The following is a 217,382-nucleotide window of genomic DNA, read 5'->3' on the forward strand; positions in this document are numbered from 1 at the left end:
CATGGTCAGCGTCTATGTAGGCACCAGGGGCTCTGGTTCCTGGATTTCCATATCCTCCTTGACCAGCTTTTGGGCGGCATGGGGTCCGGGGGCCTGGCCACGGGGATGGTTGGGGGTCTGTCAGGAATGGGAGGCATCCAGAATGAGAAGGAGACCATGCAAAGCCTGAATGACTGCCTGGCCTCTTACCTGTACAGAGCAAAGAGCCTGGAGACCAAGAACCAGAAGCTGGACAGTAAAATCCAGGAGCACCTGGAGAAGAAGGGACCCCAGGTCAGAGACTGGAGCCATTACTTCGAGACCATTGAGGACCTGAGGGCTCAGATCTTTGCAAATACTGTGGACAATGCCTGCATCGTTCTGCAGATCGACAATGTCTGTCTTGCTGCTGAAGATTTTAGGGTCAAGTATGAGACAGAGCTGGCCATGGCCCATGACATCCATAGACTCCGCAAGGTCATTGATGACACCAGTGTCACTCGGCCACAGCTGGAGACGGATCGAGGCTCTCAAGGAGGAGATGCTATTCATGAAGAAGAACCACGCAGAGGAAGTAAAAGGCCTACAAGCCCAGATTGCCAGCTCTGGGTTGACCATGGAGGTAGATGCCCCCAAATCTCAGGACCTCGCCAAGATCATGGCAGACATTTGGGACCAATATGATGAGCTGGCTTGGAAGAACCAAGAGGAACTGGAAAATACTGGTCTCAGAAGAATGAGGAGAGCACCAAAGTGGTCACCACGCAGTCTGCCAAGGTTGGAGCTGCTGAGATGACGCTCACAGAGCTGAGATGTGCAGTCCATTCCTTGGATATTGACCTGGACTCCATGAGAAATCTGAAAGTCAGCTTGGAGGACAGCCTGAGGGAGGTGGAGGCCCGCCACACCCTGCAGATGGAGAAACTCAACGGGATCCTGCTGCACCTGGAGTCAGAGCTGGCACAGACCCTGGCAGAGGGATAGCGCCAGGCCCAGGAGTACGAGGCCCTGCTGAACATCAAGGTCAAGCTGGAGGCTGAGATTGCCACCTGCCACCGCCTGCTGGAAGATGGCGAGGAGTTCAATCTTGGTGATGCCCTGGACAGCAACAACTCCATGGTGGATGGCAAAGTGTTGTCTGAGATGAAGGACACCAAAGTTATCTGAGGCACTAATCCAGCAGAAGGCAGAGTACCCTTTGGGGAGCAGGAGGAAAATAAAAAGTTCGGAGGTAAAAAAAAAAAAGAAAAAAAGAAATAAATTTCTATTTTTTGTAGTCCATCCAGGTTATAGTAATTTGTTACAGCAGCCGGAATGGAATAAGACAAGACATAAAAGTTATCATCATACACGAAAAATGGATACATTTTCTCCAGCAAAATTAAAATCTTTTGCTCTTGAAAGATGCTACTCTAAATGAAAAGATAAGCCAAGATTGGGAGAATATATTTTCAAAACCTACATCTAATGAAATACAGGCAAGCACCGCACAGTAACATTTCAGTTGACAGTGGACCATATATTCAAAGGTGTTTTCATATGATTATAACACCATTTTTTACTGTACCTTCTGTATGTTTAGATATGTTTAGATACACAAATACCATTGTGTTACAATTGCCTGCAGTATTCAGTCCAGTAACATGCTGCACATGCTCCTGGGTTTGTAGCCTAGGAGTAATAGGTTACATGGTATAGCCTAGATATGCAGTAGGCTATAGCATCTAGGTTTATGCAATTATGCTCTCCCATGTTCACATGACAAAATCAACTAACAGCACATTTCTCAGAATGTATCCACATTGTTAAATGATGCATGACTGTACTTGCATCTGAAAAATATAAACACTATTACAATTCAGTATTAAGAAGACGAATGATCCAATAAAAATGGGCAGAAAAGCTCAATAGATCTACGTCATCAAGAAGGCATACAGGCCGGGCGCGTTGGCTCAAGCCTGTAATCCCAGCACTTTGGGAGGCCGAGATGGGCGGATCACGAGGTCAGGAGATCGAGACCATCCTGGCTAACACGGTGAAACCCCGTCTCTACTAAAAATACAAAAAAAAACTAGCTGGGCGAGGTGGCGGGCGCCTGTAGTCCCAGCTACTCGGGAGGCTGAGGCAGGAGAATGGCGTAAACCTAGGAGGCGGAGCTTGCAGTGAGCTGAGATCTGGCCACTGCACTCCAGTCCGGGCGACAGAGTGAGACTCCGCCTCAAAAAAAAAAAAAAAAAAAAAAAGAAGGCATACAAATGTAAAATAAATAGAAAGAGGTGTAACATCATTGATCATTATAAAAATGCAAATTAAAGCTACAATGAGAAAACACTACATTTCTATTAGAATGGCTAAAACTAAAAAGATTAGAAATACCTTGTTGGTTAGGATGTGGGGCAATTCAGTGGTTTTCAGCTGTGAGTCATTTTGCCCTAAAGGACATTTGACAATTCCTGGAGACATTGTTGGGCATCGCAGTCAGCAGGGAGCTACTGGCATCTAATGCATAGAGGTCCGGGATGCAGCTATACATTCTACAAAGCAAAGCACAGCTTCCAGAACAAAGAATTATCTGGCCCAAAGTTTCAATAGTGCCAAGGTTAAGAAACCTTGAAACTGGGAACTCTTATACCTTGTGGGAGGGAAAATGAAATAGTATAACCATGTGGGAAAAGAGGTTAGCAGTTTCTTATAAATGTACGTGTACCTTATGACACAGCAATTCCATCCCTAGGTATTTGTCATATGGCAGTCTCCAGCATAGGCTCCAGTGATCCCATCTCCTGGTATTTATGTCCTTATGTAATCTCTTTCTCTTGAGTGTAGACTAAATATAGTGAATTGCTTCTAATGAATAGAATATAGTAAAAGTAATGGGGTGTTACATCTGAAATTAGACTACAAAGAGACTTTGACTTCTGTTTTTGCTGCTTTCTGTCACTCTGAGAGAAGCCAGCTGGCGTATTGTGAGTTACCTTGTGTGAGTTCTACATGGCAAGGAACTGAGATTGGCCTCCAGCCAATACCCAAGGCAGAACTGAGACTTTCAGTTCAATGCCCACAAGGAACTGAATCCTGTCAGTTCCTTGTATGAGTTTATTGCGTAAGAGAGCTTGGAGGCAGGTCCTTACCTGGTGAAGCCGTTTCTGTTTTTTTGTTTTGTTCTGTTTTTCTTGAGACAGAGTCTCACTCTGTCTTCCAGGCGGAGTACAGTGGCATGATTTCGGCTCACTGCAACCTCCCACCTCCCAGGCTCAAATGATCCTCCCACCTCAGCCTCCCCAGTAGTTGGGACTACAGGCACATGCCAACTATGCCTGACTGATTTTTTAATTTGTTGTAGAAGTGAGGTCTCACATTGCTGCCCAGGCTGGTCTCAAACTCCTGGACTCAAGCTATCCTCCTGCCTCTGCCTCCCAAAGTGCTGGGACTACAGGCGTGAGCCAAACCTGGTTGAGCCTTTCAATGAAACTACAGCTCTACCAACAGCTTGACTGCAACCTCTTGAGAGACCTTGAACCAGAGTCACCCAGTTATGGTGGTGAGCATTTTACAGTAGAATTGACGCTAAACAATGGGAATAACTTTGAAAGAATAGTGTTTAATGGGCCGGGCGCCATGGCTCATGCCTGTAATCCCAGCACTTTAGGAGGCCAAGGCGGGTACATCACCTGAGGTCAGGAGTTCGAGACCAGCCTGGCCAACATGGTGAAACCCCATCTCTACTAAAAATATAAAAACTAGCTGGGTGTGGTGGTGGGCGCCTGCAATCCCAGATACTTGGGAGGCTGAGGCAGGGGAATTGCTTGAACCCAGGAGACAGAAGTTGCAGTGAGCCGACACGGTGCCACTGCTCAGTGACAGAGTGAGAGTCTCTCTCTCAAAAAAAAAAGAATAGTATTTAATTTTTATAGGTATTGATAATGTAGATGTAATACAAAAATCAAAAATGGGGAGAAGGCAGAAACTATCTGAGAAGAGAAAAATTGCTTTTAAAAAATGAAATAAAAAGTATGTTAAATTAGGTGTTTGGGGCAAGGGGAGACAGAAAAGAGGAGGTTACTAGCTAATTTTAATATTGTTGATAGTAGGAAGATAAAGAACAATATCAAAATAAGAGTAGTCTGAATAGTGTCATATGAAGTTATTAGAACAAAATACAAATCTTCCTAAATACTAAAATAAAATAAAATAAAAAACAACAGAAAAAGGAGAGCAAATAAAACAGACTTCATAGGAAAGACTTCATATGATTTATAAAGACAAAACTGAGATGAAGCATATCAATTGTATTACTACATGCAAATAGACTTAACTCATTTATAAGAGAAAAAGAATTTTCAGATTGGATAAGTAGTCAAAATTCAATTCTATGCTGGATAGAAATGACTCATCTAGGCTCACGCCTGTAATTCCAGAACTTTGGTAGGCCAAAGTGGGCGGATCACCTGAGGTCAGGAGTTCAAGACCAGCCTGGCCAACATGGTGAAACCCCATCTCTACTAAAAATACACACACACACACACACACAAAATTGCTGGGCATGGTGGTGCGCACCTATAATCCCCAGCTACTTGGGAGGCTGAGGCAGTAGAATCATTTGAATCCAGGAGGCAGAAGCTGCAGTGAGCCCAGATGGCACCATTATACTCCAGTCTGGGGGACAAGAGTGAAACTCTCATCTAAAATAAAAGATAAAATAGTACAAATGAGAGGGTGGTTATATATAAACTAGGCGTATGCAAGTAAAAACAAAGTGGAGGCACAATTTTGTTATTAGACAAGCAAAAATTCAAAAAGAGACAGAAAGACACTTTATGATGCTAAATGACATGATCTAAACAAGACAACCATCATTCATATTTGTGTGCCTAATAACACAGCAACAACCTTTAAAAAGCAGAAAGTAAAAGGAATAAAAAGAGAAATAAGCAAAAACTCTAATAATTGGAAGTTTAATACCCTTTCTCAGAAAAGAATAGACCTAGTTAGACAAAAAAAAAAAAAAAAAAGTATGGATTTAGAGCAGCTAAACAAAATCATCGACAAAGTAGATCTAGTAAATATATATTGAACACAGAACCCTGATAATAGAGATTAAACTTTCTTCTGAAGTCACATGGAGTATTCACAAAATTGAAATATCATAGGCCACAAAGAAAATCTCAATGAATTCCAAAAATACAAATGATATGTTATATTCTGTGACCACAATTAAATACAATTTTAAAACAATGACATTTTTAATAAAAGTCTCTTCTACCTAAAACTGTAAAAACATATTACTAAGCAATCCTGGCATCGAAAAAAATAGTAAAATAAAACTGCAAAAAAAAAGCTAATTTTATTATTATTATTATTTATTTATTTATTTTTTGAGACGGAGTCTCGCTCTGTTGCCCAAACTGGAGTGCAGTGGCCGGATCTCAGCTCACTGCAAGCTCTGCCTTTCGGGTTCACGCCATTCTCTTGCCTCAGCCTCCCAAGTAGCTGGGACTACAGGCGCCCACCACCTCGCCCGGCTAGTTTTTTGTATTTTTTAGTAGAGACGGGGTTTCACTGGGTTAGCCAGGATGGTCTCCATCTCCTGACCTTGTGATCCGCCCGTCTCGGCCTCCCAAAGTGCTGGGATTACAGGCTTGAGCCACCGCGCTCGGCCTACTATTATTATTTTTGAGACAGGGTCTCATTCTGTCTCCAGGGCTGGGGTGCAGTGGCATGATCTTGGCTCAGGGCAACCTCCACCTCCTGGGCTCAAGCAATCCTCCCACCCCAGCTTCCCGAGTAGCTGCGACTGCAGGCCCATGTTACCTTGCCCGGCTAATTTTTACATCTTTTTTTGGTAGAGACAGGGTTTTGCCATGTTGCCCATGCTGGTCTGGAACTCCTGGGCTCAAGCGACCTGCCCACCTTGGCCTCCCGAAGTACTAGGATTACAGGTGTGAACCACAGTGCCCAGCCACAGCTAATTATTTTTAAAATCAACAAAATAGGCGGGGCGCGGCGGCTCAAGCCTGTAATCCCAGCACTTTGGGAGGCCGAGACGGGCGGATCACAAGGTCAGGAGATCGAGACCATCCTGGCTAACCCAGTGAAACCCCGTCTCTACTAAAAAATACAAAAAACTAGCCGGGCGAGGTGGCAGGGGCCTGTAGTCCCAGCTACTCGGGAGGCTAAGGCAGGAGAATGACATAAACCTGGGAGGCAGAGCTTGCAGTGCACTGAGATCTGGCCACTGCACTCCAGCCTAGGCGATAGAGCGAGACTCCGTCTCAAAAAATAAAAAATAAAAAAAAATAAATAAAATCAACAAAATAGACAAGCCAGTAAGTCACCTAAACCAATAAAGGGAGGAAGGAAGGTTTGGGGGCATAAATACATTCAATAAATAATAATGGAACAATAACTATAAAATCAGAGAAAATTTGGAAAAATTTTTCAATGACTACTTTGTACAACTCTATGCAAATAAATTTGAAAACCTATATGAAACTGTCAAAGTCCAAATAAAAATGCAGAGACAAATCTTTGAAATTAAAATGATATATTTGAAAAGAAAAAATTGCAATACAGGGATACGCGCAGACCGTGTTTCTTCGGTATCAAGTCTGAAGAACAGAGAGGAGGTTGGAGGTTTTATAAAAAGGAAAGATGTTGATCTTTGGGAAAATTAATTGGCACTAGTAAGGTACTGGGGAACTGGCAAGCTCTGACTGGTGAGTGACCACAGTGGGCAAAATTAGTTCTAGAGTTGCAGCAAGTTATTTCCTCACTTGTAGATAAAACCAAACTGGTCACAGGTTACAATTGACAGTTTCAGCGGCTGGAGTTGGAGAGAATTACACTTCGGGAGCAATGTTATGCATCCTGAATGCTTTCCATCCCTCCTCTTCCCCCCACTGTGGGGGGTGGGGACATTCACACCCCCAAGCCTCCCCCAACCTCCAGTCTATTTGAGTTGGGTATGACAAGAATGACTCACTTCATATAATCAGCTTTCACAAGAACATTTGAAATGGACAGTGTTCCAGGAATATATTTCCCCAGTATGAGTAGCAAGTCTAAACAGACCAATTTCTATAGAAGACATGGAGAAGGTTGTAAAAACTCCCACATAAAAACACCATGTCCAGAGAGTTTCACAGGGGATTTCTACCAAACTTTCAAAGATCAGACAAATTCAGTGCTACTTATATCATTTTAGAGTATTTATTTATTTATTTTTTTTTTTGAGACGGAGTCTTGCTCTGTCGCCCGGACTGGAGTGCAGTGGCCGGATCTCAGCTCACTGCAAGCTCCGCCTCCCGGGTTTATGCCATTGTCCTGCCTCAGCCTCTGGAGTAGCTGGGACTACAGGTGCCCGCCACCTCGCCCGGCTAGTTTTTTGTATTTTTAGTAGAGATGGGGTTTCACAGTGTTAGCCAGGATGGTCTCGATCTCCTGACCTCGTGATCCGCCCATCTCGGCCTCCCAAAGTGCTGGGATTACAGGCTTGAGCCACCACGCCTGGCCCATTTTAGAGTATTTAAAAAAAAAAGTAAAATTTCCAAAATTTAAAAAATGAATATGACATTGATACCCAACCTCACAAATATTGTACAAAAAGGAAAATTATAAACGTGGCTTATTTGGGTTTTCCTGGAAGCTAACTTACAAACAAGAATTCAAGTGCAAGTAATTTGGGAGCCCAGAATGACAAAGAGAACCCTGGAAAGGAAGGTGACCAATAAAGTGTTACTATCAAGCAAACTGCTGCTTCAGGCACTTGGAAATTCCACCTGATGGGGAACTCTGGCAAACAATAACAACTGGGTGCCTCAGAGTTATTTTGGGAAGGCCTAGGTATTTTGTCCATTAGCTCCTGTCAGTCATTGGTTGAGGGCTGCTCCTAAGGGGTGCAGATTTCCTAGCGTTTCTTGCTTGCTAATTAACTGGCCAAAGAAAGCAAAGAATTGCAAATGATGTTCATTGTAAGTTGGGAAGATGTGTGTTAGATAGTAAGTGCCACTGCAGTATGGGTGAGGCACTGACAGACTTAACTTTTTTTTTTTTTTTTTTAAGAGACAGGTTCTTGCTCTGTTACTGGTGGAGGGTCTTGGCTACTAGTCATCCAGGTTCTTGGTGTTTTGAACAAAGAATTGGACAAAATGCACCAACAAAGCAAGGAAAGAATGAAGCAACAAAAGCATAGATTTAATGAAACAAAAGTACATTCCCCAGAGCAGGGGCAGGCTCAAGCAAGCAGCTGAAGAACGATGGTTACAGAATTTTCTGGGGTTTAACTACTCTCTAGAGGTTTCCCATTGGTTACTTGGTTATACCCTAGGTAAATAAAGGAGTGGCCTGCGACCAGTCTGATTGGTTGCAGGAGGGGACCAATCAGAGGTACTTTCCATTTTTCCTCTATGATGCAGTGCAAAGGAAGTAGCCTCTGATCCTTTGTTACTTGGGTGTGGAGAGGTGAGGTTTTCTTTTTGACTCAGTTCTTAGAAATCAGCATTAATTGGCCTTAGGTTCCCTGCCTCCAGACCCTATTCTCCTGCCTCAGCTCTGTCACCCAGACTGGACTGCAATGGCAGTATCATAGCTCACTGCAGCCTCGAACTCAGCTCTAGTGAGCCCAGCCTCCCAAGTAGCTGGGACTACAGGCACACACCAACAAGCAGGGCTAATTTTAAAAAAGTATTTTTTGGTAGAGACAGGGTCTTGCTATGTTGCCCAGGCTGGCTTCAAGCTCCTGGGTCAAGTGATTCTTTTGCCTTTGCCTCCCAAAATGTTGGGAGTACAGGCATGAGCCACCATGCCTGGCTCAAATCAATCTTAATTGTAAATATTGATGCAACAAACTAAATATTAACAAACAGAATCCAAAAGCACATTAAAAATAGATGTAATATAAGTGATTGACAATGAGTGGTTCTTATTACAGGAGGGCAAGAATGGATATTGATATAATTATTAACATAGCAGAATATTCATTAATATAATTCATGAATTTAAGAGTTAAGAAGAGGCCGGGCGCGGTGGCTCAAGCCTGTAATCCCAGCACTTTGGGAGGCCGAGACGGGCGGATCACGAGGTCAGGAGATCGAGACCATCCTGGCGAACACTGTGAAACCCCGTCTCTACTAAAAAATACAAAAAACTAGCCGGGCGAGGTGGCGGGCGTCTGTAGTCCCAGCTACTCGGGAGGCTGAGGCAGGAGAATGGCGTGAACCCGGGAGGCAGAGCTTGCAGTGAGCTGAGATCTGGCCACTGCACTCCAGCCCCGGCGACAGAGCAAGACTCCGTCTCAAAAAAAAAAAAAAAAAAAAGAGTTAAGAAGAAAAATCATATTATTATCTCTATAGATACCCAAAAGATATTTCACGCGATTTAACATTCAGTAAGATGAAAACTGATACTTACTGTGCATCACAAAATGCATATACCAGCCGGACAAGGTGGCTCACACCTGTAATCCCAGCACTTTGGGAGGCTGAGGTGGGTGGTTCATCTGAGGCCAGGAGTTTGAGACCAGTCTGGCCATCAGGGTGAAACCCCGTCTCTACCAAAAATACAAAAATTAGCCGAGTGTGGTGGCATGTGCCTGTAATCCCAGCTACTCAAGAGGCTGAGGCACGAGAATCACTTGAACTTGGAAGGAGAGGCAGAGGTTGCAGTGAGCCAAGCTCGAGTCATTACACCCCAGCCTGGGTGACAGAACAAGACTCTGCCTAAAAAAAAATATATATATATATACACACACACACACACACAAAATATATATATTTAAATGACACTATATATATATTTTGTGTATATATATACACATATATATTTTGTGTACATAAATATACATACACACATATTTATATATTTTTATATGAGTATGTGTATCACTGCCCCCAAATCAGCATTTAACTCAATGGGGAAGTGCTAGAAGCTTTCCTGCTAACGTCTATAGAGGAAAGACAAGGATGTTCACAATCTTTGCCACTACTTAAATATTGAAGTGGCAGTGTTAGCCAAAACAATTAGATAAGGGGAAACAATTAAAGACATAAGAATTGGAATAGAAGAAGTCAAACTATTTGTATATACACGTTACGATCCTATATCTAGGGGAAAAAAGCAACAGAAAAACTGCTACAAATAACTAGAGACTCTTGTAAAGTAGTAGGAAAGAAAATAAATGTACAGAAAGTAATAGTTTTCATACATACAAATTCTATGCAGTTTGAAAATATAGACGGGAGGCTGAGGCAGGAGAATAGCGGGAACCCGGGAGGCGGAGCTTGCAGTGAGCTGAGATCCGGCCACTGCACTCCAGCCTGGGTGGCAGAGCGAGACTCCGTCTCAAAAAAAAAAAAAAAAAAAAAAAAAAAAAAAAAAAAAAAAAAAGAAATATAGGAAGACTATGTAGAAGATAACACTCAGGTAGGAGGCAGGACTCAATTCCAGAGGTGGGGCTGGGGCACCGGACCAGATTGAAGACTGACTAAAACACAGCCAGGGCAGAAGCAGCTTTCCAATCAGATGTGTCCACCAGTGTGCCATGTCAACTTATTGCCATGGCAACACCTGGGAGTTATTGCCCTTTTCCATGGCAATGACCCAAAAGTTACTACGCCTTCCCTAGAAATTTCTGCAAAAACCACCCTTAATCTGCTTGTAATTAGAAGTGGATATAAATATGACTGCAAAACTTCACTGAACTCCTGCTCTCTGCCTACGGGGTAGCCCTGCTCTGCAGGAGCAGTCACAGAGCTGTAACACTGCTTCTTCAGTAAAGCTGTTTTCTTCTACCTCTGGCTTGCCCTTGAATTCTTTTCTGGGCAAAATGAAGAACACTTGCAGGCTAAACTCCACTTTGGGGCTCCCCTGCTCTGCATCAAAACTAGACCCCTGTCTCTCACCAGATACAAAAATCAAAGTGGATTAAAGACCTAACGTCTCAAACTATGAAACTATTACAAGAAAACACTGTGGAAACTCTCAAGGACATCAGTCTTGGCAAAAAATTCTTGAGCAATAGCTCACAAGCACAGGCAATCAAAGCAAAAATGGACAAATGGGATCTCATCAAGTTAAAATCTGCACAGCAATGGAAACAGTCAATAAAGTGAAGAGAGAACTCACAGAATGGGAGAAAATATTTGCAAACTGCCCATCTAACAAGGGATTAACAACCGGAATATATAAGGAGCTCAAACAACTCTGTCGGAAAAAAAATCTAATAATCTGATTATAAAATGGGCAAAATATCTGAATAGACATTTCTCAAAAGAAGACATACAAATGGCAGTCAGTCATATGAAAAACTGCGTGCTCAACATCAGTGATTATCAGAGAAATGCAAATCAAGACTACGATGAGATATCATCTTGCCCCAGTTAAAATGGCTTTTATCCGAAGGACAGGCAATAAATGCTGGTGAGGATGTGGAGAAAAGGGAACCCTCGTACACTGTTAGTGGGAATGTAAATTAGTACAAGCACTATGGGGAATGGTTTGGAAGTTCCTCAAAAGACTAAAAATACAGCTACCATATGATCCAACAATCCTACTGCTGAGTATATAATCCCAAATAAAGGAAATTGATATGTCGAAGAGATATCTGCACTTTCATGTTTGTTGCAGCACTGTTCACAATGGCCAAGATTTGGAAGCAACGTAAGTGTCCACCAAGAGATGAATGCATAAAGAAAATGTGGTACTTATACACAGTGGAGCACTATTCAGCCATAAAAAGAATGACATCCTGTCATTTGCAACAACGTGAATGGAACTGGAGGTCATTATGCTAAGTGAAATAAGCCAAGCAGAAAGACAAACACTGCATGTTCTCATTTATTTGTGGGATCTAAAAATCAAAACAATTGAACTCATGGAAACAGAGAATGGAAGGATGGTTGCCAGAGGCTGGGAAGGGTAGTAGGAGGGTGTGGGGGAGGTAGGCATGGTTAATAAGTACAAAAGAAATAGAATGAATAAGACGTAGTATTTGATAGCACAACAGGGTGACTTTAGTCAATAATAATTCAACTGTATATTTAAAAATAACTAAAAGAGTATAATTGGATTGTTTGTAACACAAAGGGTAAATGTTTGAGGATATGGTTACCCTTTTTCCATAATGTGGTTATTATACACTGCATAACTGTATTGAAGTACGTCATGTACCCCATAAATATACACACCTACAGTGTACCCACAAAAAATTAATTTTCTTTTAAAAAAAGAAAACATGTTGGAAGAGAAAATCTATTTATAATAAGAATAAGATAAAGTGAAATACGTACGTATGAGCTTAACAAGAAACATGCAAAACACACATGAAGAAAACCACAAAACATTCCTGAAAGATAAAAAGTAGATTTAAGGAAGTAGAAAGATATACCATGGTCTTAGATGGAAGACTAAACATAAAAAATATGTCAATATCCCAAAGTAGTTTGTGAACATTTCACAATGCTAATAAAAATCTCATCAGGTATTTTTTCCCTTTGAGTGAGAAAATGGATTACAAAGTTTGTATAAAAAGATAGACAATAGCCATAAGACAGGCTCTGAACAAGAAGAGCAATGCAGGGGGAAGGAAGCTGCTTCTGTTATAGGAAAATGATATGAAAAAAAGATAAACTGTTATAAATTTTAAGATATTTGAAAGGGGCCGGGCACGGTGGCTCAAGCCTGTAATCCCAAGCACTTTGGGAGGCCGAGACGGGCGGATCACGAGGTCAGGAAATGGAGACCACCCTGGCTGACACGGTGAAACCCCGTCTCTACTAAAAAATACAAAAAATCAGCCAGGCGAGGTGGCAGTCGCCTGTAGTCCCAGCTACTCGGGAGGCTGAGGCAGGAGAATGGCGTGAACCCGGGAGGCGGAGCTTGCAGTGAGCTGAGATCCGGCCACAGCACTCCAGCCCGGGCGGCAGAGTGAGACTCCGTCTCAAAAAAAAAAAAAAAAAAAAGATATTTGAAAGGAATATAAATATAAGAAATTTGTTGATTTGCATATATGTTATAGTCATTATTATGGACAAGCTCTAATCACATGAAATTGAAGCTGGACCTTATTGTCGATTGGCTGTTACAATGAATTGAATCATCTTAATTTTTAGTAGTATTATTTGTATGGTTATTTAAAAACTGCTATATGGGTATTCTTGAATAACGCAAATAAGTAATTATATTAATATTTGGATCTCAGATTTTGTTTTGTTTTGTTTTGTTTTTAATTGAGACAGTCTTGTTCTGTAGCCCACGCTGGAGTGCAGTGGCGCGATCTCGGCTCACTGCAAGCTCCACCCCCCAGGTTCACACCATTCTCCTGCCTCAGCCTCCCACGTAGCTGGGACTACAGGTGCCCACCACCACGCCTGGCTAATCTTTTCTATTTTTAGTAGAGACGGGGTTTCACCATGTTAGCCAGGATAGTCTTGATCTCCTGACCTCGTGATCCACTCGCCTCAGCCTCCCAAAGTGCTGGGATTACAGGCATGAGCCACTGCACGCAGCTGTTTTGGGTTTTGTTTGCTTTTTGAGATGGGCCCAAGCTGAAGTGCAGCGTCACAATCTTGGCTTACTGCAACCTTCACCTCCCAACTCAAGCAATCCTCCCACCTCAGCCTCCCAAGTAGCTGGGATTACAGGCATGTGCCACCACTCCTAATATTTTTTGTATTTTTGGTAGAGACAGGATTTCACCATATGGCCCAGGCTGGTCTCGGACTCCAGAGCTCAAGTAATCCATTCGTCTCTGAAGGGGTGGCCTGCCCCTCCACACCTGTGGGCGTTTCTCGTTAGGTGGAATGAGAGACTTGAGAAAAGAAATTAGACACAGAGACAAAGTCTAGAGAAAGAAAAAGTGGGCCCAGGGGACCAGCGCTCAGCATACAGAGGACCCACGCCGGAACCGGTCTCTGAGTTCCCTTAGTATTTATTGATAATTATCTTTACCATCTTAAAGATAAGGGGAGTGGCAGGACAATAGGATCATTGTAGGGAGAAAATTAGCAGTAAGACATATGGATAAAGATCTCTGTGACATGAATAAGTTCAAAGGAAAATGCTGTGCCTTGATATGCATATGCAAATATCTCCATAAACCTTTTAGCAGCATTGTTTCAGAAAGTCCCACCTTTTGCCATAAGGCTGTTTTCTCCTATCTCAGTAAACAGAGCATACAATCGGGTCTCACACCGAGATGTTCCATTGCCCAGGGACGGGCAGGAGACAGATGCTTTTCTCTATCTTAACTGCCAACATCCGCGAAAAGGCCTTCTTTCCTTTTGCACTAGTTCTCCTCAGCACATACCCTTCACGGGTGTCAGGCTGGGGGATGATCAGGTCTTTCCCTTCCCACGAGGCCATATTTCAGACTATCACATGGGGAGAAACCTTGGACAATACCTAGCTTTCCTAGGCAGAGGTCCCTGCAACCTTTGGCCGTGTACGTGTATCTGGGTACTTGAGATTAAGAGAATGGTGATGACCTTTAACCAGCAAGCTGCCTTCAGGCACTTGTTTAACAAAGCACATCCTGCACAGCCCAAAATCCATTAAGCTTTGAGTCACCACAGCAAATGTCTCTTGCAAGGACAAGGTTGGGGGTATGGTCACAGATTAACAGCATCTCAAATATAGAACAAAATGGAGTCTCTTATATCTACTTCTTTCTATATAGACACAGTAACAGGCTGATCTCTCTTTCTTTTCCCCACAGTCTAGGCCTCCCAAAGTGCTGGGATTACAGACATGAGCCACCGCGCCCAGCCACATCTCAGATATTTTGTGCAAGAAAAAAAAAAATAAGTAACTGCCCCATTCCTGTAATCTTGAATTTGAATTGGCAATATGTGTATACATTCCTGAGTTTCTTTTTTCTTTTTGAAAAAAAATTGAAACTTTTTTCAGGAAATTGAGAGAAATGAGGTAAAATAAGAATGGTATTTAAAAGTTAAAATGTCAAAGTAACCAACTTGAGTCATAGGCCCACCCTTGAACTAGCTGAGACAAGGGAAGTGGAATTATCTGAATCAGGTCCCACCCCGGCAGCTGGCCAGGGAGGGGACTAATCCCACCCAGAAGGCAGAGCTGTAGCTTTAGGGGAGGATGCAAAGAAATCAGCCAATCGGCAATAAGGTCCAGCTTCAGTTTCATATGATTAGAGCTTGCCCATAATAATGACTATAACATATAGGCAAATCAGTCGACCCATAGGTCGACTACAGACAATAATATTTGCAATTTGTAATTCTGGGCTGATAATTTTGAGGTTTTTCGAAAAAGTCATTTTTCATCTTTCAGCTTCAGTTTTTATCTTCAGGAGACTAACCAAACTGAGTATTTAGGCCGGTAAGTTTTCAAAGGGCTATTACCTGGCCCTTAGGAACAATTATCTATTTAATTTAATTACCTAATCTTGCCAATTAAAACTGTTTTATCTCTAGAGACATGTATATTAATGCTGAAAATTATGGTGTAATTATAGTGCAAATCATTTATTTTGGTTAGCTCTTAACCTATTTTGATCGTATGGATAAAATAAAACATTTGTGTCAAAGGACTGCTTTGATTTCTAGCAACATAATATTTTCACTGGTGGAGAAGCAGGATTTTATTTCTAGTAGACTACTATTCTGAAGAGTAGCCATCTTAAACTGGACTTAGCTTGATTCTCTGCCTCATGTGCTGGAATTTTTAAATTAGTTTTTTCAGTGTTGAATTTTGAACATAGCATAGGGCATCATTTCTTCCTCAAAATTTCACCCATGGCATGGCATAAAAAAGACTGGTGTTCAATTCTGCTAAATATCAGTGAATCAGAAATGACAATGTAGTAACAAAGGGTGAAAATGTGCACAGGGAGGTGGGTGGGCAGTGTTTTTTTGAGAGCCTTGCTCTGTTGCCCAGGCTGCTGGAGTGCAATGGTGTGATTATGGCTCACTGCAGCCTTGAACTCCTGGACTCAAGCAATCCTCCCGCCTCAGCCTCCTGAGTGGCTAGGACAACAGGGGCATGCCACCATGCCTGGCTAATTTTTTAAATTCTTTTTTTTTGTAGAGATGAGTTCTCACTATTTTGCCCAGACTGGTCATGAACTCCTGGCCTCTACAGATCCTCCTGCCTCAGCTTCCCAAAGTGCTGGGATTATAGGCATGAGCAACGGTGCCTGGCCAGGCAGAATGTCTTACTCTGTTCAAGCTGCTGTAACAAAATATCTTGGACTGGGTAATTTATAAACAATAGAAATGTATTGCTCGCAGTTATGGAGGTTAGGAAGGCGTCAGCAGTTAACGTCTGGTGAGGGCTCACTCTGCTTCAAAGATGGTGCCTTCTTGCTGAGTCTTCACATGGCAGAAGGGATGAACAAGCTCCCTTGGGCCTCTTATATAAGGACACTAATCCCATTCTTAAGGACAGAGCCCTCATGGCCTAATCACCTCCCAAAGGCCTCATCTCTTAATACTATCACTTTGGGGGTTAGGTCTCAATATATGAATTTGAGGTGGGGGGACACAAAGATTCAGATTTATAGCAGGGGAGAACAATTTCCTATTATATAATTCATTGGTTTATGATCAACAGTATTTGTTCCATTTTAATCAATTTTAGTTATTTTTATTCCCATGTAGTTCTTCTCCAGGATCTTGTTCTAGCAAAACAAAGTATCTCGGGCTAGGTCACTAGCATTTCCTCAAAAGTATTTAGGAGACATAGGAATAATTAGGCCGATAACTATGCATTCTGATGATTTGTTTTATGACAGGTGTACAATCTGATAGAAACTATCAGAAGAGAGACTACATAGAATAAATAATGGGAGAGGACTACAAGGAAACTTTCTTTTTTACATCTGTAAATTGTGTACAATTTGTACTGTTCCTTTTTCCTCATCCTACACTACCTTTTTTTATCTATTTCATGTTAAGAACATTTTGCAAGTTTACATATTCTGATTACAAACCGTTACAGGGCCCCTAGTTGCTCTCTGGGACAGAAAGGTCTCAATTATTTCAAAATGAATACTTTCATATAGTCACAATAGCTGTCTTTCCCTTTGAAGTTGCCCAAACACACCACCTACACACTGCCTATCAGTTCCTGATTTATTTAGCCAAGAATACAGGGAATATGGGAAAAAGAGGTGACTACAGAGAACAGGAACGGAAACGGCAGATCTTTGTAGGGCTTTTACCTCTTCGCATTGGCTTTTACCTTTGTAGGGCTTTTACCTCTCTGCCCTGCCAAAGTAGCTTGCTATGTGCCTGTCGCACTTTTTTTTTTTTTAATTTTTTTTTTTTTTTAGAGATGGGGTCTTCCTCTGTTGCCCAGGCTGGTGCAGTGGCACGATGATAGCTCACAGTAACGTCAAACTCCTGGGCTCAAGCAATTTTCCCGCCTCAACCTTCTCAGTAGCTGGCACTACAGGTACCCTATTTTGTTCCTTTTTATTTTGATATGATTTCAAATTTACAAACAAGTTCCTACTGTAGTATAACTCCTGTATACCTTTTAAATAGATTAAAAATGGTACATTGTGCTCCATTTGTTTTTTGCTGTATCACATCTCGTTCTTCCTATCTCTTTCTTCCTACTCCCAAACTTAAAAAAAATAATAATAATTCAAGGGCAAGTTGTAGACTTTATGCCTATTTATCCCTAAATACTTCAGTGTATAAATTCTAAGTACAACAATATTCTCATATACCTAGAGTACAATGATCAAAAGCAGAACATTTAACATATAGTACTACCATGGAATCTAGTGTGTGTCTTCAAATTGCAATTGTCTCAATAACGTCATGTATAGCTTCATTTTTTTCCGGGTACAGGATCCAACATAAGATCATGCATTGCACTCAGTCTTCTCTCATCAATCTGTGACAGTGCCTAGTCCTTTTTGTCTTTTGTGACTGTGACATTTTTGAAGAGGATAGGCTAGAGAATTTTCAGAATGTCCCTCGGTTTAGGTCTGTCTGCTGTTTCCTCATGATTAGATTCAGATTATACATTTTTGCCAGGCATACCACAGAAGTGATACTGGGTCTTTCTCACTGCATCATATCAGGAGGCCCATGATGTAGATTTGTCTCATTACTGGTGATGTTAACTTTAATCACATGGGTAAGGGTGATTACTACAAATCCCCCTTGAAAATAGTAAGGAATGGCCGGGCGCAGTGGCTCATGCTTGTAATCCCAGCACTTTGGGAGGTGAGGCAGGTGGATCATGAGGTCAGGAGTTCGAGACAGCCTGACCAACGTGGTGAAAACCCCGTCTCTACTAAAAACACACAAAAAATTAGTCGGGTGTGGTGGCGTGCACCTGTAATCCCAGCTACTCAGGAGGGCTGAGGCAGGAGAATCACTTCAACCCGGGAGGCGGAGGTTGCAGTGAGCCGAGATCGCACCGCTGCACTCCAGCCTGGGTGACAGAGCAAGACACCGACACCGTAGCAAAGAAAAAAAAAAAAAAGTAGTAAGGAATTACTACTTTCCTCTTTGTAATTAACAAGTATTTGTGGGGATATATGTCAACATCCTGTCCCTTACCAAACTTTCACTCCTGAATTTTTCCATCTACTAATGATTTTCTAATGCTTTTGTTTTTTTTTGTGTTAGTTAATATTCCACTGTGAGGCAGAGCTTTCTGTTCTCCCATTTACTTATTTATTTATTTATATCAGTTTTGACACACGTAACTTTATTTAATGAGCTTTAGTCCATTACTATTACATTTGATATAACAGTAATTTTATTATACTTGGTACTAAAATTGTCCAAGTAGAACTTGTTCAGTATGCATATATCTCCTTTCTATATATGTCCATATTCTTTCTTTTTGTTTTTCTTTTTTGAGATGAAGTCTTGCTCTGTCACCCAGGCTGGAGTGCAGTGGCACAATCTTGGCTCACTGCAACCTCTGCCTCCCGGGTTCAAGTGATTCTCCTGACTCAGCCTCCTGAGTAGCTGGGATTACAGGCACACCAGCATCTCGTCCAGCTAATTTTTGTATTTTTAGTAGAGCTGGGGTTTCTCCATGTTGGCCAGACTGGTCTTGAATTCCTGACCTCAAGTGATCCGCCCTCCTTGGCCTCCCAAAGTGCTGGGATTATAGGTGTGAGCCACCGCACCTGGCCAATGCCCATCATTCTTTAAGCACTTCCTTAATTTCTGGTGCAATCCATTATTCCAAGCTCCTTTTGTACTTTTCTGTTATACTCCAGCCCTGGAACTAGCCTTTTCGCCAAGGAACACTGGTTCCTTTTCAAGTGGAGAATGATGGTATTTAGAAAGATATATCTGGAAGCAAAATGTGCACCTGCTACCAATATGTCCTAACTTTTAGGTCCTCTCATTGCAGAGGGCAAGGAGACAGATACACACATGTGCACACACACGCACACACATGCATCTCCTCATATATCTATAGTTCTATATCTATTAATGCATATTTTAAAACTTAAACATGGGGAAACCTGCAGTGGAATGCCAGTTTGAATCAGCTCATAGGGCTGATTACTAAAGGTTTGTAATTTTGTGAGCTGGTTTTGAAATCAGCTATGGAACTATTCACAACATAGCAATTAGCAAATGCTACAAATCAAGGTGTGGGGGTGTGTGTGTGCTTTTTTTTTCCCCCAGAGAGCCAGTTTAGCAGCACACCACCGGAAACCTTACTGTCATTCAGCATACTCAGAAACTAGTTTCAGACCTGCTCATACATAGCACTATGAAAAGCAAATCTAGAGATCAATATTTGTTTACAGTTCTTTTTTTTTTACAGATATAATTTACATACAGTGAATTGCACAAATCTTACATCTACAATTTGATGAGTTTTGATAAGTCCATGTGTATGTTTAACCACATGCCTCTAATGATACACAATATTTCCATAACCCAGAAAGTTCCCTCATGTGCCTTTCTAGCCAATTTCCTCCCACCTAAAGGCAATCACCTTTCTTTTTCTTCTCTTTCTCCTTCCCCTCACCCCTCCCCATTCCCTTCTCCTGGTCTCTTTTTTCTCTTCTTTTTTCCCTTTTCTTCTTTTTCTTCTTTTTTTTAAAACCATAGCTGAGTTTTGCCTTCTCTAAAAACTTAATGAAATCACACAGTGTGGTTGGCATAATGATGCCCCCTACAATCCCCAAATAAGTACATGTCCTGATTCCGTAGCCTGTTAGGTTACAGGGCAAGAAGGAATTAAGGTTACAGATGAAACTAAGTTTGCTAATGGCTTTAAAATAAAGATTCCTGGATTATCTGGGTGGGTCCAATATAATCACAAGGGCCCTTAAAAGTGGAAGAGGGAGGCAGAAAAAGAGAGGCAGAGAAAGATGTGAGGATGGAAGCAGGCTCAGAAATGCTATTAGCCTGTTGCAAAAGTAATTGCGGCTTTTGTCTTTGAAAGTAATGGCATAAATCGCAATTACTTTTGCACCAACCTAACACATTGCTGTCTTTGAAGAAGGAGAAAAGGGGCCACAAGCCAAGGAATGTGAGTGGCCTCTAGAAGCTGGAATAAAGTTCTCCCTTAGAACCTCCACAAGGAATGCAGCCCTGCTGACACTTTGATTCTAGTGCAATGAGACATGTATTAGAACTTCTACCCTACCAAGCTGTAAGATAAAAAATCTGTGTTACTTTAAGCTACTAAGTTTGTGGTAATTTAGTACAGAAGCCTAGTATGTTTTTTTTGTTTGTTTGTTTGTTTTTCCTATCAGGGCCTTCTCTCTTTCAGAATAATGTTAGTGAGATTCACAATTTTGTTAAGCATATTCATAATTTGTTTCATTTTATTACTGAGTAGTATTGCATTGGATGAATATACCCAAGTTAGTTTTTTCATTCTCCTGTTGATGAGCTTTTGAGTACTTTCCAGTTATGTACTACTATGATAAAGCTGCTATCGGCAGTTTTATACAAGTCTTTTTGTGGATAGATGAGCCTCCATTTAAGGGAATGGTATCAGATATTGAGTTTCTATAGCCCTTAAACCAAACAGTATAGGGAAGGGCACACTCTCACCCCCGAGAAAAGCAGTCAATGCCTATATGTTCCTGAAAAATATCTTAGCCTTCAACATCCCAGTGTTGTGGAAATCATGTCTCCTGGCAAAAACCTAACAAACTCAGGTTAAGAAAGCCAAGACACTGTAATATATAGTTAAGATTTTAAAATAAATTAATAATTCTGCTAGAACCAGAATAGAAAATCAAAATGCCAGTAGCAGCACCACTAATGGTAAAGGGAGATAAATTTAAATGTATCCATTCATTGATTGCAGGGGGAAAGTGATTGAGTATGCACTTGGGGCTAACAACATCATGCTAGCCTGAGATATAAAGAACCTGTTGATAACCTAGTAGAGAAATGGACAGATAAGCAAACCTTGATGATTTGGTATTTTTAAGAGTTGATCATGTTATTCAATGGCTGTTATGGAAATAAAGAGGACTGATACCCCTAAGTCCACCTGGTGGATGTGGATCCTGGAAGATTTCTGGGAGAAGAGAATGTCCTAGTTAAAGAGAACAGCAAGTCTAAAGTCTGGAGGCAGGAACTCGTGGGCATGGTTGAGGAACAACAGGGACCCAGTGAGCATTCAAGGATGGTGGACTTCTGCCTTCTCAGAGATACATTGTAAGAACAGCAGAAATAGAAATCCCTTGAAGCACTGTTGACAGCTGTTTTGAAACCTCATTTCTTGGCTTCTTAATTTAAAAGAATTTAAATAGGAGACACAGGGCGTAGAGTAATTTATTGCAAAAGAAAAAGAGTAGTTTGAAAGTTACATGCAGAAATAGACAGTACACCCTGAGACAGAGAGAATTCAGGGTGGGTGGCTCGTAAGGGTGGTGCAGCGTTGATTATTGCTGGGGAAACTCCCTTTATGAGAGTCTTACATGGTTATTCATAAGGAGATGGGAAGAAGTGTTACTAGTAAGCAAGTTCTGGGTGGTCTTCTGGGTGCACATGCACAGTAGCTGGTCATACTTGTTCATATGTCGCATGTCTCATTAGCATCTTAAATCTCCACCCAGGGGTGTGTTTACTATTATACTGAGCAAAGCGTCAGTTTGAGGACAGGTAAAATTAAAATATGCATGCTCTTTACAAGGCAAAATCCCTACTGAAGATAGCTTTGCTTGAATGAACTCAATTCCAATGCAAATACTGAGGCTTACTGTGTTGGCCGTAAGTCACCATGGTTGCTGCGTTCCAAGAACATGGTCGTTTCCTTGACTACCTATCCTGCCTCAGCATTCCCATGTACTTGTGGAGAAAAACTCTCAGCAGGGACCAATGAATAAGGTGCTCTGAGAGAGTACAAACGTCACACTGAAATCCTTTCAATTACTAAAAGTCGCCCTTCTCTTTTTTCTGTACAAGCAGTTCCCTCTTCCTGGAATACTCTTTCCTTCCTTTCTTATCCCTAGTCCTAAAATTTCTCTTAGCATGTGTCTTAATTTCTTTTAGGTTGCTGTAACAGATTATCACCGACTGGGTAATTTATAACGAACAGAAATTTATTTGGCTTACAGTTCTGGAGGCTGGAAAGTCTGAGATTGAGAGGCTGTATCTGGCGATGGCCTTCTTGGTGCTTCATAAAATGGCAGAAGGCATCACAAAGTGGGGTGTGTGTGTGTGTGTGTGCGTGCACACATATGTGTGTGAAAGAGTAAACATGCGTGTGTGTAAAAGAAGGCGGAACTCAGTTTTATAACAAACCCACTCTCATGATAATGAGCCGCTCCCAAGATAACAATCTTTTCAGGAGGGCAGAACTCTCATGACCTAATCATCTCTTAATCACCCACTTCTCAACACTGTTGTATCAGGAATTAATTTGCCAACACATGAGCTTTGGGGGACACATTCAAAGCACCGCAGCATGACTATTGATTCTTTAGCTTTTAGTCTAATATTACATCCTCTTAGAAGTCTTCCCTGATGTTTTTCTGCCCCTAACCCCAAACTTGGAATGATGCTTCTGTTTTGTGTAACTATAGCCCCTCAGACTTTCCCGACCATAACTGTTGATATTATATTGTTTATCTAATTGTCTGGCTTCCCTGATAGGCAATGCAGCTGTAAACTCAGGAGTATTATTCTCATTTTACAGACATGGAATCTGAGGCATATTGTAGGGTAAAGCCTCTATTCCGCATCTGTAAAACAGGAATGAAAATAGTACCTGTCTTAGAGAGTTGTCATGAGTACTGAAGGAGTTCATAGAGACAAGGCAGTTAGAACAGTAAACCCTCAGTAGGTGATCTCATACTTGCCTCAAGACTTTATTCTCGCCGGGCGCGGTGGCTCAAGCCTGTAATCCCAGCACTTTGGGAGGCCGAGACGGGCGGATCACGAGGTCAGGAGATCGAGACCATCCTGGCTAATACGGTGAAACCCCGTCTCTACTAAAAATACAAAAACTAGCCGGGCGAGGTGGCGGGCGTCTGTAGTCCCAGCTACTCGGGAGGCTGAGGCAGGAGAATGGCGGAAACCCGGGAGGCGGAGCTTGCAGTGAGCTGAGATCCGGCCACTGCACTCCAGTCCGGGCGACAGAGCGAGACTCCGCCTCAAAAAAAAAAAAAAAAAAACTTTATTCTCACAGTCATTTCCACTGCAGCAAATGGGAATTCCATTCTTCTACCTGCCTGAGCCAAAAACCTTGGAGGCATCTTTAACTCCTCTCTCCCTGCTGAACTCTACATTTAATCCATTAGGAAATCCTGCATTTCAGCTCTACTCTCAAACAAATGTATCAGAGTCCAGTGCTTTTCCTCAGTGCCCACGCTGGGCTGGGCTACCATCCCTCTCATCGGGATTATTACAAAAGCCTCCTCAGGGGTCTTCCTGCTTCTGCCCTGGCTTCCGCACTTGGCTCTCCACAGTGATCCCACTGAAACCTAAGCCAGAGTGGGCCACTTCCACTGAGATCCTTTTAGTGGCCCTCACCTTGCTCAGAGTCAAAGCCAATGGCCTGCAATCGCTGCCCCTAGCCACTTCTCTGACTGCATCTGCAAATCTAATTTTTTCTTTTTTTATTCCTGGAGTCTTGCTCTGTTGCCCAGGCTGGAGAGCAGTGGCACAATCTTGGCTCACTGCAACTTCCGCTTCCCGGGTTCAAGCGATTCTCATGCCTCCCAAGTAGTTGGGACTACAGGCACGCACCACCAGGCTCGGCTAATTTTTGTATTTTTGGTAGAGATGGGTTTTCACCATGTTGGCCAGGCTGGTCTCGAATTCCTGACCTCAAGTGATCCACCCACCTCGGCCTCCCAATGTGTTGGGATTACTGGCATGAGCCACAGCACCTGGCCTGCAAATTTTGCTTCATCTCAACCACCTGATTACTTCACTACAGACACAGGAGACTCCTTGCTGTCTCTTAAACACAACATAAGGCCGGGCGCGGTGGCTCAAGCCTGTAATCCCAGCACTTTGAGAGGCCGAGACGGGCGGATCACAAGGTCAGGAGATCGAGACCATCCTGGCTAATACGGTGAAACCCCGTCTCTACTAAAGAATACAAAAAACTAGCCGGGCAACGAGGCCGGCGCCTGTAGTCCCAGCTACTTGGGGAGGCGGAGGCAGGAGAATGGCGTGAACCTGGGAGGCGGAGCTTGCAGTGAGCTGAGATCCGGCCACCGCACTCCAGCCCGGGCCACAGAGCCAGACTCCGTCTCAAAAAAAAAAAAAAAAAAAATTTTAAAAGCCGGGCGCGGTGGCTCAAGCCTGTAATCCCAGCACTTTGGGAGGCCGAGACGGGCGGATCACGAGGTCAGGAGATCGAGACCATCCTGGCTAACACGGTGAAACCCCGCCTCTACTAAAAATACAAAAACTAGCCGGGCGAGGTGGCGGCGCCTGTAGTCCCAGCTACTCGGGAGGCTGAGGCAGGAGAATGGCGTAAACCTGGGAGATGGAGCTTGCAGTGAGCTGAGATCCGGCCACTGCACTCCAGTCCAGGCGACAGAGCGAGACTCCGCCTCAAAAAAAAAAAAAAAAAAAAAAAAACACAACATACACACTCCTGTCTTAGGATCTTTGTGCTTGCTGTACTTTATACCAGATATCATTACTGCTCCCTCACTCCTTTTTGTTCAAGCCATCAAGGTCTCCCTGGATTACTTTATATAAAACAGTCCCCGCTCCTCTCCACCCCTTCCCCACCCCTGCCCCCAAACTCTCAGTTATAACTCTTTATTTCTTTTCAGAGTAGTTATCACCATATACCTAGATATATATTTGCTTATTTATTAGTTGTTTATTGTCTTTCCCCATTTGAACATGAACGCTGTGAGGCAGGCATTCCTTTATGTTGTTCAATACTGTATTCCCAGAGCATAGGACAGAGCATGGCATTTAGCTAAGTGCTCAAAAAATATTTATAAATGAATGAATGATGATTTATATTTGGCACAAAAGAGGCCCACAATAGCTACTTGTTGAATGGATGAACAAATGAATATTGTAGACATTTCCAGGAAGGGCACTGATAATGGGGGTAGGGGCAGAAACTAGCACATGTATCTGGAACATTGGCTGCATGGGCTGCATGTCCCCTGAATGATGGTTTTTCTCTAGTTAATTTATGGGCATTTTATATGGTTTGTGGGACCACTTTTCAGTAGGCCACATGGTGGTTCTTGAACCTCAGTCATCACCAGAAATACCCACAGAGATTCTTATTTAATGGGTCTGAGGTAGGACTGGGAAATTTGAGTAACTTTGAGCAAGGATTTAACCCTCGGTTTCCTCATATGTAAAATGGGATTATATCATTTTATAGAGTGTCAGGATTAAAGAAAATCATCTATGCAAAGTGTCTCATACATAGTAAATATCAGATTCCCTTTGCTTCTGCTCAGGTTTTTGTTTTTGAGATGGAGTCTCACTCTGTCACCCAGGCTGGAGTGCAGTGGCGTGATCTTGGCTCACTGCAACCTACACCTCCCAGGTTCAAGCGATTCTCATACCTCAGCCTCCTGAGTAGCCGGACTAAAGGCTCATGCCACCACACCTGGCTAATTTTTGTGTTTTTAGTAGAAATAGGGTTTCACCATGTTGGCCAGGCTGATCTCGAACTCCTGACCTCGAGTGATCCACCTGCCTCGGCTTCCCAAAAGTGCTGAATTACAGGCGTGAGCCACCACACCCGGTCTGCTCAGGTTTTCTCTGAAGTTTAGAGGTTAAATTCTTATGAACAGTTCATTTTACATGCTCTCCTAAAATTTAGTTTTGATTCATCTCAATCCAGATCTCTACTTTGAGTTGCAGATTTATTTTTCAAACAAAGTCAGTATCTTCACTTGAATGTCTCATAGAGGTATCAAACTCAACATATCTAAAGCCACTCAAAATTGTCCCCTTCTGATCTCTTCCTCCACATTTCCCAAGTCAGGAAATGGCATAAGCTCAAGTTAGAAACTTGGGAGTCATTTTTTGACACTTTTTTTGCCTCTACCTTCCATGCATGCGATCAAATCCTTACAGTTCTATACCTGACCTATTTCTTCAAGCCACCATCATCTCCTAATCTCCATTGCCTGCAAACTGGTTGTCATACATCCTCTGTTGCACCTTTCTTATTCATTCTCCACTTTGCAGCCGGAATAATCTGTTTTTTTTTTTTTTTTTTTTAAGAGACGAGGTCTCACACTCCGCTGCCCACGCTGGAATGCAGAGGCGTGATCATAGCTCACTGCAGCCTCGAACTCCTGGGCTCAGTCAGGTGCGTGCCACCAAGCCTGGCTAATTTTATTTTATTTTTGTAGAGATGGGGGTCTGGGGATCTGGGGGTCTTGCAATGTTGCCCAGGCTGGTCTCAAACTCCTGGCCTCAAGTGATCCTCTCACCTCAGCCTCCCAACGTGCTGGGATTACAGGCATGAGTCACTGTGTCCGGGATCATCTTTTACAAATGCAATTTCTCATGTCCAGATGGACCTTTTCAACTCTTCAGTGGCTTCTTTTGTCTTTGGGATTAAGCCCAAAGTCCTTAACCTGACCCTCAAGGGCCCACCCACCTCTCCTTCCCAGGTAGCTCTCTCAGTCTATGCACAGTGGCCTTTTCCCAAAGCCTTCACAGAGCCCCTTCCTACCAAAGGGCCTTCAAACCTGCAGTTTCCACAGCTAAATGCACTGCCCACCCCACCCCCTTCTCTCTGTTGCCTGCCCTAACTCCTCCTTATTCTTCAAGGCTGAGATTTAATGTCACTTCCTCAAGGAGATCTTTCTTACCCCCTAGCACAGACAGGCTCCTTTGTTATACACTCTCATAACTCTCAGGCTTTTTTCCAGCAATCACAACAGCATTACTACACAGCCTCAATTCCAAGCCACTTGCTTCACATTTGAAGTTGCCAGCTGTCAGACGGGAGATGAAGTAGAAATGGGATTGTTGTTGTCTGCACCCATTAGGACCCTGTTTTTCACAAGGGGGCATTTCCTCGTCCGATTCCAACTTGAGTTATTTTCAGGGCTGAAATTTGATTTAAATTTGAATTCCAACTTGAAGCTTAACGTATCTCCAAAGTACTACTTTGCGGTACCGAATGGAGAATGTAAGTAGAAGGTTGCCTGCTACATGCCATGTAATGCTCTGAAGGACAGTAGAAACCACCAGCTCGCTCAGAAAAAAATGGTGGAAGAATTTTCAAGACCAAGAGACGCTGGCTTCTGTATATGCTTTGTGTAGAAGTCTTAAAAGACTACACACTCAGGGGAGGAACACTTACCGGGTGGAACTTCTGCCAAACTTTCAAGAGCAGCTACTTTCTAATGATCTGTAATTCAAAAAACAACCAGAACAAAAACCAGTTGGAAATGCAGTCAAAACATTGCTTTTCCATATTCCTTGCAATTATACTTCCATTTTTAGGTGGTGAGGAACACCAGGATGAGCCATCATAGAAAGCATGACTGCAGATGGCCAAGAGTGATACGGATGCACCCTTCACCCTGAAGGTGAAGGTTAAAGCTCAAAGTCTGATTGCAAAGGATAAGGGGAAAAAAAAAAACCTGGATAAATGTATGCCGGTGTCCTTCAGCACCAGAAAAAGCTGCTACTAAATCACTGGTGTGGGTTGGAATTGGTAGAAGCTTTGATTTGAGGAAAAGAGTATCATTAGCTGTGTCATTTTGAGTTGTTTTAGAGACAAGGTCTCACTCTGTGGCCCAGACTGGAGTGCACTGATGCGATCACAGCCCCCTGCAGCCTTGAACTCCTGAGCTCAAGCGATCCTCCTACCTCAGTCTCCTAGCTACTTCGGTTCTCTCTGTGTTTGCCCTGGCTGGTCTCAAATTCCTGGCCTCAAGCGATCCTCTCGCCTGGTCCTCCCAAAGTGTTGAAGTTACAGGCATGAGCCACCAATCCTAGCAATAGCTGTGTAATTTTTAAAATAACAGGCTGCGAACCAACACTTTGCTTTTGTTCACTGTAGTATCCCTGGGGTGTGTCTCATTCCCTGAATCATACACGGTAGATGCTCAATAAATAGTTTTGTAAATAAATGAGCTCTTGGATTTACCTGCAGACTTTGGATCAGTTTGATCTAGGTTTAAAAGCAAGTGTGGGGAAACTTGAAAAGCCTGGCACCCCAGCCAACTCCTCAGCGCCCCGTGTGCTTGGCGCCTACACCTGCCTGGCACGGGGAGGGTGCTAGGGGCTGCCCTAAACCTCACCCCTTCGGCGGTGGTCCCTGCCCTTCTCGGCTCCTGCACCGCCCACACTACGCGCTGCTGGGCCGAAAGACACGTGCTTCGGTTTTAACCCCCGTCTGCAAGAAATGTGACCTCAGCCAAAAACAGGCCGCTGGTCTGAGAAGAGAAATCATGAGTCATGGATTCGGGGGTTCGGACCTTGGAGCAGGCGGTGAAGTGGGCGTGCGTGGGCTGGTGGGGAAGAGGGCTGCCGAAGGACGCCACAGCCCTTCTCTCCTGGGCAGGATCCCCAGAAAACTGCCCCCTCGCCGTCGTCCAGCGCCCCCGTTCCCGACAGCTGTCTGCCAGGGCGCGGCCGGGGTCCGGGCGGGGCGGCGCTGTCGCTCCGGATCGCCGCCCCGCGGGCCACATCACCAAGGTCCGGGCTTTCCCGGCGGCGGCGCGGCTGCGCTTGCGCGGGGCTGCCGCGCGGGGGCGGGGCGGCAGGGAGTCAGGGGGCCGCGGGCGCCCGCGGCCGGGCTGTCAGCTCCGAGCCGCGGCCGAGCGAGGAGGCGCGGGAGCAGGAAGGAGCCGTGGGCTGGGAGCCGCTGTCCTCCCCGCCACCACCGGTGCCGGAGACTAGGTGAATGCCCCTTCCATCCCCCGCCCCGGGTGTCTCGGTCCGGTCTGAGGAGACGGGGACCCTTCTCCTCACACCGGCCGCTGCCGCCGCCGCGCTCCGGCACAGGTGACCGTGGAGGGGAAGTCTCGGCTTCGGCCGCTGCGCCGCGTTCGGGCGCATCCCAGGTGCGGGAGGGAGGTGGGGCCGAGAGGCCTGGGCTCAGGACCCGGCGGCGGGGGCGCGGGGAGCGGTGGGAGCGGTTCCGCCCGAGTCGCCGTGCCCCCTGCGGACGCCTCCCGGGGCCGCCGGGTAGCGCCCGAGTCCAGGCCCCCCCGCCTGCCTCACATCGGGCGGTGGGAAGCTGCTCCGCGGCCGCCGCGGATGAGCGGTTTCGGGCGCCCAAGGCAGGGGCAGGCGGCGGGTGGTTAACTGAGTGATGGCTGAAGGTGAGCTGGGATGGAGATGCTGCGAGGCCGGCTCAGGCACACCCCAGATGCCTGTTCAGGGCTCCGCGAGAGCCCCGTCACCCTGTTCTTTCATTCTTCTCTTTATATATATGGAGCATATCTCAATTTTAAAAGCCCAAATGCTCATTTATAGAGATGACACATATCTATGTGTTACCTATATACATTGATATGTATATTACGTATATATGTCATCTTTTTTTGTAGTGGACAATTTTTAAATTGAGATATACATCACATGCCATAAAACTCATTCTTCTAAAGTGTGGCTTTTAATATATTCACAAAGTTTTCCAAATATGACCACTATCCAGATCATCCCAAAAGAAACCCTGTCTCTCTTAGTAATCACTCCTCATTTCCCCTTGACCCCGCCCCACTAGCCACCACTAATCTACTTGCTGTTTCTGTGGGTTTGCCTATTGTGGAAACCTCATATAAATGGAAGCGTACAATATGTGGCTTTTTGGTCTGGCGTCTTTCACATACCGTAATGTTTTCAAGTTTCACTCATGTTGTAGTATGTATCAGTACTTTACTTTTTATAGCGTATTAATATTGTTGTATCAGTGTACCACATTTGTTTATTCATCAGTTGATGAACATTTGGGTTGTTTCCAGTTTTTGGCCATTGTGTGTAATGCTGCTATGCACGTTTGTGTACAGGTTTTTGTGGACATGTGTTTTCAGTGCTCTTGGGTATATACCTAGGAGGGCAATTGCTCTGTGTTTAACTTTTTGAGGAACTGCCAAGCAAAGCATCCGTACCATTTTACATTCCCACCAAGCAGTGTATGAGGGTTCCAGTTTCTTCACATCTTCCCCAAGGCTTGTTACTTTTTACTGGTTATTTTTTTTTTTTTTTTTTTTTTTTTTTTTTGAGGCGAAGTCTCGCTCTGTCGCCCGGACTGGAGTGCAGTGGCCAGATCTCAGCTCACTGCAAGCTCTGCCTCCCAGGTTCATGCCATTCTCCTGCCTCAGCCTCCCGAGTCGCTGGAACTACAGGCGCCCGCCACCTCGCCCGGCTAGTTTTTTTTGCATTTTTAGTAGAGACGGGGTTTCACCGTGTTAGCCAGGATGGTCTCGATCTCCTGACCTCGTGATCTGCCCGTCTCGGCCTCCCAAAGTGCTGGGATTACAGGCTTGAGCCACCGCGCCCGGCCTACTGGTTATTTTTTATTATAGCCATCTTAGTGAGTGTGGAATGGTATCTCTTTGTGGTTTTGATTTGCATTTCTCTAGTGAATGGAGATGCTGAGCATCTTTTCATGTGCTTATTGGCCATATATTTTCTTTGGCGAAAATGTCTGTTCATATCTTTTACCCATATTTTATTTGGGTTGCTTGGCTTTTTCTTTTTATTTACTTGTTTACTTATTTATTTATTTATTTTGGAGACTGACTCTCAGTATGTCACCCAGGCTGGAGTGCAGTGGTGCAATCTTGGCTCACTGCAACCTCCACCTCCGGGGTTCAAGCGATTCTCCTGCCTCAGCCTCCCGAGTAGCTGGGACTACAGGCACGCACCACCTTGCCTGGCTAATTTTTGTATTTTTAGTAGAGACATGGTTTCACCATGTTGGCCAGGTTGGTCTCCAACTCCTGAAATCAAGTAATCTGTCCACCTCGGCTTCCTAAAGTGCCAGGATTACAGGCATAAGCCACCGCGGCCAGTCTGGGTTGCTTGGCTTTTTATTGAGTTTTATTGTTCCTTTATGGAAAAAAATTCTATTAATAAGTTTGGATACTGTCACTGACTTGAAAAAAATCCAGCCAATCTGACACCGAAAAACTTAATGCTTACTATTGAGTAAAGGTTAAGTAAGTGCCACTTCAGTCTGTAAGAATACCCTATCTGTTCATTCTTGGACATCTTACTGCCCCTTTACATTTACTGTCCTGAGGTTTTGAGCAAGGCTACGGAAGGCATATTCCTGACTGGAGTCAAGAGAGACCGCCCTTAATTGGTACTTTCATCTATTCTATGCTCAATTTGAAAATCCCCGTTATCACTTTAATTACCAGTAATTTATATTGGTGGCCAGCTGAACAAACTAACAGTAAATGGCAAGAACACATTACTCAAATTTTTATATGTTTAACTTCTCAGTAAAGTGGAGAATCTTGTTTTCTTAAGTTTGTGCAGTGTAGTTTTTATTACAATTTTGTTCTCGTGTGGGTGGTAAATAAATATTTTTGATGGCACAAAAGTTAAGAGCCACTTACAGCTAAATGAATGCTGCTGTGCTTATTTCATGGTCAATTTCTGAGTGCACACAAATTCACCATCAGGTCTTTCATAGCAAAAAACACCTAAAAAGACCTGATGTTACCTCCCAGGAATTCAAACTCAATTTTCCACTGATGTAATATTGTTGTTAAAGAAAAAAGTTACCCGATGATACTTATTAAAGCATGGTAAAGAAGTCTATTCAGGACCACTGTGATAGGTGAAGGGACCATGGAAGGAGATTTTGCAGTGTGGGAGGAAGACTAGGCTCAATTCTGAATACGGCACGGGCAAATGGGAATTTATAGCCAAGGAGCAGTGTTATGGTCAGTGGACAGAAAAGTACTGAGAGGAAACATCGGGGGTAATGGATGTTCAGACCAAACCAACCTAACAGGATTCTTGCTGAAGACAGGCCAGAGTGATCAGACACCACCTGGGGGACAGTGGCAGCTGAGGAACCTAATCAGATTGTGAGGTTAATCAGGTAGCAAGGGCAGTCAGAAAGCGAGGGTCGGCTGGGTGCGGTGGTTCACGCTTCTAATCCCAGCACTTTGGGAGGCCGAGGCGGGCTGATCACCTGAGGTTGGGAGTGCTAGACCAGACTGGCCAACACGGTGAAACCCTGTCTCTACTAAAAATACAAAAATTAGTCTGGTGTGGTAGCGGGCACCTGTCATCTCTGCTACTCGGAAGGCTGAGGTAGGAGAATTGCTTGAACCCAGGGGGCGGTGGAGGTTGTAGTGAGCTGAGATCACGTCACTGCGCTCCAGCCTGGGTGACAGAGCAAAACTTTGTCTCAACTCGAAAAAAAAAAAAAAAAAAAAACAAGGGCCGAGAGTCAGGGGCTCTTGCTAAACTGACTTAGCAAGGTTCTTTGATAAAACCGCATTTTACAAGGAAGTGCACAGATGGGCCTAGGAGAAAGTTCAGGGGCCTGAGTAAAATTTCATCAAGAAAAGAATCTTTGTCATTGTTTAAAAGTATACTTCCCAATTTCCAAAACTTTATGGAAATACAAGTAAAGGTTTTCCAATGGAAATAATAGGTAAGCAACTGATAAAAAGCATGTGAAGCACAGCCTTACTCTGCTCATCAACCTATACATGACAAAATGATGGATATATGAATTAACCCTTTTATGCCCCTGCCTTTATTTAGAAGAATGAGGCTGGTAATTTCAGGTTTATAACCCAAAATGTGTTTTCACTTTGTTTTAACTAATGAAATTATTATCAAACATATTGAAAATATAAACTATCCAACCTAATATTGATTGTTAGCAACTTACTCAATGGATGTACAAATATCCTGCAGCTACAGATGTTTTCCCAGATTGTCCTTCTCTGCCTCCTGGAGTTTTTAGTGGCTCTTATTGGGAAGGACTGAAAGTAGAGGGCAGTGACAATTGGGAAACGATATGAAGATATCCCTGAGAAGTGATGGTCACAGCTGACCTGTCTCCTTTATGGTGGATGAGGGTAGAGACCTCTTTTCTTCTCTCTGAACGTATTGTAGTTAGATTTATTTAGCTTAAAAATAACAAATATAGAACTATGTAGATGGAAATGACTAGAACTGTCAGTTCTATTTTAATGTGAATGGATTTAATCAGATTGCTTTCTTGGTTAGCTACACTAAGGAAGTGGGAGTTTTGACTTGAGGAGGGATAGGAGATGTAAGTATTATGGGATCGTGGAACATTTTGGAAGTTTGGGCAAAATTTGCCCTATTTCTGAAAGTGAGGGTGTTAAAAATGGAAAGCTTCAGATAGCATGAGGGATCTGAAACATGAGAAAAGAAAAGCAAGACTGAAACAATTTGGAAGGAAAGGTTGTATGATATAAAGACAGATTCGACTTATTTAGACATTTTTGCCCAAGAAAAATGTCTGAATAGGAAAAGTGGGAACCTTTTCCTTCATTTGATCCCTCTTCCCTTTTGCCGCCTTGCTTCTCCATGCTAACTGTTCTAGGACCCGGAAATCAGACTGGGATTACTGTTGTTCATGTTGAAGCTTTCACGTGTGCTAGTTACACCCCTTTTCTCTCCAGATTCTAGTCAAATTGAGATCAGACTCAAGCCAGATGAGGATTTAAATACTATTAAAATAGTAGTGTAATGTTCATTTCTGATAAAGCTAGATTGGGGAACTGAGCTTAGACCCATGCTTACTGTTCTTACTTAATTTACCTACCCAGATGAAACTGTTGCACCAGGAAATGGAAGGGAAAGTCCTGTCCTAAGGAGCTTATCTTGTAGGAGTTACAATGGAAAGGAAAACTTTCTGTCCTTGAGGGCACAGCAAGTCCAAGAGAGCCAGTGAGAGCTTAGGGGTGGAGCCTGTCTGACAAGTTGACCTTTGTACCTATCCTAGCAATTAGATAAGTCACTTTCCTGCGGGAGGAACCAGTGATGGGGGTGGAGAGAAAGAAAAGTGTTCCTTTAATCTTGTTTTCTCCTACTTAGAGGAGTGAAAGTTCTGTTGTCATTGCAGAGAGAAGTAAACAGCCATCCTCTCATAGTTAAGTATGTTATGGGAAATGGTGTTTTGTAGGCTAGCCTAGGAACTAATTCACCATTTATAAAAATGAACTGACTATGTATTTTCCTTGGAAATAGCTAAATCTCTTAGAAACTTTTGAGTGATTATTTTACTGTGTGGTTAAATATATAGATTATTCAAGTATATTTCCTTGTTTTACCAGTACTAGTTAAGTATTTATGGAATGTCTAATACATAACAGGCACTGGGCTAGGCTTTGGGATTCAGTGATGAACAAGAATGGGTCCTTGCTCTAGTTTACTACCTAGAAAAACAATTAGTACAAGTGCCATTACAATAAAGCATAATAAGCATCGGTTAAGTGTAGAGTGCTTTGGAACCACAGAAGAAGGAGAACTTATCTATGAGGGCCAGGGACATGATGTTGAAGAGCTGAGATCTTAAGTTGAATAGGAAGTAGCTAGGTAAAAGGGAAGAGTGAGGTTGAGCAAAAGTGTTTTGAGCAAAAAGAACATGTGGAAAGGCCAAGAGGTGTCCGAATGTGGTACCCTAAAGTGACATATTTTTTCTTTAACTGCAGGCACCTACTAGTAGATTGTGAGAGCAAATTAGTGAGTTATAATCCAGATTTTTTTTTTTTTAAAGAAATACAGTAGAAAATAAGGGTGTGTCACTCAGATACTTACTGGATTGTAGGGGTAAGTAGGGGTGTTTATGCAGGATTTAGTTAACGTTGTTAAAGAATTTGGATTTATCTTAGTGGAAATAACAAACTATTGAAAAGTTCCAATCGGGGGCTGATTAGAAATCTTTAGAAAAAGATCTCTTTGAGTACCTGGTCTTTCTTAACTCGAATGTAAACTTCAAATTCATTGGCCCAGCATTACAGGTATTCCAAAACCTGGTTACAATCTATTCCTTGTAAAAAATCTTCCCACTGTTTTTGTTATTGGAATCTCCCAGTTCATAAAGATTCGTTTGCCTAAGTACCTTTGCACCAAGACCAAAAGGTCTGTGAGAACAGATTTCTCTGGCAACTAGTATAGTGCCTGGCTCACAATAGAGACTAAGCAAATTTTCGTTGATAGAGTCTGACTACCTTTAATATGAGGAACGTTATGCAGTAGTAAACATGACGTTGCTGTTTCTAGTAATGTCTGCTTTGGGACAAAGAAAAGGTTTTCATTCAAATTTTTTTTCTCAGTTGAAATCATCTTAGTAATAGACCTGCATATATTTATTAAAAGATAATTTAACAAAGGACATTCTTTTTTTTTTTTTTTTGAGACGGAGTCTTGCTCTGTCGTCCAGGCTGGAGTGCAGTGGCCAGATCTCAGCTCACTGCAAGCTCCGCCTCCCGGGTTCACGCCATTCTCCTGCCTCAGCCTCCCGAGTAGCTGGGACCACAGGCTGGGACCACAGGCGCCCGCCACCTCGCCCTGCTAATTTTTTTTGTATTTTTAGTAGAGACGGGGTTTCACCGTGTTAGCCAGGATGGTCTCGATCTCCTGACCTCGTGATCTGCCCGTCTCGGCCTCACAAAGTGCTGGGATTACAGGCTTGAGCCACCGCGCCCAGCCGCAACAAAGGACATTCTTATATTGAAACAGTAGTAGATCGGCCGGGCGCGGTGGCTCAAGCCTGTAATCCCAGCACTTTGGGAGGCCGAGACGGGCGGATCACGAGGTCAGGAGATCGAGACCATCCTGGCTAACACGGTGAAACCCCGTCTCTACTAAAAAATACAAAACCTAGCCGGGCGTGGTGGCCGGCGCCTGTAGTCCCAGCTACTCGGGAGGCTGAGGCAGGAAAATGGCGTGAACCCGGGAGGCGGAGCTTGCAGTGAGCTGAGATCCGGCCACTGTACTCCAGCCTGGGTGACAGCGAGACTCCGTCTCAAAAAAAAAAAAAACAGCAGTAGAGATCATAAAAAGAATAATGAACATTCTGGTTTTGATGTTTCTTCTCCCAGGGAGTACAGGGCAGTGACACAGATTGCTCACAGGAGCAGCCAATCCAGAAATCATTTCTGTTTTGTTTAAATTTAGAGGCATTCTCTGAGCACTCACCCAAAGGCAATTTTAGAAAAATGGCTAAGGACAAAAGGAATAAATTATTAGGTTGGTGCAAAAGTAATTGCAGTTTTTGCAATTAAAAGTAATGACAAAAACTGCAGTTACTTTTTCACCAACCTAAATGGATGAAAATATATCAATCATATGAGCTTAATGAACAGTCAACGGTAAATAGATTTTGTTCTTACAAATGAAAATGGAATATATAGCCTAAAGAATTTACCAATAAGAATTTAATGATGTCAGTTTGTTGCCAGAGAATGAATGATTCTAGTGTCACAGTATTATGACTTCACAGAATTAAATTGTGAAACCCAACCATAGCTGGCCGGGCGCGGTGGCTCAAGCCTGTAATCCCAGCATTTTGGGAGGCCGAGATGGGCGGATCTCGAGGTCAGGAGATCGAGACCATCCTGGCTAACCCAGTGAAACCCCGTCTCTACTAAAAAATACAAAAACTAGCTGGGCGTGGTGGCCGGCGCCTGTAGTCCCAGCTACTCGGGAGGCTGAGGCAGGAGAATGGCGGGAACCCGGGAGGCGGAGCTTGCAGTGAGCTGAGATCCGGCCACTGCACTCCAGCCTGGGTGACAGCGAGACTCCGTCTCAAAAAAAAAAAAAAAAAAAAGAAACCCAACCATAAAGGAAGAATTCTTTCAGTGTTTGGTTCTGATCAGTGGTAAAATAAGTTATGAAAAGTTCATGAAAGGTAAGGAAATTTCAGTTCCGATTCAAATTTATCTTACTAAATTTCTGATTTGTGAAAATTTTGCTCATTAATTTTTAAGTTAGGGTTTATGTATCTTACACTGGAATGCCAAAATCAAGTTTTGCTAATATGGGATGGCTTTTAAAAAGCACTCAGAGAATTTTATCTTTTTATATTCCACGGAGTCTTATTTTAAGCAGTACATTGTAGAACTAAATAGAAACTGTTAACTTGTATAAATTTCTCCTAAGGAAATAACTCTAAATATGGGAAAGTATTCGGCACAGAGATACTCATTTTCATTGCAATGTAATTTAGCCAAATAATGTCCTGCTATAGGGAAATTATTTACTAAAATACGGCAATCCATTTGAAAAAGTTTAACCATTAAAAATACTTTTTTAGAGCAATACTTTTTTCCTGTTAATTACTTTTTAAATTAAAAAGTACTCAATTTAAACAGAAGTTCAAATAATATAAAAACATGCAGAATCAAAAAAAGGGAAAATGGTATTTCAATCTTGCTTTATATTACTGCTTACCCCTCCCCTAGCCACTTCAATCTAGGCATACCCAGTTCCTTAGAGGTAAATGCTTTGAGCACTTTGGTATTTGCCTTGCAGATCTTTTTCTAATCCAGTGGTTTTTAAACTGTGAGGAGGAGTTTCAGGGTCTTCTCAAGTTGAGTAATATGGGGACCCAGTGGTTGGAAACCAGGGTGCTTCAATGGGTACTACTTTGCTTTTACAAAACTGTTTTATTTGTTAGGATTTCACATAGGGTTTAATTTAAATACAGGGTTCCTCTGCATTGAAAATAAAAGTTTAGCCAACCACAGTTCCTGTAGTCCCAACTACCTCAGGAGACTGAGGTGGGAGGATGGCTTGAGTTTAGGAGTTTGTGACCCATCCTGAGAAAAGTAGTGAGACTGTGTTAGTCCATTCTCACAGTGCTATAAAGAAATAACCAAGACTGGCTAATTTATGAAGGAAAGAGGTTTAATTGACTCACAGTTCCGCATGGGGAGGCCTCAGGAAACTCATAGTCATGGTGGAAGGCAAAGGGGAAGCAAGGGCCTTCTTTACATGGCAACAGAAGAGAGAAAAGTGTGAGGAGCGAAGGCAGAACAGTCCGTTATAAAACCATCAGATCTCATGAGAACTCACTCACTATCACCAGAACAGCGTGAACAGAATCCACCCCCATGATCCAACTACCTCCGACCAGGTCTTTTCCTAGACACGTGGGGATTACAATTCAATATCAGATTTGGGTGGGGACACAACCAAAGCATATTAGAGACCCTGACTCAAAATTAAAATCAATGAATAAATGGAAGTTTAAAAACAACTGTCCTAATTTAGAAAACAAAGTCCTAAGCCCCCTAGTCAGGCATTCCATGTCTTCCCCAAGTTTCTCATTTTGCTGCTTGGTCATATTGAATCTTCTCTTCATACCTTCCCATTTTCCCGTCATTTTCTGCCTGATTACCATTCACCTCATTGAAAGGCACTTTTCCATCTCTCCCCTCCCCACCTCCCCTCAATTTCTCTAAATCTTACCTGTTCTTAAAGGTTCAGTGCACCAGCCAGGCACGGTGGCTCATGCCTGTAATCCCAGTACTTTGGGAGGCCGAGGTAGACGGATAGCCTGAGGTCGGGAGTTTGAGACCAACCTGCCCAACATGGAGGAACCTCGTCCCTAATAAAAATATAGTATTAGCCAGGCGTGGTTGCGCATGCCTGTGATGCCAGCTACTCAGGAGGCTGAGGCAGGAGAATTTCTTGAACCTGGGAGGCAGAGGTTGTGGTGAGCCGAGGTTGTGCCATTGCATTCCACCCTGGGCAACAAGAGCGAAACTCCGTCTTTTTTTTTTTTTTTTAATTAATTAATTAACTAATTAATTTATTTATTATACTTTAAGTTCTAGGGTACATGTGCATAACGTTTATATCATGTATAACTCCCCAATGCAATCCCTCCCTCCTCCCCCCTCCCCCTGATAGGCCCCAGTGTGTGATGTTCCCCTTCCCGAGTCCAAGTGATCTCATTGTTCAGTTCCCACCTATGAGTGAGAACATGTGGTGTTTGGTTTCTCTTCTTGTGATAGTTTGCTAAGAATGATGGTTTCCAGCTGCATCCATGTCCCTACAAAGGACGCAAACTCATCCTTTTTGATGGCTGCATAGTATTCCATGGTGTATATGTGCCACATTTTCTTAATCCAGTCTGTTACAGATGGACATTTGGGTTGATTCCAAGTCTTTGCTATTGTGAATAGTGCCGCAATAAACATACGTGTGCATGTGTCTTTGTAGTAGAATAATTTATAATCCTTTGGGTATATACCCAGTAGTGGGATGGCTGGGTCATATGGTACATCTAGTTCTAGATCCTTGAGGAATCGCCATACTGTTTTCCATAATGGTTGAACTAGTTTACAATCCCACCAACAGTGTAAAAGTGTTCCTATTTCTCCACATCCTCTCCAACATCTATTGTTTCCTGACTTCTTAATGATTGCCATTCTAACTGGTGTGAGATGGTATCTCATTGTGGTTTTGATTTGCATTTCTCTGATGGCGAGTGATGACGAGCATTTTTTCATGTGTCTGTTGGCTGTATGGATGTCTTCTTTTGAGAAATGTCTGTTCATATCCTTTCCCCACTTTTTGATGGGGTTGTTTGTTTTTTTCTTGTAAATTTGTTTGAGTTCTTTGTAGATTCTGGATATTAGCCCTTTGTCAGATGAGTAGGTTGCAAAAATTTTCTCCCATTCTGTAGGTTGCCTGTTCACTCTGATGGTAGTTTCTTTTGCTGTGCAAAAGCTCTTTAGTTTAATTAGATCCCATTTGTCAATTTTGGCTTTTGCTGCCGTTGCTTTTGGTGTTTTAGACATGAAGTCCTTGCCCATGCCTATGTCCTGAATGGTGCTACCTAGATTTTCTTCTAGGGTTTTTATGGTATTAGGTCTAACATTTAAGTCTCTAATCCATCTTGAATTAATTTTCGTATAAGGGGTAAGGAAAGGATCCAGTTTCAGCTTTCTACTTATGGCTAGCCAATTTTCCCAGCACCATTTATTAAATAGGGAATCCTTTCCCCATTTCTTGTTTTTGTCAGGTTTGTCAAAGATCAGATGGCTGTAGATGTGTGGTATTATTTCTGAGGACTCTGTTCTGTTCCATTGGTCTATTTCTCTGTTGTGGTACCAGTACCATGCTGTTTTGGTTACTGTAGCCTTGTAGTATAGTTTGAAGTCAGGTAGCGTGACGCCTCCAGCTTTGTCCTTTTGACCTAGGATTGTCTTGGCAATGCGGGCTCTTTTTTGGTTCCATATGAACTTTAAAGCAGTTTTTTCCAATTCTGTGAAGAAAGTCATTGGTAGCTTGATGGGGATGGCATTGAATCTATAAATCACCTTGGGCAGTATGGCCATTTTCACGATATTGATTCTTCCTATCCATGAGCATGGTATGTTCTTCCATTTGTTTGTGTCCTCTTTGATTTCACTGAGCAGTGGTTTGTAGTTCTCCTTGAAGAGGTCCTTTACATCCCTTGTAAGCTGGATTCCTAGGTATTTTATTCTCTTTGAAGCAATTGTGAATGGAAGTTGATTCCTGATTTGGCTCTCTGCTTGTCTGTTACTGGTGTATAAGAATGCTTGGGATTTTTGCACATTAATTTTGCATCCTGAGACTTTGCTGAAGTTGCTTATCAGCTTAAGGAGATTTTGGGCTGAGACGATGGGGTTTTCTAAATATACAATCATGTCATCTGCAAACAGGGACAATTTGACTTCTTCTTTTCCTAACTGGATACCCTTGATTTCTTTCTCTTGCCTGATTGCCCTAGCCAGAACTTCCAACACTATGTTGAATAGGAGTGGTGAGAGAGGGCATCCCTGTCTTGTGCCAGTTTTCAAAGGGAATTTTTCCAGTTTTTACCCATTCAGTATGATATTAGCTGTGGGTTTGTCGTAAATAGCTCTTATTATTTTGAGGTACGTTCCATCAATACTGAATTTATTGAGCGTTTTTAGCATGAAGGGCTGTTGAATTTTGTCAAAAGCCTTTTCTGCATCTATTGAGATAATCATGTGGTTCTTGTCTTTGGTTCTGTTTATATGCTGGATTACGTTTATTGATTTGCGAATGTTGAACCAGCCTTGCATCCCAGGGATGAAGCCCACTTGATCATGGTGGATAAGCTTTTTGATGTGCTGCTGAATCCGGTTTGCCAGTATTTTATTGAGAATTTTTGCATCGATGTTCATCAGGGATCTTGGTCTAAAATTCTCTTTTTTTGTTGTGTCTCTGCCAGGCTTTGGTATCAGGATGATGTTGGCCTCATAAAATGAGTTAGGGAGGATTCCCTCTTTTTCTATTGATTGGAATAGTTTCAGAAGGAATGGTACCAGCTCCTCCTTGTACCTCTGGTAGAATTCAGCTGTGAATCCATCTGGTCCTGGACTTTTTTTGGTGGGTAGGCTATTAATTGTTGCCTCAATTTCAGAGCCTGTTATTAGTCTATTCAGGGATTCAACTTCTTCCTAGTTCAGTCTTGGGAGAGTGTAAGTGTCCAGGAAATTATCCATTTCTTCTAGATTTTCTAGTTGATTTGCGTAGAGGCATTTATAGTATTCTCTGATGGTTGTTTGTATTTCTGTGGGGTCGATGGTGATATCCCCTTTATCATTTTTTATTGTGTCTATTTGATTCCTCTCTCTTTTCTTCTTTATTAGTCTTGCTAGCGGTCTGTCAATTTTGTTGATCTTTTCAAAAAACCAACTCCTGGATTCATTGATTTTTTGGAGGGTTTTTTGTGTCTCTATCTCCTTCAGTTCTGCTCTGATCTTAGTTATTTCTTGCCTTCTGCTAGCTTTTGAATGTGTTTGCTCTTGCCTCTCTAGTTCTTTTAATTGTGATGTTAAAGTGTCAATTTTAGATCTTTCCTGCTTTCTCTTGTGGGCATTTAGTGCTATAAATTTCCCTCTACACACTGCTTTAAATGTGTCCCAGAGATTCTGGTATGTTGTATCTTTGTTCTCATTGGTTTCAAAGAACATCTTTATTTCTGCTTTCATTTCGTTATGTACCCAGTAGTCATTCAGGAGCAGGTTGTTCAGTTTCCATGTAGTTGAGCGGTTTTGATTGAGTTTCTTAGTCCTGAGTTCTAGTTTGATTGCACTGTGGTCTGAGAGACAGTTTGTTATAATTTCTGTTCTTGTACATTTGCTGAGGAGTGCTTTACTTCCAATTATGTGGTCAATTTTGGAATAAGTGCGATGTGGTGCTGAGAAGAATGTATATTCTGTTGATTTGGGGTGGAGAGTTCTATAGATGTCTATTAGGTCCGCTTGGTGCAGAGATGAGTTCAATTCCTGGATATCCTTGTTAACTTTCTGTCTCATTGATCTGTCTAATGTTGACAGTGGAGTGTTGAAGTCTCCCATTATTATTGTATGGGAGTCTAAGTCTCTTTGTAGGTCTCTAAGGACTTGCTTTATGAATCTGGGTGCTCCTGTATTGGGTGCATATATATTTAGGAGAGTTAGCTCTTCCTGTTGAATTGATCCCTTTACCATTATGTAATGGCCTTCTTTGTCTCTTTTGATCTTTGATGGTTTAAAGTCTGTTTTATCAGAGACTAGGATTGCAACCCCTGCTTTTTTTTTGTTCTCCATTTGCTTGGTAGATCTTCCTCCATCCCTTTATTTTGAGCCTATGTATGTCTCTGCATGTGAGATGGGTCTCCTGAATACAGCAGACTGATGGGTCTTGACTCTTTATCCAGTTTGCCAGTCTGTGTCTTTTAATTGGAGCATTTAGTCCATTTACATTTAAGGTTAATATTGTTATGTGTGAACTTGATCCTGTCATTATGATATTAACTGGTTATTTTGCTCGTTAGTTGATGCAGTTTCTTCCTAGCCTCGATGGTCTTTACATTTTGGCATGTTTTTGCAATGGCTGGTACCGTTGTTCCTTTCCATGTTTAGGGCTTCCTTCAGGGTCTCTTGTAAGGCAGGCCTGGTGGTGACAAAATCTCTAAGCATTTGCTTATCTGTAAAGGATTTTATTTCTCCTTCACTGATGAAACTTAGTTTGGCTGGATATGAAATTCTGGGTTGAAAATTCTTTTCTTTAAGAACGTTGAATATTGGCCCCCACTCTCTTCTGGCTTGTAGAGTTTCTGCCGAGAGATCTGCTGTTAGTCTGATGGGCTTCCCTTTGTGGGTAACCCGACCTTTCTCTCTGGCTGCCCTTAAGATTTTTTCCTTCATTTCAACTTTGGTGAATCTGGCAATGATGTGTCTTGGAGTTGCTCTTCTGGAGGAGTATCTTTGTGGCGTTCTCTGTATTTCCTGAATTTGAATGTTGGCCTGCCCTACTAGGTTGGGGAAGTTCTCCTGGATGATATCCTGAAGAGTGTTTTCCAACTTGGTTCCATTTTCCCCCTCACTTTCAGGCACCCCAATCAGACGTAGATTTGGTCTTTTTACATAATCCCATACTTCTTGCAGGCTTTGTTCATTTCTTTTTCTTCTTTTTTCTTTTGGTTTCTCTTCTCGCTTCATTTCATTCATTTGATCCTCAATCGCTGATACTCTTTCTTCCAGTTGATCGAGTCGGTTACTGAAGCTTGTGCATTTGTCACGTATTTCTCGTGTCATGGTTTTCATCTCTGTCATTTCGTTTATGACCTTCTCTGCATTAATTAGTCTAGCTGTCAATTCTTCCACTCTTTTTTCAAGATTTTTAGTTTCTTTGCGCTGGGTACGTAATTCCTCCTTTAGCTCTGAGAACTTTGATGGACTGAAGCCTTCTTCTCTCATCTCGTCAAAGTCATTCTCTGACCAGCTTTGATCCGTTGCTGGCGTTGGGCTGCGCTCCTTTGCAGGGGGAGATGCGCTCTTATTTTTTGAATTTCCAGCTTTTCTGCCCTGCTTCTTCCCCATCTTTGTGGTTTTATCTGTCTCTGGTCTTTGATGACGGTGACGTACTGATGGGGTTTTGGTGTAGGTGTCCTTCCTGTTTGATAGTTTTCCGTCTGACAGTCAGAAGGACTGTCTGTTGGTCTGTTGGAGATTGCTTGAGGTCCACTCCAGACCCTGTTTGCCTGGGTATCAGCAGCAGAGGTTGCCGAAGATAGAATATTGCTGAACAGCGAGTGTACCTGTCTGATTCTTCCTTTGGAAGTTTCCTCTCAGGGATGACTCCACCCTGTGAGGTGTGGGGTGTCAGACTGCCCCTAGTGGGGGATGTCTCCCAGCTAGGCTACTCAGGGGTCAGGGACCCACCTGAGCAGGCAGTCTGTCCGTTCTCGGATCTCAGCCTCCGCGTTGGGAGATCCACGGCTCTCCCCAAAGCTGTCAGACAGAGTCGTTCGCCTCTGCACCGCCCCCGCTGCTTTCCCTATTGGACCTCAGCTGTGGGCTGTCCCCAGAGGTGGAGTCTACAGAGACAGGCAGGTTTCCTAGAGCTGCTGTGAGCTCCACCCAGTTCGAGCTTCCCAGCGGCTTTGTTTACCTACTTAAGCCTCAGCAATGGCGGGCGCCCCTCCCCCAGCCTCGCTGCTACCTTTCGGATAGATCACCGCAGACTGCTGTGTTAGCAGTGAGGGAGGCTCCGTGGGCGTGGGACCCTCCCGGCCAGGTGTGGGATATATTCTCCTGGTGTGCCTGTTTCCTTAAAGCGCAGTATTGGGGTGGGAGTTACCCGATTTTCCAGGTGTTCTGTGTCTCAGTTCCCCTGGCTAGGAAAACGGATTTCCTTCCCCCTTGCGCTTCCAGGTGAGGCGATGCCTCGCCCTGCTTCAGCTCACGCTGGTCAGGCTGCAGCAGCTGACCAGCACCGATCGTCCGGCACTCCCTAGAGAGATGACGCCAGTACCTCAGTTGAAAATGCAGAAATCACCGGTCTTCTGTGTCACTCGCGCTGGGAGTTGGAGACTGGAGCTGTTCCTATTCGGCCATCTTGCTCCGCCCCCCGAAACTCCGTCTTAAACAACAAAAAAAAGAGTTTAGCTCACCATCATTTTGTTCATTCCTCCTTTCAGCTTGTAGTTGGTGAACACTTACATTTTGTCCAATACTGTGTAGGTAATATGCAGAACTTTGTAGCAAAAGCTCATAGACTAATAAAGGATGATCTTAATGTAAATAAGTGAAATAATGTGTTATAAAGCAAGAGCATTCCAGGAGCAGGTACTAAAGTTTTAAGTGGTCTCTTATTTCTTCCATACTGTTTTATATTGGTACTTATAAACAAGGCAATTTATGATATTACTTTGCTGGATCTTCAGAAAATATTTGTTCATTTTATTTATTTATTTATTTGAGATGGAATTTCCCTCTTGTTACCCTGGCTGGAGTGCAATGGTGCGATCTCAGCTCACCGCAACCTCTGCCTCCTGGGTTCAAGCGATTCTTCTGCCTCAGCCTCCCAAGTAGCTAGGATTACAGGTATGCGCCACCATGCCCAACTAATTTTGTATTTTAGCAGAGACAGGGTTTCTGCATGTTGGTCAGGCTGGTCTCGAACTTCCAACCTCAGGTGATCTACCTACCTCGACTTCCCAAAGTCCTGGGATTACAGGCGTGAGCCACCGTGCCCAGCCATATTTGTTCATTTATTGAGTAACAGAAGATAGTGCAGAGATAGTTCACCTATGAATCAGAGGTGAAACCTGGGAAGGAGCTATTTCCATTCTTGAGCAATAAACTGTGTTCAAAAATAACTTGAATCCAGTTTACTGGGTTCCAGTGTTGGGCATGAAAGGAGCTGAGAGGGAACACTGATGATATACACTTTGGTTCTATCATCCTCGTGCCCATGGCTGCGTACACTGTTGCCGGAGGATTATAACGCAGAGAAATATCTGCAGTGGCTTCCTTATTATTAACTGGTTAGTCAGTAAGTCATGAACTCAAGTCCTGTGTCTTTATCTTACTAATGTTGTAACTTTGGGCATATTATCTAACCTCTGAGATGCAGTTTTCTAAACTGTAAAGGATGAACATACCTATCTTCTAGGTTTTTCACAAAAGATAAAATGAGGTCAGTATATATAAGAGAAAGCGATTCTTTTTGCTTTAAGTAGTGTTGATGTAGATAGAATGGGTGATCTCCTTTCCTTTAGGTTTAAGTTTTTACATATTTTGTAGGACTTGTTGATTAGAGTTTAGTGCTTTGGAGCAGTGCTTTTTTAGTCTGAGCGTGGTATTTTGATAAGCTATTCATATTCCTGGTAAGTATAAATGATATAGTAAGCAAATTAGGCCAAAGGACTACTTCCTGGAGAAATAAACATTTTTTAAATCATTATCCAATGTATTCTACTGGGACTTAACAAAAGGCTTATAAATGTGACAAAGAAAGCAAAATTTTTAAGGATCCCTACCTCCCAAAAGCTCAGCTGCTACATTTTATCTGCTACATTTGCCTGTCTTTTAGATAAGAAACAATAAAGAATTTCCATAACAACAATTTTAATTATTTCAGAGAAAAGTCAGCAAACTGTGTTGTCACATTTCTAGATTAGTGGAGTTTCAAAATGACTCCAGGCAAACTCATGGTGGATTCTAATTCTTTCATGAGTTCTGGATGAGTAGGCTTAGTTCATTAGCCCAGGATAACCCTTATTGTGCGAGTTAAGATAATCTGGTTTATTTGTAATTTATAAAAATGTTATTTAGATGTCTTTTGTGAATTAAAATATATGTGAGATATGATATTTAAATTAAAAAAAGTATTAGAGCTAGTTCGTAATCCAACTTTCATTGTCTTTTTTTCCTTTTAAAACATTGTGATTCCCTGAAGACTTGTACTTTTTGGTATATATATGTACTGTTTAGTATGTATTTATATTCGTCAGTGCACACATATATATATGTAAAATATGTATGTAATTTAAAAATATACTGGCAGTTTAATTTAATGAAAAATAGAATGTTGTATAAAATATAAATACTAAAATCCAGTTGATTTTTTTAATAGAAAATTAGAACAAAACAGTTTATCTTAAAATTAAAAGCCAGTGGCCAGGCATGGTGGCTCACACCTGGAATCCCAGCACTTTGGGAGACTGAGGCAGGTGGACCTGAGGTCAGGAGTTCCAGCCCAGCCTGGCCAACATGGTAAAACTTCGTCTCTACTAAAAATACAAAAATTAGCCAAGCATGGTGGTGCGCACCTGTGGTCCCAGCTACTCAGGAGGCTGAGGCAGAAGAATTTCTTGAACCCAGGAGGTGGAGGTTGAAGTGAGCCAAGATTGCACCGCTGCACTTCAGCCTCAGCGACAGAGTGAAACTGTGTCTCAAAAAAAAAAAAAAAAAAAGATAAAAATAAATTAAAAGCCGGCAATTCAATACAGTAATGTACAACATTTTTGTGATTGTATGACATAGTATATTTCATTAGTAAGAAGAGAAAGAGGTGGGAAGTTAGATTTTGAGCCTTTTATGAAAATGTGTAATAATAGTGATGAATAATAATATTAGCTAACATTTATTGAAGTCTGTTCTAAGCACTTTATTAAGTCATTTAATCCTCACTATAAACCAGTGAAGGAGATGTATTTACATGAGAAAACTGAGGTATAGAGGCATAGGTGCCACCGTTTGTAAAAGTCAGGATGTAAGCCAGTTTGACTGTGAAGCCCTAGCTCTTAACTGCTCTTATTATCATGATTGTGTTGACACTTCTTGACAGTTAATTTTTGGAAGCAGATTGTCTCTCTTAATTGAAGTGTAAAGATTTGACAAATAAGTCACTTGAAATTCCCCCATAAAAATCACTCAATACAAGTCATATTTCATCAAATGAAAGCATTGCAAACATCTCAGTAAACTGTACAATTTCAAACATAGCATAAAGTACTTGCCATAAAGATTCCACATGAATAATACAACTTTAAATAAGTAGTTAGTAATCTCTTTTTTTTTTTTTTTTTTTTTTGAGACGGAGTCTTGCTCTGCCGCCCAGACTGGAGTGCAGTGGCCGGATCTCAGCTCACTGCAAGCTCCGCCTCCCGGGTTCACGCCGTTCTCCTGTCTCAGCCTCCCGAGTAGCTGGGACTACAGGCGCCCGCCTCGTCGCCCGGCTAGTTTTTTTTTTTGTATTTTGTAGTAGAGACGGGGTTTCACCGTATTAGCCAGGATGGTCTCGATCTCCTGACCTCGTGATCCGCCCGTCTCGGCCTCCCAAAGTGCTGGGATTACAGGCTTGAGCCACCGCGCCCGGCCAGTAATCTCTTTTTAAAAATGTGCCTGGGCCAGGTGTGGTAGCCCATACCTGTAAACCCAACACTTTGGGAGCCCAAGGTGGGAAGACAGCTTGTGGCCAGGAGTTCAAGACCAGCCTGAACAATGTAGTGAGACTGTCTCCACAAAAATTTTTTAAAAATTAGTTCCAGCTACTAGGGAGGCTAAGGTGGGAAGATTGCTTGAGCCCAGGAGTTCAAGGAAAAAGTGAGCCAGGATCACACCACTGCATACCATCCTGTTCCTCCTGGGCAACAGCGTGAGACCATATCTCTACAAAAAAAACAAAGAAAGAAGGAAAGAAGGAAGGAAGGAAGGAAAGAAAGAAGAAAGAAAGAGAGAGAGAGAAAGAAAGAGAAAGAAAGAGAAAGAGAAAGAAAGAAAGAGAAAGAAAGAAAGAAAGAAAAAAAGAAAAAGAAAAAGAAAGTGCCTGATTGAGGCCGGGCATAGTGGCTCACACCTGTAATCCCAGCACTTTGGGAGGCCGAGGCGGGCAGATCACGAGGTCAGGAGATCGAGACCATCCTGGCTAACACAGCGAAACCCCAGCTCTACTAAAGAATACAAAAAATTAGGCGGGCGTAGTGGCGAGCGCCTATAGTCCCAGCTACTCGGGAGGCTGAGGCAGGAGAATGGCGTGAACCCAGGAGGCAGAGGTTGCAGTGAGCCGAGATTGTGCCACTGCACCCCAGCCTGGGCGACAGACCAAGACTCTGTCTCAAAAAAAAAAAAAGAAACAAAAACAGAAAGTGCCTGATTGAAATTTGTAAACTCAGTTATGGGATTTTGATTGTTTATGGATTTTATAACCTGAATTTAAAACTCCTATGCTACTTCTTAGAATAAAAAATCTATTCCTTTCTCAATCCCTGGGAACAATGCTTAATATGCAATCGAAGCATGTTGGAGCACTAGAAAGGGTTGCCAAAAAAGATTTTAAAAAATTTAATGTTTTATCATTTTTTAAAAACAATGAAGTAGAATTCATGGGGAAAAATCATACCTTTTTGTGACTCTTTTTTTTTCTCACTCTGTGCCCAGGCTGGAGTGCAGTGGCACCATATCAGCTCACTGCAAGCTCCGCCTCCTGGGTTCACGCCATTCTCCTGCCTCAGCCTCCCGAGTAGCTGGGACTACAGGCGCCTGCCACTACACCGGCTAATTTTTGTATTTTTAGTAGACACGGGGTTTCACCATGTTAGCCAGGATGGTCTCAATCTCCTGACCTCGTGATCCACCCGCCTCGGCCTCCCAAAGTGCAGGGATTACAGGAGTGAGCTACTGCGCCCTGCACCTTTTTGTAACTCTTATACTTGTTTTGTTTGGCGTTATTTTCATTTTGAATTATATGCGATGGATTGAAGGGAAAATACACCATGGACTTGGTGTATCACCTTGCTTCACCTTGGAGGTTGATGGTTCTTTTGTAGTTATTTATTCACAAGTATGTAACCAATATAAGATATAAGTGAATTATGGCTATGAAAAAATGGAGTACAGCAGAATTCTGAATTGTCTGAAAGTATTTAGGATGTATTAATTGAATGAAGGCTGTCGCCTTTTATTTAAAGATAACTAGGCCGGGCGCGGTGGCTCAAGCCTGTAATCCCAGCACTTTGGGAGGCCGAGACGGGCGAATCACGAGGTCAGGAGATCGAAACCATCCTGGCTAACACGGTGAAACCCCGTCTCTACTAAAAATACAAAAAAATTAGCTGGGCGAGGTGGCGGGCGCCTGTGGTCCCAGCTACTCGGGAGGCTGAGGCAGGAGAATGGCGGGAACCTGGGAGGCGGAGCTTGCAGTGAGCTGAGATCCGGCCACTGCACTCCAGCCTGGGGGCAGAGCAAGACTCTGTCTCAAAAAAAAAAAAAAAAAAAAAAAGATAACTATAGAATATTGATGGAGAGGCCGGGCGCGGTGGCTCAAGCCTGTAATCCCAGCACTTTGGGAGGCCGAGACGGGCGGATCACGAGGTCAGGAGATCGAGACCATCCTGGCTAACACGGTGAAACCCCGTCTCTACTAAAAATACAAAAACTAGCCGGGCGAGATGGCGGGCGCCTGTAGTCCCAGCTACTCGGGAGGCTGAGGCAGGAGAATGGCATAAACCCGGGAGGCGGAGCTTGCAGTGAGCTGAGATCTGGACACTGCACTCCAGTCCCGGCGACAGAGCGAGACTCCGCCTCAAAAAAAAAAAAAAAAAAAAAAAAAAAAAAGAATATTGATGGAGAAAATGTTTTGGATATGTTATGAAATGGAAAAAGCAGGATGGAAAGCAGTATGTCCAATGTGAGCCTATTTTTGTTTTAAACATATATTTGGAAAAAATATAAATTTATGGCCGGGCGCGGTGGCTCAAGCCTGTAATCCCAGCACTTTGGGAGGCCGAGGCGGGCGGATCACAAGGTCAGGAGATCGAGACCATGGTGAAACCCCGTCTCTACCAAAAATACAAAAAATTAGCCGGGCGCGGTGGCGGGCGCCTGTAGTCCCAGCTACTCAGGAGGCTGAGGCAGGAGAATGGCGTGAACCGGGAGGCGGAGCTTGCAGTGAGCCGAGATCGCGCCACTGCACTCCAGCTTGGGCGACAGAGCGAGACTCTGCCTCAAAAAAAAAAAAAAAAAAAAATATATATATATATATATATAAATTTATATATACCAATATGTCATCCATGACTATCTCTGGATGGTGGATTTTCAGGATAAACAATTTTTATTTATCTTTTGTTGTTTCTTTTTCTTTTCCTTTCTTTTTTTTTTCGAGATGGAGTCTTGCTGTGTTGCCCATGCTGGAGTACAATGGTGCGATCTTGGCTCACTGCAAGCTCCACTTCCCACGTTCATGCCATTCTCCTGCCTCAGTCTCCTAAGTAGCTGGGACTACAGATGCCCGCCGCCACACCCGGCTAATTTTTTGTATTTTTGTTAGAGACACAGTTTCACCGTGTTAGCCAGGATGGTCTCAATCTCCTGACCTTGTGATCCCCATGCCTTGGCCTCCCAAAGTGCTGGGAATACAGGTGTGAGCTACCGTTCCCAGCCTTCTTTTCTTTTCATTATTTTTTATTTTTATTTATTATTATTTTTGAGACGGAGTCTTGCTCTGTTTCCCGGGCTGGAGTGCAGTGGTGTGATCTCAGCTCACTGCAGCCTCGCCTCCTGGGTTCAAACGATTCTCCTGCCTCAGCCTGTGGATTAGCTGGGATTACAGGTGTGCGACATCACACCTGGCAAATATTTGTATTTTTAGTAGAGACAGGGTTTCACCGTGTTGGCCAGGCTGGTCTCAAACTCCTGACCTCAGGTGATCTGCCCACTTTGGCCTCCCAGAGTGCGAGGGTTATAGGCATGAGCCACCATACCTGACCTCTTTTTTTCTTTTTCTTTTTACATTGAATACATATTACTTTTATGAAAAAAAATAAAACAATAGGAGAGAACTCTATGCCAGTGGATATTAGAAACACACTTTTAAATAATCCAGGAAAGAAGGGTAGTTGGGAATTTTTATGAGCAAAGATCACTATATGACAGCTAAATTGGCCTTTGGGGTGGTTTTGAGAACAGTTTTAGCCTAAATTTCAAGTTGGGCTTAGAACCCTCCAGAAAAGAGTTCTTTTGAAAATAAACAAACAAACCCACAAACTGCCATTTGAATAAAATAGTGCTCAGCCCTGACCAAAGGGTAGAAGAGAAACTTGATTACAGGAGTAAAGAACTCAGAGTTAGGTCATTGTTTCAACTCGATGCCCAGATAATTGAGTAACATGATACTGTGTACCTGTGATTTACGTAATCTCAATTTAGTCTCTTGTGATGAGTTGGTGCACTTGAACTGATTTACAGAAAGTGCAGTTTGGGGAAGGTGGAAGATTGACCTCATCCCCTGGATAGTGCCATTATGAAGATGTCCCAGAGAGGGAAGGTGATGTTAGGCCACCACCTGAGGAAGACCTCAGTGTGGAGGCTGCCCACTTTATCATCTAATGGGAGGTAATGTGCTTCAGTGCCACCAGTTCATGGTAGAGTGCTACTTCTCTCTGGGGATAGGGGAAAGAGAAGGGCTTAGTGGATGAGTTCTCCAAGTAAGTATTTAAGATGTGATAGCCGTGAAAATTATGAGATATTCTTGGTCTAAGATTGTAGAATAAAAATGATAACCTTACAGATGGAAAGTAATTGTTTTCTTTTACTATTTTTTTTTTTTCCCGCAGTTACAAAATTTATTAGAGTGGAAACAGAGCTCCCATACAAAGGGAGGGGACCCAGAAAGGGTAGCCGTTGCTGGCTCGACTGCCTGGGTTTATATCCCGATCATTGTCCCTCCCACTGTGCTCTTAGGTGATAGATTATTGGCTGTTTCTTTACCTCCCGTTTTTGCCTAATTAGCATTTTAGTGAGCTCTCTTTACTACCTGATTGTTTGGGTGTGAGCTAAGTTGCAAGCCCCGTGTTTAAAGGTGGATGCAGTCACCTTCTCAGCTAGGCTTAGGGATTCTTAGTTGGCCTAGGAAATCCAGCTAGTCCTGTCTCTCAGTTCCCCCTCTCAACTTGGAAAACCCAAGTGCTGTTGGGGAGGTTGGCCGACAACCGCTCTAGCTGCTTCCTGCTGAATTGGGGTGTAATAGGGGTTGTGCTGTTGAGATTTCCTTGGGAAGGGTGCCTTCAATGTCATTAACATTGGGGCATGGGCTAGCAGGCTGGTCCAGGGGTCCTGGGTAGATCTTAGTCATGGACTGCATCCGGGCTCCATTTGAAGAACAATTTGTAGCTTTACAGCTTAGATTCTGGAAGAGACAAACTTAACACGGAGGTTAAAGATACAGGGTCCAAAGAGGAATAACAATATTATAGCTGCTAGAGGTCCTAAGAAGGGGAGAATCCAGGGCATCCATTGGTTGAGGAGGCCCCAGGGTCCAGTGTTTTGAAGCTCCTCTGCTCTACGTTGTATTCAATTTTGAATTTCTTTGACTTTCTCAGTGACAATTCCAGATTGATTAACATAATTTACTTTTCTTAAAAGGATACCTTTGTTTTTCTTCTAAACATTGATACGTTGGCTCCCTTTCTTCCTTTCTCTCCTCTTAAAAAGAAGGTTTTTGCTTTTTTTTCCTTTTAAACTTTAGCCCATTGGCATCTTTTCTGCACCTTAAAATTCTGGAAGCTTTTAACTTTCAGTTTAATTATACAGAGTCAAGTGTGTATTTTAATTTGGTCCCAGAGTGGGTTTTGCATTTTAAAAATTGAACTGTGAGAGTATAAAAATGTGTTAAGGATAAAGTATGGAAGTATACTTCTATATGAATCCTGAATAACAATTTCTACTCATTTGAAATGCTAATGAACTGCAGTTATTTAGTTTCTAAATTTAGCTATTTCAGATTTATAAGTGCCAGGGAACTCACTATTTCTTGTAGGTATTTTTTATAAGCTTACTCTGTGTAACAAGATAGAGTACGTAAGAATAAAACATAAATAATACAACTTACAGAGTACCAGAGAAAATAAAACTAGGAGTATAACATTAGATGAGTAAATCAATTATAAATTTGAGTTTCAGATGTAGCTGTAAGTTTCCTCACTGCTAAAGTAAAAAAAACTGGCTCAATTTTTATTGAAGAAAAGCAAAAATACTATTTTTAAGTAGCAAGGCCTTCTATAGCTGTAATTTCTTTTTTTTATTTTTATTTTTATTTTTGAGACGGAGTCTCACTCTGTCGCCGGGGCTGGAGTGCAGTGGCCGGATCTCAGCTCACTGCAAGCTCCGCCTTCCAGGTTCACGCCATTCTCCTGCCTCAGCCTCCCAAGTAGCTGGGACTACAGGCGCCCGCCACCTCGCCTGGCTAGTTTTTTGTATTTTTTAGTAGAGACGGGGTTTCACAGTGTTAGCCAGGATGGTCTCGATCTCCTGACCTCGTGATCTGCCCGTCTCAGCCTCCCAAAGTGCTGGGATTACAGGCTTGAGCCACCGCGCCCGGCCTATAGCTGCAATTTCTAAATAAACGTTCCTGTGACTATATAGGGGAGGAGGTGCTGAGTGATGAGGAGGTAAAGTCCTCTGAAATCATTTGCAGGAAATTTATGAATTGTGTCCTTTTTTTTTTTTTTTTTTTGAGACAAGATCTCACTCTGTAGCCCTTTTTTTTTTGGATACAAGGTCTCACTCTGTAGCCCAGGCTGGAGTGCAGTGAAACGATCATGGCTTACTACAACTTTGACTTCTCAGGCTCAGGTGATCCTCCCACCTCAAGTCTCCGGAGTAGCTGAGAATACAGGCATGCGCCACCATGCCTGGCTAATTTTTGTATTTTTTTAGAGTTAGGTTTCTGCCATGTTGCTCAGGCTGGTCTCAAACTCCCTGGCTCAAGCGATCCACCTGCCTCGGCCTCCCAAAGTTCTAGGATTACAGGCCACATGTCAATTGTAAGAGAGAGTCGTTAAGTGTTTGGTAGTTTTTAAAAAATAAGATACATGTAAGAAGTGTTTAAGATAGAGTAGGGGAAATAAATATACCTCTCTTTTTTTGTTGTTTAAAAGCACTTTCTCAACTTCAAAATAGAGTTCTCTAATTCACCTTGTTTGCCATCCATCTACTGGTTGACTTGTCTCAGACAGCAGTGCTAATGCTTTTGTTGTTTGTTACTGTATTTTAAAAACTGTTTATTCATCACTCTCAGTATAATCAGGATTCCAAGTTAAATGATTGAATTATTTTTCACTTTTTAACATTTAATTTTACTTTAAGTTCTGGGAGACATGTGCAGAACATGCAGTTTTGTTTCATAGGTTTACGTGTGCCATGGTGATTTGCTGCACCTATCAACCCATCATCTGGGTTTTAAGCCCCACATGTATTAACTATTTGATATTTTTCACTTTTCAGTCACCTGGTTTGATAGGAGCTAGATATAATCTAACTGATAGAATGAACTGTACTCTGTTTATGCAATGCACTTAGGTCTTTGGACACATAGCATATTTATTCTGTCAATATTTTCTCAGTTAAGAGTTGGTTTAACTGGATTGTGTTTGAGTTGATTCATTGGCTTGCTTCTGATGTATCCTTCTTCCAAATAAAAATTCCTTTAAAAATTTGTATTAATTTTTTTTTGGGAGGCTGGAGTTGAGGGTTGTGATTCTGAGAACAAAATCAGTGGCTCTGGGTCTGGTTTTATTTCAAAAATTATTTTAGATGTATTGAGGATTTATTATATAGAGAATTTATTCAGTGTATCTGTTATTTCTTCTGTAGGCTTAAACAAATCCTTTACAAATGTTTAGGCATGTAGAAACTTTAGGATTGATAAATGTTATGACATTATTCTTTTCTATCAGTGGGCAACCCTAGAAATGAGCGATTGTTTTATGGAATCAGCTAGCTTTGGTCAGTAGCTAAATTGTGTCTGTGATGTCTCAAGCTCTCGTGTTTGTGCAGATAATTCAGGACCATCCATTTTACAGCAATTCAGTGTTACTGACATGACAGTTAATTGTCCTTTCACCTCTCTTCCATGTTGCCTAACTTAAGAAAGTTTGACATCACTGTCTGTTTCCTAAATGAAACCTATATGAGTTCTTGAATTCAGTTTCAGTGGAAAGTTTCTAAGTCAAGCAAAAAAGTCAAGATTTTTCTTAGGAGCTAACTTTTCTTATTTTTAAATAGTTTTAATTTTTACTTTTTTTTAGATGGAGTCTTGCTCTGTTGTCCAGGCTGGAGTGCAGTGGCATGATCTTGGCTCACTGCAACCTCTGCTTCCCGGGTTCAAGCAATTCACCTGCCTCAGCCTCACAAGTAGCTGGGACTACAGATGTCTGCCACCACGCCCAGCTAATTTTTTGTATTTTTAGTAGAGATGGGGTTTCACCCTATTGGCCAGGCTAGTCTCGAACTCCTGACCTCAGGTGATCCACCTGCCTTGGCCCTCCAAAGTGCTGAGATTACAGGCATGAACGAACTACCATGCCCGGCCAGGAGCTAACTTCATGTATTTTAGCAAAAACAAAAAAAAAAAGGGAGATACTTTCAGATACTTCCATTCCATTTTAGAGGTGAGCCTTTAAAAAAAATAGCAAACAGAAGCATAGAGAGGAGGTATAAAGAAAAAATGAAAAGAACACTTGCAGAGTGGCAAAAGTAAGAATATATAATAACCATAAAGAGTCAATTTCTGGGTGTGTCTGTATGTGTGTGTGAGTGTGTGTGTGTGTGTGATAGTACCATGGATGTTTATATAAATATACATACCTGCTTAACAAGTTGAGATTTTCAACTAAATGAAATAATTACTGATAATAGATTGCATTAAAACTTTTTCTTTTATTGTTGTGGGAGGAAAACAAAATGTTAAACTCCAATTTAATACCTTCCTTAGTGATTAGGAATGACCTGTGTCTCCTGACTTTCAGCTCTGCTGGATTTCCTAAGCATTGTTATTTAACTTTTGCAATGGAATAGAATGCCTCTTTCAGTGCAGTAGGCAGAGTTTCTCCAAGATTCTGGTTTGGTAAATCCACACACATACAATATACTTCATTGTCTTTACTTTTTAAAAAAAGCAATTTTATGGCTGGTCATGGTGGCTCATGCCTGTAATATCAGTACTTTGGGAGGCATAGGAAGGAGGAAGTGATCACTTGAGGCCAGGAGTTTGAGACCAGCCTGGGCAACATAGCAAGACCCTGTCTCTACAAGATATTTAAAAATTAGCTGGGTGTGGTGTCCTGCACCTGTAGTTCTAGCTACTTGGGAGGCCGAGGTGCAAGGATCACTTGAGCCCAGAGTTTGAGGCTTCAGTGAGCTATGGTTGTACCACTGCACTCCAGCCTGAGTGACAGAGCAAGAACCTTTTTTATTTTTTATTTTATTTATTTTTTTTTTGAGACAGAGTCTTGCTTTATCGCCCAGGCTGGAGTGCAGTGGCCAGATCTCAGCTCACTGCAAGCTCCGCCTTCCGCGTTTACGCCATTCTCCTGCCTCAGCCTCCGAGTAGCTGGGACTACAGGCAGCCGCCACCATGCCCGGCTAGTTTTTTTTTTTTTTTTTTTAGAGACGGAGTCTTGCTCTGCCGCCCAGGCTGGAGTGCAGTGGCCGGATCTCTGCTCACTGCAAGCTCCGCCTCCCGGGTTCACGCCATTCTCCTGCCTCAGCCTCCCGAGTAGCTGGGACTACAGGCGCCCGCCACCTCGCCCGGCTAGTTTTGTTTTTTTGTATTTTTTAGTAGAGACGGGGTTTCACCGTGCTAGCCAGGATGGTCTTGATCTCCTGACCTCGTGATCCGCCCGTCTCGGCCTCCCAAAGGGCTGGGATTACAGGCTTGAGCCACTGCGCCCGGCCAACCTTTTTTATTTTTATAAGTAAAGTTGAATTCATAAGGAGCGTCTGATCTTATTTTCTTTTAAGTCAATGATTCCCTGACATGACTCTATAAACCAGTGGTAAACTATGACAAAGCTCTCGCAGGAAACATGAAATGAACTTTTCCATAAATCTAAATGTGTTTGGTGAAAAGGACTGCCCTTTAGTCTGAGATTTTGTCCTTTCTATATTTTGGTGTTAAAATGTATACTTATTTTTTAGGAAAAGATTGTTTTTTGACTTTGTAAAATTTCGGAGGAAATTTACGTTTTTGAGATTCAAATGTTTGGAAGCCAGTGTTTTAAAACTCCTTGACCATAGACCGGAGCCTTTAAGTGCTCAGTATGTCAGAGAGACTCTTCTAAACTAAAATGGATAGGAATCTATGGGTCAGATTACTTTTTAATACATACACTTTTTAAGTTAGCTTTTGTTAGATTATGCTGTGGTAATAAACAATTCCGGCCGGGCGCGGTGGCTCAAGCCTGTAATCCCAGCACTTTGGGAGGCCGAGACGGGCGGATCACGAGGTCAGGAGATCGAGACCATCCTGGCTAACACTGTGAAACCCCGTCTCTACTAAAAAATACAAAAAACTAGCCAGGCGAGGTGGCTGGCCCCTGTAGTCCCAGCTACTCGGGAGGCTGAGGCAGGAGAATGGCGTAAACCCGGAGGCGGAGCTTGCAGTGAGCTGAGATCCGGCCACTGCACTCCAGTCCGGGCGACAGAGCGAGACTCCGTCTCAAAAAAAAAAAAAAAAAAAAAAAAAATCCAAACTCTCAGTGGCTTTCCGGGACAAAGCTTTATTTCTTTCTCCTGTTATGTGTAGCCTGTGGATTGATGTGGGGTGGCTGTGGTCGCTGTATCTCTCCATGTGTCTTTGTCTTGGGACCCAGTCTGAAGAAGCAGCAACTGCCTAGGACATACCATTCTCATGACACAGGGAGCAAAGAGACATAGCTGAATTGTTTCTGTTTGTAGGTGTTGCTGCTGCTCTTATTCTATTGGCTAAAGGGAGTCCCATGGCCAAACCTGATGCTATTGCAGATGAGGAAGTATAATTTTCCTATAGTCCCTGCAAATAACATGGCAACAGGTAGGGACAAGAATCCTCCTGTAGGAGGGGAGCAGTAATGGGGAGCAATAATAACATCCATCACAGTATCAAGCACATTAAAGCAGTCTTGTATATGCACAATTTGAAAAATAACAAGCACTAGATACCCACCACCAAACTTAAAAAATATAACCAATACCTTTGGAACCTCCTGGGTGCTTTTGTATCACTTTACCAAATGTAAGCACTCTCTTCAAATGTGTGTTTATCATAACCTTATTTTTATATTCCGTTGTATTTATATGCCACAATTTATCCTTTCTCATAGATTAATTCCTTTTTTTTTCTAGTATGAATAATGCTACCAAGAACATTCTTTCATGTGTCTTCCGGTGTACAGTGTGAATTTCCTCAGGGCAGGGATTTAAGGATGGAAATGCTGGATTGTGGGGTACATGCCTCTCAGTTTCGGTAGATAATGCCAAATTGTTTTCCAAAGTGGTTTTGGCAGTTTATACTTGCACAAGTAGGGCTGTATGCATTACCACTGCTTACATCCTTGTTCACGCTTGAAAGCCTGATAATATCAAATGTCTGGTATGTTAGGTATAAATGAGATTCCTTTTTGAATGTATCAGGAGGTGCTTCTCAAAGTAACACAAATCCTTTGGGATACCATTTAAAGTGCAGATTTCTATTCAGGAGGTTGAGTTGGGATGAGAGCTGACTGAGGTCCTGCATTTCTTAGTCTCCCAGTTGATGCCATGCCATTGGACGCGAGACCACACTTTGATACCAAGAATCTAAGGCACTAAATACAGTCAAGCATCACTTCATGAAGGGCTTAACGATGGGAATAAATTCTGAGAAGTGTGTTTGTTGTTAGATGCGTTTCATCGCTGCGTGATCATAGAGTATGCTAACACAAACCTAGATGGTAGAGCCTACCGCACACCAAGGCTATATAGTATGGCCTATTGCTCCTAGGCTACTGTACAGTAACGTGCTGTACAAACCTGTTGTTACACAATGGTATTTGTGTATCTAAAAATAGAAAATATATAGTAAAAACACAATATAAAAAAATAAAAAATGATACACCTGTATAGGGCACTTACCATGAATGGAGTTTTCAGTACTAGAATTTGCTCTGGGTGAGTCAGTAAGTGAGGGGTGAGTGAATGTGAAGGGCCAGGACATTACTGTGCACTACTGTAGACTTTATAAACACACTTAGGCTACATAAAATATACAAAAATATTTTTCTTTGTTAATATTAAACTAGCTTACTGTAACTTTTAATTTTTCATTGTTTCAATTTTAATTTAAATAATTGTTTAGAGGCAGGGTCTTGCTCTGTCATCCACTGGGCTGCAGTGCACAATCGTAGCTCACTGTAATCTTGAACTCCTGGGCTCAAGGAAAACTCCCGCCCTGGCCTCCCAAAGAGTTGGGATTACAAGCATGAGCCGCTGCACCCAGCCTGTAACATTTCTACTTTATAAACCTTAAATATTAAAAATATTGACTCTTTTGTAATAATACTTAGCTTAAAACACACATTGTACAGCTGCACAAAATATTTTCCTTCTTTGTTTCCTTATTCTATATACTTTTTTCAATTTTTGTTTTTTTCTTTTACTTTTTAAAACTTTTAAATTAAAATCTAAGACACACACTGATATAGTTTGGCTCTGTGTCCCCAGCCAAATCTCATCTTGTGGCTCCCATAATTCATATGTGTTGTGGGAGGGACCCAGTGGAAGGCGACTGAATTATGGGGGCAGGTCTTTCCTGCGCCGTTCTCTTGAGAGTGAATAAGTCTCACGAGATCTGATGGTTTTAAAAAATGGGAATTGCGGCCGGGCGCGGTGGCTCAAGCCTGCAATCCCAGCACTTTGGGAGGCCGAGACGGGCGGATCATGAGGTCAGGAGATCGAGACCATCCTGGCTAACACGGTGAAACCCCGTCTCTACTAAAAATACAAAAAAAACTAGCCGGGCGAGGTGGCGGGCGCCTGTAGTCCCAGCTACTCGGGAGGCTGAGGCAGGAGAATGGCGGGAACCCGGGAGGCGGAGCTTGCAGTGAGCTGAGATCCAGCCACTGCACTCCAGCCCGGGCGACAGAACGAGACTCCGTCTCAAAAAAAAAAAAAAAAAAAAAAAGGAATTGCCCTGTACAAGCTCTCTCTTTGCCTGCCACCATCCATGTAAAATGTGACTTCCTCCTCCTTGCCTTCTGCCATGATTGTAAGGCCTCCTAGCCACGTGAGTCCAACTAAACCTCTCTCTTTTATAGATTGCCCAGTCTTGGGTATGTCTTTATCAGTAGCACGAAAATGGACTAATACACACACACCTTAGCATAGGCCTCCATAGTGTCAAGATCATCGCTATCACTGTCTTCCACCTTCACATCTTGCCCCACTGCAAGGTTTTCTGGGCCAGTAGCACACAAAGGAGCAGGTATACATGCTAAAATAGTATAAAAGGTATAGTATAGTAAATACATAAACCAGTAGCGGAATCATTATTTATTATCATTGGCAAATATTATGTACTATATATACATAACTGTCTGCATTATACTTTTATATGACTGGCAGCACAGTAGGTTTGTTTATACCAGCATCACCACAAACATGTGGCTAATGCCTCATGCTATGACATTTTGACAACTGCAATGTCACTAGGCAACAGGAATTTTTTTTTTTTTTTTGAGACAGAATCTCGCTCTGTTGCCTATGCTGGAGTGCAGTGGTACGATCTTGGCTCACTGCAACCTCTGCCTCCTAGGTTCAACCAATTCTCATGGTTCAGCCTCCCAAGTAGCTGGGATTACAGGCATGTGCCTTCATGCCCAGCTAATTTTTGTATTTTTACTAGAGACAGGGTTTCGCCATGTTGGCCAGGCTGGTCTCAAATTCCTGGCAAAAAAGTGATCCGCCTAGCACGGCCTCCTAAAGTGCTAGAATTACAGGCATGAGCTACTGTGCCCAGGCTGGCAATAGGAATTTTTGAGTTCCATTATAATTTTATGGGACCACCATCATATATGTGGTCCATCCTTGACCAAAATGTTGTTATGCAGTACATGACTGTGGTCAGAGTGGCCTTTGTGTTGTCTGCCCGTAGCACCTAAAGAGTCTTTGGAACAAAACCAGTAAATAACATTTATTACATCCAATTGAATCTAAGATATTTGAATCATGCTTGATGTTTTTATTGACAGTACATGAGCAATTTAGATAAGTCTTAAATTTTATTTATTTTTAATAAGTAATAACTATGATATGTAATGTGATATTTTGATCTATGTATACATTATAGAAAATATTCAATCAAGATAACTAACATATACATCACCTCACTGACATCATTTTTTTGTGTGTGTGGTGAGAATATTGAAAATCTGTTTTTTTTTTTTTGGCATTTTGAAACATAGAATACATTATTAACTGTGGTCAACATACAGTGCAATAGATCACCAAAACTTACTCTTCCAGGCCAGGCGCTGCGACTCATGCCTGTAATCCCAGCTCTTTGGGAGGCTGAGGAGGGCGGATCACCTGATGTCAGGAGTTTGAGACCATCCCGGCTAACATGGTGAAACCCCATTTCTACTAAAATTACAAAACATTAGCCGGGCATGGTGGCGTGCCCATGTAATCCCAGCTACTCAGGAAGCTGAGGCAGGAGAATTGCTTGAACCTGGGAGGTGGAGGTTGCAGTGGGCCAAGATTGCACCATTGCACTCCAGCTTGGGCAACAAGAACGAAACTCCGTCTCAAAACAAACAAAAAAACTGTCTCTCCCAGTAACTAAAACTTTATACCCTTTGATCAACAACTTTCCTTTCCCCATTCCTCCTCCTCCCCACCACCCATTGTAACCACCTGTCTACTCTCTGTTTTTAAGATATCAAATTTTTCAGATTCCACATAGGTACAATATTCTTCTTTCTGTGCCTAGCTTGTTTCAATTAGCATAATGTCCTCTGGTTCCACCCATGTTGTCAAGAATTACAGAATTTTCTTACTTTTTAAAGCTGAATAGTATTTCATTGTAGTTTATAAACCACATTGTATTTATCAATTCATCTGTTGATGAACACCTAGATTGCTTCCATATCTTGGATATTGTGAACAATACCGAAATGAACATGGGAGTGCAGATAGAATCCCAAGCCACGATTTTAAGCACTTTACTTTCTGTACCTATTGTAGATGCCCCTTTTTTTTTCTCTAAACATCTCTCTTGTACAAATATTGGCTGTTAAGGAATAAAGTAGTGGATCTTTTCTTCTAAGCATTTGTTGCTTTATAGTTTACAAAGAGAGTCCAGAATTTAAACCTAAGCCATGTAAGTTTCTGAATAGCTTTACTGAAGTAAGAATACTAGGAGTTCTAAAGACACTGGTTCTTCCCAACTATGCTACTATTAGATTAGTATAACTTATTAAAGTAGCTAGAGATAAATATCTCAATGGCACTCTTTAAGCACATTAAAGCCAGTGGAAACTGCCCAATTTTATTATTATTATTTTTTTAATTTACTGTTTTTTTTCCATTCATTGATGGATTGATGGATAACAAATACAGAACAAATGATTTTAATTTTGTGGTATATATGCACAATGCCCATTTTAAATCGACCATAAAACTTAAACACTTCTTTTTTTTTTAGTAGCTTTACAAGTACAAGTAGTTTTGGGCTACATGGATGAATTGTATAGTGGTGAAGTCTGGGATTTTAGCGCACCCATCACCCAAGTAGTGTGCTTTGTACCCAACAGGTAGTTTTTGTCCTTTACCCTCCTCCCACCCTCCACCTTTTTGAGTCTCCAGTGTCCGTTATACCACTCTGTATGCCTTTGCATATCCATAGCTCAGCTCCTACTTAAAATTAAGAACATGCAGTAGTTGGTTTTCCATTCCTGAGTTAATAATGGCCTCTAGCTCCATCCAAGTTGCTGCAAAAGACATTATTTTGTTCTTTTTTTATGGCTGAGCCGTATTTCATGGTATATGTGTGTGTGTGTGTATTTATATTTATATTTATTTTATTTATCCACTAATTCATTGATGGGCACTTAGGTTGGTTCCGTATCTTTGCAGTTGTGAGTTGTGCTGTAATAAACAGATAAACATATGTGTGCAGGTGTCTTTTTGATGTGATGACTTCTTTTCCTTTGGGTAGATACCCAGTAGTGGGATTGCTGAATCGAATGGTGGTAGATCCACTTTTAGTTCTTTAAGAACTCTCCATGCCATTTTCCATAGAGGCTGTACAAATTTACATTCCCACCAGCAGTATGTAAACATTCTCTTTTCACCACATCCATGATGACATCTATTGTTTATTGACACTTTAATAATGGCAGTTTTGGCTGGGGTTAGGTGGCATTTCATTGTGGTTTTAATTTGCATTTCCCTGATGATTAGTGATTTTGAGCACTTTTTAAAATATGTTTGTTGGCCATTTGTATGTCTTCTTTTGAGAAGTGTCTGTTCATGTCATTTACTTACTTTGTGATGGGATCATTTGTTTTTTTCTTGCTGATTTGACTTCCTTGTAGATCCTAGATATTAGTCCTTTGTGGGCTGCATAATTTGCAAATGTTTTCTCCCATTCTGTAGGTTGTGTTTACTCTGGTGATTGTTTCTTTGGCTCTGCAAAAGCTTTTTCATTCAATTATGTCTCATTTATTTATTTATTTTTATTGCATTTGCTTTTAGGAGTCTTGGCCATAAGTTCTTTGCCTACACGAATGTCCAGAAGAGTTTTTTCCTAGGTTTTCTTCTAGAATTTTTATGGCTTTAGGTATTAGATTTAAGTCTTTAATCCATTTGGAGTTAATTTTTGTGTATGGTGAGAGAGAGGGATCCAGTTTCATTCTTCTACATGTGGCTGTCTAATTTTCTCAGCACTGTTTGTTGAACAGAATGTCCTTTTCCCAATTTATGTTTTTATGTGCTTCTTGAATATCAGTTGGTTGTATTTGGCTTTATTTTTGGGTTCTTTATTCTCTTCCTTTGGTCTATATATCTACTTTTATACCAGTATCATGCTGTTTTGGTTACTGTATCTTTTTTTTTTTTTTCTTCTTTTTGAGACAAAGTCTCACTGTGTCACCCAGGCTGGAGAGCAATGAGGCAATTACAGCTCACTACAGCCTTGACCTCCAGGGTTCCAGTGCTTCTCCCACCTCAGCCTCCCATGTAGCTGGAACTACAGGTGCACACCATCATGCCTAGCTAATTTTTATATTTTTTGTAGAGACAAGGTTTTGCCTTGTTGCTCAAGCTGGTCTCCAACTTCTGGGCTCAAGTAGTTCTCCTGACTCGGCCTCCCAAAATGCTGGGATTGCAGGCATGAGCCACTGCACCCTGCCTACTATATCCTTATAGTGTAGTTTGAAGACAGGTAATGTGGTGCCTCCAGATTTGTTCTTTTTGCTTAGGATTACTCACAAAGCTATTTTGATTGTAATTCGTTATTCAGCAAGAAAAGTTTATAACAGGTGATTTATTTAGTTAAAAGAAGAAAGTTTAAGGATCCTTAAGGAGATAATAGACCTTGTCAATAAGCAAGCATTGAAATAACTGATAATTATTCATTAACCAGATAAAAAGAAGGATAAAATTTTAAAAAGCCCACATTTTCCTCAATGCACGATGGTGATATGTGGTCTGTGGCATATACTTGTATCAAAGTCATTCCTGGCACTTTCAAACTGCGTTATATAAAAACAAAAAAAACCCAGCTGTTAGGACAGAAACATGACTCAGAGTAGCTTAAGCAATGAAGGAGATTTATTGGCCTATAGTTGGGAAGAACAGGAGTGGAGTGGGTTTTAACTAAATGGTATAGAGATTCTAATTATGTTGTCAGGACTCTCTCATTACCTCAGCTCTGATTCCCTTTTTCTGTAGATCCTCTTCTCATGTAGATGGCTTTCTTCCAAGTGGTGGTGATGGTGGTGGTGGTAGAGGGAGCTTTGTGAGGAGGAAGACATAGTGACAGAAAGTTTCAGAATTAAGTCATACTAAAGGAAAATGAGAACTTTCTTCCCGCAAAGGCCTTCCCCTCTGAAATAGCCCTGTAAGTCATTTATTGTTTGTTTAATCAACTGTTTCCTCCATAGCCTTTATCACAAATTATCTCCTTTATTTAATTGCTTACGTGATTATTGTTTTTCCTTCCAACTGCAAGGTAAAATCCATCAGAACAGTAACTGTGCCTATTTGTGTCATTACTGTAGCCCCAGCATCTAGTAGGCACTCAGGAAATAGTAAGCAGCAAATATAAATACAATTCCAGGAAGGGACTCAGATCCTCCTTGAACCACTTGACATTATTGTGGTCTGCAGGGTAGGGTACTGTGATTGATATACCTACTAGAATCTCATGGAATAGGGAAATGGATTTGCCGTAGGTAATAGAGATAACATTAGCTAAAGGAATTGGGAAAAATGCTGAGCAAACAACAAAAAATATCTGCCCACCATATGGGTTTTATGTCCTTTAAGCACAGTTTCATATTTTACCCAACTACCTAGTCTGATGTGTAAGGTTGTGCAGATTCTGCACTGCATGAAGGAGCTTGCTGAGGGGACAGAGCGTGGGCTAAAATCCAGCCCAGAGCTCCACTTACAGGGCTTTCTTTTTCCAGGAGGCACTCTGTTTTTAATTTTGTACACATTTGGATGGTCTCTGTCTATGGTATCCTTGGTTGAGTATCCATCTCTCCATCTAAACTTCTGAATAGCTTATACTAAAGTAAGACTACTAGGAGCAAAAGTATGACCTGGATGTGTCTGTGCATCTGGATCCCACGGGCCAGCTCAGTGTTGACTACGTGCTTAGCCATGTTTGCGCATATTCTGAGAGATGACTGATCTTGGGAAATTCTGAGATGACTGGTCTTGGGAAATTCCCCCTTGTTTTCTTTCTCTCCTCTCCATTTTTCTACCTAGTTTTGATAGTCGGTCAGGTTTTCAAAGCACAGATTTTGAGCTTTCTGAACTTTAGAATGGCTGAGTGGTGACACTGTCATCTCTTTTTCTTGTTTACTTACATTTCTCTGCATTTCCATTTTGATCATCCTGAAAATTCTGCATCAGGAGGAAGAAGTTTCCTATCACTGGTCCTCCTGTGGAATAGAACTGTCTTATAGCTCAATCCCTTTGGGGTTTGTTTTGCATTTTATTTGATTAAAGATCTACTGGGGCAGTGAAATACTCACTACTTTTTAAAAAGGTAGAAGGAACAGAGTTGAAGGAGTTGAAGGAACAGATACCCACTCAATCTAACTCATGTAAGGCTTCAGGGGATCTCCTAAGTTCCAGATGTATAGCTCAGCCTTTCATTACCTGGAAGGCTCTCTCCCCTTTTCTCTCTTTCTGGGACTCCAGGGTTTCATCTCTGCTTCACTCTGGCCATTGGTTTGATTAATCTGATTTTCTTTTTTCTTTTTTTTGAGATGGAGTCTTGCTCTGTCTCCCAGGCTGGAGTGTAGTGGCACCATCTTGGCTCACTGCAAACTCTGCTTCCCCCGTTCACGCCATTCTCCTGCCTCAGCCTCCCTAGTAGCTGGGACTACAGGTGCCCGCCACCACGCCCGGCTAATTTTTTTGTATTTTTAGTAGAGACAGGATTTCACCATGTTAACCAGGATAGTCTCGATCTCCTGACCTCGTGATCCGCCCGCCTCGGCCTCCCAAAGTGCTGAGATTACAGGCATGAGCCACTGTGCCCGGCCAAATCTGATTTTCTTTAAACACCAACTTTCTCTGTATACTGGGCAGCCTATAAGTGGCAAAAATGGGAACTAGTGCTTAATCTACTTATCAGAGTCTCAGTTCAAGTCCACAGGAAGTCTGCACCATAATCATCACATGGAGAAGTTAAAAATAAAAAAGATTTATGGGCCTCAAACACAGACATTCTGAGTCAGTAGGTCTGGTGTCCTGGAATCTATATTTTAAGAATGTTCCCCAGAAGTAATTCCCAGATCCCAGACCTCTCCATAATCACAAGAGAGAGGAAAGGAAAGTGAGTGAGTGATAGAATTGATGAGCTAGGCCCTGGCACCCACTTATGTCCTACATAGCCCCTTCTCTTTCTCCCTTTACCACACCTTGCTGTTGATCTTCCTATCCAGAGAGGAGCTGGATATTCTAAGACATTGGAAACAAATACTAAGGAATATAGTAGTTTTCATTAAAAGCAATAGTAGCAGCAACAATTCTCAGTCTAGCTTGGCAGGAACGCAGTCCAGTTAGGTGTTGGGGCCACCCACCCCTTATCAAATCAGTGCCATTTTTTTGGTCTTGGATGCTCTTGGAAGTATAAGACAGGTCTAGGTGTTTCTGAGAAACACCTGATAGCTTGGAAAGCCTTGCCAGCTATGGCAGCAATTGTCAGGCTGTCTCCCTGGTCAGGTAGTGGGTGACCTTGCAGCTTCAGTGCCCATCACTCTTTGATGTGCCACAGTTATGTGTTTGTGTCTCTTAGTTCAAAGTCTTCAAAAAGACTCTAGTCACTGAATGGCCAGCCAGTCAGGGGCCTACCCTGGGATTATGGGCCAGAGCAGACTGAGAACCATTAATGGACAGAGCAGGGCATAAATAAGTACATCATAAGCTTTCTTCTGGCTGGGTTGTAAATGGAGGTTTAAACGAATATTTGTAATTTCTTTTTAGTTTTGTTATTCCTAAATGAAAGAAGGATTATATTCCTAAATAAATTATAATGAGTTTTTTTATCTCAGAAGTACAAATATGACTCCAGCCTCATTTTATATGTGAAATAAATGCCCTATATAGTATTCAGGATACCTACCAAGTGTTTTTATAGTAAACATCATCCTTGTCTCTTCATGTCTTAATAATAAAATGTATATTATATTGTAAATAAAGTAATATGGTTTATTATTTAATGTTTAAAGTATAATGCCATATATCTTACTTTTGTTGTGTACTGACATATGCAAAGGGTAGCAATTTGATTCTGAGTCCTTGCAATAGTAATAAAAGCCATTACTTTATTTTTATTTATTTATTTATTTTTTTTGAGACGGAGTCTCGCTCTGTCGCCCAGGCTGGAGTGCAGTGGCCGGATCTCAGCTCACTGCAAGCTCCGCCTCCCGGGTTTTATGCCATTCTCCTGCCTCAGCCTCCCGAGTAGCTGGGACTACAGGCGCCCGCCACCACGCCCGGCTAAAAAGCCATTACTTTATTTAAAACATTTGTCCACTGTGGGATTTCAGAGGCAGTTGAAGACCTTACGTGGATATTGATCACAGAAAGTATGCAAAGATAAGAAATGCTTTTAACCAAGACTGAGCACAAAAATAGCTCTGTATTATATTTCTGTACACAAAGAAGTTGTATGGCACAAAGCAGTTATGTTTTAAGCCCACAAAGTATAGTATCAGTACCTTAGGGTTGGTTTAAGAATATGTGTGTTTAATACCTTTGTAAGAATTTAAGTATCTATCTTGATGCTGAAACTATCTTGTTTATCTGATTTTTAAAAATTATTTGTTTTTCCAGATCCAGTTCTTCTGTGGAACTTCTGAACATCTTTTATTAGTGGAAATATTTTCTACACAATGAAGTCAACAACTTAATTTAAACCAGTGTTCGTGTGGTTCTGATTCATCTGCTCTGGTTCACGAAGCTTGAGATCTGAGGAGTACAGGGTCTTTTGTGATGACAATATGACTAATAGTAAAGGAAGATCTATTTCCGATAAAACAAGTGGTGGTCCAAGTAATGGAGGAGGTTTTGTAGATTGGACTTTACGTTTAAACACAATTCAGTCTGACAAATTTTTAAATTTACTCTTGAGTATGGTTCCAGTAATTTACCAGAAAAACCAAGAAGACAGGCACAAAAAAGCAAACGGCATTTGGCAAGATGGATTATCAACTGCAGTACAGACTTTTAGTAATAGATCTGAGCAACACATGGAGTATCACAGTTTCTCAGAGCAGTCTTTTCATGCCAATAATGGGCACGCAGCATCAAGCTGCAGCCAAAAGTATGATGACTATGCCAATTATAATTACTGTGATGAAAGGGGGACTTCAGAAACCACTGCCATGTTACAAGATGAAGATATATCTAGTGATGGTGATGAAGATGCTATTGTAGAAGTGACCCCAAAATTACCAAAGGAATCCAGTGGCATCATGGCATTGCAAATACTTGTGCCCTTTTTGTTAGCTGGTTTTGGAACAGTTTCGGCTGGCATGGTACTGGATATAGTACAGGTGGGTTTTCATCTTCCTTTAACTTTACTGTCTTTTTTTGTTATTCCATTTCTGTTTAAAATGCTTTTTGTAGGTTACTAGTCTCAAACATTTACTTTAGATTTAATTTATCCCTGGTAAAATGAACAGATGCTGACTCTGGGAGAGAATCTATTTCTATGTGGGAGTTTTTCTTTTTCCTCTTTAGAAATTCTGAAAGAATAGTTATTCTGACTATAAAGTAAGTCTTCTCTACAGACCCCAAAATAGCTTGGTTAAAAGAAAAACTTCCCAAAATGTTATATTTAAATACTTTCTTACTTTTAAAATAAAAGTTAATATATACTCATTAAATTGAATTCAAACATCAGAAGGTATTAAATAAAACATGAAGTTTCTCCTGTTCCTTATCTCCAAATCAAAACTCTTCTCCTCTCCAGAGATTACCATTGTGAAGTGTTTGTTGTATACACTTGCAGGCTTTTTTCTGTGCTTACATATATGCATAAGAGAGTTTTTTCAAAAATAAAAATAAAATGTTATATATATTTTTCTGCAACTTATTTTCATTGCTTAGTAATACATCTCTCCAAATTGGTACACAAACATTTTCTGCATTTTAAACTGAGTGCATGATATTCCATTCAATGTATATACCAAAATTTACTTACTCCTTCTTCCTTGTTGGTGCTGTAATAACTATCCTTATAAATATAAGGATATATATTCATATACTAACATTTTCATAGGATAGATTTAAAAACAGTATTATTGGGTATTAGGGTATGTATTAATATCTATGTTTAAAATTTTGTAGATACTGTCAAGTTGCATTCTAAAAAATTTGCACCAATTTATACTCCTACTCTCAAAATATGAGTACTTTTATTTTTTCATGTCCATATCAACATTGGGTATTTATTTTATTTCTTTTTTTTTTTGAGACAGGGTCTTACTGTGTGGCCTAGCTCACTACACCCTCAATCTCCTGGGCTCAAGTGACCCTCCCACCTCAGCCTCTTGAGTAGCTGGGACTACAGGCACACTACACCTCACTAATTTAAAATAATTTTTTTAGGGACAAGGTCTTGCTGTGTTGCCCAGGCAGTTCTCAAACTCCTGGACTCAAGCAATCCTCCCACCTTGGCCTTCCAAAGTGCTAGGGATTACAGGTGTGCACCACTGTGCCCAGCCAACATTGAGTCTTCTTGATCTTTTTCGTATTTGCCAAATGGCAGGAAAATGTTATCATGTTTTTTTTTTTTTTTTTTTTTTTTGAGGCGGAGTCTCGCTCTGTCGCCTGGACTGGAGTGCAGTGGCCAGATCTCAGCTCACTGCAAGCTCCGCCTCCCGGGTTTACGCCATTCTCCTGCCTCAGCCTCCTGAGTAGCTGGGACTACAGGCGCCCGCCACCTCGCCCGGCTTGTTTTTGTATTTTTAGTAGAGATGGGGTTTCACCGTGTTAGCCAGGATGGTCTCGATCTCCTGACCTCGTGATCCGCCCATCTCGGCCTCCCAAAGTGCTGGGATTACAGGCTTGAGCCACCGCGCCCGGCCATGTTATCATGTTTTAATTAACATTCTTTATTATTAATGTTTAGCGTATTGTCATATGTTTATTGGCCGGCCATTCTTTTTCTGTGAATTGTTTTTGTATCTTTTATTTTTAACATTTATGTGCTACTTATTGATTTGTAGATATTCTTGTTTTTTTTTTTTTGTTGTTGTTGTTGTTGTTTTTAAGGCGGAGTCTAGCTTTGTCGCCCAAGCTGGAGTGCAGTGGCATGATCTCGGCTCACTGCAACCTCTGCCTCCCAGGTTCAAGTGATTCTCCTGCCTCAGCCTCCTGAGTAGCTGGGACCACAGGCTCACACCACCATGGCTCGCTAATTTTTGTATTTTTAGTAGAGGTGGGGTTTCACTATGTTGGTTAGGCTGGTCTCAAACTCCTGACCTCAAGTGATCCGCCTGCCTCTGCCTCCCAAAGTGCTGGGATTACAGGTGTGACCCACCATGTCTAGCAGATTTGTAGTTACCAAATGCCTTGTGGTTACCAGATACCTATTATATAATTATCTTTCTAAAGTAATAAATTGCCAAAATGTGACATTTTATTCTGTCAGTTTTTGTTTATCAGTCATAGAAAGGGAAAGTATTAGACATATTATCCTGTAATGTGCTCTTATCTTTCATTGTTTTTTCCCTAAAGGAACCTCAGGTTATTTGTAACTCTAAGATGCTATTCAAGAGGTAATATTTTTATCAAAATGGAAAATGTACATAAATAGAAACATTTTTCCGCCATCAGTTGGAGAAAGGATATGAGAGGAACTGTATTGCAGTACATTAAAGTTTTAAATAGATAATAATACCAAAGAGATATCAAACCTCCATTCACTTGAAATATAATTGTTGTAAGTTCTTATAGTAGTATCACAGCTGCAACAATAAATAGACTGGTTTTGGTTGGGATTTTTTCTTGAGATACCAATTATTCTGAAGAAACACTCAGTATTTAACTATAGAATGGTAACATCTGTAGGACTAAGGTGTTAGAGTACAGCTTAGCAGAATATTTACATAGCTCATTATGTATCTGGAGTAATGTTGACTTACTTCCTGATACTGAGAAGACAGCACACATGTAATTGGAAAAAGTTCCTTTTATGATTTTATGAACTTTTACAGTGCTAGCCCTAAGGATTTTATAACAACTGTATAACTATCAACCAGCTCAAGAAATATAATTTTGCCAGTACTGCTTCTTTAGCCCTCCTTGTGCCTTCTTCCAATTGCTGCACTTTGTGTCCCCATCACCAAAGGTAATAACTAATCTGATTTTCTGGTAAGCACCTCCTTGCTTGTCTTTATAAGTGTGTATCCCTAAACAACATAGTTTGGTTTTACTTGACTCTTTATAAACTATATAATGGAAGTATAGAACATGTTTTTGTGTGTATGTGTGGCTTTTTTTCCCTCAACATTATATAAATTTCATGAAACTGTAGTTTATTTCCATTGCTGGATAGTAATCCATTATATGGATATACTATACCACAATGTATCTATTCTGCTACAGATGGACATTGGGAGCAATGGTGCTTCCAGACTCTTTTTCTTTTTTTTTTTTTTGGAGACAGAATTTCATTCTTGTTGCGAAGCTGGAGTGCAATGGTGCAGTCTTGCCTCACCGCAACCTCCACCTCCCAGGTTCAAGCAGTTTTCCTGCCTCAGCCTCCTGAGTAGCTGGGATTATAGGCATGCGCCACCACGCCTGGCTAATTTTGTATTTTTAGTGGAGACGGGGTTTCTCCATGTTGGTCAGGCTGGTCTCGAACTCCCAACCTCAGGTGATCCGACTGTCTCAGCCTCCCAAAGTGCTGGGATTACAGGCGTGAGCCACCACACCTGGCTGCTTCCAGACTCTTGATGCACATATTCATGAAATTCTTTTGGGTATGTATGTAGAGATGGAATTTCCAGGTCTTAGGATATGGAGATACTCAAATTTAGTAGATGTCATATGATTTTCCACATTGGTTGTATGAATTTACAGTCTAATTAGCAGAGTATGAGAGATCTCAATACTCTATATTCTTATTTCTACTTGGAATCAGTAGTCTTTTTATTTTTAGAAATTCTGGCACATGTGGAGTGGTATCTCATTGTGGTTTTAATGGAGATTTCTGTGGTGACTAATGATGTATACTGACCATTTGGATATTACTGTAAAGCTTTTTTTGTCCATTTTTCTATTTGTTTTACTTATAAATTTATGAGAGCTGTTACTTGTTTCTCTTATAGATTTGTAAGAGTTATATTTTGGATATGAGCCTTTTAGTGCTATATATTAACACCTTTTCTCTCCTCTGTGGCAGAAGTTCTTAATTTTGAAATAGTTCTTTTTATATAGTTTGTATTTTATGTCTCTTGTCTAAGAAATCTTTCCATACCCTGTGGTAATTAAGATACTCTATTGCATTACTTTGTTGAAGCTTTGTTGTTTTGCTCTTACATTTAGATCATTCCCTCCCTGGAATGGATTTTTGTGTAGAGTACGAAATGAGGCTTATGTTTGGTTACTGGTTTCTTGAGGTTTTTGTATTTTTTCATGATTCAATAGTCATATGTGTCCAGAATTTATCCTTGTTGCACGTTTTCCAATTTGTTGGTGTATAGTTGTTCATAATAGTCTTTGATGAGTCTTTGTATTTTTTTGGTCTCAGTTGTTATGAATCTTTTTTCATTTCTGATTTTACTTATTTGAGACTTCTCTCTTTTTTTCATAGTGTAGCTGAAAGTTTGTTGATTTTGTTTATCTTTTCAAAAAATAACTTTTCGTTTAACCCATCTGTATTTTTTAGTCTGAATTTCATTATTTCTGCTCTGATCTTTATTATTTCTTTTCTTCTACTAATTTGGGGTTTCGATTGTTCTTGCTTTTCTAGTCCTTGGGGTACGTTGTTAAGTTGTTTATTTGAAGTCTGTTTTTTTTTTTTTTTGAGACGGAGTCTTGTCTGTTGCCCAGGCTGGTGTGCAGGGGCGTGATCTCGGCTTGCTGCAAGCTCCGCCTCCCAGGTTCACACCTTTCTCCTGCCTCAGCCTCCCGAGTAGCTGGGACTACAGGCGCTCGCCACCATACCCCGCTAATTTTTTGTATTTTTATTAGATAGGGGATTTCACCGTGTTAGCCAGGATGGTCTCAGTCTCCTGACGTCGTGATCCACCTGCCTCGGCCTACCAAAGTGCTGGGATTACAGGCATGAGCCACCACGCCTTGCCTCAATTTTTTCACATAGTATTTATTGTTATAAACTTTCCTCCTAATACTGCTATGGCTGTATTCCATAGATTTTGGCATGTTGTATTTTCATTTTCATTTGTTTCAAGAAAATTTTAAATCTTAAATTTCCTTCTTAATTTCTTAATTGACTCATTGGTCACTCAAAAGCATGTGGTTTAATTTCTACGTGTTTGTGTAGTTTCTGAGGTTCATCTTATTGATTCTAGTCTATTGAATTTGTGGAGAATATTTTGTGGCTTAAGATATAATCTATTCTGGTAGAATACTCTGAGTGCTGATGAAAAAATGTATCTTCTGTAGCTGTTGGGTGAAATGTTCTCTAAATGTCAGTTAGGCCTGTTTGGTCTAATGTGTGGTTTAACTCCAGTGTTTCTTTGTTGATTTTCTGTCTGACTGATCTGTTCATTATTGAGAGTTGAGTATTGAAGTCCCCTACTATTATTGTATTGTAGTCTATCTCTCTCTCTTTAGATTTATAAATGTTTGCTTTATATACTTAGAAGCTCTGGTGTTGGGTGGATATATATAATATATATATATTATATATGTAATTGTTATGTCTTTTTGCTGAATTGACCCCTTTATCATTATACAGTAGTCTTTCTTTCTCTTTTACTGTCTTTGATTTGTAGTCTATTCTATCTAGTATAAATATAGCTACTCCTTGCTCTTTTCTTGGTTTCTAGTTGCATGGAATATATTTTTCTACTGCTTCACCTCCAGTCTAGGTGTGTCTTTGTAGATGAAGTGGGTTTCTTGTAGGCAGAAACCTGGGTCTTATTTCTTTACCCATTTAGCCACTCTATGCCTTTTCATTGGAGAACCGAGTAATTTACATTCAGTATTATTATTGATAAGTAAGGACTTACAACTGACATTTTGTTGCTTATTTTCTGCCTGTTTTGTAACTCTTCCTTTCTTACTGTCTTCCTCTGTGATTCCTTTGTGTTTTTTCTCTAGTTGCATATTTTAATTTGCTGCTTTTTATTTTTAGTGAATAAGTTATAGATTTTTACACTGTGGTTACCATAAGGCTTAACAAAAAATCTTATAATGTTATTTTAAGGAGATGACGACTTATCTTTGATCACAAAGAAAATAGTAGAAACAAAGAAAAAAACTAAGAAACTACACTTTAACTCTGCCCCTCCATTTTGACCTTTTGTTATTCTGGTTTTCACATTTTTATATTGCCTATTTCTTAACAGGTTGCTGTAGCTATTATTGTCTTTGATAGATTTGTGATTTAGGCTTCATACTAGAGTTATGAGCAGATTGCACACCCTAATTACAGTATTAGAGTGTTCTTGGTTTTGCTGTGCACTTAATTTTACCAGTGGATTTTATACTTCAAATGTTTTCTTTTTGCACATTAGTGTTTTTTTCTTTCAGGTCAAAGAACTCCCTTTAGTATTTCTTATAAGACAAATCTAGTGGTGCTGAATGCTCCCAGCTTTTGTTTGTCTGGGAAAAACTTTCTCTCCTTCATATTTGAAGGATAGCTTTGCTGGATATAGTATTCTTGGATGGTAGCTTTTTTTTTTTTTTTCCTTTCAGGATTTTGAAAATGTTATTTCACCTCCTTCTGGCCTGTATGGTTTCTGCTGAAAAGTCTGTTGCCAGATGACCTGGAGCTCCTTTATGTGTTATTTCTTCTTTTTCTCTTGCTGCTTTTAGGATTCTCTCTCTGACTTTTGAGATTTTATTATTATATGCCTTGGCGTAGTCTTACTTGGGTCAAATCTGGTGTTCTCTGACCTTACTGTATCTGGATATTTATAGCTTTCTCAAGTTTTGGAAAGTTTTCAGTTTTTATTTCCTTTAAAAAGCTTTCTATCCCTTGCTCTTGCTCAACTCCCTCTTGAATATGAATAATTATTAGATTTGGTCTCTCAAGGTAGTTTTTTATAGCTTGTAGACAATCTTTGTTTCTTTTCTTCCTTCTTGTTTTTTTAAGAGACAGGATTTCTTTCTCCCAGGCTGGAGCCCAGCTTCAAATTCCTGGGCTCAAGTGATCCTCCCACCTCAATTCCTGAGTAGTTGTGACCACAGGCATGTGACACCATACCCAACTAATTTTTTTTTTTTTTGAGATGGAATCTTGCTCTGTTGCCCAGGCTGGAGTGCAGTGGTATGATCTTGGCTCACTGCAAGCGCCGCCTCCCAGATTCACGCTGTTCTCCTGCCTCAGCCTCCCTAGTAGCTGGGACTACAGGTGCCTGCCACCATGCCCAGCTAATTTTTTTTCTTTTTTTTTTTTTTTTGGTAGAGACGGGGTTTCACTATGTTAGCCAGGATGGCCAATATCTTGGTTATGATATTGTACTGTAGTTTTGCAAGATACCATTGGGGAAAAATGGGGTAAGGGTTACATGGGATCTCTCTGTATTAGTTTTTTATAATTGCATGTGAGTCTAAAATTACTTCAAAATAAAAAGTTTAATTAAAAAAAGTAATATGTGTACCTGGTTAAGCATATTTAAGCAGTATGAAAGCATAAGTGATGGAGAAAAAAGTCTCTCCTCTGCAGTATGCACGCTTACCCTGGGCCTTTCCATAGAAATGACAGGTTTTATTTTATTTTTTTTGTATCTCCTTCAACAGATATGAAATGCATGTATTTGCATTAATATATGTATTTTCCAAAAAACAAAAACCAAATAACACTCTGTAATATAGCTCTTCACTTTGATCTTCTTAATTTGTCTTAGAGCTCTTTCAATGTAGGTACACACAGATTTACTAAATTCTTCTCAGACAGATAACGCACTTATATAAAGATGTATCATAATTAATCTGCCAAGTTACCTTATGAAGGGGATTTTATTTTTATTTTTATTTTTTGAAGGGGATTTTAATTGCCTCAAATCTTTGACTGTTACGAACAGTGATGAAGAAGAGTTATTATATGGGTGTGTTTTTGAACTCATATGCAAGTTTGTTTATAGGTCAAATTCCTAGAAGTAGAATTCTGAGTCAAAATTATGGTCATTTTACGTTTCATAGGTATTATCAGATTCCACCAAAGAAGTTAAACCTTTACATTTTCACAAGCAGTGCAAAAGAGTGCCTATTTCCTTATAGTCTTAGCAAAAGTGTATTTTCCAACATTTTGATCTTTACCAACTCATCAATGAAAATTTTTCACCTTTTCATTTGTATTTCTATGATTATGATTGAAGTTGGTCATTTTGTCGTATGTTTAAAAGTGAATTTTTTTCCATATATAAGGATTTGGGGTATGTATTTTTTTTAACTGCATAACCTTATTTTACCAATTAAAAAATGTTCTCTGTCATTTTAAAGTGAGGAGTCTATAGAAGTGTTCTTCAACTTATTATTTTTAATTTTCATTTTTGTTTATTCTTGTGGATTTAAACAGATTTTTAGGTGTTAAGTCTAGTATTTATGTAAGTAATCTGACATTATGTTTGACTTGTAGATGTATACCTCAGTTTCTGCATTTATGCACGTGCAAAGTTAGGTATGACAAGAAGTCATACTTTAGGGCAGGTTCATAGCCCCAGAGCACAAACTGGATCATGGTGAAATTTGTTAGTAAGTGAACATTATTTTTGCCACTAGCTGCCTCAGCATTCCCTCTCTGGACATTTTCTGCATTATGTCCTCTTGACAGGAAAATTAACTGATAATGCATCCTGGTCTTACAGCTAATAAACACTCAATTAATTAATATGTGCAGGCACAGTCATGAGCAGAATCTTCTGAGGTAGTACAAGTATGTCCATATTTTGGATGCAGAAAGTAAAGCATAGTTTTGCGCAAATCACACAGTACGTTGTACAGTCAGAATTTCAGTGAAGGTGATCTCACTCTAGAGCCCTTGCTGTTGACCCCTGTGCATACTACTTCTCGCTCTTCTCATAGTTCCCAGTTGTGTGTCGAGACACCCCAGGGTTACTGTGGGATATTTTAAGTTTTCGAGGGAAACACAATGTCTCCTGGATGCACTACAGACTACTAGCTCAAGGTGGCTTAACATTTCAACATTAGATCACACTCCATTTCTTTGGATGATATGTCTTTGCAAAACTGTGTTTTCAGTAGCACTGTAATAAACAGCAAGAGTTACACAAAAATCAATATAAAACAGGAAATGAGGGCGACAGTTTCCAATTCCAACATTTGAGAAGTTGTGCAGTGCCCAACATGTACGTATATCCCATTATTAAATAATTGTGGTTATAAAAAATGACATAAAATACATTTTTTTCTTTCAGTTTACCTGTATAAGTTCCTCAGATGGTTACTAAAGTGTTAGGAAATAAATATTTATTAAGTTGTTCGGACCTAATTACTTAATACATAGGATTGTTAGGTATTCTTTTTGTCCTAAGGATGCTATGAAAATATTTCTCAGATACTAAGCATGCCATGAACTGAGAAAGTTTGGGAACTTCTGCAAGCACATCAGGTGGTGGCAACTTTTTGTGTGTGTGTGTGACAGTCTCACCCTATCACCCAGACTGGAGTGCAATGGCGCAATCTCAGCTCACTGCAACTTCTGCCTCCCGGGTTCAGGCGATCCTCCTGCCTCAGCCTCCCGAGGAGCTGAGATTACAGGCACGTGCCACCATGCCAGCTGATTTTTGTAGAGATGGGGTTTCACCACATTGGCCAGGCTGGTCTTGAGTTCCTGACCTCAAGTGATCCATCTGCCTTGGCCTTCCAGAGTATCGGGATTACAGGCGTGAGCCACTGCCTGACCTGGTGTTAACTTTTGAATGATGAGGTACATAAATTTGGAAAGGAGAGCTTTATATCTCATACAGGGTTGCAGCCTGCAAGGTGGCCATTCTGACAGGCTGGGAAGCATAGCCTCTAGTCAGAAGCCAGAAACAGACACTTCAAAGGAGGGGAAAAAGGAAATAGGAATTTATGCTGAGTGGGGTGGCCAAATGTACATATTTAATATTCTATGAGAGGAGTCATGAATATTTGTAAAAAGAGAAACGTGTGCATGTACAGTGGAACTTCATACCTCTTCATGAGTTGCATGTAGACTGGCCAGAACCACTCTGTGATTGGTGGTCTCTTATCAGGAAGGAGTGCTGGTCAGTTGTTTTGTTGAAACTACAAAAGAGGGTGGAAGCAGTCAAGATCAACAGTGGAGTCTTTTGAAAAGGTTGATTTTTGTTTAGCCCTTAGGAAGAAAGCGTTATGGCAGTTAACAAGGGAAAGGGTATAATGGGATGTGGTTGTTGATCTCCCGTGCGGTCCTGGCCGATAACTCAGTTTTCAAGGTTACTCTGGGGTCCTTTTGGCTGGGAGAGGGTTCTTTCAGTTGCTTTGGGGGGATTTGGATTTTTATTTTTCACTAGTATGGAGAAAATAATGGAAAATTTTTTGGCACAATATGGGAAATCAATAATTCATAACTCTCACTGTTGTCACACCAATGCTAACGAGTTAAGTATTTCATAATAATTCTCACAGAAGTATTTCATTCGAATTGAATGTGGAAAGAATAACCAAAGGGAGTAACCTATAGGCGTGCATTCTAGCAGGTCTAAATCGTGATGGCTTGTGATGCTTTCATGGTGCAACAACCAACACAGAAGACTTCCGTGACCAAATGTATGGGGGTTTAACCCCACACACTAGCAAGCAGTCAGTTATGCAGCAGACACTGGTTGATGCAGAATTAGTGTTCTCCAATTCAATTCTGACATTATCTATCCGGAGGTAGCATCAGATCCCACAGGTTGAGGGCTCAGTCCAAAAGACTGTCCACCTCTTGAGATACCAGATGCAAGTCCTGGCCTCCAGAGTTTCTGACCAACTGGCTTCAAGCTGGGGTTCCCATGATCTCCTCTTTGGGTTTGATTGGTCTGCTGAAGCAGCTCACAGAACTCAGGCAAACACTTATGTTTACCTGTTTATCATTAAAGATATTACAAAGAATACAGATGAAGAAATATGTAGGGCAAAGTATGGGGGCAGAGGCATGGAGCTTTCATGCCCTCCTGTGTGCTCCATCATCCAGGAACTTCCAAATGTTCAGCTGTGTGGAAGCTCTCCAAACCAAGTCCTTTTGGATTTTGATGAAGCTTCGTTATGTAGGCATGACTGATTAAACCACTGGTCATCAGTGGTCAACTTAACCTTCAGTCCCTCCATCCTCCCCAAAGGTGTTTGTGTGGGTGAGGTTAGTTTGAAAGTCCCAGTCCTCTAATCATGCCTTGGTCTTTCTAGTGACCAGCCCCCATCATGAAGCTACCTGGGGCTGCCAGCTGTCGTCAATCAGCATACACAAAGACATCACTTTGGAGATTCTAACGATTTTAGATATATGCCAGGAAACAGGATTGAAGACCAAATACATGCTTCACGGTATCATAGCAGGTGTCATAAAATGATGACCTAGGTAAAAGGTATTCTGAATTATATCTGGGATCTGATGAAAATCATACCTATCTCTCAGGTTTGTTGTGAAGATTAAGTGAGTGAGTCTAAAGAAAAGTGCCTGGAACATAACAATCAGTGAATGTTAGATATTATTCATATTTATTATTATTATTATCTGTTATTCATCATCATCATTGCTACCAACGTCTTTGAAAGATACATATTTCACTTGCACATCAGAATCATCAGCCCATTGTAAACATGGACAAAATTGTTTGATGGTTAGTTTTTAAGACTAATAATCTAGGGTGGCATTGAACCCCCCCCCCCAGTGCTTTTTTAGGCCCATCCTTAATTGGCTTGAACCCAATTAGAGGGATTTCTCTTGTGAACTCTTTGAACCAGGATTTTACAGAAGACTGATCTGATAAATATTTTCTGAGGTCTCTTTAGGCCCCCCAGTTGTACATCTATTTGGAATAGCCTAGGGAAAGTTTGGAAACAAATTGAAATTTTCCTTCATTTATCTGATAGATAATAAGTTTTACTTTTCTCATCTGTCCTGGTATTCATGACATGTATTTTTATACTTTTTGACATAAAGTTAATATGCCTAGCTCATAAAATCTCTTACTGGGACAATCACCTTTTAATAGCACCTGTAAAATGTCACTTTGTGTTATTAAGATATTTGTATCTTTAATATCTTTATATGTCTCTTTAATATCTGTTAGTTTAATATGTATTATTTTTATTATATGTAAACCAAAAAGCATCCAAGACAGGTCTCAATTTAGAAGTTTATTGTGCCAGGGTTACAGATCATGACCTGTGATACAGTCTCAGGAGGTACGAGAACATGTGCCCAATATGGTCGGGTTGTATCTTGATTTTATACATTTTTAGGGGGACAGAAGTTACAGGCAGACATCAATCAATACATGTAAGTTATACATTGGTTTGGTTCAGGAGTGTGGGACCTGGAATCAATATAAGGGAATATGAGGGTTGTGTAACAAGTAGATGTAGAGTGGGTGGTAGCAACATATCAGCTGACTCCCAACTCTAACTGCATCTATTAAAGTGATTCGGAGTTTCAGAGCTCAGGAGAATGGGGTTAAGCTAGGTGCTCGCTGATTACGTGAACTGTGTAATTCAAAATGTCGTGGGGGCTTCCAGGTCATAGGTGTATTCACAGATTTTCTGATTGGCAATTGGTTTAAAGAACTAAATTATTTGAAGACGTAGAATCAGTAAAAAGGAATATGTGGGTTAAGATAAGGGGTCGTGGAGACCAAGGTTCTTACTATGCAGATGAAGCCTCCAGGTAGCAGGCTTCAGAGAGAATAGATGGTAAATGTTTCTTATCAGACTTAAAAAGTTGCCAGATTCTTAATCTCTCCTGGATTAGGAAAAGACCTGAAAAGGGAAAAGGTTTTGCTACAGAATGTAGATTTTCTCCACAAGAGACAGCTTTGCAGGGCCATTAAAAAATATGTCAAATAAATATATTTTGGGGTGAAATACTTTGGTTTCATTCAAGGTCTGCTGTCATGTGGTGCTATACTAGAGACAGTTTGGAATTTGGTATCTCATTGCTACAAAGAGTCTATTTTGTCAGTCTTAAGATCTCTGTTTTAATGTTAATGTTGGTCAGTTGTGCCTGCATTTTAAAGGGAGGAGGATATAATGAAGCATGTCTGACCCACCCCCTTCCCATCATGGCCTAAGCTAGTTTTTCAGGTTTGCTTTGGAATGCCCTTGGCTGAGAAGGGGGTCTGTTCCATTGGTTGGGGAGATTAGAAGTTTATTTTTCATTTATACATGGTATTTCTCCAAAGGCTAGACAGGACGGATATTATTTTCATTTAACGGATGAAGAAATTGAGATCAGAAAGATACATGAGTCATCCAGGATCATAAAGCCAAGTTATGACAGATCCATGGCTAGAAGCACAAACCTTATTTCCAGTTTAGAGCTGTTTTTATGAACCTCTCTGCCTCACACCTTAAAATGGGGATCAAAACATGGGATTACGTAGAACTCCTGGGGTTGACTCTAGGTCCCATCTTTTGATCTTGGGGAAATAATTTAATCTCTCTGAGTCTTTATTCCTTCATTTGTGAAATTAGATAGTAATAGCACTGTAATTTTCCAGTGGGTTTGTTCTAATTAGTATTGGAAGCAAGATTCAAATCAATTGTCTGGTTCCAGAGTCTGTGCTCTTAACCACTAGCCAGTCTAATGATTGTCATCATAAAGGGATAAAGGAATATAAGGCTTATGTAACAAGTAGATGTAGAGTGGATTGTAGCAACATATCAGCTGACTCCCAGCTCTAACTGCATCTTCTAAAGTGACTTGGAGCTTCAGAGCTCAGGAGAATGGGGTTAAGTTAGGTGCTCACTGATTACATGAACTGTGTAGTTATTCAAAATGTAGATGCCAAGTTAGGAAAAAAACTGAGATTTTTAGAAATGTCTTTGTTCTAAAGTATTTTTTAAAGAGTGCCAGAAAATTTTATTTTATTTTTCTTACAGCACTGGGAGGTGTTCAGAAAAGTTACAGAAGTTTTCATTTTAGTCCCGGCACTTCTTGGTCTCAAAGGAAACTTGGAAATGACATTGGCATCCAGATTATCCACTGCAGTAAGTTTTTTCCTACCTCAAATTATGTGTTACCTATACTGTTTCTCTCTGTTAAGGGAAACTTGTATCAGGAAAATATTTCTTTCTCTGATATGGTTCTGCACTTCAGGGCTGTGCTAAGTAATTATGCCTGATATCATATTCTGAAAGATTGTCTCATCTGATAATTATAGGCCCTCTTTTATCCCAGGAAGTAGTTACTTGCCTCCTTTGGTGCCAGGACATTCTGGTATTTATCATCAATGTTTAAGGCATGGGGTAAATCAGATATTAAGATTCTTTTTGGTTCGGTGGTTGATTGATTGATATTTAAACTTTCTGTAATTGTAGAAGTAATACATGCTTATTATAAAAACTAAAGAAAAGTGAAAAATATAAAAAAGAAAATCTAATTATCCACTTAGATGTAACCTCTACTAATATTTTGATACAGATTCTTCTATACCTGCATATCTATACTTAGATATAGTTAGGTATATCATAATGCAAATACATACTGTGTATTCTAAAAACGAACTAGAATTCTATATATTCTCTTTTATAATGTGATCTCCATTCAAAAATACATCATGATCATCTTTCCATATCAGTAAATGTAGATCCGTGTCATTATTGACTATGTACTTTTCTGTTGTATATCTCTATTACACTTTACTTCATCATCCATTACTGGATGTTTAAGCTCCTTCTAACAGTCTTCTGTTATAAACAAAGTTGTGATGAATATTCATTCTTGTACAAATATTTTTCCGTTCTTATTTTTTTAGGGCCAATTCTAGGATTGTAATTACTATGCAGAAAAAAGAAATCTGTACTTTTAAGTCTTTAGCTACATATTGCAAAATTGTCATTCAAAAAGCATAAACAATTAAAAAAATACTGCCAGTAGCAGAGTTCTGAGTTATTTTTAGAAGCTCAAAAGGACATTGTTATCTTATTATAATGTTATTTTGGGGTTTGCTGTCATGGAACCAAGTTATGGTTAAAACCACGTAGCCAGTAAGGTTCACTTCAAAGAGCTATCTGCCTATGAAATGCTAGCCAAAACTTAACTAACTAAACTTAACTCACCAGATAATGTTACTAATTGAAATTCCTTTAGTATATAAAGTTTTTTTCCTTTAAAGAGGATAGAGCAAGATAGAGTTGATCCATCTACCAATTAGGAAAAAATTTAAGTATCTAAAGGCAACCAAGAAGTGGGAGCTGAAAACGGTGCTGTTGATGGGAGGACTCTCCACCCTCTGTCCCACTTCCCCTCTCCCCCTTTTTCCACCCAGGCAACTGTCAGTTTCCTAAAGTTTCTTGAGTAGAGCAGATGCTTGGAAAAAAATGCATCAAATAATGTTTTATTAATGTTACTAGTTTGCTTCATTGTTTCTTTTTTTTGGAGATGGGTCTTGTTGTTGCCCAGGCTGGAGTACAGTGAGTGGCGTGATCTCAGTTCACTGCAGCCTCTGCCTCCTGGGTTCAAGAATTCTCCTGCCTCAGCCTTCCAAGTAGCTGGAATTACAGGCATGCACCACCATGCCCAGTTAATTTTTGTATTTTTGGTAGAGATGGGGTTTCACCATGTTGGCCAGGCTGGTCTCGAACTCCTGACCTCACGTGATCCGCCTGCCTCGGCCTCCCAAAGTGCTGGCAATACAGGCATGAGCCACTGTGCCTGGCCTGGTTTGCTTAATTAAGGGAAAATGGCTCATGTACCCTATGGAACTTTGTAAGTTCCTTCCTTATATAGTATATGAAAGGTCATATAGCTATATCTGCAGAGGACAATAATGAAATATCTGGTATTAGTGAGCTCTTATTATATGCCAGGTCCTTTGCTAACTGCTTTCCAGGGATATCTTATACCAACCCTATGGAATAAACACTATTATCCTGCTTTACAGAGGAGGAATTGAGGCTTAGAACAGTTGAGTAACTTTCCTGAGGACACAGCTCTGCATATAGTGGAATAAGTCATATTCCAGAATAAGTCACATTCCATTCCTTTTACCTGCACAGAGTAACTCTGTCAGAGTTTATAAAATCAGTAAATAACAGCAGTAACAAAAACCTAATAACTTCCCCATCTACCTTGTAAGAATGATCTGCTAAGGTCTTGGTCTTAGCACCAATACATAATATTTTTGGTACTTAATATTTAAAATGTTTAAATGTTGTTCCAAACATTATTATTTACAGATATAATACCTTTCCATGTAGTTAGTTGGTAAACTATAGATGATGTCTGGGAGTATCAGTCAGCCACTTAGGTAGAGCCAAACTCATAGAGTAGAATTACTTTGATAAATTCACTTTAGTTTATAGTATGTAGTCATTGTAATTATTGAATATTAAAAGGACTGAAAAATAATAGGAGCTCCTTGGGCTAGAGAAGAAAAGTATACAATGAGCCTCGAATATCTTGTGGTGCTGGAAAGTAAAGAAGTGCTAAAAACGAAAAAAAAAAAAAAAAATAGGGACATGACAAAAGGATAACAAGTGACATACTGGCCAGGCCAAATCTTGGAAAATTGGAGCCATACAATAGATAATGACAGTTACAGGTTATATATGACCCATGGAATAAAATAAGAATCCATCAGTCTATACATGAATAACAAGGCAGGCAAGGTCTCTGCTGTGATGGAATTTGCATAAATTTGGATATCAGTAAGGGAAGTGAAGAAAATCAAACAGGATAATGTGATGACGGATGATTCCTGAAGGCTATTTTATACAATGTGGTCGGGAAAGACTTCTCTGAGGAGGTATATGTAAGCTGGAACCTGAATAGTAAAAGTGAGTCAGCCATATGAGAATCTGATAAAAAATCAATCCAGGTTACTATTGTATTTAATAATTGTAACAATGTCAAATATTTATAAGCATTCTAGACAATTGGGCTTTTAACATGCTTTTTAAGCATGTTAAATGCTTCGTTAAAAGCATTTTAAATGTTTTTTAAGCATTTAATAGATGGGCTTAGGGTGGCAATACAAATGGAGACCTATGTAACATATGTCTACATAGCTTAAAATTATACAACAAACTTATACACTTAAACATTTTCTCTTTCTGTCTACCTTGACAAATATATTCTTAGGAAGACCTGGAAGTCCAAGATCAGAGTTAGAATTTTTGGACTTCTTGGGTTCTGTTTTGGAACGTCGTGTTGTAGAGAGAGCCACCGAGCCACCCCCTGGTCTGAGGCCTGCCCCAATTCCCTTCCCACCCTTGGCAATATGTGCTGCACTTTGAAAGACCTCACACATACACCAGGCCCCATGTCTAAGCTCCATCTACACCTCCAACAAACACCCATCCCTTGGCGCTCCTGGGGTTGGTTGGCACCTAGTGGTGGCATGGTCTGCCTTCAGGAACACTAACTTGAGATACCTTGGTCTCAGGTATCTGGAGCATATGGTCTGAGATTTATATATGTTCCTGTATCCCAGTATTTCCTTATATAATGGTGACATTTGGTGTCAGCTGAATGTTGATTTCAACATTTGACCATTTGGCATCCAGCTGCAATGTGTGTCAAGTATATCTCTAGCTTTTATCTTTAAGAAGAAAAAACAAAGAAACGTTTATGTAGTCCTACTGAGATTTTGAGAATTAGTGAAATTATATGCATGTGTTTAATCTTTTCCTACTTGTATTATGTTATAAGAACTGGTGGATTACCCTGCGTAGATAGAACTCAATCCAAGAGGCTTTTTGGCAGGAGATAGAGAATGAAGAGGCCTTGAGAAACAAAAGCGGGAAAATTTGAAGAAGAAAGTTATTTGAATGGGAGTTAAAAGGTGGCTTTAGTTTCATTTGTTGGAAAATGAACTTTGCTCTGATAAATATAGTTAAGCATACAAGAATTTAAGCAACTTGATAACTTTGGCAGGAAAAGTGAAGTTTTGGCTAGCTTACCTCAAAGAAAATATTTCGAAAGCATTGTTCTTGAGCATTATCCAGAATTTGTTTAAATCCAAATAATAGATTTAAAACACCAGTCTGTTTTGAAATAGGCCATGCTATAGGGAATCTGGTTAAAAAACAATATGTTGCAAATGATATTTGCTGTTTAATGTGATCACCTACTACCATTAAACCTGAATGAAGGTGAATTTAATCTTTTTTTAACCTTAGTTAATTTATTGTGGTGTCTATATTTTACATTAGGTATTATTCTCAAATGTCTGGTTATATGTATCTGTCCATATTTAAGAGAAGGAGTCTCCAGAGCTGATTAGAAGCTCAGCACAGGGGAGAAACTTGCCATCTGTGGTCCCTACTCTGCTGCAGGGTGATCTAACAGCCTTTCTTTGGAGAGGTAGGGGTAGAGCTGCCAGATTCCGTAGATTGAGAGCTGTGCTACTGATTAGAAGATAGTTCAGTCAAGGAAATAAGAAAATGTTATAAGGAAGTAAGAAAACGTAAATAAGAAGCGTTGAGGCCATTTGGGATAGGAATGTCCCAGGCAATGCAAAGGGCCAGAGGCAGGACTGTTGTTGGTATGTTACATCAGTAGTTCTCACAATGTGCTCTTCTGGTCAGCAGCATCCGCAACTTGTTAGAAATATAAATTCTCAGCCCCACTCCAAAACTACTAAATCAGAAACTCCAGAGGTGTGGCTCAGCAATCTAAATTTTAACACACTCTCCAGATGATTCTGATACACGTTGAGGTTTGAAAACCACTGTGTTAGATAAAGAGCATGGAGGCCAATAGGGCTGGGACCAAGAGAGCCAAGGGGCACAATTTTAGGGGATGAGCCAGAGGCCAGATTATATATGGATTTGCCTACTTTGTGAGATAAGAAACCAATGGAAGATTTTAAACAGAGGAGTTAATGTGATCTGATAAATATTTTTTAACAGATTAATTTGACTACTGCGTTGAGATATTGGTTTAGGGGGCCAAGGACTGAAGCAGGGAGACTGGTTGGGAGTCTGTTGCAATAATAGGTTAGAGATGATATTCAAGATGGTAACAGTGAATGTAGTGAGAGGTACTTGGAGTCCAGAATTAATTTTCAGAGAGAATCAACAGAATTGATAGATGGATTAACTGAAATTAAACACTAGGAGCCATCACTAAAAATTCTTTCTGGATCTGAGAGGGGTAAAAGCAAACAAATTAGTAGATGGGAAAGTAGCAACTTGTGGTGCCAAGTTATGATAACATGGTGTATTCTTCTAGTTTATGGTGTTTTAATTGCTTAGAGAACTAGATCTCAAGTTTGCTGGGTAGAGAACTACAGTTCTGACAGAATGCTAGAGAAGTGTTGGGTGTATTTCAGTTCTGATACTCTATAGGCTGTTAAGAAACTCTAAGTTAATGACTTCTTGATGGCAAAATCCCCAAAGCCTCATCTTCTCTGAACTCTTCACCGATTATTCTCTAGTTGAAAACTTTATAGCCCTTGGCTTTGAGAGAGACCCCACTGTCTTCTCATTCTCCCAGTTCTTTCACCACTGCTTGTCAGTCTATGTCTTTTGTTTTTCTTTGCTCATCCTCTACATTTGAGGTTTTCTTGAAATTTTAGTACCTTGTTCTACATGTTCTTCCTCAGTAATTTCGTGGAGTCCAGCGCTGCTTGTACATTGCTGTTCTCAGATCCATATCTCCAGACTCTTTCCTGACTTTGAGAGCTGAATTTTCAGTTGCCTGTTGGATACCACTCAATACATTCTAAACGAAACTCGTTAGTTTCTCTTATTTCCAGTTATACTCTTTTTTCTGTATTTCTTATCAGTTTATTAACATTATCAATCATCTTGTCCCTCTTCACTCTCTATCCAGTTACTGTCCAGTCTATGAATTCTGCGTATGAAATTCCTCTTTCTTTTTCCTTATGCCGCACCTGTCACCACCTTAATTTATTTGCCTGTTGTCTATAACTGGGACTACCGAAGCAGGTTTCTAACTGTACTCAGTGGTTCCAGGGAGAAGGGTGAATGAGTATAGTTTTTTTTTTTTTTTAACTTTTTTTTTTTTTTTTTTGAGACGGAGTCTTGCTCTGCCGCCCAGGCTGGAGTGCAGTGGCCGGGTCTCAGCTCACTGCAAGCTCCGCCTCCTGGGTTTACGCCATTCTCCTGCCTCAGCCTCCCAAGCAGCTGGGACTACAGGCGCCCGCCATGTCGCCCGGCTAGTTTTTTTTGTATTTTTTAGTAGAGACGGGGTTTCACCATGTTAGCCAGGATGGTCTCGATCTCCTGACCTCGTGATCCGCCCGTCTCGGCCTCCCAAAGTGCTGGGATTACAGGCTTGAGCCACCGCGCCCGGCCTTTTTTTTTTAACTTAAAGGAGTCACTATTTGAAAGCTGTTTTTTTTTCATTTATGTGCCAAAAAAATGCTTTTGAACATTTTACATTTTTTATGTAGTATTTGTTTTCGCTTGTAAAATTAGGAGAAAAAGAATTATAGCTATAGAAGGCCAATCAATGGTTACTTTAATCTTTTTGCTCCATTCAAGGGTCCTTTCTCATTTTTTTGATTATCTGAAGGAGAATCAGGATAAATGAACTTATAAGATTATAAGGAAGGCCTTTGGTAAGTATAAACATAAAGAACTTAAAACATAAGATATCATAAAATACAGTCTACTCATTCAATCTGTGGAAGGTCAGTTGTTTTTAAAGCTTGTTATTCTATAAATCTAAGGACTAAACATTCACAGATAAAAAGATATTTCAATAAAATAGTCTTCCAGCCTGGGCAATGTGGTGAAATCTCATCTCTACAAAAAATAAAAAAATTAGCTGGGCTTGGTGACACACACCTGCGGTCTTAGCGACTTAGGAGGCTGAGGCAGGAGGATTGCTTGAGCCCGGGAGGAGGAGGTTGCAGTGAACTGAGATGGGGCCGCTGCACTCCAGCCTGGGCAACAGAGTGAGACCCTGGTCTCAAAATAAATAAATAAATAAATAAATAAATAAATAAATAAATAAATAAAAGAGGTTTCTTATTTTTACAAGGGAATTAAAAAAATGATATATCCAAATCAACTTTATCTTGCCATCTTACTTGAGTCAAAACTTGTTTCTAAAGGTATGATGATTAACTTGAATAATTTTTTCCTGGATTTTAATCTTTTCAATAGTATATATGAAATTATAGTAGGTATTACAGATATATAATAGTAGTATATAATTAGAAAATGAACCAAGTACAATGATTCTATAAATTGTTGAGTTTTTCTATTGTTTGAGGTCTAAAATTTTCAGCTTTTGAATGTTAGGTATAAAGGAGTCAAAAATGGTGTTCACTCCCCTAAAGACAGTATTTTTTTTTTTTTTTTTGAGACGCAGTCTCGCTCTGTCACCCAGGCTGGAGTGCAGTGGCACGATCTCAGCTCACTGCAACCTCTGCCTCCCAGGTTCATACCATTCTCCTGCCTCAGCCTCCTGAGTAGCTGGGACTACAGGCGACCACCACCACACCCGGCTAACTTTTTGTATTTTTAGTAGAGATGGGGTTTCACAATGTTAGCCAGGATGGTCTCGAACTCCTGACCTCGTGATCCACCCGCCTCGGCTTCCCAAAGTGCTGGGATTACAGGCGTGAGCCACCACGCCTAGCCCCAGTATTTTTTTTTAAAAAAGTTTGTGAAACTATTTCCCAGGAGTAAATCACCTAGCATGATTTGATTAGTACTTTTCTACTCTAGGCAAAACTGATTTCTATTGCCTCAAACCTCTTCTCAGAGAACACTTGATTATCTAAATTATTTAGTAACACTCTACCTTTCTCATTCATTACTTGCAAAAACATTTTCTGAGCCCTTACTATGTGCCAAGCACTGCTGTGTATGCCAGGAGATCAGTAATAAACAAAACAGAAAATATTTCTGCCTTTGTTGAGCTTACCTTCCAGTGGAGGGATATGAGGGATATGAAGAAGCTGGCAAAATCTCTTCCCCTAATAATTTTAAGTTAGATTTGCAATTCATGTTCTAAAAGTTCTAAAATAAAGGCAAATTAAAACCCAGATAATGATATTAATAACTATGGCACAATTTAGTTATAGTTACAATCTCAGTATTATTTCCTAAATTTGGCATAATTCTGCATGTTCTTGTACAACCTGATTGCTAGATACAAATGGAATTGCATATTCCTGTTGGTTCCTCACTTTAAAGTATCTTTCTTAAGTTATAAATATCAATCCCTAGCCATAGCTTTGTGTAGTAGAACTACTTATGTATAATCAAAAACTGTTACAGTCCACTAGTTTTTTAATCAATTAGGGTTTCCTCCCCACCTTTTTTTTTTTTTTTTTGCAGCTTTATTGATATATAATAAACTGCAATTTTAAAGTCTACAGTTTGCTGAGTTTAGATATATAATATATACCTGTAAAAACTACCATCATAATCAAGAAAAGGAGCATATATATCATCTCTGTACATTCAGACAGATATTTGTGTGTGTTTTTTTCTGTACAATGTTTTATTATAAAATATTTCAAGCATACAAAAATATATAACAGTGTTTCTAATTCTAATTAATGGCAGAATGAAATGGTTGGGTGAAGCCTCCAGAGATTAACAATTATAAAATCTAGAAAACTATTTGAAGGCAATGGAAAGTGATCTGAATCTGGTAGAAAGTAACATTTACCTTTAAAAGACTATACTACAATGAGTAAGAATTGCAAAGTTAGTGATGTTTTTGCCTGAGGGAATTCCCCTATCTTTGGATATCATATGGCAGAAAACTGATAGTCTTATTAGCTCAAAGCAGAGTTCAGAGCTGGCAGAGTGGCTGGGAATTAAGGAAGGAAATTCTAGAATTGCAGAAAAGGGGAGACCCAAAATCTGAGTGTAAGATCTGATGAAATATTTGGCCAAGTACTAAAGTGCGTATGCATAGGACTAACCTCAATGAGTCTGGTAACAACAACAACAACAACAATAAAGTAGGCAGAAATGTGAGACGAGCCTACACTTGAAAAACAAATGCACTGGTTAAGATTTCTGTGTTTGGTGACAGTCTTCTGTGACCTATGCATAGCTATAGTGGCAGAAAGTTGAAGTTTTAGTGGCTTGGATTATCAGACGACAGAGTTGGGAGCTGACAGAGCATATGGAAACTTATAAAAGAATCTCAGAAGCAAGAGAATTGCATGGAAAGTGAGCCCTGAAATCTGAGCATAAATTGTGCCCAAATCTTTGGTGGTGTAGTTTGCTTAAAGTGCACAGGTACAGAAGAGACTTTCAAAGGGCTATACTAAAAGGCATTTGTTGGTAGCTGAAAGAACCAAGCAGAGAGATGAGCTGCTTCACTCTATGGGAGAGACAAAAGCCTGTAGTGTGAGTCTGGGCAAGTTCACTGCCTATTAGAATGAAAGCTCAATTATCATCACAAGAGCATAACAGTATCCAGAGTCACTACAACATATTATCTACACTGTCTGGTTTTTAACCCAAAATCACTAGATGTGGAAAGAAACCGAAAAGTGTGATTGATATTCAAGAAAACTATGATTAATATTCAGTTAATGAAAAATGATTCCAGTTGGGCCCAGATATTAGATTAATAGTCTTTAAAGCCACTAGTATGAATATGTTCAAACTAAAGGAAAATATGTTCAAATAATAGACAAATATGTTTCAATGAGTGATCAGATAGGGAGCCTTGAAAGAGAACTAGTAACTATAAAAAAAGAATTAAATGGAACGTCTGGAGTGAAGAGTGCCATTTTGCTTTCCCACCATCAGGTCAACTAATCTAATATCAGTAGACCTAGCAAAGGCCTTTACGCCAGCAATGAATGAGAGTTCCTGTTACTCTACATCATCACCAGCATTTGGTATTGTCAGTGTTCTGGCTTTTGGCTACTTTAATAGGTGTATAGTGCTATCTTGTCTTAATTTGCATTTCTCTGATGACATATGATATGGAGCATCTTTTCAAATGCTTATTTGCCATTTGTATATCTTCTTTGGTGAGGTGTCTGTTAACATCTTTGACCCATTTTTTAAATTGGATTGTTTATTATTGTTGAGTTTTAAGAGTTCTTTGTGTCATTTGGATAGCAGCCCTTTATTAGATATTTCTTTTGCAAATATCTGTTTTTAAATAAAATGATTATACTGGCACTATATGTTCAGTGGTAAAAATTTGAAAAATTCACTAAAGGACAAAGTGAAAAATAGAAATTATCCATACACCGAACACTTGGAAGTAACAATGGTAACTTTCTGTTTTTTTTTAAAAAATCTATTTTTTTGCACATATAGTTAATACATGTTTTTTAAGATAGTACATCAATGAAGACTTTCAGTACCTTTGTCTCAAGTATTTATTCATTAAACATATTTTTTCTAGTATTAATTGTAGTGGCTATATTTATAAATCTATAATTTCAAGGTCATCCAAGACCCCCTTTATATGTAGTTCCAAAAAATCCTAAGTCTTGCTCATAACTAATATGTCTCAGTGTCAGATCTAAGTAACGTCTGTTTATGCAGAAGAAGGATTTGGGGGTTATAAAAACTAGAGATGACAGTTTCTACCTAAAGGCATTCAGATTCAAAAATTTTGAAACCACTGTGCTGGCCACACATAACACATCTTCAGGCTCTGGCCACCTCAGCTCTACTCTTTCCTAAAAAATTAGTTGATGTCTCTGCAAAAATATTGGTCTATTTTTCTAATACTTTAAGATATACATAATTTAAATAAAACTGGGTTATACAGTAGTCTTCACTAGATCATGCCCTATTATATTTTATCACCATCTAAGCTCTTGGTTTGTCTAGCTGGGCACCATCAGGTCAGCTAATCTAAAAAAGTAGGTCTAGCAAAGGCCTTTACACAGAACACTCATACTTCTCCCTCTCCACTTTAGAAAAAACTTAGATGGCTTATACTGACACTAAACCACTGGACAGTAGGATGGGTCAGCACAACTATTGGTGTAGTTTTTACAAGATGGAGGCAACAAAATCAATTTTCTGTGTCCTGCCATACCTCTATCCACATGCCAATGCAAGCCTATACTATACATATTTTCCCTAACAAGGTAAATTTGGGGCAACATTTCTCTTTAGTTTACTTTTTAAAAAAATCTTACTCTGGAAAATCTTTGCTTTATAAAAAAAGTTATTATTTATAAATATATTCTACATTTTATTTTTTATTTTATGCCATACATTGTTTTAATTTGTTATTTATTGTTTTATCTTAGACTAAGAAGAGTAAAGATTCAGAGACTTCTAGATTAGGAAGAGACTCAGAGAGTGTGATCTTCATTTATAAAACAAATTAATTGATTAATGCCACTCTAGAGATCATGAAAAAAAGCAAACTGATTAATTGAAAAAATGATGCTGGGTGTGGTGGCTCACTCCTGTAATCCCAGCACTTTGGGAGGCCAAGACAGGCAAATCACTTGAGGCTGGGATTTCAAGACCAGCCTGGCCAATGTGGTGAAACCCTGTCTCTACTAAAATACACAGATTAGCTGGGCATGGCGGTGGGCCCCTGTAATCACTGAGTCTGAGGCAGGAGAATCACTTGAACCTGGGAAGTGGAGGTTGCAGTGAGCTGAGATCATGCCACTGCATTCCAGCCTGGGTGACAGGGTAAGACTCTGTCTCAAAAAAAGAAAAGAAAAGTGTCACTTTGGGTTTGGTCAGGAAAACAGAGCCATGGTATGTATTGAATCAATAGGGAATTTAATAGAGAAATTTGGGGTTACATGATTGTAGGAGAAGTTGGAGAAATGAAGATCTGTGGTAGGAAACTCAGAGAAGCTGCCTGAAGCCCTGAAGCAGGAAAGAAAGCCATGCATGCATTACAGCAAGGAAGTCTGGACACCTGTGTGTCTGATCACCTTCCAAAAATAATAGCCTCTGCTTCACTGGTGACTTCCAAGTCTTAGGCAAGTTCTTCTCACTGGTAGACTGTTACCTGAAGCTATAGGGGAAGGGATTTTGGGGAATGTAGTTACAAGCCTTAGAAGGGACTGGTGGTGATAGTGCCAAATTAATGTGGCACAGTTGCAAACCCAATTCATAGCACTCATTCATTCTGTAACTCCTATCTTTCTTGATCTTTTCCTAGACCTGAATATGTGTATGTCTCCATTGGTTATTAAGCAACCCTGGAGTCTTGATGTCTTATACTTTTTCATGGAATCATTTTAGATTGCTTCCTATAGATAAGAGTTATTATATAGATAAGAGTTATTTAAAAATAAGACTAATTTCACTCATTCCTATTTCTTGAACTCTAAACCTGAGGTAGGTTCACTCTGTAAACATTGCTTGTACCTTATTACTCTCTTGAGCAAAGCCCCAGGTTGTTAGAACTACAAACATGAATTTCACCAATGATTTAGATTTCCAGTCTTAGTAAAGAAATATGTAAATAAAGACTGCATTAATAATTATTCTGAAATACTGAGAAATCTCAATATTTGCATTTGCTGGGTGCTTTGAGACTAAAGTCCACAGTGAGATTACAGAATAGAATCTGTTTTCCAGATTGATAGAGGAAATGTTTATATAACTCTTAACCTGCTTGTCTAAAGCCAGTGACCTAAACTGTAGTCTGTACCTGGTTAAAACTACCCATGAATACAACCCTTACTTACCTTCCTCTTTATCCATTTTTCTATAGATCATTTGAAAGTCTTTCATGACCAAGCTCATCATGAGTAATTGAAATGCAACTCAGTGTAGTGTTTTTACTAAATGATCGTTCCTTGCTTTCCAAACAACTACATTAGAAAAACTTGGCAGATTTGGAAATATACTTTTTGAATCCTAAGTGGTTGAGAAATATGAATTAGCTCACAGAGCAATTGAGTATGTAAGTGATAATATTATTTTGGAGAGTGTTCTTCCATTTAGCAGAAAGATGTGTAAAATTTAATAGTTGAGGTACATGATCAAAATTTATTTGTAAATTGAATGACTTTTATTGCTAACAGTTTTAGTCACGACTCAAATATAAATTGTATACATGTGAATGATTTGTTTATATCTTGTTTTTTGGGTCAATAATTCTTCAAGTTACATTAGTTTTATAATTTGGAATTAACTGCTAGTGGATCAAAATTATGTAATTATTTACAATGGACCGCAATACACAAAATTTGGCATACTAAGATGATGCATGATGATGCTAGTTGTAAGTTAACAACAGTAAGTGGGTAATACTAACGGGTCCACTAGTTCTTGTAAGACAGGTAAGTAAAAAAAAAATTTTTTCTCTAAACATGTTAGGCAAACCTAGCGTTAGCTGAAAGGCTGGTAGTGAATTCAGAATTAATTTCAAAGCACAATGTGAGCTCATTGGATTTACTGAATAATTATTTGGGGCTTTAAGATTTCATGTGCTGTTTGAACACAGCAGAGAGCATGTAGATTTTCTTCAGTGATACATGAAAATATCCATTTTAACAGGTAAATATTGGAAAGATGGATTCGCCCATTGAAAAGTGGAACCTAATAATTGGCAACCTGGCTTTAAAGCAGGTAAGTGGTACACATATTTGTTTACAGATCTTGGGTGTACAAATTTTGAGTGTTATCTATAAGATTGTTGTAAATTTTAGTACTGTGAGTCTACCCTTTGTTTTCAGATACACCAAAACAGTAATTTAGTACCTTGAAAAAGGGATGGAGTAAATGGATACCCATGACCTCTGAAAGCTATTCTTTGTTTAGAAACTAGTTTTTACAAATATGAAAAATACATACAAAATATGGAAAAAATATACAAAATATTGTCTATCATAAGTGTGTGATAGAGCCAGAATTTGCATTAATATATCTGTTTAGTAAATATTTAACACTTCATTAAGTGCTATTTTTTTTAACTTTGCTATTTAAAGATAAACTGAGTTCTTTTCTATGTATTATGGTCAGATATTTGTTTGTTTTCCTTAATTTGTTAATGTTACTAGCATTAATATACACAATACAGTAGTTTACCAATTACATATACACTGAACTGTGAAGTGTAGATTGTGTATAATCTACAACTCTTTCTAACCTTAGGTGAATATCTCTTTTTCTTCTTCCTTCACCTTCTCTTACCCCTAAGACTGAAGACTGTGGCTACCCCTAGTAATTCTCTAGCTAGTGTGAGCTTAGGGAATGCACACTAATTTTGATACTAGCTCAGCTAGGACATAATGTTGTGAACCTGCTTGCACGAACAGAATTTCATATAATTCAAGGACAAAGAAACAAAGCACACTTTTTGAATATGTGTATAAGTGCTTGTGAGATCACAGACGTGGAAATAGGAAAATCTGCGATCTGACCTCAGCTTTAACATTAAACAATTTATAACCTTTGTTAATCGATTTGACTTTTCCGGACTTCACTTTTCTCTTTTATTTTTTTTTCTTTGAAATAAATTTTTGTTTTATTTATTTATTTTTTTTGAGGCCTGGTCTTGCTCTGTTGCCCAGGCTGGAGTGCAGTAGCGCAATCATGGCTCACTGCAGCCTTGACCTCCTGGGCTCAAGTGATTCTCCCACCTTAGCCCCCTGAGTAGCTAGGACTACAGGTGCGTGCCACCACGCCTGGTTAATTTTTGTACTTTTTGTAGAGAGGGGGTTTTGCCATGTTGTCCAGACTGGTCTTTTCTTTCAATTTTTAATTTTTGTGGATACATAGTAGGTGTATATATTCATGGGGTACATGAGATGTTTTGATACAGGCTGCAATGAATAACAATCACATCATCTAAAATGGTATATCTGTCCCCCCAGCACTTATCCTTTGTGTTACAACAATCCAATTATACTCTTGTAGTTATATTTTAACGTAAAATTGAATTATTATTGACTGAAGTCACCTTGTTGTGCTATCAAATACTAGGTCTTATTCAATTTTTTTGTACTCATTAACCATCCCTACCTCCCCTACACTCTCCTACTACCCTTCCCAGCCTCTAGCAACCATCCTTCTACTTTCTAGCTCCATGAGTTCAATTGTTTTGATTTTTAGATCCCGCAAATAAGTGAGAACATCCAATGTTTGTTTTCCTGCTCAGCTTATTTCACTTAGCATAATGACCTCCAGTTCCATCTATGTTGTTGCAAATGACAAGATGTCATTCTTTTTTGTGGCTAAATAGTGCTCCATTGTGTATAAGTACACATTTTATTTATCCATTCATCTGTTGATGGACACTTAGGTTGCTTCCAAATCTTGGCCATTGTGAAGAGTGCTGCAACAAACATGGAAGTGCAAGTATCTCTTCAACATACAGACTTCCTTTGTTTGGGATCGTATACTCAGCAGCAGGATTATTGGATCATATGGTAGCTGTATTTTTAGTTTTTTGAGGAACCTCCAAACTGTTCTCCATAGTGCTTGTGCTATTTACATTCCCACCAACAGTGTACGAGGGTTCCCTTTTCTCCACATCCTCACCAGCATTTGTTATTGCCTGTCCTTTGGATAAAAGCCATTTCAACTGGGGTGAGATGATATCTCTTTGTAGTTTTGATTTGCATTTCTGTGACCATCAGTGATGTTGAGCACCTTTTCATATACCTGTTTGCCATTTGTATGTCTTCTTTTGAGAAATATCTATTCAGATCTTTTGCCTGTTTTAAAATCAGATTATTAGATTTTTTTTCCTATATATTTGTTTGAGCTCCTTATATATTCTGGTTATGAATCGTTTGCCAGATGGGTAGTTTGCAAATATTTTCTCCCATTCTGTGGGTTGTCTCTTCACTTTGTTGATTGTTTCCTTTGCTGTGCAGAAGGTTTTAAACTTGATGTGGTCCCATTTGTCCATTTTTGCTTTGGTTGCCTGTGCTGGTGGGATATTACTCAATGTATTTTGCCCAGACCAATGTCCTGGAGAGTGCCCCTGATGTTTTTGTGTAGTAGTTTTATAGTTTGAGGTCTTAGATTCAAGTCTTTAATCCATTTTGATTTGATTTTTGTAGATGGTGAGAGATAGGGGTCTCATTTCTTCTGCATATGGATATCCAATTTTCTTAGCACCACTTATTAAAAAGACTGCCTTTTCCTCAGTGTATGTTCTTGGCACTTTTGGAAAAATGAGTTCACTGTAGATATATGGATTTGTTTCTGGTTTCTCTATGCTCTTCCATTGGTTTGTGTCTGTTTTTATGCCAGTGCTGTCTTTTGGTTACTGTAGCTCTGTAGTATAATTTGAAGTCAGGTAATGTGATTCCTCCAGTTTTGTTCTTTTTACTTAGGATAGTTTTGACTATTTCAGAGTCTTTTGTGATCCCACATAAATGTTAGGATTTTTTTTTTTTTCTATATCTGTAGAGAATGTCTTTGGCATTTTGGTAGGGATTACATTGAATCTGTAGATTGCTTTAGGTAGTATGGACATTTTAACAATATTGGTTCTTCTAATCCATGAACATAGAATATCTTTACACTTTTTGGTGTCCTCTTCAATTTCTTGCATCAATATTATATTTATATATATATATATATATTTTTTTTTTTTTTTTTTTTTCAAGACGAGGTCTTGTCCTGTTGCCCAGGCTGCCAGGCTGGAGTGCAGTGGCACGATCTCAGCTCACTGGAGCCTCTGCCTCCCGGGTTCAAGCAATTCTCCCACCTCAGCTGGGATTATCAGGCACACCACCACGCCCAGCTCATTTTTGCATTTTTAGTAGAGACGGGGTTTCACCATGTTAGCCAGGCTGGTCTCGAACTCCTGACCTCATGTAATCCACCCACCTCAGCTTCCCAAAGTCCTGGGATTACAGGTATGAGCCACTGTGCCCGGCCTGTTTTATAGTTTTTATTGTAGAGATCTTTTATGTCTTTGGTTATTTCTAGCTCTATCTTGTTTTACTTGTAGCTGTTGTAAGTGGGATTAATTTCTTTTTCAGATTATTCACTGTTGGCATATAGAAATGCTACTGATTCTTGTGTGTTGATTTTGTATCCTGCAATTTTACTGAATTTATCAGTTCTGATAGTATTTTGGTGGAGTCTTTAGGTTTTTCCAAATATAAGATTATATCTTCTGTAAATAAGGATAATTTGACTTCTTTCTTTCCAATGTAGATGCCCTTTCTTTCTTTCTCTTGCTTTAGGTAGGACTTACAGTAGTATGTTAAATAACAGTGGTGAAAATCTCCTCTTCTAAATATCATCATTGTATTAGAGATGTCTAAGATCTTTTTCAGCTTGAAATTGTAGGAATCTATGCAGGGGTAATAATCAAAATATTTAACAACCAGTAGAGTACTGTAAATAATATATAAAATTTGAAAATATATTCCATTTATTTTTAAATACCCTAAACTCTTACAAAGTAATATGAGTTGTAGTATAAATTATTTGTCAAATTATTCTAATAATTTTCATCTCAGCTTTTCATTTGTCCTCCCATTCTTAGTCTTCACTTTTCCTTTATCATCCTCTCTCCCTGCAACTGTCAGTCAAGATGGGAGTCAGACATGGCTAGGAATTCACTGATTCTAGTTGCCATAGCCCGAAGCCTGTGTCTGTATGTGCCTTACTCCGCCAAGGATGTATGAAGAACAGGGAACCCCAGCCAGGCCCCTCAGGACACACCTGGTGCCAGCCAGTGAGGCAGCAGTTGGTTGAAGTCCAGTCATAAGTAGACAAAAGCAAGAAGAAAAGAAAATGGAGCGGTGGGGGTAGTGGTTGGGAGAGAGAGTTTTTTCTTCCTGAGGCTTCTTTTGCTAACACTTGTGAAGGAGTATATGATGAGTGTGGGGAGGGGAGTAGGATGGGCTTGCACAAGTCTCCTCTGCCTGGACACTGACCATGGAGGGTAGAAAGAGAGAAGGGTAGAAAGCACAGAGGAGGCCCACACTGCCACTTGTTCAGGGGTGTGCTCTTCTCACTATTAAATGGAGTCCCGGGCAGATCGCCTGTCACAGATTTCTTCACGATTGTACAGAATGGTCTCCTGGACCAAATACATATATAAGTAGTCAAATAAAGCAAAGTCTCCAGTCCTACATGAGGAACTGTTGCCTCACCAGGAGGGACATGTCCTGTACGAACATCTCTTCAGGCCTGTGGCCCCTATCAACCTTCCCATCTACTACTTGAACCCAGACTTTGCTTTCTCTTGGGTACAATTAGTCATTTTTCAGTTAGTCATTCTTTTGCAGGTTTCCAGAATAGGACTTCCTCATCTCAGTTGTGTGCTTTTATTTTCTCAGAAATTGATAGATTTATATATATACACATCATGATGTCTGCAGTAGGCTCTCTAGCTCTGTGTTCCAATGTCAAACCAGACAGGACTTGGAATCATAGTGCTAGAATTTATATTATAAATTAATTTTACTGCTTTAAAGTATAATTATTTACTAATCAGATGAAAATACTGAAATATTTTAACTGCTACACTCATCATGGTGCTTATTAGTTTGAATCTCAGCTCTGAATCTGTGGATGACATCCACAGGAGCTATAGTATTAATATACGTTCATGGGACTGGAGTCCAGGATATCTGGTCTCTGTAGTCCTGGCTCTTCTGTTGATTTACTGTATGACTACTTTAGGAATTTTTTGCTTGCAGTCCTTAATTCCAGCACATGGATAGGCTTCAGAGAGTCCATGAACACCAAGAAATTCTACTCAAAATACTGAGTGCCTCTGTGTTTGCCTAGAGAAAGAGAACTCTATTCTGTAGAGTTTTTTTTTTTTTTTTTGAGACAGAGTCTCGCTCTGTCGCCCAGGCTGGAGTGCAGTGGCCGGATCTCAGCTCACTGCAAGCTCCGCCTCCCGGGTTCACGCCATTCTCCTGCCTCAGCCTCTCGAGTAGCTGGGACTACAGGCGCCCGCCATCTCGCCCGGCTAGTTTTTTGTATTTTTTAGTAGAGACGGGGTTTCACTGGGTTAGCCAGGATGGTCTCGATCTCCTGACCTTGTGATCCGCCTGTCTCGGCCTCCCAAAGTGCTGGGATTACAGGCTTGAGCCACCACGCCTGGCCTTCTATAGAGTTTTTACCAGATTGTCAAAGGAGTCCATGACACAAACTCATCAGTGCAATAGATGATTCCCTTAGGGTTTCTTTTAGTTCTGACATCTTACTAATCTGAAGCTGAGTTAGCGGTCAGTGTTACTTCTTAGTCACAGGTTTTTTTTGTGTTGCTTTATGTCAGCACTGTGGAAAGCATTTTATATATTTATATAATTAATTTAAATCCCAAAGTTTGAGGTTATCATTGTTGTCTTACTGTTTAGGAACTGAAATTTTCATAGCACTAATCACAGTTGTGCTTATTTGTGAGATTATTTTCAAATGTTTGTCTCTCCCACTGATCAAGAGCTCTGTGAGGGCAGAGAATAATATACGTTGACCACTGCTGTAGCCCAACACAAAACATAGCACATTATACGTAGTAGAATCTAAATAAATACTCATTGAATTAATGAATTTAAGTATTTGCTACAAGATTAAGTGCTAGAACCAGGAGTCAAACTTCTATATTTCTATTATAAAATCCAATCTCTTGCCAACACTGCCTCTAGAGTCAGACTTCAGATGTGTGGATTGGGTACTTCTCAGTCTGAAGGTGGCATTTTCTTAGGTGATCTATTAATTATGCCATCAGCATCACTTGGGGTGCTTGTTAAAAACAGATTCCTGGATTCCATTCCATACCTGTTGTCACCAGATCATTAGGGCAGTTTGAGAACCCACCATCTTAGGGAATATTAAAACCAAAATATAGTAACTACTCTAAAAGGTAATGTAGCTCAATTATTATATGCATTACTTTTTTTGACTTTTTGTAGTAATATTTACATAATCAAAATTTTTAAATGTGTTTTTAAAGTGAATAATTCAGTTGGATTTATGAAAAACTTTTCAGGTTCAGGCAACAGTAGTTGGTTTTCTAGCAGCTGTGGCAGCAATTATATTGGGCTGGATTCCAGAAGGAAAATATTACCTTGATCATTCCATACTTTTGTGCTCTAGCAGTGTGGCAACTGCCTTCATTGCATCTCTTCTGCAGGGTGAGTGAATTTATAAATGTCTACTCTATAGCCTTTTACATTTAAACAGTTTATTTCTTAAGATGACTATTTTTATTTAAATGATACTTGTTATGAAAGCAACAGAAAAAAAACTTATCTACAAACTTAAAAAAATGCCTTAATTATTCCAGATATATTTACATTTTATTATTTATAAACCTTAGTGTACAACAGGCTTTTCTGAGGTTGTCTCCTGACCTTAGATACTCTGTTATAGTTCCCCAAAAACATCAGGAAAACTGTCTAAACATTGATTTGTTTCTGTAAGTTAAATTAATTGGGAAACTCCTTTCTGGACATCATGCAGGGGATTTACTGGCTTGTCACTTGAGTAACAAGTGTTCCAGGAATTCTGGGTTTCAAAAGCCGTCCTCTGTTGAAATTTTTTTCAGATTTCAAGAAAAATCTCTTCTGTTTCTGTGGCAATACAAATATAACCTTATACTTAAGACAGTATATTGTTGGCTATAGAATTTTCAAGAGCCAGAAGGTTTTAAAAATTAACTACTTTAGAACTTCTATTTTGGTTATTTTTCTTTATATTTATTAGTATGAACTTTACACTAGAGAATTAGCTTATTGTGGAATCAAAATCATAAAGAGTTTGTTCTTTTTATTTTGTAATTGTCATTTTCTTGCCCTTATATCACCAGCAAAGTTTAAAATGGATTATTGTCACATTAGGTGATCATACAATGCAGCTAACTTTTTTGGCTAGGTTCTGGGAATTTAGGGAATCTTATTAAAATTATGACTTGACTTCCAAAATATTTTCAAGCATTTTGTTTTAGTACTTTAATTGTATCGGGGTAGTTTCTTGTCTTTATAAAGAATTACTACAATTGAATAGAGTTAACATTGACCAAAGCAGAGTAAAATCAAGCTATCGAAAAATTAAATTTTTGCTACAAAAAAAAATTATACCATCAGCATGCTAATTTTTAGGCTCATTTGCTTCTTCTTTCTTTCTGATTTTATTTCATTTAGAAAGTGTCATTTAAAATTGTTCAGTCTAACAAGTATTTGAAAGCTTTTCAAAACTACCAAAAATTCAGAATTTTAAAATGTATTTGTTTAAAGCTTCTTACTTTGAATAATGTGTGTTCTAATTTTATGATAACTTGACCTTTATAAGCACTTTAGTATATGTAAAGTAGAAACTCTTAGCCATATTTGTAGGTGAGAAAACTTAGGTAAGGTGACTTGTCCAATCTGATCAACTTGTTACCAGTCGAATCAGAACTAAAACACAAGTTTCCTGACTCTTAGCTCTTTCCACTGGACTATGATACATACAAAATGTTTGTTTTCAGCTGAAAAGATATAGATGATACTGTGTATAGGAGAACTTCCCATATACATCTTCAAAAAATTCGAAGCAATTACATTTTGCTTGATTATTGCATAATGCATTTTTTTAAAGTTTTCTGCTATAGCTTTTTTTTTTTTCAATGATATTATGGGAAAGGTAAGTCTCTAGTAATTTAAAAAGCCTCCAGAATACTAAAATGTAAGGCACTTGTTTGATGCAAGACAAAAATTCTGCTTATTAAAATTTTGGCTTTAATAGATAGAGTAAAAAACACTGGGCTACAGTCATAAGCTATGTGACTTTAGGCAAGAATTTAAGCCCTACTCTATAGGACCTCAGTTTTATTATCTATAAAGTGAGTATGCTGGAACAAAAACATTTAGAGTCATTTTAACTCTAAAAGTGCAGTGAGATTCTGTTATTTTTTTCTCCACAGCCATATTTAGGCTTTCATATTGATTTGTGGTTAGCATATTTAAAGTTTTCTCTTTACTACATCCTCTTAATGAGTATCTTGGTGTGACAAAATCTACACAATTTAGTGTGAATAAAAATGTTAATAGTTTTATCCCATTTGTATGATTTAAGAAAATTAGAATGTAAAAGTACAAGTACACAGTTAAATTTTCATCTTTTATTCTCTTGTAGGTTTATATACAGAAACTTCAGGTTTAAAGAATATCTTTTACAAAGACTGTTTCTTGTGTTCTGGCCTTCAGTGTTTTAAAATTTAATTATGTGCTGCTGCTTAATACTTCAACGTCTTTAAATAATAAAACGAAACAAGCATTTCTAGCTGCCATATGTGAACAAATCTAGTTTTGTTGGTCTTCTTCCCAGTTGTTGTACATATACATATGACTCACCTTTTTTAAAAATGTTTTCATACTTTTTGAGGGTTAAAATTAAAACCTTTGGATTCATTACACACAAATACATTATATCTAAGATATACATGTCACTAAATTTGAAATTTTAGCTTTAACATAATTTTAGTAGCTTTCTGGCCTCTAAATGCAACACTGAACTTCTTAAATTTTCTAAGATTCCCCACTTGGAGTTTGTTGAAAGGCATTTTGCCAAAGCATTAGAGTAAATGTTTTGTTTGCTTTAGTCAGCTTATCTAAGCGGTCTAACTGGAACTGATAGGCTGTTTGTCTATCCTACACATATTGGTATTTGGAGGATTGATTTTCTTTAAATCATAGCCTAAAAAGCAATGAACATTCTTTCTTCTAGGAATAATAATGGTTGGGGTTATTGTTGGTTCAAAGAAGACTGGTATAAATCCTGATAATGTTGCTACACCCATTGCTGCTAGTTTTGGCGACCTTATAACTCTTGCCATATTGGCTTGGATAAGTCAGGGCTTATACTCCTGTCTTGGTAAGTTGATTTAAAACTAAATATTGTGTGTTGTCTCAAGTCTCTTTAAATAAATATCATTGCAGCAATGCCATGAATCCATGGTAGCCTTCATTTGCATTAGAACTGTTGTTGAGACTGATTAGGATAACTATCATTTGTTTTTTACCTGCTATGTGTTATGGTTCCCACTTTTTTTTTCTCATAGAGTTTAAAACTCTGTAAAATAAGGATTATCATCTCTAATTTTAGATGAGAAAACCAAGGATCACAGAAGTTACGTATATTACCCAAGTTTATACAACTGCTAGTAAAAAAGCTGAACACAGGCTTATCATACTTTGTGATTTCTGTCCTTTTCTCTAAATGTACAGCAGCTAGGAGTCAACTTTCAGTGTTCTTTGCCTAGAATCATCTCAGAATATAAGCTTATAAGTGGTACTTAAAACCTACCAATGGAATGTTTTTTCCCCATTAGAAACCCACACCAATAAGTAGCTTCATGGCTACTAACAAAAAGGAAAAAAAATCACCACAAAAATTAGACTGAATGCTGTATAAAGTTGGAGCCTTATATATAATTCCTGATAAATAGTGATAGAATATTTATGGAATCTAATGAGTTGTTTTAATGCAAATTTGTGTTCTGGGTAAATGGTAAATGAATATGATCTGTGAGCGTTGATTAAATGCTAAAAGTTCGTTGTGGTTTTATTATTTTTAGATGCCAAATTAAAGAAAACAGGAACTTACAGTAATACAAGAAAAAAACATGAGTATATATGCCAAGCCAGAGGCTAACATTTATTCACATATCCTCACATATGTTCATCAGTTCTATACAGATTTATGGTATACCTTAAAATAAATCTAAAGCATATTTCATTTGAAAAAGTAAGAGTCTCAGATATATGTTCTTGAAATAAAGGACTTTAACCAACCAAAGGCAATAGTTTTCTGTGACCTTGGGAAATACCAAGGAAGCTTCATTTAGTATATAAAATTGCCTTAAGTTATTTAGTGGGTGGCATAAAAACAATATTTAATAAGACTTGGTGTGTATGTTCAAAGCATATTTCTCTCATTTAGAAGATAAAGTTGCATCTACTTTAAGTGAGGTATAAGACAAGAAATGATCAATGGTCTAAATGTAAGCTCTTACTCCCAAAGGTCTTGGCTTTTTTATGTTGTTGTGCAATTTGCAAAGAATGATATATGTTCAAGTATATTAAAGACAACACTTATTCCCTTCCTCACACTCAAAAAAAAAAAAGCACAGAAAGTGGGTTATGTTATTAAAGGGATAATCTTAAATCTGCTGTAATTTATATTGTTTGGATGATAAATTGATAATACCTTTTCCTTCTCTAAATTATTATAAAATTTAGAAATAGATGCTGAAGTCAGGGATTGAAATATTAGCTTATGGCTAGTAATAGAAAATATGGCTTAATGTTCTTCTCCTACTCTATTAAACTCACCCACACACTCTCAGCCAGACAGCTGAACAACTTGTAGTCCTCACCCCATAGAAGAAGCTGTTAACTGTATTGGGGAAGAGAGATTGTCACTAATAGGTTGTATCTCAAAAGAGAAAGCTAGTGACAGCCTGAGTTAGGCATGAGTTAGTGCCCCTTTCCCTAGTATTACTAATTAGATAAGTCTCTCCTAATTTGAGGAGGAGGAAAGAGAGGGGAAAATCGGAGTAGAAGAGGATAAAGCATTCTGTCTCAATATCATTAAAAGGACAGAAATTCTATGGGTTTGCCCAGGAACATAGAGGGTGGGGGTAGGGATGGAGGGCTGGTAGTGGTTCTGGGACAGGTTACCCTATATACATAAAAAATACAGGTATATTATTTGCAGATTTGGGTATTTAAATTACCATTAAGTCATTTATAACACATTTTTCAGCTGCTTGCAAATACCAGATATCTCCTCAGTTAAAGACAGTGGTAAGAAAGTAAGAGAGAGAATGCCACTGAAGAATGTTATCATTGTAAACATGACAGTTGTTATAATGTTACAGACTTAAGTACTATGAGATTCCAGAAGATAAACAACTATTGAGGAAAATAAGGCACCTGACCTTTACAATTTAATTTAATTAAGTAATTAATTTTTGAAACAGAGTCTCGCTCTGTCACCCAGGCTGGAGTGCAGTGGTGTGATCTTGGCTCACTGCGACCTCTGCCTCCAGGGTTCAAGTGACAGTTATGCCTCAGCCTCCCGAGTAACTGGGACTACAGGCACACGCCACCATGCTTGGCTGATTTTTTTCATATTTTTAGTAGAGATGGGGTTTCACTGCATTGCCCAAACTGGTCTCAAACTCCTGAGCTCAGGCAATCTGCCCACCTTGGCCTCCCAAAGTGCCAGGATTACAGGCGCGAACTACCCTGCCCCACCTAAAATTTTATTTTTTTAAATTATACAAGGGATAAACTCTCCTTTTAAAAGACTTAATCATAATGTGTTGCCATCTAAAGCTTTCAATATTTTGAATGTTATATAGTGGTGCATTAATAATTTAACTAGATCAAGAAATAAAAAAGTAAAATGGAATGTTACTATCACAGATCATGATTTTGAAAAATAATGTTACTAAATATTGCTTAGGATTTTCTAATCCTTGTCTTCTGAAAGTTGGCTCAAAGTAATTCAAGATAAATGAACTAAAATAGTCTTTTACATTTTTTCTGTATCATTGATTCCCCTAAAGAAATATTTTTTAATGTGTTACAGATAAATCCCATAGTTAATTTAAGAGTTAAAGGTATTTCTAGTGTCTGTGTTCAGATTGCTAAAGTGTCTGCTCTGTGAGCACTAGGGGGCCTCATAAGAACAGCAGTTGGATGCCTTATATTTGTATTCTGAATACCAAGATTAGGAGCAGACACATTTAAATTCCAAGACCCCATTCATCCTGCTGAGAAGCTTCACTTTTGGAAACCAAGTTTATTTCCTGAACTATATTGAAAACACTTAGCAGTTTTTAGAGATAAAAAGAGGATTTTATAATAGCAGTAGGCTTTAGTTATAGAGGCCATGTATTATATAGTGCTCAAAGAAGTGGGCATTAAGAAAAGTCTTATGGGCTCAATTCATCAAGAAGATAAAACAAATTGTTAATATATATGCACATAATATCAGAGCACCAAAATATATCCATGATCAATTATTAACAGATATGAAGGGGGAAATCATAAGACAATAGTAGTAGGGGACTTCAGTACCCCACTTTCAACACTGGAGAGATCATCCAGACAGAAAATCAATTAGGAAACATTGGACTTGAACTATGCTGTAGACCAAATGGACCTAGCAGATATATACAAAACATTCCATCCAACAGCAGCAGAATACACATTCTTTTCAAGTGCACATGGAACATTATCCAGGACAGATCATATATTAGGCCACAAAACAAGTCTTAACAAAGAAGATTTTAAGAAGATTGAAATTTAAGAAGACTGAAATCATATCAAGTATCTTTTATGATCAAGTTGTATGAAACTAGGAATCAATAATAGGAAAAAAACTGGAAAATTCAAAAACATGTGGAAATTAAACATCATGCTCCTGAACAACCAAGAGGTCAAAGAAGAAATCCAAAGGGAAATTAAAAAAATATATCGAGACAAATGAAAATGGAAACACAACATACCAAAACCTAAGGGACACAGCAAAAGCAGTTCTAAGAGGGAAGTTTATAGCGATAAACACTTGCATTTAGAAAGAAGAAAGATCTCCAATAAACAACCTAATGTTACACCTCAAGGAACTAGAAAAAAAAAAGAATAAAGTAAACCCAAAGTTAGCAGAAGGAAGGAGATAATAAAGACCAGAGCAGAAATAAACCAAATAGAGAATAAACCAAAAACTAAAGAATACATTAACAAAACTTAGTTGGCTCTTCTAACAAATAAGAGTGACAAAGCCTTAGCTAGACTAAGAAAAAAAAAGAGGAAACTGAAATTAAAAAATCAGAAATAAAAGTGGAGACCTCAGAAATAAAAAATCACTAGAGACGATTATGAATAATTTTAAGCCAACAAATTAGATAACCTAGAGGAAATGGATAAATTCTTAGAAACATATACCTGCCAAAATTGAATGAGGAAGAAATAGAAAGCCTGAACAGACCAATAAAAAATAGAGTTATTAAAGTAGTAACTAAAAGCCTCCCAACAAAGAAAAGCCCAGGACCACATGGCTTCATGGCTGAATTCTACCAAGCATTCAAATAATTAGTACCAATTCTTATCTTCCAAAAACAGAACTAGAGGAAATACTTCCAAACTCATTTATTTTTATTTTTACTTTTATTTTCAGAGATGGGGGTCTTGTGCTGTTACCCAGGCTGGAGTACAGTGGCATTATAGCTCCCTGCAGCCTTGAACTCCTGGGCTCAAGTAGTCCTCCCACCTCAGTCTCCCAAGTATCAGGAACTACAAGTGCATACAACCATGCCTGGCTAATTTTTAAATATTTTCTTGGAGACAGGGTCTCACTATGTTGTCTAGTTTGGTCTCAAACTCATGGCCTCAAACAATCCTTCTGCCTCAGCCTCCTGAGTTACTGCGATTACAGGTGTGAGCCACTGCACCCAGCCCAGACCCATTTTATAAGGTCAGCATCACCTGATACCAATTTTCCGGACAAAGACACCACAAGAAAACAAAACTAGTGAGGTGTGGTGGCACATACCAGTAGTTCCAGCTACTCTGGAGGCTGAGATGGGAGGATCACTTGAGCCTGGGAGTTGGAGTCCTGCCTTGGCAACATAGTGAGACCCCCATCTCTAAAACAGAAAGACAAAACAGCCTAAACAACAACAACAAAAGAAATGAAAACTGTAGGCCAATATTTCTGATGAACACAGCTTCAAAAATCTTCAATAAATTTTAGCAAACTGAGTTCAACAATACATAAAGAATATTATACATCATGACCAAGTGGGATTCATCCCTGGGATGCAAGTATGGTTTAACATACAGCACACTGTGTAAAATAAAATATCTAGAAATAAATTTTAAAAAGGAGGTGAAATATCTCTACAATAAAAACTATTAAACATTAATGAAATAAATTGAAGAAGACACAAATAAATGGAAAGGTAGTCCATGTTTATGGATTGGAAGAATTAGTATCATCCATACTACCCAAAGCAATATATAGGTTCAATGCAATTCCTACCAAAATTTCGATGGCATTCTTCACAGAAATAGAAAAAAGAATTCTAACATTCATATGGAACCACAAAAGACCCTGAATAGCCAAAGCAATCTTAGGAAAAACAAAGCTGGATGCATCACACTTCCTGATTTCAAATTATGTCACAAAGTTGTAGTAATCAAAGCAGTTTAGTATTGGCATGGGAACAGACAGTGGAACAGGATAGAGAGCCCGAAAGTAAACCCAAGTATATACAGTCAAATACATTTTAACAAAAAAATAAATAAATAAAAAATAAATTTTAACAAGGGCACCAAGAAGACACAATTGGGAAAGAATAGTCTCTTCAATGAATGGTGTTGGGAAAAATGGATATCCATATGCAAAAGAATGAAACTGGACCTTTATCTTACACATACACAGAAATAGTTATCTTACACAACTAAAAACAGATTAAAGACCTAAACATAAGACCTGAAGCCATGTAACTCCTAGTAGAAAACATGGGAGAAAAGCTCCTTGACATTGTCTTTGGCAATGATTTTTTGGATATCACATCAAAAACTCAGGCAACATTTGGCTGGGCATGGTCACTCACGCCTGTAATCTCAGCACTTTGGGAGGGTGAGGCAGGCAGATCACGAGGTCAGGACATTGAGACCATCCTGGCTAACATGGTGAAACCCCGTCTCTACTAAAAATACAAAAAAATTAGCCGGACGGGGTGGTGGGCGCCTGTAGTCCCAGCTACTCGGGAGGCTGAGGCAGGAGAATGGTGTGAACCCAGGAGGCAGAGCTTGTAGTAAGCCAAGATTGCACCACTGCACTCCAGCCTGGGCAACAGAGCAAGACTGTCTTAAAAAACAAAAAACACACACAAAAAACCAACAACAACAACAACAAAAAAACCAAAAAGAACCTCAGGCAACAAAAGCAAAAATAAGTGAGACTACACCAAATTTAAAAGTTACACAGCAAAAGAAACAATCCACAAAGTGAAAAGGAAAAGGCATCCTATGGATTGGGAGAAGATATTTGTGAACCATATATTTGATAAAGAGTTAATATCCAAACTATATAAAGAGCTCACATAACTCAGTAACAAAAACACATAACCCAATTAAAAACTGGGCAAAGGACCTGAGTAGACAATTCCCTCAAGTACACATAAAAATGACGAACAAGTATATGAAAAGGTACTCAATGTCACTAATCATCAGAGAAAAGCAAACCAAAACTGAAATGAGATAATCATTTCACATCTGTTAGAATGGCTATTATCAATAAGACAAAAGATGACAAGTGTTGGCAAGGATGTGGAGAAAGGCAAATCCTTGTACACTGTTGGTAGAAATGTAAATTCATGCAGTTTTATGGAAAACAGTATGGAGGTTTCTCAAAAAATTAAAAATAGAACTGCTACATGACTCAGCAATCTCCCTTTTGGGTATATATCCAAAGGAAATAAAATCAGCCCTTCACAGAGATATTTACACTCCCATGTTCATTGCAGCATTATTTACAGTTGTCCAGATATGGAAACAACCTAAATATTCCTGATGGATAAGTAAATAACAAAATTGTAGTATATATACAATGGAATATTGTTCAGTCTTAAAAAAGGAGAATCTGCCATTTGCAACATGAATGAACCTGGAAGACATTATGTCAAGTGAAATAAGCCAGATGCCAAAGTAAAAATACTGCATGATCTCACTTATATAGAGAATCTTTAAAAATATGTCAGATACATAGGAACCAAGAGTAGAATGGTAGTTACAGGGAATGGGGGTTAGGGTGGAGGTGAGGCAGGAAATGGGGAGATGTAGATCAAAGAGTACAAAGTTGCAGTTATGTAGGATGAATAAATCTAGAGATCCAATGAATGTACGAAATGAGGACTATAGTAATATTGTATTATAACTAGAAGTTTGCCAAGACAGTAGGCTTTAGATGTAATTACCACAAAAAGGTGGAAAGGGGTTAAATATCTGAGATGATGGATGTTAAATCTAGTTCCTTGACTCTAGTAACCACTTAACTATATAACTAACCATATAATTATGTATGTATGTCTATGAAAACATCAAGTTGTACACCTTAAGTGTGTATAAAAAAAAGAAAAAAGTCTTATTCAACTACTTAGAATTCTGGGTATTCTGAAATGACTGAATACCCCCTCATGTCCTGTTAGCTTTCGTACATATACTAAGACTCTCTGCATCCATGCAATTCAATGTGTACTACTTTTCATTCTTTCTTTCTTTTTTTTTTCTTTTTTTGGAGACAGAGTCTCAGCCTCCCAAGTATCTGGGATTACCGGCGCCCACCACCACTCCCGGCTAATTTTTGTATTTTAGTAGAGATGGGGTTTTGCCGTGTTGTCCAGGCTGGTCTTGAACTCCTGACCTCAAGTGGTCCACTCGTGGCGACCTCCCAAAGTGCTGGGATTACAGGTGTGAGCCACCACACCCAGCTAATGTGTGCTACCTTTCTTTTGCTTCTGCTGAAATTTGCTGATTTCTGATAGCTGAAGTAAATACGCAATTCCCCCCCGCCCTTTTTTTTTTTTTTGAGACGGAGTCTGGCTCTGTCGCCCAGGCTGGAGTGCGGTGGCCGGATCTCAGCTCACTGCAAGCTCCGCCTCCCAGGTTCACGCCATTCTCCTGCCTCCGCCTCCCAAGTAGCTGGGACTACAGGCGCCCGCCACCTCGCCTGGCTAGTTTTTTGTATTCTTTAGTAGAGACGGGGTTTCACCGTATTAGCCAGGATGGTCTCGATCTCCTGACCTCCTGATCCGCCCGTCTCGGCCTCCCAAAGTGTTGGGATTACAGGCTTGAACCACCGCGCCCGGCCAATTTTCCCCCTTTTCCTCTCCACTCCTCCAAAAAAGAAGAAAATAAGCCTAAAGCTTTGTTTACCCCAATTGACTTTATTTTTTGTAGTCATCCTGAGTAACTCTTTATTGCTTACTGAACAAAGTTAAAGTTTTTAGCCTGGTATTTAGGCCTTGCGGAATCAGTTGGAAACTTACCTTCTCAAGCTTCTGCCTGCTTCTCCTGTTCTATACCTTTTACTCTAGCCAAATTCAGCTGTTACTGATCTCATATACCATCTGTTTTTTATTTATTTATTTATTTCCTTCTTATTCCCCTCCTCCAATTCATCCCCTTCTTCCCATCAAGGCCAGTCTAAATCCTTCTCATTTTTAAAGGCTACATTTATAGATTTTCCTAGTCTTAAGTCATCTTTTTTCTCCTGTGAATTCCTATAGCACTTAATTGACACTTCTCTTATGACGTGTTTAATGTTTGGCTGGTCATTATAACTTTTTCTATAAATGTTACACCTTCTCTTATGAGGATATAACCTTCTTAAGGACAAAACTGTGTTCTTATCTTATTTCTTTGTAGCACCGTATAGTGCCATGTACAAAACAGATATTTAATAAACAGTACTTCACCAAATGCTTTATTGCTTTTGAAAGCACTTCAGTTAACGTGATTAGAAGTTATTCAGAATGATTTTGGCACAGTAACTGTCCACTAACGTAATAGATTGTAACAAAAAATCTTTTTGATGAGGATATCGTATTGGGGAAACATTGGAAGGATATCTTGCCTTAGCAGAAAGTATCTGGGAATTAGTACCACTATAGAAAAATAAAAATGGCAACACATGGCTAGAAACGATCTATTTAAAATGGAAATAGAAAGTTCAGAGAGTAATCTAAGCTCTGGATTCTGATATACTTTTGTGTGGCTTACAGGGACAATATAAAGGCATTTATACATTCATATAGTAATCTTTAAACATACAGTAATCTTTAAAAGTTTTTAACAGGATTCAGCATTGGGCCAGTAACTGGAATATATGTATGTTCACATGATTGTTGCTCTTTCTTTCTGTTTGCGTAAGTTCCAATAAGATTTTTAAAATTCCTTTTCACATACTATATAATTCTTATGTGTACATGATATTTATTGATTTGAAAAAAATTATGAGATATTCTCTTTGTAGGCGAGATCTGAGAGGCAAAATGTTGATTGATTTTTCATTTTTCAAGATTAACTTTAAACAGATGACTTGGCTGAAGCTGTAAGAGCAGTAGCAATTAGCCTCAGGTTACTGCATTCCTGTGGAGACTAACGAGGATGCCACCTGGTTATTTACAGACCATTCTAGAATATCTCTGCCTTAATGTGGTGGTTTGAGTAGAATCTAAATTTATCTTGAATGTCTCTATGCTTGAGGGATTTTTAGCACTGTACCATCTTAGGTTAGAGTGATTTCTAGAGTTTTGGTTCCCTGAGAACATTTAGATTGATTATTAAACGGCATTTAGAAAAAAAATCACAACTTACAGTGCCCATTGCTTTGTTGTTTACATAGAAACAGCTGATATATAAAAATTGTCAATCATAACAGCTACATATTTCAGAAGAATTTGGGGTGAGAATGATGAAACTATTAATGAAATGATATAATAGCAGTTGGGAAATGCCATCAACAATACAAAACGTGAAAACTGTGAGTCACAAAAGATGCTAGTTACGTTTGCCAGTTAGGTGGCATCAGAACAATTTGAGCCACTTTAGCTGTGTTAATCTTTACTTTTCTGTAGTTTGCCTGTATCACAGAATCAGTATAAATGTATATGGACATTTATTAGGCTTCACATTCCAAAAAGTTTTAAATATGCATGTATTAGTTACCTATTGCTCTTGTAACAAATTACTGAAAACCTTGTGGCTTAAAACAATATAAAAAGTTTTTGGGATTTTTTTGCTTGTTTTGTTTTTACAGTTCTGGAAGCCAGAACAATTACAATTAAGTATAAATTCAAAATGAGTTATGTAGGAATAAAATCCAGGTGTCATCAGTGTTGGATCCTTCTAGAGGTTTCAGGGGAGAATCTGTTCCTTGCCTCTTCCATCTTCTGGTGGCTGCCTGCCAGTGTTCTTGACTGGTAGCTGTATGACTCCAATCTCTGTTTCTGTGGTCACATTGCCTTTTCCTCTTCTGCAGCCAAATCTGCTCCTGCCTCCCTCCTGTAAGGATACCTGCAATTATATTTAGGGGTCACACAAATAATCCAGGATAATCTTCCCATCCCAAAATTCTTGACTTAATCATTTCTTCAAATCCCCTTTTGCCATATAAGGTAGCATTCACAGGTCCTGTGAATTATTACATAGATTTTATTCAGCCTACCCTAATACCCATTATGATATACCCACATTTTAATACAAAATATTATTTTAACCAGGATCTTTTAAATGTGTTTCATTTAGAAGGAAGATGATTTTATGTTTTAATATTAATGCAGAAGTTCATAGTTGGCTTTTAAATTGACTGTTTCCTCTTGATTGTGTCATTGATGGTTTTCTAAAAGTAATTCTTTAATTTTATGACATCTATAAAACACCAGTATATCCAAAAAAGAGAAATGTTTGTATCATCTCTTTTTATGTATTTGTAATTTTCCCTGCCTATCAAAATTGGATTAGAAGTTAGCCAGGAATAAGTTAGGAATGTCCTGTAGAATTATCCATATGATCTAATTTGGTGGGAATGGGCATGTTGGATTTGGCAGATAATTGAAGTAGAATACATTTACAGTAAATCATGTGGAAATTTGGGTTTTATCATGGTTTTCCCACTTTTTTAATGTTTAAAAAACTTTTATTTGAAGATAATTATGTATTTATAGAGTAGTTGCAAAAATCAAAACAGTACAAAAAAAAAAAAAAACACACCTCCATACTCTTTACCTAGATTCACCTAAGGTTAACATTTTTACCCCATTTGCTTTATCTTTTGTTCTCTCTCTTTGTCTATGTATGTATGTATGTATATCCTTTGTCTTTACTGACATTGACATTTTTGAAGAATGCAGTCCTCCTTCCTGTTTTCCCCTCTGTGAGGATTTTTAAAAATTGGATGTAATTCACATGCCATGTAATTCACTTTTTAAAAGTGTACAAATCAGTGGTTTTTGATATATTCATAAGGTTGTACAAGGATCACCATGATCTAATTCTAGAACATTTTCATCACCTGAAACAGAAACGCTGGGCCTGGAGTGGTGGCTCATGCCTATAATCCTAGCACTTTGGGAGGCTGAGATGGGAGGATCACTTGAACCTAGGGATTTGAGGCTGCACTGAGGCAAGATTATGCCACTGCACACCATCCTTGGTGACAAAGTGAGACCCTGTCTATAAATAAAACAGAGTACTTGAGCAGTTATTCCTCACTCCACCCCTCCTCTAACATTCACCAATCTATTTTCTCTTTGGATTTGCCTATTCTGGGCATTGTATGTAAAAGTAATCATTTGATATGTGACCTTTTGTGTCTGGCATCTTTCACTTAGCATAATGTTTTCAAGGTTCATCACGTTGTCACATGCATCAGTTTTGAATCATATGAAGTGCCGAGTAACATCCAATTGTATGGATTAATGAAATGGCCAAGTAATATATTCTATTTATGGATATACCAAGTTTTGTCTATCTATTCACCATTTGATGAATGTTTAGGTTGCTTCTACTTTTTGGCCATTATGCATAGTGCTGCTATGAACATTCAAGTTTTTATGTAATGTACAACTTTTTATGTAAATATGTTTTCCATTCTGTTGGGTGTACATGAAGGAGTAGAATTGCTGGGTCAAGTTAAACTCTGTTTAACTTTTTAAGGAACTGCCTGCTCATTATTTTTAGTTTCTTTCCTAAGGCATTTTTTCTCCTCTTTGAAAATTCAGGGCAGTGATTCTGGGGTGGGGATGGTAGGTGCTTTTTTCAACCTCAGATGTCCTTCCAGAGATTTAATGTTGAGAATAACTTCTTTAAAGTCTAGCAGGGTGCTCCTCTCTTGACCTGAGAATAAAATACTAAGATGATCTGACCTAGCAGAATAGTTCTTTTCATTTGTGTTTAGTGGTTTTCAATGCATTTTGTTTTCTATTTAGTTCTATTAAAGAGATTGTTGGCAATCTTAGTTGTTTTAGTAGATTGAAATGCTTCTTAACTGGGATGTTATTTATCCCTATCTATTGGCTTACAAGGAGAACTGGGAATCCATTCAACAAATAAAAGGTTTTTTTCGTCTTTTAAAAAGTCACGGAGAAAATGACACAATGTAGCATTAGTCATATTCCTTTAAATAGAAGAAAATATAAAAATTAATTTTGTTAGTATGATTATTTTAAAGATGTGATGGCAAATCCATACAAAAGCTTAGGAGTAAAATTTGTTTAGCTTTATTTTAATATCTATAATAATTGCTTATTCCTACATGATATGGAAAAAATAAAAATTTTGGGTTTGTATGTAGTTCAAGCATCTTTAATCATAGGTGAGAAGATCTTTAAATATCTTAAGCAAAAGAAATAGAAAATTCAGTCAAAGATAAGAGTTGGGGTAAGGGTTGCAGCATTCTGTAAGATCAAATTACTAAGTAACATTTGACTTAGATTAAGTAATCTAAGGCTGTAGGCTGTAGGACTGCAAGATAAACTCTGCCTTTAAGTTAAAAAGTACTTACTTTGCATAATAAATTAATTAGAGTATGGAGAAGAAACCAGGAATATCCTAGCTGAAATCCCTGATAGTAATGAAACTTTGATCAGCTAAAATGATATTATCAAAAAAATGCCTTGAGATGATAAGACTTTCAATAAGGGATATGCAACTTTTAACCCTAGGGAGATTTACAATTAAATATGAATTGAGAATCAAACCTAGTTTTTCTCTTTCATTTTGGAGCTTGGATATCTATTATCAGTAGACAGCCAATATTTTATGGAATGCCCGTACTATAAGTTCCCTATGGACAAAAACAATATCCTATTTACCTTTAAAGTTAAGAGCACTAACTTTGGTGTCAGATACATATTTTCTTCCAGCTCTCCCTATTTCCTCACAGAATTCTTAAGTTTCTAAGCCTCGGTTTCTTCATAAAATAGAAATGACAGTATCTATTTTATATGGCTGGGGACGGTGAAATGAGATGATGAATGTAAAGCATTTAGCATAGTACTTGGTGTATAGTAGGAGCCCAATGAATGTTGCCCTTTTACTGTTATTGTTCTTCTTCTTGTTATTGTTTTTATGCTATTTCCATGTAGATCATGTAACTATTTTAATAAATGTTTGTTCAATTAATGTGTTACTTTTCAGTTACATTGTTTAATATTTTTGCCTTATCTACAGTTATAAATTTGTTTGAAGTTTATAGAAAATGTATAGCATATTAATATGTTTGATAGTGTCATACCTTCTAGTAAACTTTGATAATTTAGATCTGCTACACAGAAGAGAGATTTAAATGTTGTCTCTCTCTTTTTTTTTTTTTTAATTTTAGAGACCTATTACTACATTTCTCCATTAGTTGGTGTATTTTTCTTGGCTCTAACTCCTATTTGGATTATAATAGCTGCCAAACATCCGGCCACAAGAACAGTTCTCCACTCAGGCTGGGAACCTGTCATAACAGCTATGGTTATAAGTAGGTTAGTATTAAAATATGTGTGTGTGTGTGTGTGTATGTGTCTCTCTGTCTTTGTGTGTCTTCTATAAGCATATATGTACATGCATATTAAAACAAATGAATTGCCTGTTTTTATTTCTTAGGTTAATTATTTTATATAGCCAATTCATTATTCTCCCAGGTATTATAACAAGGGATCTGAATGACAGGCATTATTAATGAAATCTGTAGACATAAAGAACCTCATTTGGCTACCAGTTTCAAACTTCTCTCCAGCCAAAGCCTTACCAGACTGAGTAAAATTTAGTGGTGTTTGTCTTTGTGTGTGTATGTGTGTGTTAACCTGACAAGGACATTACTTACTCTGAGTATTAAGTTGCTCAGATAAATATCATAAAGCCTTAGAAATGTATATTCCATTGGCTACTTCCATATCTAGGACTCTGATGACCTCAAGGTGTAATTAAGGACGTATGTGAAAGATTTAGCTGCAAGCATCCTCATCACCCCAGAGTTTTTAATAACAAAAATAAATAGGACAACATAAAGGTCTTGCAATATGGTATTGATCAGATAAATTATTATATAGTCACAGAATGGAATATCAGCCATTAAAATAACGTTGTAGCGTTTCTATTGCTATGGAAAGATGTTTATTATACATCTGATGAAAAGAACAACCTAGAAAAGAGTATGAGTTTCCTACTAAACATGGTAGGTTAAGAAACATTTCTTTTCCTTCCTGAAACTACTAAAAGGACAGTAAGAGAATAAAAATGCTATAAAACCATCAAGATAGAAGGGGAGCAAAGAGGGCAGCAGGTGAGCGATTTGACAACGTTAGGAAGATAGGAATCAGATGAAGAGCTGTTAACTGAATGAGCAGAATGAAAAAAGCTGAAACCTAACTATCAGAAGCAAGCCTCAGAAACCCAGAAAGAGGAATTAAAGCCATCAAGTACATCTGAAAGCTTCAATGAAGAAGATTGGTTGAAAGTTTAGGTAAGGAGCAACTAGATCCCCAAAATCTTTCTCCAGCTTTAGCACCCGTGTGACTGTCCCCTCACACCCTAGCAGAAGACAAGAATAACCTCTCAAGAGGCTAAATCGGAGAGGTTCTGGATTCAAAAACACATGTACATGTGAGGATGTGGCTTAAGTACTGTATGAAAAATAGCAAGACTAAGCAAAAGTCTACACAATGAACAATGAGAACCCTATCCCACTTCCTTTTCTTTGTATAATGCTGGGAGACAGCCTTTTACCCCCAGGCAAAAAAATTAGATAATTCCTGTCTGGGGAAACTTTCCAGCACAAAAGATCAGACCTGCAGATACTAACCCTTGTGAGTCCTTTAATGAAAGAGCTGCAAGCCCACCTGATTGTCTTCCGTGAGTCCCACTTGCTGACAAACTCTGCCCATGTACACAGAGAGCTCCAAGTATGCCTTGCAGTGCCCCTTAAACAGGGGCAGCCAGTAAAGGATTGCTCGACATTTCATAAAGGCCTCTAACATAAAAGACAGAAAAAAAAAATGATAAGGAAAGTATCATCAGTACTTTCAGAAAACTCTTATCAGTATCCTCAGATAAATAAGAGAAGTTATTACATAATAGCTATTGCATAATATTCATAATAGAGGAACAGAATGCAAAAGAATATCTGAAAAACATTAAGAGCTCTTGGGAAAAAAAAATACATAAATAGCAGAAACAAACAAATTCTGTAGAAAAGTTCGAAGTTACAGTAGAGGAACCCTCCTGAAAAGCAAACCATGAAGCAAAGAGATAGACAATAGGAGGTGAACGATAAGGAGAGAAAATTATCAAATAAATAATACAAGAAAATTCCCAGAACAGAAAAACACGAGCTTCATGATGCAAAGGGCCCGCTAAGTACCCAGTGCAATAAATTAAAGTAGGAGGAACCCAAATCAAAGCATATCATCATGAATCTCAGATGTTTCCAGAGAAAAAATAAGTTACATATGAAGCACTGGGAACCAGAATTATGTCCCATAGCAACACTAAAATGATTTCTTTGAAATTCTGAGAGAAAATTATTTTGAACATAAAATATAGTCACAGTATCAATCACGTGTAAGAGAAGACTAAAGAAATGTTCAGACAGGCAGAATCTCATGGAATTTACTGCCCCTCTACCCTTTTGTATAAAGCTGAAAGGAGGTGTGGTCTATCAAAATTAGGAAATAAATCAAGAAAGATGATACAGGAAAGAAGAAATCTATTCTGTGGCAGCATGTGGTTCATTTTTCTGTAATGTAGATTGCTTTTTTTCCTGGAGGATTCAGGCAACAGGATCCCACAAAATACTGGGATTTTGTTATAGTACATAGACCAAGATCCAAGGAGGTATTGGAGGGAAGGTACAGGATGACAGCTGTGCATCAGGCCTAGACAGGCAACCATCCGGATTGGCAGGAGGACAGGGGCTTAAGGAGGGAGGTCTCTAAGAAAAAAAAAGAAAAGTAGAATTGATGAGTTTGACTGCATTGAAAGGTACTTCATAAACTTAGTTACACATGTGAAACTGAATTAGTAATAGGTACCTAAAAAGTGAAGAAAAATATGAGGCAAAACAAAAAGTGTAAGTGAAGATATCTAATACACTCTGTGGCTCAGCTATGAATAATGAAATTTCCATTGTTATAATAAAGTCAACCCTAAGTATTTCACCAGAAATTATAACCAGATTAGCAGGATGGGAGGAGGAAGGGATTTGGGAAGGGATCGAAGTGGGGAGGGCAGTGTAAGAGAGGTCAAATACTCATCTGCCATAGTAAGAAGTCATTTGCTAAATGTCTAAAATTTCAAATTATAAGCATGTTATTTAGAAAAATTAAATGCCAGAAGAAACTACTAAAGAAGTTAAAAAGAATTTCTAATAGAGAGAAGGACCTGGAGGTGGGGCTAGGGACTATTGTTTTATTATAAGCTTCATGGTACTTTTACATACCTCTCTTTTTTTTTTTTTTTTTTTTTAAGAGATTGTGTCTCGCCGTGTTTCCGCAGCTGAAGCACAGTGGCTTGATTGTAGTTCACTGCAGCCTCAAACTCCTAGGCTCAAACATCCTAGGCTCAAACAACCCTCCTGCCTCAGTTTCTTGAGCAGCTGGGACTACAGGCATGCACCCACCCAGCTAATATTTTTACTCTTTTGTAGAGACAGGGTCTCGCTGTGTTGACCTGACTGGTATTAAACTGCTGGTCTCAAGCAATCCTCTCACTTCGGCCTCCCAGAGTGCTGGGATTACAGGCATGAGCTACCATGCTGGCTGTACTTTTACTTTTTTAATGACATACATCTGCATGATAAAAATAAAATTTAATAAAAGCAAATAAAACTACTTTTATCATTTAATTTTTATTTAAAAAAACATATATAGTAAAAACGCTGGGTTGTGGAGATGTCGGTCAATGGATTAAAAATTTTGGTTAGAGGAACGTGTTCAAGAGATTTATTGTACAACATGGTGATGATAGTTTATAACGGTGTATTGTATTCATCAAAATTGCCAAGAGATTTTAGGTGTTCTCTCCACCAAAAATAAGTATGTCAAGTAATGCATAAGTTAATTAGCTCAATTTAGTCATTCCACAATATATACATATTTCAAAACATGTTGTATAGGATAAATATATGCAATTTTTATTGTCAATTTAAATAAGTAACAAAATATGTAAGTAAAAAATGTCTACAAGCCTATATAACAGCATACTAACAGTGTAACTCAATGATGTAACTAGGGTTGGTTTTTACTTTATTCATTTTGTCTTTTCTAATTTTTTCTATAGTAACTTTTGTCACTGGGCTTAACAGGAATCTTAAAAAATGTATTTTTAGCAATTGTTGTTATGTTATATCCACAACAGGATCTATATATTCTGTCAGAGAGGTTTATTTTTTGACTCATAACTAGTTTGTTCTTGAAATATGTACTTTGTTCTTTTAATTAGGGCTTAAAATGTTAAAATATTTCTAAAGACTATTTTGGGGCTCTACAGTGTACCTCTTTAATGAGAACACCTACAGTTTAGGCATATTAAGACATAATTCATTTATTTACTAAAGAATTAAAATGATAAAGATTTGATACTTTTTTAATGTTAACTATCAGGTAAGAACATTTGATCTGCTATTTTGACAATCAATCCCATTCTGTGACAGCATGTAGTTCATTTTGTTGTAATGTGGATGGCATTTTTCTGGAAGATTTGGGCACAGGATCCCATGGAATATTAGGACTGGCAATGTTTTATTCTACATAGACCCAGAAACTGATGTTAACCATTTGATAATGGCCTTGGAAACTTAAAAAAGTCTCCAAGTTCCACTGACACATTGAGAGTATACAGCTTGCTACCATATAACGATATGTTAGTTTTCCAGATTTCTGTTCTCAAGATCAGCTCTTTCTGTAGCAATAACTCATTATTTTAATTTGCCAGTAATAAGACACATCCTAACATTACCTAGTTTTAACACAATAAAAATAACTTATTTTATGCCTTATTTATTTCAAATATGAAAACATACTCTTTTTAAAATTATTTTTTAAATTATGAGAGTGATCAATGGCATGGTTTTAAAAAAATTAATAAGCACAGAAGAATATAAAATGACCGTCAGTCCCCTGTCACCCTCACCCTCAGGAATAGACATGGTTAATAATTTCTTGTACGCTGTTCACGACATTTTAATGCATTTAAAGCATATGCTTTTTCTTTTCACAAGTCGCATATCTTAGACATCAGAATTCTGAAATTTGGGGCTAGAGCTTATGCCATGTTTTATTTTCAACATTTTACTGTTGACATTGATTTTTACTTTGAATATTTTTCTTTTTGCTCTATCTTTAAAGTGTGTGAATATTTTATTTTAAAAAGGAGGGGTGTCTATATGTACAGAATAGCTTGAAGTATATTCTCTTTCCTCTTCTCTGAATTGTATAATTTTATCTCTTTCAGCATTGGAGGCCTTATTCTGGACACAACTGTATCTGACCCAAACTTGGTTGGGATTGTTGTTTACACGCCAGTTATTAATGGTAAGAATTAGATACACTGTTTCCTGATAATATCAAATCTTGTATACTCTTAGGTACTATTAGGAGTCTTAGGGCTCAGATTCAAGAGGTCTGTACTCCTATCCAGCCATTCTCCCTCCAACCGTAAGTTGTTGCTCACGGTAAAAATGATGTTCCCAGATCTCAGTAGGTGGAATACATTTCTGAAAAGTCCTCTTTCTTAATCTTATCATGAACTACTAGTTTGAGAGTCAGGGATACCTGACTTAAGATTAATGTGGCAAAATACATTTCAGATTTTGTTTATTATTTACATTGGGATTATCTGCTATCATATATTGTTCTGTTGTTCCTTTTGTCAATTTTTGTGGATAAATTAGAGACAGCTGGGTTTAAACATTGCTTGAGTCCATTCAGTTCATTAAAATCTGGGGTGGGCACAGTGGCTCATGGCTGCAATCCCAGTGCTTTGGGAGGCCTCAATAGGAGGGTCGCTTGAGGTTGGGAGCTTGAGGGCAGGGCAACATAGTGAGACCCCCATCTCTATAAAAAATTCAAAACTTAGCCAGGTGTGGTGGCACACACCTGTATTCCCAGGTGTGTCCTCAGGAGGCTGAGGCAGGAGAATTGCTTGAGCCAGGAGTTAGAGGCTGCAGTTAGCCACTGCATGCTAGCCTGGGAAACAGAGTGAGACCCTGTCTTAAAAAAAAAAAAAAAAATTAAAGAGAAAAATATGCTGGTCCTCAGCTGATCCCTTTAAAAATCTGTCATATATTTTTTTGTTATCTATGAAATGGGAATTATAATACTTAAATTCACAGACATTTATGTATGAATTACATTTAATAAGATCATTTTAATCCAGTCTACCAGCTTCTGAGGTGGCTGTCATTAAAGTGGATTTTTTTTTTTTACTTTAAGTTTTGGGATACACGTGCAGAACGTGCAGGTTTGATACATAGGTATACATGTGCCATGGTGGTTTGCTGCACCTATCAACCCGTCATCTAGTTTTTAAGCCCCGTGTGCATGAGTTGTTTGTCCTAATGCTCTCCCTCCCTTTGCCCCGACCTGACAGGCCCCATTGTGTGATATTCTCCTCCCTGTGTCCATGTGTTCTCATTGTTGAACTCTAAAGTAGATTTTAAGTATAGCCTAGACCAATGCAATTTAAGCAGTAATTCTACTTGGGGAAAAACATGTCCCAGGATATACTACATATTTAGTGTAATTTACTTTGCATATCTATGTAAAAAGAAAATATGTCAGTTGGGCATGGTGGCTCATCCCTGTAATCCCAGCACTTTGCAAGGCCAAGGCAAGTGGATCACTTGAGCTCATGAGTTTGAGACCAGCCTGGGCAACATGACCAAACCCTGTCTGCACAAAAAATATAAAAATAGCCAGGCATGGTGGGACATGCCTGTAGTCCCAGGTACGTGGGAGACTGAAGCAAGAGGATCTCCTGAGCCTGGGAGGGAGGCAGAGGTTGCAGTGAGCCAAGATCACACTACTGCACTCCAGCCTGGGCAACAGAGCAAGACCTTGTCTCAAAAAAAATGTATATATGTAAAATATATATATGACATATAAAGGCAAGTTCTTCAAAATCTAATTTCATATCTAAAATTTCTACTGAATATTTTAATTTTTATATCTCTTTAGAATATCAGTGAACACATTTTCCCTATAGGTCTCTCTCATTGTGACTCCATTCTCCCCTTTGCCCACACATAAAATTGTGGGACCATCTATTTCAACCTGGTCCTTCATCCTCTTTGACTGAAAAATGACCAAGCCATTGTCTACTTGCCCTTTAACATAGTTCACTTGCTCACTCATTTATTTATATAACAAGCATGTCTTACCCTTGTAGCCTAATGTCTCAATATGGCCATCATTCAAGTAATAAAGTAGGCTTCCTGACTCACTCTCTATTTGATGCAAATTAAGTGTCACTAATAGCCTAGTCATTCTTAAACATTGTTTTTATTACACGGGTCCTAAGACCTGTGTAATAAACAGTGGCTCTTTTATCCCTGCCTATCAAATCAAATTTGAATTTTTCTGCCTAACTTTCAAGGCCCTCTGTACATGGTTGGACTCATTGTTTCCCAAAGACACGTACAATTTTTTTCATTATTATTCTAGCTAAGTTTTTATATTGTCCCCACAAAGATTCATCTAATTTTCACTGCCTGGAATAACTACTGCTTTCCTCCCACCTCTTCAGATCCTCTTCTGTGAATATTAATGGATGAGTTCATTAGCATAAACATTACTCATAATGACTGTTAGAGCTATATTAAACAACATTTCAGTAAGAAATTTAACTTAAATTACAATAACCCTTTTATTATAAGACTTTAATGCATATTTCAGTTGTTTTACCTTACATAAGAAACAATTGTAGAGCTTCACTGAAATGCCCTCCTTGGATGTCTGTGCCGTGGCATTGCGTGATATTCATAGTAATGTATTTTTAGCTTCTCAGTAAGTAAACCTGTTAGTTGGCTATCAGCACTTTGGGAGGCCAAGGCAGGTGAATTGCTTGAGCTCATGAGTTTGAAACCAGCCTGGGCAACACGAACAAAGCCTGTTTGCGCAAAAAATATAAAAATTAGCTGGGCATGGTGGTACACCATGAACTTATAAATTCCACTCTTTAAAAAACATTAATAGAAATGGTTTATTCTATGTTCCTGAAAGAAGATGGAACGCTTGAGAATTGAATTTCATTTAAAATGTGTTGGGGAATGTACTATTTAGAGAACCCTTATTTATCTTCATCACTATCATCATCATTGCTGTTTAGTGAGTACCTACCACTAAGTACCGGGTAACTCACAGGTTTCTTTTATACATGTTATGTCATATAATCCTCACAATAAGATCAGTGAGTTGTCTAAGGTCTCTTACCTTATAAGTGGTCAGTCACGATTGAAGCCCAGATTGGGTCTATTCTAAAGCCTATGATTTTTTTCCTCAAAATATGCGTATTTATGTTTTATTAGCTACAAGAATGCATACATTATTTAAAGTAAGGCATATCTGTGTTCATATTGTGACTAGAATATCTTTTAATATTTATTAATGTCTTTCAGAACTAGTGGCATTTTCCAAAATATATTTCTTGGTAACACCAGTTCTGTGAGATGTTAATAAGTATAACTTGAGGCTGGGCGCGGTGGCTCAAGCCTGTAATCCCAGCACTTTGGGAGGCCGAGACAGGCGGATCACGAGGTCAGGAGTTTGAGACCACCCTGGCTAACACGGTGAAACCCCGTCTCTACTAAAAAAATACAAAAAGCTAGCCGGGCGAGGTGGCTGGCGCCTGTAGTCCCAGCTACTCGGGAGGCTGAGGCAGGAGAATGGCGTAAACCCGGGAGGCGGAGCTTGCAGTGAGCTGAGATCCGGCCACTGCACTCCAGCCTGGGCGACAGAGCAAGACTCCGTCTCAAAAAAAAAAAAAAAAAAAAAAAAGAGTATAACTTGAAAAGTGAGTTCTGTGGTCAATCAAATTTGGTAAACATTGTTAAACACACTTATTTACTACAGGATTTCTTAAAGCCTTTATCATGCTAACATATACGTGAGTCTCTCTTTCTGGTACTTCTGTTAGCTAGGTGTTGGGATTTCTACATTTAGCCTTCCTCAGACCCCCTAGACCACACTTTGAGAACCATTGATCTAGGGCTTATATCTTTTTTTTTTATCACAGTCTACTTTAAAACAATAATGAACCACTTTACATATAGGATAAGAAGCTTATGTCACTCTACTTGAATTACCACTCCTCTTTCTTATGTGCTCTTTTTTGAAATACATTTTACTTTGTAGTAAATCCTATAATATATTGTTATTATTTTTTGCTTCAGTTATTTTTAAAGAGACTAAAAATGAAAAAATATATCTTTTATGTTTTCTCATATAAAGTTATATTTCCAGCACTCTTTCCTTTGTGTAGATGCGGGTTTTTATCTGGTGTTATTTTCCTTCTGCCTGAAGAAATTCCTTTAATGTTTGTTGTAGGGCAGGCTTACAGAGAAAATAGAGGCTTTAGGCATGTCTCTCCCAGCATGCTTCTCTCTCCTTTCCCTTCACCTCTATTCTTATCTCTAACAATGTCTATTTTTAACTTCTTTCACCCCTATGTCAGAAGAGCTGATTCTTTTGCCCAGGACCGACTAGTTCACCTGTGCCCTGGATACTATTCCATTACAACTCCAACAGGAGCCTTACTCCATCAATTATTTTAACTTTTCTGGTATCTCCCGTGTCTTCCTCTCTTACATCTTTTCCCTTTAGCTTACAAACATGCACAAGTCTTTTATCCCAAGTCACCTTTCCCATAGTGCTCTGCCTTCTCAAGCTTCTGTTCTCTCTCCTACTCTCTACAGTCAAACTTTCCCAAGTATAGTCTGTATTTTTTCAACTCATTATAGTATTTTTTCTTCCTTCTCACTGTACAAAACTGCTTTTACTAAGCTCTCCAGTGACCTCCTAATTACTTTATCCAATGACTTATTTTCAGTCTTCATTCTATTCAGTTGTTTAATACTATTTACTATACCCTTTTTGCAATCCTACCATTCTCATCCCGTCTCTGAAAATTCTTTTTCATTTTCCTTCACTGGTTCCTTCTTTCTACCTGCCTCTTTATATTCTTCAAGTCCCTGCTCTTGAGCTCCTATTCTTAGTGTTTAACCTTCTTTATGGGCAATATTGTCTGATCTAGAGATTTTTGAAGTGTGGTCCCCAGACCAGCAATATCACCTGGGATCTCATTAGAAATGCAAATTCTTAAGCCTGAATCAGCAGCTCTGAGGTAGAACTCATCAATTGATTTTGATACATGCAAAAGTTTGAGAACAATTTGTCCTTGTCATGTGGCTTCATTTCATGGCTTTATCCCTAGTCTTGACACATCTGTTCCTTTCTAGATCCATACTTTAAATTGGATATTTCTACATGGAACATATGAAACTTCTAACTGAACTTATCCTCTTCCCCTCAAACCTGCCCTTTGGTGTTTCCTGTGTCAGTTAGTGGTGTTAGCTACCCAGTGTCCGAAACAAGACATCCCCAATCGCATACTTCCTCTCCCTTATCCTGTCTATTTTTATCTGCTCTTGAAATAACTTCTGAATTAGAGATGCGTTGGTTAGAAGGAGGATGAAAGCTATGTTATTGTAGCCAAGAAGGAATCAAGAGGGACTGTTTATTCAGTGATCAGGAAGTCATTTGAGAGGTCAGTTTTGTTGAGTAGCAGACTAGATAAATGAAAGTACAGTCTTACAATAGAATGTTATTAACAATAAAAATGTATAAATTACATGTCCCAGAAGAGCAAGGATGAATCTCCGAAACTTATATGATAAATTATTCCATTTCTATAAAGTTCAAGGGTATGTAAAACCAAATTATATAGTATTTAGGAATATAGATGTGTGTGGTAAGAACACAGAGAAAAGCAAGAGAATAAAAAACACAAATATAGTCACTCTGATAGGGAAGGAAGGATATGAGATTAGGGAAGAGTGCAGAGGGCACTTCAAATCTAAAGATAATGCATTCCTTTTCTTAAACGGGGTGGTGGGTACATGGGTGTTTTTTTTGTAGTATAAGTCTTTATAACTTACATATGTTTATAAATGTTATTTTTGCATTTATTAAATAGTATAAAACAATAAACATCTTAGAAGTAGCACTTTTAGACTTCATATTAAATGATTGACAGTGAAAAGAAAAGAATTAGAATAACACTTGGAATTCCAGAAGGAGGCAAAGGAGTAATAGAGAAGGAAAGATCAAGGATGCATGAGAGATGGTGAATAATGAGGGAGCAAGGCCCATGAAGTGATGGACCACACAGTAGCCTTGGAAAGAAAGGATAACCCCTTATTTCAATGTGGTAAGAAAAGGAGTCCTGAAGAAAGACAGGTGGAAATACACAGATATGGGCGAGGGAATAGAGACTAAGATGAACAAGGACCTTACAACTGACAGCCTCAGTTGTCCCAAGAAAGTAGAGAGATTCATTTCTCTAGGACAGTGTTTTCTAATCTTTCTCATGTCATAGCACACATAAAAATTATATTCGGATGGCACCCTAGGGTGAAGAAGGCAGCCATTTGTAACCAGAGGTACCTGATATGCCATGAGCTTAGAGGATAGTATCTTGACACAGCTGTAGCCCATCTGAGGCACACTGGTTGGGAATTGCTGATCTAAGGCAGTGTTTTTCTGTCTTTTATTTTCATCATCACCTTCTGAAGGAGCCATTTGAATCATTTTTATTTTTTTCTAAATGTACCTACCCATGAAATTTTCATATTGCACATCTACTTTTTATCCATTTATGTACTGTATGTGTAAATGGGCTTTATAAATAAAATGAGTGATTTTTTTTCTCCCCCCAAGAACCAGTTTTCACCTCTGTTAAGAATGTATAATCTAAGCTGAGCATGTTGGTTCACTTCTATAACCCCAGCACTTTGGGAGGCCAAGGAGGTGGGATTATGTGAGCTCAGGAGTTTGAGACCAGCCAAGGCAATATAGTGAGACCTCATTTCTACTAAAAAAAAAAAAAAAAAAAGAAAAAGAAAAGAAAAATCAGCCAGGCATGGTGGCACACACCCATAGTCCCCGCTACTTAGGAGGCTGAGGCGGGAGGATCACTTGAATTCAGGAGATCAAGGCTGCAGTGAGCTGTGATTGTACCACTGCATTCCAGCCTAGGCAACAGAGCAGGACCCTCTCTAAATACATACATACATACATAATTTATTTAAGAAAGAATGCATGATCTATGGTAAAGGAAGTAGAAACGTTAGAGAGTTCGTCAGCCGTTTACCACCTTGTCTACAAGTGTGTTGGGAGGGAAATGGTAAAGGTAATGCATTAGGGACTAGGGAGGTGAATACGCCTACCCTTGTTTAAATAAAAAGGTCTTCACTAAAAGGGTGTTCCAATGTATTTCTTCTTAAAAATATTTTAAAAAATGGAAGCTATTTCTCCTCCATCTTTTTGCATTTCTTGAAACTAAAAGAGTAATTTCTGCATGTGAGTTCTGGTAAGTTTTGAGAGGAGAACAGGTGGAAATGCAGAGGTACGTAGAGATGGCGAAAATAGGTAGGCATGTAGGAAGGGGCCAGACTTATTATACTGTTGATTATAAAGATTTATTTCTTAAGAAAATGAACTTTTGCTTTGGGTTCCCTTCGGAATGTGCAAAGGAATTCTTTTTTTTTTTTTTTTTTTTTTTGAGACGGAGTCTCGCTCTGTCACCCAGGCTGGAGGGCAGTGACCGGATCTTGGCTCACTGCAAGCTCCGCCTCCCGGGTTTACGCCATTCTCCTGCCTCAGCCTCCCGAGTAGCTGGGACCACAGGCGCCCGCCACCTCGCCCGGCTAGTTTTTTGTATTTTTTAGTAGAGACGGGGTTTCACCATGTTAGCCAGGATGGTCTCGATCTCCTGACCTCGTGATCCGCCCGTCTCGGCCTCCCAAAGTGCTGGGATTACAGGCTTGAGCCACCGCGCCCGGCCGGAATTCTTGACAGAATTTGAAATATATTCCATGACGTTAGTGCTAAACATTTACTGGAAACATATATTTCTAAATTTAACAAAACATAAATTTGGATTTTAAAACAGTCCCTAGATGAACCTACTGATAATTTCTTCCTACTTTCAAACTTTATTTCATCAGCTGAGCTTATTCAAGCATCAGACACTTAAAATTTGGTCTTGTGGTTACTGAGGAATCTCGCATATTAATTAGTGTATTGACAAGTTGTTTTTACTAATACTTTTAATTTATGTGAGACTATCTTTAGATGCTCTCCATTGGCTTTAATAACACAATTAGTCCCTGAAGACTTTAAATGATTTAAAAGAAATGTTGACAGACTAGCTTTTAGTAGAAACATAGTGTATGTCATTATAGCAAGAAAGTATTTTTTGACATTAAAGAAAACTATTCTAAGGTAATAATTTTGTTATAGTTTAAAAATATAACCAATGATCATGATGAAACCATGAGAGGCTAAAACTTTAATTAGCCCCTTCAATAATTATGTTGTTTACTTAAAAATGTTATTCACCTTATCTGGAAAAATGATATCAGTGTCTTTCTGAAGTCTCTCATTTTCTTTTTAGTTTGGTACAATTATAACATCAGTTATGTCTGTGTTTCCTGGACTACAATGGTGATAAGGTGATAAGCTGTTTATTTATAAGACTTTATTTATATTTATTATCATTATCTTTGTCTGTTACATGGCAACAAATAAATTATAAAAGTAGTTTTATAAAGTTTTACCAACAAATTTGTGGGTTTTAGAAGAGAGCTACAATTAATCATTAGTAGCTTTTTGTTTCAAACTCAGTTCAAGGGAAGTTGCAGTTGTAGAACAGATATACTTTGGCTTAATAGCAGATGCTGTCTGTGTTTGCGTTGAAGCATTCCATATCCAATAAAATACCACATAGAACATCACCCCCAAGAGAATCCCCAGAGTAACTGAAGAGGAATGCAATTTATGCATTCCTATGGAAAATATCCATCATTGAAAAACATATCTGAATGTAATCTTCTGCTTTACATTAAGTATAGTTTTTGATATTAGATTCTTTTCCTTTTGAGTGACTATAAAGAGAAAGATTACAAAGCTGTTTTTGCTCATTTACCCCTTATTGGTTTACCCAGTAACTTTTTGTGAAAATTCTTGCATTATATAGTTAAATATTCTTGCCGCTTTCAATTTCTGAGACATTTTCATTTACCCTCACTTAGAGGTATAAACTATTGGCCTTGTTTATATGCTATTATCAGATGAGTACCAGTACCTGCTAATTATTCAATGTTCTGTCTAGTTGTTTGTTTATTTTTTAACGTCAGTGAGTTTAGCAGTTGATAGTCGTATACCAACTGTAGCAACACTACTGTGAATAAGTTCTGATAAGCCACTACCATTGGACCAGCCTCTATTCTTTTCTTTAGAAAGTGAGTTCAGATTTAGAAAAATACAGACTTTAAAAAGATAGTCACCTCTAACTTCTAGTGGAAAATTCATTGAGTAAACAGAAGGCTGTTTAAATAATTATTTAAAATATGGGTGCTAGCCAAGCTTGGTGGCTCATGCCTGAATCCCAGTGCTTTGGGAGGCCTAGGCAGGAGGATTGCTTGAGCCCAGGAGTTCAAGACTAGCCTGGGCAACATAGTGAGACCCCATCTCTAAAAAAAAAAAAAAAAAAAAAAATTTTTTTTTTTAATTAGCTGGGCGTGGTGATGCATACCTGTAGTCCCAGCTATGTAGGGGGCCAAGGCAGGAGGATTGCTTGAGCTCAGGAGTACGACGTTGCAGTGAGCCATAATGGCGCAACTGCACTTCAGCCTGTGAGACAGAACAAGACCCTGTCCCTAAAAATAAATAAATAAATAAATAAATAAATAAATAAAATGGGCACTAAATGATTTATTCTCTTTCATATATATTTTTTAAAACAAAGTAGTCTGTGAATTGAAAAGCAATACAGTTTCTGGACATCCTCTGACCGATGAATGGTCCAGAAAATGCCAGGACCTACAGTTAAGAAAACACCAAGTCAGAATCACATTATTTACATAAATTTATTATTATTGATAATAATATTTAACATTTTAAAGCCTTTGCCATGTCCAGAAACTGTGCTAAGCATCTTTCATGTATGCATTATTTTATTTAATTCTCTCAGCATCCTTATTAGATGATACTAAGTTATCCTTATTTTCAGATTAGAAAATGGAAGCTCCAAGAAGTTAAATATCAGTGATGTCATAGCAAGTGACTGAGGCGATTTTCAAACCCACATAGTTTGAGCCACAGTCAGAATGTTACAGAGAACACAGCTCTGCATTTATGTGCCTTATTATTCTGTCTGGTCCATGTGACTTTTAAACACATTTTTAAAGAAATTTATTTTCCCTTATAAATTTTTTCAGAACTCCCTGGGATACATATTTTAAAATGTTTATGATGAACTGCATTTTAAATTATCTTAAGCTTTGCTTTAATGAATTTTTAATTTACTAAATGAGATGTGATGAGGAAATCATGAAGCTACATTTAGTTTAAGATCAAGACATTATAATTTCAGCCTTAAAACTATGTTTAAATTGCTTCATTTTTGGTCGTTGGCACAAAAAGTGATCAGCCTCTCAGCTTAGAAGGGGGGAAGCTCATGCTTTTCCTGTTTCTGTACTTACATTTTTTTCTGCAATTAAAAAATATTAAATTCTTATTCCACAATAACAAATTAACACTATTAGAATTCAGTGAATGCCAAAACTTCACTAGGTATCAGGCAATATATAGGTGATATATAGATAATATTGACCTAAATATCTTGGAACAAAATTACTCAATCTTTGTTTCTGAGTATAATGCTTATGGATACCCAAGATTAAACTGCTTAGATTTGGAGGCTGCTAGAGCTCGGTTTTTTCTTAGTAAGAAACTGGATCCTGGCCGGGCGCGGTGGCTCAAGCCTGTAATCCCAGCACTTTGGAGGCCGAGACGGGCGGATCACGAGGTCAGGAGATCGAGACCATCCTGGCGAACACGGTGAAACCCCGTCTCTACTAAAAATACAAAAAAACTAGCCGGGCGAGGCGGCGGGCGCCTGTAGTCCCAGCTACTCGGGAGGCTGAGGCAGGAGAATGGCGTAAACCCGGGAGGCGGAGCTTGCAGTGAGCTGAGATCCGGCCACTGCACTCCAGTCCGGGCGACAGAGCGAGACTCCGCCTCAAAAAAAAAAAAAAAAAAGAAACTGGATCCTAAATATTACATCCTAAATTATTAAGCAAAGAATTAATAATTAGCACGTCAGATAATCCTATTATAAAAACAAAACAAAAACAAGGTAGTTTCATCACACTTTTTTTTTGGAGGGAAATCTATTTTGCTTCCAGGTAACTTGGATCAACAGTGGGTAATAGACCTGGCCGGAGGATTGCTGCCTTCTGATTCTCTCTGATATCTTCAAAGCTTTCGACTTTTAGCACCTGGTTCAGACATCCTGTTGCAATTGTTCTCTAATTCTTCTTGTTCAGAAATCTCCTTCACCAGTGTTTTAGGTGTGATTTAAATGGAGTCCTTCATAAATTTAAGATGTCAAGTTCTCTTGATTTCATACTTCTTTCAGAGCTCATTCGTTCAACTGTTGTACCTATGTAGGCATTTCTTTGAGTATTTGTTTGTTTGTTTTTTTTTTTTTTTGAGACGGAGTCTCGCTCTGTCGCCCAGGCTGGAGCGCAGTGGCCGGATCTCAGCTCACTGCAAGCTCCGCCTCCGGGTTTACGCCATTCTCCTGCCTCAGCCTCCCGAGTAGCTGGGACTACAGGCGCCCGCCACTCGCCCGGCTAGTTTTTGTATTTTTAGTAGAGACGGGGTTTCACCGTGTTAGCCAGGATGTCTCGATCTCCTGACCTCGTGATCCGCCCGTCTCGGCCTCCCAAAGTGCTGGGATTACAGGCTTGAGCCACCGCGCCCGGCCTCTTTGAGTATTTGTCTAAGAGTGGAATTGCTAGATTGTAGGATATGGCTATCAACAACTTTATTTATTTATTTACTTACTTACTTACTTACTTACTTACGTACTTACTTACTTAAGACAGGGCCTTATTCTGTCACCTAGACTGGAGTGCAGTGGCATGACCATGGCTCACTGCAGCCTTAATCTCTTGGGCTCAAGCCATCCTTCTGCCTCAGCCTTCTGAGTAGCTGCAACTACAGGTGTGCACCACCACACCCAGCTAATTTTTTTTATTTTTAGTAGAGACAAAGTTTCACTATATTGCCCAGGCTGGTTTCAAACTCCAAGGCTCAAGTGATCCTCCTGCCTCGGCTTCCCAAAGGGCTGAGATTACAAGTGTGAGCCACTGCACTTGGCCTCAACAACTGTATTACACAATGCCAAAATGTTTTCAAAAGGGATTGTAACAGTTGACATTCTTGCTAGCTTTGTGTAAGAGTTCTCATTGCTCCACGTCATTATAAATAGTTGATGTTTTTAGGCTAAAAGTTTTTACCAATCTGATGAGTGTGAAATGATATTTATTATGCTTTTATTTGCGTTTCTGCAATTACTGATTCTCTCTACATGTAGGAGTTCTTTATATATTCTAGATAGTAGTCCCTTGACAATTATATGTGTTGAAAAAAAATTCTTCCACTCTGTGGCTTGTCTTTCCACTTTCTGTATGGTGTCTTTTGATGAACAGAAGGTTTTAATTACACTGTAGTCAGATTTGTCAACTTTTTCCTTTATGGTGTGTGATTTATCTGTTTTGTTAAAAAATCCTTTTTGATCCATTCTGTATCATCTTGTAAAACTTAATATGTTTTTCTTTTGCATGATGTGTTTAATTAATGTGGAATTTATTTTTGTGCATGATATGAGAGTGGGGATCAAATTGCATAGGTTTTTGGCATATTCCATAATTATCTTAGCACTACTTATTACAAGTCTATAGCACTATTTATTGATTTGCAGTTCCTCCTTTGTCATATCTCAGATTTCATGTGTGTGTGGGTGTGTGGTTATCAAGTTAAAGAAGTCCTACTTGATTCCTCGTTTGCTAAGGGTTGTTAATGATAAATATAAAATTTTATAAATTATTCTGCATTTATTCATCCAATTATATTATTTTTTCCTGCATTCATTTGTTAATGTGCTGAGTTGCTTTAGTTTCTTTCCAACTACTAAATCAGTCTTGCATTCCTAGGATAAATCAAATTTGATTATTATATACATTTTATGTTTTGCTGCGTTTGATTTGCTAATTGTTTAGTATTTTTAAAGTTTATTATATTCCTATATTATTCTTTTAATGCACGCACTGTCTACAGTGATGATGTCTCTTTCATTCTTGATATTGGAATTTGTGTCTTCTATCTCTTTTTTATCTATTCGAAGAACCAGCTTTTTGTTTCATTTATTTTTCTCTGCTATTTTTATTTTCTATTTCATTGATTTCTGTTCTTATTTTATTCCTTCCTTATGCTTTCTTGTGGTTTATTTTTCTTGGTTCTTAAGATGTGAGCCTTAGATCATTGATATGAAAGCTTTCTTCTTTCCTAATATAAGTAATGCTATGGATTGCTAAGTACTGCTTTATGTGCTTCCCACATATCTCAATATTTTATGTTTTCATTTGTAGTAAATTCAAAATACTTTCAAAATTTCCTTGTGTTTTCTTCTTTGAACTGTGGGTTTTTAAGAAATGTACTGTTTACTTTCCAGATATTTGGGGGAATCCTCAGATATCTTACTTTTCTGTTATGGAAAGAGCATACATTGCTTGTTCCAATCATTTCTAATTTATTGAGACTTGTCTTATCGCCTGCAATATGGTCTGTCTTCATTAATGTTCCATGAGTGCATGTGTGAAATGTATGCTGCTGTTTTGGGTAGTATGTTCTATAAATGTAATTTAGATTAAACTGACTGATAGTATTATTAAAGTCTTCTATATCATTGTTGATTTTTAAAATATAGTAAGTCCTCACTTAACATCGTTAATAGGTTCTTAAAACTGTGACTTTAGGTGAAACAATACATAACAAAACCAACTTTTTTCTCATCAATGTTATAATATAATGACATTGAATGATGCTATTCTAGGAGTTGCTGTACGTCATTGTGCTTATAGTCTGTTTTCAAGAATCTATCAATGATGTTAAGCGAGCACTTACTATATGTGTACTCAGTGAATGAGATACAGTGGTAAAATCTGTGTGTAAAAACAGACCTTTCTATTTTTCCTCTCAGATTTACCAGTTTTTGCTTGATGTATTTTGAAGACTTGACTTTTTTTGAGATAGAGCCTTACTCTGTTGCCAGGCTGGAGTGCAGTGGTGCAATCTCAGCTCACTGCAACCTCCAACTCTGGGGTTCAAGCGATTCACCTGCCTCAGCCTCCAGGGTAGCTGGGATTACTGGCACATGCCACCACAGCCAGCTAATTTTTCTGTTTTTTTAGTAGACATAGGGTTTCACCATGTTGGCCAGGATGGTCTTGATCTCCTGACCTCATGATCCGCCCACCTCGGCCCCCCAAAGTGCTGGGATTACAGGCAGGAGCCACTACTACTTGCCATCTTGACCTTCTTAAACTTTATTCAATGTTCGTCTTCATCCTTGGTAATATTCCCTGTTAGAATGCCTTTTTTTTTCCTGATATTGATATAGTCACTCTCACTTTCTTTTTCTTAGTGTTTGCATGATATATCTTTTTCCGTATTTTTACTTTTAATTTATGTCTCTGTCTTTTAATATATTTGTGTACCTTTTCCGCTAGATCCTTTAACGTATTAATTATAATTATTTTAAATTTCTTGTTGGGTGGTTTCAACACCTGATTCATCTCTGGGTCTGGCTCTGATGACTTCTGAATTCCTCCAATGGTTTATATTCTTTATTGTTTTTTCCTGTCTTTTAACTTTTTAATTGAATGCTGGACATTATATATACAAGACCATTGGAGATTGAGATAAATATTATTTTTGCCTAGAAATAGGAGTTCTTTTCTTCTGCTACATCATTAGGATGGAGGATTGAGTCAATCTAGTCAGCACTTGAACTGGGTTTGTTTTTTGTGGTTATTATCATTACCTTCAGCACACCACTAACCTCAGCTTTCAGTCATGCTCTGGCTACCCTGTGCTTAGTGTGAGGCTTGGAGGGCTATATGCCTGCAGCCTAGAAGATTTAACTATCTGTGCTCTTCCTCTTCTCCCAACGTCAGTTGCTGATGTTTCTTAGTGAAAGGCATGGGATGGGGTTTGAGATTCTCTTGCTCTTTCCTCAATCTTAGGCAGTCCTACCCTCAGCAGTTAAGAATTTGAATTGTTCAGTTTTCTTCTTACTCACTTTTATGGCTTAACTTCTTTCTCCCATACTCTGCAAAAGGAGAAACCATTTGAGTATCCTATCTTACCTTGGAGGGGCTTACCACTCTTTGGAATTCATTTCACATCCTGGCATCAACTCTTCAGCTTCAGATTATATGAGAGGGTAATGAGTATTTTTTCTAGTGGCTCTGAACCAATTTCTTTAGTAAACTGACAAGAAAAGTTTCTAGTCTTATCTATTTGAGTAAGTCTAGCTTATCTTCCCTGTCATTAAGGTGATAAACGTGAAGGATCTTGGTACCTAATTTTATATCTTGGTTTTGATAATGATTTTTAAAAATTACCTGCTCTGGTCTGCTTTCATACCATACAGTCAAGTTTGAAAACACAATGAATTAATCTTATCTAACAATCACTTTATGCCTTTGGAATGTTTACTTAAACATTAAATAGATCAACATTTCAGAAGAACTCTTTATTTTGTTTTATTGGCCCATAATGTTACACGAAGAGGGTTGCTTTTGGTTGAATTTATGCAAATTGTTTAAAATATGAGGATTGCTACTTTGTTTTTCCTTGTGTTTCAGGTATTGGTGGTAATTTGGTGGCCATTCAGGCTAGCAGGATTTCTACCTACCTCCATTTACATAGCATTCCAGGAGAATTGCCTGATGAACCCAAAGGTTGTTACTACCCATTTAGAACTTTCTTTGGTCCAGGTATGTGCTTATGGATTTTTGCATATTTTGGATCAAGGCCTATTGTTCTCTAAGATTATAGGCAGGCAACATTTATTGAATATGTGTTTTGTGAGAGTTACTCAACTTTCCTATTTCTGAGAGCTAATCCCAGTGAATGAAAAGGCATGTATATCAATTCTACAGTTGCTGAGGATCTTTGTATAATGTTTCTTTGATGCCTGTTTCTGAGGTATCTTGCTTATTAGTTGTGAAAGAGCAACCTTATTTTGTGAAAGACAAAAGAATCATTGCCAGGTGATTTTGGGAGGCAGATGTACTATCTTATCTATATTATTATTTTGGCCTTTCTAAATGTAGGCATTTGATCTCAAACAAACCAGATGAGAAGGGATAACCTCGGTTTCAAGGACGATGCATTATTTATGTGACTATGAAAAAACAAAGGCACACGATTACCAAAAAACTAAGACCATAATTTTAAACCTCACAATTCTTATTTTTTTTTCCCTGATGAAAATAAGTGTGATTATTGACTTTTGTTTTTTTTTTTTTTTGAGACGGAGTCTCGCTCTGTCGCCCGGCCTGGAGTGCAGTGGCCGGATATCAGCTCACTGCAAGCTCCGCCTCCCGGGTTTACCGCCATTCTCCTGCCTCAGCCTCCCGAGTAGCTGGGACTACAGGCGCCTGCCACCTCACCCGGCTATTTTTTTCTATTTTTTAGTAGAGACGGGGTTTCACCGTGTTCGCCAGGATGGTCTCGATCTCCTGACCTCGTGATCCGCCCGTCTCGGCCTCCCAAAGTGCTGGGATTACAGGCTTGAGCCACCGCGCCCGGCCCGACTTTTGTTTTAAAAAAAAATTTTGTTGTTGTTGAGACAGGGCTTTACTCTGTTGCACAGGCTGGAGAGTAGCCGTACTATCACAGCTCACTGCACCTCAAACTCCTGGCTCAGGTGATCCTCCCACCTCAGCCTTTTGAGTAGCTGGGACTACAGGCACGAGCCACCTTACTTGGCTAATTTTTTATTTTTTTATTTTTTGTAGAGATGAGGTCTCACTATGTTGCCCAGGCTGGTGTTGAACTCCTGGCCTCAAGCAGTCCTCCCACCTTGGCCTCCTAAAGCTCTGAGATTACAGGTGTGAGCCACAGTGCCTGGTGATTATTGACCTATGAATGAAGATCAGAAATGGCTACCCTTTTAATACCAGTGATAGAAGTCTAAAGAAATTAGTAAAACTAAAACATTCTTGTACTTTAAGAACTTTATATTTTCTCTTTTGTTTTCCCTCTGTTTTTATGATAGATATTAAAGTGTGGCCGATGTTCTTCATAGCAAGTTTTTATCAACCACCTTTCATTTAATTAACATATATAGTGGAAATTTCAGAGAATGAAATGAATTGTAACTACTTGAAATTTATTTTTGGCAATCAAATTTCATGTGATAGTATGAAGTATAGTAACTAGAAAGTAATCCTCAAATTTTAATAACTATGACCTATTATTAACCAAAATATAATTTCATTTTAATTACTTTTACATTTTATATTACAGGAGTAAATAATAAGTCTGCTCAAGTTCTGCTGCTATTAGTGATTCCTGGACATTTAATTTTCCTCTACACTATTCATTTGATGAAAAGTGGTCATACTTCTTTAACTATAATCTTCATAGTAGTGTATTTATTTGCTGCTGTGCTACAGGTAAGAGATAAAACTTCTTGAAACCTCTTTTATGCTGAGACTGCTGTAAAAGTACAGCTATGGAAATCTAAAAACACATGACATATTTTACCATCTCAAAAATCAGCTGAACATCTTCATATTGATTTGATCTTTTTAAAACCAATAAACAATTTTTTGTTAGTCATCAATATTTATATTATTAGGCCCATGTAAACATTTTTTATTATAGAGTCAGTTATTTTCACTATGACTTATATTTACTTTTCTTGTATTTTCTTTCCTATGGGGCTAATAATCATACCTCTTTGCATTTGCCTCATTTTCCATAAACCCATCTTTAATTTTTACCTGGGCATGGCTTCTTGCTAAACTTTGGCTTCCTGGGCATGGCTTCTTGCTAAACTTTGTAGATTTGGTACCTTCTTCAGTGAGGTAAGTCCTAATCCCTTAAGAGATGGATTCAAATAGTTCTTTGAAGAGATAACATTTATCATTTGACTTTCAAGAAGTTTAGCATGTAGGAATGAGGGTAGAATGTAGGTATGTAGACATTATTCCACTCAAAAGAAACTACATTGATGAAAATAATGATAATGAAATTAGTTGGCCTTTATAGTGTTTCCTATATGCTCAGAAGCATTATAAGTGCTTTATATGTATTGATTCATTTAATTCTCACAAAATGCTATGAGATTTGTTCTTTTGATATAAATCAGTGATTTTCAAAGTGGGATACACACAGAGCAATGCATCATGTGGAGGAAGAAAAGATTAAAACTTCATTTGTTTAAAGTATCTTTTTTCTTCTATTTTTGTGTTTGCTTAGTAATAAATATATTTTAGCACAATGTTAAATAAGTATACCAAATATTTTATACTGAGAGAGTTGCATAATCTAAAACTTTTTGGAGATTACTGAGTTAAAACACAGAGGTGAGAAAGCACAGGGCTTGTACAAGGTAAAAGAATTCATATCTAGGATCTAACAGACAAGATAAAGTTAAGAAGGTTGATTAGGGCTGGTGTAGAAAAGGCCTTAAATACAAGGGAAATTAGAAACTATTCTTAAAATAACAAAACCCTTACAACTTGACATTTTTAACTTGTCTATTATGCTTCATAGTGCCTTAGATTTTACTGACAGTCACCTATCGAATAATTAATTTATTTATTCACCCAGTAAACTTTCATGCTACTAGATAGAGGGATGGCTTTTAAATCCCGGGAGGAATAAGTTCAGACTCCGTACTCAGGTCTCATAGTCTAGAGGGAAGGCCACTACATGAACAAAGAATTATAATGTACTATAATGTAAGTACTGAGTTTAGCTCTAAATGAAGTGCTTTCAGAGTTTGAAAGAAAAAGCAAGTACCTCTACCTGGGGAGTAATGTTTTTCTACTATTCAGTAGGGACAAAACTTATAGCAAATGGCTACTTTTATTGCTGTATATTATATGGTCATTTATTGTCATATATGTTTGATGCTGTTCTCTGTGTAACTATTGTGAAAAAGATGCATTCTTCAATCCCAGGGGAAATATTCAGAAACTAGTGTTTGATTTGCTGATAAACAAGCCATTGCTGGAGCATATTCCTATTTGCAACTCTACCTCTTAGCCTCATGGATTATTTGACATTTATGTTTATGGTTCTGTGCCAACATACTATCATGCAGCATTTCACTTAAGTCAGTGAAGGATATAAGTAATTTTTCTAGTTTATTAAAAAGTTTGAACATATATCCACTGTGTACCTACATGCCTTTTAAACCTCTGATCTAAATTCTCACCAGTGAAAGTTGAATAACTAGAATTGAGAAAAGAGTAATTATTAGTCTCTCTGTGTCTCAGTTACCCCCTCTGTAAAATGGGAGAGGTTGTACGATATATCTACCAGACAGGCTGCTTTGAGGATTAAATGAGTTACTTATATAAAGCGTGTTTATAGTAGATGCCATGTAAGTGTTAGATGATGCTATTGTTGTTGTTATTAAAGATAGTATTATAGGCTGGGTGCGGTGGCTCACGCCTGTAATCCCAGCACTTTGGGAGGCCAAGGTGGGTGGATCACAAGGTCAGGAGTTTGAGACCAGCCTGGCCAAGATGGTGAAACCCCGTCTCTACTAAAAATAAAAAATTAGCCAGGCGTGGTGTCACACACCTGTAGTCCCAGCTACTCGGGAGGCTGAGGCAGGAGAATCCCTTGAACCCGAGAGGTGGAGGTTGCAGTGAGCCGAGATCACGCCACTGCACTCTAGCCTGGGTGACAGAGCGAGACTCCATCTCAAAAAAAAAAGAAAAAAAGATAGTATTATAAATGGTGTGTCATTGGTTCAGAATGACAACTGGAAACTATACTGTTGATTGAATTTTCTTATGTGTCTTTTATAACTTTAATTTTTATGGGCTTTGCTTTTCATTTTCCCCCCAAGAATCAGATATCCGCCAGAGTAGATCTTTGCATTTGCAGCCTGACATTGTGCATTTTCTAATGGAATAGCTTAGAATAGGTTGTAAATTCTTAGATCAAATCTACATGTTCTGACACTAGTATACACATAAGCACATGCACACACACCTCTTTAAGGTTTGGGTAAAAGATCTTGACCTTCCCCACCTGGCTTCAGTCAGTCCAAAGATGAACAGAATGAAGAAATAACTCTTTAAAGACAAAGAATCTTTGACCACTTAGAACTTACCTTTTAATATTCTTTACTAGATTGTCTTCCTTTTTTGATCTAGGTTAAATTTATATTCAAAACCTTGGTCCAAGCTCTTATGCGAATACTTCAGTTCATGCCACTCTTCTCATCCCTAAACTCTCTAATTTGATTGGACATTCTATAGTGCAGTTTTCCAATGCATGCTGAATTTCTCCCCATCTACATTCCTACCTTCTTGAGGGTTGAGACCATGCCTTTCCCTTTGGTATTCCCCACAGGACATGATATAGTGGCTGTTTTTATAAATTACTGTTGTTTTATAGTCTTCAACAGACTAATACTCTTTGGGGAGCCTCCCTGCTAATTCCCCAGCCCACTAAATGAAGGAAATCTATTTGAAGGAACCTTCATATTGCACTTATTATAATGACATAGTAACAATCATTTGCAGCACTTTTGCATTTACTCAGATATCATCTCTTCCTGGAAGCCTTTCTTGAATATCTGATTTTCTCTGAATTGCCTTATTCTCTATTTCCCAAAGTACCCTGTGAATACCATTATCCTAGCATTTTTCATATTATATTGATGTTATCTATAATATTTATTGCGTCTGTCTCACCCATTCTAGAGATAGGTTCTTTGTTTCACTCATTTTTGTATCTCTAGCACCCAGCCCTGTCCCTAGTGCTCAATTAATGTTTGTTAAAACTGAATGACTATATCTTGCCAGCTTCATCTCCTTCAGTGGAAGGAGGAGAAAATTTTATAACTGTATTTAAGTATGAGAAATAACAGAACTAAAAAAATCTAGATTTTTATTCTCCTTGTCTTCAATTAACACCAGTTTCCTCTCTTTCACTGACATAGATATCCGAAATAAAAGCAATAAAAAATGAAACACAATCCCACAACTTCTAACAGTGATCAGTTAAAATTGTAAGGTTTTACTGAGATGTTTGGAGATGAAATAACTTGATTTCTTGGGAAGTAGAAGTGTAAGGGTAAAACTGATCATGAGTTGATAATAGATGAAGCTCAGTGATGGTTCCTGAGAGTGAGTGGGGTTAATTTATACTATTCTACTTTTGTATATGCTTTAAGTTTTCCTTAATAAGGACTTTTTAAAATAAAACTTTCAAATTTTAGATGTTAGTATAAGATTTTTTTCAGAGTATATCATCTCTCAATTTTGGTCTTGTAGCTGAATGGGTATTTCTTACTTCAAATGAAAAGTAAAAAGTCAACTTAAATTTGAAATTCTCTGGCATTGGAATGGCTGAGTTAGTTTCTTGTTTTGCCCTTGGCACACACTAGCTCCCATTTTTTGAAATTATTTTTTAAATTTAAGAAAAACTACTTATATGTCACAAATTACATTGTTTAGGGGTATTTATTATGTGTCTTGCAATTAGAAGGAAGCTATCAAATGTGGTTTTGTTATGTAATGTTTAGGCCACTGGACCACAGTCAGAAGATGTGATAGGTTATACTCTATTCATGTTCTTGCCCAGTCCCCAAGAGCAATCAGAGTAGCTAGACCGTGTCAAGACCACAGTAATGTGCTAAGAGACATTCCTATTTGACATACCTCCGATCACATGGCTTTTTGAGTTTATTTTTCTTCAACAGTAAGGATGAGTTGGTACCTAGCTAACCATCTTGATCCATTATACCTTTTATACCATCAGTCAGCTTTTATAAGACTACCAGCTGTGCTTAAGGCACTATTGTTTGTTTTAGAATATAATTTTTTTATTTATGCCAACTAGCACATTGAACCCACAGCTTTGATTTCACAGAAGCAGAGTATACTTTACAAATTTTGACATGTTTCTTGGGTTCTTTCTCTCTAAGCAGCGATTTTCCCAGCCTTCACATCTACTTATTTGGATGCTGCATTGACTGCTCAAAGCCTGTTAACTTATGAACTCAAAAGCATAATATAGGATTCCAAGTTAGGATGGGCATTGTTAGCCTTCCTTTTAAGATGTAACAAAGGGAATCTTACTGTCATTTTCAGGGTTTTCTGTTTATATGCCTTATGCCCTACAGTATTCTTCAAAGACTAGTCCTTTGACAACATAATAAACCTGAGGAGGTACAAAGAAAACTCTCAATTAAATAAGCATACTGACAATCTCTTGAGTAAAGAAGGAACAGCAGTACATCTTGGTTTGTTTCACTATTTAAGGCTTCTATTAGTTGTTCCCCTTTGTGTTAGAAATCCTAAATATATATCCTCTGTCTATGAAAAAACAAAAACATAAACATGTCGTCTTGTCGGATGACATATCCTACAAGAGGCAAAAAGATTGCCCCTAGAAAAACTGAAAGAGGAGGCTGGGTGCCGTAGCTCACGCCTGTAGTCCCAGCACTTTGGGAGGCTGAGGCGGGTGGATCATGAGGTCAGGAGTTCAAGGCCAGCCTGAACAACATGGTGAAACCCCATCTCTACTAAAAATACAAAAAATTAGCAGGCATGGTGGTGCATGCCTATAATCCCAGCTACTCAGGAGGCTGAGGCAGGAGAATCTCTTGAACCCAGGAGGCGGAGGTTGCAGTGAGCTGAGATCACGCCACTGCACTCCAGCCTGGGTGACAGAGCGAGACTCCGTCTCAAAAAAAAAAAAAAAAGAAAAACTGAAAAAGTAGAAAAAAAGACTATAATTAGATGGGTGATCACAAATGTAAATAAGTCTATTACTATTCAAATCTCATTCTTATAATCCACTATTTTACTCATTTGATTAAAAACAACAATAACCCCTTTTATTTTACTATTATAGTTTTCTGTTTTATTATGATGATCATGTAAATATGAAGTATATAAATATGTTTTCTGCTGTAAAATATCCCAGTGGGAAAAGAAAAATGAGACTTCTCTAGCCCTTAAATTCAATAGCCCTATTCTATTGAATTCCAACAAGGTATTTGTTAATATAATTAGTAAACAATGAATTAAAACTATTTCTAAATGAAATGTTGAATTCTCTATTTTAGGCAATTATTGTTTCTTACAGAAAATCAGATTATTAAGAACTCTACTAGAATTCTAACAGCACCAAATTCCATGGGAAATTTCTTTTGAAAGTTTAGTTGTAGAAAAACTTTGTTTTTGGCTATATCTGTGTTTTCACATGGGGGAAACAAATGTTTCCTTTAAAGGGTAGAATGACAACAAATTCTCAATACATAAAGTTGAGAATTGTAAATATCAGGATTGTATCAAGCATATAGTACATATAGTGTGCCAACTACTGTGCTAGTCACTGTACAAAAGAAATAAAAAAGATTGTCCCTGCCCTTAAGAATCTTCTCTTAGCTGTAGATTAGATTGAAATGCATGAAACAGCTAGGGAAGAGCCCAAGACTTACTTCCTTATAACTATACAGTCTTTTTCTTCTGTAACTTCAGAATAAATTAAAATTTGTGCCTATGCATAACTTTCATTCTTTGAAAGTGCTTTAATAGATTCTTTTTGGAGGGAGGAGATCAGACAACATAAGTTTTAACCACTGAGAAACTCAATATCAACAAATATAAAACTGGGCCTGGCAAAATAGTAATGTTCATACTTCTTATTAATATAATTTTAAAAACAGAAGTCTCATTAGTTTTTGCTATTACTTTCAGTAGGCAATACTTGTTTTTGAATTTTATACATACATGCAAATTGCACCATCTCATATTTTCCAACAGATTCATATTCTCAAGAAAAAAAATCTTGTTCTCAGCAAAGCCCAACCACAGATAAATGCCCCTCATGACAAAACTTATAATCAGCATATTAACTAATAAACTTCCTAATAAGTATTTCTGTTTTATAAATAATCATCAGCTCCTGGTTGTTGAACATGTGTTTGTAATATGAATATACCTACAATATTAATAGTGCATATTAAGCGCAAACATGTTCCATTGCTCATCCAGTAGAACATGCTTGGAGCAGAAATACAGCCAGTGACCGCTACATACTTACCAGAAGGAGCATTGACAGTATCCTCATTCTGAAGTCATGTTCACATGATTCAATATTATTATCTTAACTACAAAGACATAAAAATAAATTTTTCCACATAAGAAAAATATAAGCCAGACTGTCTGTCACCCATACATCACATACGAAGGGGAAAAGATAAGCTCCCAGTAAGCAGAGCATTGTAGAAAGATCAGAGTCTTCAGAGTCACACTTGAGTCTGAATTTCTGCTTTGCTACTTAACCTCTTGTAACCTTATTTTTCCCCTACATCAGAGGCTAGAAATGAGGGCTGAGAAAATATATATATTGGTAGAGTGCCTGGAACATAGTAAGTTTCCAATAATGGTAGTAGCTGCAGTTTATCATGTTTATTGTCATCGGCCTCATTTTTTTCTTTCCCTCAGTGTTATAGCTGGTTATTCAGTTCCCTGAGCGCCTTCTCGCTTCCTTACCACTCACCTTCCTTTTGGCCCCTGTTCTTTACTGCAGAACTCTTCTTCTTCTCTGATGACTGCCCTAAGCTTCACATACCACTCTTTCATTGCTTATTTCCAGACTGGTATCTCCAGTCTGGACTCCTGTTCTACATCTCCAGTTAAATGTTGAAGAGACATCTCACACTCAACACATCCCAAACTAAATTCCTTATATCCCCCGTAACTTTTCCCATTCCAGGGAGGTGTTGAGCTTGAAGCCACAAGTAGGGACAATAAAAAAGGAAATGGACCAGCCTTAGATACACAAGCAAGGATCCCCTAAATCCCTCAGCCCTTGACCCCAGAAAGTCCCTCTGGGATAAGGAGAGCTTTACTCCCACAGATTCTGTATCTCATGTGTACGGGTGCCCCAAATCCTGACCATCATAGTCTTCATGATTGTCTTCATACTGGTGAGTCCATGCAGTCTAATAGGAAGGCTCCTGGATGAGGAATAAGTATTTCTGGGTTCTAATTTGAGTCTCTTCTTAACTCTCTGACTTTTGCTAAGTCACAACACTCTCTGTGACTTAATTTCCTCTGTGATTTAATTAACGGGGAGCTGTTAATAATTAAGGTGGCAAGCATAAACCATTACTTAGCTGGGCAAACTAGGAAGTATAGTGACTCTAGTTATCACTCAAATCCCTTCCTGCATTCATGATACATGATTTTATGAGTTGCCATTCCTACAGTACAGATGATGTGTTACAAAACCATTGTTGTACATGACTAGTAAAATATATGTTAATATTAAAACAGTCTGGTAATTAAAATAGTCTATTAATATTAAAATCATCTGTTGTTACTACTAGACTAATATTAAGTTAAATTGGCTTTTATGGATTAACCAGAAAACCCAGGCAATACTTAAAACATTGTTTTCCTGAAAACAATTGTATTCCAAGTCTAAATAGCTAATTTTAAATTCATCTGTTAAGTTAGAAGCTATCAATTTTTAAATTTGTTTGACCTAAAACAATCTCCTTCAGGTTTCCAGATGGACTCCCTGGTTCTGTTGTCTCTGTACTTTACCTGTAAAGTGTATATTCACCTATTTCTGCCATCATTTGATTTATTATTTTATAGTGTTCAGTTATATCTTCTCTTGGTCTATAACTTTTTAGAGGAAAATGGTACTGCTTCAGTTATATATAAGCCATTTTATATGCTTCATCTAAATTGTTTCTTCTGAAAGTTTTTGATCTCTAACAGTTCCCCTCTTGCAACTGGAGCCACTTTTCCAATCTACATATGAGTTTCAGAAATAATAATGGCAAATATTTGTATAGTATTTATCATGAGCCATGCACTGTTCTAGGCACTATGTATATGAACTGATTGAGTCCTCACAACAGCCCAGTAAGGAAGGTTCTGTTTTCATTTCCTATTCACAGATGAGGCAGTTGGCATAGAAGTTAAGTGATTTGTCCAGGTCCACACACCAAGATGGAGACTGGCTCGAGTCTACATTCCTAACCACTGTGTTTTATAAGAATAGGTTTGGGGCTGGGCGCGAGGCTCACACCTGTAATCCCAGCATTTTGGGAGGCCAAGGCAGGTGGATCACCTAAGTTCAGGAGTTCGAGACCAGCCTGGCCAACATGGTGAAACCCCACCTCTACTAAAAATACAAAATTAGCTGGGCGTGGTGGTGCATGCCTGTAATCTCAGCTACTATGGAGGCTGAGGCAGGAGAATCACTTAGAACTCAGGAGGCAGAGGTTGCAGTGAGCCGAGATCATGCCACTGTACTCCAGCCTGTGCAACAGAGCAAGACTCTGTCTCCCCCTCCCCCCAAAAAAAAGATGCATTGTTTGGCTCTTATTGAGGATCATAGTTTTTAGGACTTCTAAAGATTTGTAGCTGCCTCTTCTCTCTGGTTTCATTAGATCTTCAACTTCTTCCAGCCAGGCATATTGCCCCAGAAGGATATTCATTCCACAGGATCCACATGGAATCAATGCCTACTGAAGTCAAGTAGGAATCCATTCCAAGCACATAAATAACTCCTGAATTTTCTGAGAGAAGGACAAAGTACTATGGAAGTTCGATAGTGGGAGAGTTTTTTCTATGTGAGGAGGGAAGTTTTATAGTGGATAACATTTTGCTTTGTTAGAATCCATAGAAAATGCCATTTCAGCTAAAAGGAGTAGCATTAGGCAAATGAGAAAAACTCAGGGTATTTAAGGAAAACAGCAAGAAATTTCCTGGAATTAAAAGGAGTGATGAAAAATAAGGTTAGAAATTACAGGTTGTAGCAAGATCATCAAGGAGCTTAAAGAACAGACGATAAAGAGTTTAGTTTATTCTGTAGAATGGTGATTTTCAACTATTTTTCCACTCCCAACAAACTTGAGAGATCTGACACATTCATCTGATGCAGTGTGAGATAATTTATAGGGCTTGGGCTCTGGCTTCCACCATCAACTACCTGCATCAGCTTAGGCAGTCACTGCTCAGGCAGTGACTTCCCACCTGTAGAAAGGGGCTAAGACTAGATCAACCTTGTGGGTTGTTATAAGGTTGAAATAATGCATTTAAGGTGATATTATTTTCATCATTATTGTCTTTTTTTTTATTATCAACATCATCATCATCATCAATAGCTGTGGATTACTGGGACGGTGACTCTCTGAGGGTGGCAGTGGAGCAATCAGAACCTATGAAACCAGCTTTAAGAGGCTCTACCTTGATTCTGATACCTTACTCCATTCCTTGGAGTCACTCTTCCAGATAAGGAAGAATGTAGCCATATGGTAACAACATGACTATAATTGGAATCCCAGGATAACCACCCAGTAGCTGAGCAAGTTAATTAGCTTAGCCTCAGGCAAGTTACTTTATTCCTTGGAGTCTTATTTTCTTTGCATATAAAATAATAAGGCTTCCTTTTTGCACAGCAGTTATAATATTTAAATACTTGACACACAGTAGGCCCTCATTACATGATGTGGTTGTGTCTTTTTTTTTTTTTAATTGTGATGCTAACTCAAACCCTGTTCCCAGATGGCATCTCAAAGGAAAAACCTAAGCAACCAGGAGGTTTAAACAGGTTACTTAATCTTCACATTTCTTCTCACTCCTCAGGATTTAATTCTACCAGATTCTAACTGAAAGTAGGATCTCTTTATTTTTTCTATGTAACTGTTCTGCCTCTGTCTCTTAATTGGTTTCTCTGTCTGTCAGCTTGGGTTGAAGGAGAAGTATAAAGAGAATGATAAAGGAGATGTGAAGGGAAGACCTATAGTTCCTAGAATTTTTTTTCTAGCTGTAAAAACAGCTACTTTAACTTTTGGAGTTGATCAATGTGGTTACCTTAAGATAAGAAGTTGAAGCAAGTGAATTTTTGAGATGATTTTTTGACAGCCTTGTGATTGCATTTGTGTTATGTTGTAGTGTGAGTATGCTATTACAGCTTGGGTTGTAAGGTCTCAAATTGAGACACCTTTCTAAATCCATATTTATGGTTAATCCTTTAGAGAGGTATGCTTGGGCTCCAGGCCAGTGATGCACAGAAGATGAAATGACTGACTGCCTTATTGGAAGCACAGCATGCTTGATTCCTGTGTAGCGAGGCATTGGGAAAGAGAGCTCTTTTCAGTCTTGTCAAGCCTGATGAAGGTGAAGGTAGAACCAGGGAAGCTGAGCCATCTTTTCTGAAGTATTCTGCTTAGGACATTGCTTCCTGTGCTCTGAATCCTGCTGACATTGCAGATATGATTTAGGGGAATTTTCACATCATCTACAAAAAAATCTTATAACCAAGTGAAACCACTTAATTGAAAAGCATAAAAATAATTACTCAGGAAATTTGCCAGAATAAAATCTGGGTTGATTTGTGACCCTAGAATTTTCACCCCCCACCCCCCACCAAAAAAAAACCAAAAAAAGATTCTATAATTGAAAATGTTTAGCTATTTTTAAGAATAGATATTAGCATAATACCACTTTTTAATTTGAAAGCTAAACATCCGTATTAGTTCAGCATAACAAAGGTAATTAAATTATATTTTTGTACTATCTAGGAAAATGTATTAAAGCAAAAAGTTTCCAAAGATTTTTGCATTTATTAAAAGGGAAGCTTAAAGGGTATCAAAGGATGGTGAGACCATCACTCAGTATCTGAAATAAAAAGACAAAGCTGAATTTTTACTTACTGTTGTAACGGAGTTATACTGGGATCAGGCACAAGCAGAGCCAACTATTGATCTTCTGTAGGGTTTTAGAGAAGCATGGCTTTAGGAACTGGCAAATGTTCAAAAGCACGTTTGGACTACTGTCATCTGTAGAAGTATGATTACTTGGTATGACCATTGGACCTCAGAGGTACGTTTATTGGAATGGATTAGTTCCTAATTGGCTACTTCAGGAACAAGGACTATCATTGATTGGCTAACTTCTAAAGCATGTTCAATGAGGCACGTTTATTGATTGAATGAATTTAAAACCAGTTTTGGTGGCTACTTGTTACTGTGGCTAAAGAACAATCAGTCTTTTCCAAGGAGTCTGGAAACTTTTTTATTCTTAGTTCTCACTTTTGCTCTTCACTCAGGAGAAATAATTAAGAATTATCCAGACATTCAACTCTGTTGTTGATTCTCCTTAAAGATGAGATTTCGGTGTAGAGAACTCTTTTCAGTTTAAGTGTCAATCAGCATGATTTCATATTCTATTTATCTTTGAATCATTTGTTAAACCATCTGCTGGGACAATAGTTATGCAAAAGCATTTGAGACTGGACAATAAGCATTAAGTGACTGTAAGACAAACAAAAATAATGAGAAATATTTTAAGAAGGGACAAGAAGGCACATCAGTACCAAGACATAAGATTTTTGAGGCCTGACCAAGAAAACAAGTCTGTATGTTTCTCCAGGTAGCTTGGCTGCCTTTTTTTTTTTTTTTTTTCTTTTTAGCTTAGATATAGATTGCTTCGTTTCATCTGTAATGTTAGTTCAGGTATAGCGTGAAGTGTTAGCAATGCTTTAGATTGCCCAAGAGAAAATACAACACCATTGTATTATCTATAGCTGTAACAATTAACTATAACTATTTGAGTTAAGGAAATTAAATTGTTCCCCTAGGGCTTGGACTGTGTTATTTACTGTATCAGTCAAAGTGAGAGGAAAATCTTCATGGACAATTTTGAATTGTCAATTTGAATTGTCCAGTTGACTGTCCTGTTGATGAGGTTGATATTTTTAGGCATTTGTTCCACTAGTTACTATTTTCCCAGAAAGGACTCTAATGAGACATAATCCATCCAAGGCTACTGGGAGTCATATCCTTGGATTGGCTTAATAGTTCTGCAGAACAATTAATCTGTTCCTGGATTGGCATTAAAGAAACTAATTCCTGCATAGGAAGAAAGAGCCAGGAATTGTACAAGAGAGATAATCTGTAAAGACAGGAATGCAAAGGAGTGTGACATAGAAAAATTTTGTTCTAATGGTCATGGGTGGAATCTGTCTACTTTGTGTAGTCATCTCTTTGTTCTGAGAATCTTAGGTTAATAGTCATTTCCCACAGATCATCTGCTTCTAAAGGTATGCTGAAGAACCTCAGTTTGTGTTCTCTGATGAATTGTTACTTTTTAGCTCTGTGAAAGTCTCTTTCATTTTCCAGAGGATAGCAGAGGATGTGGCCAGTTCAGGCTCATCCAGGGATTCTGTTTTATTCATCACTGAAGCTTCAGCACCCAACCCTCTGCTTGGCACATAAATATTTATAAAATGAATATTGTTTCGTATTATTTGTGAATTATTTTAGGCATTTCAGTTATATTTCTTCATTTCGATTCTGATATCCCATTGAAAGCAATAACTATGTCTTATTCTCTGAATGCTCCAGGAATGTCATCACGCTGTTTTCTATGTTAGATATAAATAAGTATTCATTAAATTAGATATATTAAGTATACTTTGTATGAGTAATAGGGAAGCACCTGACAAGGTTCTCTATCTGAAAGAGGTAACAGATCAGTTGGAGAGATTAAACTTACACCCATAAACAATTTGAAAGTATATTTTTGAAAAGTAAAATTACATTCTCAACAAGTGTAATAAAATATTCTATGAACGACTACAGTGATATGTTGCTTAACAATATCTAAACTTAGAAACGGTGCAGAAGTGCGGTATTGTAATCTTACGGAACCACCATCATCTATGTGGTCCATTGTTAACAGAAATGTAATTATTTGGAGCATGACTGTAGGTATTTTAACATCATAGCCAGTTTAGAATGCTAAACTTTACATTTGGCAGGTCATGGTGGTTCATGCCTAAAATCCCAACATTTTTGGAGACTGAGGTGGGAGAATCGCTTGAGGCTGGGAGTTTAAGACATTTTATATTTTTTAAGACATGGGGAGACCCAGTCTCTACGGAGACAGACAGAGAAAAAGAGATTTTAATTCTATGATTGAAAGTAAATAGGCTGAGCTTGGTGGCTGACACCTGTAATCTCAGCATTTTAGGAGGCTGAGGCGGACAGATCGCTTGAGCTCAGGAGTTCAAGACCACCCTGGGCAACATAGTGATACCCCATCTCTTAAAAATGAAAATGAAAATTTAAGAAAAGAAAGTAGGTAAAGCTTCACAGTGAAGTACTATTACACTATATACATCAGGGATAATGAATGATCTACAACTCTATACAACAATGTAGTAAATCTCACAAACATAAGGTTAATCAAAAGAAGCCAGACACAAACTACATATTGTATGATTATAGTAAGTGCAAAGATAGGCATAAAAGGTTTTTTGAAAGTAAATGAAGTTTGATAACCAACTTCTGCCAGCAAAAGAACTAATACAATGTAGGAAATAATAGTTTGTGCCTTCTAATTTGAAAACTAACTGGTAGGTGATCAGGCTCATTCTTTTTTCCCCATTTGATAAGCCCTGTTTTTAAATACTTTATTTAGAAGGAGAATATGAAGAAATATTAAGTGTTTATTAACTGCCAATCTGTATTTTATTTACATTATCTCATTAATCCTTTGAGCAGTCCTCTGAGATGTGTATCATCTCCCCTACTTTCCAAGTGAAAAATCTGAGAAAACTGAAAACTTAAAAAATTTGCCCAAAGCAATACACAGTCAGCCCTCAACATCTGTGAGTTACACATACGTGCATTCAACTAAACTTGGATCAAAAATATTCAGGAAAAAAATTCCACGGAGTTCCAAAAACCAAAACTTGAATTTGTTTCACACTACATTGAATCCTCGTGAGTGAAGTGATGTGTTGGCGTTATATCAGGTGTTATATGAGTAATCTAAAGATGATTTAAAGTATACAGGAGGACATGTGTAGGTTATATGCAAATACTGTGCCATTTTATAGAAGGGACTTCAGTGTCCGCAGATTTTTATATCCGTGGATTTTGCTATCTGCAGGAGGTCCTGAAACCAATCTCCATGGATATAGAGGGACAACTGTAGTAGTTAAGTGGTAAATAAGATTTAAGCTTAGACTTACATTACTCCAAAGCTTATGATCTACCTCCCCAATCACAGGAGATAAGTAAAAGGATTGAGAACAATCTGGTTAATTCCATTATTTGGTCATGGGAAGTGACAGGAAGAATTCCTGTACTCTAGGGTAGGGGTCACAAACTTTTTCTGTAAAGGGCCAGATAGTAAATATTTTAGGCCTTTAGGCCATATAGTCTTTGTCACAAGTACTCAACTCTGCCATAATAGTGCAAAAGTAGTCATAGATGATATGTAATTACATAAGCATGGCTATGTCCCAATAAAACTTTGTTTATGGATACTGAAATTTGAAATTTATATAATGTTCATGTGTCACAAAGCAATATTCTTCCTTTGTTTTTTTAAATGTTAAAAACTAAAATTATTCCCATCTTGTGGGCCATATAGGGCTAGATTTGCCCTACAGGCTATCATTAGGTGACCCTGGCTATAGGCTGTTGCTTGGAGGGTTGCACACTGCTACTCAATATACAAAGACGAAATCTGCAATCTACCAAGACAATTAGAAAGGTCGACATTAAGGCATACTTTATATAAAGTACACCCATGTTAACATATGCATACACCCATGTAACGACTATCATAATCAACATGTAGAATATTACCTTCACCTCCAAACGGTTTCCTCATGCTCCTTTGCAGTCAGTTCCCCTTCATGCCAGGCACTAGGCAACCACTGGTTTCTTCTCTGTCACTATAAATTATATTTCCCTCTTCTAGAATTTTATATAATCAATCTAAGTATGTACTCTTTGTTTCCTCCTTTTACTCAACGTAATATTTTGAAACATCCATATGGTTACATGTATTAGTAGTTTAATTCTTTTTATTGCTGAGTAGTATTCCATTGTATGAATAAATCATAACTGGTTTATCCATTCACCCATGAGTGAACATTTGGTTTGTTTCCAGTAGGGGCTATTATGCATGAAGCTGCTATGAATATTCATGTACACATTTTTGTGCAGATATATTTTCATTTCTCTTGGGTAAACACCTATAGTAGAATTTCTGGGTCTTATGGAAGTAAATGTTTAACTTTATAAGAAACTGCCAAGATGTTTTCCAAAATGATTATACCATTCTGCATTCCCACTAGTATGAGAGTTCTAGTTGCTCCACATCCTTGCTATCACCTAGTATTGTCAGGCTTTCTATTAATACCTTTAGCCATTGTAGTGGCTGTAAAGGTAGTATCATAGTGATCATAATTTGCATTTACCTGATGACTGATGATAGTGACTATATTTTTATGGGTTTATTAACCATTCATGTTTTCTTATGCCCATTTTTTTTTTTTAAACTGGGTTGACTTACGGAGTTATAAGAGTTCTTTTTATATTATGGATACTACTTTTTTTGTTAGATATATGTATTTGAAATATTTTCTCCCAGTCTATGAATTGTCTTTTTATTTTCATTTTTAAAAATGTTATTATGTATTTTTGAGGTTTACATTGATGTTGAAACAGGAAACGTTCCTTGTCCCCCTCACAGGGCATGCGATGGTGGTATGGCTGGCTTCTTCCATACACTATTGCTCAGACCTCTAGGGGACCACACAGATGAGCACAGTGTCTAGGGGTGAATGTTTACAGCTGAAGCCCCAGTGGGCGTGTGTTACAGGGTGCTCTTTTAGTTTAGCCATCCATAGATGGTTTATGTTAGCTCAATTAGACTCCTGCCTTATTGCAAGGATAGAGGGCTTTCTGTATACTGGGGTTCTTGCCTTGGTGTACCAGAAGAATCAGATTACACGTGGGCTTAGAGAATGAGTGCAAGGTTTTATTGAGTGGAAGTAGCTCTCAGTGGATGGGGCAGCCAGAAGGGAGATGGTTTTCCCCTGGAGCCGGGCCACTCAGCGGCCTGTGCTCTCCTCCAACTGCCCTAGCCAAACTTCACATCGTTCTGCCAGTCGATGGCCTGCCAGCATGCCAGTGCCTGTCGGTGTGTTCCTCCTGACGTTCAGCCGCCCACATGTTCCTCTGCTGATGGTGCTCCTCTTGACGTCCAGCTGCTTGTGTGTCTGCTTGCTAGGGTCTCAGGGTTTTTATAGGCACAGGATGGGGGCATGGCAGGCCAGGGTGGTCTAGGGAAATGCAACATTTGGGCAGGAAAGCAAAAATGCCTGTCTTCACCTAGGTCCGTGGGCACAGGCCTGGGGGTGGAGCCCTAGCCAGGGACTATGCCCTCCTCTACACAGCACTTCCCTTCCCCACTTCCGTCTCATTTAAAGGGACCATGCGCTTCCCAGCACTTCCATATCATTTCCCCCCTCTGAAGAGGCACATCGTACTGCCTTTAGAATATGGACAATGACTGGTCTTAGCTGTTTCCTGCCAACGGGGGGCATTGTTTTGGGCAAAACAGCAGTCAGATTCCTCCCAGTCTATCTAAGGGTTCCTGGCAAAGGGGAGTCATCGTCTGAGGCTTCAGTTGCCTGTTTGGAGTTTGATGGCTTCTAGGCATGAGAGAAAAAAACAAGTTTTATAAGGTTAAGAATACATGGGTTATACATGTATTATACAAGGAAAGAATTTAGTACCAAAGATTACAGAGATAAGAAGTGAAATATATGAACAACAATATTGTACCTTGAACTGTATAAACCTGGTGAAAGAAATTAAACCTTATATGGGAGCGGATAAATTTTTAGAATGAGAAATGGCTGTTCTTGCCATATCTTTAGCAGTTGACAGATGCACTCCGGGAATTCTGGGGTTGCTTGGGGGCCATTAAAGCTTCTTTCTCTTTCCTGCATTTCTCTCCCTTTGCTGGACCTCCCTGTCTATTATAAAAGACCGAGGTAGCTACTTTAAGGAGGTTCTCTAAAGCACTATCTGGTCTCAGGGCCTGTTTTTATAGCTTCCTCCTGATATCAGGGGCTGTCTCAGTAATAAATGTATCCTTTGGGATTAGCTATCCTGCAACTGAATCAGAAGATAAGAGAGGTGTGCTTTACCAAGGCCTCTCTTAGCCGCTCCAGGAAGGCAGTGGGATTCTCATCAAATCCCTGATCGATCATGGACAACAGTATAATTGAGAGGTTTGGTCTTAGTTCTACATAAGCCCTCTATTATGCACACCTAAGGGTGCCTCCTCTTCCAGTCCTCCACCTCGTCATTGGGATCCCATTTAGGGTCATACACTGGTACTGTTTCTTTTCCAATTGGATAATATTCACCCCCTTCCCTGACACTATATATGTGATACAAAACTCATCCCCAGATCTGTCTGCTACTTGCAGAGCAGCCTGCTTCTCAGCGTCCATCAGGTTCTGATTCAAAAGTAACATAATGTCTCTCCAGGAGAGTTCAAATATTTGGGTGAAATTCTAGAAAGCCTCTATATATCTATCAGGGTCATCTGAAAACTTGCCAAGATCCCCCATTTGCTTTAAGTTCTGTAGGGAGAACGGGACCTGGACCTTACCGGGCCCAAATTCACAGGGCATCTGTTGGAGGAGCAAGAGTGAGACTGGGGCTTGTTTAGAGTGAGGATTTCTAGGAGGCGGTAAGGGAGAGGCTGAAGCTGGATAGAAAGGTTGGGGTGGACCCAGAGGAGCAGGGCTTAAGGGTGCTGGCTTCTCTGCTGGGGATGCCTCTGGGACTCATATCTTTAATTTCCTGGCCTGGCCCCTTGCAGCCTTCCCTGAGACGGCAAACATGGGGGCTGGGTCAATCCTACATTGTCAGCAAAGGTCGGGATTGCCTTGCAAGGTATAGAAAGCCTACACATATGAGACCTCAGACCATCTGTCCTCACGTCTACAGAAAAGTTCCAATTGCCAGATAGTAATGAAATGAACGTTCCCTTCCTGAGGCCAAGCCAGTCCTTCCTGTAAATCATAATTTGGCCAAACCATTGTGCAGGGAGCTATGAAGTGCTTTTCCTCCAGATTCTGAGGGTCAAAGCAGTCCCAATGGTTCAGGATACACTCCAGAGGAGTATAAGCTGGGGGTGGTGAAGAGAACTGGTTGCCCATTCTGAAAGATGGGGAATAGAGGCTTCCCTCATTTCCCTTCCTTCTTTCAGTGAAAACTCAGAATGTAATGGAGAGAGAAAGTGAGCATCCTCCCTTCACTCTCCACCTCTTACCCTGAGTCCTGGTGACCTTGGCAGGTGCTGGCCATAGGTAAAATTGCAGTATGTACCCATGAAGCAGAGAAAACTTGGAGAATAGGAATTAACCGCTGTCACCTATGCCTCCCTTTCTCCCTGTTGCTGGCAATCTTTGAGTTCCCTGGGCCTGTTTATGCCATACAGCATGGCCTCCTTCTGTGGAGTGGGGTTCAGTCGGCAGAAATTGGTCCTTCTCATTTACATTGTGTCTGTTGCCTGGCTTTCGAACCCTTGGACCTGGTTTTCTTTCTAGGGCTTCAGCCTGAAGCTTGGAGTCGAGTTTGGGACTGAAAAGATATTTCAGAGGCTGTTTGTATCTGTTTAGAGTGTCTCAAATGAGCCCTGCTGAATTTGCAGTTCTCAGCCAGCAGGGGTCATTCCTCCCTTAACTTCCATATCAGAAACAGAGTTGGGAGGGGGAGCCCTCTCATACAGAAAAGGAAAAAAACAGAAAAACAATTTAAGGGGCAAAAAAGGGGAGATTCTGGGGGAAGAACCCCTTGCTTAGTGCAGCTGGGTTCCTCTAATTCTTATATCTTTCCCCGGTTCAGACTGGGTCAAATTCCTTGGCCAAAGGAGAAATGTTCCATTGGCACAGCAGGCGAAAAGCGCCCTATCTGTTGACCCCATGGGATCATGGCTACCACTGGTTTTCTCCTGCCCTCCTTGTGACTGTTGGGTTTGGCTTTTGCCTGCTGCAGGCATGCTCAGGTGCCTGAGCTTGGAGGGGTAAGAATAAGGAGAGGTGCCCTGAGCATGCATGCCTCTGGCTGTCAAGGTGGAAGCATACATGCACCTCTAGGAAAAAATTGGTCTGATTTGCACCTTTGGCGACTGAGCCAAATGCTTATTTTACTTAGTAACATTGCCACAGCCTGTAGCAAAACTGTTAACATTATAAAGAAAGAGATAAGAGCCATTTTAAACCATGTGAGAGAGAGAGAAAAAAAGAGATAAAGTCTGGAGGTTTTACCTGGCCCAGTTAGGGTGGTTTAAAACTCCATGAAGGGAAACAGAGCCTCTTACCCACAGGAAAGAGAGAAAGGTGGTGGAGTTTCAGAAGAGAGGAAACCCGACAGTTTCACATTTACTCACACCTTCCACAATCCTGGATGAGCCCCCAGTTGAAAAGGGAAAAGTTCCCTTGTCCCCTTCGCAGGGCATGTGATGGGAGTGTGGTTCACTTCTTCAGTGCCCAGCTGCTCAAACTTCTAGGGGAGCATACAGACAGGCAGGCTGTGGGGCTCTGACCCCGCAGCAGTGTCTGCGGGTGAATGTTTAAAACTGAAGCCCCAATGGGCTTGTGTTACAGAGGGCTCTTTTAGTTCAGCCATCTGTAGGCAGCTTGTGTTAGCTCAGTTAGACTCTTGCCTTATCGCAAGGACAGAGGGCTTTCTGTATCCTGAGTTCTTGTCTTGGTGTACTTGAAGAATCGGATTACACGTGGGCTTAAAAAATGAGTGCAAAGTTTTATTGAGTGGAAGTAGCTCTTGGCAGATGGGAGAGCCAGAAGGGAGATGGTTTTCCCCCAGAGCCGGGCCGCTCAGAGGCCTGGGCTCTCCTCCACCTGCCCCAGCCAGACTCCACGTTGTTCTACTGGTGGATGGCCTGCTTGCATGCTGGTGCCTGTCAGTGTGTTCCTCCTGATGTTCAGCCACCCATATGTTCCTCCACTAATGTGCTCTTCTTGATGTCCAGCTGCCTGTGTGTCTGCCTGCTAGGGTCTCGGGGGGTTTTATAGGCACAGGATGGGGGCATGGCAGGCCAAGGTGTTCTTGGGAAATGCAACATTTGGGCAGAGAAACAAAAATGCCTGTCTTCACATAGGTCTACGGGCATAGGCCCGAGGGTGGAGCCCTAGCCAAGGACCATGCCCTCCTCCACACAGCACTTCCCTTCCCCTCAGCACTTCCCTTCCTCTCTTCCATATCATTTAAAGAGACCACGCCCTTCCTGGCACTTCCATATCAATGTTATGAAATACATATAGATAATAAAATGGTTACTATATTGAAGTAGATTAAAATATCATCTCATATAGTAACTTTTTTGTGTGTGACAAGAACAGCTAAAATCGACTTATTTAACAAAAATCCCTAACACAATACAATTTTATTAACTTTAGTCTTTATGTTGTATATTAGATCTTTAAATTTTGCCTTTTTGTTTTCTTGACCATGTATTTTAAGAGCAGAAGTTCTAATTTTAATGAAGTTCAGTTTATCAGTTTTTGCAAATGATTAGTGCTTTTTATATCCTAAGAAATCTTTGCCTATCCCTCAGTTGTAAGGCTTTTCTGTTTTAGAGATTTTCTAGTTTTAGTTTTTATTTGAGTCTCTGACCATTTTGAATTAATTTTTGTGTATGGTATATGATAAGGCTTGAGGTTCGTATCTTTCAGTATGAATATCCGGTTGTTACAGCACCATGTATTGGGAAGACTATCATTCTTCCTTGAATTATCTTAGCATCTTTGTCAAAAATCAGTTTACTATATATATATGCAGGTCTATTTCTAGACTTTCTTCTGTTCCACTGATTTATATGTCTATTCTTAAGCAACTGTTGTTTTCTTTTAAGCCTTAACTTATTCTTGATTTTAGTTTTAAAAAGAAATCATTTACCTTTTTTTTAAATTGCAAATTCTTCTGTAGGTAGCTGTCATACATATATGAGTATTTTTATGTTCATAGGTACAGATATACTGAATAACCAAATGTAATGTAGATGTTTTTGCCACTGTGATTTCTGCCAAAATCAACATCCTTTTATTCTCTACTCTCAACATAGAGTTTTGGCATTTCAACAGCAGTAGTAATTATATCTACAAATCCTTATGTGATGCTGTATCTCAAACCTTCTGGAAGTCCAAGTGGATTATGTCTGGGTTTTCACACTTGTCATTTCTCATAGCTGCTTTTTCCAAGATGTTAATTAATTAAGCATTTTTTCCTTTTGTACATCAAACTCTATGCTGTTCTCTATATTCTTTCTCCAAGCAATAACTTTAGACTCTCCCATGTCAAAACAAAATTCATTTTATAGTGTTCAAGTTTCTCCATTATTTCTTTGCCCCTTCCTTTAATCCCCTCTCAGTATAATGAGTTTTCTTCTTATCACGGTTTTTGTTTTGTTTTTTACCTTTCTTATGTCAAAGAAGTTCAGAGCTATACTTCTGATTTTTTTTTTTTTTTTTACTTAAAATTAAAATTTTTTCAGGTAGTTTCACTTTCTAGAGGTATCTATTACTCAATTCCTACAGATTTCAAAATCATCTTTCTAAATCTGTTTTCTGAGACCATATGTCCCCTACTTAAGAAATGGGTCTCTATACTGAGCTTAGTCAAGAGAGGGATGTTAGGTCATTGTTTCATGGGGCTATTTTTGTTTTTGTTTTTCAGTTTATTGAGTTTTCTTCTCATAAAACAGCATATATTCCTTATTGTCAAAATTGCTCACAATCCCCACACTCAAAGGCCATCATCACAAATATTTTGGTGTGTATGCTATTTTTTAAAACTTTTTTTAAAATTATTTTTCAAATTTGAGTAGTATTTTGGAAAGACACTCAATAAACACTGTTAAATAAGTGAATATGCGTTTTTCCAGTGAAATGTTTTGCTGGGCAACCTGCAGAAGGCCTATTTGAAGCGGGCATGATAGTAGAATCAGGGCCATTTTGACTATGGACAAAGAGTAAAAAGGGAGCACATAAGTTGTACAGGGCCTAGCCTCTGCTGATTGCACCTTTCCTTAATATTCTATGGATATCAAGAGTATTACACTAATTATACTTAGCATATAGTAGAAAATCAATAAATGTTCATTTATTTTATTTATATATGCTTCATTCACACTTTTTTTCTTTTTCCTTCTTCTTGTTAGAAACCAAGAAACAACTTATTTAGTTTGAATATTTCCTTGATTTTTAGTCTGTCATTTCTTAATATCAGGTGACATTAGCTGTCTCTAGTTCTTTGCATTATTCCGTCAGAATGTCATGGTCGGATGAGGGAGTGTCCATGGCAGGTGTAACTAGGCAATAGTTAACACCCAGCCAAGAATGATATTTTTTAAAATTCTAAATTGTATATTAACTGTTGAATAAAGAACAATATGTATAAGGTATAAAGAATAATAACATAGTGAATACTAGTACACTTACCTGTCAGCTCAAAAATGTAACACTACAATTGCCCTAGTACACACAGGTTTAGAAGACACCTATGTGCCCCATTCTCCTCTCCAGAGGAAACTTCATCCTGATAGCTTTCATGGCTATGTTTTCCCTTGTTATTTTACTGTATGTATTTGGACACCTGAATGTTTTATTTCAACATGTTTTTAAGTTTTAGAAAATGGAATCATACTGAATATATGCTTAAGTACTTTTTTTGCTCAGCATTGTATTTGAGACTCATTCACATATGTAAGTGTTATTCGTCTACTATATTTAGTTGGACTACCATTCAGCTATTTTACTGTTACACAGTATTCTATTGTGTGAATATTCCACAATTTATTCAACCATTTTTCTTTTAATGGACTTTTTAGATTGTTTTTAGCTTTTTGCTATTAAAAATCGAGGCTATGAATGTTATTGTGTAGGTCTCCTGGAAGGTATTATAAGAGTTTATTTTGTAAAGAAGATCTTAACCATTTTATGTCATGGATTCCTTCAGAATTTTTTTTTAATATTATGGGATTCTTCTCAAATTAAGGTTTTTAAATGCATGCAATAAAATACATAGGATTATAAAGGAAACCAACTTTCTCTATATATATGTAATGTAAAATACATATCTACGTATTTTTAAAGCCTTGATTTTTAAATTATTAGATTCAATAGATACAAAATTACATTTCAAGAAATATAGTCAGAAGAAACGTAACATAGAGGAAAAGAAAAGAATCATAGAAACTGTACACATTGTTCACTGAAAGTTCTTGTATAACAATATAGAAGATTGTTATTATACTCATAACTTTTTGTCTTTTCACATTGGAACTAAATAAAAAGTCAAGAGTGATATAGAAATTCCCTACATTAGGCGGGGCACAGTGGCTCACGCCTGTAATCCCAGCACTTTGGGAGGCTGAGGCGAGTGGATCACCTGAGGTCAGGAGTTCAAGACCAGCCTGGCCAACATGGTGAAACCCTGTCTCAACTAAAAATGTGAAAAAATTAGCTGGGTGTGGTGGTGGGCACCTGTAATCCCAGCTACTTTGGAAGGCTGAGGCAGGAGAATCGCTTAAACCCAGGAGGTGGAAGTTGCAGTGGGCTGAGATCGCACCATTGCACTCCAGCCTGGGCGACAAGTGCAAAACTCTGGGGAAAAAAAAGCCCTACATTAAATGACTATGTGCATATTTTGATTAAATGTCAAGTACGTAAATATTTAAAATGTTAAATATGACAAATGACCTTGTTTCTTGTTAACTTATCTACTCTGCTGTAACGCTATTCACAAGGATGATGTATATGTAAATTGTTTCTAGTTTTTTTTTGTTTTGTTGTTAATAGAGATAGGTCTCACTGTATTGCCCAGGCTGCAGTACAGTGGCATGATTATAGCTCACAGTCACCCTGAACTCCTGGGCTTAAGTGATTCTCCTGCCTCAGCCTCCTGAGTAGCTAGAACTACAGGTGTGCACCACCATGCCTGACTTTTTTTTTTTTTTTTGGTAGAGACAGGGTCTCATCATGTTGCTAAGGCTGTTCTCAAACTACTGGCTTCAAGCAATTCTCTGGCCTTGGCCTCCCAAAGCACTAGGATTACAGGGATGACCCACCATGCCTGGCCTAGGTTTGGTTTACCGATGCTCATACCAGTCTCATAGAGGTGTGTTGATAGGAATGGAGGAAGGTATTTGAAAGCATTATTAGACCTTGCCAGGGTGGGAGGACAGAAAGCCAGTGTGGAGGGAAGGGAGCTGCCACTGGCTTTAGGTTTGCTATAGCAGATTTGGTCCAGAGAGTCAGGAGGCCTGATATTACTGAGAAGTTAGGAAACTTAACACAACTACTACAGCATCACAATATTCCCAGACTTTGAGGCTGTTAACTGGCTGAATCTGGGTCAACCCTTGTGAAAACTTATACCTACTAAAGACTCCACAGCATTGTATTCTTACAGGAGGAAAAAAAGGGTTGGGAAGCGGGGGATTCTACTGAATTCATACCTCCAAAGTCTTACATGAGTGCAACATGGTGTAACCTAATCTCTAGCTGGAACCCTACTAGTAAGGAAGTCTGAGAATTATAGCTGTAGGCGTTTCTCTCCTCGTAAGATAAGAAAGACCATAAAAGGAGTGAGAATGGATGCTGAGTGGCAATAGTCAATATCTAGCACAGTACTCATTCTTCACAGTTTATTTGTATCTTCTCTTTTTATCTTAAGATTATCCAACAGTTACTGGTCTTATTTGCCTTTTCAGAGGATCAACTTTGACTTTGTCTTCACTATCATGTTTGTTTTCTATTAATGTTTGTACTTACCTTTAGTATTTTTTCATTCTACCTTAGGTTTATTTTTCTTTTTCTAACTTCTAGATATGCATGCATAACTCATTTATTTTCAGTCTTTCTTTTCTAATATAACCATTTAGGTGCTGCATTTCCAGCATTCTATAATTTTTGATACATAAGATTTAATTATTGATTAGCTCTACATATTTAATAATTTGCATTATGATTTCCCTTTGACACATGATTTATTTCAAAGTATACTTTAAAATGTCCAAAAATATGGGATTTTTTTGGTATCTGTTACTGATTTCTGCCTGCACTGCAATTAGGGAGTGTGGCCTTTGTGACAGTAATCCTTTGGGATTTTATTGAAAATATTCTTATTGCCTAGTAGGTGGACAGTTTTTATAAATATTACCTATGTGTTTGAAAAAAAAGTATATTTTCTAAATGTTGGCTACAGTATTCTATATACATCCATTAGATCAAATTTGTTAATTGTGTATTTGAAATGATCTGTTTTTTTTTTCCAGATTTTATACAGTTGATTAATTTCTCATCTCCCACCAAGATGGTGACTTTCTCTTTAAATTTTATTTATTTTTTTTGAGATGGAGTCTCACCCTGTCGCCCAGGCTAGAGTGCAATGGCGCGATCTTGGCTTACTGCAACCTCCACCCCCTGGGTTCAAACAGTTCTCCTGCCTCAGCCCGAGTAGCTGGGATTACAGGCGCTTGCCACCACGCCCAGCTAATTTTTGTATTTTTAGTAGAGATGGGGTTTCACCATGTTGGTCAGGCTGGTCTCAAACTCCCGACCTCATGATCCACCCACCTCAGCCTCCCAAAGTGTTGGGATTACAGGCATGAGCCACCGCGTCCGGCTGTCCTCTGTTTTTTCTTTTCTTTCCTTCTGGATCTCCAAATAGATGTGCTTGAGAATTACTATCCTACATGTTTATGCTACCCTCCACATTTACGACATCTGTTTTCATATTTCCCCACTCTATATCTTTGTGCTACTTTCCATTCCTCTAGATTCATCTTTCATTACGTATATATTGAAGTGTGTCTAATGTGCTATTAATCTCACCTATTTATTGAGGTAAATTTCAGAGGATGAAACTTTTATTTCTAAAAGTTCTGGTTAGTTTTCTAACTAATTTGTTCATTTCTTCTTTTTCTTTGAAAATATGATACATACTTATATTCTGTGCCAGTTTTCCATTGTCTAAAATCTTTCAGGTTCTGATTCTGCTTTCTATAATTTTTGCTATTAGTATCTTGTTTCATTTCATATCTATGTCATATGACTGTTTATACCAAGATCTTGCTCTTTTAGAACACTGATGCTTTTTATTTTTAAATTGACAAATAAGGGTTGTATATATTTATAATATACAACATGCTGTTTTGATATATGTATTCATTGTGGAATGGCTAAATCAAGCTAATTAACATATCCATTCCTCACAAAATTATTATTTTGTGATGAGAACATTTAAAATCTACTCTTTTAACAATTTTCAAGTGTAGTCATGTGCTGTGTATCAAGGTTTTGGTCAACAACAGACCACATATATGATCACATCCTATGATTATAATGGAGCTGAAAAATTCCTATCACCTAGTGATGTCGTGGCTCTACCGTCCTAGTGTGTTACTAGTTGTGCTGTACCTAGTGTGTACGCTAGTTATCTAGTGTGTCCTACTTACACTGGCATAAACAAACCCGCTGCACTGCCAATCATATAGAAGTCTAGCACATTTCATTATGTATAGTACATAATACTTGATAATGATAGTAAACAACTGTTACTGGTTTGGGTACTTACTACTATATTCAAAAAAAGTTTAAAAGTAAAAACTCAAAAAGAGAAAAAAGGAGAGAGAGGCAAGGAAAAAATAAAAATAAATAGGAAAAAACCTATAGAATAACGATATAAAGAAGGAAAATATTTTTGTACAGCTGTACAATGTTTCTATGTTTTGTCATTACAAAAGTGTTTAAAAAGTAAAAAACAATTAAAAAGTTTATAAAGTAAAAAAGGAACTGTCAGCTAAGTTTAATGATTAGCAAAAAGATTTTTTATATATTTAGTGTAGCCTAAGTGTACCGTATTTATAAAGTCTACATTAGTGTACAGTAATGTCCCAGGCCTTCACATTCACTTACTACTCATTCACTGACTCACCCAGAGCAACTTCCAGTCCTGCAGTCTTCATTCATGGTAAGTGCCCTACATGGTGTACCATTTTTTTTTTATCTTTTGTACTGTATTTTTACTGCAACTTTTCTGTGTTTAGGTATACAAATACTTCGGGTTCCATTACAGTTGCCTACAGTATTCATTACAGTCACATACATGCTATACAGTTTGTAGCCTAGGAACAGTAGGCTGTACCACATAGCCTAGGTGTGTGGTAGGCCATACCATCTAGGTTTGTGTACATACACTCTCTGATGTTTGCACGGTAATGAAATTGCCTAACGATGCATTTCTCAGAATGTATCCCCATTATTAAGCAAAGCATAATTGTATAGGGGAAGATGTGCATAGGTTATATACAAATACTACAACATTTTATGAAAAGGACTTGAGTATCCTTGGATTTTGGTATCCATGTGGGAGGGGTGTCCTGCAACCAATCCTCCCATGTGGATACCAAGGGACAACTGTCCTCAATTTGGGATTGTTAGACCACATAGGTAGTCAGATCCTGGCCCAAATCCATGTAGTGGTCACCTGTGGTTATAAATTCTTAGGGGAGACTTTTTTCCCACCATGTTAGTACCACAGTCAGATAAGTTTCTTTCCTGCTCCTTCTGCAGGGGCTGGTTTATTTCTTATTCAGAGGTGCAGCTTTTTATTTTACATGAAAATCTTCCAGTAGACTCTCTACCTGAGACAGGCCTTGCTTTTGTTTCCTGTCTGCTGTGCCCTGTGCCACCATCAAAACCAGCGGAGGATGCCTCCATGTCCCCTGCAGAGGCAGAGGGCACAAACGGCCAGGGCAGCTGCCTGCTCAGGATCCTCATAGTCTTACCCCAAAGGGAAAGGCATGCTATTTCCCTTTGTTTTGGGCCTCTGAGGATTCCTTTCCTTCATGCCAGCTCAGTGATGCATTTTAAAGGATAGTTTTTGTATTTTATTGAACGTTTTACTTTGTTTTCTGTTGGTAGGTCATTTGGGGTATTTTGTTTATAATGCTGCTAAAAATGAAAGTTTCATCTGGGTCTTTTTTGTGTTCTTGTTTTTTGGGTTGTGTTTCTATTTTTGGTTTTTTGTATCTACAAGTAGAAACACTTCCTTCTCCTTTTCGGCTGCCCCCCATCAGTGCCCAACAGGGGTAATGTGGTATGGGGGAAGTAGTGTGGGCTTTGGAATCAAACAGACCTGGATTTGACTCTACCACTTGCTAGCTGTGTTACCGGGCAACCACTTCACCACTCTGCCTCTAAATTTTCCCTTCTGAAAATACAGATAATAATACCCACTATAGTACCCAGGAGGAAAAAGGTAATCAAACATTAGTTTTCTTTTCAACAACACCATTTATTTCCCACCTTCCCCCACCAAAATAGTTCAAGCCAAAGAAAAGATGCTTATATCTGAATATAAGAAGTAGACTGAATTCCTGTTGATTGATAATCCTAAATTATTCTTAGCAGACATTTAAATATTAGATTTTAATGAGTAGGGTTTCCAGCCTGGAAACCTGGATTAGGGAAGCATATTTTTGTAGGGGACCTGAATTCAACCTTTGTAAAGTTAGGGGTTAGGAAGAACTGTAGTAATTTGCTACTTCTCAGGTTTATTTGTATCATATTTCTAAGCATTCCTCTCCCAAAGAAATCATCTTTCTTCACACCATACACAAGGTGGTTATTGGCAGTTGAGGCATTAAGGGGATGCTAACACAAGGGAATGTTGATTCTAGCTCAAAGAAGGAGCTGGCTGAAGGAATCAATATCGTCCAAAGCAAATATATATTTTTGTACTTTATATATTTATTTAAATTCCAAGAAATACATTTAGAACATGCATAATTAGCTGAGGTTACAGAGTTGCCTTTTCAAAAGGCATATTTACCTAGAGAGGTTATGCATATTTCACAAAGAACAAACAGACGATGTAAAAGCACAGTCTACCCTTGGTGAGTTCAATGTGCTTTCCCAAGGAAAAGCATGCATTCCTTAAATTATCATTTAGTTTTAAAACAAAAAATGTTGCATTTAAGAAGTGTCTGCCACTTATTGTCATTTTAATAATTTATTACACACAGAGTTCCAAAGAAACTGATATCTTTTGTTAACTTGCAAAAAACGCATAAATTTAAACTTTGTCATCACAATACCTTTAAAAATAAATTGCACAGGAAGAGAACTTTACTCGTATAAATAAATGTGCAAAAGCAGAGAGGGAATATCACAAAGGTGAGTAGAGCAATTTCTGCGTAGTTCGCAATGAAATTTCTTACCTCTGTAATTTAGAGCTAGAACAGACTATGAAGACATAAATTTATTCGTTTTAAAGAATGAGGGATCAGAGAAGTGATAAATCATATAACTGATTAGTGTTAGAAACCAGACTTCTATTCCAACAATCTTTTAAATAAAGTCCATGAATTCTGAGACAGTGTAATAATTGATGTATCAGTGATGATGGCGCTAATATTTACTGAGTACTTACTCTAAACCAAGCATTTGCTTAGCCCTTTACATATATTATCTTGTTTAATTTTGGCAATCAGCCCATCCGGTAGATAATGATAACCCCATTTTACAGATGAGGAAATTTTCACTTGTTGACAGTAACAGTTATTCAGTGATAGAGCTTCTTCAATAGCAAACATTTGTTTCATTTATCATGTGTAAGTATTTTGCTGGAAACCAAGGGATCAAACAGAAAGAAGACATGGTTTTCTTCTTTTGGGGATTGATACATTAGATCCCTACAACCTAACATGTAAGATGTATCTGTAAGATGAGTATGTTAAATGAGCAGGATTTTTTTGTTTGTTTGTTTTTGTTTCTTTTTTGAGACACAATCTTGCTCCGTCACCCAGGCTGGAGTGCAGTGGTGAGATCTCAGCTCACTGCAAGCTCTGCCTCCTGGACTCAAGGGATCCTTCCACCTCAACCTCAGTAGCTGGGTCTACAGGGGGCTAATAGGGTATCACTTTGTTGCCCAAGCTAGTCTCAAACTCCTAGGCTCAAGTGATCCACCTGCCTTGGCCTCCCAGTGTGCTGGAATTACAGGCATGAGCCACCATGCCTGACCGAGTAGCTTTCTTATGTTTTGACCACAGCACTTGTAAGAAATATGTTTATTCTGAAACATATACATACATAGATAAATATGTGTAAATTCATAGCTAAAACAAAAGTTTTATGAAATACCCTTACAGTGCTACTTTTTTACACATGCTACTTTCTATTCTAGTTCATTCTATTCTATTTCAATTTTTTTAAAAGCCAGTTGTGACTGGGTGCTGAGGCTCAAGACTGTAATCCCAGCACTTTGGGAGGCCGACGTAGGCAGATCACCTGAGTTCAGGAGTTCGAGACCAGCCTGGCCAACATGGTGAAACCCCATCTCTACGAAAAATACAAAAATTAGCCAGGCTTGGTGGTGCATGCCTGTAGTCCTAGCTACTCAGGAGGCTGAGGCAGGAGAATCACTTGAACCTGGGAAACAGAGGTTGCAGTGAATTGAGATTATGCCACTACACTCCAGCCTGGACTATAGAACGCGACTCTATCTCAAAAAAACAAAACAAAAAACCCGTTTGTATTTATATGGATATATACATATATATTTAAATTGTGTGTGTGTGTAAAACTCTAACTACTAATAGTCCTCCAGAGTTCCTTTAGCTATTTATTTTGTTATTTATCCCCATATTTTGTTTGGATTGCTAATTTTGCTTTATTAACTTAAGAAATTATCTATTGACGTCCAGTTGTGGTAGACAAAGATTTTGCTACCTTGCCCTGTGCCTTATTTCCCCACCTTCCATCCTCCTAGTGTAGTAATGCTCAAACTTTTTTTAATAAATGGTTTTATTACTATGACTTATAAATGTCATTTCTCACGGAGCCATGTAGTGTATTCTATTTTCTTTCTCTTTATCTCTTTTTAATTTTCTTTTGGAGATAATTACCATATTTTTCCACTTGCATAGTTTTCTACATTTCTGAATTTTTTATGTTATTTTTTTTTTCTTTTTTGAGACAGAGGCTTGCTCTGTCGCCCAGGCTGGAGTGCAGTGGCATGATCTCGGCTCACTGTAACCTCCACCTCCTGGGTTCAAGTGATTCTCCTGCCTCAGCCTCCTAAGTAGCTGGGATTACAGGCATGTGCCACCATACCTGGCTAATTTTTGTATTTTTAGTACAGATGGGGTGTCACTGTGTTGGCCAGGCTGGTCTCAAACTCCTGACCTCAGGTTATCCATCTGCCTTGGCCTCCCAAAGTGCTGGGATTACAGGCGTGAGCCACCATGCCTGGCCTGAATTTTTTAATTTCTTAATTTTTTTTTGCAAGTGCTCCATCAACAGCTATCACATGCCTAAATTAGTGTTTTGCCCCTCAAAAGTTTATTATATCAGATAATTTGCCCACTTGCCTTTATCATGGAGACCTAGTATCCAGAGCAGTCCACTCTCCTGCTCTGGCTTTGGTGCCCTGGGCCACTGCACAGCTGTCAACCTGGAACCTTCTCTCACTGCTCTCTTATGTTGCCTCTTCCATTTTCTGAATTCCATTTTTCTCTCGATTCAAGTCCTCATTTTGCTTCAACACATTTTCTAGAAAGTTCCAAAGAGAACATGGGAGAAATATTTTCTGAGTACATGCAAGTCTTAAAAGGCCTTTCATTTACTCTCAACACTTGATTGATAAATTGGGCACAGATGTATAGATTGGAAATGTTTCCCTCTCAGGATTTTGAAGATGTTACTCCTTGTCTCCCAGTGTTGCTGTTGAAAAAAATCAGATTCTTATTTCTTCATAACCTGCTTTTAAAAATCATAGCAAATCTTTTTTAAGTTCTTCCAATGTGCCAAACACTGTTCTAACCATTCTGCATTATTTAACATTCACATCACATCTCTGTCTTGAACGGGGAGGAGACTGAGACACGGAGAGGTTAAGTAACATGGAAGTAGGGGTGGGCTGTTGACTGGATGCTTTACCATTAATGGACATGGGGACTGGCCATTTAACTGGGGGCCTCCAAATGTGAGCATCTACTCTCCTCTCTTCCTGCCTGTTCTCAGAACAAAATATGAATCTGGAGGAATACTCTGGTTAGGTATGCAGACTCTCAGTTACTCCCAATTCTCAGCTAGTACCTCATAGTTTCTAGTGTCTTTGAGTCCTGAGTCTCTAACACTCAGTTTCTCCAGAAAACATCCTTCTATTTTCCTACATGGAGAGGACAGTTTGGAGAAATGGTGAATGTGGAGCTAGCTCTACACACAGACATTTAAGTAATCTTTTGGCCTCAGCCTTGCTTTCAGCCTCAGCACCAACTGGTACTTCCAAGTCCAAACCTTTCGTGGATTCTACAGGACATACTGACTTCTTTTCTGATGTGTCCCTCTCAGTAGATATTCTAAGTTGTAGCTCATGTGGCCCTGGTCAGTGAGTTATACCATTAACCCAACTGTTTATATTTTTTTAAATTATGAAATATAAACATACAGGACGTAATAGGAAATAAGATAACCATGTATTTACCATTCAGCTTTATCAATGATCTGAAGCAAATATTTCAAAATAAATAAAAATGCATCATATATATGGTTGGTAACTCTCGTGTATCCCTTCTTGAGCTCATTTCATCCCTCCCTAATAGTTATCAGCCTTCTAAATTGGCATCTATTCTTGCCATTATACTATTTATTATACTGTTGCTACAAATGTATCTATAAAAAACATAGTTTTATACTTATAAACTTTATTAAAATGATATGCATAGTCTTCCACTTTTTTCATTCAACTTGTGCTTTTGAGATATATTCGTGTTGATTTATATAGTTCATTTTTCATTTATTTTAGCTTCTACATAGTGTTTAGTTGTGTGACTTAACAGTGAATTTAGCCATTCTGTGTCAATAGATACAATTTTTTGCTCTTAAAACAGACATGTAGTGAATATTCTTGCACATCTCTTAGTATGCTTTTATAAGAATTTCTCTGTATGGTTTCCATAAGTATACCAAGATACTGGTCTTCTCAGTCCTTGGGGTAGCAACAGGGAGACCTAGAGTCAGCAAAGCCCCTGAGCTAGTATCCTTTGACCATGAACAATTTTATTTTTCCCCAGTGGCACAGAAAAAAACAGAAAAATCATTATTTCTATATAGGAATGCTGAATTAAGGAGATGCACATCTTCAAATTTAATAGATATTACCAAATTGTTCTCCAAAGTAGTTGTACCAGTTTATGTTCTCATCAATGTAAAGTTCTTTTTTACTAAAACAAGGTACTGTAGTGATGGTTAAGAACATTGGCTTTAGTGTTGGACTCGGTGAGTTTGAACCAGACTCCACCTGTAAGCTGTGTGATCATGGGCAGGTTTCTTGGACTTTGCCTTAGTTTTTTTGTTTGTTTGTTTTAAGAAGGTTGGTTTTATTTTCTGGCAGAATCTTTTAAAATATAAAACAGATAAAACACATTTCAACCCTGCAATCTGCCAGCAAGTTTTTTATATGTCAGAGGATTAGTGGAACATATGTGCTCTGTGACAACTACACAGCCACTTAACCTCTCCGACTCAATTTCTCCAAATGAACATTAGGAATAGTAGGCCTACCTACTTCCTGAGAATGTGGCAAGGAATAAAACATCAACTAAATAGGCAATAAAATGGGTTGAGTTGTGTTCCAATAAAACTTTATTTACAAAACAGGTGGCAGATTGAATTTGGCCCATGGGCTGTAGTTTGCCAACCTTAGTCTAGAAAAATCATTCAGGGCAGATATTATACAAGAAATTACTAAATGATGTACGTATCATATAAATTTGTGTATATAAGTATATATTTAACACATTGTTAATATGTAAACATGTAATATAATATAGAATATAAATTTATTCATTTATTTTTCTTGCTAATCCCAGAGAAATTAGCTACCCTCATTCTTTTAAAAACGATTGTTTCCTCCTGTATATATTACTTATTCAACCAACAAAGGTAGTTATTAAACCTCCATATACTTCAGTAATTTTGAGTTTACTACATAACTTGTTCCATTTATAGATAGCCAATTTTTTTTAAGTTCTGCTTTTGGTCTTTTTTTCTTTAACCTAACACTCTACTCTCTGAAGCAACATATTAGAAACCTAGCGTCTCCTGACATAACGTTTGTCTCAGGTTCACCTCTCCCACCCTCCCACCCTCTGTGCCCGGGACAAACTATTCTTATTCTCATAGGAATCTCCTATATGACACTGTCTTCAGCTGATTTGCATTCCATCAATCAGATGTTGTCTACTTTTTAGGTTAGTCACTTTGCTAGGTACTGAAGATGCAGATGTGAACCAGTTTCTCTGAAAGTAGGGCATCCAAAACAGTCTAGATGTGGCCTGGCTCACTGGGGGTCCCATGGGATGACTCTCTGTCTCTCAGTCTGTGCATTTTGCTTTCAGTGATGGAACTTGACATCATGCTGCCTTTTTGCCTTTCCTTTCATCCCCCTAAACCAAGGCTCTTATTAGTTCAAAGTTTGGCAAATATTAGGCCCCATATTTTCCTCAAATGAGAATAGCTAGGCTCAGAGTAGTAAGAAACTTACCCAAAGGCAGAACTGAGAATCAAATCCAGATTTTATAACTTCCAAGTCCAGGATTCTTTCTAATATTTCATGCTTCCTCCATACCCCAAACAGATTGTCCTGGTAAAACTTTATATGATTCCAAAACAGTCTCTACCGGTGAAACACTAATGAAGAACTGACCACATGCAAAAGACAATAGGGCTTAAAGTACAACCTCTCTCTGACAGATGTCCAAAGGCATGTAAAGTTCATGCATTTGCAATAGGTACATGTCTTCCTACGTTTGGACAAGCCACTCTCCTTCCTGGTAAAGGTGTTAGAGCTAAAATGATAGCATGCAGCAGTTTAGGTCCCCAGGCAAATAAATGCCTCACCCCCATGGCCTACTTGCCAGGTTAGTGAAAGGTGTGTTGGCCTAGACCCTAGACCCTAGACCTGGGGTGGGCTTCCTCCTGCACATACTAGGTGTTCCCAATACCTGAGGGGCCACAAATAGTAATAAGAATAATACTGTTAAAATAGACTAATAACAGACATTTATTGAAAGTTTATTGTGTGCCAGGCACTGAATTATTTAGTATATTATTTAATCCTCACAACATTCTTATGAGGTAGGTACCATTTTAATGTTCATTTGGATAAACAGAGTCAGAAAGGTTGAGTAACTTGCCTACAGTCAGCTAGCAGACAATAGAGAAGGGCCGTAAAGAAGTGCTTTTAACCACTGTGCTATACTTGCCAACTTGTCCAAAACCAGTGAACATTATCCTTTCTAGTCCCAGATTTCTTTCACTGCTTCAGGGATTTGAAAATTAGAAAGTCTCCCTACTCTAGGTGGATCAAAGAAAAAATCATTTATCTGGTCCCCAAATTCAAAGCATCACAAAAGTCTTTATATTCCTGATATTCTAGAAAATATTTATATATAACACCTTCATGTTTGAATAGTCTTTTAAACTATTTCCATTTTATGGATATATCTATGTCTGTATCTATAACTACATAGATGAGCCATTTCTAAATGCATTTACCTTCTAGTTATTGGTCTTACTACTGAACTGAAATTTTTCTTGACAAGTCACAAATGGCCTTGTAGTTAGTAAATGAATGGTCAGTTTTCCATCTTTATTTTATGTGATATACCTGCAGCAGGAGACTGTTAAATAATTCCTTATTTTAATTTTTATTTCCTTCTTCATAATGTCGTCCTTTTTTACAGGTTTATCACATAGAAAAAGTCTTTTGGAAACAGTACAATGCTATTAAAATATCAAAATTATTACGGCTATTAGGCTAGAATGAGATCTATATGAAAAGTTGAAGAAAAATTTTAGTACCTGTAAACATACATGCTGTTTTTTCTCTTGTGAAATGGAGATATTCTTGTCAACTAAGTACTTCTTCTTTTTAAGCATGGTTCTTGACTTAGACATATGCGGTTCCTTCCAGAAGTCAGTGGTTTAGGCTTGTGGCCATGTTTCATGGGCTAGGAATGTCCAGGCAGCAGGAGTAATCTCTGGTATTCTTTTCTAGGTATTTACCTTGTTGTGGATTGCTGACTGGATGGTCCATCACTTCTGGAGGAAAGGAAAGGACCCGGATAGTTTCTCCATCCCCTACCTAACAGCATTGGGTGATCTGCTCGGGACAGCTCTGTTAGCCTTAAGTTTTCATTTTCTTTGGCTTATTGGAGATCGAGATGGAGATGTTGGAGACTAATAAATTCTACAAACTGCTCTCAAGTTACCAAGGAAGAAAATACACGATAACCACTTATAGCTCTTTTTCAAAACTCTTAAATCAGTGGTTTGACTTTTGCCAGGGTACTCTTCAGTTGGCCCTGATTCAATTAAATGGCCTTAATTTTTTTTTAAGGAATTTGCGTCAAAACCAGAATGAAGAGTATTTGTGCTGCTTTTCATAGAATAAATAATTTGACATAGACATAGATATAAGCTCCAGCTCTGAAATTAATTAGGAAAGAATATAGGATGTTTATAGTGAATAATTTTAAAACCACAAACATAGCAGAAATGTACTTTAATTTGTAATGCAGGATTAGAAGAAGCAGAGCTCTAGTTTAGCCTTTCTTGTCTCACAGATGTGCTGTATCCCAGGCATGCTATAAAACGAAGGGTGCCCAACCAGGCTTTGAGTCGTAGTAACATTGCCCACCTCTATGCTGAGGATAAATTTACCAATTGCTCATATTTAAACTGACCTAAATATGTTTTGCTGAGCATAAGATAAACTCACTTTTACCTCCATCTAAAATTACCCTGTGCTGATGCCAATTCAATTTCATTTCTGCAAGTTCTTGTCAGGCTAACTTGTAAACATCTAGTGATCTTGAGAGATTGTTAATGAGAGCAGTGGGTTATTTTTTGATCGTTGATTTGTTGGAAAAATGTTGATGTGTTTTAAAAAATGTAATCTTCAAAAGCAGAAGATAACCTGAGATGCATTTGTAGAGACAAGACAGTATGAGAAATTTTGTGTGTGTGTATGTGTGTGTGTGTGAGAGAGAGAGACTTTTGATGAAGAACTAAATCTTGGATTGCTGATAGCAAAGGTCATAGTGCTATTGGAATATCAGCAATATAGTTATTCTTAAACACATTTTATTGACATGTTTTTGTCATTTGGTCCAAAAATTTTGCTACTGACCAGAATTTACTATTTGTTACCTGTATTCTTTTCTTTTTTGAGACAGAGTCTTGCTCTGTCACCTAGGCTGGAATGCAGTGGTGTGATCTTGGCTCACTGCAACCTCCGCCTCCTGGGTTCAAGTGATTCTCCTGCCTCAGCCTCCTGAGAGCTGGGATTACAGGAATGTGCCACCACGCCCAGCTAATTTGTTACCTACACTGTAATTAATATTTTAAAAAGTGGTACTATTTAATATAATCAAGATAGGAGATTTAAAATGAGCAAGTGATTCATTTGCTCTTTTAAAGAAGCCTGTGACTTACCCTTTTAAAAAAGAAGTTGGTGGGTTACCTCAATTATTGTTCATGCTTAAACTATCCATTTGTACAGGGTTATTTCTATATGGGACCCTATCATATATACTATATTTCTCAAATATTTTTTCTAAAACTCTGGCCTATATTCTAAACACTTGACCAACATCTTAGTTATTGAATAGGTAACCATTTTTAAAGCACGTGTAGTTCATTTTTTAAAATTCAATCTCAAGACCGTTAGATATTTAATAATTTAAGCTGATAAGGTTATCAAAATGCACATTAACTTTGATCATCATGATTTAAGTTGTAACTTTGTGTTATACAAATATTAGGTTGTTTATAAATATATTGGGAAAAGTATTCTTGTTAAGCTCTTTTAAATGAGGGTACTGTGGTTTAGAGTTATATATTTTTGCTTATTTTTAACTTTATTCCATTCTGCCTTATAATGAAACTTTTAAGGCAGAGAACTGAACTAATTATAGAATTTCTCCTTTGGAGAGTTATAATGTCACATAGTGAACATTCTTATAAAAGAAAGAATAAGTTTAAGTTGATGAATATTTAACTGCAAAGATTTTTTACTTAAAAAAAAATCCATGAATAATATCTTTGATTTTATTGTAAAGCATTTGCAAATTATTTACATTTCGGCTGTATGATTCATAAACATTTACGTTTCCCAATGATTTCTAGTTTGATTTTTTAAAAATATACAGGGCAAGCTACATTTGAAAAGCATTAAATTCCAGTACACATTCCAGCACACAATATCATTTAATACTCACAGTAGTACCTGTGAAATATGTCAGATGGATGTTCCTATGTCTGTTTTACAGCAGAGGAAACTGACATTCAGAGAACTTGGATTTCTAAGATTGTACCACTGCAAAATGACCAAATTGTGAACCTAACATCCAGGTTTTCATAATGCCAGTACTCCTTCTATGACACGTTTATGACCCTCCAAATACACCAAGACTACCTAACTACTTCACCGAGAGGAAGCCAACCGGAAAAACAGAATTTTAAAAAGTACAATAGAGTATTACTACATCTTTTCAATTTCAGACAAAGAAATCTCCAATTATTATGTCCTGATGGTGAGTATTGCCAGCTCGAAATTATTCATATTCCTAAGACAAGGAAAATATAGGTAAATGAAAATATTGAAATAAAGAACAATGCCTTAATTTGTAAAATCTATCATTGCTACCACCCTGCCCAGGTCTGGCCATTTGCCATAAATGCTGTTAAATAAATATAATGACTGATAGAGTTCTGTCTCCTTTCTCTTTTGCTACCCAACCTTGGTTAGAGCAACCAAATGTCTAAAAGGCATGTAATAGAAGAAAAAAAAAATTAGTCACCAATTCACTGATTATAAAAGGGATGTATATTCCTTTAAATTATGACTGACCTTTTGAAAGCCTTCACATAAGTAAGCAACAGATAAAATGACTCATTTACCCACAACAATCTAGTATTAGTCTTAAGTAGTGTTAATTCACTGTCTTTTTATACAACATAAAAACTTCTGCTTTCCAAACTTCCTTTTCACTAATTTATCAGCCACTTTATTTATACACAGATAACACTTTTAAAAACATTTTTCTTTCTTGCCCATTTTTTTTCTTTCGAAAATCAAGTTTCTTAGAACCTCATAAAATGGAAACTTATGGTAATATATCTTTTGGGAGATATCCAAAAATTCCACACCATAAACTATCAATGATGTAGCCAAATAAAGGCCATTCAAAAAAATCTTTCAGTAATTGGGCTTCCTTGCCTTATATCTATGGTATAGTGTACCCATTTATAATGGGGTTCTGCCATCTTCCAATTGTTTTAAACTCAAATAAGAATAAACTTTAAGAAATAATTACCCAGTCTTGTTATGCTTGCTTCTTGATGAACTAGAGAACATCAAGCCAGTGTGGAAATCTCCCAGAGGAGACTGGGGTAATTTATGTATACATAGGATACCTCCAATGCATTGCTTTACTACTTTTTGATCATCAAATACTCTCCTCATTTCCCCACTCCTCTCATTATCCAGCTTACATTGCTTGGTTCATCAATCCATACATCTGCAACTGCCTCTCTCATGCTGGCAGGACAGAACACAAACTCTGGATAAAGACAGCTCTCTATGTTTTGCCTGTACCTGAGTGCTCAATATGGCTCATGAAAAACACACAACTCCTCCAACATGTTTAAATTTATAACCTCAGATATCAAGTTAACCCTCAACTACCCAGCAACCTACTCTATTTCTCTAATGACTTTACTTTCTGAGACAGGTCTTTGTCCCCAGCACTTTACTGAAACCAAACTTGTTGTCAACCTAGATAGTAAACAGAGATAAGGTTTCTAAAAGAAAATGATATTCAAGAATAGGCATTGCAATGTGAATACACGTGCCACAGTGTTCTCATTGCATATGAACTACCTGCATATTCAGGGAGGTAAAGGAAGGAGGATGTTTTTAAAGGAGGATTAGGAATTATTTTGAGATAATTATCCTTGGCTACAAGGATCGATAGCAAGCATGATGCCAGTCTGAGGTTGAACAGGCATTTGCTGGGCAGATACTCTCACAGAAGTATTTTTTGTGTGTAAGGTTGCAATGGCCTTTGTACAACGTTGTGGTTTTTGCAGTCTTTTGTGATGGTTTTTGTTATTGGGCATTTATGCATGATAAACCTTTCTTCACGGCCTTCTCTGGCTCTATTTGTCAGAGTTTTATTAACACAAGTGACTCCATTATGTTTCTGACAAGTTTCACATTTCCGCCTTTTGATCAAGATATTTCTCCAAAAGCATCACTGACCAACCATCCTGTATTCAGGTGTTGATATCCCCTGGTGCCAGGACGGGCCTGTCCTGGGTTGCTGATCTGGTCCTATGTTAGAGGAAGTGAATGGTGGCTAGGAGTCAGTGTCAAAACCCTATTATCCACATTTGAGCAACAAGGGAGGTTTGCAGGGAGTGGATCTCAGGCTAAGTCTATCTGGAGTCCGTTATTAAGTTCAATTTTTTCTGTTCCATAGTCGTTTGCTGTTATCTCAAGGTGCTGGGCCAGCATTGTTCTGTTAGGAGTTCTACTTATGCAAAAATTTAACAAGTAATAGTGCAAACTTTAAAAAGGAAATAATAGTAATATGAAAATCCCAGTTTGCATAATGGTTTTGAGCTGTGAATCTAGGCTTAAAGGCAACCAATTGAATGAAGCAAATGACCATAGGGAATTAGGTATAAGACCTGTTGTAACCATGTGGCTATGTTTTTATTTTGCTTATATGGGTTTCAACTTTCCCAGAGGGATTTATCCAGGTATAACATGTAATATTTGCAATAGCACAGACATTTTCTTATTTAGCCAATAAATAATATAGAGCTATTCATCATCTAGTATCCCATGACTGGGTTGAATTAAAGCAAAAGGTGAGCACTAATTGTATTAAGGATGTTGCCAAAGTCACCCAATAAGTGGGCTAAGGAATCTTTTAGATTAGTTTCTGTCTAGTTACTGGCAGAAGCTACTGATTAAGAAATTTAAATTACACCATTATCCTGCCAAATGAAAAAGGTAGCAGTAAGGGAGGTCAGGGTCTTGTTATGATATAGAGTCTTGTGCCAATGTCTTGGGAAAAGCTGTCTACAGCATGAAAATGTCAACTTCTTATCCTGTTTGCAGTCTGAACATCTCTGGTTATGGCATTAGGCAGTTTGGTGAACTTTTTGTATGGCCCATACATCAGGCACAAGACTTGTTCCTTAAAATGTATCATTTCAGCTTATAGAGATTTAGGAACAGAGCAGTTCCTGTTCTTAGTAATTCCATGGAAGAAAGTTGGATTAGAGGAATATAAAAGAATTCAGGATCTAGTCTACTCTATAGGTAAATAAGAACCTGAAAACAATGCACAGAGCTACAATCTAATAGCAGATGTATTATAGCTTTTTCTTTATAAACATAACTTTTTCTGCCTATGTTGATCACACAGGAACCTCAAATTTAAAAACCTCTTGAGGAAGCCAAACTAAGGAAGACTTTAGATGTTACCTACAGTCCTAAGGCTCCTGAGCCTGCCAGGAAGTGAGTTTTTATTCACTGTAAGGCTGAGAACCCTTGAAGTCAGGCATTCTGTGCACATTCTCCAATCTATATCAGTCAAAACCTTGGTAATATAACCAGTGTTTTCATTGTATACAGTTATAGAAAGCAGATTTTTACTGAATTTATGCAAATAACCATGAATTGTTCCCACATTTTGGAGGCATCAAGTAGGTAGAAAAGCAAATGCTTCCATCTTTGTTCACACAAGTATACTTTACCAAATTTCTGTAAACTATGGATAACTTAAGAAAGAAAAAGTTCCTTAAATCTGTAAACTATGGATAACTTAAGAAAAAAAAGTTCCTTAAAAAAATCCTTAAATAAAACATTGAAGAACCAATAATGTTTCAAATAAACATAAAAACATCTTCATCAGTTACTTAATCTTATGTAATTAATTTTTGTCTTGCTTGATCTTGATTATCGGTTTTATGAACCCATCAGTTTCTTCATTTGAGTTTTGAAAATTTTTAATGTAGTCCATTGATCTTACAGTTATTAGAAATCTGTATTTAAGAGTACTTGTTAGAGTATTTTTCATGAAACTAATTGCAAATGCTTTTGGAGAAAAATCAAAACAATAATTGTGAATGACAGAGACTTACAATAGCCATGGTTAAAAATCTGACTTTGGTTCATTATAATCAGCAATTGACAAGGAAATTTGGTTATTTTGTGGCATATAATATAATAACCAGAATTATGGCCAAGAAGATATTAGATTTCTAAGAGTTTTATACATTTTGGGGCCATTCATATCAATAACATGCCCATTAATGTAACTGAAAGAAAACCTAGCATCACTTATCATTTGACAATAATTCCCATACAATTTACTAAGCAAGCTTAGTCACTTAATGTCTCTACAAGATGAAAGATACATCCTTTGAGGCTCTCCAGCGGCCCACATGGAAAATCCTGAAGTTAATTCTAAGTCAAAAAGATTTAATTTAGAATGTTGATCCTGGAGAAGCCTGCCAAAGATGTCAAGAGTTCAAAATACTTGATCAAAACAGGATCGCAGGTCACTGGGAAATAATAGCCAGTCATTTAACCAGAGTGATAATCCAAAGACTTCAAAAGCAACACAAGAAGTTTCATAAATGTAAAAAAAAAAAAAAGGCAACTTTTTCAAAGCTCAGTTTTTCTACATAATAATAAAAATGAAGACAAGAGGAAATTATCTTGATAAAATATAAAATATTTGCTTTTTAGGCCAGTTACCAAAAAGATAAAGAAAAACCTCCTCCAGTGTAACTGCTTCTCCTTATGGGAAGCCTATTTAGATAATCTGGAAGTCAAACCTCATGAAAGGGTACTTGAACTTAATCAGGCACAGGAAGAGTGTGCCCAAGGTTATGAATGTATACCATATTATAGAGAAATGTAAACAAGAAAACCAGTACCTTGAGCAGGGGAATATGTGTGTCTTAGTAACATCATCAGAAGTTTCCTAGTTACATGGAACAATTCAGACACATTAAGAAAAGCCAACAGAATTAAGTTAAACTAGAAGAAAACACTCATTTTCCAGGCCTTCAAGATAAACATTTTACTGTCAGGTTATAACGACAGAGTTAGAGCTGGAGAAAAAAGTTAAGGAATAATAAAAAAGTTGAAGGAGAGAGAGATCATCTCAGTCCTTCTCAAGAAGAAAAAGAACAGGAGGCAATGATGTTATGACCTGCAAATCACATGTCCCTAGATACAGCCAAAGTCGAACTTCTGAGAAATAGATCTGAGAAGCTTCAGTAGGAAAAGTTTACCTTGATAAGTGAAATCACCAATCTGAATAAAGACAGCATTTTCAGCCTGAAACTAGGGACATTAAATGAATGTCAGGAAGAAATGTGGCAGAAATAGAAATTGTGTACAGTTTAGAAAATGGCTGCTAAAGAAACAGATTTTAGAGTTAAAAATAAAAATCTCTTGTAATTTTTGCTAAGAGCAGATCAATAATTTGAGAAAACCTTGCTATTCTAGCATAGGCGACCAAAATTTAATTTTGTGTTAGTGTATTTTTAATATCAAAGCTCAATCCTTAGAAAAACTTACAAATAATTCCCTTCCAATTGTAACCAACATGATCAAAAAAAATTCCTTTTATAAATTCATTCTTCACAACCCTTACCATGATTTACTCAGACACTCGATGATACGCCTAGCTTTTTTGCTTTGTCCTCTACTTCCTCTTTCTTAAATAACCAGTCATTTGATGTTAGGACAAAAATATGCCACTCGAGATTCTTTCTCATATAAAATTATTCTTTTCCTCTTAAAATTCCTTACCAAAAACATGTCTTCACTGTCAAAGTCACCAATAGCCTCCACATTGCCAAATCCAATGATCAATTTCTAATAAGAATTCTTACCTTATTTAATCTGTAAAGGCATTTAACAGAATCTCCTTCTTGAAATTTTTTTTTTTTTTTTTGAGACGGAGTCTTGCTCTATGGCCCAGGCTGGACTGCAGTGGCCGGATCTCAGCTCACTGCAAGCTCCGCCTCCCGGGTTCACGCCATTCTCCTGCCTCAGCCTCCCGAGTAGCTGGGACTACAGGCGCCCGCCACCTTGCCCGGCTAGTTTTTTGTATTTTTTAGTAGAGACGGGGTTTCACCATGTTAGCCAGGGTGGTCTCGATTTCCTGACCTTGTGATCCGCCCGTCTCGGCCTCCCAAAGTGCTGGGATTACAGGCTTGAGCCACCGTGCCAGGCCGAAATATTTTCTTTACTTTGCTTCCAAAAGTCTGCCCTTCGCTTTCTTTCCTTACCTTACTAAAAGCCCCTTCTCAGTTTGTTTTGCTGGTTGCTTCTCTTGTTCTCAGTCTCTAAATGTTGGAATGCTCTAGGACTCAGTTTTATCATCTCTTCTCTATCTACTTTCTTTCCCTATGTGATCTTACCCATCTTATTGTTAAATATCATCTGTACTGATTATTTCAAAATTATCTAGTCCCAGACTCTCAACTGAGTTTTAAATCTGTATTTTCAAATACCTGCCAGACAACTCTACTTGAACGACTACTAGGTATCTCAAGCATTTGAACACGGTCATCCACCTTGATCTAATTGACATCTATAGAACACTTTATCCAACAAATGCAGAATACATGTTGAAGGTTAATCTCCTTAGCAAACAAAGAACTTTTATAAATCAAGGGAAAAAATACCAACAACCCAATAGTAAAATAACCAGAGGAGAGATGGTTCACAGAAAAAAAAAATCTTTAATACCACTCAAAAAAATGCTAATTAAAATCACACGGAGATACTACTTACCTATCAGATTGGCAAAATTCAAAACTGGATAAAACATTCCCTTGGCAAGGCTGTAAGGGGACAAAATTGCTGGTGGTAGAACAGAATAAAAGCTCTGTAGTGGGGAATCTGGCCATATATAACAAAATTACAAATGCACTTGTCATCCTATTCTGTAATTCCACCATTACTAGGCAAGGAAAGGCTGGACACTTTGCTGCATGATTTATAGCAAAGTTTGGCAAATTTCAGCCAGTGGGCCAAATCCAGTTTGCTGCCTGGATAAATAAAGCTTATTAGAATTCAGCCATGTCCATTCATTTCCATAAGGTCTGTGGCTGCTCTCTCTGTACACAGTAGAATTGTGTAGCTTCAAAACACACCATAGAGCTTGAAAGCCTAAAATCTTTACTATCTGTCCCTACACACACACACACTCTCTCTCACCTACCCCTTCTTTAGAGTGAATTCCTAATTTCTAAATCTCGTTTCTAAGTCTCCCCCCGATACTAAGACCAGCTGGGGTCAGCAGTGCCATCTGGGCAGGGTGCCCCAACTTAGAACTGATCCTGTATTGTATCCAGTTGGCAGAAGCTTCTACCTTACAGTTTTGTAATTTGCCATCCAAAGCCTGAGACTGGCCAGTGGGCTGGCAGTGGGCCTAGTTTCTGTTTTTCCCCTTGTTTGAGGTCCACCAGAGACCAGAGACTCATGCCTACGGGGTAGTTCCAGGATTCTATGGCCAGCCCTCGTTCCAGGAAGGCAATTTGATGAGTTGATTACTCTTACTGACCAAAATCACATGTTGATTTTGTGTGACTCTCATGTCAGACACAAGGCAAGTTGAGAGCTCTGGGCCACTAACTGTCCATAGTTAACCCTTGGACTCAAGTCGTAGCTGTCTCATGTCAGCATTCTGGCTGCCGTGTTGCCTCCCGTCTAGAGCATTCAAGTCTGACACGGTGGTAGCAGTCACCCTTTACCCTGTGCATACTTCATCACTTGCACTCAGGGAGGTCTCCCCACCCCCTCTGCTGGCTCTAGAGCACATGTCAGGCAGGTCTGTAGGGATGGCTGTCCCTTTCTCTTCTGAAGGTATTCAAGACCACTGCTCCACAGCTGGCCCTTTCAATTGGTGTCCTTCTTGCCTACCATCGATGTGGTGATGTCAGTGTGGTACCACTTCAATACAAATAGGTTCTGAAGAGCCCTGGCATTGCAACTAGTAACAATATTGGTAACTTTTCCTTGCAGTGGGAGACAGGAAATTAGCCAGGAATAACATTTGACAATATAGAAAAAACACAAAAAGATAGTATCTGGACACTATGAAGAATCTTCATTTGCACTTACTGGACAATAGCCCAATGTGTAAGTACCTCTTTTCTATCCATTACACTAAATCTTCATCGATAAATCACTATGCTTCAAATGGGTTCCAGGATTTTGCAGAATAGTTTAAAGCCAAATGGCCTATGAGGGCAGTGGCCCTGCAAAGAATATTTGTCTGGAGCTCCACACATCCTAGGGGCTGCCCTGCATCCAACTTTTTGAAATCTATTCTACAGATATTTCCAGACATATATGTAATGATATACTTCAAGATTATTTATTATAGCTTTGTAATAGCAAAAGATAAGACAACAACTGAGGGCTCCTAGTGGAATAAATTATGGTACGTCCATACAATGGAACATTATGCAACTGAGAGACAAAAGGAATAGGAAATATCTTTACAAATGTATATGGTAAGATCTCCAGGATACATAGTAAGGTGAAAAAAGCAAGGCATGGAACAGTATATAAAATATCTTCCCTTTTTGTAAGGTTGTGAGAAACAGGGTATTTCTCTCATTGGGAAATAAACATTTGAGCAAGAAACAATGGAAGACAAATCAGGAAACTGAGAAAAATGGTTACCTATAGGGGACAAGGCATAATAAACTGAATGGGAATAGGGATGAGGACAAGACTGGTCATTGTATATTTCATAGATCACCTTCATTTTTGAATGATGTATCTCAAAAAATCATTTAGAACTTTTATTTTTAAAGAAAAATATATTCTTTGCTCTATTGATATACCATTGTAGAAATCGGTCCTAAGGTAATAACCAGAATATACATTGCAGCAATTTTCAGCTTTAAATTTTTCATTTGAAAACAGACAAGCTGGGACTGGTGGCCCATGCCTGTAATCCCAACACTTTGGGAGGCCAAGTGAGAGGATCTCTTTTTTTTTTTTTTCGAGACGGAGTCTCGCTCTGTCGCCCAGGCTGGAGTGCAGTGGCCAGATCTCAGCTCACTGCAAGCTCCACCCCCAGGTTTACGCCATTCTCCTGCCTCAGCCTTCCGAGTAGCTGGGACTACAGGCGCCCGCCACCTCGCCCAGCTAGTTTTTTGTATTTTTTAGTAGAGACGGGGTTTCACCGTGTTAGCCAAGATGGTCTCGATCTCCTGACCTTGTGATCTGCCCATCTCAGCCTCCCAAAGAAGTGAGAGGATCTCTTGAGGCCAGGCATTCAAGACCAGCCTGGGCAACACAGTAAGACCCTATCTCTAAAAAAAAAAAATTTAGCCAGGCATAGTGGCATGCACCTGTAGTCCCAGCTACTTGGGAGGCTGAGGCAGGAAGATCACTTGAGCCTAGGAATTTTATGTTATAATGAGCTATGATTGCACCACTGCACTCCATCCAGCCTGGGTGACAGAGCAAGATTCTGTCTCAAAAAACAAACAAACAAAACAGACTTAAAAAAAAAAATGGGTACTATATATTATAGTCAGTAAATTTATATTTTAAAGTTCATTTGATGAGTTTGGAAAATATTTATGAAATAATGTGTAAAAAACACTGAGTACAAAACTTTATCTGGAATGACACTAATTTTTTAAGACACCAAAATATTTTAAATGTTTTGCTCTGGATGATGTATTTATGGATATTTTTTCTTTTTAAAACTCTTCTGTGCTGAACAAATTTTCAAAAATGAACCTGTTACTTTTATATTTATTTTTTGAATTACTTAATAATTATTACTTTTCTAGACAATAGATCCCCAGCTCAAATAGTAGTTAACTATTGTTTTGGGTCTTAAATAAAAAAAGATTGATTTTGTCCTGTTTAGTAATGAGTACCTGATGTTTAAAAAAATGAACATCCTTTTTATTCGTACAGATGAGAGAAAATATTCCATAGAAATGGAACATTTTAGTACTTAAAGACACTGGGGTATTATTAGTAAGAAGAAATAGTGAATAAATATGGGCCTAGAAGAATAACATTTTTCTCCCTATCATCTGTTCTTTAGGCAAGTGATAATGTTATACTAACATAGGCTTCTGACTTCTGATAATTCCCACAGTCAGCCTTCTCTGGTCCTCCCGAATCACACCAAACTCCACGGATTTGGCACAAAACCAATCATGTCTGGCTTACTACAAATCCATCCTGTCCAGCTCCACGAACTTGGCCAGAGGGCAGTTTCAGAGTTTCTCTTTTCCCACCCTTTCTCTTCCACTGCCCTTAGCATGTGGTTCCGACTCCAGGGAGAAGGCTGAGGCCTCTGGATATGCTTCCTCAGTAACTCCTTGTCCCTGCCTTGACATGCCCATATTGTTTCAAGCTCACCCTTCAACCCATCCATTTCTACCACATTTCCTCTCTTTAGCACCAGTGGCCTACTTCTCTGCTCTATCATACGCACAAATATTCCTTGGAAGGAAAAGCCTCCATCTGAGCTTACCGACACCATTCTATTCTTCTCCTCTTTAATTGTCAACTCTTGTACAAGAAGAGACTCCTGCCTCCTCTTCCTGGCCATTGCCTCTCTGCTTAGCACATGACAGCCGTGGCACAACTTAACTGCAAGGGAAGCTCAGGAATGTGGTCTTCCTGTGTGCCCAGGAAGAGGAAGAAGAAATGAAATTGAGTTTAACACATAGCATTTGTCTCCACCGCAGGACTTAAGACATTTTATTTGGATATTCAAGGAAGACATCGCCCAGGAGGCTGAAGGGCTTGAGGCTGTTTGAGAAACAGAAGAAAGAGAAACCCATGCAGCTAACAGACCCAGTCACTAAGTCACAATTCCAACTCCTCAGGGCAGAAAATCTAATGACCCATCTGGGTTCTGGCTTCGATCTGCTGTGGCCAGGTTAAGGAGCAGAGATCACATGGTGATTGGACCACCTCTTCCAGTGCTGTGAGTCCTCTCACAGAGAGGAGTAAGCGGAAAAAGAATGATTGGCACCTCAGGAGTGCACACCAAGCCAATCTGCAGATCATAGGAAAGGTGACCTGAAGTTTATTTTATGAACTGCTTAATTATCCAGGCACTTGCAGGAAAGTAAAAGTTGCAAAGTAAAGTTACATAACAGAGTAAAATCCTAAAAGGTAGTTCTACACACACACACATGCACGCACGCACACACACACACACACACAGAATGCATGGAAAATATGTGGAAAGTGTTTCCTCAAACAATGAATGACTTTTAAACTAATACCTCTCTTCTAGATTGTTTAAGAAATGAGATACTCTTAGGTTGAATCCCTTTTCACCCTCAGATCAAAATGACAATGTCAATAGGCCAAAACCAGAGACTAAACTCAGCTCCAGACGTTTTGTGGGAATGAGAAGTAATGGATTCACCTGAATCTTGGGGAAGTCAACCTGTATTCCATGGGCAACTCTGGGCCCAGGGTTGGGCAGATAGTAAAGTGACATTTTGGGTTCAGCTTGCTTCAGGGCAGTGGTAAAACTAAAGTCTTTAAAAGCTGATTTCCAAAAGATCTTTTGCCTAAAGGCAGTAGTCAAGTAGTTTTGGGACATAGTCTCTTTTGCCTTGACTTTCTATTTCTATTAGTGAATTAACAGTTGATGTTTATATCATTCATTGGAATATTACTGTCATCCATATAATTGTGTGTGTCTGTGTCATGAAATTTGGACTTTATGCACACAATGATGTGCATCATATAAATCACCAGGAAGGTACGTTAAGCTAAGTACTGCTAGGGATTTGTTACACCGTTCCTTTTGAAAGGACACCATCTGAATATGAGATTCTGTTGCTGCAACTATAAATTAATATGTATGATGCAAGCATTGCAAAGTGTTTTTTAAAGAAATTATTACTTGTGTTTTCATTGTTTGCTTTAATGGTTTCTGCTAATGGCATTTCAGAAGTTGAATGTAACAGAAACATGAAATGCCTGTTTATACAGTGGATAGTCGTGATAGATGCTGACCGGATTTGGCATACTCTTGTGATTTCATATGGCTTAATATTAAAGAGACAGGTTTTATAGGGCCCCAATGCAAGCTGATCTAGGCCATGAGTGAAGTTAACAAGCTTTAATTAAGCGTCACATGTGAAACTACTTCTGTTCTTAACACCGAGAGGACTCCAAAAGGATAAAATATGGCATTCTCAATATTCATGGTAAATGATGTGAGAGGACCAAAGATTTATATGTGAGAAAATTTAAAGCAGTTATTGATAAGAGTAAAAATCGTGAACAAACTAAATGTCCAGCAATAGAGAAATGGTTAAAAAACTATGGTACATAAAATTTGCAAAATATGTATCCTCATGGACAATCATCTTTTCCAAAAACATTTAATGACATGGGGGAAAATTTCCCAATATAATGGAAGTGAAACAAGACATGGCATATAGAGAGAGAGAATGCATAGAATATATGTGGAAAGTGTTTCCTCAAACAGTGAATGATTTTTAAACTAATACATCTCTTCCAGATTGTTTAGGAAATGAAATACTCTTAGATTGAATCCCCTTTTCACCCTCAGATCAAAAGGGCAGTGTCTATAGGCCAAAACCAGAGATTAGATTCAGCTCCAGACCTTTGGTGGGAAAGAGAAGTAACGGATTCACTCGAGTTTGCTGTGGACTCCTCCACCATCTCCCACCCAGGGATTAGAGAGAAGCAAAGAAAGTCACATAGGTTTATCAATTTTCCTAAGTCAAAGCTAAGAAACTGTAATACAACTCAGGGAGAAGTAAATGAATCCTCACAAAGCTCAGGTATATACTTTCAGAACTTATTTTGAAGAAAACAGCATCAGAACTCACCCTTATCCAGACCCTTTCGAGCTCAACTCCCAGCCGCAAACTAGAGGCCTCCTTCACTGAGCCCGTGCTCGCTGCTGCCCCTGATGGCGTCAACAGAAACTGCAAGGAGGCCAGTGGCCACGGAGAATCCACAGGTCGTGGAATTGAGCACGTCGTCGTGAGCTATTTCTGCAGGAGTGAGTGGTGGTGTGCCCAAGGGAAAGGAAGAGGTTGGGGACACCAAGGGGAGAAGGCAGAAGTGGGAATAAATAGGGTATAAGCGAGGGCCGCCTAGCACAGCGCTGAGGGCTTAGCCAGTGTTTCATACTCGCGCATTAGAGTCACCTGAATCCCTAAAAGAAACACAGATGGCTCCACCCCACTTTAGATTAATTGAGTCAGCTGTGGGGCCTGCGCTCCTCAGAGCCCTAGTACAGGAGAGAGCAGTGCGGTACAAGTTCAGTAAGTCAGGAATGCGGCTAATCAGCTCCTGCCGCCTCCCCGATTCAGCTTCCTGACAGCCCCTGGGGGATTGATTCAAGGCCTTTCCATCCTCTTTCACGGTGCTGTATATGTCTGCTTCAGCAAAGGGGCCGGTGGGGAGGCTGGCCTCCCGTCCTACCTTCAGTGAACGACGGCAGCCCCTCACCTGTAGGCCACTGAACACAGAGGGACATCGAGGACCAGTGGAAGTCCCAACTTTCCTCTTCCCCTAAGGTGGCTTGAGACATGCTCTGGGGACAGAAATAAGAAGGGACTCCCACAGGGCCCACACTGACTTTGAAGTGGAAGACTCGGGATGGGGCTCAGAAGAAAGAAATATGCATTGTTGTTGTTTTTAATATTGTAATAGATACAATAAAATATAACTTGTATACATTCTATTGTCTGTATATCATGATGTTTTGAGTTCTTAAAAACCCATAAGAATGATACAATGGACAGTGGGGACTCCGGGGGGGGGGGGGGGGATACAAGGCTACAAATTGGGTATAATGTATACTGGTCGAGTAATGAGTGCACCAAAATCTCACAAATCATCACTGAAGAATTTACTCAGCTGGGCGCGGTGGCTCACGCCTGTAATCCCAATACTTTGGGGGGCCGAGGAGGATGGATCACCTGAGGTCAGGAGTTCGAGACCAGCCTGGCCAACATGGGGAAACCCTGTCTCTACTAAAAATACAAAAATAAACAGGGCGTAGTGACAGCGTGCCTGTAATCCCAACTGCTTGGGAGACTGAGGCAGGAGAATCGCTCAAACCCAGGAGGCGGAGGTTGCAGTGAGCCGAGATCACACCACTGCACTCCAGCCTGGGCAACAGAGCCAGACTCTGTCTCAAAAAAGAAAAAAAAAAAAAAGTAACCAAATACCTCCTGTTCCCCAAAAACCTATGGAATTTTTTTTTAAAAAGAAAAGAGGAACGAATGCTGTCCAATTGCTTTATTTGGGGGGGGGAGAGATAGATAAAAAAAAAAGTTCCTGTACTATTAAAAAAACAACAATAACCACACGGGATTCAAACAAAAAAAATCCTTCTGAGCTACAGACAGACTACTATCTATGGCTAGCCCATTCTTCCGGAAAGCAAAGGACTCAGCTGGGAGCATGCCTTTGATATGCAAACTAGCCACTCCAGAGCTACACCTCCTTCATCTGGCCCATACATCCCAGGAGACAGTATTCCTTGGCTTTAGTCACCCCAGGGCCAGGTACTGGGCAACCAGGGACCACTCCTATAGTTTAGAGCCCACCAAAATTATTCAAATTAGCCAATTCTAAACAGTTTAGCCTGCCCTGCCCTGCCCTGCCTTTCCCAGGAAACCCCTGTAAAAGCCCTGGCCGAGACTTTCCCCTTGCCCCAGCTTTCTGCCCCTTAATCATCCCATGTGGCTTCCCCATGTGACCCTGCAGGAGTGCCATGCTTCCTGTTTCTAGAATCTGTGAATACAATAAACTGTTGTTTTCCTGAGCCTCTCCTGTGTCCTCTTGTAGCCACATCTGACTGACCATCACATAAAAGAACACAGAACAAAATATACATGTAATATGTAACCAGGCATTTTTAAGAGATTGGAAGGAAATGTTCATTATCTTGCAGTGAGATTTTAGATTATTTTATTTTCTCTTTATGCTTCTCTTTCTCAAATTGTCTGCAATGAACGTGTATTATTTTTCTATTATTATTATTTTGAGATGGATTCTTGCTCTGTCCCCCAGGCTGGAGTGCAGTGGCACTATCTCAGCTCACTGTAACCTCTGTCTCCTGGGTTCAAGCGATTCTCCAGCCTCAGCCTCCTGAGTAGCTGGAATTACAGGAGTGCACCACCACACCTAGGTAATTTTTGTATTTTTTTTAGTGGCAACCTGGTCTTAAATTCCTGACCTCAGGTGATCCGCCTGCCTTGGTCTCCCAAAGTGTTAGGTGATTTGTTTTTCTAAAGACCAGCAGAGCAGGCACAAAAGAACCAGCGAGTAGGCAAGGGTAGGAGCAAAACTGCAAATTTATTTTTGGTCACCTAGCTTCAGGGGAAGAAGGTGGGTAGGGAGAGGTCTGTCCGCCTCCTGTAAAGGAGGCAGACAGAGTCCCCCGGTGGGGCTCTCGGGCGGGGTTCCTGATACAGTCCCGACATCCTGACAGGAGTGGGGCTGGGAAGTCCGCGCGGGACGCGGCCCAGAGTGGCTTTTCTAGGAGTGGGAGGGCAATAGGCGGGGCACGGGCCTCTCCGGGGCGTTCCGCAGGTGCGACCAGGTAAATCTTGGTCTCTTCGGATTGACGTCACCTGGCGCACGCCCGGTTGGTCTGCACCTTCCCGGGCGCCGGCTGCATTTTCACGAGCGTGGGAAAAGTTGGTGATGAAGAACCCGGAAGTGCACCATCTTGCCTCCGTTCGTCCAAACATTGGGATTACAGGCGTGAGCCACTGTGCTTGGCCTATTTTTGTATTTTTTAAAAAGCTATGTGTCCTAGAAGAGAAAGAAACCTGCCAAGAGTGTGTGTTCTAAATGAGATTTTCAAATGAAGTTGGCTGTAGTGTTTATGATAGGGGATATTAGGTTTACTTGTGGCATACTCATTGCCCAGGCTACTGTCTGTCACTCTCATTAGTGATAAAACCATGTTGATTGATATCATCACAGGATAGTGATTTAAGGATTTCTTGCATCCTTTTAAGGTGATTTTGGTGAGCAAGTAATCCTCTATATGACACGACCAGGAGCACACAGTTCTTCATTGCATTTCCCAGGCTTCCAAAATGTCTGCAGACATATATTGGGCAAATTATATTCTAACTTGTTCTATCAACTGTTATCCAGCTTGGTATCTCCTTAAGACCTAGTGTGCAACAAAATATAGTAAATACAACTTCAATTGTGATGTTATGTCTTGCTACTGATCAGATTATCAGACTGTACTATTTTTGGATCCAAACGAATCAACCACATCCTTTGAAATGCAGCGTAAGAGGTAAGATAGTGCCCTTGAGAATATTAACAGTAGGTGCCCCTAAAAGTAAAGGGCGAAATACAGGGACATTTCAAACCCAGTTAACCAGGTAGATGGGGTGACTTGTTCAGACGTCGGCTCCTGGAACTACTAAATTCCAATAATAAATATCTTTCTTTAAGAGGATCTGAAGGATACAAGCCTATGTACTTTTATTTAGTATGTCTTTCCGCCAACTTTTTTTTTTTAAGTATTATTTTAGAGACAGGGTATCTGTTGCCCAGGCTGGAGTGCAGTGGCATGATCATAGCTCACTGTAACCTTGACTCCTAGGTTCAGGTGATCCTCCTGCCATCACACCCAGCCAAAAGATGGGGGGCTCACTATGTTGCCCAGGCTGGTCTCCAACTCCTGGCCTCATGTGAACCTCCTGCCTCAGCCTCCCAAAGCACTAGGTTTACAGGTCTGAGCCACTGTGTCTGGCCCCCTCTTTCAGTCAACTTTTTGTTGGGTAAACTGAATGCTTAATTCACTATACCCAACAAAATTTATGTTTATGTTTATACAATTTATGTATTAATTTTGTGTTGCCTTGGCATCCATTTAAAATACATTAGACTTTCTCATACCAGAAGCAGGGCTCAGTCATTCTTGACACTATTTCCAGTCCAACTCCCTGCCGAGTTCCTCAGTGTGCCCCATCCAGATATCTGCCTTATACGACTGCTCCCTAGTGACCACTTCCCCATGGGACAGCTAGATGCAGCCTGCTTGACTGGCCCCACTCACTCTTACACCCCACAGGGACTGTGCAGATCTGCCGTAGTGACCACCTCTCAGTTACTGCATGACCTTCTGAACTTGTGCCTGCTTGGTTTAAACCCATCAATTAAAACTCCACACAGGAAACCTGTTTGGATAATGCCCAATACCCAATAAAGGCGTTGGCCCATGGGTCCCTTTTTTTCCTCCCTGTCTGTGCTCTCTGACCTCCCTGTGTGTGGCCTTTAGGCATGCCATGTCCCGCCCAAGGACCTGTAAGTAATACAGTCTTTATTTCCATCTTGTATTTCTCCTAATCATTGAAGGGTGCTCTCCATCTTAAAGATTCTAAATTAAAGAAATGGGAAAATGCCAATAGGGTTAATTTTGAGTTTGAATTTAAGCATATTGTGAAGTATTCCACATGAGGAAGAATTTTAGACTTCTTGGTCATTTATCCAGAGGCTAAATTCAGATTAGGAAGCTTTATTAAGCCCCAATTATGAATGTGGCCAAAGGAAAAATGTGGTTAGTGGCCTCAGAGGAATCAGCACATTAACCATCTTGCAGAAATTTAAAACAATTCTGTCTGGGTTAATGGATATAATTAACACCAAAATTAGACACCGTATGTAAGTAACTGAGGCTCTTTAATACAGTTATTGACTATACAAATCTCTGCACTGTGGATTAAGCAGTCTCACAATTGGTTAGAGAATGAAATGAGCAAGACTTTATTAAATGTCATTATTGGCTCTAGAGCAGATTTGTATGAGAAACACCTAGGTAGGTAGTTTTCTGAGAAGAATGCCTAAATGACCATCATTTCAATGCTTGGTTTTAAGTGAGTAAATCTTCAAATACAAATTGTTTACTAAATTCAACTTAACTTTCAGCATATCCTTTCTCCCCACTTCTCTCCAATCTTCACTGGCATTCATTTCTCCCACCACATCAAATGAACTCTTCTACCCAGCCAACAAGGTCCTTCATAATCTCCCTATTACTCTCATTTCTCTTTGACGTGTGTTTTTGCCAGTGTTAGGGCTGGCCTCCTCATTATCCATTGTATCCAGTAAGCTCAATTCCTCCTTATCTCCCAACTCCTCAATGACTGACTCCTGTCAATCATGGCCAAAGAATCATTTATTGAGAAAAAGGGAGTCAGAAGTAAGCAAGCCTATGGTAGAAAGAAGAAAGGATGTGTATTTGAATCTGTAATGAGGCTGCTATGGCATGAATGTGTCCCCCAAAGTTCGTGTGCTGGAAACTTAATCCCCAATGCAACCATGTTGGGAGGTGGGACCTAATGAGAGGTAATGAGGTCATGAGGGCTCTGTTCTCGTAAATAGATTAATGTTGTCATTGGGAATGGCCTAGTTCTTGAGTGGGTTGTCACAAAAGCGAGTTTGGCTCCCACTCGTTCTCATCTCTTTCCTCTTTTGCCCCTCCACCTTCCACCATGGGATGACACAGCATGAAGGCCCTTGCCAGATGCCAGTGCCATGCTCCCAGACTCCAGCACTGTAAACCCAGGTCTCCAGGTGATTCTGAGAGTTCCAGGAGCCAGACATTTATCACTGGAGTTTAGTAGTTCCAGGAATTTAGCAGTTCCAGGCCAGGTCAATAACCACTCCTTAAGAGTGGTTAACTTCTCAAACGTTGATATGTATATATGTCACTGGGGGATTTTGTTACAGACTCTGGTTCAGTGGGCCTAGGGTGAGGCTTGATGTTCTCAAACTTTTTCATTTTGAAAAAGTTCTCAGGTGATGCTGATGTTGCTGGTCTGTGGACCACAGAATGAATAGCAAGGCTGGAATGGGAAAGGTAAAAAAGGACACATAGACTGAAATCATTTTGCATCCAAAAAGAAGTTGAGATAAAGCACAATGGCTATTATACTGAGTTTGTGCAGAATAGGATGTTAATGATGATGATAATGACAGTGCTAAGCTGGATAAATATAATTCAGGTATCCCCAGACCTCAACAACCTCTGAGTACAAATAAGGTCTTATGTTTACAATATGTTTACAGTAAGTACTCAAATTTCTCCTGCTCATTAGTCTATTTGTATATCACCAAAACACCAGCTCCCTCTCTTTAAGCCTCACCCAATTATTTCTAGGAGTCCCTGGGGTCTCTCACTTCACTTTGGCAAGAGTCATCCTCTCAGGGTCTTCAGCTCAGGATTCCCTTTGTTCATGCTCAAAGCTCAAGACACTGTTTGGGTAGGGGCGTTACTCCTGTTGGTGCCATTCCTGCCCTGAGAGCCCTGGCGTCTACTCCTAAGGCACTGTCTCCCAGGATCCCAAAGCTGCAGAAACTTGAGAGGTCAGAGCAGGGCTTTATCCTTGAACTGAAGCCATGGAATGTTGCACATAGCAGTGGGCAATAGCTTTTCAGCAGCTTTTTATGCTGAAGCAGCCCCACTTGCTCCCTGCTGTCTGCCTGAGTTCCCTGGGAAACGACATCAGATTCTATCTGCAGCCCATCTCCAGGCCATACCTATAGGCTGGCAAAGGAACAGATATCATATCTGTCTCAGTACAAAAGGAAGCATACAGATAGACTCCAAACTGAAAAATCTGTCTCCTGGAATTGAGTTTCTTACCAAAGAAGTGTAAAAATAGGGGCAAGATGGCCAGTGCTTACGCCCATTTGCATAGACGTTATCTGGGATTACTTTTAGTTGCACTCTTTAATTGGTTCACTGATCTTGGAGGTCATGCCATTGTTTGTCTTCAAGCTATTTTTCCTTTTGTTGCAGTAAATCCTTAAGTTACTTTTTCAGAAAGTATATATACTTACCTACATATATGTATGTATGTATATATAACCTATATGCAAACATGCACATATAACCTACATATGCATGTTATACATAACATTTATATAACATATGCATGTTATATGTAACCTATAAACATGCATATATAACCTATATAACAAACATGCACGCACACACATGCATGTTTGAAAATGGGTTTTTGTATATTTGAGTTTTTGCATGTGTGAAAATGTATTCTATTCCTCTAATACTTGATTGATATTTTGGGTAATTTTCCATTTAAAATTATGTTTCTTCAGAACTTTGAAGGCATTTCTTTACTGCTTTCTAGAATTCACTGTCACTAATGAAAGAAAATAGTGGTTAAGAGTACTAAGCCAGACTGCTGGTTTGATTCTCAGTTCTGCCACTCACAAGGTATGTATCCATGGGTAAGTTCCTTGATATTTTCATCTGAAAAATGATAATAATAATAAGAATAGCTAACTTGTAGGACTATAGTGAGGTTGACATTAACCAATATAGGTCAAGTGCTGAAAACAGCTGATCACACATAGTAAGCCTATTAAAATGTTAGCTTATTTTTATTGGTTTAACCATCATCTTTAAATTTATCCTCCATGTTCCAACACATCATGGTACTATAGCTATGTGGGTCATTTTTCACTCATTGAACTTGGAACTTAGGAAACTTTTTTGAATATCTTCCTTTAGTTCTGGGATTTTTAAAAAAACCATTTCATGCTTTTTTTCTCTCTTTTCTCTTTCTAGGATGTCTTAAATTTGGACTATCTTGGACTGATCTTACATATTTCTTATTTTTTCCCCTCAGATTTTCCATTTCTTTGGGGTGTTTGTTGTTGTTGTTGTTCTGTATTCTGGGAGGTTTTTTCATCTATTTATTTCACCCAATGTATTACATTCTTCATTTATGCATTTATGTCTTTAATTTTCACAACCTACTTCTTGTTTTTTTGCTTCTTTTTGTTAGTACTTTGAATGGATGGATATGATATATATCCATATCTTTGTGGCTCTTAATTAGATTTGTTTTATGGTCTTCATTTTCTCCTAAATTATCTCAGTTCCTCCCAGAATGTGATGAAGAAAAGTCACTTATAGATGATTGAAATCTTTGAGCACTCTCTCCATATTTTGATACCTTTTCATAATATTAATTTCATCTTCTCATCATAGACATGACAAATATAACATTTTCCATCTCCTTGTAACTAGAATATAGACTTTGGTTCAGCCAACCAGCATATGCTCTTTTGAGAGCTTTGATTCTAAAGTTAGTTGCAAGAAGAACCTGCTAGGACACCTGGCGCCTATTTTGCTGGCACTGGGGGAAGGCAGAGTACAACATTTTTGGAGTCCACAGCAGCAGGGGCCACAGCAGATCTCTTCTCAGACCAGTTCTGGAGTATGGTTCAGGGAGATGTTCCTGGAGACTCAGCCTGAGATGATTCCTCCAGTCCTTTCTTTTTTTTTTTTTTTTTTTTTTGAGACGGAGTCTCGCTCTGTCGCCCAGGCTGGAGTGCAGTGGCCAGATCTCAGCTCACTGCAAGCTCCGCCTCCTGGGCTTATGCCATTCTCCTGCCTCAGCCTCCCGAGTAGCTGGGACTACAGGTGCCCGCCACCTCATCTGGCTAGTTTTTTGTATTTTTTAGTAGAGACGGGGTTTCACCGTGTTAGCCAGGATGGTCTCAATCTCCTGATCTCGTGATCCGCCCGTCTTGGCCTCCCAAAGTGCTGGGATTACAGGCTTGAGCCACCGCGCCCGGCCCCTCCAGTCCTTTCAAAGATTATCCAATAATAGATACATTCCCCATGATGACTTTCCAGCCTGGACTTATCCCTCAGATTCCAGATATTTTCCAACTGCCTATATGACCTTGCCACATGGATATGCAGTGAACCCCACCACCTGGCATTTGTGCCCATGTGTAATCCTCTTTCCTTGACTGTGGGCTGACTGGGCATGTTAACTCACTCCTAATTAATAGAATATGGTAGATGTGATGAATGTCACTCCAAGATTATGTTATAAAAAGACTGTGCCTTTCATCTTGGGCACTCACTCTCTCTAGCCCTTGCTTGGATGACTCAACCTGAGAAAAGCCAACTCTCATATCATAAGGTAGCCCTGCAGAGAGGTCTCTGTGGTGAGGGACCAATGTCTGCCAAAAACCACGTGAGTTAGATGGGAAGCAGATCCCTCACTCTCAGTCAAACCTTCCCATGAGACCACAGCCCAAGCTCCAGTGACTCCAAGAGAGACTTTGCACCACAGGTATTCAACTAAACTGCACTCAAGATCTAACTCACAGAAGCAGTGAGATAATAAATGTTTGGGGTTTTTCAGCTACTGAGTTTTATTTTGTAGCAATAGATAATGAATACAGATGTCATAAATTTAACTTGTCTAGAACCGAACTCCTGATCTTCAAGTCCACCCTCAACATGCTCCTCTCATAGTCTTTTCTAAAAAAAGAAAATAGTGGTTAAGAGTACTAAGCCAGGCTGCTGCGTTTGAGTCTCATTTCTGCCACTCACTGGGTGTATATCCACGGGTAAGTTCTTCGATATTTTCATCTGAAAAATGCTAATAATAAGAGCTAACTTATAGGACTATTGTCAGGTTGAAATTAGTGAATATATGTTGAGTGCTTAAAACAGTTGGTCATGCATAGTAAGTCCTATAAAAGTGTTAGCTATTTTTCTTAGTTTCATCATTATCTTTATATTTATCTTACTCTATCCTTCTAGTTGTTGAGGCCAAAAACTTGGAAGCCATCCTTTACTTTTCTTCCTCTCTTATAACTGATGCCAGGCCACCAGCAAATCCAATTATATCTTTAAAATGTCTCTAAAATTTGACCATTTTTCATCACCTCTACTACTACCACCCTGTACCAAATCACTGTCATCTCTGGTATGGATTATTGCAATAGCCACCTCACTGGTCTCCTGTCTTCCATTTTGATCCTCTAGCGTCTTTTCCACACACAGCCAGAGTGATCTGTGTAAAATCAGATCATTTTACTCCTTTGCTCAAAGCTCTCCAGTGGTTCCCCTCTCTTTCATTGTAAAGACAGTCTCTTGAAGGGCTTTATGAGGCCTCACCTTACCTCCTACTATGCTTCCCTGTGCTATCTTCCCAAGTAACACTGTCACCCTGCTGCTCCTCAAACACACAAAGCCTGCTGTCATCTCAGGGCCTCTGCACTGGCTGTTCTTCATCCAGAAGGCCTGATTGCACTTGACTGAAAGGAAGGGGTCATGTCCAATCTATTCGTTGCTGTACCACCAACACCTGAAAAAGTACCTGGTTCACTGTAGGCCTTTAAATATTTGTTGAATAAATGTATAAACCCAGGTAGATACTTCACTCTGCAGCTAAAAACCCAGATTGATATGTAGCATTCATTGTTTCCTTTGTTCCCCTAAATTTGTCTCCTTTGTGAAGTAGCTTTTCCTTAAATGTCTTATAGTATTAGTGATAGCGAAAGGAGGCAGACAGATTCCTCAGCAGACAGGAATGGGTCCCTGGTGAAACCCGACATTCAAGCCAAAAACAGCCTAAAGGCTGAAAACTGAGCTACCAGTTCCAGGTTTTGTGACCAAATTGAGGACAAGTACTTTGATTCATTTTGATATTCCTTAATGTCTGAATAAATGCATGTGGAATGAATGAATTGATAAGCCAAGCCTGGTGGGAATTTACTCTCTGCCCTCCATATTGTGGGTTTGGCATTGGCTGATTCAACCAAGCACAAATAAAAAATATTTGGGAGAGAAACCCAATATAACAATAAAAAATGTTTTTAAATACAGTATAACAACTATTTGTATAACATGTACATCAATTAAACTAGAGATAATTTAAAGTATAGAGGAGGATGGGTATAGGTTATACGCAAGTACTATATACCATTTTATATAATGTACTTGAGCATCTCCGGATTTTGGCATCTGTAGGGGTCCTGGAATCAATCTCCCATGAATACCAAGCAACAACTATACTTAGACCCTTGCCCAGCACCTCAAATTACATCGACCGAATAATGTTGGCCAGCCAACTGCTGACTGTGGCAGAGGCCCTGGCCTAGGCCCTGAGTGATCAGCTCCAGGTGAGGCAGCTCAGACCTCATGTAACCTAGGGAAGGTGCACATGTGCCCAGCCCCAGTAGGAAAAGAGTCCTGTCTGCCGTGTTGTGTTGCTGCTCATTCTCACCAGTGGGACTGAGCTCACTTTTGGGTCCCTGTTGCCAAAACAAACCATGGAAATAATGGCTCCCAACTACATGGTGATCCCAAACCACTCTTGTGTCTATGTGGTTTAGATGTGTTCCCCTTTTGCATTTTCCACATTAAAGCACTACTGGTCCTATGTCAACCCAGTCATTTTGCCATCTCACTATCCTGAAGAGCCACTTGTCATCTGAAAATGTGCCCTTTTGAGATCAATAGTGAACATTATATCCTTTTCCATCTGGGGCAGAAACATTATCCACACTCTCTTTCCCTCTCTAAGTCAGTTTGTGTCAGATTTTTTCCAATGCCAAGATAGTTAAACTTTTTAATTGGCTTTCTTAAGACTTTCTGGAAGTAAAAATAGATGATGCCCTTCCCATTATAGTATGTATGATTCACCTGCATCATACTAAGTACAATAATGGATAAAGAGAAAAATGCTCCCTTCAGAGCCTTACAATTTAATGGAGGAAAAACACACAAACCTAACTATTATAAGTCTGGTAAGTGCTATATTAGTATTTGCACCTCAAAAACAGTATTTAGGGATACAGTAAATGGCAGTGGCTTCTTTGTGACCCTAGCTGGGTATGCACAGAGCTTCTAAATGACCCTTAGATGTTTAAGTAAAATTTAAAATCAGGAAAGTTACCTTGTGCTTTGCTTTTGTCACTTCCAATTCAGATTTGTAAATTAACAAATGGAAATTCTAAGTGACAGGCAGGTGTGAAAGAGAACTCAAAGAAACAGCTGCTTTAAGGAATAATATTGAAAACATATAAAAGTTGTTAATAAATAAAAAGATGCCCATATGTGTATTTTAGAAATCCAAAACACTTTTTCCTGGCTTCTTCACAATCCCTAAGTGTAAATAGATTTAAAAAACATTAACCAAATCTGCCTAGATTTCTAAAGACCCTCAAGGAAGCATGAGGGATAAGACATGGGTTAATGTAAAATATTAAGTAAGAAATGATGGTATTAAAAAGGAAAGTTGAGCAAACATGAAAGACAGGACTCAGGCTTATAAATGTGTCTAGGACATAAAACCAAGGTGGGGAAACAGACCCGATGCAAGTGCAGCTTAAGTAAAACTACTTGGAACCCTTGGGTTCTCAGAATTCTCTTGGGGACTTATGACAATGGGGGATGGAGAAGTTGGGAGGGCTCCATACCCTCTCAATCCTCTTCCCCCCCCACCACCAATGACCAAAGCAGCTCTGGGTATGCCTCTTTTTCAGACTGGACTTCTGCATAAGATTTCATTTGAACCAAGCATTTGGCAAAGTTTACACAGATGCTATTGCATCAGCACAAAAAGCCAGTCAATAAGATGGGAGATGCACCTGCACAGCAACCTAAATCAAGACCAAATCACAGACACAGAGACTAGAATGCAGGAAAAATGGACAGATCTTGGGAGTTCTGTGAAGAACTCATTAAATAGAGTAGGACAAGCAGATCCCAACAGTGTCTAGGGCTTCAAGGGATATACTAGGGCCAAGAAAATCATTAAAGATCCGTATTCTATCCTGAATGGCAATCTGAATTCAGTCTCTGGGAGAGAATGAAAGAAATCCACATTAAAAAAGTTAAAGAATAACATTAATTTAAAAATTAAAGAGTAACATTCAAAGAAAGTTTCTGGTCAATGTTTTAGACATCAGAATTAAAGACAGCCTCTTTTAAGGATTTAAAAAGAAAGGAAGCATTGAGAGATGTAAGAAGAAAACAATTTGGAGTTTACCTCTTAAACTATGGAGAATAGAAAAGGAAGGCTTTGGGGAAAACAAACAAAACTAAGAGAAATGGGGTTGTCAGTATCCTTGCAGGGCTGGTCAGGTTGACCTTTCAAGGTCTGGTTGGCCTTCTGCTTGACCTTTAACCTAGGCCAGGTTGACCTTTTATGAGTTAATATGAGATATGTCAGAGGTACTGAAATAATTTGTCAACCCCACATCCCACAGCTGCAAGAACTTCCATCAGGGGCAATGCAGATTTGAATTACATGAAAACCCTTCTGAAAGAGAAATTGTCTAGGATATTCCCAGAGGGCACAGTTAACAAAGAAACATTAATAACTATAAAACAGACAATAAGATATGAGAAGCACAAGATAAAACTAGACTCTTGAAAAGAGCTGATTACTGAGTTAAGCCACATATATCTGGTCTCCATAGCATTCACGGCAGGATCTCAATAATTATTTTTAAATTAATAAATCAATGTGCCAGACACTGTGCTAGACACTGAGAATATGGCAGTTACAACACAGACATGGTTTCACAACACAGACATGGAATTTAGAGTCCAGTAGATTGGGAGTGCAGAATGAAGGGAAATCAAGATGCTGAAATTTACTATAGTGGCAATGCAAATAAAAAGAGAAAACAAGCCATAGTAGCCCTTAAAAATAGACTGAGATGTAGTAAAAATTATAAATGTATCAACTTATATTTAAGCCAAAAAGATAAAATCCTCTGGATAAAGAAGAACCAGGAGCGGTATGGCTCACACCTGTAATCCCAGCATTTTGGGAGGCCAAGGTGGGTGGATCATTTGAGCTTAGGAGTTCAAGATCAGACTGGGCAACATGGTAAAATGCCATCTCTACCAAAAATTAAGAAATTAGCCAGGTGTGGTGGCACATGCCTGTAGTCCCAGCTACTCTGGATGATTGCTTGAGCTGAGGAGGCCAAAGCTGTGGTGAGCCATGATTGTCCCAGCCTGGGCAACAGAGCAAGACTCTGTCTCAAAGGAAAAAAAAAAAAAAGAAGAGGAAGAGACAAGAAGAAGAGGAGGAGGAACCATTAACAGAATTAAGAACAAAATCTAGCAATCTGTTGCTTAAAGAAGACTCAAAAATGAAAGTCACTTGTAAACTAAAAGAGGGGATTAAGCTATGTGAAAAACAACAGGTAATAGCATACAATTCTACAAAATGTAAGGAGGTCTATAATATAAATACCATAATTCTACTTGCTACATCATCAAGATTGATGAACAGATAGTACATACACAAGAAAAATCAGACATTTAATTATCTATTGAGAAAATGCACTCCTAGCACTATGAGAAAAAATAACAAATTGAACCATCTTCTAGGCACCATTACTGACGAGTTCAACTAATGAAAATAAATTAGAGTGATAAAGTTCAGTGCAAGCAATCAGGAGAAATATGTATTCATACTCCTAGAGGCACTGTAAATGAGTCTTATTTTTCTGGAGACAATCAGGAAATACTGCAATGAGAACTATAAAATTGTTCGTATCCTTTGTTCTGGTAACTCTAAATCTTAAGGAAATATCCTCTAAAGGAAAAAAATAATTTTTAATAATAATGTTCACATTGGCACTAGGTATAATGTTTTAAATAGAAATAATTAGAAAAAGCATTATGAAACATAATATTTAAAACTAGAGAAGCAACACTAAATTCTTAGTGTTAAGGGATTAACTAAATAGCAATAAGATGTTGGCTTAACTATAGGTATTAAAACAGGCATTTTTCTGCATCCACCTATGACAGCATAAGACAGTCCAGAATTGCCTTCCCACAATAAAATACTAGAAAAATGGACAAAACATAGACAATAACGATTTTCAGACACTGAACAACAGGCAGAAATTAACTGTGATTCCTTAGAAAAGGGAACAAAGGAGGTAAGGTCCATATTGCCAAGACTTTCTATCTGAGGTAATTCCCAGACTGTGGTTCACAGAAGGAAATTCCATAGTCTGTCTGAGTCGAGGAGTTAAGACTGAAATTCTGAAATGCCTCAGTGGCTAGAATTAGGTGCAGAGCAGGGTATGCAAGTGAAGACAGATACACTAAGAAAGAGCATCAGAAATTTGGATAGAGTAAAATCCTACAAGGCCAGATGAGAACAACTTCCAAGGAAAGGACAATTGCTGAGGTGCTATATGAAAAATATTTCCCAGAGGTTACACAATGCCAGGAATTATTTGAATTGCTTCTAGCAAGTGTAAAAGACCTCATTAAATATTCATGGAATTAAGTGGAACCCTCAGAAAGACCACACCTTACAAATGGGGTTAAATTAGCTCTAGAATAAAGGCTACTCCAGACCCACTTTAACTGAGTTTAAAAACAAACCTGAAGAGAATCAGTCTAATCCGTAAGTGGTGTAATTGCCTGCCAGAAAATGTCCAACACCCCTTAAAGGAGTATATTAAAACCCAGCCTCAAAAATGTAAAATTAAATATCCACCATCAAATTAAAAGTTGCTAGACATACAAAAAGGCAAGAAAATTGGAACAATAATCAGGAGAAAAATTAGTCAATATAAGCAGACCCAAAAATGATAGTGATGATGGATTAGCAGATAATAACATTAAAAGATTACATACACACACACACACACACACTTCCAAATTCTCAAGGATACAAAGGACGTATGATCATTATAAGGAAAGAAATGTAATACTTTTAAAGATCCAAAAGGAACTTATAGAAATAAAAAATACAACATCTGAAATGAAAATTTCCCTGGGATGGCATTAACAGCAGGATTAAGAATCAGTAAACTTGAAGACAGAGCAATTAGAAATTATTCAAAATGAAGCACACCAAGAAAACAAAAACTTTAAAAAATGAACAAAGCATTCATGATCAATGGAACAACATCAAGTGGCCTAACATATAAGTAGAGTCCTAGAAAGAGTATGGGGGCAGAAAAGAATATTTAGAGAAGCAATGGCTGCACATTTTCAAATCTGATCAAGAGTTTTTAGTCAAACAAAAGATGAGATAATTTACTGCTGGCAGACCTATAATACAAGGAATAATAAGGAAATGTTTCAGGTTGAAAGAAAATGAGACCAGATGTGTGGAGTTATGCAAAAGAACAAGGGCCAGAAATGGTAAATGTGTGAGTAAATATTAAATTGTCTTTCTTACTTTTTGCATATTTAAAGGATAATTGACAGATAAAGCAAAAATGATAATACATTTTTTAGTCTGTAACATGTAGAACAAAATATATGACAACAAGGGCAAAAAGAAGGGGTAAATAGAAGTAATCTGTTGTAGGGTTCTTATGCTAAATGTGTATATAGCATAATTTTTTAAAGATAGACTGTAATAAGTTTAAATATGCATATTATAAATCCTAAGGCAACCACTAAACACAAACCAACAAAGAAATAGCTAATTAGCCAAAAGTAGATGGAAAACTAGAATCATAAAAGTACCCAACCTAAGCAAAGGAAAGGAAAAAGAGGGAAAAAGGAAAAAAGATAAGAAATAGAAAACAACAAGATAGTAGGTTTAAACCTAACTATATCAATAATTACATTAAATGTGAATGGTCTAAATACTCCAACTAAAAGAAAGAGGTTGTCAGATTAGACTTTTTTTTTTTTTTTTTTAAAGACCTAGCCAACTGTGGTGGCTCATGCCTGTAATCCAAGCACTTTGGGAAGCCAAGGCTGGAGGATTGCTTGGAGCCAGGAGTTCAAGACCAGCCTGGGTGACATTGCAAGACCCTGCCTCTACAAAAAGTAAAAAATTACTTGGGCAAAGGGTGTGCACCTTTGCCCAAGTAGTCTGGCTACTTGGGAAGCTGAGGCAGGATGATCTCTTGAGCCCAGGAGTTAGAGGCTGCAGTTAGCTATGATCACATCATGCATTCCAGCCTGGGTGACAGAGTGAGATCCTGTCTCTAAAAAAATTTTTTAATTAAACTCAATTTGATCTTAAAAGACCCAAATATAGGTTGTTAACAAAGAAAGCTACTTTAAACATAAAGACACAGATAGGTTAAAAGTAAAAGAGAGAAAATGATATATAATGCAAACACTGAAAAAGAAAGCTGGAGTAGTTATAGTAGTATCAAAGTGGACTTCAGAACAAGGAATACTGCTGGAGAAAAAGAGGGACATTGCATAATAATAAAGGAGTTAATTCTTCAAGAGAACTATGTATGCAACTAATTTTTAAAGTTTTAAAATTAGGCAAAAATAGGATAAATAGGTTAATCCACAATTATAATAGGACATTTTAATACTTCCCTTTTCCAATAATTGATAAATAAATGTTCAGAAAATGAATACGATACAGAAGACTTGAACAACATTATCCACCAACTTGATCCAGTTGACAGTTATAAAACCTCCCATCCAACAATAGCAGAATATACTAAAGTCCACAGGGAACATATACCAAGATAGACCTTACTCTGGGCCTTAAAACAAGTCTCTATGAAGTTAAAAGGACAGAAATCATACAAAATATGTTCTCTGACCACAATGGAATTTAAGTAGAAATAAAATGAAGATATCAAAAATATTCCCAGAACACTTCTTAATAATCTATGAATCAAAGAAATAACTATAAAGAAAACTGGAAAATACTTTAAACTGAATAAAAATGGAAACACAATTTACCAAAATTTATGGGACGCAGCTAAAGTAGTACTTAGAAGGACAATTTTAGCCTTAAGTGCTTATATTAGTAAAGAAGAAAGGACTCAAATTAATAATCCGAAGTTCTGGCATAAACTAGAAAAAGAAGAACAAATTATTCACAAGGCAAACAGAAGGAAGTAAATAATAAAAATGGGAGCACAAATCAGTGAAACCAAAAACAAACAAACAAAAAAAGCAGAGAAAATCAACAAAACCAAAAGATTGTTCTTAGAAAGAATAAAACTGAAAAATTTCCAGCCAGACAATGGAAAAAAGAGAGAAGACATCAACTACCAACATCAGGAATGAAAAACGGAATAGAATTACTTATCCAACAGGCATTAAATGTTAATAAGATAAAATTATAAACAACATTATGCCAATAAATTCAGCAACGTAGATTAAACAGACATATTCCTTAAAAGATATTTTACCAAAGCTCATTCAAGAAAAATTAATTACTTAAGTAGCTTACTTAACATTAATAATTTTATTTATCTATTAAATATTTACCTATTAAATAAAATTAATTTGTAATTAAAAACCTTCCCACAGTGAAAATTCCAGGAGCAGACAGCTTTGCAAGTGAGTTCTACCAGATATTTGAGGGAAAAACAATACAATTTCTACACAAATTCCTCCAGAAAATAGAAGAGGAAGGAATATTTCCCAAGTTGTATTATGAGGCCGGAATTACCCTACCATCAAAACCAGACAAAAGCATCACAAGAAAAATATAGGGTGATATTTTCTAGGAACATAGGTGAAAAAATTTTAAATAAAATATTAGCAGATTGACCACTTTAATCTGATAAAGGGCATCTACAAAAAACCTACAGCTAGAATCCTACTTCATAGTAAAAACTGAAGCTTTCCTCTTAACCACTTTTATTAAACCTGGTATTGGAAGTCCTAGCCAGTGCAATAAAGAAAACATAAAAGCGGCCGGGCGCGGTGGCTCAAGCCTGTAATCCCAGCACTTTGGGAGGCCGAGACGGGCGGATCACAAGGTCAGGAGATCGAGACCATCCTGGCTAACCCGGTGAAACCCCGTCTCCACTAAAAAATATAAAAAACTAGCCGGGCGAGGTGGCGGGCGCTTGTAGTCCCAGCTACTCCGGAGGCTGAGGCAGGAGAATGGCGTAAACCCGGGAGGCGGAGCTTGCAGTGAGCTGAGATCCAGCCACTGCACTCCAGCCCGGGCGACAGAGTGAGACTCCGTCTCAAAAAAATAATAAAATAAAATAAAATAAAAAAATAAAAAAATAAAAACATAAAAGCATACTTGGGGAATTATAATACTGACTTCAAGGCCTCCTATAAAGCTATAATAATTAAGACAGTGTGATATTGGCATAGGAACAGGCATACAGATCGATAGAACAAGAGAGAGAGCCCAAAAAGCAGCTCACATATATGTGATCACTTGATTTTTGACAAAGGCACCAATGTAAAAATAGTACAGCTCTTTCAATAAATGGTAATGGAACAACTGGATATTTATAAGGTCTGAACTATGGCCCTTACTTCATATATACAATACTAACTAAATGGTCGTAAACGTAAATGTAAAAGCGAAAATTTTGACCCTTCTAAAAGAAAACATTGGATAAAATCCTGGAGACTTTAGGTTAGGTAAAGATTTCCTACACAGGACACAAGAAACCGAGCCGTAAAATAAAAATTGATAAATTAGACTTCATCAAAATTTAAAATGTTTGGTCCTTGAAAGACATTAAGAAAATGAAAAGGGCAAACCACAGACTGAGAGAAAATATTTGTAAAACACATTTCTGATAAAGGACTTATGATTTGAATAAACATTTCTCCAAAGAAGATATAGGAATGTGTATATAGAATAATCTAAAGTGATACATACATATAAATATGTAATTCATGTATAAACAATGGAAAGAATCACAAAAATGATTTTGAGTTCAATATTCAGTGGAATATATTTAAATAAAGGGTTTTTTTACATATAAATATTTTAAGGAAAGCTTAAATTTATTTAAATGAATGATGAATAATCCTTGATTTTGGTGCCAAGATACCAAATTTCCAACATTCACCTCGTAGCAACACCCCAACATGTAAGCTCAAAAGGGAAGAATACAGACGTGGGTATATCACAGGAATATAATTTTAGAGTTTGCAACATCTCAAAGAGGAAGGTACATTGACTCTCATCTGGCTAATAATTTATAGCTCTAGGTTTATTTCTGGAAGAAGAATAAAGCCTATTCTTTCTTGATGGAGAAGGGAAATGGGAGCAACTCTTCGTTCTGAAGCAATGACAGGCATTGTTCTCCAAAGCACGCAAATGTCTTTTAAAGAAGGAATTGACATTTGGATCCTGCTGCCGCTAATGGAGACTTGTGTCTCTGGTGAATAAGAATAGTACAACAGAAGATCATCCTGCTGTTTTGCTGTAGTTCGCCTCATCTCAATCACAGATCTAACAAGAGAATTCGCCTGCTTTCATTCTTTTATAATGTAGCTGGGATTCTCAATGTCTGCCAGTGAGGCTGAAGTTGATGGATGCTTCCAGCACAGGGGTGCCTGGCTTTGGGCTGAATGCTGTCAGAACTTGCAGAGACTTGTTTGGAAAAATACAGCTCAGGTGTCGGAGTTGGCATTCTGCTATGGCAGACCCACACAAAAAGCAGATTATTTTATTTTATGCTCCTTGTGCCCATTACCTGTGTTTCTGTCTGAAAATCCACATGGCTTGTGAAAGAAAAAAGGCCTGGACTGTTAACTGAGCAGTGTCTAGCTCATTAATAATCCTCTTGGAGCAAGTGTCATGCCAAAGGAGCATGGGGTCTGAACGAACCTTAGCTCTCTCATGTACTAGTTTTGCAGTGACTTAACCTCTCTGAGCCTCAGTTGACCCATTATTAAAATTGGGATAGTACAAATTCACAATTCTTATCTGAAACCCTTGGATCAGACATGTTTTAGAATTAAGAATTTCCCCCCCCCAAATACTATGCAAATACCACGTATTTCTTAATACCCTAGTAGAATATGGGGCTGAACTCCCATAATAAAACACATGAATATTTCTGTAGGAAAATGCATGAATATTCACAGTAAGTGGGATAAATAAAGACTATAATTAGTCTCATGCTAGCTAAGGTCAGGTTTCTCTGCCAAGTGAGCTTGCTGCAAATCTATGAAAAAACATTTCGTTTTCAGAGTTCTGTGGATTTCAGAACTGCAGATAAAGGGATGTGAAACCATTACATCTAGGGCCACTGCTAAGTCACAGGGCTTTTGTGCAAATTTGACAATTCATTTTCTGGGTGGTTACAGCTTTTGGGCACATAACTTGGCAAGTAGGGTAAGAAAAAGGCATCCAGTCCTTCAGAGTAAATCACAAACGTCAACCCCATCTTGGGCCTACCTTTGTGCAGTGCACAGCCTGCACAACCAGACACAGTGGACCTGATCATACGTGTCTCAGGGTTGCTGGAAGAGTAAACAGTAATGAAACATGACCCCATTTCCCAAAGCCACAGCTTCTCCTCAGGCTCTCTCTTGTGCTTAGACAGGGGCTTCTCAAATGTGAAGCACATGAATCACCTGGGCAGATTCCTAAAATGCAGGAAGGCTGGTGTGGGGCCCGAAACACTGGGTTTCTAGCAAGCTCCCAAGTAATTTCCATGTTGCTGGTCTACAAACCACACTTTGAGTAGTAAGGCTCTAGAACCACTCCAACTTCCCCTGGATGTTTTACCTGAACCTCAATTCAGCATGTCTAATAGTTAAGTCACAGCCTTCCCCAAAACCTGTTTTTGCTCCTAATTAACTGACCTCCAGTAATGGCCCCATTATCCAGCTACAGTTGCCCAAGCTCGATTTGTAGCAATCCTCCTTCCCTTCTTATTTTCCTCTTCTTCACCTACATTTCCATTCAGTTACTAAAAGCCATAGATTCTATCCCAAATCAATTTATCCAATGTAGGGCTTTCCAACCTTGACATTATTGACATTGTGAACTGAGCAATTTTTGGTTGTGGGGATCTATCCACTGGGAGGCAAAATCAGTCCTGGTTGGGAGCCACTGTTCCAAACTCTCAACTTTTCTCCATCTCTCTACCTACAAACTTGCATCACTTCTTTCCCAAGGGGAATTTGGTGTTTTGTCTTCATGCATGTGTCAACTATTCCATAACTACCCGTTAACATTTCTATGTTGTCCACTTATGAATCTTAAGAATTCCCATATTCTTGGCATCTTGCACAAGAGCTGACATAGGCAGATGCTTAATATATGTTTGCATGGATGAAGGAATGAATGTATCTCTTGACAGCTGCACGTTCCTGGGGGTGAGATGGAGGAGGGAATTTGGGGAAGCTCCGAGCTCTCAGCTTACAGAGTAAGGCCTAGGGCTGTCTGCAGGAAGCCACCATGCAGAGGGAACTCTGTAGAAGAGACATCCAAAGGTGCCCTAAGACACTCCCACCTGCCCTGGAGTCTCTCTCTCTTTACCCTATTTTTGTCTGGCCTTTCTGTACTGCTTGGAAATGTCCTTCATTTGGGCTAAATGACTCCAGTCCCACTGCTGCTTGCCCAAGTGCACTGCATGGCAGTGTTGCTATGTGTGCAGCTGCTTGAACACAACCTTTACGCTGAATGGCTGCCCTTGGAATTTGATTTGGGGCTATGTTGGGAACTCAGGCTGGCTTGTTCTGTTAGAGCATCAGAATACTTACGGCTTTTTCTTTCCATTCAGTAGTCTCATAGCTCCCTCCCTCCCTCCCTCCCTCTCACAGAGACCCCTGATTTGAATTTCACTTTGCCATTCATTGGCTTCTATTGGAAGTCCAAGCTTTCTAAACAGTTTGTCCAAATTTGATGTTCATCAGTCCAGTAGGTTTTCCAAGCTTTTGCCAACTGGGCTAAAGTTTTCATCTCTATCCATGTCTCTTTGTAGTACCACTGGCCTCCAGATTTAGACTTCTGGCATCCTCCACTCTTGGTCCACCAATGATGCCCAATTTTAGTGGGCTGGAGAGTCAACCAGACCTGGATCTGAATTCTGGGTAACTTGGGGCAAGTTATTTATTCTAATTTTCTGCATCTTTATGTGTGTATTAGTCCATTCTCATGCTGCTAATAAAGACATACCCAAGACTGGGTAATTTATAAAGGAAAGAGGTTTGATGGACTCATAGTTCCACATGGCTGGGGAGGCCTCACAATCATGGCGGAAAACGAAGGAAGAGCAAAGGGACGTCTTACGTGGTGGCAGGCAAGAGAGAATGAGAACCATGTGAAAGGGGAAACTTCTTAAAAACCATCAGATCTTGTGAGACTTATTCACTAACATGAGAACAGTATGTAGTAAACCGCCCCCATGATTCAAGGATCTCCCACCAGGTCCCTCCCACAACATGTGGGAATTATGGGAGCTACAATTCAAGATGAGATTTGGATGCGGACACAGCCAACCATATCAATCTATAAAAAGGGTCCCAGTATCCACCTTGTTGGTTGTTTGTGAGGATTAAATTGAAAGCATGTAACACACTGTGTGGCATATAATAAACTAATAGTTAATAAGTTAGATACCTTTATGGT

At 38.9% G+C, this 217,382-nt stretch overlaps 1 protein-coding gene and 2 long non-coding RNA genes across 6 annotated transcripts; 2 read left to right on the forward strand and 1 right to left on the reverse strand.

Annotated features, from left to right (window-relative positions):
- The first annotated feature begins 29,113 nt into the window (after nucleotides 1–29,113).
- On the forward strand, nucleotides 29,114–181,916 carry SLC41A2 (solute carrier family 41 member 2). 4 transcript variants are annotated; one of them, XM_033220816.1, is made up of 11 exons: nucleotides 29,116–29,264; nucleotides 69,467–70,188; nucleotides 83,882–83,989; nucleotides 97,397–97,468; nucleotides 103,815–103,959; nucleotides 106,532–106,678; nucleotides 120,206–120,353; nucleotides 125,320–125,399; nucleotides 140,864–140,995; nucleotides 142,533–142,681; nucleotides 179,203–181,916. In XM_033220816.1, exons 2-11 carry the CDS (start codon nucleotides 69,634–69,636, stop codon nucleotides 179,386–179,388), a joined length of 1,722 nt encoding a protein of 573 aa, XP_033076707.1. In that variant the 5' UTR covers nucleotides 29,116–29,264; nucleotides 69,467–69,633; the 3' UTR covers nucleotides 179,389–181,916. The 4 variants fall into 4 exon arrangements, with proteins under 4 accessions (XP_033076710.1, XP_033076707.1, XP_033076708.1 ...); XM_033220817.1 differs by lacking the exon at nucleotides 29,116–29,264 and adding an exon at nucleotides 52,359–52,489; XM_033220818.1 differs by lacking the exon at nucleotides 29,116–29,264 and adding an exon at nucleotides 52,513–52,581.
- LOC117089500 lies at nucleotides 116,150–127,968 on the reverse strand. The gene is made up of 3 exons (XR_004439639.1): nucleotides 127,775–127,968; nucleotides 121,710–121,840; nucleotides 116,150–116,898 (listed from the first exon to the last, which is right to left on the reverse strand). It is a non-coding gene; the product is annotated as an uncharacterized LOC117089500 (long non-coding RNA).
- A 5,546-nt stretch (nucleotides 181,917–187,462) lies between the features above and the next one.
- LOC117089499 lies at nucleotides 187,463–195,027 on the forward strand. Its single transcript, XR_004439638.1, has 3 exons — nucleotides 187,463–189,390; nucleotides 191,982–192,313; nucleotides 194,084–195,027. It is a non-coding gene; the product is annotated as an uncharacterized LOC117089499 (long non-coding RNA).
- Nucleotides 195,028–217,382: the final 22,355 nt, after the last annotated feature.

This window comes from Trachypithecus francoisi, unplaced genomic scaffold, assembly GCF_009764315.1.
Source record: "Trachypithecus francoisi isolate TF-2019V2 unplaced genomic scaffold, Tfra_2.0 Lachesis_group11, whole genome shotgun sequence".
NCBI classification, from domain to species: domain Eukaryota; kingdom Metazoa; phylum Chordata; class Mammalia; order Primates; family Cercopithecidae; genus Trachypithecus; species Trachypithecus francoisi.

Coding starts and splice junctions, on each gene's coding strand:
- SLC41A2 (XM_033220816.1), top strand. CDS start 69,634: ATGACTAATAGTAAAGGAAGATCTATTTCCGATAAAACAAGTGGTGGT. Junction 106,679..120,205: donor GGGCTTATACTCCTGTCTTG/GTAAGTTGATTT, acceptor TTTTAATTTTAG/AGACCTATTACTACATTTCT. Junction 140,996..142,532: donor TAGAACTTTCTTTGGTCCAG/GTATGTGCTTAT, acceptor TTTATATTACAG/GAGTAAATAATAAGTCTGCT.